The 288,358-nt window shown below is 35.7% G+C and overlaps 2 protein-coding genes across 2 annotated transcripts; one reads left to right on the top strand and one right to left on the bottom strand.

The window, feature by feature from the left end:
• Positions 1 to 4,321: 4,321 nt before the first annotated feature.
• Positions 4,322 to 179,976, top strand: LOC145680841 (uncharacterized). Its single transcript, XM_081751947.1, has 14 exons — positions 4,322 to 4,538; positions 25,389 to 25,442; positions 26,143 to 26,236; positions 36,735 to 36,829; positions 42,712 to 42,937; positions 47,095 to 47,250; positions 51,869 to 52,048; positions 81,348 to 81,470; positions 89,421 to 89,505; positions 129,255 to 129,540; positions 140,589 to 140,642; positions 145,390 to 145,498; positions 169,444 to 169,550; positions 179,719 to 179,976. The coding sequence occupies exons 3-14, from the start codon at positions 26,145 to 26,147 to the stop codon at positions 179,856 to 179,858; spliced, it is 1,653 nt and encodes a 550-aa protein (XP_081608073.1). The 5' UTR covers positions 4,322 to 4,538; positions 25,389 to 25,442; positions 26,143 to 26,144; the 3' UTR covers positions 179,859 to 179,976.
• A 14,383-nt stretch (positions 179,977 to 194,359) lies between these two features.
• On the bottom strand, positions 194,360 to 247,074 carry LOC145681541 (uncharacterized). Its single transcript, XM_081753184.1, has 7 exons — positions 246,962 to 247,074; positions 239,468 to 239,528; positions 230,151 to 230,260; positions 224,022 to 224,117; positions 215,126 to 215,224; positions 201,986 to 202,092; positions 194,360 to 195,072 (listed from the first exon to the last, which is right to left on the bottom strand). The coding sequence occupies exons 1-7, from the start codon at positions 247,052 to 247,054 to the stop codon at positions 195,063 to 195,065; spliced, it is 576 nt and encodes a 191-aa protein (XP_081609310.1). The 5' UTR covers positions 247,055 to 247,074; the 3' UTR covers positions 194,360 to 195,062.
• Positions 247,075 to 288,358: the final 41,284 nt, after the last annotated feature.

Below are 288,358 nucleotides of genomic sequence, written 5' to 3' on the forward strand. Positions count from 1 at the left end.
AAATTATGGATAATAATGTTTTTTCGTATATAGATATAATTTGAGTTGTTCTATCTTTATGAATTAAGACGTTCATAGACGAATACACTATTTGCTAGTTATTCAAATGTCCCTTAGTTCGATCAGTAGTAATAGAGAATGTATGAAGGAGTGAAAGGTTTATGGGAGAATATTTTTAATTCAATTAGTTTCGTTATTAGCATGAGTGTTGGAATTATTGTGAGTAGTAGTTAATGGTATTCGTTATTTTGCAGTTTGATATTTAGTATACAGATATAGTGGGCAAAGTGAATTTCGGTCGGTGAGAATTCATAGTGATAATAAATATATTTTAAAAAAATGAGTCAGGAGGTGTGATATGTGTAATGAGTTGAAAATGATAATTATCCAAAGGAAAATTGTCATCCTATTCGATAATCACCAAATGTGGCCATTAATGTAACTAACATTCGAATTGAAGGAAAGGGGAATGGCTAGTGCCACTTTTGGATTAGTCATCAAACCAGTAAAATGTTGCATTTGTGAGTTTATTAAATCATTTAAGTCAAGAAATATATTCGAATTCGAAGACAAGTCGTTGTTTTTATGGTTAACAACCGAATTTGTTGAGTAGTGTGCAAAAGGGTCGATGTGTATCTCTAAGTTAGTTGTAAAAAAAGGTGATTGGAAGCCAGATATATTGAGTTAAATAGATATATATTGATTGTGTTAATAATGAATAATGAATAATTTTATATTGATACATTTGTTGAACTCATTTATTTTTTTGGCATATTTTGAATATATAATTTCAATACTACGTTTTGGTTATAATATTATTATCCTAAATAGCGTCTTCAAAACGAAGCAAAATCAGATTACAATTTAAGATCGGAGATCAAAAAAAGTGAGAATATACAGAGTGAAATCATATACGTTTATATATATATATATATATATATATATATATATATATATATTTATATATATATTTATATATATATATATTTAGAGAGAGAGAGAGAGAGATGCAAGGGCTCGGAAAAAAACCGGCTTTTTTGGAAAAAACTCGGTTTTTTCTGCTTTGCTTTTTTGCTTGGGAAATTTTGGGCTTTTTTCAAAATACTCCTTTAAATTGATAAAACAGACTTTGTATCGCTTCTCTATAACACAAAAAATCATTTAATTAGTGGTTGATGCTGATAATAATATAAAACATCGAAAATAAACTATGAATTTTGAAAAAAATATTTCAAACAATTTTTCTTCAACATATTTACATTATGAATTCCACAGGATTAACCAATGTATATAATAAGAATTTTTTAACCTCCTATATACAAAAGTAAGCAGAGTTGGAAAGAACCGTGGTTGTTTTTGAAAATGCCAAAAACCCGTTTTTTGGGGGATGTTTAAACCAGGCTTTTTTGGTTTAAACCAGGCATTTTTGATTTAGATTTTTTGCTTTATGTATTTATATTACATATTCACAGAAATAAGTTTGTTTCGCCTTGATGTTATTATGCAACAGCGGGGTTATGCCGGAAGAACTCCCATAAGCTTAAAGAACTGCGGTCAATAAATTTCTTAAGTTGAGAATCTCCCGCCCTAGCCATTGGGAAAATCCCGTCATTACTTGAAATGTAAGACAATAACGGGAAAATCCTGTTATTGCTTTGCATGTAAAATTTAAAGGTCAACGTACCATAATCAGTACGCTAAAACTGAGGTATTAAATTACAAATCCAAGTTAATGTTGGAAGCTACGTAGGCAATCGATAAATTTTGCCAATTTCTATCAATATATTTAAGCAATATTGGCTTCTTTATAAAACAACACGCATTTAGGAATGCAGAAATATACAATTTGGTTTGTTTCGTATATTTAGACTTAACATCCTTACGAAATACCGAGGTTATCAAGAAGAAGACTTTCGCTTAAACTGACATCCGAACCGCTACTTGGGTTACGCATGAAAGAAGGTTTGTGGTTCGACCGAGAATTGAACATGGTACACCTTGATTAAAAGGTGAAAGTGAAATAAAACTATTGCAAGTGGTTTGATATCTGGAAACGTCAACATGAAGTTCACAGGATTCGCATTTTTCATTCTTTTTATTTTTGTGGTTTGAACCAGTTATTAAAAAAAAGTTGGTGTAAACCAGCCAACCCTAAAAGTAACACTTCTTTTTAAAGAATACACAAATAACTAGCAAAATAGTATGTAGTATTTTTACTTCAAAATATTCCATACCCTCTTTTTGAAACAAAATAAAATTAAAATAAAACATAAGAGAAATACTTAGATTTATATGATACACTTAAAGGCTGCACATCTAGAGCTTTTGGTTCTGTATATTCTTGAAATTCTACAGTTAAGTTTTATAGAACCATCATCACAGTTTACCCAATCCTCAAGTTTTCTGAATTTTTAACAAGAGGGATTCAACATATCATTACGGAACTCCCCCTCCCCCCAAAAAAAGAAAGGATAACGGAATATGTTTAAGTTAAGCTAAATACAACTGCACAACAAACATGACTGAGTGATTAGCTTTTGCGCTTCTATCGGGAAGTCCGGGATTCAACCAGCATTCGACCATTCGGACAAAGCTTTTCTTCATTCCAGCTGTGAATGTAGAAATAGTGCGTGTACTGTGAGTTGGGCGACTTCCTTTTTCATTGTTTTTAAATCGTTATTATTACTAATTACCAGCAGTGACGGTTTTGCGAAGGTTAGAGGGGCGGTCTTTCGGACTGAAGCCCGTTCCCCAAAGTTACGAAATGTCTGGAACAAACGAAATATCTATTATTTATGCCTTTACTCATAAACTTTAAGCTTTCGTCAAATAAAAATTACGAATGTTTAAAAAAAAACTAAACATTAGTAAGAAACCCTTCCCAAAATACTTTTCTAAATCCGCCACTAATTCTCAGTATAAAATGATTTTTAAAGTTGTATCCGGAAGATTATTGCTAAACATATAAAACAAACGAAATATTAGTCATGCCTGTACTCATAAACTTCAAGCATTTCCCAAATAAAATTAGGACTTTTTAGGAAACGACACAATCAGAAAAACCCCTCCTAAAGTACTTTTCTAAATCCGCTACTGATTATTTGTATAAATTGGTATTCAAGGTTGTGTCCGGAAAATTATTGCTAAATCACTTCACTGCTACAGTATAACAGAAATGTTGAAGTACGGTTTGACGGATATATTGAAGAACGTACGCTTTGACGGATAAATAAAAAACGGGCAAGTTTAACTTTTGCGCTAGAAGCTAGAGTACTAATAGCTCTTAGAAATGAAACACGGATGACAAACTAGAGAAGAAAAAAGATGTCGATAACACAAAAGTTAAAATAAAGTTAAATAGCCTCTAAAATTACCCTCAAATACTACATTCTTCATGTTAGCTTTAGTTCGTAAAACATGTGCTCCATCCATCTTGATGGTGAATTTCAGAGCGAAATATCACATTCAGGTCATGGAATTCTTATCTAACTATAGAATATACTATAAGAAAGCTATTTAGATAGAAAAATCATGAAGTTGAGAAAAGCCAAAATTTCCAAAATTCTCGTTTTTTTCCCAAAAAAAGCCGGCTTTTTTGCATCTCTCTCTCTCTCTCTCTCTCTCTCTATATATATATATATATATATATATATATATATATATATATATATATATTAATCTATGTAAAACTTTCTTTAAGTGTTTGTAAAAGGTAGTTTTCTGTTTTCAAGTAACTTTTGATACCGTCACATGCGATTGAAGTTACTACAAATGATTGGACGATACAGCTCTTGTAATGTAAAGATTCATTTTTCGCGTCTCACTGAAGTTTACGTCATAATAACTTATCTGAAACAGATTAATTTGGTGAAACAACTAGGGTTGGAATAACCTCAAATGTTCTCATAGTTAGAATTTATTTCCAAAGCCGCATAACTCGGGGGTTTACTTGATTAAATTACGAAATATATTATTAAGAATTGATTTCATTAATGTTTTGTGTTTGATGCTTATCAAGATTAATTTTGATCATTGTATAGTGTTTCTTTTTAAAATTTGATAATTTTCAAATACAAGTATCAAATAGAACTCTTCTTAATGTCCTGCATTTCACACTGAACCAATATTATAGAAAATATTATTTTTTTCTTGAGAATGATTGCCAAAGCTACTGGTGCAAAGGATCGTACAGTATGATAACTGTATGAGTTTAAAGTTTATTTAAATACGATAATTTTGTTTGTTACAGCTGTTCTTTATGTCTCCATTTGAACTACCGAATAAACAGACCACACACTTTTTGTATATGTATGATAAGAAAGATCCAAATGTAGTAGGAGCAACATTCGACGTATTTTCAACAGTTAGTACTCCAGCTGTCAGAGCTCTAAGTGTTAGCCAAAGGAAATGTGTTTTCAGAGATGAAGTCAATTTGCTCATATATAGCTTATATTCAATACAAGCCTGCTACACAGAAAATATATACAGAAGGGTATTGGGAGCATGTGATTGTTTTTTACCGGGATTCTTTAATACAGGTAAGATAATAACTATAATTTAAATTCAATGCATATTAACATGTTTTTGTCCTTCGGGTCGAAAATGGATCATTTTCCATTTTATTTTCATGTGTTCGCGTGTTGCACGTACATCAATACTTAGATTTGAAGCTGTGATCAGCGTGGTTCATTTGACAACTCCGAAATAACAAAGACAGGTTTTTCGCTTCCCGTTTCCTGAAGTAAAGCTAAGTTTTAGAAAGCACTATTCATTTTACTGGTTAGAACGTAGAATTTTAATGAAAGACAGGTTGCGAAAAGTTTTTTTCCCGTATTTTTAACCTGATTTTCCTCAAACATAATTTACAACAAGTTGAATAATATTTTAAATGTAACAATCATTTCGTTGAATATTTAGTGTCCTTATTTCGATCGTTTTGATGTATGTGTCATGTGCAACAGTGATAACCCAAATTTTGAAATATACAGCAGCCCTAGTAAATAAAAATCTTTATTGACAATTCCAAATTTATAGGCGGACCAAAAGTGCCCCTCGCCAAATTTAAGATAAGCGCACCATGAAAGAAAAGGAACCCATATAGCTATCCATAAGACTATATGGTGCAATAAAACATTATTTTACAGTTAAACTAGATCAAAAACCGGCCACATAATAAAATGTATTAGGCCTACTTGTAATTTTTTGGCAGTTTTTACCAATAAAATGAGAGAAGCAGGATCAGCCAAATTTAGACAGATATGTATGCATATCCTAGAGATGAATTATTAATTCGAGGCATTAGTATAGTAAGTGTGATATTCTAAAACCTTCACATAACATACGGTCCCTAAACATAGAAATACCTAAATCTTATTTATACCAATTTCTATTTTAAGCTTAACAGTTTAGAACAGTATATGTATTATCTAAAGAAACTATTGGTTTTGATATTTTCTGAATGAAAGTGTAAGCATCATATTTAGTATTTTATATTTATCATATTTAGTGGACAAAATGGGTTTCAAAGTAGGGTTTGAAGTGTAAAGTTAAATTAACATATAACGTCAAATGATTCCTAATACAGCTCAAACATTTGCTTTCCGAGTGATATTTGACCAAAAACAATAATTACCTAATAGGTATTGAGAAAAATTAATAAAATACAAACGGTAGATAAACGAAAAGTAGAAATAAGAGACACAAAGTTAAGATACAATATGGGTTAATATATTTCCAGAGGCTATATAAAACATATTCTAAAAATCATATCAGTCAAGAACAGAGCAACATCAATAATTCGGACCAGAAGTCTCGTAACAATGAATGTCCTTCGGTTAATCCGACTCCTCCGATATAAAGAGTCTGTAATAGTAAGACCTCAAAGAACTCTTAGAACTATATAATACTACTATTAAGAATTTGAAGGATAATTGAATTATCAACAACCGGATTATTGCTTCTATTCGTAAGATTGATGTATCAGATACTTTTCTTTTATATTTTACCAGTTACGATTCATCATTGTTAATATATTTTAAGCTATTTTCTTGTAATAATTTTCTCTTTCATGATCTATCTTTTTTTTAAATATAGGGCCTTTGTTTTAATATTTGTTACATTTACATTATATTATTTCCTGAGAAGGTATTTTTTTGACCCATTTGGCGCCAATGTCCTATATTTAGGACAGTGACAAAATATGTCGGTTTGCAACACTGATTAATCGACCGAATGTTGTTCCGTTCTGCGCATGCTCAGACAAGTACATGCTTTCTTTGTTCGTCGTGTGTGGAAGATTGGTACATTTTGGAGGGAAATCTGGTATCGTTAAATATCTGCAATTTGGATTGTTGATGAACGTTTATCTTGTCTTCCAAAAAAGAAAATCCAAAAGGCCGAGAAATCGAAAGTAAGCATTTGTTTTATATTTTAAAATAAAATTCTTTTTTATACATTAGTTGTTTAAACTCAGAAAATAAAATAATGTGTTTAAAAGATCTTGTTTCTTTAGTGTCCTATATATAGGACATCGGCCATTTAGCCTACTGGTTTCATAGAATTTCAATTTCCGAGTAATATAAAAACGAAACTCTATGTACACACAACTTTGAAACGAATTTGCCATTTATTTAAGAAAAATTTGAAAACAGAATTAACAAACCGAACGCAAATTCAGATATTCGAAATTTTCATTGAAAATATTATTGCACACACCGTTACTGAGACAAACCGATATGCTGCTCAACATAATACAGACTTTTCCGTATGTGAAAATGACATCAGGCAATTTTTACGAATTTTGTTGTATACGCTTTTGTTCCACGTCAGTCGATGTATTGGGAGACATCAGCTGACTGCAATTTTCCAGTAATTGTGCCAACTATGTCAAGCAACAAATTCAGACAATTAAAGAAAGTTCATCCACTTCAACAACAACGACGTTATAGACAAATCTGACCGTTACTTCAAAGTCAGACCCTTGTATAATCTAATAAAATGCTATTCAACAATTTGGAGTATTTGTCCATGAACTAACTATAGATGAGAGTGTAATATGCCATTACAGTCTAATGTGATGATGTTTTTAATAGGAGGGTGTCCGAAATTTTTTGCACCGACTGTACTTGACATTTAACAAAAAATTTCTGGCTGTTTATACAATTTGTAATTTTGTTTGTTATTCTATTTTAAATTAACATGAAAAGCTGTAAAATATTCATTAGGAATTACAGTTTTGGGAATCAATATTTTTATTTATATATTAAATTAGTTATAAGTCTTGTATATGGATATGTAAATGGATCATTACAATTTTTACGGTGTCAGTGCGATTTGAAAATATAGGTCCACCATTGGAAGGAACTTTTCGAATAAATAACCAATCTAAAATTCAACAGAATTTTCAGGACCACCCTTTACCTCTCTTTTAGATACCTAGGTCCTTTTGAAATTTAGTTTAATCCAGATTTTACCAAATTTTATTCGTTTTAAAGCCCCACCGCCAAAAATGCTTTGTTTTGATTGGAGGATTCACCCACGCTATGATGTTAGAGCGCGATTATTCCCATTTTCTGCAAAAATTTTGCTGAAGACAGAAGACTAAGATCTTCCCAGCTCGGAAAATTAGAAATGGGCTGGAAGAGCTGCATTAACAAGGTAATTTTAGTTTGATAATCGAATAAACACCATCCAGGAGGCTGCGGAGCCGTAATTTGTTAAATGTTATAGTAAAAAACCGGACTGAGGAGCTAAAATAGGAAGTGTAATTTAGTGACGCCATGTTTTGTCGATATCATTAGTGATGGACAGGTTTTACGAAGTGCATCAGTTTGTTAGTTGTTCATAAATATTTACAGACAGTTTTGGAAGAGTAGTGTTTTTTTTCTTTAAATACTTTTATCCGTAAAATTATTTCTGTAAAAGTTACGTAAGGCCTGCCCCACTGCCGTTTGTGTTCGTGTATGTAGTAAATGTGATTTTTTTGTACTTATTTAATAATTAACATGGCGGTATTTAATTTCTTTGTAGTTAGGATAGTGATAATAATGCACGTGTAAAGATTCAAGAGGGCTCCTGTCTACTCCCAACTTGGGAGTACGGCTTCCAGCAGGAATGGGTTAAAGTATAATTGTTATAAGGTTCTTTTTCCTTCAGGAAAGGGGCCTATATTTTTTCCAATAAATAGTTTGGGTATTAACTAAACAGTTTAAGAATGTGATTTAGTGAATACAAGGGCCAATTGGCCCTGTTCCTTTCTTTCCCTTTCCTTTCGAGCCGATTTAAAATGGTAAAATCAGAATGTTGTTTGTGTATATTTATTAGTATAACATGTATTAATGTAGTGTGTAGTATGGATGTGGCATGTATGTGTTCGTAATGTATTATCAGTAGTAGTGATTGTAGTTCAGTGATGAAAGAGTGTGTGAGATAATTAAATATGGACAGTGTATCATTCGTATTCGATCAATATTTAAACGCAACATATCGATCTATAGTAATATCAAAAAATGAGAGTGTCATAGTATCAAAATTTCCGTGTACAAGGTCACATTCAGTGGTTCAAGGGTTGATCATATCGTCGCTAGCCCTCTAGTGTCAAACGTCAGTACTAACCGTCATTCTTATGTCGATGCTCTTAGTGATTTAGTTTCCATGGAATTGACCCTTCTTTTCGAAATAAAACCTAGTAAATATAATTCCCAGCCCAAATGCATATACAGTTAGGTTAAGTGACCCAAAATTAATGTTTTGTGAAAATTACAGCATTCTACTTAGTCTAGAAATCAAAATATTTAAGTAAATAAACAATACATAATTTCTTAACAGAAGTCGGGCGATATGATGCTAGTTCTTCGCTTTGAAATTATATTAAATGTTCATTTCATTTTTTTTGTATGTGTGGCTGCAGAATAATTTCATTGTTGTCAAAATTTCATAAACATTAAATAATATTGTATAGAACTCTACTTTCTGTGAACATAGATATATTTTTGTTTTGACGTGAAGCTACTAAGTATAACATAGTATTGTTTGTGTGGTGAAAGAGTCTTGAGTTCGAGTGAGGTTGTCGTGCAGTGATCGGAATGGAAAATGTTTGTAGTGACTATAGATTTTAAAGTATTATGATGAAATGTGTATGTAGGCTGGGCGTAGATAGAGGAGACAGGGTGTTTGTAAAATATAGCGTCGTAGTAGATGGAAAAAGATAATGATATGAATATATGAATATTTATTTAAATATAAATTATATGAATATTGTAGTAGATGAATATAGATGATAGGACACCCATATACATATATATATAGTAGCTCAGTGCATACTTCGCCACGTGTTGATATATATTCGTATACGTATTGAGTAAATACGTGTAGCTACAAACATATCAGGTTCTGACCCCTGCACCGGAATATCACGCGGACAGGAGGGCAATATATAGTCGGACTATGGCAATACTTTATAGTTTAATGTGATAGTAATGATCAACTATAATATCATCTGATAGCATGGGTAGCATCGTACAATCGCTGACTAGACATATTGAATAATCAATTATGCAAAAAAACAATAGTAGCTGTAGAACTTAGGGCTATAGTAAATTATATTTTCTGGTCGGTTTTAAAATAAAATATCCTGCTCCGTGAGATTTTTTTTTTCTTTCTTCACGTTACCTACTCGGGCTAGCTTACAATATTCATGGTGGCGACAGCTCTGACGCGGTTGCAGAATCAAAACAATTAGTTATTAAAATTTATTATACTGTACCCGGGCATCGACCCCTCCCCACTTGAATATTTTCGTTTTCTTTCTTAGTTCCCAAACTAAATAGTAATGGAAATTAATCGATGCCTCAGAATTTAGCGCATTCTTCGAAGGGGAGCTATCGGTGATGTTTGGTCATTGAAATCACCGATCCAAAATTCAGTTTATTTAATTTTTTTTTTTAATTTTGGCAAATCACTAATTAGGGATATCTTAGCTATTACTTTTACTCTAGTTTCTTTACTGTCCTTAAACCTTCTTAGTTCTTCTGAGGGGTCGAATGTTTTTTTTCTTACTTAGAAATTTCAAAATTGGGGACGCAGTTACCTGGTCCCTTCCCCCTCTCCTTTTATTCTGCTGGTCTGGGCCAGATACGGGGATCGGATTTCAATCTTACAAGCAAATTCTTGTGGGATTGGGATCTGATGAACACAGAACTTGCATCCTTGGCAGCAGAACCTCCCTCCTAGTTTACGTATTTAAGTAAACCACCCTCTTTCGGCATATGTGAATATTTTTGGCTATGAGTTGTTATATATTTAAATTTGATTACTCTTCTGTGTAGTGAGTAATACTTTAATCTTTCTTCTTTCGTTGGCGCCGCCTTCTCTCTCTTGTCTCTTCCTTCTTACTTCGAGATTTTTTTTTAATTTCAACCTCCCCCCCAGATTTTGAACTTGTCGTTTACAATTTATTTAACGTACAACTCTGAACTGAAATTACCAGTTGAAACGTTGCAAAACACAATTCATGGATAGAGTAGTGATTGGGTCCTCCATCACATTTTGACCTATTGCCAAAATGAATAACGACTTTATATTTGACGACACTTCAATTACGTTTTTTCACCGTCGTCCCGCTAAGTTTTTCTTTTTTCATAGGTCACTTTTCTTCCGTTTTGGTTTTCGTTTATCTTGTAGTTAACCTTGGCCCAAAAATTGTATATTGGTTTATCTATTTATATCTTTAGGAATGTTCTGTTACGTGCCTGCCTCACAAAGTTTTTTTTTTACGATTCACGCACGAATTGACTATATAAAAGTTAAAATTTATAGACGCGCGGTATCAGGTAAAAAAATCAATTTTTTTAATGTAATGTCTTAAGTCATTTTTTTTGTACAATGTTTGCAACCTTTTCAAAAATTATAGTTGGGGTTATTACTTTAAATGTGTGCGCATTTATTAAATATAAATATATATATATATATACAAAGATAAATGAATACGTCAAAATGTACATGTGCTTAGTATGTGAATATGATGTTAAAGTAAAGTATGATATTAAATGTATTATATAAATATATGTAAGAGCGCTCGTGTCTGTTCCCCAAACGTGTATTGGTTGCTATAGTTTACCAGTAAGTTTTCCAACAAATATAAAAATATAGATTTTTGTCAAGAATACCACCGTGCACTCAAATAATTTTCCTTTCTTCTAAATAAATGTAAATCATAACCCATATAATTATTTAATGGCATGTATTAAAAAATAACGGCAGGTCTAAATGTAACCCACGTTATAATAAATATTATTCCTGAGCTACCAAACTAAAACCATTGTAAAAGTGTACCTTTAATCCCTCTCACCTGCATATGTATCCTATGACTTAACCAGTGTTTTTCCTTAATTTAAATCATTATACTCCTTACACCTGTGGAAGATCATCTCAAATCCAAACCATATATATATATACACAAAAGTAATCCTGGACAAATGAAAGGTCTCATGACGTGTCCCAGTAATAAACAAGTAACTTAAAATTACCTAATTAATAAATTGTGAATGAACTAACTAAAAAAAGAAGCATCCTCTGGCGGAAAGTGATTTTTCAAAATCCCTAGATGGGTATAAACGTTGTAGTATGCAAGTGCAGCTATAAACTGCTAATAGTCACAAACTAAATATAGTTGATAAATGGTTTTATAAACCAATAGTTATATATATATATAAATATATAAACACAAACTAAGTTAAATAAAGCAAAATATTTTAAACGCTACAAGTAGTGCGCAATTTGTAATTTAAACGCTCAAAATTATTAATATTTCATTATTCAATGTAAAATAAAAACTCATAAGTGCTATTACAACCAAAAGCTTTATTTCTTTTCTTTTCTTTGTCTAATTTTTTTTTGTAAAACAAGTGTCTTCTTTGCGTATGTCGCAAATCATAATTTTGCTTTAGCATGCCTAAAATATAATATATGTAATTATTTTTTTTCTTTTTCCATTTGTCAATATGATCAAATATATAAAAACTTACTAAAATATAATTCTATGTATTCTATTAATATATAACCAAAAACTTGTGCTTTTAATATTTTTTTATAATTATCTCTTTTTTTCCCTTTTCACTATAAATGTAATAAATTATTTGTACCTTTGTAGCTAGTTGGTTTCCTTTAAACATATATACACTGTCCTAAGTAAGTGAGCAAGTAAATGCATAATAAATTTAATTTAAGTAATTTTAGTAATATCATTTGTCATATTAACATCTATAATATATGTGTCATGTTTTAATATATGTGTTAAAGTAAATAACCTAGGTCATGAAAGACCGCTACTAACAAATTTAAAGTCGGCTCTAGGAGTGAAACAAAAATAACAAAATAAGCCTAAATACAACATCTTTCTTCCACAAAGTTAAAACTCTTATTAATACGATACATAAATTCATATTAAAATATAAATTTAATTTTTTTTCTTTCTTTCTTTCTTAGCTAATTCATATGTGTGGTCGATCCTAAAGAACAGAGTTCAGATGCTAAATGGTTATCAATCACCGGTTGGAATAACTTTACAAACAATGATTTCGATTTTCTCATTTCCTGGTCTAGGTCTGGGCAACCCCACAAACGTGGTGCCTGGAGCTAGGTCTGGGTGGTATAAGGAAACATGTGTCTATTCCAAAGCATTCCAAAATTAATTAGTCGTTAATAACGCTTAAAATGATTCATCTTTCAACGACCTTCCAACTTCTTACTATATTTCCGGAATTATCCAGTAATCTTTTTCTTATTAAAATACCCTATTTGTTTGCTTTCTTCTTTTTCTTCCTTTTTCTACCTCCTTCTTTTACCCTTCTACTTTCTTCTCTTTCTTTTCTATTTCTAAATGAGAAAAAACGTAGTAATGACTGAGAGTAGTCGCTATTGGCACGATCAATAAGTTATTTCGATAAGTTTTCTTCAAAAGTCCAATATGGAATAATTAACCATAAAATGAGTATGCATAAAAAACAATCAATAACAAAAAAGTTTATTAAATTTTACTTTATTAAAAATAATCATGATTTCAATTAGTAGGTAATATTTCGTAATCGCCCTCGTTACAAGTTAATTTTAGCGACTCCTCTACTCTACATGCAGTTCCACTTCTTCTTCGTTTACTACTTTTTTTCCTACGTTTTTTTTCTTTCAATTGGCGACCGTTGGCTTAGGACAGTTACCATGGAAACAATTGTTTTCCCTGGTAACGGATCTGAAATTATTTATTAAACACTGTTTAGGATCGAGCACATATTGACTTGGCCACAAAAGGGTAAATAATTAAAAACTGGTCACAGTGAAATTAAATAATTATAGTCGTTGGCTATTCTACTATCTTTGTCTCTCTCTATACAAAGGGAAAAATAAAAAAATCTATGAAAGTTTGAATTCTAAAATTTAAAAAAGCTGGAAGTTAACCCCAAAAAAATCAAATAAAAGTCCTCTAATCTATAAACAATATTTAAATAGTAAGTTTTGTTAGGTTGTAATTATATAATTGCTTGTGTGTTTATATTGTATCCTTTTTGTACAAAAGCTATGGCAACCAATAAAAAAGTTGTCGTATCACACAAAAACGCAAAAGTCTCATGTACACAATGTACGTTAAACATTAATAAAAAAAGAGCTCGCGTCTCCCGTAGGCTAGTGAGTTATCACAATTGCGGGCTAAAATGAATTCATTTCAGTTGTACCAATTTAAAAAATACTGCTAAAAATGCAAAAAAGATCCGGGCTGGTAAAATAATTAAATATTGTAAAAAATGTGAGGGAAAGCTCCACCAGTCGCGTAAATCCATAAGTCTATCCTCTGAGAAGGAAATTAAACATCCCGATTCAAACGGGGAGCGAGGGTATAGTACCCCAAAAAACCGAGGCCAAATATCTCCAGTGGATATATCTGACCTCGATGATGCTGAAAGAAATAAAATTTCAATTGGTGATAAAACCAAAAAAAGCAAAGGAAGACTGTGTCATCTAATAATGACACTCTCCTCCTTTCATTACAACAAATGTTACAAAAAATAAATAAGAAAATAGATAAGAATAGCCTGGAAATGAGACGCAAAATAAATGAAAAAATGAAAAAATTGCCTGAAAATAAAACGCAAAATAAATAAAAAAATTAATAAAAATAGCCGGAAAATAAAACGCAAAATAAATAAAAAAATAGACACCTCGAACCGAGAAACCAAATCTCGATTCGAGGTACTAACCCAAAAAATAAACAACATATGTTCTGACTTTGCTTCCTCAATAACCACATTGAGGGAGCAAATGTCTAATAAAATTAACCTAGTCAAATGCAAGGCTCAGCAATCTATAAAGCAACTTCAACAAAAAAAAGGGGTAAATTCAATCATGTAAATTCAAAATTTAAACAAATAAATACCAAATTATTTAAGGTCAACAATAAACTAAAAACACAGCAGGCCAAAATTGATAATTTAAAGTCAACTTTGTCAAATTTATCACTAAAAACCAAACAAAAAGTAACTAATCAAAAAATTTTAAAAATTCAGGACGAAATAGCAAACATTCAAAAAAAATAACAAAACCAAGTCGCGAAAAATCAAAGGTAGCCTATCCTTTCCCCGGTAGCTGTTCCCCGGAAATATTACCTGCTATAACAACTACCTGTAGCGCAGGAAAAGAAAATCCAATGTCAGTTGATGCACAGGATACTGCGACGCACTACCCCATGCATCGGTCAAAACTAAAGTCGTGGTTTAATTGCAATGGTGTGCCGAATCAATCAAGTGTTGTAACAACTACGGTCACTAGCGTGAGTGTTCCTTCCTTACATGGAGGTATACAATCATATAGCGTGTTGCCGAAAAAAAGAAATGGGTACCATCCTGAATCGTTGTTCACGGGTGCAGTTGGTCCGAAAATGGAGCCCAACATAGTCAAAACAACCAACAGAATCCCTTTCAATTACATGAGTAATTATAACACCGCTACGACGTCGTCGGTGGCAAATCCCGTGACTACTCCAATTATGCAGGATAATATGTTAATTCCCAGTAACTATTCCCCTGCTTATGTTAGTATGGGTTCCAAAGTTTCGCTAAAAAACATTACAAACTGGTTACCTCGTATTTTCCTGCGACCTAAAAGGTGAACTCACAATTTCCAGAATCTTAAGCTTTTCAACTATACCAAAAACAAAAAACAAAAACTTCTATCTCAATGCCCAAAGTAAATGTTACACTATCTCATTTAAGTGTATAAGTGTATAAGTAAGTAGTTAGTTTATTAGTATTAATACATGTTAATTCTATTCAACAAAATTTTGTTATTCAAACAAAATTTTTTTAACGACGCCGGGGAACTGTAATATGCCATTACAGTCTAATGTGATGATGTTTTTAATAGGAGGGTGCCCGAAATTTTTTGCACCGACTGTACTTGACATTTAACAAAAAAATTTCTGGCTGTTCATATAATTCGTAATTTTGTTTGTTATTCTATTTCAAATTAGCTTGAAAAGCTGTAAAATATTCATTAGGAATCATAGTTTTGGGAATCAATATCTTTATTTATATATTAAATTAGTTATAAGTCTTGTATATGGATATGTAAATGGATTATTACAATTCTTACGGTGTCAGTGCGATCTGAAAATATAGGTCCACCATTGGAAGGAACTTTTCGAATAAATAACCAATCTAAAATTCAACAGAATTTTCAGGACCACCCATCACCTCTCTTTTAGATACCTAGGTCCTTCTGAAATTTAGTTTAATCCAGATTTTACCAAATTTTATTCGTTTCAAAGCCCCACCGCCAAAAATGCTTTGTTTTGATTGGAGGATTCACCCACGCTATGATGTTAGAGCGCGATTATTCCCATTCCCTGCATAAATTTCGCTGAAGACAGAAGATTAAGATCTTCCCAGCTCGGAAAATTAGAAATGGGCTGGAAGAGCTGCATTAACAAGGTAATTTCAGTTTGATAATCGAATAAACACCATCCAGGAGGCTGCGGAGCCGTAATTTGTTAAATGTCACAGTAAAAAACCGGACTGAGGAGCTAAAATAGGAAGTGTAATTCAGTGACACCATGTTTTGCCGATATCATTAGTGATGGACAGGTTCTACGAAGTGCATCAGTTCGTTAGTTGTTCATAAATATCTACAGACAGTTTCGGAAGAGTAGTGTTTTTCCCTTTAAATATTTTTATCCGTAAAATTATTCCTGTAAAAGTTACGTAAGGCCTGCCCCACTGCCGTTTGTGTTCGTGTATGTAGTAAATGTGATTTCTTTTTGTACTTATCTAATAATTAACATGGCGGTATTTAATTTCTTTGTAGTTAGGATAGTGATAATAATGCACGTGTAAAGTTTCAAGAGGGCTCCTGTCTACTCCCAACTTGGGAGTACGGCTTCCAGCAGGAATGGGTTAAAGTATAGTTGTCATAAGGTTCTTTTCCCTTCAGGAAAGGGGCCTATATTTTTTCCAATAAATAGTTTGGGTATTAACTAAACAGTTTAAGAATGTGATTTAGTGAATACAAGGGCCAATTGGCCCTGTTCCTTTCTTTCCCTTTCCTTTCGAGCCGATTTAAAATGGTAAAATCAGAATGTTGTTTGTGTATATTTATTAGTATAACATGTATTAATGTAGTGTGTAGTATGGATGTGGCATGTATGTGTTCGTAATGTATTATCAGTAGTAGTGATTGTAGTTCAGTGATGAAAGAGTGTGTGAGATAATTAAATATGGACAGTGTATCATTCGTATTCGATCAATATTTAAACGCAACATATCGATCTATAGTAATATCAAAAAATGAGAGTGTCATAGTATCAAAATTTCCGTGTACAAGGTCACATTCAGTGGTTCAAAGGTTGATCATATCGTCGCTAGCCCTCTAGTGTCAAACGTCAGTACTAACCGTCATTCTTATGTCGATGCTCTTAGTGATTTAGTTTCCATGGAATTGACCCTTCTTTTCGAAATAAAACCTAGTAAATATAATTCCCAGCCCAAATGCATATACAGTTAGGTTAAGTGACCCAAAATTAATGTTTTGTGAAAATTACAGCATTCTACTTAGTCTAGAAATCAAAATATTTAAGTAAATAAACAATACATAATTTCTTAACAGAAGTCGGGCGATATGATGCTAGTTCTTCGCTTTGAAATTATATTAAATGTTCATTTCATTTTTTTGTGTGTTTGGCTGCAGAATAATTTCATTGTTGTCAAAATTTCATAAACATTAAATAATATCGTGGAGAACTCTACTTTCTGTGAACATACATATATTTTTGTTTTGACGTGAAGCTACTAAGTATAACATAGTATTGTTTGTGTGGTGAAAGAGTCTTGAGTTCGAGTGAGGTTGTCGTGCAGTGATCGGAATGGAAAATGTTTGTAGTGACTATAGATTTTAAAGTATTATGATGAAATGTGTATGTAGGCTGGGCGTAGATAGAGGAGACAGGGTGTTTGTAAAATATAGCGTTGTAGTAGATGGAAAAAGATAATGATATGAATATATGAATATTTATTTAAATATAAATTATATGAATATTGTAGTAGATGAATATAGATGATAGGACACCCATATACATATATATATAGTAGCTCAGTGCATACTTCGCCACGTGTTGATATATATTCGTATACGTATTGAGTAAATACGTGTAGCTACAAACATATCAGGTTCTGACCCCTGCACCGGAATATCACGCGGACAGGAGGGCAATATATAGTCGGACTATGGCAATACTTTATAGTTTAATGTGATAGTAATGATCAACTATAATATCATCTGATAGCATGGGTAGCATCGTACAATCGCTGACTAGACATATTGAATAATCAATTATGCAAAAAAACAATAGTAGCTGTAGAACTTATTGCTATAGTAAATTATATTTTCTGGTCGGTTTTAAAATAAAATATCCTGCTCCGTGAGATTTTTTTACTTTCTTCACGTTACCTACTCGGGCTAGCTTACAATATTCATGGTGGCGACAGCTCTGACGCGGTTGCAGAATCAAAACAATTAGTTATTAAAATTTATTATACTGTACCCGGGCATCGACCCCTCCCCCCTTGAATATTTTCGTTTTCTTTCTTAGTTCCCAAACTAAATAGTAATGGAAATTAATCGATGCCTCAGAATTTAGCGCATTCCTCGAAGGGGAGCTATCGGTGATGTTTGGTCATTGAAATCACCGATCCAAAATTCAGTTTATTTAATTTTTTTTTATTTTGGCAAATCACTAATTAGGGATATCTTAGCTATTACTTTTACTCTAGTTTCTTTACTGTCCTTAAACCTTCTTAGTTCTTCTGAGGGGTCGAATGTTTTTTTTTCTTACTTAGAAATTTCAAAATTGGGGACGCAGTCACCTGGTCCCTTCCCCCTCTCCTTTTATTCTGCTGGTCTGGGCCGGATACGGGGATCGGATTTCAATCTTACAAGCAAATTCTTGTGGGATTAGGATCTGATGAACACAGAACTTGCATCCTTGGCAGCAGAACCTCCCTCCTAGTTTACGTATTTAAGTAAACCACCCTCTTTCGGCATATGTGAATATTTTTGGCTATGAGTTGTTATATATTTAAATTTGATTACTCTTCTGTGTAGTGAGTAATACTTTAATCTTTCTTCTTTCGTTGGCGCCGCTTTCTCTCTCTTGTCTCTTCCTTCTTACTTCGAGATTTTTTTAATTTCAACCTTCCCCCCCCCCAGATTTTGAACTTGTCGTTTACAATTTATTTAACGTACAACTCTGAACTGAAATTACCAGTTGAAACGTTGCAAAACACAATTCATGGATAGAGTAGATAGTGATTGGGTCCTCCATCACATTTTGATCTATTGCCAAAATGAATAACGACTTTATATTTGACGACACTTCAATTACGTTTTTTCACCGTCGTCCCGCTAAGTTTTTCTGTTTTCATAGGTCACTTTCCTTCCGTTTTGGTTTTCGTTTATCTTGTAGTTAACCTGGGCAAAAAAATTTATTTTGGTTTATCTATTTATATCTTTAGGAATGTTATGTGTTACGTGCCTGCCTCACAAAGTTTTTTTTTTACGATTCACGCACGAATTGACTATATAAAAGTTAAAATTTATAGACGCGCGGTATCAGGTAAAAAAATCAATTTTTTTAATGTAATGTCGGAAGTCATTTTTTTGTACAATGTTTGCAACCTTTTCAAAAATTATAGTTGGGGTTATTACTTTAAATGTGTGCGCATTTATTAAATATAAATATATATATATATATACAAAGATAAATGAATACGTCAAAATGTACATGTGCTTAGTATGTGAATATGATGTTAAAGTAAAGTATGATATTAAATGTATTATATAAATATATGTAAGAGCGCTCGTGTCTGTTCCCCAAACGTGTATTGGTTGCTATAGTTTACCAGTAAGTTTTCCAACAAATATAAAAATATAGATTTTTGTCAAGAATACCACCGTGCACTCAAATAATTTTCCTTTCTTCTAAATAAATGTAAATCATAACCCATGTAATTATTTAATGGCATGTATTAAAAAATAACGGCAGGTCTAAATGTAACCCACGTTATAATAAATATTATTCCTGAGCTACCAAACTAAAACCATTGTAAAAGTGTACCTTTAATCCCTCTCACCTGCATATGTATCCTATGACTTAACCAGTGTTTTTCCTTAATTTAAATCATTATACTCCTTACACCTGTGGAAGATCATCTCAAATCCAAACTATATATATATATACACAAAAGTAATCCTGGACAAATGAAAGGTCTCATGACGTGTCCCAGTAATAAACAAGTAACTTAAAATTACCTAATTAATAAATTGTGAATGAACTAACTAAAAAAAGAAGCATCCTCTGGCGGAAAGTGATTTTTCAAAATCCCTAGATGGGTATAAACGTTGTAGTATGCAAGTGCAGCTATAAACTGCTAATAGTCACAAACTAAATATAGTTGATAAATGGTTTTATAAACCAATAGTTATATATATATAAATATATAAACACAAACTAAGTTAAATAAAGCAAAATATTTTAAACGCTACAAGTAGTGCGCAATTTGTAATTTAAACGCTCAAAATTATTAATATTTCATTATTCAATGTAAAATAAAAACTCATAAGTGCTATTACAACCAAAAGCTTTATTTCTTTTCTTTTCTTTGTCTAATTTTTTTTGTAAAACAAGTGTCTTCTTTGCGTATGTCGCAAATCATAATTTTGCTTTAGCATGCCTAAAATATAATATATGTAATTATTTTTTTTCTTTTTCCATTTGTCAATATGATCAAATATATAAAAACTTATTAAAATATAATTCTATGTATTCTATTAATATATAACCAAAAACTTGTGCTTTTAATAATTTTTTATAATTATCTCTTTTTTTCCCTTTTCACTATAAATGTAATAAATTATTTGTACCTTTGTAGCTAGTTGGTTTCCTTTAAACATATATACACTTTCCTAAGTAAGTGAGCAAGTAAATGCATAATAAATTTAATTTAAGTAATTTTAGTAATATCATTTGTCATATTAACATCTATAATATATGTGTCATGTTTTAATATATGTGTTAAGGTAAATAACCTAGGTCATGAAAGACCGCTACTAACAAATTTAAAGTCGGCTCTAGGAGTGAAACAAAAATAACAAAATAAGCCTAAATACAACATCTTTCTTCCACAAAGTTAAAACTCTTATTAATACGATACATAAATTCATATTAAAATATAAATTTAATTTTTTTTCTTTCTTTCTTTCTTAGCTAATTCATATGTGTGGTCGATCCTAAAGAACAGAGTTCAGATGCTAAATGGTTATCAATCACCGGTTGGAATAACTTTACAAACAATGATTTCGATTTTCTCATTTCCTGGTCTAGGTCTGGGCAACCCCACAAACGTGGTGCCTGGAGCTAGGTCTGGGTGGTATAAGGAAACATGTGTCTATTCCAAAGCATTCCAAAATTAATTAGTCGTTAATAACGCTTAAAATGATTCATCTTTCAACGACCTTCCAACTTCTTACTATATTTCCGGAATTATCCAGTAATCTTTTTCTTATTAAAATACCCTATTTGTTTGCTTTCTTCTTTTTCTTCCTTTTTCTACCTCCTTCTTTTACCCTTCTACTTTCTTCTCTTTCTTTTCTATTTCTAAATGAGAAAAAACGTAGTAATGACTGAGAGTAGTCGCTATTGGCACGATCAATAAGTTATTTCGATAAGTTTTCTTCAAAAGTCCAATATGGAATAATTAACCATAAAATGAGTATGCATAAAAAAACAATCAATAACAAAAAATTTATTAAATTTTACTTTATTAAAAAATAATCATGATTTCAATTAGTAGGTAATATTTCGTAATCGCCCTCGTTACAAGTTAATTTTAGCGACTCCTCTACTCTACATGCAGTTCCACTTCTTCGTTTACTACTTTTTTCCCTACGTTTTTTTTCTTTCAAGAGAATGGTACGATATTATGATAGAAATAGTTTGAAAATGTATATGAAAGGTAAACCGGTGAAATTTGGGTACAAATAATGGATGTTAGTCACACACAATGGTTACCCACTGCATATAATTCCCTACCAACCTGTATCTCAAGGGGATACAGATTATCCGATTATGTTGTAGATTCTTTGCTGTCCGTTGTGGAAAACCCAGAATGCCATTCGGTATATATGAACAACTTCTTTTCGTCATACAATCTTGCTTCCAATCTGAGACAAAGACACATTTTCAAGACCGTAACAGTCAGGGAAAATAGAACCGGAAGCTGTCCTTTGATGTCGCCAAAAGAACTAACAAAAAAGGAAAGAGGATTTGTGGACACAAGATTTGATCGTAACTCAGAAGTCAGTATGGTTCAATGGAATGATAACAAGGCTATGACTGTTGTAACGAATTATGAATCCGTTGATTGTGTGGAAACAGTAACACGAAATAACAAAAAGCGTAAAGAAAACATCAAAGTTCCTTCATGTATTGCTTCATATAACAAATTCAAGACAAATTGATGAGCTTATACTCAATCAAGATCAAGGGCAAGAAGTGGTATTGGAACTTATTTACGAATGTTGTTGAAACTGCTTTATTTGCTGGATGAAAACTTTATCAGATCTTGGACTTAGGTAATTTGGATCTTCTAGAATTTCACAGAAGTGTTACAATGGCATTGTTCTCACAGTCTGCATCGACAAGACTTCGTCCGGGGCCACATGGACTGTACAGAAAGTGTTCAGAAGCACGGAAGACTAGCAAACATACCCTAATACGAAATGTGAAAGGAAGGCAAACAAGATGTCAAGGATGTCCAAAAATGCCGATAACATCATGTCAGGAATGCCAGGTTGGTTTGTGTGCTGTTCTGTGCTTTGATAATTACCATCGTTAGTGTAACAGTGCTGTGTAAAGGTGCTAAGACACATTGTACAGATATGCAATCTTGCAAACGTTGTTTAATAAAACTTAGTAAAAATGAGATATAATTGTGTTTATTTTATAGAATTGTCAACCCAAAAGGCCAATGCCCTATATATAGGACAGGCTGTACCGGACGTACGTCGGTATATACAACCAAAACCTATTTTTCTTTTGTATATGTGTCCTATGTAAGAGATAATATGTAGAACTCAATCAAAAATATGCATTAGAAAAATTATGGCACCAAATGGGTTAAAGTTTTGGGGAACGTCATATTTGAATTTCCTATAAACTGAGTAGCATGTTGGCTATTGTCCTTGTAATGATAATGAGAAATTGCCTCTATCTGACATCGTCTTTAAGTATTTAACTAAATCTCTTGGACTTTAGGAAGTGAATTGTCTCTAAGTCTTTTCTTTTAAGCATTTACTTTTTATGTTTACTTCTTTAGCGTTATTAATTATATTTATACAATTTATTATTTATTATTTTTTCTTTCATTGCTTCTTTTAATTTATGTCAGATAATTGAAATTTTATTCTATATTTGGTCAAATATTTGCATATTATTGCCTGTTTTGGAGCCACGGTAGCCACGGTGCTAGAGCGTTCATCTCTTGTGCTTGGGGTCCTGGGTTCGATCCCAGCCCCCGCCAAGTGAAGTTTGTGGTGGACAAACATCGTGTGCGTGGGTTTCCTCGGGGTTCTCCCATTTCCTCCAACTTTCTTCATTCCACCATTTCATTCACTGTACATCATTACCTTCTCCTTTAGCCTAACCGGCATAACCGTGGGACTAAATATTTCATTTTTTTTTGTCTGTTTTCACCAGTCATCCTTTAAATTGTTATAAAGGTCGTGCTAACCATGGTCCTTTCCTTCGAGAATGGAAAGTGCTTAGCTGGTAACGTCTCTATTAAATATTTAATTCAATTCACCTTATTAGTGCTTTGCATTTTTATACATCGATTGTTTTGGTTGTTAGCTTGGACTTGAGTTTGGTGTATTTTCTACGTATTTTCTTGCATCAAGTTGATATGAGACGTCGATGTAAAACTTAACGGGATATTAGAAAGACATAAAGTCTAATTGGTCGTCTGTTTCACTATCAGAAAGTATGTACGCTAACCACATAACCACGCGGGAGTTCTACATTGATTATGTTTATATTTGTATATGTTATTTATTCCACCTTTATAAACATTATCGTTGGTTTATTTGCTTGATGTATCTGCTTTGCTTAGAATACTGGTTATATGTAAGAATCCATAATGGTTCAGACCTCTGGAACATATGCTGTAAATTGAGGATGTAACCCTTTGAAGATAAAAGTTCAATTATGTTAGGCAGTGAACATGGTTGCCACTTAATTAGTTCTTGACAACATATACGTCTTCCAGGCTACTGCATATTTAAGTATTTTTGCAGCATATTGAAGGTGTGAGGTGCAGAAGCATCCTGCTAGAGAAATTGAGGAAATTTCCCATTGGACAAAAGCAATTTTAGCATAAAGAATTGCTTCAATCTGTAGATATTATGGAACATTAATGATACCCCTCAATGAATTTTGGGCCAGTAAGCCATGTTCCTCCTATTCTGGACTTTATTGTTAGTTTCTCTCTGCAAGATTTTCTCTATCTTCTATGCGATAAGAATTAGTGTCCAATCAAGTCGCAGGTTTTCCATGTTTACCTCAACCCTAGCACGGAAATAAGCTTTGTTTGAGAAACAGATTTTCAGTATTAGATTATCGTCGTACTGGAGGTTTCAATTGATGTGTACTTGAAACTACATCTTACGATAACATCCATCCTCTGTTGAACCACCTGTAGCATGCAGAGATGCCACTATTTGCCAATAGGATCCCAATGAAGGGTGTTTGAAGGAAGTGAAATTTCGGTATCCTCCTACCAGAATTAATGTTGTAGTCTCATGAGCGGCTTCAAGAGCTTGATACAAGAGCGGCTTCAATCGTGATACACTGATACAATAACGGCTTCAACCCGGTTTCCTTAAACTTCTGCAGCAGCTTATCAGTTTGCTGTTGGTGATATCTGCATGTTGTAGATAGCAGCGATTGAAATATTCAGGAATAACAGTGTTCTCTGGCTCGACGATATAAATACGATTTCAATCCGTTCCCTCTTGGTTAGTTTTATATCTTACGTTATTACACCTGCAACAGAGACTTCATTTATTCCAACCAAATCATTGATGTAAAGAAAGTATCAAATACTTTCACACATTCTGCAGCTGTAACAAATGAAAATGATCAAATTACTTGCCACTGAACTGTCTACTAATACGACTTGAAACTTTTACATACAGAGCCTAAAGCAGAAGAGGAAACCTCGATTATCAACTTCACTGCTGCATTCATGTGATGTGTTGTGATGTAACCAACGTTTTTCTGAGTACTTGCTTATGCCAACTGATATTTGGGATTACATTAATTAACTGAATTGAGTTCAAGATGCCATTCTACTTGGACATATGACCGAAAGCTTTGATTCCATTCACAACGACATTCCGTTTTTGCCAATTTTACGTACGCAACGCATGCACCACTCATTTCCAACATCTGTTCCAGTGGTTATATATATATATATATATGAAGTATTAACCTCGTGCGACAAATTTTGAAGTAGTAATGTTATTGGACTACTCTTAATAGTAGATACGATTACCGAAGTTTATTGTACGTGTTCGGCAAAGAGACTATAAGAAACTACTGTTTAAAGTACGATTCGAACCATCGTGCATTCAAATTTCAGTATTTCACCGACAATGAAACCTGGGACCACGTGCGTAAATAGACACATCCTAAGTATTATGCATTTAGTGTGAACAAGGTTAGAGGAAAGTCAATGTGAACTAACAGAACACAGATGAAAGGAAAATAGTTTAATTGTATGTTATGTATTTTTCAGGCAGCAACAAAGAATGCACTACTCAAGGATTATATTGCTATATACACCACTTAAGTAAGTAAAAATTTTGCTACTTGAATTTAGCATTGGAACCATATATTTTAAAATGTTTTCTTATAATTACGGAGCAATCTTCCGAATATGGTGAGCCACAAAAGTGTTCTTTAACACGTAACAAGTATTATTTAAATATATAATCATATAGCCTACACGTAATACATCATTTGGAATATAGCACATAAAGGGGAAGACAATAAGCCGACGATCGTTTGTATTAGTAAAGGAAATATGCATGCAAAACTCGAAAACAACGAATATTTTAATTTTGGCAAGGTGTTTAAGATTACATACTACAGAGCAGAACTGTTTATATGATCAAAAATACTGTGTTTAGAGAGGGTTGGGACTACACTTCTGGCAACTCTGCCTCTTTCTGGCGTCACCAAATAGTTATTGACGCCTGAACGTTGGTTAGTCCACTTATCACGGAATATATCACCACAACGTATGGTATTGAAGTAAAACCCAGCTGCGATGGAAGTTATAATTTACTTTAGTCAACCACTATAATCAACTTGACTGTTTATTTTAGTGGAACAGTAAAAGTTAGTTTTAAAAATTCGCAGAACAACGTATGTACTTGTACGTATCATTTTTTGAAATTTAATTTACAGTACGTTGACGAAATAACCGCTAACCAACTAATGGTCTTATAATAATGGTGACTTCATTTACATTAGTACTCTTCTTTCAGAAATGGAAAAAGGGTCTCAACTGAAAACTCATAAAGAATGTCTCCCAACATGTGAATACATCAATATACTCCAAAACACTATTTACAAAACCACGTAAGTACTTTATTCTTCTTCTTCTTATTCTTCTTCTTCTTCTTCTTCTTCTTCTTCTTATTATTATTATTATTATTATTATTATTATTATTATTATTATTATTATTATTATTATTATTATTATTATTATTATTATTATATTTAGATTTTGAAACAAATAAAGTTATTGGAAATCGGTGCGAGCAGCCGTTCTAACGGAGGCTGATAAGTATGATAAATTCGATGTACCATCAAGCAACATATTTGCTAAATTACAGCTCTGCCTAAGACAAAAATATATTTTTTTTGTAAACTGTAGTGATTGATAATTATTTTTGATCAATTGTAATAGCGATCACAAAGGTTCATCGTACCACTTAGTTTCCTCACGAGCAGTATGTCAAGCCAGTTCACTATTACACGCTTTTCTGAATCCCCTTGAAACTTGGGGATCTTAAAAACTTGTATGTTTATCACATTTCTTCTCACCCAGATAGCATAATGTGCGCTTCTGGCCGTTTCTATTTTGTCCAAAGAAATGAGGTAGGTATGAATAGTGAGTGAATACCAGAAGTCTGTCAAAATACTGCAGACCACACGTGAACAGGAAATAGACCGGAAGTGGGTCAAAATACACGGAAGTAAACTGGAAATAGAGCGGAAGTCCTACAAGTACTACGTATATATATGTATCAAGTCTTAACCCCGTGCGACAAATTTTGACATAATAGTTAAATATAGAGAGTTTGTGCCATTGCACGGTGGGGATCTTTACATACCTACGACCATTCAACATGGGTTCAAAATACCGCAGAAATACCCTCAAAACTGATTTCAGAGGAGTCAAAACCTACAATAAAACATAAGTACAGAACATTACGTTTTAACTTCTTTGTATGAAATGTTGATACTAGAAACGTAATCGTACGACACTACAAAATACCTGTACAGTATAAATATCGGCGATAGTTACTTCAATAGCGATGTCACAATCCTGTTGCTGTTTAAGTTTCGTCTTGGTTTACTGTCTCAATTCAATTCTAAAGCCCTACGCTTCCGTACCTCAAGAATTGTGCCAAATATCGCAGCTTACACTTACTTCCAGCTGGATCCCATGCAGGGGTGTGGAAAGGGGCCTGTGGAGATAAGCAGCGGCCCTACAGGTTGTAGGGTGTGGACCAAAATCTTTGAACAACGTAGAAACGGTGCACTATGTTTTACTCGTAGTGTACGTACCGTAAGGAATTCCTCTCCTACTCTCATCAAAAGTATTACACGCATAAATTAAATATATTCTTACTTAAATTTGTATTTGGGTTGATATTACTTAAGTCTAACTTAACCCTACAATGAATATTGTATCATATTTGATACAAAATAAATTATGACTAGTATTAGTGTTCAGATCGTGAGCTGTATACAAATACATATTGTATCATATCTGACATTTCTCCTGAGCACATAGTTCACCATATATATGTAGTAGATGTCAGGAAAATGTTACTTCAGTACAGAGAGAAAGAAGTCGTGAGCGTGCTTAGCGAAGGTGAGAATAGAAGAGTTTATGTGTCGTCTACTCTGAAGGACAAAGAATAGTTTCGAAGTTGCAAAAATGTCAACTACATGAAGTAAGTTTCCTAATTGTTTTTTTCCTATGTTGATTTTGTACGAGAGAGGAACATGACCTGTTGATGCATAATGTATCATAAGTGATACAAAGTATTTTTATATTTTAGCACGAAAAGTTACTTTAGGACATTTTCTATTCGGATATTAATTAGAAGTGTCTTATCATATGCCTGTATATTATTTCACTTAAATACAAACAAAATCATGCACTGTAGGGTTAACCCTCAACGTTTTGTTTTATATTATGCAAACACTTTCTCTTTGCTAGTTACCTGACAAGACCCACACAGTTTTGCTTCTAATGGTTCAAAGAAAAATCACGAGATGGCAGAAGGTGTTTCTTAGCGTTCATGTGGCTCTGTGATTAATATACAGTACTTTCGCGCTTTTGGATTACGTTGTTGGTTTTTTACTACTGATCGTATGAGCTGATATTTGAACATTATTTTCTGTATTGTTTGGAACTTCAAATATACATAGATTTTTTGTACTTCATCGGGTAATGTATGATTAATAGAAATAGTCATTACAAACATTTGTATATTATTCTGTGTTATGGGGTAAAATTTCAGATGTACCACGAAGGCTTATACGCAGTCAAGGGCGATGTTAGGAGTTACCCTTCGAGCCTACGCATTGTTTGTTATAGATCGTTTTTCAATATAGATCGTTAGTAGTGATATCTATGTAAATAAACGATACCGAACTCTTAACTAATTTATATTTTCATTTAAAACATAGGCAAAAATGGGGGCTAGGGGGCATATCCCCCTAGTATTATCATTCTACCATATGAGAGCCTACATTATTAGGAGTCTATGGTAGAGTCTTAGCCCTCTATACTTTCATGATGTTTATGCAAATGATGTAGAGGTCTCGAATATTGCCGCACGTTTATTCCAGCTCTTCACACTTTGGCGTCGCCATCAACTGGGGAACCGATCAAGAGAAGAAAAACAACACTTCACTAAGCATTGATATCAGACTCCAAAATCGAGGGGCACGTTGGCAGCAATCCGTAGACTAAGAGAATAAGGTTTTTCTATGTGTAAATGAAAAGAAAACTGTTTCTTTCAATTCCATCATAAGTGACTACACTAGCGTAGATTGATTTCCAAATTTGGGTTCCAGCATACTAAATAATCATTTTCTGTATTCAAATATTGTTAGAAAAAAACAAATAATCATTAATTTGAGAATAAAAATGTGAAATATATATATAAAAAATACTTTTAATTTTATATGTGTGGGTAGTGGCGTATGGTGCCTTGAAATTGAAGTACTATCATTTTACAACTATTATTTTATGCTTATTCAAATAATAATCACAAATGATATGTAAAAGGGGTGAAGAATAAACTTTGATGGTATAAATAACCCAAAAGTTTTAAATTATTACAAGAACATTCGTACTTTTATCTATATAAGACATGGAAATAAAAATATGTTACTATTATATGTTAGTCAATTTTTGCCTGAATAGACTTATAAGTCCTAGACCCCCAAAATCTACATAAAAGAATCAAACACAATTTTGAATATGTTTTCTTAAAGTATGCTATTTATGACTAAAAGAGAGGAAACTAAGAAATATTGGTGGAAAACAAAAAACAGGCTCATAAAGGGTTAAGACACGCATATCTCTTGGGCGTACCGTACTGTGTATGAAAACTTGCATAGTTTTAAGTTCGTTTATACATAAGATTTAGGAACGATAAGTTCAAGGTATGGGGTCATTAGCAACTGCATCTGTGAAATCTACAACAATCCGCATAGATGCCTCAACATTAACTGTTACCTTCTTCCCTTGCTTGCATTGATGTCATATATAGGGTGTTTGGCAAAGAATTTCTCTTCTGAGTAAAACATAATTGTGTTTCATTGCGTTACACGTTTAAATGCATTGTGCCCTACATGTTCTTTCATGTAATATGCAGAATGAAATCTAGGTGAAGATTCCTGTAGAAAATATTTCCTTCCGACCATTTTTCAGATAATGTTCTTAACGATGGAACGATCAAACTTCGTCCGCTCTTCAATTGATCACTATTTTCACCTTCTGTCTGGAAGGTGACAACAACAAAGTTTAGCACATTATACTGTAAATATTGAACTATGTAGTAACATTTGAACTCGAAGTAGTTTCCCGTAATGTGTCTTGTATACACTGATACGTATGAAACTGTACAGGCAGGTGTGGGTTCTTTACAATAATCGCCGTAATTTTTATGATGTGTTAACGTCCATGCTCTATAATCGGCATCATGAGCTCCATACTCTTAATAATAAGCTTAGCTGTACGTTGTAGCATGCTATAATCCAATGTGTGATCAGTCTTTGTATACTTTCATCAGTACAGCAGTAATTCATTGTACGCACTTCGTTTAAATGCTACTCGTAGATCTCCGCTCAACATAATTATTTTGAATTCACTGAGGAAACCACACAAAATAGTTGCAAGGAGAAAAGCAACTTATTTTCTTTGCGAGGAACATCAGATGCAGTAACTAGACCCCCCAGTTTTGCAATATTCTCCACCAGGCTTGGATAATGTTAATATAGCCACAATTGTCGACGTAAATACAGAATATCAATACGAATAGTAACTGCACTATGTTTCCTAACCTCCTCTTGGTTGAACATATACGACCGTAATTGTCAACATGCTTAATGTTGGCATTATTAACCAACATTCCACTCTCTTATCTTCCTATCACTTTATACTTAATATAGAGAGCAGAATAGTATGGATGAATAAAGTCATCCCTGTCGTCAGTATCAATTTCAATTTCCTTGTTGGACTTGTTCAGGTTATTGAATGTACGTGGATTCGGTAAAAGTGATTGCAGTTTAAAACTCTCAATAGCTTCCATATTGACGCACATGTCCCACTACTATATTAATCGGTTATTTATATAATCATTGCCTCATCTTCACTGGTATCAATCAGCAATATTATGCTTGTTTATGCACCTCCACATGGGTTTGGCTTTAATTCGTCGCACTAATACTAATGTCACACATATGACTGTATTAAATTGGGAACAATAAGAGGCTAGGCGACTCATGAACAATAGGTCCAAGAAACTGTTTCGGAAATTTAGACATGGGTAGGATGTTGGTTTATTTACGTGTGTATTGATCTTTGCTACGAGCATTCCTCGAGCTATGCTAGAGTATATATATATTCAAAGTCCTAATGACTAGAAACTATGGAAAATACTGTCTAAGATGTGTTTGTTCAAGAGTATGTTCTGCATCGTTCTTGAATCCTTACAGATTAATAATGCCTTCCATATTAGGTTTACTACATGACGGGAGTTACGTCCAGTCTATGAGTGACATGATTGTCATTCATTAGTACATCGAGTGGAAAGATTCTATCTAAAATGAATCCATTGTATTGTCTTGGCGGCACAATATATTCTCGTCTTTTATACTAAAATATGTTGTGATTAGGCGTTACATTTGGAATGAAGTACAACACAGTAAAAGCGACTTGCTTAGTCTAGTTATGTGTAAATATTTGATGATTTAGTTGTAAACGTAGTGATTGGGACATTCCCATTAAATGTAATTCAGTCATTCTTGGCACAGTGCTTTTTATACTGGCGTGTTCTCTAGTAACCTCATTGCATACTGGGAAATATGCCTTTGAGAAATTAGCTTCAAAAAGTGCTGAACATAAATGTTTACAGATAACGTCATGAAAATTTCTGATTCTACCTTCGTTATGCTCTATGACTGCAAATTTTAGTGTTTTGAGCTGTAGATACTGAATAAATAATTTGGGACATATCACCATACAAATTGAAAATGTAGAGACGATGATCCTGTTTCCAGTATTATATTCAGTGCGTACCCACATCGCTTGAAACATCAAACATTACCATAGCACATTCATTCACCTGTTGATGAATTCTTGATTTGTATTTGACGTACTAGATGTTTAATATCAATATCCATGATCGTTTCTTCTTTACTCCGACTCAATTGGCCTGAACCACTTACACGTTGAGAGAATACAGCAGCTTCAATAACCTGATTATGACACTTTTCTTCATCTGGCTGTGCTTTGTTCTTCTTTGAATCCTCACTATCTTGGCAATCGCAATTGAACTACTTGCTACACTTTTAGCTGGTAAAACTATAGCAGACATGTTTTTGTTCTTTAAGGGTCCTTATCTGTTGTAACCTTAGGGTAACTTCAATACTACTCCAACCATTCCCTACTACCAACACGTACTTTAAGAGTTGTTGTTGTGTAAACATGAATATGATCAAATGGATCCAAGTTTGTGTGTCTTACAATCTAACGTGTACAACCTTCATTCTGTACTACTCTGTCGCCTTCGAGGCACTTTTCTACACTGCTTCCCATCTCGGTTTTAGTATTCATAGCTACAGCTACTCCAAATGCATTAGTCGTGTGCCAACAGTAGCATCATTGCTAAGAACACAATCAGACTCTTTGTTTCTAAATTTGTTAACTCTTCCATCTCTAGCATCCAGTTCCTAAAGCTTTTATTCGCAGTATCATACTTTCTACGAGCTCGATATATACTCTTAATTCACTTATCACTTCTGTTTAATCTTTCATCAAGACAAGTTCTTGCATAACCACTGCAGGCCCCTGCAATAACCTGCGGTGAGGCTTTTGATCTGCAATATCTGACACTATATTTGAGGTGCGAAACCGTACAGGATTCAAAAAACTTATGGTTACAGAAACTGTAAACAATTTATACGGTGCGAGCTGACATTAAACTGCATCGTGACACCACTGCTGAGGTCCCTGACATCGTTTTTGGAATTTTTACTGTACGAGTACTTTTGTAGTGTCGTACGATTGTTGCGCTAGTGTCAAAAGTTCGAGGGAAGGGTGAGCATAGGAAACTAGAGGTCCTCATCGGCCAATTGCGCCAAATCCCATATTAAACAGTGCTATTTGAAGTTTGTCGTACGGGTTTGAGATTTAGTCTAGAACATGTGCTGATGTAAATTTGCACACAGTGCATAAATTAGTAGCCATAAACTGAGTGTATATTTCTTGTAGCGTATTTTGAATGCTCATTTCACAGTAAGTTGTAATTATATTTTTCAATGATAATTCACGTCAAAGTATGTCTGAATACATATTTTTGAGTTTATGAGTAAGAACTACATCTACTTTCCTCATTCACTAAAAGTCATGTTTCCCTCAATCCCCTTCTCTCTACCAAATTTTCTCCCTACTCATATTACAGCCGGTTGCTCTTTACCACAACTTCAAAGATATGCATTTTTCAAGTTATTACATGGAAATTTCTTGTTCTCTGTCTCACCTACCTTGTACCTGCTCTTCCCGCGACTGAGAAGTAAAAACTTGTCATCTACATATGTATGTATATTTTGTTTCCAGTGCTGCAAAAATTATATATAAAAAATCACATCAATTATAAAATAACAAACTACAAAGCGCGTTTAAAAATGAAAAACGAACATGAAATATTCAGGTAGGAAAATACTTGTAGAAATTTTGAGCTGCATAAGACAAATAGTTTCCATAATATTTTCAGAACAAAATCGATATCTTATTATATACGGAGAAATTATTTCGAATGACAAGTTACACGGTTCTAACTAGTATGAAGAGTCATATGCAATAATAAGGTAATTGATAAATTATAGTTTTGAGTTACAGAGCTTATAAAGTAGACATGCAACATGGTAATTAATAGTAGTAAATCTGTGTGTATGTATACCTATGCAGAAAATTAGTGTAGCACCTAGACTTTGATATGGAGAATAAAATTGAAAAAATATAAAATGAGGAATAATACATAACGGAGGTGGAAAAGTGAGCATGTACCTTGTTATTGCATATCCTAAAGTAGTGGTAGATACAAAGAGGACAGTAGAAAAACATAACAATTTGTGAGACAACGTTTATATGTTGCAAACGCGAGGATACAAAATATAAAATAATCTGAGCGTTGTAGGTAACAAAATCCGGGAGCTCAACTTCGTGAACTTTGTTTAAAGTTCCAAATCTGATACGTCAATTTCAGATTCTGAATCCTTGAGCGTAGATACAAAAACATCAGCAGGGTTCAGCACATTCTTGTAAAATTGCTGCTTGGCAACAGTAACAAATCTTCTTTACATTCTTTTGGCGGTATACCATCCCTCTCACTTGTCCGATTTTCTAGTAAATCCGAAAACCGTTTTCGGATTTGAAATTCAGATTTAAATGCGAATAAAGATACACGAAATTCGAGCTTTTCATAATCCGAATATAGCCAAATCCAGAGTTTTGACAGCACTGTTTTTAATTCAACGTAAAAGTGTAGGAAACAAACAAAACACTACATTTTGCCTTGATTTTGCTACATTTTTTTTAAAGAGTTCACGATTTTCATTTTTATTACTTCTCACTGTCTTGTACCTTCTGCTGCGACAGCACTAGAAAGTGTGTGAGATCGCCATTTCTAAGCTGATTTTCCCACATGCGTTGTTTTTGTTCAAAAGCTTTTTCATGGTCATAAAAATGACTTACCAAGTTGTTCTTCCCTTGGAGTTTAGTGTTCAAATCGTTGAGGTGCGTTGTAATATCCGTGAGGTATGCTAAATCAGCCATCCAGACCGGATAATTGAACTGTTCAAGTTCATTAGCTTTTTACTAGCCATGAATTCACTTATCTCATCCTTAAGGTCAAAAACTATTTTAAGCACTTTACCTGCACAGAGCCAACGAATTTCTGTAAAGTAAAGCACGTCATCGTATTCTGCATCCGAATCACAAAGGAAGGCTTAGAACTGTCTGTGATTCAGTCCTCGTCATCTTATAAAGTTCACAATTTAAATAACGTCTTTCATAATTTCCTTGAAACCTACACTTTTGGCGCACAAATTTTCCTGGTGCAGAATGCAATGATAGGATACAATTTGTTTGTTTTCACGCGCACTTGCCTCATTGCGTAATAATGTCACAAAGCCTTCATTCTTGCCAAACATTGCAGGAGCCGCGTCAGTTATAACACCAGAGATATTTTTAAGGCTTAAGTTCTATCACTTCATGGACAACAAAACAACCTTAAAAATACCACTGCCTTTCGTGGTACCTTTTAAAGGAAAAAAGCTACGAGCTCCTCACAAACGCTAAAGTTTTTTGTCATACCTCTGACGAAGATAGCTAATTGCGCTGTATCAGATACATCACTGCTTTCATCAACAGCCAGTGAGTAATAAACGAACTGAGAAGCATATTCTTTAAGTGTATTTTCGATATTTCCTTCCAGTTCTTCTATTCTTCTTCCCAAAGTAACAACAGACAAACTCACTTTGGAAAACATTTTCTTTCTATCAGGACACAAAATTTCAGCTGCTGCTACCATGCAGTCTATCACAAATTTCCCATCAGTAACAGATTTTGACCGTGTAGCAATTTCTTGGGCTATGATATAACTTACTTTTGCAATGGAGTCATGTTCGGAATTACACCTTGTAAACGTGCTTTGCTGGTCTCGGAGTTTCTTCTTCAATTCTGCAACTTTATCCACACGAAACTGTCCTTGGAATTCTTCAAATTGGGAAACGTGTTTTGTTCGTAATATCTCTTCAGATTGTATTCCTTCATAGAAGACAACGAGTCAGTACAAATTAAATACAGTGGCTTGTCTTTCACACTCACAAAAAATACATGTTCGTCCATTTTTCTTGAAAAACTCTTGATGTTCGTCTGTAATCTTACACTTTTTGCTAGAGCTAGCCATTATAGTGTAACTGCACGGAAATAAAACAATCTCATACACAAGAAAACAATATAAGCAAGTGAACTAGGCAAACAAATGAGCAGCAAATGATTTAATAGGGGAAGACCGCGAGGAGGGCGAGTCCAGGCACTTTGGCGGGGGGGAATCAATTGACCTGATAGACTCCACATGTGCAGTGTTGCAGCCCCTGCGTGTTTCGAATTATGAAGGCCCGACTGCATATTTCCATTCTAAACATTGTTCGAAATGTTACTGTCTGTGGGAAACGAGAGATCATTGGCTCATTCTAGTCACTTCCAGACTACAGATAGTTAAAGTTTTTCTTTTTTGCTTTGGATACAGTTACTATTAATGCGGAAATGGAATTTACGGCCTTGTACTTCTAAAAATGGAAACAATAAGAAAGAGGAAATGTAATTATGTGGCAGAATTTTCTGGAAAAAGTTAAAATCTTGGCTTGGTCCTCTTTGTATTTCAATTTAAAACATAAGGTGGTCGCTTTTTAATAATGCAACGGTGTAAATCCAGTTTTCGCATCATAAGGAAATATATTTGAGGGAACAAGCCAAACTAGAACTATCCTATTGTCAGGAATTGACTGGAACGAACCAAGGTCTCATCTTCCTCCAGACAGTATACCTCAAATAATGTGCTGAATGGAAATATGTGGCCCGGCAAGAGTGATAATAATTCAAAAATTTATCATTTCTCTTTTACCAGTTTCTACTAAACGGAAGAAGGTGATGAAATGTAACTTATCATGATTACAGGTAGTATTTTAGTGGGCCGCGCGTTGAAGACCCCTGCACTAGAGTCAACAGAAAATTAAAGTAAGTCCACATGCTTCTTTTTTCTATGTTTTACCAGGAATCGAGGTAACTCTACTTGCCTTGTTATTGCAGAGGGCACTTTAATTGAACCCCTACCAAATATTAGCGTCTAAAGCACCCAGGAGCATGCAATTAATTGTTATTATTTGTCATCAAATCACGAGCAAAGTTACTATATATGTAATAATGAAATTAATAATAAATACTACGGACTACCAAGATAAATTTTGGGTATATCATTTTAAATATAAATTCATTTATTTTGAACTCAATACAAAGAGGTATTTATGAAATGAACTTTTGCAGGTCTAAATCAGCAAATGTAGTAGCATACTTGATGGAATATTTTCCCAAAGTTAGAAACATTCGAGATATATTATTTGGAAGTTTGGAATTACTTGGTAAGTAATGACAAATCTTTATATAAACTTTAAGTAAAAATACTTTTTAAATGACGTACAGATTAAACTCAAACTTTGAAATTATCTGTATTGTAGCAGTATCATGAAATATAATTTAACAACTAATTATTTTGTTCAGCAAAGTCTAATTTTTCTAACTGAAGTATACCCCCTTCAATGTTAAGGATTTCACAATGTTTTACTTGATTTTGTAAAAAATGATAGGTAAAGTCGTACACCATTAAAAAAAATCTTGACCACAAACTTTGAATTAGAAAGTCACTTTTTGGCAACTGTGTGTAGGAAATTCTAATATTCTCAGTCTGTATGAAGATCTCAATTTGGTTGAACGATTGCTTACTTGTTTCATTTAAGTCCTACTGCGGAAAAGAGTACAAGGACTTTCTTGAAGAGATGGATCAACAGATTTCCTTGAACTAGGCATTATATCAAAATAATAAAACTATATTATTAAAACGCAGTTGACTGCCGTATTTTAATAGAAGACTGTATATTTTACTCAAAACGAACTTGTTTTCCGTATCATGATCATCGATGTATCTTTGTAAATTTACTTCCGTTGCTTGGTGTGCTATAGAGGAACAGATATATTGGACACTCTGAGGACTCATCCACTCAAAAATTGTTCGGCCTTCTTAATACTGGAAACCTACATCCTTGCGAACAACAGATAAAATCCGTCAACTTTGTCTTTCATATTTCCAAAAAATAACCCTAAAATATAATACATATCTCACTTACAAGTAACCTTCTTTTCCTAGCAATTCAGGATCGGGAACTGATCATACAGTATATTTAAACACGGAAGTTCATGAGGGAATGTAGGCAGATTTTGCTTGGGATTGCCAGGCTTGAGAGCAGAAACCCCCTAAACCTGTGACCGCAAAACAGGCCAAAGAGACAGAGAAGATAAGGGAAAAATTGCTAATAAGATTTGGGCAAGAAAAGAGAGGAGTTTCGATTACTACCTCCACTCTTGTCAAAATACTCTTCCCTACTTTTTAATTACCCACTAGTAAATTGATTTAAGATTTCACAGAATGAACACCTGGTTTAGATTCAGCTGCCAGGTGACTTCGTCAAAAATTAAGTTTGACGGTCCAAAGAAAGAGTGACAATAAACATTCACGCAACAGAACAGAGTCCCGTTCTCAATTTGTTGTAAACTGTATGAAGTAAATTATTTATTAACTGTAATTATTGAAAAGAGTACTTTCTGGTATTAATACTTTTTGATTTCTATTTGTTAATTATTATAAAAATAAATTATTTCGAGTAAAACATAAGTTTGGTTGAATATATTATACCAGTTGTATTGTGGTTGATACAACGTCAGTCTCGTAATCAGCATCGAACATTTTTCTGTAACATTCGAGGGTTAAGTGTTTCATGTTTATGTTTTGTCTCTGCTTTGTTCACTTACAGGTAGTTCCCACGTAACCTTCCCCGTGGAATAGAAACAGCCGATGAAATCGAATGTCTTTATGTCCATAATTGTATATTGCTTAGCTAGCTGGTAGGAAGGAAGTTGTTGTTCACAATAGTTACAATACATGCCGGGGCAGTAAACAATGCGTAAGGCTGCTTATGATCAAATCTAGCACCCACAGTTTTGATATATATTGAGAGACAATAGAAACATCCTTTCTTGCTTGAGACATGTCTCTTAATTTTCCTATTGGTCTACTGAAGTGTTGACAGAATGATAGTACCCCCCCCTCATGGCTTGTTACTTGGAAACCAGTCCATAGTCGGTCGGATTCTCTCATAACTCATCTATTAGTTAGATAAACATTGATGAATTTGTCTGTTTGTTTGTATCTTAAACGTTTAGCGTTGATCAGTACATGTTAGATTCAAAGTGGGTATTCGGTACTTTGTTGTGATACAGCTGTCTCTATATGAGTTGTATAAATGTCTCTAACTTTCTCACCTGGCAGCAAAGGAACAGACGACTTTGTGCTCCCTTCTAACGAAAGCAATCTCTGATCCATACAATTGCCTGAACTTTACACGAGAGGCCTCGGGAGCATGGGTTCTCCTATTCAAGCATCGTAATAGGATTGTCAGTCATGCCGTAACTCGTTAAAACAGCAAAAATAGGAAATCAAAAGTGATATACTTGGCAATAGCAGTCAACATTTTCAAAATGTTAAATGTTAATGTGAGCTGACGTTGATTGAAGAATTGGAGCCAAATATTGTGTTGAATGCAGAATAAGGACGCTTCAAGAAGCAACTGCACTTTTATCATCTGTTCACCATCGTGCCACAGTTGCTATACGAGCTTCTGTTGAGTACATTAGCGCAACTACACTCATATAATCTGTTCTTCGTCGTGCCACAGTTGCAATCTGAGCTGTTGAGTCGATTAGCGCAACTACATACTCGTATATGAAAATTCCTGACTCATGTATGCAATGGGATCGGAATCCTCCATATCCTTCCTAATATCAAAATTCGACGATCCTCCTAACATCAAACCCTTTGCCAACAAGTTGGCGAATGTAAACAAAACAGCCCTGGTAAGATTCTAAATGGCTATTGATGGTATAGTCTCTTTGCTGATCCTTCAAAAATCCTTTACTTTGTTATAGGTCAGCAAATATAGATGACACTCTATCGTCAGATAGCTCCATAATCAAAATCAAACTGAAGAAGCGTCTCATATTTGTTGACTGTATTGGTCTAAGCCAGGCTTTCGATTTCCATTTCTTCCGACTGTGTAAGTGATTCTTCAAATACATTACTAATGTAGTGATTTCAAAGTCGGAGGTATATACCTTGCAATCATACAATATTTTAAGGATGTCAGTCGTTTATTTTGTTCCAATTTTCTTAACCACCTTTAGAAACATAATTCGTTTCGATTTTAACAAGTCTGGATTTAAACTTTGGAGTTTCATCGCATGATTTCCATTTGAGCTCTATAGTTGAAGATAAGTGTCACAAATGTTACGTAATTGCATTTGTAAAGTGTACTTACTGCACTCAGGATGTTTGCATAGCCTTCTCATGTGATTCTCATATTGACTGCCAAGTGCCAACAACGTTTCTCTGTAATTGATTCTCATCTGTACTGCTTCAAATAACAATTTTCTATTGTTACCACATTCTCACTGCGCAACTCCTTTCTTCTAAGCATTTATCAATGTGTATATTATCATTTTATTTACTAGAAGGATGAGACTAATGTGCAAATATAATTTTCCATACGCTATATTTTTAATTTTAGACCATTCTAATTCCTATAACCCCTGACGTTTATCCCTCAGGATTTGTATTTTTACTAACCTCAGTTAGAACTAACGAATATTATATATATAATGTTTTTCAAGGGTCATTGTATTTCCCAGAAGTTCAAATCATCTTCCTTATGAGCGGATCGAGGGTACACAATGGTATGTCAAATTTGCTAACATTGTAAACTGGAAAAGAAAGTGCAATATTTCCACGCAATTCAAAGTATCGATGCACAACAAACAAGGTTCCTCTGCTACCTGTAGATACATTTCCGATTTTAAACTACCTACATATTGTTCTGTGGTATGACTCCAACGCATTCCATCTAATAACTGAATTTCAACGTAAGTGACACTTGTCTTCCCCGGAGCCGCTCATATATTCAAGGTGAACCATTTATCTTAAAACGCGCTGGAAACGTTTATACTAATAGATAAAAATCGATTAAACTTTGTACGCTGTAGATGCCATAAAATGAACATTGTTTGACATACTCTGCAATACTACCAAATTTACAGTGTCACTGAACCGAGAATCAACACTGAGCTCTCTAGACAGAAAACCAAAGTACAGATTACTTAGATCACCGAAACATTAATGTTAGCCCGAAACTATCGACTAGTATTGCAAAGATATCAGGAGTTACAATGAATAACGAAATAGTTAACTTAAAGCAGACTGGCAAAACGAAATTTAAAGTGCGAGAGGATACTGTTAATAGCAAATTCAAATATTGTGACCATTGGAACACTAAATTATGAAACAAGTCTTTCAGTTAGAGTCGCGCAGAGAAACTAGAACCCACAAGACCTTACTACAACGTTCGTCGAAAGAGTTTGATACAATTGAACCATGTGACCATGAAGACACTAGCCCCAAATCTGTTCTAATATACTGAAACCACTCTTCTAAATACGTACATACTTGCAAAAAGTATCCACATGTGCTACTGTCAGTAATATTTTGTAGTCTTCCTTTCATGTAGTCTTTGTCTGAACTCGAAACTTCACACAAAATTCCGTCTTGTATTGACACGTAAAGGCATAAATCCCATCTGTTGTCTGTGCTTTAGGTCAAACATCTTGAAATCCTGAAGCGCGTGCATAGTTGTTTTAGAAAAAATCTTAAACATTGACTTTTATGTATATATCATTAAAGGATCCCGAAAATGGCTATCCTATTGTAATTTTAATATTTAAATTTCAACCCTTATTTCGTGTACACTCTATTTTCTTCCATTTTAGGTCAAATATCAAAAATAGGCTTAACAACGTCTCTTATTCTTTTAAATGATAAGTTCATTAACTAAATTTTATATCTTTAGAAGAGTCCGAGTTATAGACTATTATTATAGTAATTGTAATCCTCGACTCTTTTCTTTACACTCTCTTTCTTCTTTCTAGATCACATATGACAATGTTAAAGAGGTTTCTAATTATTTTTAATAAGAAGATTAAATTCCGAACTTCACGTCTTTAAATTTAAGATTTTTCTAGATTTGGGCGGCTTATTACAATAATGGTAATCCCCACCCCATTTCCTTTCTCAACTCCTTGAAACTTGACATATTATTTATTATTTAGTCCTTCATTCATTGGTAAATATAAAACATTACTGATATTGAATTCCCAGTAACATATGATAATATAATGATTCAAAGATTGTATTATCTTGTAGGGTTTCAGAATAATACAGAATAACACATGTACGGTTTGAGCATGTTAAAAATAAATAAATATGGTTACGAGAAGTGTTCGGGTAATATTAAAATATTAATGTTGCTTTCGAAAATAAAACATATAAGAGTGGATTCTCTGTACAAGAGTACATTTTAAAACTATGGGTCCATCTCTCCTGTGGCTCATATCGAATTAGTAGATTACTTTTACTCACTCTGTTTTCAGTATTGAATATCTATATATGAAAGAATGAGAGTGCCTTACTCTTTTACGTTGTATGTTACTATAGCTCTACCTACCGAACATGTTCCTTTGAATACTGAATAAAAATGTTCTAGTTAGTTAAACTAAGGAGTTCAAATAAATACTTTTAAAATGTTGAAAATTTATATGGCCCCTAATTCAGTCAACATCTAATTTTTGTTTCAATTTAATTTTTATGGTTCTTTGCCACTGGTATTCAAAATTTGAGAGCTGTAGTGATCCAGCAAAATTGAGTCTTATAGGAAACTAAAAATATGTTACTAAAATATGGTGTTTAAAAAATAATAAGGGTTATAGTATAAATATATTATTTAATTACTTTTTTTCTGAAATCGAATCTGCGATCACTGTGTACGAGAGGAATATGCTACACCAACACAGAAGTAGGGACACGAGAAAGATGAGTAGCATAGCTTGTCGATAATGAATATTCAATATAAGGAAACATATTGTAGATAAGCTATACTTCAGTCACATTTTGTTTTTTGCTAAATATCATGATTCTTAAGGTACAGTAAACAGTTTAATTTATTTTTGCTAATTGGTTTGTATAGTATATATTAGAACTAAACATCACTCGATTATTCAAGGAAGCATTTGGAACAACGAAATTAATTTCGAACAATACAATATTATATTTTTATTAGTACATACATTTTTAAAAATTTTCTTTCAGTATCCTTTGGAGGAATTTTCTCCTTATGCTTTGGAGGTAGTTTATTATCAGTAGTGGAGATAATTTTCTTCTGTATTTTACCAATATGCACGTGGGTGAATCACGCAAGGAGAAAACTTAGTGTTGTATTCAGAAGAAAATCGCAACACAGAAGAGTTACCCTTCAAAAAACTAAATATACTCATCAGGCATGGATAAGATCTGATGGAAGCAAGGGAGAAGATAGGTAACTTAAGATTTTAATTTCTTGAAGACAATATTATTACTCTAAGTTCATTTTCTAAATATAGCAACGAGAAGATGGCAGCACCATTTAACCATCGTAATGAAAAAATTTCAATTGAAAGGGTGATTTTATCTTTGACCCATTAATCGCCCTTACATAAGCAAGTTCTTTGCCTGATCTCTCAGTTGCAAATCCTGGCGTACGACGTTAGTGTAGTTGGTGATAGTCTGAAAATTGGATGATAAGTGGATATCGTCTCCTCTACTGAGAGGGATGTGAATACGTCCCAGACTGCTACCGATAGAATATCATTGTGCGAAAATCCCTAAAATAGTACAATATATGCGTTAGTAACCGTCCCTACAGTTTGCTCTCTATGATTGCCAAATCGAGACCGGTACGCAACGTGCCCTCTACCTATAAACTCATTTCAATATTTGCTCTCTTAAATTCTCATCGCGTACTAATTTTTTATGGCAGTCTAACTACTTGCTGCAATTTCTGGCCCTCCTACCCTGGCTATTGAATATTCCGATATTCGACCCACTTGGCGTCACACGTTAAAGAAAACGCAAGATATTATGTTAGATAATGTCACCTTATAGATACAAGCTTGTGTTTTATTTTCTGCTATACGTCGAGACATGTCATTTTCTGAAATAAGGTCGTATTGACTCAGCAGTCGAAAATACTGCAATGCAACTGCAAGTGATTCACTAGAACTTCTCTCTTCCAATCTCGGTAGTGCTTTTGGAGCAGATAGGAGTCAGGCCAACGAAAACTAGTTACATTCTATCTCTCTCTCTTTTTTTAACACACACACACACACAAACACAAACAGAGGCTAACAATAGTTGAATTATATTATGAACAGTATCGTTCCACTATTATTCGACACGTCTGTGAAGAAAATTCGCAATAGTCAAAGTTGAGTAAATGTTTAGTTCAAGCTAATAATATATAACGCTAGCAGAATATCACTTGGTATTAGTTATCACATTTGCGAATTCGCTATGCTTGTGTAGGCAGAAGTGGTGTTACGCCCACAATGTAAATCTTCTATACGCTTTGAAATATGGCCATGTTTCTTTAGATTTTGATTAATTTTTCCTTGCATTTTGGAGTGTTCTAGGCCACACATAGTTTGGTTCTTAATGAAAACAACCATAAATTGGTGTATGATGTATAGATTGATTCTTAATTATGATGAAGGGGACGCGATGGCTCGGTGGTAGAGCGTTTACTTTCGGTGCTTGGGATTCCTGCTTCGATCCCAGCTCGTGCCGTGTGGACTTCGTGGTGGACAAATACCGTGCTCGTGGGTTTTCTCTGGGTTCTCCCGTTTCCTCCCACTTTCTTCATTCCACCATTTCATTCATTTCTCATCATCACTGTCTCCTTTAGCCTAGCCGGCTTAACCATGGGACGTAAAACTTAAGAATTCATTTCATTTTCAATTATGAAGAGCAAAACATTGAACATTAGATTAGATGATATTCTAAAATGCTGCTGATTATCTTATGTAATGTATTTGGCACATGTTTTTATCTAAAAAAAATACAATTTTATGTAGGAAAATATGACAGTGATATATGTTAGAAATTTCCAAGTTCATGAACTAAAACGAAGTCAATGGACAATTGCAGTCACTGAGCATACTTAGGAGATAGTACTAGATGTCCCAATGTTATATGTGTTACATATTTAGAACAACTGTCATTTCTCTTTCTCTCGAGTCTATCTACGAAACTACTCTTCCGTATTAATAACTTGATTCTGTTCTTCCGCCTAACAGCAATTATATTTACTATTTTTTAAGGAACGAGGTGTCAGTATTATTTCTACGACACATGACTGTCTAGGTATTGTGGCTTGTTTTCTGGTTAATAGAATATGTTGTTTAGGAATATTTTTTGTGTTCTGAAAATCAAAAATGAAGATATTTTAGAAATCACGTTAAATTAAAACAAAAATAAATATAATCCTGTGGCAGAACTTTATCATGTTACGCATACTCCACATACTTCAGAAGTTCTACCCATCATGTTTATCATTTCTTTAAGATCTAAGACGAGGCAAAAGAATCAATGACTTATAGTTGGAAGCTGTTCAATTGACTTGTTACTATTGCTCTTGATGTGTTAGCATATTGATTCGAAAGCTACACGTTTGTATCATTATCGGCTGTAATCAGAAGAATCTAGCATGAAATCACTCTGATGAAACATTCATGTGTTTTAATGTTTATATCAGACGTAAAGTAGATGTGGGAACGTTGCGCAAGACATCACTATATTTTCTATTTCACTTCTAAAAATACAAAACTGGTACGCAGGCCCTTGAAGAAATTTGTGCTGTTTATAGACAAAAAGCAACTTTCTAAAAACGGTATAGTCGCTTTTGTTCTAGAAATTTCGATGTCAAAAATGCTCCTCGCAGTGGACGATCATTCACAGAAAAAGTGGATATTCTGGCAAGAGTCGAGCAACGCTGGCGTGGAGACACCCATAGCATTACCAATGACTTACACATTTATCACTAAATAGCATTAAACAATTTGTAGTAAAATGCCAAGAAAGAAGTTTGACGTTTGGGTGTTTCATAATATGACTTAAATTCATCTACTTGATCAAATTTCCATCTGCGAATCTATGATGAAACGAAACAGATTCGGACCACTTCTAAATCATTTGTGGTGTTGGAAAGTCGATAACATATGACAAGAATGTTCAAGAAAGATCCTAATCGAAGTAAGTAGAATCTACGCAGTATGTGCCAAGGCACACAGTGATACTCAGGAAGGTTATGTTTTGCATTTATTGAGATTGAAAACTCATCGTGCATCACAAATTGCTGTGTATAATCGACAACGGTCTCAAACGCACCAAGCAATTCAAAAGAAACGTTCCTATCTTGTTAATAGACTGCATGATTCTTTAACGATCCATTAGAAGTTGCGAGAACTTAGCTGGGAAACTTCAATTCATCCAGGTATAATCTGGACCTGCCAGCGTCAATCAATTCTTCTTGTTAGTCTCTAGATTTCTGTGTGTCTTCTAGTTAATTTCAAATAGGTCTATAAAAATCACTTTGATATTTTTTATTTTATTTTACCAAGAACAACAGACGTTATAGCGATGGGATTGTATGTTGCCGGAACAAAAATTGCGTATGAGTTTATGTTATTTTGAAATCACAATAAATGTACTTACATTGTGCCATTTTTGCTACTGTTACCTGAATCATTTATTAATTATTTGGGGTATGATGTTCATTGCTAGCACTATTTTTAAATAACAAATATTTTTGAAGTGCAATATAAGAGAATACTTGAATTTTAATTCGATTTGAGCACCTGAGTCAAGACTTATATAAAAGTTTTTTTTTTTAAACTAGGTAACTGCTTTGGGGCAGTCTGAAAGTTCTGATTAGTTTGGGTAAGTGCTAACCATTTGGAGTTTTCACTACTTAAGAGATTGCAGTTAATCGCCGCAGATAATCGAATACTTCTTGATTACAATGTAGCTATATGTGATAAGTGTAACGCCCCACTTAGTAGTTCATGAACATCTCTCAGAAGTCTTGGTACTGATATGTATATTAATACGTACAAACCATATATTCTGCACGTGCTATTCTGTCATTAAGACCTACAGGACCTGAATAATGATCAGTAATTTGAATTTTTAATGAACTTCAGAACGCAGATATAACATGGAGCTAGAATAGGTGAGATTAATGACTAAAGAAAAGCCAATCCAGCCCTGTTCAAAAACCTGTTTGATAGAGACATTCTTGTGAGAAGGAGAGGCAAACTGTAAGTAGAACTGCAACACAAACCCCTGTTCTTGTACCTAATAACGTAGGTTGCACATCTTTAATTTAATTTGAAGTTCCACCATTATATTACGAATACCATGTATAAACTCCGAATGTACCATATTTGCATCAAATGACTTTACAACTTCAATATATTTTCTTCCTCTATTATACTTTTGCTTTTTGCGTCCCTCTTTCAAGAATTTCCTATTGACACTTTATGCTACAGTCTACACCATTACTCATTTAAAAGTAATACGAGTGTAATAATAATAGATCGTAAGAGTTTTTAGTGGTGCAAAATATTTCGTTCTCATATAGCTTATTTCTTTTTCCAGAGGGTACGGATTGATCATTAAGCAGCGCATACCAAAATATCGCAAGGTACTTGAATCTATTTCAAGTCATTTGAGAATTGTGCTAAATGAATTCCTTACTTATTCTTCCTTGGATGGGGTAAAATATATTTTGACTGCTCCAAATAGGCTTCTAAGGTATGGTTTTACAGTTTTGACTTTAGTGTATTTCAATATTTACTTACGTCTTTCGAAATATTTTATGTAAGGTTGGAAAAAGTATTCAGTTATAATATGTGATTACTAATGGTGCAAAATGTGATATTAGTATTAGTTTTATTCCTGTCTTGATCACTTGCTTTTGATTTTAATATTTTCATGAATACTTCAGCTATTTCGCTTTGTTTTCATTTCAGGGGTTATATCACTATTTCTCGTTCAACTTGTGGAAAATGATCACACATTTTGTTATGTTGTTCTCATGGCTATATTGTTTATGTGTACTGTAATGAGGGTTTTACATATTACCCTACATTTTCTAAAATAAGATGCAATATAATAGTTATTTTTTATCTAATGATTAATTTTCCATAAGGAAATTGTATACACATCACATTAAAATAAAAACAATCCCAACAAAAGTAGTTCGTTCAAGGTTTAAAACACATACTTTATTTAAAAATACATCTTTTACAATCAAAAGACTAGATATATTTATTTTATTACGTATTTTGAGTTTACAATTTTAAAATATATGTATGTATTGATCAACAAGATAATCCTTTGTAATATCACTCAGTATCATAGAAACTGACTAAAATATAAACAAGAAAACAATGTAAAATGAAATAAATCACTGATAAGGAATATGTATGCAACTGTATAGTACTTTGTTATTATTTCTTGTTTATTAAATTGTCAAAGAAATGGCAAAGTTCCATGATTGACAGTTTACAGCAGCACACCAACTCCTTCCTATTCCTGGTACACTTACCGTGTAGTGTTGACTCCTATGGCGCACCTTGAAATTATAGCGATTTCTTGATACCTAATACCAAAATTATCTTCCACTTTTCGTCATAAGGATAACATTCCATTAAGAATTGTTGTTACCGTTGGCCGACTTCAAAAGGAAGGACGTTATCTGTTAGACTTGTGTATTTGTATTTATATTCGCAATTAAAACGAAAGCCATTCGTCACATCCGTCCGTTGGTTCATTGTCAGTTCGCGTCAAGTGGATTTTTTGGTGGAAATCAAGTTTTGCGTGAATTTTCTTGGAGTCTCTCCGTTTCCTCTCACTTTCTGCATTCCATCATTTTACTCATTTCTTTTTCATCAGCGTCTCCTTTAATCTTCACGACATAATCGTGCGGCGTAAAACCGAAATATTTAATTTAATTTAAATTTTCCTTCGACTAAAAAATGTGGGTGATATATGACAAAGAATGCTAGAAAAGTAACTCAAAGTTTCCTCGCTTAGCAACGTTTGTTTATGTGATAAGTTAGGTAAAAGGCTCTACCTATTGGAAAAACTGCAGTAAGTCAACTGTGTGTGGCATTCAAATTGAGGAGACGGTAAAGTACTTTTCTCTCTTCCGGTTCGGATTTACACCGATCTTCGAAAGGAACTGATGAGATTGTGAAGGTGGGGTAATTGAGTATGGATAAGAATGAGTGAGGATGTTCGTGAATAAATGTGAGTGTAAGTGAACAAGAGTGAAAGTATCAATAATATGTAAGTATGAGGATGAGTGAGTGTGAGGGCGTTTTACGAAGACGTTTTATAAATTTTCCCATTTAGTTTTGAAATCTATTTTTCGAGGTTTAAGTAATAAAATTGTTTATCGAGGAGAAATGTAAATTCATAATTTATTAGAAAATTTACGAACATAAAATTGTGTCACTACACTACGTACTCCAGAATACTATTTTATTTTCAATACTTGAGAACTTTGGTTGTATATCTATATGTTGTGTTGAAATCTTAATCAATGTGAAGTATAAAACCAAATTGGTACTTGAATTTTAATATTAGGGAGATAGATAACTATACTTTATATTAGTTAAATTTGAAATTGTTGATAAATTTAGTATTCGTTAAATTGTTTGTGCTGTCACCATTAATGTAGGAGAACTGGAATGAATTCGATTCGTAGTAGGGACTTATTTGGTATTGATCTCTAGCTCATCGTAGGTATATATTTGCTGTGGTGTCTAAGAGGACACTTTAAAGGAGGAAATGTGTACCCACTACGGAGCTCTACTCAGTTTTGGGAGCTATGATGAGAACAGAAGGATTGTGATTTAAGAAAGTAGATGATACAAAAGAATTCTTGAGATTAGTAAATAGATTTATGTTATAATATAAATATACATATATTATGCATTACTTCGCTTTTATACATTATTTCAAATGTATATAATAAATGATCATAACACTTGTTTAATGACAAATAGTGATGCGCTAGAATACTGAAGACCCTTACCAACATAACTTAAGAAACAGAAATAGAGATATAGTATACAAATAATAATACATTAAATTTACGGGATAAAATTTCAGATAACGCACCATAATTTTTATTTTCACGTTTCGCAATTCATTGTATTCCTGTCATCCTTCAAAAGGACTAGTGTAAGGATATAATGATACATCCTGCTACATTCCATTGCATAATCAAACACCGTCGCTTACACTTCCAATACTCAACTCTGTGTATATGGACTGATGTAAAAAATTACTAATACTAAGAATCTAGAATACTTTTTGCAAGAAACCTAAGATTAGAAAGAAGCACTTAAGAAGAATAACCATATCTTAAATTTAAGAATCAGATATCTGAAATAATTATTTTTATTTCCAAGATTTAATATTGTCATGTAGTGCTGCGAATGCAATAGATAAAGAGGAATATACAATAGATCATAAATGAACAATGCAATCACTAAATTTAGAGCTCCTCCGAAGGTATCAGCGGTTAGCGTACACGCCTTTGGCGTGGGAGACCCGGATTCGATTCCCGGCGGGAGCTCATGTGGTTCGGATTCCACGTTAATCAGTAGGTCCACGTCTCATATAGCGTTGCTGCTGAACGGGACGTTAAACTCAAAATCAAGTCAACTCAATGCAATCATTAAATTTGTGTTACACGCTATGTTTCTATTCAAATGCATATTGCTGGTTTCTAGTATTTTATCTTCTGTTGGTGTTGGGAAAAAATGACTCATTAATTTTCATAAGGGACGAGATTGAAAAAGGAAAGTTTTTTTTGTCTCTTGCCCGCCGTAAACACATTATTCGTATTTTCTATTACCGTCAGTTACAATTACGTGGCTCTTGCATATGTCTCATGTTTGGACATTCTTTTGGCGTTAAGTGATAATAATAAAGAATTATTAACAAAAGGTAGCAAGTGCTAAACAATATCCGAACGATTGGACTGTATATTAACAATATTATATCCTTTTCTTCAATGATGAGGCATCAAACTCATGCCATCGCTATAATTGTAATTTACATATGATTAACGTAGGTCTAATTCACGACAGATTTTGGCGTCTTAGGAAAGGGTAAGCCGCGAAAATTTAAAGATAATACTCTATAGTTTTCTCTTATATGAGAGATTGTAAAATTATAAATTCTTGCCCTGTCTCAATAACATATCTAGACATTCTCATTGAAAACCAATGCTGTTCTCTTTGTAACTCCATATTAACTTATCGTACAGTCACCAGATTACGACTCGTCAACCCAAAAGGTAGTTACCAAACCATCATCCACGCCGACAAAACACATGTGTCAGAAGATGAACACAAAAGAAAAAACAATGACACAAATGAAAATCACAACCTTCATCAGGAGAAGCGAATAACATTTTTAAATCTGGTTCAGGTTTCTTTAAGAAAACGATTGTTATATATTTATTTATTTGTAAATACTTTTTTAAAAATCTGCTCGCTTTCAATATTACAAAAAACATTATTCAACACAAGAGGCTAATATAGGTAGATGCCTATCTCACATGGAAGAAAATGCCAATTAATTATGCATTTTCTGCCTTTCCCTAATCATCTGCGTGTCTCATAGCAGTATTGGTGGCTAAGTGTACAAAGGAAGAAGATGTAAGTGAAGAGATGATGAATACATAATAGATAAAACTACTCTTTCAGCGTCTCTTCTACTTTACATTGATATTCGACTGCTTCAAAAAGAGTTTGTGTTTTTACTCCTCCACTTCTTCCGTCTTGTAAATAGTAACTGGAACGTTTAAATTTGCTGCTATGAAATCTTTCCATATCTGATAATCATAATTGTATAATTCACAAACTCTTCTCTTCTCCTTTTTGGTGTTATTTACCACATTCACGTTCAGACCATTTCTTCAATCTACTTGACGCTGTGATACTATCATTCTATGTTACAGGTTTGTTAAAATGTACAATAAATAATAAATTAGAAAATATTATTGGTATAGTATATTGTCATAAACTTCTTTGTATTTACTATGTTAAATTACTGCGAGTATAAAAGTAATATGTCGAGACGTATCAGCTTAATCTGGAGTTTGTGTTGATCCTTTGTTTACTTAGTACAAGAAAAATAAACTTTAGACTGTTGAACATTTAATATAATTACTCAAATGGAAATAACGTTGATGATCTATGTAACTTTGCTAACGTTACATATTGCTTAGTCTTATTTAAACTAAGGGAACATCATAATGTTTAAATATTTTTAATATTCTGTGTGAATTTTGTAAGCAATGAAATAAAATGTATTCTCCATATAATTTCAAATATCAATATTTTTGCAGAATCTTCTGGATATGTGTCTGGGTGACGTTTGCTGTTTTCAGTGTCATGGCAGCTCGATCTCTGTGGAATAGTTATTACTATAATGCTGTGTCATATCTAATGGAGATGAATGGTCCTTTAACAAACACAACCTTACCAACTCTCACATCCTGTGATATTGAGTCTCAGGATTCATTGAGGTGATAATTACTATTACAATAATTACATACTATATGGTAATAGAATCCTTTCCGTAATAGAATAATTTATGATTGTATGATCAAAATCACACATTTCTAACCCCCGTGTGATTATAGATGCATTACTTAAACAAACAATATTCTCTGCAGTCTCCCAATGTCAGGGCTGGACAAGATGAGGATTATGAAGTATATTTATAAACAACGGAGAAAATTTTGCTTCAAAATTTGTTTCTTTAGGAAATGTCATAAAAAGATCCTTTTGTGTCACATATGAGCATAATGTAAAATCATAATAATCACACTGAGATAAAAATTATGCAATGATGTCTCTAAATATCTATAATGACGGAAGAAACGTTAGTAATTCCAGTTGGACTTCAACGTCATATTATGTCAAGTAATGAATTGCATTGCTATTTTTAAAAATGATAAATACTTATATGCATTATTTGCGAGTTTTCCTGGGTTTGATTTTAATTATAGTATAATATCTCGAATATTTTAATTGGAGTATAATGCATCGAGTTTCTCATTAGCCTTTCCTCTAAAATAAAAGTTTAGGCTATCTCTCCTCCAAAATCTGTCGTGAAAGTAATGTTTCGGAAAATGTACCTGTTTCTATTAGAAGACCTTGTCTCTTCATGCAAATTCTCTTTTATACTGCTTCGTGGGTAACTCTATTGCTAAGTTTTGTGTTATATCTTTGGATAGAAGGTTCTGTCTCAGATAGCCTCAGTACTGAAAAAGAACGTTAAATCTCAAATAATCGATTTTTAAATTTATTCGGACCAAGGATGGACTGACACGCAGAACGAGACAAGTGTCTGGTACACTTTATGCCCCCACCGAAAGAGTTAATTTATGAATGAAAGTGAAATAAATAAATTTCCCTTAATCACTTACGTGAGGTTTTGCACTAACTATCTTATAATATTACTTTCTAATGTAGTAAATAATTCTAAAATACTTTTGTCTATATTTGGAAGTATAAATACACACTTTCTAATTACCTAACTTTTATTGTAATACATGTCTGCTAACTCTCAGATAAGTCTTCATATACCAAGTATGTACGAACTTTAATCCCAGACTGATATCTATGTCGGTTTGCCTCGCCTTTCCAAAACCTCGCCGCTCAAAATCTTGTCGGGACAAAACCTCGCATGGCCAAAACCACGCGTGTCTAAAACATCGACGGGAAAAAATCTTTTACTTTCATATCTTCCGTTTATGTTCCGAGGCTAAGGAAGGTAGTGATGATGATTCTGAACAAACTACATTAATGAAGAAAGTGAGAGAAAACGGAAAAACCCCAACAAACAAACGTTCATGGTGTTTTACTACCTCAAATCCAACTTGGCGTCAGCTGAAACCAATCCAGGAAACTCACGCACCTATTCAAATTCAATACTGAAATAGGAAGCTAAAGTTATGCAACCACACACGTCGCTAAATTCTAAATATTGCTGAATATAATTTCGAAAATCGAGTTAACTCAAACGAATTAATGTTGTACGTTGTGTTGTTGAAAGCTTCTTCAATACAAGCTTATTTTGACTTACTTTTATCTAAAAAAAAAAAAACTTGAATTATTTCCCTTATTTGGGTAATCCGTTTATTTCCCACTACCTCATTTTATAATGGGCATTTTTGGAAAGAGTAGGCATTATATCTTTGAAGATTTAATTGACTGCCAGCAGTGTGCTTATTTTTGTTCAAAATAAACATCTTAAAGTTCATTTTACCATGCTTTCAGCATCTTATAGTTCCCAAACTACCCTGACACCACAAAAGTTGCTGGAGGACTTTTCTTCTTGTTTTAATATCAGGTACCTATGCTTAAAGTTTCTGTACGCATCAATCGTTTACACTGTATATCTTATCTTTCGAGAATATTGTAAAGACTAATAATAATTAAAAGTTAACAATGTTAACTAAGTTCTTCCTTCTCACTTCAACCATAATTTGGTAGGCAACATGGAAAGTTTAAAACTTTTCTCTCTCTTGGGAGAGCTGTTTTATACTTTGATGAGGTCGCTTCTTAATAACTGAATCTAGATTTTCTATTATTGATCTTCCTCTTCCTGGTTTTCCTTCTGCCTTTCCCTCTATCAACATGGTGATCCAATCGGAGTGCCGAAGATGGCCAAGTATGCTCTTTCTTCTTTTTTCTATTATCTTCATGATCTGACGTCCTTCATTAGCTTCTTTAGTACGTCTTCGTTCCTCTTCCTTTCGGTCCGTAATATCCGCTGTATCCTGCACCAGCACCACATTTTAAATGCTTTCAGCGTGGATACTTTAGCTTTTCTCAATGTCGACGTCTTTGATGCGTAAAGCGTTAGGTTCCATACTAGAGTCTTAATAAATTGGATTTCGAACGTCTAGCAACAAATTTCTTGATGTTAGCAGCCCTCTTTTCCTATTGAATGCTTGTTTAGCCTGTGCTATTTTGGAACTTCCGTTTTTTACTTCCCAAATCCGAGGACATTAGACTTTCTAGATATGGGAACCTCTTAACGTCTTCGATTTTCTCTCCCTCTAGCTAGAAGTTTGCCCCTTCCTGTCTTGCTCCTGTGCACTTTATCACTTTGGCTTTCTTCTTATTTATATTTATTTTGCATGCTTTTATCCAGTTGGTAGTTCAAGTTTGAAAATGCTTTCTGCAAGTCCTCTTCGTTCTCTGCTATCAGTGCTATCTCATCAGCAAACCTTATTGTGTTGAAAATCTGGCAATTTACTTTTACGCCTTTTTCGTTTTTATCAAAGAATTTTTTCATAGCCTCTTCTACGTAGACGTTGAACACGAGAGGTAAAGGTAAACATCCTTTCCTTACTCCTTCACATATTCTTGCTTCTTTCTGATCTCTTTCTATAGCAGCTGTCTGGTTCCTGTAAAGTTGGTATAACTATTATTCTATCTCTATAATCCACCTTCAGATTCTTCAATGCTCTAAGCATGGTATTCCAATCTACGTTGCGAAACGCTTTCTCTATATCTGCAAGTGCTATCAAAATTAGTTTACTTATGCTGATGTACTGTTCCATGATCAACCGTAGACTCAGTATTGCTTTCCTTGTTCCCCTTTTTCCCCTGAATCCAAATTGCTCCTCCGATACCTGTTATTCGATTTCCACTTCTATTGATTGTGCGATAATTTTGCACAGTATTTTTGATGTATGAGAAAGTAAACTTAATGTTCTGTGCTCTTCGCATTTCTGTGCGCCTTTTGTCTTCGGGATAGGGATCAATATGTTTTTCTCGAAGTCTTTTGGTATTTTTCCTGAGATGTACATTCCATTGATAAGATTAAATAGTTTCTTCTTTGTTGCTATTCCGAGATTGTTAATCACTTCCGCTGGTATCTGGCCTATTCCTGGGCCTTTACAATATTGCATTATCTCCAAAGCATTGTCAAATTCGCACTGTAAAATTGATGGTCCTAATTCATGTTCATCGACGTCTTCTTCCATTTCTATCTCTTCATCGTTCACTCTATCTCCTTTGGTGAGTTCTTTAATATATTTCATCCATCTTGTTATCTGCTCCTCTTCTTTTAACATTGTCCCATCCTTGTCTATGATAATATCTGTGCGTTCCTTTTTCTCACCGATCTGTTTTCTAATATTTCAACATGCTGTTTCTGTATTTCCATTGACGAAATTTTCCTCAATTTCGTTACACAAGTTGTTTATCTAGATTTCTCTGTCCTTCTTCACTTCTCTGTTGATGTGATTTTTGAACCTTCGGTGTTCCTCTTCTTTGTTAGTTATCTTGAACTGCCTTCTTTTCTCCACTATTTCTGACATTTCTGCTGTTAGAGAAGGTTTATATTGGATTCCCGATTCTCTTCCTATGTGCTCGTCAGCTGCTTTTAAAATCCGTGCTTTCATTGCTTCCCATTTCGAGTTCATATCATCACCTGCTTAACCTACTTTAGACGTCTGTTTATCTGTCTCATTTGCAAATTCCTTTTTTGTGTTTTCATCCCTTCTTAGCTTGTTTGTATTCCATCTTTTGTTTGGTGCTATTACTCTTTTCTTCTTTAGTCAGAGTTCGCTCTTCATCAAAACTAAATTATGGTCTGAGCCAACGTCTACTCCTAGGTAATTCTTACTCTTCTTACTTGATTTGTAAATGCTTGTCGGACCAATATATAGTCTATTTGGTGTCTTTCTTTGTCTACTGGTCTTGTCCATGCGTATCTTCTTAGTGGTTGTTTGAAGAGAGTATTTCTTACATTCAAATTATGGCTTTCGCAGAATTCAACTAGTCTTGCACCTCTCGCATTTATTTCTCCTACGACGAAATTCCCAGTTACATTCTCTTCTTTTCCTTCACCGACTGCTGCGTTCCAGTCACCCATGATAATTAAATTGCTCTTGTTTTAAACTTTCATCATTTCTTCTTCTATTTGCTCATAAGTTTCTTCTACTTCCTCATCTGTGTAGTCTAATGTAGGCATACATACTTAAATTATCGTCATATTCCTTGATTCTGTTGCTATCTTCAACATTACTATCCTTTCATTGAATCTACAACTGCCTATAACTTTCTGTGCTATCTTCTTATTCAAGAAATAACCGACTCCTGCTGTGCCGCTACAGCTCCTGAGTAAATCATTCAGAAGTCCTCGCTCCACGTGTCTTCTCCATCAGGCCACCTAACTTTGCTGATTCCCAAGATATCTATCTTCATGCGTTCCATTTCTCTCATCAGGTTTTCCACTTGTCCACACTGTAACAGCGATCGCACATTCCAGGTTCCTATCTTGCAGATATTTCGATTGATGACGACCGAGGATGCCCTGCTGTGTTTCTCTCCACTGCTGAGGACGACTCCCTGTGAAACAGTAGTGTCGTATTCCCTAATATTACATTCTCTTACTTCTGTTTCCATGTTTTCCAGGGACTGAGTAAAGTGGTGGTGTTCCAGGTTCCAGGTCCAAAGCTCTCAGTGAAACAGCCGTAGAGGACAGCCTGTCCCTGCCTGTTTTTGTCCACTTCTGAACCTTGTGAATGTCAATCATCTTCAGCCCCAGTGTGGTAATGGTAGAGCTGCTGCCCACTACCATAATATCTCGTCTGGCTCATAACCGTAATGACCTGTCCGGCATGGGAACCAGGGGCGGACTAGCCATGGTGTAATTGTGGAGCTTTCCACAGGGGCCGGTCCATTATAATTTCAAGGGGCCGGTAGATCTAATAGATTTTCAGACAGTACAGTGCGACTAAAGATGTAGTTTATATCGTAAAATATTTTTTAAATGTAGGCCTATTGAACAGTCAAAATAATTGAATTAGCCACATTGAAAAGGCCATATATCCACGAAAGTAAATTGTTGAGGAGAAAGAAAAAAAACTTGGATGGCAAGACTCGACGTATACAATGGCATTGATGATATTGAGGCAATAGTGTAGGATATGTAACATAATGTGACCAGACATTTGGTCTTTTAACAGGGGATGCGCGTTTCGACTTGGCAGTAAAATGAAAATGTGGTGGGGATAGACATACGACCTATTCAATTAATTACTTTATTTCCAATTCAAAAATTGATTCCTTTTCCGAATTAATAGGCCTCTAGTTTCGAAATACAACAATGTTCTTTATTTTGCATAACGCTCAGGCAAGGGTTGTAGTGTAAAAAGAAAGACAAGAAACAATTATGTGTCTATACCGAAAGAAGGTAAACCTGTCAGTGGAAAGAAGGTAAACCTGGATTGGAAACGCGGAAACCCTTAGAACATGGAGAAGAGAGACTCGATCAAAAAGGTCGTTTGTAAAGTTGTGTACAAGTGTAGATATTACTAGTTACTTGATATTTAAGACGTCAAATAGGATTGAAAGTGTACGGACATTTAATATGGATCACGTGTGGTTGTTCTCTTGTGTGTGAAATGTGCTTTTGACATCACTCGAATTAACTCTTCCGCGTTCCCTCACCACAAGTTTCTTTCGGAAGCCTTACCGAAATATTCTGGTAACACTTGTTCTTGTTGTAATTTGTTCTCATTTTAGGGCATGAAAGAACACTTAAATGAGTGTATAGAAAAAAGCAAAATTCGCCCTGAATCAGGAAAAACAGGATGTAGTAGCCTAATAACCATGTTATCAAAAAATCCTGTGAATCACATCATTGACTCCATAAGGAACTTAATCAAAATGGAGATGGTAAATGAAGTCCCCGAAGCAGGTGTATTTTCCATTCAGATTGATACAACACAAGAAGTTACTTGCAAAGAGCAGTGTTCTATAATAATTCGATATGTCACCAATGAGAGAATTGCTGAATGATTGTTCTGTATGTTACAATGTTACTCAACAACCAGCAAAGAACTTGAAGCTCTTCTTGAGGCACACCTTACAAATTAATTAAATCGATAAAAATGTGTAGATACTTCAGCTGATGGTGTTGCACACATGCAAGGCATTTATAATGGATTCATATCATGGTTAAGCAAGGAGTCTCCAGAACAGAAGTACATGTGGTGTTACGCACACATACTCAATCTTGTGAAGGCAGAAACTACCAGTGCCACTCTCCAATGTGCAACTCTATTTGGGCTTTTAAATGACGTCGCAGTTTTTTCGAGATTCTTACTCACGAATGGATGTATGGGAAAACGCGAATGAAGTGGCTTTACATCGAAATCTACTGAATCGTATTGAAGAATCAAGATGGTGGACAAAGGAAAGCGCTCTGAAGAAAGTTTTCGGATCAAAGGGCAACAAGGAATCATCTCTCTTTGATACTCTGTAACACTAGACACAATCGAAAACAACAATCTAATGCCACCAGACACTAGAAGAAAAGCAGCATCACATAAAGAGTCCCTACTCAAATTTGAAAATATTTTGACTTTTTTTTGTACATTTTTGACCACACATCAACTCTGCCTAAATATATGCAAACAAATAGTTCGGATACAATGAAAGCATTCAATATGGTTAAAATGACTTCCAATAAGCTACAGGAACTTAGAGAATATTTTCAAAAAACCAAGATTAAAGCGAAAGAATTCATTGAATGGGCAAAAGCGAAATTACTTGAAGAAGAAGATCTGATCATTGCTGTTACTACTACTGTTACACAGAAAAGACGAAGGAAAATAAAAATGATGCCTGGAGAACTAGCACCTGATGAACTTCTATCGGATCCAGAATACGCCTTAAATATCAAGTTTTTAATGTTATTGTAGACACAGTAAACACAAGCTTGTTAAGCTTGATATGAACAATAGTGCTTTCTTTTCTGGCCGAGCTATTCTTGATAAAAAATGTTTCCAAGATATTGGAAGCAGACGACTTCAACTACCTGCACTTGAACAATTAGCAAAAACATTGGCATATTTTAAGGCGCATATCACAGATCTATTAAGGACGGAACTGATCAATTTAAGATTAAAACAGTCCCGTTTAAATGAGTATGATGTAATGAAATTAGGAAAGGAGGTTGAAACCACACATATCTCTAAGGATGATTTCGTTCTGAAGAAAAAGTGTATTCGTTCATGTCAGGACTGTTGTGTTTGGTGCTACAGACTTTTGTGTATGTATAATCTTTAGACATGAATTTATTGTAACATAGAATTTGCCTACAAGTACATGCTCACACTTTCTTGTACACAAGTAGCATGCGAGAGAAGCTTTGCAATGTTAAAGTTCATAAAAACAGACAGAGAAGACTCAATCACAGGATAAGTTGGAATCCTTTATGCTTATGTTAGTGGAGAAGGAAATGTTACAATATATTGATGTAGATATAATATAGCACCCTTGTGAATCTGCCCCTTCAATTCTCGGTACAAACGATTACCGCATATCAATAAAAAGTCCTTCGTTTGTACCGGTTTGTACCGCAAATATTTTTGTTTGTACTGTACTGCAGTATAAGAAATTAATAAAACAAAGTGAGGGGGCCAAGTTCACGCAGTCCCCCACAATGTCCTAGGATCGATTTAATTGGCTAATTTAAAGACTTTCGTTTGTACCTGATTGTACCATAGTTTGTTTTGTTCTGGATTATGAAAAAATAACGAAAGAAAATGGCGCCCTCAAATCACGACTTAATGCACCGGGTACACATGACTTTTGTATGTCATATGAAAGTACTTGGTTAATACCGGATTGTACCACAATGAATTTTAGTTTAACCATATTAGATTATGAAAAATTAAGAAAACAAAATTGGGGGTCTGTGTGAACCTGGACCCCCCACCACGTTGTACACTCCCCATCAAAAAAATTGCGACAGCTAACGCCGTGCAGTTAAGCTACCCAATATACACCTTTTTATCCCATAATCGTGTCTGGTAAAGAGACTCCCTCTCTCTCCTTCTTTCTTCTCTCTCATACTAAAATTAGCTAACAACATGAACGCAATTCTAATTTCAAATTACACATATATTAGTATCGATAAAATTAAATAACAAAACCGAGACGAAACAAGATTCATAAGTTAATTTAGTTAGAAACTGAAACACACACAATGAAAAATTGAAACCAACGGATGTCTATTACACAGAGGTTCAGAAACGAGGCAGAGAGAGAGAGAGAAAGTCACAGAAGGCGAGAGAAAAAGAAGAAAAAAAGGAGAACAGATGAAAATGTGGAATTTTAACGTAGTAAGAAAAGAACCTAATATTATAAAGTTCCTTTACCAGAAATCCAACAGTAATATAGAAATAACGTTTGTTTTTGTATATTTTTTAAGGAATGTTCGAATATATAGAGGATGCTTGAAACATTCATTAAGTCACTTTCAAAAAGGATAACATACTCAATTTCCAGTAGAATTGTAGATCTCACAGACACATTTAAGATAATGTCAAGAGTTTAACACATGCTTTGTTTTCGCGTGGTTCGCGTGGTTTCGCGTGGTTGTAATTTCGCTAGTGTTCATTGGATGTACTGATGCAAACTACATTCTAATAAACACAGTAGGTAGCGTAGGTCATCTTTCATGCCAGACTACTAATGTAAAGTGAACAGAAAAAAGAAAAGAAAGGAAAAAAGAAAAGAAAAAAGGAAGAAAGTAAGATAAAATTGGATGAGTGCTATTTTACTGGTAAATTTTTATCAGAAATATGCTATATTAAAAGTCCAAACACTATCATGATAAAAAGTTACAAATGCTCAAATAGAAAATTGTATATTTCTTATAGATTTGGCAGACCTTGCATGTTTCAAATTTCAACGTGAATAATTCACATTGAATTATAAGATGGAAACACATTTGTGTCGAACTAGTATAAATAAAATTTTGTTTTCAAATAACCAAAGAGGTTGACATTTTCTAATCTTTTCCGAAGATTTATCTGAACCGAACATCCAGCATCACTTTCATCTCTTGCAAATATAACGCTGTATTTTGCACAGAGAGAATGAACACTTAAGAGCTCTAACGGATCATAGTGTCAGTAGGAAGATGTTGGTTAGCTTATGGACCACCACTAGGTCGAGGATTCAAACCCGTAATTCGACTAAGACTCGGTAACTCAGATGATAAAAAAGAAATTTTGCTTATTCCCTTGCATTTAAACAGTATTCAGAGATGACCAGGACTGAAGATGTTATGTCCAGAGCACGAAAAACTCGACGCTGAAGTTTCCAGTTAATTACATTCTCCAGAACAGGTCTATCGGTCTCTTGGTCCGTTTTAACTTTGGAACACGCACACGCAAATGAAGTGCCTGTGTAGGTGAGAAAGAGGGAGAGAAGTGAAAGATGCAACGACAGGATATTGAAACTCAAGAAACAGAGAGAGAGAGAGAAGAATTTAAATATGAAACATACTTATCATTACAGTGTATGATGAAGAACGCACACACTGTTTATTCGAATTCTCGCCAGTGATGCTTTGTAAGTTCTCCAACAGAAGATAAATCTCTGTTTGCAGCCATTATCTTATGCGAAAATGTTATACAACCTGGTGGGGAAGCGAACACAGACTTTGAGCTTGAGAGTCTTGTACTTTACCACTACACCCCCAATTGGTTTATCCAGAGTTCGTTCAACAAATGCTGTAATATTTCTTTCGAAGAACGATAACACGAAAAGTGTTTACTGCAGATCAATGAAGCGTTTCGAATATCCTGGTAAATCCTTTGCCCTTTCCCAACCAACATTCGTAAATTGTCTCTATCAAGATAAAGGTGTTTGCTTCAACATTCTTAAGCATTGCACGTATAATATGAGAAATTGTTTCTTCATTGTTACTTTGTAAAAAATGGATCTTTGGCGTGAACAGGATTCGAACCTATGCTGGACAGCTGTATTAGTAGTAACTCCATTACGTTACCGTTAAACTACCATGCCACCAGAAAGTAGAACCCAAATATTACTTACTTTAGCCTTGATTATTAAAACGATCAAGCTTCTTCCTGTAAGGTTATTTGCTTCTAAGTGCACTACGAAATTAATTTATTCGACGACCTAGAGAGAAATTAGTGCCCACTAATAAAGGTAACCACATTCAATCCAGGAAAAAATACAGAAATTAAACCATATTATGCAGTAATTTCGACGTGCAATATCAAAAGTGTGCGAATAATAATAATAATAATAATAATAATAATAATAATAATAATAATAAGAAGAAGAAGAAGAAGAAGAAGAAGAAAAAGAAGAAAAACCTATATTGTTAAATTGAAAAGGACTGTGACTTATATTCTCTTGAACCACCCGACCGATCTCGATCAAATATTGAACATTGATAACGTTCTTATCTGAGAGTATTTTTATCTATTCGTTTTTATGATATTACTTAGGGCAGGGGAAGGATGGAAAAATATAGAATATAAAGAAAACTTAATAAGTCTTGAATCAAACGACCGATCTGGATGAAAGTTTCAACATAGATTACGTTTGTGCAATGGAATGCTTTTAATTATTTCACTTTGATGGTGGACTGTAGGGAAGGGGAGGACGGGGAGATATATAAAAGTCAAGGTAAATTAAAATAAAAGTAAGTATGTTAATGAGTTAATAAGCCTTGAACCACCCGACAGATCTGCATGAAATTTTCAACATGGATGAAGTTTGAGCCTGGAGTGGTTTTCATCAAATCACTTTGACGGTAAAACTTGGGGGAGGGGAGGAGAGGGGAAAGATATATAAAAATAAATAAAACTTAAGTCTTGATTTACTTAGAATATATGTATGGGTGCGCAGTCGTATACTCTCGCCCCGGGCGCTGATTTCCCACGGCAAGGCACTGAAAATACACATAAATAAAATTTAATAAGTCTTGAACCACCGTACAAATCTCGATAAAATTATCAACCTAGATGAAGTACGAACCCGAGATGGTTTTCCTCATATCATTTTGATGGTGTAATTAAAGGAAGAGGGAAGGCTAGCAACATTTAAAAGAGAAAGAAAAATGACCGATATTATTATCGAATCTATAATTTTTGGAGTCGCTGATTTGAACAGTGACATATCTGATGATGTTTAAATCCGAATTCACCCCGCAACTTGGAGGAGTGGGAGATATATAAAAATGATTAAAATAACCAATATCATTGTGGAATTCATAGTTCTCCGGCTGGCTGAGATGAACAATGGCACTGAAGATGCCGTGCTCCGCAACATGGGAAGAGGAAGGGATATATAAAACTCATCGAAAATGACCGGTATCAAAGAGCGCTTTAGTAATAGTAAAAAGTGACTGAATAACGGAGCATATTATTCGTTTTTCTCAATTTAACCTAGCAAAGAGACCAATTGATGCTAGTAATAATAATAATAATAATAATAATAATAATAATAATAATAATAATAATAATAATTATTATTATTATTATTATTATTATTATTATTATTATTATTATTATTATTATTATTATTATTATTATTATTATTGGCGCAATTTTCTATTTGCACGGCGAAATTACAGCATAATATGGTTTTATTTCTGTATTTTTCCTAGATTGAATGTGGTTACCTTTATTAGTGGGCACTAATTTCTCTCTAGGTCGTCGAATAAATGAATTTTGGAGTGCACTTAGGAGCAAATAACCTTACAGGAAGAAGCTTGATCGTTTTAATAATTAAGGCTAAAGTAAGTAATATTTGGCCTCTAGCTTCAGGTGGCATGGTAATGTAACGGCAACGTAATGGAGTTACTACTAATACAGCTATCCAGCATAGGTTCGAATCCTGTTCACGTCAAAGTTCCTTTTTTTACAAAGTGAGAATGAAGAATCGATTTCTCATATTATACGTGCAATGCTTAAGAATATTGAAGCAAACACCTTTATCATGATAGAGACAATTTACGAATGTTGGTTGGGAAAGGGCAAAGGATTTACCAGGATATTCGAAACGCTTCATTGATCTGCAGTAAACACTTTTCGTGTTATCGTTCTTCGAAAGAAATATTACAGCATTTGTTGAACGAACTCTGGATAAACCAATTGGGGGTGTAGTGGTAAAGTACAAGACTCTCAAGCTCAAAGTCTGTGTTCGCTTCCCCACCAGGTTGTATAACATTTTCGCATAAGATAATGGCTGCAAACAGAGATTTATCTTCTGTTGGAGAACTTACAAAGCATCACTGGCGAGAATTCGAATAAACAGTGTGTGCGTTCTTCATCATACACTGTAATGACAAGTATATTTCATATTTATATTCGTCTCTCGATCTCTCTCTGTTTCTTGAGTTTCCCTATCCTGTCGTTGCCCCTTACACTTCTCCCCCCTCTCTCTCACACGTACACACGCACTTCATGAGCTTGTGCGTGTTCCAAAGTTAAAACGGAGCAACAGAATGTTCTGGAGAATGTAATTAACTGGAAACTTCAGCGTCGAGATTTTCGTGCTCTGGACACAACATCTCCAGTCCTGGTCATCTCTGAATACTGTTTAAACGCAAGGGAATAAGCAAAATATCTTTTTTATCATCTGAGTTACCGAGTCTTAGTCGAATTACGGGTTTGAATCCTCGACCCAGTGGTGGTCCATAAGCCAACCAATATCATCGTACTGACACTATGTACCGTTTGAGCTCTAGCGTGTTCATTCTCTCTGTGCAAATTACAAATATTACAGCATTTGAGCATTTGTAACTTTTCATTATGATTCGGTTTGGACTTTTAATATAGCATATTTTTGATAAAAATTTACCAGTAAAATAGTACTCATCCAATTTTATCTTTCTTTCTTCCTTTTTTCTTTTCTTTTTTCCTTTCTTTTCTTCTTTTTTCCTTTCTTTTCTTTTTTTGTTCACTTTACATTAGTAGTCTGGCATGGAAGATATGACCTACGCTACCTACTGTGTTTATTAGAATGTAGTTTGCATCAGTACGTCCAATGAACACTAGCGAAATTACAACCACGCGAAACCACGCGAAGACAAAGCATGTCTTAAACTCTTGACATTATTTTAGATGTGTCTGTGAGATCTACAATTCTACTGGAAATTGAGTACGCTATCCTTTTTGAAAGTGACTTAATGAATGTTTCAAGCATCCTCTATATATTCGAACATTCCTTAAAAAATATACAAAAACAAACGTTATTTCTATATTACTGTTGGATTTCTGGTAAAGGAACTTTATAATTTAGGTTCTTTCCTTACTACGTTAAAATTCCACATTTTCATCTGTTCTCCTTTTTTTCTTCTTTTTCTCTCGCCTTCTGTGACTTTCTCTCTCTCTCTCTGCCTCGTTTCTGAACCTCTGTGTAATAGATATCCATTGTTTTCAATTTTTCATTATGTGTGTTTCCGTTTCTCTTTATATCAACTTATGAATCTTGTTTCGTCTCGGATTTGTTATTTCATTTTATCGATACTAATACATGTGTAGTTTGAAATTAGAATTGTGCTCATATTGTTAGCTAATTTTAGCATGGGAGAGAAGAAATGAGGAGAGGGAGTGAGTCTCTTTACCAGACACGATTATGGGATAAGAAAGTGTATATTGGGTGGGCTATCTGCACGGCGTTAGCTGTCGCAATTTTTTGATGCGGAGTGTACAAACAATTTAATTGGCTCATTTGAAATATTTTCGTTTGTATCGTATTGTACCGTATTTTGTTTCGATTTTACTGCTGTAGATTATGTTAAATTAACGTAACAAACTAGGGGCCCAATTCAAACAAACATTCTAATCAAGTTTTAAAACACGGAATACACATGACTTCCGAGTAATTTGAATTTGTCATGGCAAATCAATCTGGCCCCCACATCTTAGTATCCTTTCCAATCCGAATCAAAACGTCACCAGAAATTAGTATGTAATATGTATCAATTTATAGCATCAAAGTTAGAATTTTTACCCCCATCAATTTCGAGAAATTTGAATTTTGACAGCAGGTCAAACTGATAAACAAAACATTTCTTTAATTCGAATGAAAAAGATACCAAAAATTTGTACCCAATACATGCCAATTTGTACCAACAAAATAAGAATTTGTACTTTTACCAGGTTGTAGACGTTTGAATTTTTGTTGGCGGGTCAAGCTGGAACGTACTTCCTTTCCTTTCTAGTTCGAACCAAAAATTTGTACCCAATATATGCCAATTTTTACCACCAAAATTAAAATTTCTATCCCCACAAATTCCGAAAATGTGAATTTTTAATGGCAGATCAGGCTGGCCTGGACAACTTATTTTCCTTTTCAATTTGAAGGAAAAAGCTACCAAAAACTTGTAAACAATATGCACCAATGTGTACCACAAAAATTAGAAATTATACAACGAATTTTTTTTTGAGAAAATTGAACTTTTGTTGGGAATTCTATCTGGACAGCACAACTCATTTGTCTTCTCAATTCCAACTAAACCGGTTACAAAATTTGTACCCAATATATACCAATTTGTAGCACCAAAATTAGGATCTGTACTACCACCAATTTCGACAGACATACATTTTTCTTGGCGGATCAAACTGGCCCGCACAACTTGTTTTTCCTTCGAATTTGAATCGAAACGACTCCCAAGGTCTGTACCCAATATGTACTAATTTGTATTACGAAAATTACAATTTGATCTCCCATGAATTTCGAGAAATTTTAATTTTTGATGGCGAGTGAAACAGGCCCACACAACAAATTTATCTATTCAATTCGAATGAAAACAATACCAAAAATTTGTAAGAATTTTTACTCCCACCAATTTCTACAAATTTAAATTTTTGATGGGTCAGGCTGGCCAGCACAGCTTGTTTTTCTTTCCAATTCAAATTAAAGCGGTACCACAAATTTGTACGCAATTTGTACCACAAAATTTAGATTTGTACTCCCACCAATTTCGAGAATTGTGGATTTTAATGGCGGATCGAAGTTACCCTCATAATTTATTTTTCGTTACAATTCGAATTAAAACGGGACCACAAATTTGTACGCAATTTGTACCACAAAATTTAGATTTGTACTCCCACCAATATCTAGAAGTTTGAATCTTTGATGGAGGGTCATGCTGGCTTGGACAAATTATTTTTTTTCGAATTCGAATCAAAAGGGTATCAAAAAATTGTAGCCAATATTTACGAATTTGTAGTATCAAAATTAGAATATATATCCCCACCAATTTCGAGAAATACGAATTTAGATATGCGGGTTAGGCTAATTCGCACAACTTATTTTTCTTTAAAATTCGAATCGAAACTGTACCAAACACCTGTACCTTATATGCACCGATTTGTACCGACAAAATTAAAATCTGCACCCTCACTTATTTCGAAAAAAGTGAAACTTTTACATATAATGGGTTAAGCAGAGCGGAACAACTCTTTTTTCTTCCAATTCGTATCAAAATGGCACCAAATGTTGATACCCAATATGTACCAATTTGTACGACCAAAATTAGAGTTATACCCCAACCAATTTCGAGAAATTTGAATTTTTGTGGTGGGAAAAGTTCTCCCGCACTGGTTTTTTGTTCTAGTTCGAATCGAAACGGTACCAAAAATTTGTACCCTATATGTACCAATTTGTATCAACAAAATTAGAATTTCTACTCCCACTAATTTTAAAAAATTAGAATTTTTATGGCGGGCCAGGTTGAGGACAAGCTGGCCCGGACAACACATTTTCTTTCCAATTAGAATCAAAAGGGTACCAAAAATTTGTACCCAACATGTACCAATTTGTACCACCAAAATTAGAATTTGTACCTCCACCAATATCAAGAAATTTGAATTTTTGTTGGTGGTTCAAGCTGCCTGCACAACTTGTTTTTCTTTCCAATTCGAATCAGTACAGTATCAAAAATTTGTAGTCAATATGTAACAATTTGTACCATCAAAATTAAATTTGTACCCCAACTTATTTTTAGAAGTTTGATTTTTTGGTGGCAACGGCAAGCTGGCCCTCACAACTTATTTTCTTTCCAATTGGAATCCAAATGGTATCGAAAATATGTACCTAATATATGCCAAATTGTATCACAAAAATTAGAATTTGTGCAACTACCAATTTTGAGAAATTTGAATTCTCAATGCTCGAGGAACTTGACGTCGAAACTTGGCTCGCCCAACACACTTCTTTTATCAATTTCTTGAATCAAAATGTACCAAAAATTTGTGCCAAATAGATATCAGTTTGTGCCATCTATAAACACCGAAGACAAAATTATTTTAATATTTTTCTACGGTGTACCAAATGTTAAAAAGAATAAAGGAAAGCATTATCACAAAACAACTTGTTGGGTAGGCGTCAGATTAAACGGGTAGCATAGGCATTTGTACAACTTGGTTGGGGGATAGAGAGTCAAACATCTACATATGTTGAGGACTCCATAATATTTATGAGTGGGTGATTTTTTTCTCCAACCATTTGTGATCATGGATAATATTAATTTTTATTACGGAACTCATTCAGAGGATCAGTTCTGTGAAGTCGTTTCCATCCACTCATATCTCCGTTTCGGTAATAGAGAATCCAGTTTTAATTTTGCTTATACAAATTTTTACAAATTCAGTTACCATCAATAATACACTCCAAAGTTAAAATGTTTAATGAAAATAGTAAAAAATTCATTTGCGAAGTAGTGATGTCGAATTTAAAAAATACGTTTCTGTTGTTTACCTTGAGATCAAATTTGAGTAAGCATTTCAGATTTATTGAATTGGTACAGGTACAATGTAATATTTTTCTTACAAATTGTCTAAAAAATTTTTGGACAATTTTCATATGAATTCTGAATAAGCCTTTGGCCTGGAAGAGTTAACTTGGTGATAAATTGGCCGTTCGTTGAATAACTATTTCTAATCTTTATTCGTATATGATTTTGCTCATGCAAGTTATAAGCAAATTTTCTGTTCCGTATTTATGAATTGCGGGAAAATTTGGTTGCACGTTCTCGTTCGAATCTAATACTATTTTAATTGGATACAAAAAAGGGATTGCCAAGCCAAGGAAGATTGCAATGAAAAATGAAATTTCTAGAAACTGGTAGGGTTCGAAAGTCTAATTTTGAGAGTACAAACTGGTACGTATTTGGCACAAACTTTTGGTAACATTTTAATCGGAATTCGTAAACCAAATGTGTTGCGCGAACCAAGGTTCATCGTTAAGTTGGCTCCAGCATTGAAAATTCATTTTTTTTTTCCAAATCGGTGAGGGTACAAATTCTAATTTTGGTGGTAGAAAATAATACATATCGAGTACACATTATTGGTACCGTTTTCATTCGAATTGCAAAGAAAAATAAGTTATGCGGGCCAGTTTCACACGCCACCAAAAATTATAATTTCTCGAAATAGGTGGGGGTACAAATTATAATTGCGGCGGTACAAATTGGTACATATTGGGTTCAAATTTTTGGTGAGGTTTTGATTCGAATTTGAAACAAAAATAAGTTGGCCGGCCAGTTTGACCTGCCATTAAATTCATATTTCTTGATATTGGTTGGTGTACAAATGCTGGTTTTGGCGATACAAATTGTTACATATTGGCTACAAATTTTTGGTACAGTTTTGATTCGAATATGGAAGCAAAAAGTTTTGTGCTTGCCAGCTTGACTTCCTAACAAAAATTCAAATTTCTTGAAATTGGGGAAGGTACAAATTATTATTTTTGTAGGTCAAATTGGTACATAATGGGTACAAATTTTTGTAAGATTTTTGATTAAATTGGAAAGAAAGTGTTTGTGGGTCAGTTTGGCCAGCCATCAAAAATTCGAGTTCCTTGAAATTGGCGGGGCTAGAAATTCTAATTTTTGTGGAAAAAGTTGTACATATCGGGTACAAATGATTGAACAATTTTGATTCAAATTCGAAAGAAAAGTAAGTTGTGTGGGCAAGTTTGACCTGCCAACAAAATTCTGTCTGACATAACCTGCCACGCTTCACGAAATTTCTTGGGATACAAATTCTAATTTTGGTGTTACAAATTGGTGCACATTGGGTACAGAATTCTGGTACCGTTTTGATTTAAATTGGGAAGAAAAAGTATTTTACAAGCCTACCTGACACGCCATTAAAAATAAAATTCTCGCGAAATTGGTGAGGGTGCAAATCATAGTTTCGGTTGTACAAATTGGTACATATTGTTTACAAAGTTTTAGTACCGTTTTCACTCGAATTAAAAAAAAAAACATGTGTTGTGTAGGCTAGGTTGACGTGAGGTCCTCCATTAAATTCAAATTTTGTCGAAATAAGTACTGCGTACAACTTCTAATTTTGGTGGTACAAGTTGACGCATAGTGGATACAAGTTTTCGGTACCGTTGTGACTTAATTTGAAAGAAAAATAAGTTGTGCAATCTAGTTTGACCCGCCATCAAAACTCAAATTTCTCGAAATTGGTGGGACTAGAAATTCTACTTTGTAGAAATTCTAATTTGGTGGTACAAGTTCGTAAGTATGGGGTACCAATTTATGGTGCCATTTTGATTCGAATTGGAAAGAAAGAGTTGTGCGGCTCTGCTCCACCCGTTATCAAAAATCCAATATTTTCGAAATTGATGAGGGTCCAAATATTAATTTTGGCGGTACAAATTTGTACATATAAGATACAAATGTTTGATACCGTTTCGATTTGAATTTTAATGCAAAATAAGTTGTGCGGGTCAGTCTAACTCGCAACCCTAAATCCAAATTTCTCAAAATTGGTGGTTGTACATATTCAAATTTTGGTACTACAAATTGGTAAATATTGGCTACAAATTTTTGATACCGTTTTGTTTACTATCCGAAAGAAAAGTAAGTTATGCGTGACAGCTTGAACCGCAATCAAGAATTCAAACTTCTAAGTATTGGTGGGGGAAGGGTTAATTCGATTTTGGTGGTACAAATTAGTACATAATTGGTACAAATTTTTTGGTCCAATTTTCATTCGGATTGTAAATTCTGTTGTCTGGGCCAGCTTGTCCTCAACCAGGTGCAAACGCAACAAACCGGTACAATCCGGTACAAACGAAAATCTTTCAAATGAGCCATTAAATCGTTTGTACAACGTAGTGGAGGGGCTAGGTTAACACAGACCCCAATTTTGTTTTCTTAATTTTTAATAATCTATTATGATTAAACTAAACCTCATTGTGGTACAATCCGGTACTAACCAAGTACTTACATATGACATACAAAAGTCATGTGTACTCGGTGTATTAAGTTGTGATTTGAGGGCCTGCTTGATCTCTGCCCCCACTTTGTTTTATTAATTTTTCATAATCCAGAACGGTACAAACGAAACAAACTACGGTACAATCCGGTACAAACGAAAGTCTTTCAAATGAACCAATTAAATCGATCCTAGGACATTGTGGGGGGCTGCGTGAATTTGGCCCCCTATTTCGTTTTCTTAATTTCTCATACTGCAGTACAGTACAAACAAAAATATTTGCGGTACAAACCGGTACAAACGAAGTATTTTTTATTGATATGCGAAAATCGTTTGTACCGAGAGGGGGGCAGTTTCACAAGGGTTAATGTAGCAGAGGAAAGTGATGTGCTAAAAAAAACTACTCATAAACTGAAAATGAAATCTGAAAGACATGTACGTATATATCAATCAGTGGCGCAAATTCCGGGGGCACGAGGGGGACATGTTCCCTCCAATCGTGGGACTATTGGAATTCCGCCAATTATCCGATTTGAAATGTGTTTTTGTGGAGAAATCTGATGATTTACGTCCGATTGTCACAAAGGAAACTGAGATTAAATTGATGTCCGCATAGAATAAGCTTTAAATCTGCCCCTCTCCCAATGTTGAACACAATTTTATTTCCCCGATTCTCTACATCATTGTTTCAACTTCATAAATATTTTGAACATCGCTAAAAAAAAATAACAGAACGATCTCAGTGTTTAAGACAGATGTGCGCCGCTGTTATCAATTCCTGGTTATAGCTGTGTGCTTATATTTCTAATTCACTTCACAACTTCATAAAACTTGCTTAAATATATAACGGCCAGCCAACTCCCAAAATTTTGTTTCGTATGAAGTTGAAAACAAAAAGCAAAATACACAAAAAATTCTCTTAAAACAGTAGAATATGTATAATCTTGTAACGATTGTGTGCTAAAAGAACATTGAGAATACTAAGCATAGAGTGGACCTATCTCGAATTGAATATAGTTTCATTTGCAAGAGCGTATACTGCTTAATTTATAGAGGACCAATTTAAAAATATAAAACTATAAAAATTATTATTGGATTACAGAAAAATAGAGGTTTCCTTTTTCGTAGGGATGCGCTCGAGTCGAGACACTCTTTGTAAAATTCGAGACGAGTCGAGACAGCTGGTAAAAATCTCGACTCGACTCGAATGTCTCGAAAATCTTTCTATAATTTTTAATATTATTTTGAAGAAAGTACTCGCTCAGAAACACTCGGCATGAGAATTTCGGAAACTGCAGGACTTGTCAGGTGTTCGAAGAGTGCTGTGGTGATTGTCTTCAACAAGTGGCGAAACCAAGAGGAAAAGATGTCCAAATGTCGAGGGGTTGGGCGCCCCCTACTTCATTAAAGATGTGGAGAATAAGAACGAGGACAGAAAAACAGAAAGAGAACACTGACCGTTGGGAATTATCTCTTGTTGAAGCGATGGTTGGAGTAATAAAACCAGTTAGTATTTCCGCTGTTGTATTGTTGATTTCACAGAAATGTTCAAAAATAAGCAAAACGTGATTCTGCACAAGATGTTTACTTACCCATAGTTTTATTATTGTCAACTGAACCCTGAGTGTCTGCGATGTTTCTGTTCCTTCTCACTTTACAACTTGAGAGGGGAGGGGGTATTATCATCAAGGTACCACTAGTAGTACACCGCTAAAAGAAATGCTTTAGTGCTGCGTCGGAAGCGGCATGTTTTGTATATATTTCTTAAAATGTTATCCATTCATAAAGTATAAATTCCCCCATCCTCCCCTCATTCTGTTTTCAATACAGAGAACCGACTCTTTAAATGAAGAACGAACCCTGAACCTTCCCGAAAATGCTAAAATGATTGATGCGTACAAATAACAAATCTGTGGATGAATCAGAAAATGCAGATACATGAGAAGATACTTGATGCACTGCAGTCCAACACATGTAAATAGATTTGAAGGGTTCATATTTGTGTATGTGTACGTGTGGATGTGTTTGTTTCTGAGTATTTATATACGCGTGTGTCTCGTAATTGTTATATTAATATCCACTGGATTAAGTGAAAGTATAAAATGGATTTGATGACTGCCAAATTGACGTCACATTGATAAGTCACTATTTTTTAATATTAATAATATTAAATTAGATTATAGTTTAGCGTCGTTTTTAGGAGCAAAGCTCTACAAGACGTGAGCGTACAGTTTAATGTCGGATTTGAAACACATGAGCTCCTACCATGAATCAAACCTCGTTCGAGAAAGGCGCATCGCTAACAACATAGCAACGGGGAGCTAAACATTTAATAATATGTATATTAAGTTGTAAAATTATATTCGTTTAATTTTCACTAATATAATCTTCACAATGTAAAGCATTCGCTAGACACGTTATCTTGTTTAAAAACAAAACGCCTATCTCTTATGTTTCCGTCTCGGAGTTGGACTGCGGGATGATAGAAATCCGAAAGAGATGTTTTTATTGTATTTTGTACAGTAGATCTGCTCCTTCATAATCTCCGTGTTTGATAAGAATGAACCTCCCTGGCTCACGAAAATGTATACGTAATATAACAAACCATGCACATTAAATGCCAGACTAATATAGCAAAAATTGATTTAGTTAAACGATTTTGTCAAAATTCGAACCAGGGGGGTCTCAGGGGTTGTTTACCGGGACATGTAAAAGTAGTAGAAAATAACAGATATTAGTGTTGAATTCATAGTTTTCGCGGTCGCTGAAATCAATGGTGAAACTCCGATCGCATTAACTTCCAAATTCATGCTATGCGGCAACGGGTCGGGGGTCAACGGGAAGGGGGAGTTGAGATATCGAGACATATAAAAGTAATCCACAATGACCGATATTAGTGTCAAATCCATAGTTTTCGCGGTCTCTGAGATCAATAGTGACACTTCCATTAGCGATGATTTGCAAGTTCAGCTACAATCGCATGTGGGCCGGAAGTCAGCGGGGAGGGGGGAACCGAGACAAGTAACAGTAATCCAAAATGACCGATATTACTGTCAAATCCATAGTTTTCGCGGTCACTGAGATGAATGGTGACACTTTCATTAGTGATCACTTGCTAATTCAGCTACCATTGTATGTGGGCCGGGAGTCAGCGGGGGGTGGGGATACCGAAACATGTAAAAGTAATACAAAATGACCGATATTAGTGTCAAATCCATAGTTTTCGCGGTCGCTGAGATGAATGGTGACACTTTCATTAGTGATCACTTGCAAATTCAGCTACCATTGTATGCGGACTGAGAATCAGTGGGGAGGGGGGGCGGATATACCGAGACATGTAAAAGTAATCCAAAATGATCGATTTAGTCTCCGATCCATAGTTTTCGCGGTCGCGGAAATGAGGGTAATACTTCCACAGGCCTTGACTTCCATGCGAAGAATGGGTATATTTATCTAATATATATATATATATATATATATATATATATATATATATATATATATATATATATATTGATCAAAAAAATTAGGGAATCAGATGAAAACACATGTAAAACTTCTTACGAATAATGTGAGAACACTGTATCTTGTCCAGTTCAGATTAAAATCCTGAAGGCCCAACTTGCAAACGAACCGTTTGAAACATCTGTGCACGTGATCAGTGACGTGGCGCTAACAGATATCATTTTGTAGTGTGGCGCTGCCAACACCTTCCAGCTCCAGGATACCTTTGTTCTCATTGTGTTTAGTGCGTCACAAATCTACGTAGTGAAATTGCGCAACAACGTGATTTGCCAGAATCTTTGGCATGGCGAGCTGTCGGCAGGTTGGAAGCTGGTCAGTTACAGCGGGAAGTGTCACATGCCATAGGAGTGGCACAAAGTGTGATTTCCCGATTGTGGAATCGATTACAAACAACTTGAAGTGTTCGAAGAAGACAAGGACAGAGCCGTCCACTAGCAACCAAAGCCAGAGACGATCGTTATCTCTTGTTAACAGCCCGTCGAAACCGGCGTCAGAATACAACTCTGCTCCCGCAAGCCTTCCGAACAACAACAGGACGCACAATATCCACTCAAACGGTCCGCAATCGCCTTCGAGAAGGTGGTCTCTACGCACGTAGGCCTATGGTGTGTGTCCCATTAACTGCACGACACCGTGTTGATCGAAGAGCGAAGGCACAGGAACATCGTGGGTTGGGACGCAATGAATGGGGCAATGTTTTGTTCTCTGACGAGTCTCAATTCAGTGTGGAGCCTGATAATCGACGTGTTTTCATCTGGAGAGATTGTGGAACACGACAGAATCCCATGTTTGTGCGAGAAAGATCCCAGTATCATGGTGGTGGACTGATGGTGTGGGCAGGAATCAGCATTGGTGAGCGTACTGAGCTCCACATCATCCGAAATGGCTCTTTGACGACTCTCAGATATAGGGATGAGATCATAAAAACTCTTGTTCTTCCCTATGCTAGTGCCATTGGTGATTCGTTCCTTTTCATGGATGACAATACTCGTCCTCACAGAGCTCGGTTAGTGGATGAGATGCTGGATGCTGAGGGTATCGCTCGGATGAAGTGGCCAGCATGCTCTCCGGATCTCATTCCAATTGAGCATGTCTGGGATATGCATGGCAGACGAATTGCCGCTAGGCCAGTAAATCCATTAACCATTCCAGAGCTGGTAGTCGCTCTTCTGGATGAGTGGCACAACATTCCCCAAGTACTCATCGATAATCTGATTGAATGCATGCTACGCAGGTGCGAGGCTCTGTTGGCTGTTCGAAGTGATCTTATGGCATATTAAGGAACAATCAGTGTGGTTGCCTTGCCTGTTTGTGAGCAGTTCGAGAGGTACACACATAACCGTCTTTTGTCATGAGCCAGGCAAGGCAACAACACTGCCAGTATGTGCCCCATTTTTCTAGTGTATCTTAAAGCATTCCTTTTTGTAAGATATATATGAGTCAAACACAAGCTTATTCATACACTATCTTAAGGTCTTGTGTGATGTTTCAGCTGAACCCCTAATTTTTTTGAGCATTATATACCGTATAGTGGCGGATCCAGGATATGATCAAGGGAGGGGCTAAACCATAGTTTGCAGTTTTATCCAGTGTAAAGCAGGATTGAAGCCCATTTTATGCAGTGTATACTTGAGTGTGAAGAGAGGGGGGGATAGCCCCCTTGGATCCGCCTCTGTATATATATATATATATATATATATATATATACATGATCGAAAATGGACTCGAATCCATACTCGCTGAGATAAACAGAAGATGCCGTTTAAATCCACAAATTCAGCCCCATTAGTACTCTAAGGGGGATGGTGACATGTAAAGATAATTGAAAATTATCAGTATTAATGTCAAATTCATAGTTTTGGGGCTCCACAACTTCATTGGGGACAGTTTTGGTGCCCTTTGCGTCCAAAATGAAACGTATTCTCCCCGTGCAAAGAACGGATATTCTGCTAGTCTGTAATAATAACTAACGGAAGTTTCACTTAATATATTTCTCGCTGCTCAAATTTACTCACTTGTGCGGTATATATGTGTAAAGTAGAATTAAAACCTGTTGCTTTAAGTATTTTTCCGTTAGCGAAATACATTGCATATATAGTAGGACGTCGATAATCCTAACGTCAAAAATCCGAACGCGGTCCCTAAAAGCTGTTTACTTTTTGTCTTAACGCTAGCGAGAAACAAACAATAGCGTGTCCATCGACGTTATGTGAAGTCAGTGTTTTTACAAAAGTCCATTTATATGTAATTGTTCGTCATGTATTTTTATTTTTATTTTTTTTTCTTAGGCCTATAAATTTTAAGTGTGACTTACAAGAACAGTGTTATTTAGGGTTACAAGCAGGTTCTTCAGAAACACTAAATGTAAGTAGCCTTACGTACGGTATTGTAATTACTGTATGTACTGAATAACCACTGTATCGATAGAAGAACATACCGTACAGTATATGTAAGCCTAAATGGCATTTTCTTGGTCATTTTCGAAAATACGAACTACCTGTGGTCCCAATTAGTTCGAATTTTCGACTTCCCACTGTGTATGTTGCAGACATGTTACAGCAAGTAAGATTACTAGCATCAGGCCAACAAATAGTTTTTAAACTATATTTTCCTGTTTTTGCCAATATTTCCGAACAAATGATTTTTTTCTAATGGTTTCAACATTTCCGGAATTTCACATAGAACAATGAAGATATCTCTATGAAATATGTTTGATTTAACATATTAGCTAAAATGATTCTATGATTAGCAAAAATGATGATTCTGATAATACCCAAATTTTCCGTTTTTTCCCCAGCTCGGGAAAACCGTAAAAAAACTGTTTTTTTTACCCAAAATTTCTGTTTTTTTCACAGACCTTCACAACACTAGTCTGAACACACAGTGCACCGAACACTCCTACCGATGGCGAATGTTAACACCACGACATCGGCAACTACAACTGAAATGAATACGTTACCATCGCTACTAGAGCTTGGCACCATAGCAGAGCGTTACATTACCTGATGAATCCCGATATCATCTTCATCATGACGATGTGAGGGTGCGAATCCGTTGTGTTCCAAGGGAACAGTTCTTTGACATCTGTACTGGGGGGCGGAGACAAACTGGCTGCGGTTTAATTATTATCTGGGGAACATTCAGGTGAGCATCCATGTGTCTATTGGAGCTCGAGGAAGGCACCATGACGGCCGAGGCGTCACACGCTGCTTGCAGACTACGTACATCCCTTCATGGCGGCCTTGTTTCTCATCGGTAGTGGCATTTTTCGACAAGATAATGCACCATGTCACAAGGCCAGGAGTGTGATGGAGTGGTTCGAGGAACACAGGAGCGAGTTCCAAGTGATGTGCTGCCCCCAAACTCTCCGGATCTGAACCCAATCGAACACATCTGGGATGTGATTGAACGTGACCTGAGGGCGCATCTCCCCCTCCCCGGAATTTACGGGAATTAGATGACCTGTGTGTACATATGTGGTGCCAACTCTCTCCAGCGACCCACCGAGGAACATTGCGACCACGCCAAGACGCGTTGCCGTTGTTATTCGTGCCAAAAGGTGGACATACTAACAATTAGGTAGGTAGTCATAATGGTCTGGGTGATATGTGTGTATATTTTAATTCGTATATTTTGTCTCGACTCGAATTTCGAGACGTCTCAACTCGAATTCGAGTCGAGACACGAGTCGAGACAGCAACATATTTTCGAGTCGAGACAACATTTTCTCGAGTTGAGTCGAGACAGGCTTAAATCTCGACTCGACTCGACTCGTGCGCATCCCTACTTTTTCGAAAGGGGCCGGTTGGCGGAGTTGTTCCACAGTGAAATTTTCATCCCAGTCCGCCCCTAATGGGAACCACTTTGATAGCGAAACTATCTCCTACATAGCTCTTGGAATCATTAGAGCACGCAATCTCCCTCCCCCCCCCCCCGCTCATATTTATAACCTACTTTCCAATATATGAATCAGCTTTGTTCAAACATTTGCAGAACGTAGCGGCAATGTTTGTTTATCTATGTTGAAGAATTCTACCTTCAAGGACTGGAACCAGGATATCACAACCATCTGCAACTCAGAGCTATGTCAAAAGAATGTCCAGTCAGAAAATGCTTCAGGTTGAGGTACGGGAGAAAGATACTAGACCAGCGTTTCCCAACCAGTGTGCCCGGCACACTGGTGTGTCGTGAATGGGCCTTTGGTGTGCCGCGAGGAATCGAAACAAAATTATTCATTTTATAGCAATCAATTTGCCAAACGTAGGGAAAAATGTATATTTGTATTTCACATTACTATGAATCTTTACTATGAATCTACAATTTTAAGTTTCATACCGGGTTACTGTTCTGTACATTTCTAATGTTGGAAAAAGTATTTATTATCATTATTATGACCATTATTGCTTCTTTATTGTTTCAGACTATTTCATAACTTGAAAATTTAAAATATCATTCAATCCTTTCGACAAATTACCTACGTTTGTGTTTTAAAAATAAAAGAGATTTGTTTGTTCGTTCGTTATTTAGTGATCTTCCTTCTTAGGAAAAGGTTGGATACAATTTTTAAAAAGAAAGCGTTTTTTTTAAAAAAAAAAACCTGAGTATAATATTTCATTGCAATTGTTTTCTATTTTTAAATTAGAATGAAAGATAAGCATAATGATTTATCACGGCGGAAAACCCGTGATCGAGCTTTCTTCTTTGTGAGAAGGAGATCAATAATCACAGAAAAAATACCACTGTGTTTTATATTTACAAATAATAATATCTATAAGTGTGCCGTGAGAATCCAGATAACACCCGTTGTGTGCCGCAAGTTTAAAAAGTTGGGAAATGCTGCACTAGACGTTAGTTCTGAGTTGCAGTATGAGAACACGTAGACACCCATGTTTCGTCCCCGTGACGATACGACAGAAAAACGGGTCACCTTTCTAATAGTAACCAACAGGAAGGTTTAATTTATTTGCTTCTTGTTGCGCTCCGCTTTCAGTGCTTTTGGAAGCCATAACTTATGTATGTGGAGTCAATGAGTGATGATCTCATGGAGTAGGAAACGGGAGGTCTGTTGAAACAGACATGAGAGTTCGGACAATGAGAACATTAGTTGTGCACCCGTTCAAGCGTAACCATGGGTGTTCTGTCATTACGGTAGTCGTCGTGTACATCAGTACAGCCTGCTGTGAATTTTCTCCATCATCTTTTGACTATACTTTCAGTAATGACATCCAGTCTATTTATTTCACATAACTTTCGTGAATCTTTGGCGCCGATGTCCTTTTAATATGAAGACACTTGATTCACGCAGGTATCTAGCACTTAGCGGGAGATTGTATGGATGCAGCGATGTTTACTATGCCACAATTCTCTGACCACTGTCTCCACAGGATTGCACTCGCACCAGGTTATTGCTACATGTTTCTTCTAAATGGCTACACAAGTGTGTTTCTCTCTCATCACTGATGTAGTCTTGAGCCTTCAAAACCTACTGTACTCTCTGGATGCACCTCATTGCAAAGTTCGAAACTGTTTTATGTCACAACAATAAGGATTTGTCAGATTTAGTGTAATAAACAGTATCTTCTGGCTAAAATACAATTGACAATTATAATTAGAACATGATTTATTGCGTACAGACCCGTATCCAAGAACCCTAGGGGGTCACCCCCTCCTAAATTTTACTGGCCCCCTAAAATTTTTACGGTAGGCTTGCAAATGAACTATAATATAGTGATGCACTATAATATGGTTGGATCTGGCTCCCTAACTTCTACAGCCCCCGCCCCTACATTTTGGGCTGGCTACCGGCCTGTTGCATAACCATTTTAGTTCCCTCTACCTGGAACTCGAGCGGTTAGGTAACACACAAGGCAGGATGCTTCAACTAGTGTATACGTAAATAATAGAGTAGCTAATTTATCTAATCATTATTTATTTTATAATTTCATTAATTATAATTATATTATTAATTTTATTTTATTATATATTATATCACTTATTCCTTTGAGATAAATTGAACATTCTCTTGAGAATATTACAAGTCATACTGTATAACTAAATAATTAAAGTTTATTTCCTATAAGCAGGGAATATTTAAAAATACTCTTGCATGTCTTAAGAAACTGTTGATACGTCAAAGGAAGTTGTTTCCAATCGTAATGAGAGATTGCAAATGCAGTGCAGGAATTCATGAAATGACACTAACCTAAATAGCAAACAAAGGGGAAAAGCTTCTAATAATTGTATATCTTATTATTGACAGGAGTTGTGAAGATACATTTTTAAATTGCAACTTGAATGGTAAACGTTTCAAATGCTGTGAGTATATAGACACCTTACCTGGAGTGGGATACACATGTCAGTACCTTAATTCTAAACAAACAAGGTAAGCAAGTAAACAGTGGTCAGAAAGGAGTTACTGTAACCTCAAGGGATAACTTTTAAGGAGGAAGATGGTATATTTTGTGTAAAGATATTAACACCTTTTGTTGTGAATATTCCAGCAGCAAGAAGTAGTGGCAGGACTGCGTTTAATCTAAAGTTTTGCACTGCAACACTGGGAAAATTGATAGTTTATTGAGCGAGGGTTAAATGACAACTTGGTTGCTATTAACCAAATCTCTCATAAAATACTACTTTGAAAAATGTACTCTGGGTAACTAGTAACAGAGCAGTACACGATTTTACCATTCCTCGCTCTGGTATTTCTGGGTTATTAGTTAGAAAAAAGTTGGCAAGAATGTGTTTAATCAACTTACCCGGTTATCTTAAATAAGAATAAAATATGTTTTTCCTTCTGTCAATAATAATAGTAGTTTATTCTTGGTTATTCCGTATCGCACTTGATCATTGCCAAATATTTGGGGATATTTTAGAGAATAAAACTGTCTATTTCAGCCGTCTTCAGGGCATATTTATTTCTAACGCAATTTTGTAACATTGTCATTGTTAACATCTCTGCTGGTTATTACAAACACATCTTGCGGTAAAATCAATAATGTGTAAGTGGTGTGTCGGGGAAATCTACGGAATGTATTTGCGCCATGTGCTGAATTCTAAATATAGAGAAGCAAGAACTGGCATGATTTTTCACAAAGCATAACGACAAGAGCTCTGATAGCCGAACTGTTTCCCTTCTCTGCCAGTCAACTGAGTAGGGCGTGCGCCTTTGGTGTAATTGGTATTATGTTTGGTCATCGGTGAGATAGTAGATGTGGAATTTTAAAGATTCTCGATGTATCTGTATAGATCCCTGTTGTGTTAAGTTGAGAATGGTAAACGAGTGAAATCAGATCAAGATAGCTTGGTCAAGTAACTGACAAATATTCGAATAACACTATGCAACAAAATTTGACTATTGTTTTGTCCTTGGGAGGATATTATTATTTTCCAATTTAGAGTGTCCGAATATGATGGAAAATGGATTATATATACTCGAAACTTTGGTTTTGTAGTGAATACATTGGATTATTGTCTTTTTAACCTGTTTAAATTCCTGCATTTCACACGAATATTAGTTAAGTAGCTACTACCTCAGCAGCTACTACCTACTACCCAAAATAAAACAGTCTTTCAAATAGTATTATGCATATGCATACATGGTGTATCCTAAAAGGAAAATTTTGGGATCTTTGGAAAAATTTCCCTATTAGAAACAAAACAAAAATCAGATCTCGATTGCTTCTGGAGTGACTCTGTACATAGGTACACAGAAGAACTCAACCTTAAAAATTACTTATGTTCTTTAAGTAATTCTTCGTCCAAGTTTCACTGAAATTTATTTAATAGGTATGAAGAAAATATTTTGCAATCCTTATTCCAAATTCAAAATTTATTTTATAAATAGAATTAAACAACTTTTCGTCACACATGTATATGTGCTTTTCAAAGAGGTTGAACTATTTAAACTTCATTTTCAGTAAGAACTGCTGTTACTAACAGTGGCGTGTACGAAACCCCCATTTTATTACGTTCCAATAAATGTTTTAACGCAAAACATTGTCATAGCTTGAACACAATCATTTTGAAAAGCGTGTGCGTTTTCTACATTAACGTTTATATGGTACATCGCTTTCACGAACCAAGGACCAGATATAATGCCAATAATGTTTTCATTGTACTGTTCCTGATACAGGCATTCGAAGTTTAAAATGTCCTAGTGAAAGTGCTTCCCATGCTCTTCGGAATAAGTTACACTCCCATGTTTTTCTTAAATATCTACAGTTGTGAACGCAGAAATTGAATGTTGAGGGACATCCTGCATCCCATTGTACGATAGTTTTCCACAAGATTTTCTATCAGTTCCGTATAATTTTCTGCTTTATGATTGCCAAGGAATCTTTGAATCACTACTACACAACTTTTCAAGCATCCCTTGCAATTTCAGTGAGTATCCGAGGAAATACTTCACACTGAACAATCTTTTGTGTGTGTATGTGAAAATTTCGGCTCTTATCTTTGCATTGAAGAACACGCCTTTTAAATATGTGAATGCTGCGGTCTCCTTATTAAGAGTTTTAACAAACTGTGTAATTAACCCTAACAGCACATATAGTGAAGGCATTAGTACCTGGAGGGTCTACCAGTGGACCATGTTTGTAAAAAGTATCGTTTCCCACTTTTCTTCATGAATTCACTGCAGAGGTAGCAAACATTGTCTGGAGAATACCTGCAGTGCTGGGATGCCATCTCTGAGATAAAGGAAATATGTAGTCCAAATATGAGAATTCTATTACACATTTGACACAATATTACACAGTTTACATACTTGTATTCAATCGAGAATGAAGATTGTTCCATAACGAATCTTAAAAAACGGAGTATTCCCTTACAAACAACATGAAAATGTAATTCTGCTGGAAATTGGAAACACTGCTAAACGTTTACATTTTATCAATACCGCCTGGATAAGTCCCGCTTGTCACCTATTTTAACAATCCCTTTACTTAATAATATACAGATTCTTTCTCACATGACTGTTTAGTACTTCTATTTTCTGCAATTCTAAGTAAATCAGAGACAAAAGACTACTATACAGTTACCTCTTTATCAATATTTCCGGCCGTTATTATCGCTCCGGACATTTCCACGTCTTTTGCAGCATAAGAGCCGTACGAGAGCCGCCAATGTTGCCACGTGAGATGGGGAAGTAATCTGAAAAAGATCTCCAAATACCTCAGAAATTACACATCACAAAAACAAAGTATATTCAAAACAATATACCATTTCTGTCTTCTTTCAACACGAGCTAATAGAAAATAACAATTAAACTTCAAGCACAAAATGTGTGTTACATAGTGTAATCAGTGCACTTAAAATAAATAGTGTTGAGGCGTTATCCTACTGGTTCGTATTTCAATGATTCAAATCTTCTCAATTTATTTTATTTTTTTCTTTCACATAATGTCATGCAATTGGTTAAATTTGCTGACCAAAGGTGGTTACTTTTACTAATTACTTTAGCTACAAGAACCAGTATATTCGGTTGCATCAGTTTATCGAAGAGGCTATTTTTATCAACTGCACATAGTACATAAAATATTTCTGCTCAGTTATCTTTACCCTGTATAAAATCATTTAATTAATCCTTCGTACTTAATCAGTCAGGTACCAAATTAAATGAATGAACATTAATTAGCCAAGTTGTATTCATTTGCAGTAACCGAGATCTTGATGTCCTATATACAAACTGATGAAAACTGATGATTGTTGTATATTAAGAAAGCAACTCGGTTACTAGCAAACAAATTTTGACTAATTTAACGGTGATTTTTTTTCAATATAGTTTCAATATAGGAAGGATTGCAATTTTGCGAGATGACACATGCGTAGACCCAGTTAATTCTTCTGTATATATGAAGTAATACTACAAAAGGAAACCCCATCGGGCTTCCAACCGTTATTATTATTGAAAAGTATGAGAACAGAGAGATCAGCATCATCTAGTGTACTAATTTATCACACATTCATTTGCATGCTCTCTGCGTGTATTGTCAGTTGAAACTGCAGCTTCAGATCTTGTGAATGATTGGAGGAAGCCTTCTAAAAGTATGGCCACTTTACTATTCCTCCGTGTCAGATGAATGCGCATCATTCTATCCTAACTTTTCAGTAAGTCCAATGTTCTGTTTATTTTTAATATAAAAGCTGCAAAACAAACAACTTTAGTAAGAATTGGTAAGGTTGAGACCACTGTCACGAACACTGCTGTAGAATATTTGAAAGATAAAGTGGTGTTATGGCTTTTTGTGGAATTTCTTAGTTGGACATCAAATTGCAAGGAAATTGTTTTCTAACTTGCAAGAAAACATTAGATGACCGGATAGCCACAGATTTGCAAGCAATAGCAGCAATAAATTCAAACGTAACACAAAGATAGAGTTCAATGCTCTGTTTTAGACTACGTTCTGCATTGGATGCGGAAAACTTTTCCCAACCATAAGTTCCTGAATACTAAGTTTTCTCTTTGAAAAGCTGAAGAGTCCCTAGATCAAGCAAGACGATCATCCATATAGTTCATAGAAATTAGCTTTGTCGCTGTACTGGTAACCGCACCATCATTTCCTTGACATAAATACGTAGAAATAATAGATGCCGAATTACATGATCTGCTGGTAGGCCCGTAACGCAAACACTTAAAATAAAGAAGAGGACTAAGAATGTAGGGTCGAACTTACACTCCCTAATATCCAGCCTTTATGAATTCTTGGAGCGTAGCGAACTGAAAGTAAGAATTAGTGACTGAGTTGGAAGTAGTTCAACTGGATTCTTACTTTTAAGTCGAGTCACAACTACAATTGGTCTGCCAGTTCAAATGTTATAGTCTTTGTAGTAGCGTTCAGGATATCCCAAAATAAAATCACTTTTCAACTAACATTCAGTAGACAGTCCAAGAAGTGACACGTTTGTTGCCATTTACTGTTTCGACAAGCAACGATCTATTTCGTAGTTTACTAATGTCTTTAACCTGTCTGGCTGTATTCGTGAAAACTTTGTTTGTAACAAATCGGGAGAGGCCCCTAAAACTATTCGGATGATAAGACTCAGCACTCGTGCAATCTCTTCATTTACAAGACGTGGAATAATCGGAATAACGATATATTTTTTCTCATTTCCTCTCAATAGATTGAGCTTCAGTCTTGCTCATGTCATATTTTTTCTAGAGAGCGAAACCAGTTACGAAATTAAAACTTTTATTTCTATTACCTGTAAATTAAATTGCGAGTGGTCACAATAACAATACATAGATATAATAATGAGGAAAACTAATGGTATCTATCTAGCAAGCCCGTGGCATTCCATATTCAAAGAAACAGCGTGGAATCAAAATGCTGAACAACAACAACAAGAAATTACACCAAATTCATCACGTAAGAGAAGCAGGATAATAGAAGCAGGATAAGAGAAGCAGGACTGGAGACAGAGGACACAAAGGACATTGTGTCGTAGAAGGTGCATGTTCTACAAAGCATCATATCACGAACATAACAACGATTCGAACAGATGGGAAACGTAACCCAGCATTACAGACTAGAACGTATAACTCTAAATGTTTACCGGCGTCTCACCATAAGTATAAGAAGTTACATATGGAGAACTGGAGGAAATCTTGCCTGAGACTATGCTGGTGTCAGTACACCAACTGTTTCTAGACATACATGTGCCAACGGCTTAACAGGGATAGTTTCTTCTCCCGAAAATCTGTCTTTTGCATTTTATTAAATAATGGCAAAAGGAGTCCGCAATGTCTAGTGTCGAGAACACAGTTGATGTAGCACGGAAGACTAGGCTCAGGCGCTCTTCATAACGAGTCCCAGTTTAGTCTTCAGAATTATTCAAGTAAAGGCACGTTTGCAAGGAACCAGGAACCGCCCTGCAAGTATCCTCGAAAGAGACTCCTAGAGAGATGGTGGTGTTTTGGTTTGGAAGTTTGCATGAATTAACATGCTTTTCTTATGTCTTCGACAGAGTAACTGTAGAAATTCAGAAGTATCGCCACGACGCTCCCAGAAGATCCTACAGCCACTAGTACAAGAATGAGATGACATACCCCAATAAGTTATTGATAATCCGGTCGAAGTACACCTGCATGATTTCGCGTTTGCTCTGATGTGTGTGAACATCTCATCGCATGCTGGATCATATTGCGTAGTCATGCACCCTGCATTAATTTTTAGCCACGCCATGCAGAAGTGCAAGAAGTTTTTATAATACAGTTTTTACTTGGATATTTTGTTTTCTTTTAACAGCATGTTTAATTTGTTTTTCTACTTTCTTATCATCCTTAATTTATGGTCATGAATTTACCATATGCCAGAAGAAAATTAATCGAAATATTTTGTTTGGTTTACGCCTTAAAAATTAAATTAATAAAGAGCACCTGTGTCAATGAAGAGGATGGAAACAACAGTTCGGAGACTTTACGTATGATTTAAATAGATTTAAAGAAATTAAGGCTTTAGCCAAGATGGAAATTTTAAGCGTTTTCACATATACTTGTACATAAATGGTTCCAAATCCACTGTTCTTGTAAACCCAATTTCGTTTGGACTTAAGAAGAAAAAGAAAGAAACATAATTACGAGAGCAGTATTCTAACTTATCAAGAACATGAATTAATACCAGAAAATATGTGCTAATGCATTTATGCAATAGTTCCAGATATCGTATAACGAATCTAAATATGCCCTAGAGGTTCTATCAGTCATGGGAACTATAATATATTAAATTAGTTCATATTTAGTCATGTTGAATCAGAAAAAAGCCATGGGCGTTATCAAACGCCCTAAGCACCAAACATTTCCAGAAATTAAAAGTGCCTCAGTATATATAGTGAATGCTTGCTTCCAATCACTCAATATCCATTATAGTTGATAACTAATAAGTCACTAGTGAATTGTCACTTTCCAACTATATGAAAAGTTTCTGATATTTGTCCACTTTCTAAGAGTAACGGGAATACTAATACTGATATAAAAGTTCCAAAGATATAGAAATAATATTTGGATCAACCAAAATGATTGAAATTATGATTGAGCAATATATATATATATATATATATATATATATATATATATATATATATATATATATATATATATCCAATTATTTTCAAAATTAAGCATGGATTTCTTCAAAGAAGATCAACAGAAGCAATCATATTGAGTTCACTAAGTTACTAAAATCAGAAGTAGATAATAAAAGTCAAGTATACACAACTTATACACTCTTAAGTAAAGCATTTTATGTCATAAATCACTACATTTTTCTTAGCAAGCTACTACATTTTCACATACCCTACGTATCTTACATATTTATTCTAACTTTTCAATTTATGATGCTTCATGATGTTCAGCAAGGTTCAAATTTTATACGTTTGCATTTGTTATATATTACTGATTTATCTCATGGCTTTCAAATTAGTAAACTGTTTTCTCTATTTGTGATAAATTTCAAAATTGAACAAAGAGTGGGGATTAAGTTATGTTGTTGGTCAAGATGCTACTGCAGATGATCCAATTATCTACGGCCCTCAAACAGCCCTCCTCACGAAATTGATGAAAAGGACTGACAAAAGCAAAATGGAAACGGCACACAGTTTTTTCATGCACAAGGACAATGACGAATATTATGACACAGAATATAAAGAAAAGAAATCTTCGTTTGAATTTATCTTACCAAGTGAAGAACCGACCAAGCCCCATTGCAATTGTTATCCAAGAAATTTTTGCACAGAAAGAATAGTCTGTGTTATAGCTCTTAGCTTATTAAAGATTGGACACATGTCTCTGTCTATCCCCAAAGTTAATATTCACTTGAAAGACCTTTTTACTTCAGTTTGGAAATTCAACAAGCTGTGTCGAGACAAATGGAAACAATAATAGAAATGCAATTTCCGAAGTTGCATTCACATAAAAATGTTGTTTCTAAAAGTGTGGGAATAAGAGAAATGTCCATCAAAATGTAACTAAGTCTTGAATATTTACAGTTTATTAATCTAGTCTGAAATCTTACTAATCACATCGTGCAATTTTCTGCGAGAATTAAAATTTGTCCTGTACGAAAATGTAATTCATAGTTTATACAGAAATGTTTGCTTTTGAAACATACTAGTGCCTGGAATTTTTTGAGTAAACTTCGTTTAGTCATTTACCGTGGCTAAGTCAGTATATTTCAACTTCAAATAAAGATTAATCTGTGTATATATATATATATATATATATATATATATATATATATATATATATATATATATATATATATATATATATAACATTAGTACTAGTTTGAAAATTTACTCGTAAAACAAGACGTATTAGTATATATATTACTTTCAGGTGTCCGACATTGAATGTTGATCTTACTCTAGACCAAGACGTAACAGTATACCGGAAGTTGCTTGTCAATGGAAGACCTACAGCGGTAAATATATTTCTGTGGTTGCTAGGATGATTACAAGCATTTCATTTTATTATATGTTTCTTTAAAAATGCTGAGCTTGCAAGTCACAAAAATTTCATAGACATCCAAATCACGCCATTTTTAAAATAAAGTTTTATAAATTTATCACAAAGGACAGGGAAATGCAGAAAGTTTTCATTTATTCAATTTAGTTCAATCTAACAAGTAATGTGAAGTGTAGACACCACTGACTGATTGACTGAATCTTCGGCGAAATAAATTGAAATTTAGGATGTTTGTTTCCCTAATGTGCATGTGCTTGATAAAAGCAAATACTAGAACCTAGAAAATGGACCGATCGTTAGTAAGTAGTATTTAACTAACACGACGTAATACCACGAAATCGTTCTTATGTGGTCTATTTGATTTGAGAGGAAATAAATATTTCGGTCACAAAGCACAATGGAGTCTAATGGAAAATCCATTCCTATCTCACCTAAAATGGAAGTTTACACACTTTTCCTTTACCTGAACTACGTGAGAAGATATCCACGTTATATAAAACGCAATCCACATCTCTACTTTGGTCCGAGATAAGTATCGTGCCTAAGTTTTTTCTGGAGAATACAAACTGAAAAAGAACACAGGTTAATTAAGAATTTTGTAACTATCTTTAAAACCTCTGCATGTGACAGTATGGGATTTTATATCTTGGTATTTCCTGACTTAATTAATATACATCTAAAGGACTACCGATTTCACTTTTTTTCTCAGAAAATTTAATCAACTAGGCTAGGTGTTTGTAGTAGAATGTTTCATTAGAAGTGATTTTATGAAATGTCATTACCTGAATAGTAATTATGTCCAGAGAACGGAGATAAAACCTACTATTTTCGGTTTTAAAATATATTTGTTTTACTTTTGACACTGAAAAATTCATAACAACGAGTTTGTCAAAACCAAAATTTTTACATCTCTTAAATTGTCTATAATCTTATTTCTATTTGAGCAAAGAATACGTGCTTTTTCTACCATGTTTTACAAGAGCATAAAATTGCTTAGGAAAATTCGGAAACGCGTATCCTATCACACTTTGTGTAGTAGAAAAGTTTGCCCAAGTGTCCCAGACAGGGTTCAACTCAAAAGCTTCAAATTGTAAGGGGTGTTGAGCAGCACATCGTTTGAAAGCTGTTCTGAAGTGAAAGAAGATGGAGCAAGTATCTGCTCTCTATAACAACCCTATGCAAAATGACGACGGGCCAAAATATAAACAACCTTAATTGAAAAGTATGTGGCAATCCCTATAAATAGGAAAAGGTGAGACAAATGTGAAAAGAGGAAAGCACATGTGGCAGCATTTTCAAAGTACAACGATTTAAAGTAAAAAATGTCTTATCCCAGGTCCTCCGCAGAGCCCCAGGTATGGTACAACTCAAAGATTTCAAATAGCAAGTGGGTTTAAGTAACCCATCGTTTGAAAGCTGTTGTGAAGTGAAAGAAGATGGAACAAGTCTTGACTTTCTACGATAAATCTGTGCAAAATGGCAGAGGGTAAAATGTAAACATAATCCAAGATGACAGATTGAAACCTATGTTGAAAAAATAGGTACTCCAAACTGCTGAAGCTAGGAAACTCAAATTTTTCATGAATGTTGATCATTAAGCGTAGGTGACGAAAAGATACGAAATGTTCAAAAACGTGACTCTTGAGTTCACAATGACTAACTTCTAACATAGAAACAGGATATAATTGAAAGTGGGGATAACAAAGAAATAAGCAATAATCGAAATGATAAATAAATAAAAACAATACTAGTCTCAATTCTATGATGCTTCCAATCGTCTGCTGTGGCGGTCAGAGCTGCCACTTGGTGGCGACAACTTCTGTACTTCAGTAGGTCACTCGTGGATCTCTATTTCACAGGGCCAAATAAATGAAGATACAACATAATTGTCAGTAGTGATCTATCAGAAAAGGAAGACAGCTGAAACGGTTAAGTTTATTGATAATGTATATGGAATGTTACATTGATGCTTTTTAAGTATTGCTCGGAAAACTGGTTTCTGGTGCTTAAATCGCTGTAACAGATGGATGCTTACGATGATGCTAATCTCTCCTAGGAAAGTGTGGAATGGGTGCATGTTGTGGGCGACACCTAAGTACTAGTTTTCTGTTCGAAAAAAGTTAACGATGCTTAACCCCAATATCTTAAACTTAACATCTTAAACAATAAGCTTAATCTCATTGTAGGCAGTGTTGAGCAAATTTCAATTGAATTAACAATTAACAATTAATCTGTAAATTTAATTGTTAATCGCAATTAACAAGTGAAGTAAGTAATGGTTAATTGTTAATGGCAGTTGCCCATTAATAATGGAGATTCACTTGCAATTAATCAATCGATTCAAAGTAATTGCAGTAGAAAGTAATTGCAATTGAATTCAGTCATTCAATAGCAATTGAAATTAATTGGCAATTAATTCAATTGCAATTGATTTCCACAGCAATTACTTACAATTGATTGATCAATTGCAATTGATTTTCACTGATTAATTTTCAACACTGTAGTTCAGAGAGGCCGTGGGGCAATGAAAACTTTAGCCACGACCAATTGACTCACCACCCACTGTGACCCACGACCCCATCTGACCCACCACGCACCATGAACCACTCTCACCTACTGTGACCCACAGACCCACCAAAACTCATTGTCATCAACTCTGACTCATGTTTCACGCCTTCTTCTCTACTGACTAAAGAGGTTAAACTTGTAATAAAACAAGCCTATGAAATTATCACTCATCCGATTTTGAATTTCTACGATCAGTCGCTCAAGCACCGCTTTATTACAATAATGGTAGATCTGACCTTTCTAATATAAATAGAATAAAGAGTTTGTTTGTTTCTCTCTGTCTATCTTTGTGCAGCCTGTGGACCAGACGAGTGGACAGAAAGTTTTGAAAATTTGATCACGGGTAGCTTGGTCTTGGTCAAGACGAAGTTTTTTTTTTTCAATTTTCGAACTAGGGGGGCACTGGGGGACGTTTACCGGGACCAGCCTGGGGACCAGACAAGTTGAAAGAGAGTTACAAAATTTTGGTCACGGATACCTTGGTCCAGGTCCCACACCAAGGAAAAGCGTTTTTGACAAAATTCGGACCAGGGGATCTCAGGGGGTCGTTTACCGGGACACGTAAAAGTATTAGGAAATGACCAATATTAGTGTCGATTTCATAGTTTTCGCGGTCGCTGAGATCAATGGTGAAACTCCGATCGCATTAACTTCCAAATTCACCATATTTGGCTGCGGGCCGGAAGTCAACGGGGGGGGGGGGGGATACCGAAACGTAAAAGTAATCCAAAATGGCCGATATTAGTGTCAAATCCATAGTTTTCGCGGTCGCTGAGATCAATGGTGACATTACCATTAGCGATGACTTTCACATTCATCCACCGTTGTATGCGGGCCTTGGGTTACCAGAGGAGGGAATTCCGAGACATGTAAAAATAATCGAAAATGACCGATATTAATTTCAAATCCCTAGTTGTCGGGGTCGCTGACCTCAATGGTGAAACTAAAGACCCCGTTTACTTTCACATTTAGCTCCCATCAGCTAAGGAACGGGGGCATTATAAAGGGGATCACGAGACATGTAAAATTAATCCACAATGGCCGATATTAGTGTCAAGTCCGTAGTTTTCACGGTCGCTGAGATCAATGGTGATACTTTTATTAGTGATGATTTTCAAATTTAGCCACCATTGTATGCGGGCCGGGAGTACCCGGGGGTGGAGAATTGCGAGACATGTAAAAATAATGGAAAATGGTCGATATTAGTGTCAAACCCATAGTTTTTGCTGTCGCTGAGATGAATGGTGATACTTCCACAGACGTTGACTTACAAATACAGCCCCCATCGGGTGCGGCCCAGAGGCGTTCTTTTTTTTAAAATTGGAACCAGAGGATCATAAGGGCTTTTACCGGGATATGTAAAAAGTAAGAGAAAATGGCAGATGTTATTGTTACATTCATAGTTTTCGCGGTATCGGCTGGGGGCCAGAGGAAATTTTTTTCACAATTCGAACCAAGGGGGTCTCAGGGGGCGTTTACCGGGACACGTAAAAGTAGTAGAAAATGGCATATATGTGTGTCGAATCCATATTTATCGCGGTTACACAGATGTATAGTGACACTCTCGATAGTGTTTACATTCAAATTCAGCCCCCATTGACCTTCTCAATGAAAACACATGTATGTTGTTGGATATATATTCACACAAATTATATGCAATTTTAGAAATGTTTCTTAATTGTTCTCCCGTTGTTCAGTTTGTTTACATTGATATTTTATCTGATCCGTGCGAAGAACGGGTATAACAGCTAGTACGAAATGGTAAAGTGTTTGTCATGGAGCAAATTACAATGAATTCAATTATATAGATAATTATTATAATTATTTCCTTGTTGAATTATATATACTTTTCAGTAGAAAAAAGAATAAAATTTGAAAGTCCCAAATCTAGTCAAAGTAGACCAACGTAAAGGAAAAAAAGTATAAAATTTTCCATATAATTAAGCGTACCGTACAAACTTAAAATTTCCATGTAATTAAGCTCACAGTACAAATTTTGTCTTTTTCTCACAACTTGATTTCCTTGAGCTCTGAACGGTAAACACACCCTTCAGCTAATATTTAAATAGAAAGTAGTGGATATATAATGCGAAGTACTATATTTTTTGTTTATCAATTAATATCGATCGTTATCGATTATTTTTTACAAATCAACCTACTACCAATTTTCCACACGTAGAAAGTCCCCCTTCAATAAAAGAGATTTTTAAACAAATGCGAAGACACGTTCTGTTTATTTTTACCTCCATAAATTGATGTCGAATTTCGTGTCGAGCCGAGTTTGACAAATAGCTCCCTCGTTCAGATCGATTTAATTCGTTTTGAAATCATGATCTAATTATACTGGAAAGCGAAAGCCATGAGAAATGTAAGCAGCAATGTGGAATACTTTTAATGGTGCTCACGACAGGGTAGCATTTAGTCTCGTACTTTTAGTGCATCTCGAAGGATACTTTTAGTGCATCACGTCTCGTCTCGATAGTGAAACAACTATATATTTTTATAACAAGACAGCGTCAAATGCCGTGAGCACCGGCGTCATTAACTTGTTCCGCCACCAACGAATTTTGTGATGGTTCCTTTTGCATCGTTTCGTGCTATTTTGTACGTCTATTCTCACTTTCTGTGCGTTACCGTAAATGTGTCAAAATGGGCCTCCAAAGTGTGAGGAAAATGACCAACTGTTCCGCCACTATCGAATTTCTAGGTCGTTTCTTTCGCATCGTTTAGTGCCTATTTTTTAAGTTTTCTGCGCCTATTTCCTCGTCTTGTGCGTCACCGGAAGTGAGTTAACCGGGCCCTCAAAGTGGGAGTTAAGTGGCTCACTGTTCCGCCACTATCGAATTTCGAGGTCGTTTCTTTCGCATCGTTTAGTGTCTGTTTTGTATGTTTTGTGCGTCACCGGAAGTGGGTCAAAATGGGCCTACGAACGTAACAAAACAAGTTAATGTTGTTCCGCCACCAACGAATTTCGAGGTCGTTTCCTTCACATCGTTTTCTGCTATTTTGTGCGCCTATTTCCACGTTTCGTCCATCATCGGAAGTGGATCAAAATGGGCCACGATGGTGGAACAATAATGACCCACTGTTCCGCCCCAACGAATTTCGAGGTGCATTCTTTTGCATTGTTTTGTGCGTGCTTTCTGCCGTTTTGTGCGCCTATTCACACGTTTTGTGAGTCAGCGTAAATGGGTCAAAATGGGCATACAAATATTTCGAAACAAGTCAATGCTCTTCCGCCACCAAGAAATTTCGAGGTCGTTTCCTTCAAATCGCCTAGTGCCTATCTTGTGCGGTCTTGTGTGCCTATTTCCACGTTTTATGCGTCACCGGAAGTGGGTCAAAATGGGCTTTCAAGATGGGACAAAAATGACCAACAGTTCCGCCACTTTAGAATTTCGAGGTCGTTAATTTCACATACTTTCATGCTTGTTTTCTGCCGTTTAGTGCGCCTATTTCGACGTTTTGTGAGTCATTCGAAAGGGGTCAAAATGGGCCTCCAAGGTAGGACGGAAATGACCCACTGTTGCGCCACTATCAAATTTCGAGGTCGTTTCTTTCGCAACGTTTAGTGCCATTTTTGTGTCGTTTTGTGCGCCTATTTCCACGTTTTGTGCGTCACCGGAAATGGGCCAGTGTTATCCTACATTTATGGCGCAGCAATGCTGTTCCGTTAGGGACGATTTCGAGGTCGTTTCCTTCACATCGTCTTGTGCGTGTTCTGTACCGTTTTGTAACCCTATTTCCACGTTTTGTGAATCAATGGTTGTGGGTCAAAATGGGCATTGAATGTGGGAAGAAAAATGACCCACTGTCCCACCAGTATCGAATTTCGAGCTCGCTTCTTTCGCATTGTTTAGTGCATGTTTTGCACCGTTTCTGCGCATATTTTTACGTTTTGTGCGCCAACGAAACTGGGTCAAAGAGGACCTATAAATGTTAGAAAAATACATATTCATCCCACATTCAAGGCCCATTTTGACCCACTTCCACTGATGCACAAAGCGACAGAATTCACGCAAAACAGTGTGAAGGAAACGACCTCGGCGTTCGATGGTGACGGAACAGCATTAACTTATTCCGCTATACTTGTAGGCCATTTTCTCCCATTTTCGTTGTCGCACTAAAGTAGAAATAGATGCACAAAACGGTACAAAACAGGCACTATACCTCCAAATTCGATAGTGACGGAACAATGGTTCTTTTTCCTCACACTTTGTGGACCATTTTGACGCATTTCTGGTGATGCTCAAAACGAGGAAGTAGGCGAACAGAACGGTACAAAATCCACACTCAACGATGTGAAGGAAACGTCCTCCAAATTCGTTGGCGGCGGAACAGCATTAGCTTGTTTTGTTATATTCGTAGGTCCATTTTGACCCACTTCCGGTGACGTACAAAACGTACAAGACAGGCACTAAACGATGCGAAACGACCTCGAAATTCGATAGTGGCGGAACAGTGAGCCACTTAACTCCCACTTTGAGGGCCCGGTTAACTCACTTCCGGTGACGCACAAGACGAGGAAATAGGCGCAGAAAACTTAAAAAATAGGCACTAAACGATGCGAAAGAAACGACCTAGAAATTCGATAGTGGCGGAACAGTTGGTCATTTTCCTCACACCTTGGAAGCCCATCTTGACACACTTCTGCTGACGCACAAAACGTGGAAACAGGGGCACAAAACAGGCACTAGTCAACACCAAAGAAAGGATCTCGGTTTTCGGTAGTGGCGAAGCAGTGAGTCATTTAACTCCCACTTTGAAGGCCCGTCTAACTCACTTCCGGTGACGCACAAGACTAGGAAGTAGGATCAGAAATCTTTTTTTAAAAAATAGGCATTAAACGCTGCGAAAGAAATGACCTAGAAATTCGATTGTGGCGGAAAAGTGAGTCATTTTCGTCACACTTTGGAGGCACGTTTTGACACATTTGTGGTGACGCACAAAACGTGAAAATATGGACACAAAACGGCACGAAACATTCACTAGTCGATGCGAAAGGAAGAACCTCGATATTCGGTAGTGGCGGAGCAGTGGGTCATTTTCGTCCCACCTTCGAGGCCCATTTTGACACTCTTCCAGTGACGTACAAAACGTCGAAATAGGCGCACAAAAGGGTACGCGATGTAAAATTAACGACTTCGAAATTCGGTAGTGGGGAAACTCTTGGTCATTTTCGTCCCATTATGAAAACCCATTTTGACCCACTTCCGGTGACACACAGAACGTGAAAATACGCTCTGAAAACGGCAAGAGACTGGCACTATACGATGCGAAAGAAGCGACCTCGAAATTTGTCGGTGGCGGAACAGTGGGTCATCCCACCTTGGGGACTCATTTTAACCAACTTCCCATGAAGCACAAAATGTGAAAGTAGACGCACAAAACGGCACGAAATGATGTGAAGGAAACGACCTCGAAATTCATTGGTGGCGGAACAGCAATAACTTGTTCCGCCATATTTGTAGGCCCATTTTGATCCACTTCCTGTGACGCACAAAATGTGGGAATAGGCGCACAAAACATACACAAAAGATGCTAAACGAAGTACCTCGAAATTCGTTGGTAGCAGAAAAAGTTAATGACGCCGTGAGCACCAATACGAGTATAAGTTTATACTGTAGTTCTTACCTTCAAGGCTTAGAACTGCACGGTCCAATTTTTTACCCAAAGCAGAAGCCCAACCGGGATAGTGATGTCAACCGGCTCGACTCGGTTCAACTGAGCGAACAGCTTGAGCTTGCTTAGTTGTAAAGACCCATTGACTGGGCTCAATTGAGCCGATGGCTTGAGCCGGCTCGGTGGGGACGAGTCATCGACTCGGCTCGATTGGAGCCAATGGCTGGAACCAGCTCGATTGAAACGAGTCCATAGGCTGGGTTCGAGTCAGCTCGACTGAGCCGATGGCACGAACCGGCTCGGTTGGGGTAAGCAATTAGCTCGGTTCATTTCGGCTCCTGTGAGCCATCGGCTCGAGCTGGCTCGGTTGGGTGAGCTGTTGGCTCGGCTCATTTCTCGGTTCGGCTCGATAAGTGAATGAAGTGTGAGCGAGCTGCTTGAATCGTTGACAACCGTAAACCCTGGTCGAGCAGTTTGGAACATGTTTGGATGGAGTCCTATAACCTTTAACGATTTTTTTTGGCTCGAACCTGAATATTTGCTTCTCCTGAACTGAAACCTAGAACCTCGTGACCGATGGCCTTGCCTCCTGAAGATTTCTTGACGACCGAGATCGAAAGTCAACTAATTTTTAGTATTGAGATACAAACCGCCTATTGGCCTATATTCCATGTTTATACATGATGTTATAATAATAATTAGTTATAGTAGTAATAGTAGTATCATTGATAATTATGTTGTCTATGTAGGATACTTGAAGAGAGTAGTACTTGGAACTACACAAAGGATTTAGCTCGAATTCGCTCAGCTCGACTCGAAACTCGATTCGAATTCGAGTTGGGGGAAATTTTCCGTGCCGAGTTCTCGAGTCAAGCTCAAAAATGTCTGCTTCGAGTCGAGTCAAGTTTTAAAGAAAACTCGCTCGAACTCGCTCGTGCCCATCCCTATTGTATGCATGACGGTCATATAGAGTTCTTTCGAGGGGGATAGAACCATAAGTATATTTAAAAAAATACTTAGTTTCACGGCTTTCATCCCAGGGGAGCGAAGGGATGGTAGTTATTTCCCTCCAGCATTTCTTATAAGTACCTTATTTGAAAAATGTAAAACTGTAACAAGTGGACAACACAATATACACACATCTTCAGTTTTAATTGCAGATTTCAATTACAATACAATTAGCAATTAAAAGTTTCAATTGTCAATTACAATTAACAATTAAATGTTTCAATTGCACCCTTTGCGATTGACAATTAACAATTAAATGTTTCAATTGCCTGGTGACCAATTAAAAATTAACAATTGACGAAAGTTTAATTGCAAATTTTATGGTTGAATTCAATTGCAATTGAAATTAATTGTCAATTATAAATTAAAATCAATTGCAATTAATTTTCAGAGCAATTACTTTCAATTGATTGATCAATTGCAATTGATTTCAATTGATTTGGCCCAACACTGATGGTAGGTAGATTTCGAGGGGTGTTCACTGAGTTTGGTTTATCTATGTTGAACAGGGTTATTGTAGAGAGTCGTGACTTGCTCCATCTTCTTTCAATTCACAACAACTTTCAAATCATGTGCCACTTAACCACCTTTGTCATTAGAAACGTTTGAGTTGGAGCCCACCTGGACCTTGCGGGGCCTTGGGACAAGACGTTTTTACTTTCAATTGTTGTATTTTGAAAATAATACCACACATGCTTATCTGTTTCCACATTTATCTCACCCTTTCCCATTTATAGGGGTGGCCATAGACATTTCAATTAAGGTTTTGTTTACATTTTGACCAGCCGCCATTTAGCACGGAGTTGTTGTACAGAGTGAAGACTTGCTCCATCTTTCATTTCGCAACATATTTCAAAGGATTTGCTACTTAACATCCTTTGCAATTTGAAACTTTTGAGTTCGACCCCGACTAGGACCCTGACGGGAACACTCGGGCAAACTTTTTAACCTCAAAAAGTGTGGCCTTGAAAATGTTGGGATACGTGTTCGCCGAGTCTGCCATCTACCCAAACTTTTCCGAACAAATGACCCGGCTCAAACTATTCTGCCAGCTCTGTTTGTAGTTTTTACATTATAAAATATGTTCTAACTCAAGATATTCCGATCGGTGGCACGTATAACTTTGGGATTCGTCTAATTATATAATATCAAATACAAACATAATTGTCTCGTTCGGATCTCATGAAGCTAGTTCATGACCTTCCCTTGTGAGATTAACAAACGTATTTCGCTTATTCGTTCTAGATTTGATAGTTTTAGTTCATTTCAACCATTTTCTAATTCATGTATTATAAGTGTTTTTCTCACATATAGTATGTAATTAAATAATACATTAGAATCACAACGACTATGACGTTAATTGGACAATTTACTCAAAACAACCAAATTTATCTTTGAATGAAGAAATGCTTCATATATCTTTCACCCTACTGCAAAAACCTTTTTCAGGGTTATTAACTGCTTTCTTTGCGGACAAGTGCTCCATGTGAGTTCAGTTACATATGTGTTCACGTATTTCAAAGTAAAGACATGATGGATCTCAACGAATGGAACTATAGCACTTACGTTTTCCATACTTATGTGAGTGACTGTAAAATCGAAGTTACAATACGTAATGGAATCCTAGCAATCTTGTGCTGGATGCTCGTTCAAAGAATCGCCTGCAACGCTATTTACCAGCTAAAAAGAAAATCGACATTGTGTTCTTGAGGATCGTGGGGAAAGTACAGAGTAACCATATCAGAAGTCTTTTCGATGGGATTCAAATCAGGTTACCCTGTAGGCGAGTAAAGAAAATTTTTAACAAGATATAAAATATATCTAAGTTTATTGGGTCGTGTATTGTCCTTCTAAAACGTTTCCTTCGGAGTTATCTGAAGGAAGCACCGACCTCTAGAACTTCTCTGGTCCATTAATAACTGATGAAGGTGACCTCAATGTGTAACAACTGTCAACGCATGTTTCATGCAACATCACCTAAGCCAATTATTCCTTCCGTTCGGCCGCTATAACGCTTGTTCGTGAACGCTAGCAGAAATTATTTAGCACGACATTCTATGAGACCATCATTCTAAACAGGCTTATGTATGATTCATCCAATATGACAGTCTGTCATTTAGAATGCGATTAGTTTTCAAACCGATTATTGTTTGATGCATTTGTCGTCGTCGATCAATGCTATCCAACAATAGAATAGATACAGCCAGTCTGTACTATCTCAAACTATCGTGTTTGTTTCAAATATTTATGGAAATATAGAATTCGTCATGAACCTAAATGTTTATTGACGTATAATACACGATTAAGATCTGCGTATTAAAATACAATTATGAACGAGTACTGATTGTATACAGTAAGGTATTTTAAAGTTCCTGCCGGATTAACAAGTGCATTGCAAGAGTAGAAAACTTCCTCGAAAGACGAATTATTTTTTTTTAATTTTCATCTCATTTAAGATTATTTCCCAGTATTAATAAAGAAAGTCTGATATGTACATTAACTAACTAACTCTAACTAACTAACTCTATGGCATGTGCAACCCGGCGGTTCAATATCGAATTCACAAAAGCTCTCCACTGACTTCTGTCCGTAGCCAACTGGAAGCAATTTCTACTTTGTATTCCCATCTCTGGCAGATTCACCTTAATATTGTCCTCCCATCTGCGCCTAGGTCTTCCTAATGGTCGTTTTCCGATTGGTATTCAAGTCAAGACCTTGGAAGCGTTTCTACTTTCTTCCATCCTAGCTACATGGCCTGCCCACCTGAGCCTCTTAGACTTAATGACCCTAACAATGTTCAGTAAACCGTATAAATTATGTAGTTCCTCTTTGTGAAGTTTCCACTATTCCTCAGTCCCGTTCTTCTTGGGTCCGAATATTTGTCTGAGGATCTTGTTTCAAAATACTTTCAGTACAGGTTTTCCTCAGAGTAAGTGACCATGTTTCGCAACCATATAGAACAACAGTCATGATTGTCGTTTTATATACAGTATAACCTCGTTAACACGAACTCGCTTAAGCCGAACGCTCGGTTAGGACGAACAAAATTTCGGTCCCGCCATCGCTGTACGTTATCTTATAGGAAGTTTTATCGGTTAACACGAATTTCGGTTAGCACGAATTACGAACTAATTTTTAGTCCCTTGAGTCAGTAAAGGTTTTAATTTAACACGAACTTTCAATCCTTTTTTTAGATCATTTTTCTTATTTCAGATTTCACTCCATACAATATTTATCAGTTTGTGTCATACAATATTTATACAGACGAAAATTGCCTTGTAAATAAGAGAAAACCAGAAACAGGTATCTATCCTCCCTTATGAGGTGTTGATTCTGTCCTCCGTCAAGCGCTGAACATGCAGGTGCTTGGCAGACGAGCTGCTGGCGACAGCTCGAGGCAAAACCTCTTCTCTCTCACCCTGTAACTCCAAACTGATGACAGCAGTCATAAATACCTTTCCGTTACTAGCGGTACCCAACCTGCAAGCGGAGTTATCAATTTTATAACTTAACATGTATTTTCTGCCTGCAAACTTTTTTTTTTTTTTAAATTTTCGAAGAAGGATAATAAGCTTACTGTAGTGTTTTCACTTTTCAGAGGACGGTATCGAGACCGAAACTAGTCTCGATCTCGATCTTAACTCGAATTTGAAACTGAGCCGTGCTTTTCGAAATCGAGATGAGACGGAAATTCTGTCTCCTCTCGATACAATTCTGTGGATGGTATCAAGACGGAGAATAGTCTTGGTCTCGTCTCGAATTTGGAACCGAAACGAGACCGAGACTACTCAGTCTCGTCTTGATACCATCTCTAGTGTTTTCTATGACATACATAATATACTGTAGTGGTATGTATAGTCTGTATACTGTAGTGCGTATGTATGGAGAAAATGTATTCGAATAATAAAATTTGGGTCTCCGGTTAACACGAATTTTTATAACACGAACTCCTGATTTTTCAGTCCCTTGGAATTCGTGTTAACGTGGGTTTACTGTATTTTAAACTTCAAATTCATCGACAGAGTTCGTGACGACAAGAGATTTTGAACTGAATAATAACACGAATTCAATGCTTTCAGTCAATATTTAATTTCTTTTTGAATATGGTTTTGATCTATTAATATTGATCCTAAATATTTGAAAGTATCTACTTTATAAAAATGTATTTCATATTTTAACGCATCCATAATTTGCCGTATTACGATCGCAACAACTTCCATGTATTTAGTTTTCTTTGCATTTACTTCTAAACCCATGTCCTCGCAATCGTTTAATAAGACCTGATCATTTTTTCCTATAATTCTTCTATCTTCCTGGTTAATACCATTCAAATCGAGACCCTAGTTGATTTTCCTTATAGTGCATTCCATGACAAAGTTGAATAATAATGATGACAACACATCTCCTTGTTTAGGCCATTCTCGACTTGAAAGTTTGTGGACAAAAATTTTTCTACCCGGACCTTACTTTGGGATTGATTTAAACATATCATAATTAATCTAATTAGCTTTTCTGGTATTCCAAATCCTGTAAGAATATTGAACAATGTTTTTATCCTAAACGAGTCGTAAGCCTTTTTAAAATTAATATATAGTTGATGTACTTGAGTAATGTATTCCCACTTCTCTTCGAGTATTTGGCGAATGGTAAATATTTGGTCGATACTTGATCGATTACGTCTAAATCATCACTGATAATCTCCAATAATTTTATCTGCGTATGAGGCCAATCTTGCTAATAGAATGTTTGATAGGATTTTACAGGGTGTTGACAGAAGAAAAAATACTTCGATAATTATTACAGTCAGTTTTGTGAATTGGAACAGTGATTGCTTTTTTCCATTTTTGTTGCAATTCCTCCTTGTTCCAGATAAGGAGAATGAGTTTGTGTATCTTGTTCCACAATTTGTCGCCTCCATCTAAAATTATCTCAGCCGAAATTTCATCTACACCCGGAGATTTGTGTTTCTTTAATTTCTTTTTAGCGATTTCTACTTCTATTTGGTTAGGTTCTGGAATATACGGTTCTGCGGTGTGTATTTCCGTTTTTCCAAGCACATTAGTTTTTGGCTGCGTGTTAAGCAAATCTTCAAAGAAATCCTCCCATCTATTTAAGATGCTATCTATGTCAGTGAAAACTGTTCCGTCCACTTTCTTTAATACATAAGCACGAATGCTTTTATTTTCACTATTATCTTCAAGTTCCTTAATTTTAGCTTTAAAAAATTTCTCGTTTCCATGTTCTAAAAGTTTTGGAAATTTCCCGCCCGATGTCTACAAAATTTTGTGTATTTACTTCATTTGGATTCTGTAGCCAATGTAATTTTGCATGCTTTCTCTTCTCTGTTAGTTTAATGCATTCATGATCGAACCATGGTTTGTTCCTAATTATTTCCCCGTGTCGCAATTTTTCTTTCCCTGATATTTTAATGCTATTTTTAATTTCAATCCAAGTTTCCTCAACAGTAGTGTACTCCGAATCTTCTAAAACCAAGAATCTATTCGAAACTTCAATATGGTATTCCTCTTTTACCTGACTATCTTCTAATTTCTTTAAATTAAATTTCTCCGTTTTCGGACGTTGGATATTCCCTTTACTCAACGATAATCTCTCTCTTATTATCGCTGTTACCAGGTAGTGAAAAGTGTCACAATCAGCCCCTCTAAACGACCGAATATCAATTATGCTAGATTGTCTTCTTCTATCTGCTAAAACATGATCAATTTGATTATGTGTTTTTCCGTTTGGTGAAGTCCAAGTGTATTTATGAACGTCGCGATGTGGGAATTTTGTACTCTTCACGATAAGGTTTTAGGATATTGCAAGGTTCACGAGTCTAACACCGTTGTCATTGCGTCCTTTATGCAGACTTCCGTTCCCTATATTCTCTCGTCCTACTTTCGCATTGAAATTGAATTTTAATATGGTATCGCGGAACGTGGTCAAATATCTGTTCCACTTCTTCATAAAAAGTGTCTTTTATATCGTCATCCTTATCTTCTGTTGGGGCATATATATTTAAAACAATAATATCACACTCCCGGCTCTTAGGAGTAATAAAAGAAAGTCTATCAGTAACAAATTAAACCCGCTTAATTGCTGATATTATTCGTTTGTCAGCAAAAGCGCTGTTCCTAATTGGTGATTTTTATTTCCTTTCCCGTAAAAGATCGTAAACTTTACGAAATTCACAATTCAATTCCTTTCCCACCTAACTTCTTGAACTCTTACTAGGTTCATTCTGTATTTCTCCAACTCACTCGTTTCGGAGTTTAACGCGCTTGGCCCCATATAGTACACAAGTCGGGAGTTTCAAATATCATGTCTATTTTCCTATGCTGAGGTCGTGCCAAGTTATCCTGGTCCGAATCCAAGTCCTGGTCCGAGGCTTCTGTGAATGTTTCTGAGCAAGTGCCTTTTCGCAGCATGAGGTAGTTAGCCTCACCCAAACCCCCAAGCTAGAGGACCAAAAGCATTAACTATATATTAATAATAACTGTATAACACTATCTTCAATTTAACGTGCTTGGCATAACGGATCTGATAAGGGCGATGTTATACTGTCGAAGTGTTATTAATATACGAACCGCAGAAAGAAAACATGTCCATATTTCGTAATTTTACAGAAAAAACGAAAAAAAACTGAATAAAGCTATCTTTAAGATGTTTTCACCATAACGTGTATTTTTCCTTTAGTGATAGACGTATACGTGATTAAAATACACATGCAAAATTTGTGTATCACGTAACGGGATAGGGGTTGCAAAATTTGTGTATCACGTAACGGGATAGGGGTTGGCACTGCTTTGTGTTATGAACGTGTTTCCTTCCTGCAGATAATGCATTGTTAAAACGAATTGTAAATTGAATTGATTAAAGAAAACAACCATAAAGTTAATAAATATCCTTTATTGGAAGAAAACATAGCTGTTATATATTTCTGAATAATATATGAGTTGTGTAATTACGAATTAATCAATCATCTTTGTCATCAGAACGTGTTTCCGTTGTGATAGGCCAGGATGCTATTGAACTCCAAAATAACATTTTTCCTTGAGGTATGTAGACCAACGTTTTTTGATTTTATCCATTTTCTTGTTGTTTATGGGAAGATTTCCTGAGCCTAAATGTATCTACTATCAAGGCACCAATATACATGGTTCAATGAACACTATATGGAGTTAGAGATGAAAAGTACATCTCATGGTATTTTAGGAGTTTAGGGACTTTTTCTTGCCAAAAGAGTCATCGCTCAGATACGCTATTTTGTAAAATTCTAGTCACCAGGAAGTCTAATCAATGAAATCAGTGGTTTTCGTTTGAACAGTGGATAACTTGTTGCAAATGGTCGATGAAGTTTCAATGAGCTCAACAACGTTATCCATTGTGTAGTTTTCCTCCTCCCTCTGCTTCTTCGGTATTGTCCCGAAATCCCTATTATTGAACATGAAGAAGTGACCTCCAACGGGAAGAATACAAAGTCTCATTTACTGCCAATAGGGAACTAGTCCGACGCAAGTTTCATTTCTGCAGTAAAAGGAAAATAAAGGTGTCGTAATGGTTATTTTTATTGAGCAGGCAAGTGTTGTTTCGGTGCTAAACGATGCATTGACATATTGCAAACCATAATCGTCACAAAAAAGAAAATGTGTAAATGTTGAACATGTTTGCTTTCTGCAGTAAGCGGTACATATATTTGATGCTTTAATTAGTTTTGCTTTATTAACACTATCGAATATTTCCAAAGCTAAATTAACAAGATACAAGATATCGTTGCATACAAAGTTTACTTATTTTAATCTATTACCTTACATCCCGGGACCTTATATTTCATGAACTTGTTGGACAAAAAATCTCTCTCTCTTGATACTAATCCAGCTCTTATCAAAAGCTTATCATGATAATGTCTAATTTGAATAGTGAAATTAAGCTTTCTAAGACTAAACGACCTTAAATATGTTACATCTGCCTAGTTCTACAATTAAAAATAAATATCATATTTGCTGGTATGTATTGCATGTGATAATGTTCTTGGCAAAGGAAAAGGATTGACACGGGATGTACTTGAACCTGAACCCACAAAGTGGGGATGATGTATATATTTCCTGAAAGCTTGGGTCAAGGTAAGATCAAAACCGGTTACGCAAAATGGAGAGGTCTCAAGCATTTTGCTTGAGGGCTACGCGTTGCTCATTTTTATTAACACCTTTAAGCGTGTCTTAAAGTCCGTTGCAGCCCCGAAAAATCTGAAACGGTGAGACAGCTATGAAAATGGAAAAAAATGTCTTTCATCATTTCAAAAGTATAACGTATCAAAGTAAAATAAATTGTCCCAGGGTCCCCCGCACGGTCCGAGACTGGGTTCAGCTCAAAATTTTTAAATGGAAAGGGGGATCAACTTGCATATCATATTAAAGTTGTGTTAAATAAAAGAAGATAAATCAAGTCACAACTCTCTACGATATCATCATCATCATCATAGGTATTCTGCCTTTATTGGCAGGTCATTTGCCGCAGCTGAGAAGCTTCCATGCACCACGGTCCTCCGCTAACTTCTTCGTCTTCGCGTATGATCTTTCTGTTTTCATATCATCCATTAATTGTAGTCTCCTTCGCCCCCTCCCTCTCTTTCCCGCCACCATACCCTCTAGGACGTCCCTCATGATACAATTTCTTCTTAGGCAATGTCCCCACCAGTTTCTCTTCCTCTTCCTAATAATATCTAAAAGTGTTCTTTTCTCACCCACCATTTCTAACACTCTCTCATTCGTTTTCCGCTGGACCCAACTATTTTTCCATTCTTCTCCACACCAACATTTCGAAGGCTTCCATTCGATTTTTATCACCTTACGCAATGTCCACGTTTCCTCCCCATACAGTACAACACTCCACACGAAGCATTTTATGAGTCTTTTTCTCAACTCTTTATTCAAGGTTTCTCAAAATAGACTTTTCTTCCTCCTGTTGTTTCATTCTCGTCTAAAGTTGTATTTTTTGAGATTCGAGGTAGTTGCATTGTACCGTCGATATTTCTTTTTTTCCTTTGATATATTCTAGTTTCTGTTTTGTTTTTGCACTTGTCTCACCGCTTCAGATAATTAGAAGTTTCAATATAGTAGACTTTTTCATCAAGAGTCGAGACTTGTTTCTTCTTCTTTCAGTTAACACAAGCTTTAATACGATACTCAATTTGAACCCCTTCCTATTTCAACATTTTGAGTTTGACCCCGTCTGAGACTCTGCGAGGGACCCTGGAACATTTTTTTTTTACTTTGAATCATTATACTTTTTAAATAATGACATATCCGTGTTTTGTTTCTACACCTATTCCACCGTTTCAGATACATACGAGTGGCCATAGACTTTGCAGTGAAGATTGTGTTGATATTTTGACCCACCGCTATTTTGCACAGGCTTATCGTAGAGAAGCGGTCTGTGTCAAATATAAAAGTAGGAGGGGAGAAAATAGAACAAGTGAATAGTTTTCGATATCTGGGTAGTATTCTTAGTAATAATATGAAGTGCGAACGTGAAAGAAAAGCAAGGATAGGAATGGCGAAAGAAGCCTTTAGGTCAGTTTTAAAAAATTAAAGAATTGTCAGAAATCCACAACATTTCTGATGGAGGAGTCAATTGCAATAACAAACAGGAGGAATTCTTCAACATTCAAAAATTTTATTGTTATACATTGAAAATTGTAACCTATTCTGAGATACGAGGAAGTGTCATTCCTACAGTACCTTCTTGTTAGAGATATGAGTTTGTGTCTCTGTGTTTTAAGTGAAGTGATAATGATAATACTGGGTCTATGGCTTCGGCTATTGAACGAAAGTCAAAGCTTCCAGAAGTATAAAAAAATTAAACTCATCAGTTTTTAATTTTGGAAAAATACTGTCAATTTTAACAACTTCCAATCTTGTAAAGGTAATTAAAATTCAAGTAGTTTATCCAATATTTCAAGGAACACGATTTCTCTGATTCTTTTATAAACGCTGTGCTGCTTCTCTCTGTTTGAGTCCTCTTCATTTTAAATAATTTATGAAACATGAACAAGAATTAATTCGATCAAGTAATGACAGGTTAGTGTGAATAAGTAATTTAACTGATTTTCTAATAAGAAATTGTAAAGGACGTAATTTTTAAAGATGGTAACATTTTACTTGATAAATTGAATGAGCATGAAAAAAATGGAAATCACTGAAAAGTTAATTCCAATACAAAATTATTTTTCGTAATCTAAGTTTCAGATTAACTAAGATGCAAACAAAACGTTTATCCAAAAAGGTACATACATAATTATGTTAGAACATACATAACATTAACATTTCTGTCTTTTACTCACGTACTGAAAAATGTTAAAAATTGCTTTAAAGTCACACAGAAGAACTTTTCGTTATTAAAAATTATGTGAAAAAAATAGAATACGACTTGTCACAAAACCCAAGTAAACATCGCAATAACCAGAATTGTTAAAAAGAATCGACAAAATGTATCTAAGTCGACCGTATGGTTTCACAACGAATGCTTCTATAATGAATTTTCTACTCATGTGGGAGAGAATCATAGAGCGAATAGTGATCACGAAAGAGGAATGACTTTAGCGACTGCAAGTCCTCAAACTTTCGTTTATTAAGTGGAATGACACCACTATACAAGTTCGGTATATTTTGCAATAATGCCGTTCTTGAATCACACATACATTTCACACGTTGACTAAGCTCTTTCCAACTGTCATTGAAATGCAGTTTTAATTCAATAAGTGGAGCATCAGCTGCATCTGAAGAATATTTCGGAGCTTTCAAATCAACGACACAGGGATCTCCAACTTTCTTTCCAGGTCGAATTGATGAGTAATAACGAAGTTCATCATACTTTTTGAAGAACGTGTGTGATATGTATGTAATTTTATATGGCTTCTCAGAACGAGATTTTTGAATTAATGTAACGAAGTCTGCTGGAATGTACAATCCTTATTTTTCTTTTTTTGTTTCAATCACTGCATGCACCGAATCGCATTCCATTTGCGAATGTCCTTTAGTAAGATATTTCTGAATTATTGTTCGTTTCTTCGTGTGAGCAAGATGCAGTTTGGAAAGAGTACAGTTGTGATTCTGTGCTGTACATCTGTCACTGTAAATGATAACTGGTTTTCCATCGTCAGTGAATTCAGTTGCAATGAAGTCCATCAGACACGATGAAAACACATTGGCGTCTATACTAGGGTGCAGTATTTTACCACTTTTTTTTTTCGGAACGAAATTAAATACCTGGCAAAAGTGGCCCACCCACATGGACATTACAGGTATAGATTTGTTTTTCAAATCGGATAATATCTTCTGTGAGAACTATTGCCTCAAACTTTCAAAATTTCACTGAAAATTACAAAAAGTACCAAAGTTCTTCATGAATTTTAGTTATGTTAAGTAAAACTTTTTTTGGTTAAATACATGTTAGTTGCTTAGAAAACTTATATTCAAGTATAAAAATGCAGTTATGTGCCCTTGGGAGGATAGGGATGCCTCCTCTGGGGCCAGAAAAGGGGGCAAATTCAGTACATTTAAGCGGTTGTGAAGGTCCTCGCTCACCTGGTCATATAGCCTGTCCAAGCGTCCCAGAGTCTACCATGTGGAGGTGGCTGCATCTAGGGCTCCTCCGACAGCACTACCCAACCAACCAACCATGTATAGAAACGGATGAACTAATCCAATTCGTCACTGTCAGGAAAAAATGTCTCAAATTGGGACTTTGATTGCAATTTAGACACAGCTTGCCTAGAAAGTAAGGTTGACCTGATCATCTCGTCTCTAGCATCACTGCCACATACTCGAGAGGCTGCTTCAGTGACTAATTCCACTATCCGTTCTACTGCCATCGTGTGGCATGGATAGACGGTGAAGGACTATTCTGGCACAGTGTTGTTAGAAAGTGAAAGTTTGACCATGAGCTCTTTGTTTGATACCGTCCTTAGAACTAGTGGTACAGTTATTGAAACATCAGTGCTTTCCCGAAAAGATCATTTCAGTGTAATTTTTCGCCTCAAAATTCAGTCTGGGAATGAATGATGTTATATCCAATAGTGTTATGAAGATTCTCTGCTTCGTGTTTTCGAGCACTAAGAACCTTATGTAATGCATCTTGTCGGACAGCAAGTAGACCATCAGTCATCATAGCGAAAAGAATATTCTCTGGGAGTGGGAGAAATGCATTCGTCTGAATGGATGAACGGATTACAGCCTGGTATTCATTTGGTAAGTATCTAGACCTATGAATGGTCTCAAAGACGTGACGAGGACCATTAGTAATTGAAGACTTGAAATAAGTATCTCAGGTCTTTACTAAGTTTTCTGAACTCTTCTGACTATGATGAGGTAAGTCACATTTTATTGATTTGAATGACACCACTGGAAGCTTTTCAGAGTGAGATAGTTTTGAACCTATGGGACCTGTGTACGAATATGGGCTTGAATTAGCACCAATATGCGTGAAGAGAGCTCGGAAAGGCAGTTCATTAAAATGCAAGAGACAAATAGCCTGTTAGTTCCTTTAATTTTCGACGAATACCTCCCTTCCAAACAGTGTTAGTGTTTGTTTCATCACACCCAAGAACCTCAACTTCATCAAAGACACCTTAGATTTGATTCATGATGTACTCGAAAATAGCCGTGGTCTCGTCACGGCCAGAGGATGGTGTCACGTCCCCAATGTATTGAGAGTGGTTCAGCCACAAGTGATAAGTGCTCTTCTCTAACGATGCCTGCGTGTGTTTTAGTGTCTCCCCTTTGACCATCAAAGTATAGGCTTTTAATGGGAAGCATCATTTCTAGAACTTTCTTTTAAATTCCGAGCAACTTTAAGTTTCGCACGCCTTATTTTGCTCGTGTTCACAATTAAAGCAGAGTTATGTCGCCAGATTGTTGAGAAGCTATAATTCCAGCCCATCAAGCTGCCTGAAGCACAGTTGGTGTTATATGTACCGCAACCCTCTCGCTTACATTATATCTCTGAGCAATCATAACAGTTTCAGTCAAATCTAGCTTCGGTTTAGATGTTCTGTCTCTAGGTTTAGTCTCTTACTCAGAAGAGCTTTCCTCTGCTTTCTCTTCAAGGTCTGCTTCATTATCACTGAAGTCATTTTTGTGATATAATAAATAATATTGACTTTTTTAAAAAAGAAATACAGAATTTTCTGTGAAAATAGTGTTTACCAAACTATTATCTGTAACGGTAAATTCATATAAGCTGAAGGCAACAGTAACCAAATATAGCGCTTGAGAAATTACGCAGATCGGGACAGGAGAAGGGCGTTGCAGTATTGTGAGGTGGAGGAGTGGGAGTGTCATGGTGAAAAATAACAATGCTCTGCTACCACTATGAACCACCAGTAGAAGGAAAAGGCAATGACGAAAATAGCTATAGAAACGCTTAATTGTACTGAATTTGCCCCCCTTGCCGGCCCCAGAGGAGGCACTCCTATCCCACCGCAGGGGAATATAACTGGCATTTTTAGACTTGAATGTCAGTTTTCATAGCATCTGGCATGTATAAATCCAAAAATGTGTTTACTTTGACATAACTAAAAATAATGAACATTTTTAGTATATTTTGTAATTTTCAGTGAAATTTTGAAACTTTGAGGCAATAGTTCTCACAGAAGATATTATCTGATTTTAAAAAAAAAATCTATATCTGTATTGTCCATGTGGGTGGGCCACTTTTGCGAGGTATTACATTTCGTTCCGAAAAAAAAGTGGCAAAACGACCTACCCTAGTCTACATCTCTTTCGGCTTCATGGAAAACGTAGCATGTTACATCCATGTTTGCGATGTTGCACACAGCGAATTGGTGAGTCGCTAGTTTTTGCTTGAAGTACATGGATACAGTCTGAAGTTGTGGGATTAATTGTACAGCTTGCATCTACAGTAAGAACATAAACTTCTCCATTTAAAGCGCGCTTCTTATCATTGTCCTTCTCTTGTCTTGCTCATTCTTTGTCTTCAATATGCTTGCTATGCTGTTCTTTAGAGATAGGGGAAAGTCGTCTGGTATCGGACAGCGGGTGGTATCGGACAAAAGCAATTTTCGTTATTTCCTGCTTAAGGCGGCACCTGTCAAGCATACAGTTAGTTGATCGAAATGAACTAGCCAAGTCCACGCCATAGTGGATTTGTCCGATGAACGGTGTATCTCGTGCTTCAAGGTTTTTGTATTTTTGCGAGTGATCAGGTGCACGGAGATAGATTTGTGTGCCTGCAACTTCTCACAAAGTAAATGTATTGATATATTATTGCTATCACAGCGTTTATTAGGGTGTATATATATATTATAATTTAGGCATATAGTTGCCTTCGTGTTGTTACAAGCTGGTAGATAGCCATTCATAAGTTACAAGTATTTCGGCTGGTATCGGACAAAAGGGAATCGGGTGGTATCGGACACAACACTGGTAAGTAAACTTGACGTTTTTAATGGTTTCTGACCTTTTCAGGAAACTATGGGGAAAATACGTGGCAATTGGAATGAAGAAATATGAAGTTGGCCATGGACAAAGTTATTTCCAAGAAGCACGTGTGGCCAGTGCTAGACATGGTGTTCCTTAGATAACATTAGAAGATCGTGTCGGAAGGGAAAGAGGTAACAGCTAAGCCTCGCTGCTCGGATAACAAAGTCACATCTAATAGAAAGTGACCAAGAAGAAATACTATACAATCATGTAAATGCTTTGTATAGTTAACTAGCCTAATGCCCTAAGAATATCAGAATTTTTAAAACTAGTTTAGAAACCTGCTGAAAAACTAAACATTATAATCTGCGGGGAGTCTTTTGATAATTGGATACAGCGCAATATATATGTAAGGATTTGTTCCATGAACAATATGTAAATTTTGAAGACAGACTGTTTTATCATTGTGATTTATGTCAGAATAAAAAATAACAACTCTTGATGAGACTAAGAATTTTAAGATATATTGTTTACTCTTATTTTAGGCTGTATTTCAAAGCGTAATAAAACTCTATTTTGTGTGTAAGAACTCCTGTAAGTAAACAGCTAATATTTGCAATTTGTTTTGTTATTAAATTACTTCAAAAGACCAATTCTCTATAGTTTTATGTTTGTCCGATACCACCCTCCACTTTTTAAGAACGCTAATTTGTGTTCCTTTGATTTTTTACAAAAATATATATTATTAGTTTTTACCTGTCAAATCACCTTTAACACGTTGTGTATAAGATACCAAGGTATCATTTTGTGCATTAAGTAATTTGATATAGCTATTTTTCAGCCTGACAAACTAAAAAAAGCTAAGGTGTCCGATACCAGACGACTTTCCCCTATTACCAGTTTTGAAGGAACTGCAGATATCGCATTGGTCCTTCCTGGGTTGGAAGAGACCATAGTTCAACCTTTCAAACAATTTCCTAAAGACCTCATAACCTAACATTAATTCTTGATTTTTCAGAGATAAGTGTCGCTTGTAATCTCTGTAGACGTCTGATATGCTCCTGAAGTCTAAAGATAGGTACGGTTTGGAAGTCTCTTTTCTACAGTAATGTGACGGAAGTTTTGGCAGATTATCTAAATACTCTTTGGCTATTTTTATTTTCGTATTATTCTCCTGGTTATGTAAATGAAACTTAATTTGGAAGGTGAATCACTCGGTCGTTTGCCCAACGGTTCTACCATTCCACTTTCACTGCGTTTTACACACTGTAAGACAGACCATTCGCCCTAACAAAACGTTGAAAGATAAAGCTTCTTGCAAACAGACAAGCGTTCTTCCCCAACTTTGAAGTGATATGAAAGTGATGCCGATGGCCTAGAATTGCGAACTGATTTACAGTTTTACATTCTACCAATGATTTTACATAAATTCTACGCTGATCCCATGTTAAAGTTTTCCAACATGTTTCAAAAATAATTTTTCTGTTTTCTTCTGTTATTTGATGGCACTTACGTTCCTTGGACTTTCTACACAATGAACTTTCACAACGCTTGCCCATGACTCTCCCCTTTCTATTTTATATTCCTACCCTTACACCTTTTGTTCGTTTCACAGTGACATAGCTGTCTCCTTTCTCACGCTCTTTTTTAACATTACTTCTCATCCATTTATTGCCAGTCTCCCTGTCCCTTACATGAACGCGTTCTTTGACGGTGACTACATTCCAAGTTTTCAGATGGAAAGTTCTCTGCAGATTGTGAACATTTTGTGCAAACTCGACTACTGATTTGTGAAGTAGAAGCTCCTTGGGACTTAGGTAGATTCGTAAGAGGTGTGGTTTTAGTCAAATTAACAGTTGGTGGTTGTTTATTTGTACATTCTTCTGTAGAAGCAGATTTTGTTTTTTTCTTTGGCGGCTCATAAGATTTATCATCCGAACTAACGGCGATATGAGACTCAGATTCTGATTCTGTGTCAATTTTCATATAGACCGTTCTTATAGGGGTACTAGTCATCCGCTTTGGTCGAGTAGCGGACAATGATGTGGATGAAGAACTATGTTCAGAGGAACGAACATCATCTGATTTCAACTCTTGATACATTCCTGGCTCTGGTAGCGGTGTCACGTTAATGCTAGTGATTGTGAACTCTAGAGGCTCTGCGACATGTATTGTTGATACTTCTTCTTTCTCAGTATGGTTGCCGTGAATATTTAATTGCAGTTCTGTTAATTCCGATTCAGTACACAAAACAGCAGATTCCGTGCGAGACGGCAGATGAAGTTGCGGACGACCGTTTTCCTGGGAATGTAGTTACAAGGTAGAAAGTTCTGTCTGTTCAGATTCATAATGCTTAACTCTAGATGTTGAAGCCTGTTCAACCTGGAGACCTCCGTCTTCTTGGGGATCTGAGCTAGACAGTTGAGATTCATAATGTATAACTTCAGGTGTTCTAGATGACTGATCAAGTTCAGGTTTATGGCTTATAACTGCAGTTGCTATGGAAAACAGCTGAACAGATTGGAGGCGTTCTTCTCGAGGACCTAATTGTAAATTGGACAGTTCAGATTCACAATGGATAACTCCAGGTGGTATGGGAGATGAATGATGAAGTTGAAGACCATTATCTTGAACATTTGGCTGCAGCATAGGTCGTTCTATCAGTTCAGATTTAAAAGACTGAATTTCAGACGTGCTCGGAGATGGCTGCGGACCACCATGTTGATTGGAGTCTGACTCGTGAGTAGACATCTGTGATTTGTTAAGCATCTCAAGAATTTTTTTCACCTCTAGAATGGATCAAACTATTGGATCGGTTTATTTCACCTTTTCTTCGTTCCATAACTCGAAAGAAAATAAAAAACATTGGGTTTAATTTTGTAATCATTGTAGGAGAGTTGGTTAGGTTAGATCTACAATACAATCTAAATGTTTGTAACGTGAATAACGAAGCAGTAGCTTCAATAAGATCTTTAATGCAGGATAGCAACACTGAGTACCTGGTTTACCTGAGGCACGAAGAAGGGCAATATACGAGGTCCGTTCGCAAAGTGTGTACGAAGTGGTTGCCGAGGCAGATGACACGTGATTTAAAGGACAGAAGGGTGGAGGTCTGCTGTGAGCTGCTGGAAGCATTTAAAGTTAGCGAAGACATGTTTTTCTGTGATCTTGTTACAGGGTTATAATGCTTAAGATCCGGAAACAAAGAATCAGTCGAAGAAATGGCATCGCACTTCTTCTTCAAGATCTAGAAAGTTCAAAAGCCAGCGATTAGCTAAGAAAATGATGGCAACAGTCTTCTGGTGGGATGGCAAGGGTGTCATTCTCGTTGCTTTTCTGGAACATGGTTGTACCGTGAACAGCAACAGGTACATTGCAACACTCAAGAAGCTTCGAGAAGCCATCAGGAAGAAGAGACCAAACAAGAATTTGAAATTGATCCAAATTCATTATGACAATGCGAAATCCCACACGGCTTTGGCAATAAGTCAGGTGAGTGGCAAATTGGGCTGGTCAGTGGTCCCTCACCCATCGTACGCTCCAGATTTAGCCTCTTATGACTTCTACTTGTATGGCCCAATGAAGGATAGATTTTGTGGACGAAAATTTCAAGACACAGATGAGGTGAAAGTGGCAGTGAAGCAGTGGCTTCGACAGTGCAAACCTGAATCTTTCCAAAAAGGATTCGAGTGTTGGGTTCAACGATGGCGGATGTATTGCGTGTAATGCAGACTATGTTGAAGTGTGCCATCGTGCAGAGAAAGAGTTACTCTAATAAAGTGTATAATTTGAAAGGCCTCCGACACTTTTTCACCGTGCATTACTTTCGGAACGGTCCTCGTACACAAAAATTGACACAGATGTGTGTGTGTAATGAACAACACACCTAACTGACAACAGGAAGGTCTCGCTTCGAGTCCCGATAAAGGCGGTGGTATTTTTGTATGTGTGCTTAGTATAATTGTATGTTTGAATCAAGATAATAAAGATGTTTCAATAATGTTCTAACGTTATATGGAAGCATACAATACAGTCATTAAAAATTCTTGGCCTATAATTAGTACTTTCTTGATCGGAAAGTCGTTTCTGTTTCACTTTTGGCAAATTTTTACCTCTTTTTTTCACAAGTTGACACCTATATTATATTGTAATGTGGGCCTAGCCATTGAAAGTAGAACAGAAATCTTTTATCTGCAACTAATAGAATTTTAAGCGTGCGTTTCCAGAAACATTTCATAATTACTTTTTGTAACAAAAAGCATACAATGAAAAAATCTTGCATTTAGGTCACTCGAAACTTGATTATTTTTGTTTCAAATACATAAAGCAGTTTGCTATGCTTTTAGAAAGCACTTTGCGAATATTGTTAAAAATACTGGCATTGTTGTCAATGTACATACACTTGTTGAGCAGTGTGAAATAATAGCTGATGTTTCAAATAACCTTAAATTTGTATTGCATTTTAGGGAAGCAAACACGTAACTTATTGAAAAAATATTTACTGACACTGAAAACTTTGCTGCCGCTAACTCGCAACTCAATTACACTAGTCTCAATCTGGAATTCTAAGCTTGTGTAATGCTCTAACCTCACTTACAATTCAGTTCTTTTATTATAAACATGAAACTATAGAAGAGAAGTTCAATATTCTGTACTAGAAACTTCTGATTGTACCTTAACTTCAAAGGTATTACTAATATAATTTAGAATTATTTGCTTACCTCAATATTTAAAGAAATATAATACACAGGCCCTTAACACGTTACACGTCCTTCCTCAGCACCAAGCATACAATGAATACTAGCAGCAGATCAAACTGATCACGTGAGGTAAAATTGGCAAACAATTAGAAATAAAAGATACGAGTTTTTCCAAGCTAATACCTTCGTTGACTGTTTTGTATCACAAACACGTATCTGATATACAGACCGAGATACGAGTTGAGTTGATTTTGAGTTTAACGTCCCGTTCAGCAGCGAGGCTATGAGACGTGGACCTACTGATTAACGTGGACTCCGTACCACTTGAGCTCCCGCCGAGAACCCGGGTCTCCCGCGCCAAAGGCGAGTACCCTAACCGCTTAGCCACGAAGGAGATCAGACCGAGATACGAGTAAGGTGCGTAAGATGTACGTTCGATGAGAGATAAGAGGTGGCAGCAGTAATCAGTTTCAGACTCAAAACGTATGTTATATTTTATTAATGGACATAAGAGTGAGTGCATTAGGTAGAGCGAATTTTTTCACTCACATCCATGTCAAAAAGTGAAAATCGCCTTTTTTAAGATACGAAGTAGCTGCGTTGTACCGTCGATATCCCAGTTTTATCTGCAGAATCCCAGACGGGGTCCAACTCAAAAGTTTCAAGTGCCAAGGGGGGTAAATAAGCAAATCATGTGAAAGCTTGTGTTAAATGATACAGAATTGGACATTGGATAAGTCTTGACTGTCGATAAGCATAGCAAAATGACACGAGTCATTTCATTTGATACATTCTAGTTTCTGTTTTGTTTTGTTTTTCCACCTGTCTTACCGCTTCAGATTAATAGGAATTTCAATAGACTTTTTCATCAAGAGTCGAGACTTGTTTTCTCTTCTTTCAATTAACATAAGCTTTCATAGGATACTGAACTTCAACCCCTTTCCATTTCAACATTTTGAGTTGGACATCGTCTGTGTAACGAGTCGACCTTGAGGACACCCCCCGACTCTGCGACTGGATGGACTCGTCCCATGAGTTTTGATTTCGACAGAAGAGAAGCAAGAGATTATATAAAAAAAGGGAATAGATATTAACAATATGTGTAATAGTGTTGTTAAAAACATATTAGCTCTCTTTAGAACTCATGTATAATCTTTGTATTTTTCAGTTAAAAATTTTTAAAAAAAGTAGAGAAGAAAGAGTAGGGAGTGCGCGAAACCAAGAATAAAAATGGAAATCATTCATGTTTGCTTGCGCGTCACGTGGTTAAGCTGGATCGCTAGTCACCATTAGGGTAAAACTTTCTCAATAGATGGCAGAGCGCATTGCGACACATGCGATGTTGCCACATGAGTTACGGATAGAAAAGTGTTTAGACACGATCACATTTTATACATGATTTACTATGAAGAGAAATGAGAGATTATTTCCATTTTACTCAATACTGCTTTAAAATGTGAATTAATTATATTCTTGGATCAAAAGTGATTTTTTCAACTCATAAAACGTTATACGTATATTTCTCTCAAACTAGATGTCTTTAGGGCGCAGATTAAGAAATCACATACTAATGCAAAATCATTACATAAATTTCATCTTTTGGACAGAACAGATTCTCAGTACACTCAAAAATGGTATTTTATAAGCATAGTTGCTATCCTTGGTGTAGCTCTACTTTAAAGGCTTAATTTTCATGGTTAAATTTCCAGCGTTTTCTGGTCAAATTGTATTTAGAGGAAAATTATATCATTTTTATGGTAATAGTTTATCAGAAAATGGCAGTGAAACGTTATACATTTATTTATAACTAGATGTCTCTACGGTGCAGATTAAGAATATGTGTACAAATACAAAATCATTACGTGGGTATATAAGACAAAACAGATTCGTAGTACGTTCAAATATGGTATTTTATAAGCGAAGTTGCAATCCCCGGAGCTGCTTTAGTTTAGGGGCTTAAGTATCATGGCTAATATTCCAGCGTTTTCTGGACAAAATACGGCTTAAACTGCGTTAAATGAAAACTGTTACCAACTTCTACTAGGTTGCTTACTTACACCGGCAGATTTGTTTCACAATCCAGGTGGAATGAGGAAGTCATTTTGACATATGGTTTGCGTCATACTAAAAGCCTGATTACTACAGGAAACGTTTTAATCGAAGGCTTTAGTATGGCACTAATCACGCATCAGAACGACTCTGTATAAGGCCCGTAGTGAGTAAAGCTATGCGATTAGCACGGGTGTTAGGGTACCGAAGGCGTTATTTGAAATTCTCTAGTTTAATATTCCACGATTATATTCCAAATCTAAAAGAAGCAGTGATGTTGACTATCGAAATGGTAGACTGAAGGAAGTGGGAAAACACTGAAGGAATGGGAAAATCCACCCACACTATGTGTCCTACATAAAGTCCTCCTGGCGAGAAGTGTGATTGAATCAGCGATCTCGTACGCCAGAGGTAATCTATCTACCGAGCTATTTACAGCTAATTTTATTAAAATCTACTAGTATATTTAACCTACTTCATTTCTCCAAGTGTTTTGCAAGTACTTGTTCTTGCACCATGATTGCTGTACTTCATATAACAGATGATCTTCTACAATAACAAGCTCAGGTATGAATTCTCTAATTCTTGTTTATAGTGGCATACATTCAAAACAGTTTCACGCTATATTTCAGTATGGTCCACACTTCATACTATGGAGACCTGAAGATAGTAACAGTTCCGAACAAGAATACTTTTATCCAGAAACACCCACAGGATTTTTCCAAGGTCGGGGAAGGGGCAAAAGCCCGACATACATTGATGCGCATAACGCTTAATGAAAAACAATTATTATTGAGGCATATTACATAACTTTGTGGACTACATTAAATAGGCCTGGGTGTAACCAAATATAATGTGCTTTGACGTGTGTTTCTGGATAAAAGCGTTTTAAAACAACCAAACACCTTTCGAAGATGCGTGGATAATGTTACAGATTGAACTGTGACTTATGCCAATGATTATAGCTACTTCATTCTGTCACTCTACATTGCTTCTTATCACACTTTCAATTTACATAGAGCAAAGATGGCAAGCGATAACAAGAAATTATTTGTTGGTATAGATTCAGCGTCAAAGGCATGGGTTCCATCTCCGCTCCTTATTCTTGTGTTGAAACCGAAAGTGGTAAACGTATCATTTACGGTCAGAATATTGGATCAATGAGCTAGACATAGAGCACTCACTTCTTGTGGGCTTTATAGTGGACAAACCATATGTGTGGGTTTCCTCCGGGTCCCTCCGTTTCTTTCATTCAACCATTTCATTCGTTGTCATCACCGTCTACCTTTCCGTCGCAGCACAATGATAGAACGTTACAGAAAAAAAGGCATTCAGGTTTCTCGGTTATGCCATATAGGCTAAACGAAACGGTGATGATAAGAAAGAATGAAATGATAGAATGAGAAAAGTAGTAGCACACTGGAAACCCCGAGAAACCCACACACATAAAGCCCACCTGGCCAGTAAGTACGCCAGAAATTTTTACTTGGGGGGTGTTCAAAATAAAAGGAGGGTGCTCTCAATAGTGATATACATTTTTAAACAAACCCAAAGAAAACAGTATATTTTGTTATGCAACTATTCGCAAGAGTAACTGGTTCCATGTTCCTCTCTCCCTCGCAGCTTTCGTTTATGGAGCTCAATCTGCTTTTTTTCTTTTTTTTAATGTACATTGGATCATTAAAATAAAATTTCATATTAACACGAATAGGAAACTAAGTTCAAAGATTTTATATTAATACGAAGAGAAAACCAAGTTCAAATCCATTATTTTCCCCTGCTAAATAACAAACCAATAAAAAAATTGTCTCACCTGATCCTGAGTTATGATATTCCCCATCTCCATACTTGAGCAAGTTGTACTCCACACTCAATAGAAATATCATTTCGTCTTAGTTTAAAGACTGTTTCTTGAAGAAACTACAGGAACATTTGGGCACTTTTGGCAGTCTCACTATTTACACTAACTATAAATAACGTCAATTTTTTACTAAATCTTGCAACTTTTCAATTTGATTATCTTACATATACCTATTTTCCACACTATATTGTCACATTTTTCCTTATTGAGAAGGAGGTAGGTGAATGACCGCTCAAGACGTAGCCAATTTCAGTCATATGCATCTGTTCATCAATCTCTTTACTCGGTAACGACCGCGGAGCCCGGGAGGATAGGTATGAGTGGGCAGGGGCGTAAATAAGGGCCCCGCAGACCCCGCCTTGTGGGGGGGCAAGCCATCAGAGGGCCCCCAAATCGTGAACTGGGACGTAGAGAAGGGGCTCCACTCCACGCTGTTGCGGGGTGGCCCCCAAACCTTTAGTTACGCCACTGTGAGTGAGTCTATTTTGTCATTTGTTTCGATCGAAATACCGCCGGAAACAATGAGGTCATGTGGTTCTGGAAGACGTGCATAAGAACGAGGTCGCTTCGTATTTTGAAGTGAAATAAATAAATAAGAATATTGCCTTCTTTCCTAAACGCTAAACCTTTTTTAACGCGATGTAATAAATAACCTATATGATACTGATTGACACAATTGGATTTGGGGGAGTATTCCTTTTCCATCTAGGGGTGTGTATAAAGAAATTTGGGAGGGTGTTAGGGGGTTTTGGGGGTGTAGATTACTCCCTGCACCTGGCAAAGCTGAGAACGAACCAGAAACATTACGTACAAAATGTCAATGCTCTACCACGGAGCCACTGCAGCTCCGGAGTAGAAAAATAATGTGCATTTCTATAGGAGTCGTTGCGTTTCTGAACTGAAGCTATACATTTTCTTTTCTTTATAGGATAAAAATTCAAGCGGTAGGGTTTATGATTTTTTTTAAATACTAACTAGGGAAGGTCGCGGGGTGTTACTCTGGATTCGTATCGGTATTATGCTCAGTCGACGCCTTTTTACATATGAAACAATTAGGCAATCAGAGAAATTCTCAATCGCAAGCGTATTCGAATTATGAGCGTTAAAAGTTCAAAATTGAACAGATTTTGCAGAAAGTCTGAAGTACCATTTCTTGAGATAAACGCTTCAGATTTAGTGGCAGGGGATTTTCTTGGGCGCCCAACACAGTGGTAAGATCAAAAGTACGCATTTTGCAAGATAAGGGCAATTATTGGAAAGAGGGTGAAGGCTTATGGTGTCTTACACCTTGCAAATTGCTTCCCATTTGGTATACTGGACCAATAGGCTAATAAAATGTATTTGCTACCCCTATTCAATTGTAGTGTCATTCAAATATCATTTTCCTGTGTGGCCACCTTCAAATTGAACAATAAAATTAGTCTAGGAAACGCTTTACCAGGCGTGCAAAATTCAATGAAGAACGTCGTGTACGATGATCTATATTGTAGTGTTCTTTTCCCTTCTGTAGCTAGGAGTGAGACCAATATTTTCTCAAAACGCTCTGTCACCAATATGTTGTTTTATCCGGATCAGCTGTTCAGCAAAAAGAAAAAAAATACTGGGGCGCACAACAACACCGTATCATATATGGAAAACGAAAATCAGGTTATTGTTAAAATGAAGTTAAATCAAATAAATTATCCACTACAGGCTGGCATTGACAATGAATACAAATATTTATACCACCGGCATTTCATTTGTGGTTAATCATACGTAAATGGCGAACCAAGGAGCTCGCGCAGCACCAGAGAGGCCTGCCGCGGAACAAACCTGAGCGGTACTCCGACCCTGTCGGCCTATGCTTATGCATCACAGAATACGGTGTTCTAATACATCATCGGTAGCCATGTGCTTAGTTTTCAGTGAATTGGAATGTCGATTAACGGAAAATATTGGTCCAACTTCAAGGAATATTCTAAGATACTCAACGGCAAACTAGACCGAAAAATTTAAAAAAAAAAAAAAAGGTTCACGAGAATGTGCGCTCAAAGTTGTGAACAGGTGGTTTTTATTCTCGAGAAAACCGCTTTTTTGCACACATCATCGCTAGCCGATTGTTTGCTTTTCGGTCACATTTCTCGCGGCATACCGTAAAATATTTCCTGAAGTTTGGTCACTATTTTCAAACAATCGTCATTAAAATCCGTTGAAAATTAAAAAAAAAAAAAAAAATAGCTATTGGTGAAATATTGAAACACTGTCTTCCACAATGGGATTTCTAGGGGTACTCCCGTTTAGTCCATTCATCTCATTCCATCTATTCTTCCATCATCATTCACTTGCCTTAATCATCGTCTTCCTTTGCCTAAAGGACATACTCGTTGGATTGAAATATTTTTCTTTCCATAATACACAAAGGCCGGCTGGGTTGGGCCGTTCACGTTAGTTCCGTTTCGAAGACATATGTCATTGTTCAATGTTAAGGTGGCCACACAGGAAAGTGACATTCAAATGACAATAGAGTAGAATAGGAGTAGCAAATAAATTTTATTAGCCTACTGACCCGGTGTGCCAACAGTTGATAATTTGCAAGTTGTAAAACATCATTACCCTTCAACCTTCAACCTCTCCCCAATAAGTTCCCTTATCTTGCAAAATGCGTACATTTTGACCTCATCATTCTGTCGAGCACCCAAGAAAAGACCCCAGTACCAAAAATGAAGCGTATATCTCAAAAATGGTTACTTCAAACTTTTTTCAGAACTGTTCAATTTTGAACTTTTAACGTTCATAATTCGAACACGCTTGCAATTGAGGATTTCTTCGGTTGCCTAATTGTTTCATATGTAAAATGGAGTCGACTGAGCATAGGATCAATATGAAGTCAGAGTAACACCCCACGATCTTTTCTAGTAAGCGAAATGAATTACTATTTTCCACTAACGGGTTCAGGCAACTACTCGTTTGCATATGAAAGCTCAAAAACATAAATAAATTATTTTCAAGAAGATATAATATTTTATCTAAGCAAATTAAGTTTCAGCAATAAATAAATAAAGGAAGGAAGGAAGAACACATATTACACACTTAACGTTCAAAATGATCGTCAAAATAAACTATATTACGCGTGTGTTTATTATTCACATGGCAACAAACAGTTAAAAATTGAAAAGCGCTTAGTTGTTTCTTAAAATTATTCTCCCTTTCTCTTCGCTTCCTTTGGCTCTTCGACTTTTTTACTTTGAGTTGGATTCTTTTTTCTTTTATATGATTCCTCCCGTTTTCCTACTTTAAACTTTTATAATAGTTTTGTCACAATTCACAGGTTCCGCTTCTGTACTTCAAACGCTAACAAGGAATTGCCTTACTACTGTAACTGCAACAGCACACATACAAGTTTGGCAACGAAGCATTATGGCGTCCTGCGCAAGCATGAGATTTAGCCGCTAAAACTATTTCCTTAAACTTAGAATAATATTTGGATAAAATGTAAAACATAACACAAAAAACGGTCACATAATATCCATATTCCGTAAAGAGATAACTACTTGTAACATAATTTATGCTAATAAGTAAAAATTTCATAAAACTGAGCACAGGAGTAGCAAGATCTAACAGCAAGCGCCATCCTGCGTACTCATCTTAAAAATCATCAAGTTTTCCTCTTATATGTTACTTTTTTAGATAACAGAATGCATAAGCACAGGAAATAGTATCTTATGTTATAGCTAACGCATAACTCTATTTTATAGTGCAATACTTATAATATGTGCCATTTCCTTACACACTGGTTAAGGCAATGAACTAATGCTTATACTGACTTCCGGGTAATGATCCACCTTAATAGGCTTCGTGTTATGCGGCTGCCTTGTGCCCGCATACTATCTCCTAGTTTGTCTTACGGAACAGATCGTCTTCTTCGAGTTGTGTAGTTTGTTTTACAGAACGGATCGTCTCCTTCGAGTTGCTTGTGTAGCGTTGGAAATGGAACGGAACGTCTTTCTCGAGTTGCTTTGTGTCGATGTCTGTGTGCGTGTTCAACAGTGATGTCGAACGGGGGCAATGAATATATTGGGAATTACGGCCGAAGGAAAGAAAAGTGTTGAATATAGTGATTTGTGCCATGAAATTAATTCTAGTTTCTCAGTGGCAAGCTATTCTGTTAAGCTTCTTTTTTTTTTTAACTGAAAAATTTCAGGAGATTAGGAGCCGAGGCAGAAGTTGTGCGGGGGACAAAAGGAGGTCAACTTTGTGCCCGCTTATATTTTCCGAATTTATCCAAATAACCAGTGTAATCGATTGATTACGATAGTTTTTGAGTTATATCTGGTTAGTTTGTGGAGCCTTTTAGCCCCAGGGATAAATTCTCCATTTTTGTGGGACGCTAAATTTGTGAAAGAAAAGAACAAACTGAGAAACGAAAGAGTTACTTGCTTTGGTTTTAATGCAGGAAGCTTTTTTTTTTTGTTTGTTTTGTTTTTTTGGTGAGCTTAACTGCTATTACAAATACTCGTTTGTATGCCAAAAATTATTCCTGTTTGAATTTTTGGCGAGAATCTTCTAAAAGGTTCTATGTTATCAGTGACGATTTTGACCAATATGTTCGCTCGCTTCTTGTGACGTCTCTATGGTCAGTCTAAGAAGTCCAGGCGAATATTGAAAGATCGAGGAACAAGGTAACAAAGAGAAGAAAACTTTGGGTGAGTGAAAATTCAATTTTAGTAGTAGACTAGCAGCGTTCACCCCGCTTCGCTGCGGTCACCCCGGAACGCAATAAACTTTGTTACTTAGATAATTTTTACTTTTTCGCTTTCAAATTGCAGTAAATGTTAAAATTATAGCGCCTGTCATTTATGTTAACCCGCCGAGTCACATGGTCATGCGGGTTGCATATAAATACGTTTATTTTTACCTATGATGAACTAATAACAAAGGATTTGTACGTATGGACACTTGAATGGTCAATTATCTCAAGACACTGGTAATTAAAAATTAAAGTGATATGATAAAAACCATCTAGGGTCCAAATCATAATAACCCCCCAAAAATGAAAGAAATTGGTTCAGCCGTATTAGCGTGATGAGTTCACAAAGGATTTGTGCGTTCTCTTTTATATATATAGATGTGTCACATTGTGAACTAATTCTGTCTGGTTGTCAGTAGAATTTTTCCGCTTCGACTAGGACATTATTTGTACTCGAATTAAATTACCATAGTAGGGTAATGTTCAATGTTCTAGACAAATCCCCCCCCCAGAATATTATTTGAAATTGGTGGAATGGTAATTCGGGAGAACAGCTACGAACTAGTTTGAAGAATAGAACGTAGTTTCGCGATAATTCTTTGTGGATATGTTTCTATATTTCGTAGCTTTAGTAAGACTCGTTGAATCGTGCATAAATTTTTACTTTTGCTGAATGGTTTCCATTGAAATTCTTGATGGTGCACTAAAGAGTAAATATTTCGCAATACATTTGAATTGAAGGTTAATTATGCAGAGATTCATTTTTCTTCAAACGATTAGTAATATTGAAAATAGTTCTTTTCTTTTTTTTGGGAATTTTAGAATACTTCATGGACTTTGTACAGTCACCTTAAAAAATAATTGGGCTACGTAGTAACGAGTATTGCATACTATATATTGAATTAGTTTGGAATGAAATTCTTATGATTAATGATGGTGGAATGAAATTTGAGAGTTTTCATGTCACCAACGAAATTGCTGTACAGTCGCCGGCAAAAGTATTGGTACTATAAGTATTGAGTCAACTTTGAGAAGTTTGTATGTTATTGAAGAAAGAATTTAATGAAGGAAATTTTCAATTGAGTAAATTTTATAAATACTCATTAGCTTCAGATTTATTATATTATTAATTTTCTCAATTACTTCGAAAATTTACTTTTGACTTCGAATGTTATATTGGAATGTATTCAGAATCAAATATTTTGAGATATCGAATTTTGCAATCTGACTTTGCGATTGAATTTAACTACCGAGTTTTTGAATCGAGAATTAATTAAATTGAATAGTTAGATTTGGAAATCAGTTACGAATTATTTTGCGGGTTAATTATATATACATTTTTTATATTGTTTTTGTTGTTATTATTGTTGCCGTGTGTATATATATTAATCTAACGCATTAGTGTATATACACAACCACCTCTTTGTTGTAATAAAGTTTGTTATTCAAAATTTGAATTTTGGTTTCTCATTATTTATTATTATTAATTATTACCAGATTTAATTTGTGCATTGCGATAAACGTATTCACAAGGAATATAAATCCGGATAAGCTGACGTAGCGACTTGAGTTGATGTGTCTGTTCTACCAAGACCCTTCTTTCGGATCTGCTGCGCGAGTTTAAATCGATTGTTAACTTAAAAATCTTTTTCTTTTTCTTTTTTTTATTGTGGCTCTCGATTTGGATTCGTGTGGTGGGGTTAGGAGGAGAGGGTCGTTACATCTGGGATCCTGCGGGGGACCCTGGGACAATTTATTTTGCTTTTGAAATGATTAAAGACATGTTTTTTCTGTTTTCATATTTGTCCCACCGTTTCAGATTTTTCGGGGATGCAACGGACTTTAAGACACGCTTAAAGGTGGTAATAAAAATGAGTAACGTCCTGCCTTCAAGCGGAATGCTTGAGACCTCTCCAATTTTGGTAACCGGTTTGATTTTACCTTGACCCAAGTTTCCAGGAAATGTATACATCGCCCCCATTTTGTAGGTTCAGGATCAAGTACATTTCGTGTGAGTTGCACATAAATTGTGAAACCAGAAATATCAAGATAATTTGAGGCACTGAAGATCTTATAATGCTGCGATGATTTGATATGTGTGTGTTTTTTATGAAACCTCTCTAGAATTATCGCTTTCCCTAATACATTATTTTAATTAATAAAACAAAAGAAAAATCCACTCGGTTTTGAAGCGTCGCCATTCTGTAATCACCTGGCCACTTACTTTTTGTGAAATATTGGAGTGGCAAAATTGTCAATTTCAAACATTTTAATTATCTCCTGCACTTCAAAATTTTCTACCAGTTGATCCAGTTCTCCGTTCTGAGTTTATCAAATCCAATGGAGTTTTAATATTTCAGAGTTGTCTTACAATATAAAATGTAAGAATAATGTGATATATTTTTAAACAGAATTAATCCATATTTTGCATAACACCTATCTCATACTATGGTTCGAACTTTTAGCGAGTTTTACTCCAATCATATCAAAACGGTGTAAAATGTATTTATAAATATAGTAACTTTTACAATGTGGTACAAAACACTAATGAAAATGAAGCTTTACATGATACAAAATATGCAAATTTAGAAGAATGAACAAACATATCGTGCCAAGATTGATAAATAAGAAACTTAATTTACAACTGTGCTACGGTATATGTACCTGAACAACATGTGAATTTACAGTTGAAAAATATGCCAATGTAGTAATAATTATATGTAATTTCAGGGGAAAACAATATCTCAAGAGGACGTTGTGATGGTGAAGAAATACGTTGGTCGTCCGAATGAATTCATAAAAGAACATACTGCAATGTTCATGATTACGGAAGAAGTTGCAGATGACGACGTTCGTAGAATCCCTATCGAATCCAGAAGGTGCAGATTTCCCGACGAAACAGAAGGATTATGGGCTTTCAAATATTACAGCTACAATGCTTGCATCTCTCAATGTATTATTGAGAAGAAAATGAAGGAATGTAATTGTACTGAAAAATTAATTGGATACACAACAGGTAAGTATGCATGACGAAAATCAATGAAAATTCTTGTAAGATATAACTTTGTGTGATTTTCTTCAAGGCTTTGATTATTACATTTAATAGAAAGTGCAATTTAATACAAATGATACTAAATAGAAAGTACATTTTGAACTATGATATACGTTCTTGCACTAACACACAACTACAACTAATAATTAATAAAAAATGAGAATATTGTTAACAAAGGTATTAATTTCCTACACTGGATCACTCTATTGGATCTACTCTATACTCTATTGGTACTAATTGCTAATTGTCTATTGGATAAGGCAACGAAGAATACTACTACGGGATACACTTAAAAATTGAAAAAGAACGATGATCATACTCCTTAATAAATCATTGATATTTAATGGTATGGTTAGTAGTGCAAGGAAAAATACGGGGTAAAATGTATATTTTGATAGATGATATTAGAGATAACTTTCATTGTATGGAAAATAAGATCTCGCGGCAGCTGAAAATAACCTGACAATGATGCTTGAAAATTAATTATAAGTTTTCATGGTGCGAGGGTTAGCTGAAGATGAAGTTTACATACAGGTCCCCTAATAGATTGTGTCTGATAATAGCATTGAATCCGACATAAATTTCTCTAATCTTTAAACCAGTAATTGTGACTCTTTACTTTAATTACGTCATTAATGATCTTCTACATTACTGAAATATGAAGAAAATAACATGTGAACAAAAGTCAACAATGTGTAATTTCCGTTAGGCGGATAATTACTTTGGACAATTTTTAGTTAAAGCATCTCCAAATTTATAAATAACAACTCTTTTACTCTTGAAAATAAGTTTTTAAGGAATAATTTTCTCAAATTTGACTCAGAGATTTGTTCTTATGCCATAAATAAATATTTCATTAATAATCTTATAGAATGGCGTAGGTGACTCTTAATACAACCGAACGCAAAGGGGTAGTTTACAGTCGAAGAATGAGTTCTCTCCAGGCAATATTCTTGAAGCTAATTCAGTTGATTTGGTTCACATTTCATAAATAAAATTTTGTCTAATACTCTTACAATATAGCATAAATAATTTCCAATGAAAAATTAATAACGCGTAGTTTATTCTTATGAGTGAGTTTATTTCGGACAACCTTTTCCGCAAAGGCTTATTACAATGGTATTCGTAATAAATTGTGTACGGTAAATGTTTGTTATAACTCCAGCATGACACGGTTTAATTTAAGAAATGTTAGCGGGAAAGGTTAATGTTTCTATTCTCTGTGTCGTACGTTTTATTCTCCGTGCAGAGGATATGAAACTTCAACATAGGTTGAAATCTCGAATTTATTTGTTTTATTATGACTTGTTTCTCCTCTCCTATGCCGTTAGAAAGCAAAAACAAATTAAATAAATCAATAGAAAAGAAGGAATATATAAATATGAGGTCTGACAATAAAGTAATGAGAATTGTTGGAAAAACAACCTTACTTACATTTGTAACTAACCACAACGTGATCGCTTTCAAACTTCTCCCCTTGTGCCTGCACACACTTACTCCATTGGTGTTTCCACTGTTGGTAGCATCTCTGGAAGTCATCTTTTGGGATATCTGCCAAAGCCCGTGTTACAGTTGTTTGAATATCTGTTCCTGCTTTAAAATAGTGTCCTTTAGGAACTTCTTTCACCTTTGGAAACAGAACAAAATCACACTGGACGATGTCCGGTGAATAAGAAAGGAGGGTGTGGTAGCACTGTAATGGAATTTGATGCCAAATACTGCCTAATAGACAATACAGTATGGCTGGTGCATTATCGTAATGGAGGATCCAGGTGTCAGCAATCTCTACCCGAACACGACGGAAGTGATTTCGAAGTCTTTTGAGAATTTCTGTGTAGAAATGTTGACTTACTGTCTGCCTTGGAGGTACCCACTTTTTATGGACAATTCTCCTGAAGTCAAAAAAATTCACATGCATACATTTCCTTGGACTTCTACATGCAGGCTTTCTTTGGTCGTGGCAAATCTTTCGAACACCATTGTGCACTTTGACGTTTCCTTTCGGGGTCATATTGAAATCACCAACTTTCATTACCAATGATAATTCTGTTAAGTAAATCAGGGTTAGATTCCACTTGGTCCATCAAACCAGTCGCTACAGTCTTCCGGTCATCCTTTTGTTGCTGTGTGAGACTTTTCGGAACCAGTTTGGCATACACTTTTCGCATTCCTAAATTTTCAGTTAATATCAGACGCACTGTTTCTCGATTCATGTTCAGTTCATTCGAATCATTTTCACGGTTAATCGTCTATCCGCTTGCACAAGTTGCCTCAACCTGTCTGTGAACACTTCCGTTCGTGTTGTTCTGAGTCGCCCACTGCGGTGTTCATCTTCGATTTTTGTTCTACCTTCCGCAAATATTTTGTGCCAACGATACGCCTGTGCCATTGATAACACTTCATTTCCCAAAGCCTACTGAAGCTTTCGGTACGTTATCGCGGCAATCTCACCAAGTTTTAAACAGAAGGAGATTGCGTAGCGCTGCTCAATATTACGTGCTTCCATTGTTGTGACGGGGGTCCAACACACGACCGCACTCTTCAACCTCTAACTCCACAATGAATAATATCTCATGAGTGCCACGTGATGTGCTAGTGAAGCAGGCCCAAGGTCAGCGCTTTCGGTGGTTTCAGTCTGCAATGGTGCCAGCATCAGCTGAAAAATAAAGATTCTCATTACTTTATTCTCGAACATCGTAAATCTAGCAACCTGTTACATTCATACACAGTTTAAATCAATACATTCATCTTATATTGATATGTATCCTTACCTTTGAAAGTGCATTCTCACCCATCGCCTTGTAGAATATGTGACTACACTTACCTATAGGAAGTTATGTAGCATAAGAATCTGTAGTGGATTGTTAATTAGACTTTAGAAGTAAGGAATAGGTTTACATAGTTATGACTTAGATTCACAGCATTAGTGTAATATATCGTCTGTTAAGATTTGGATTCTCAATATCTCGATCTCTTCTTTGATTCATTAAGGTAAGTACTACAATATGTATCAGTGAGAATATAGTCCTGGATCCACAGTACATGTCCGTAAACATTTGTGGGTGCACGGAGTTTTATTCCTGTATCGTCTTCTTCAAAGTATCGTTATCTGCTTTTTCCTGAGTAGACATCACAATTATGGTCGCTTATCTCTACAGACGCCATTTTCCAATATGACTGCCAAATAAGCAATCAGCATACATAACTAAGGAACTTACTCACCTAGGAAAGTCATCTTGGTGTTGAATCATAGGTTTTTGAGGTCAGAGAATTCAAATATTACTATAAAATTGCTATATATTGAAGTATTTTATATATTACCGTCAAAAAATACATTTTATATGTAAAGGGTGGATCGTTTTAATTCATCCACGGGAATATCTCGAAAACCACAATCGAATCAAGGAAAGTTTTGAATTATATTTGTTCGCCACAAAGAGGGACATATTTTGGCCTGCTCTTTAATACCACCAGATGAACAGTGTTGCCAATTCAACACAAAGTTGTATTTTTCAAATGTCACTACTTCAGGTTATTACAAATTTCAAATCTGCATTTGAAAAGAAAGCAAGCAATACCACATTTATTGTTCAGTATTGTAAACTAACGACGCTAAAGTATCACAAACATTTAAAACAACCAAACTTTGAAGCCTTCTAAAACAATAATAATGCAAGTGAGGTGTGAGGGAAGGCGCATCGAATGTACCTTAGTGTCAAGTACTACCGTAACGATGTGACATATTTCAAATAAATGTGAACAAAATTATAAGAAATTAAAAATTTGTCCTTTTCAAAAGGCTTCATTTCGAAACATTGCATAGATAACTATCACATCTAATTATGTAAGTTGTTTTAAAAGAGCATGAAGATCATAATTCCATTTACAGCACTGGATATCTGAAACCATTGGAGAGATATGGCAATTAATGTTAAAGTTGGCAAGACTGCTTAAAATCATTAAGTATGAGGACTTGTTGCAAATACGACTGCCAAAAACTGTGAACACTACACGATTGTAAATAATTTTCAATTTTTTATCATTTTCTTCCAACTATTCGAAATACGTCAGATCACAATGATAGTATTTGACACTAAGGTGCACTCGATATGCCTTGTCCCGCTCGTCTCATTTGCGTTATCATTATTTTAGAAACCTTCAAATTTTGGTTATTTTTAATGTTTGTGATAGTGTAGTGTTGCTAGTTTACAACCCTGAACAATAAGTGTGGTATTGTTTGTTTTCTTTTTAGATGTAGATTTGAAATTTGCAATAACTTGACGTAGTGACATTTCAAAAAAATACAACTTTGTGTCGGAATGCAACATTGTCAATCTGGTAGTATAAAGAGTACGCGAAGAATGTCTCCCTTTGTGACAAAAAAATTTCATTGTAAAGTTTTTTTAGATCCGGTATATAGTTTCCGAAATATTCCCGTCGATGAATCAAAATGGTCCACCCTGTATGTATGGTGTATTGTATTTATAACAGACATTGGAGCCCTGTTCATATTAACTTAAAAGGATGCGAAAACAAAGTTGATATACAAAATATTTTATGGTTTACAATATATGTAAAAGCAGTATATCAAATATTGAACTATTAGTATCAATATGAATTATTATTTGTTAATGGCATATCATTAAACCGAAAAAAATAAACCATTAGGAAAGTTGCTTATGTGACTAAAAAACTGAGTATTCTTACAATATTTCCCACTTATAAACAACATTATACACAACATTTGAGCAACCACAATATTTACAGTCTCTAATATTATTTTGTCATTTTGTTGAGGTAACTGCAAAAGTTCTCATTTCTCGCTACATTCGTTCACAAATCTTAAATAGCAATCTCTTAGTTCTTAACTTGACACTAACAGTTGAGTGTGAAGTAATTTACACTTTCCTTTTTCTTCATTTTGCAAGGCCAGTCGAAACTGATTTAATTCTTTATGCAAATTGCTATATGCTTCCTTTTGGTTATTACCTCAGAAAGCATCCCTAAATCATTTTATCGAATGCTTCAGAGACAATTAACATTCCTTGAAACGCGCACGAAAATAAGTTTTTCATTTAGTACACTCTTAACTGAATTCACTCCGAAGCTCTCTGTTTCAACCAGAGCATCATCGAAACCGCTACCAAGGAGGTACCTCCCAGCACACCGTAGAGCCACTTTTGTGCAATGAAGTACTCCAAGCATTGGCAATATGTCATAAAACTCCTCTGGGTTATTTAGAACTATGTCCACAACTGTACAGAACACTCCTTCGTCGTAGAAGACCGGAAGATTGGTTTGTCTCAATTGTTGTTTCGCAGATTCAAAGTTTTAAGGGCAGTACAAACAGTAGCGTAATCAGTAACTGGGGAAGAAATAACTGACAGAAACCCAACTTATTTAATTGGTACAACCTCGGATGAAATTAAAGAGTGTATACTGCTCCACTTTGGTGGTGCATGCTGAGTGTTGCCTAAAAACGCACCACATCGAGTAAGAGAAATAACAAACTCAGTTTTTAGAGCACATGTGGATGCCTCATCAGATACATAAATGCCAACATCTTCAACAACTTTAAAGTTGTTGGAAAGACCAGGTTTGGTTGTATTATTTCTTTGGCTTAATTTTTTTTCGACACCGTAGCTCACACTGAAGTTTACAAGTTTTCTTCATTAGTACAGTTTGTGAAATCTTTTTCTTTCTGTGGATCTCTTCTGATGTCTTATGTTGAAAAATGAACCATGGCAGTATGATTGCTTCCAAACGTACCTGTGAGGAGCGATGACTTGTATTCGAAGTTGAAGTAGTCAAGAGCTTCTGTTGTAAAATCTAAGTTAAAATGACTTGGTATTGGTGTGTCAGCAATTTCACAGGCTTTTACAGAGTAAGCAGAAAGTAAATTTATGTCTCTTAATGAATCTTAGTAGCTAATGGAAACACCAACCCGATTTATGGAGGATATTAACGTTTTACTGTTGCATCGATCATAAATTGTATGCGCCATTATCATATGAAGTAGTGTTTTCTTCATACCATGCCATATCTGAGTATACATTATTTGGAATATAGAGAATAGTAGCAAAGATTTGCGTTATAGTGCATTAGTATCAGAAATGACATCATCTTCCAGTTCATTATCATTATTGATGTTTGCGACATCACTGTCTTCTGCTGCTTTCATGAGTAAGTGTGTTTTGCTAATATTAAATAGGGATGAAAGAATGGTAATACATCAGACATCGACATCATCTTCCAGGATTGTAGAAGGTCTGTGGAATCATTGAATTTGTCGCTTAAGTTAAAATCTACTTCCTTAATAGCATTACGTAGAAGTATCCCTGCAGTCTTTACAGCATTGTGAGATCTAATCATTTGGGCTAAAACTTCTCAACTCAGATAAGAAGAAAATACAAGCAAAGGTTCCTTTCGGTTTTTTGATGGACAAAACTTGATTTTGTCCTCATATTCCCTAACCAAAAACATCTTCACCTCATTGTTATAAATTGGAATAACAATCATCGAAGTTGTTCATCAGCTTCCTAATTTTAGAAAGCGTGAAGCCATAGCCCTTACTGAACAAAGGGTCAATAACTGTTTTGCTTGCTTGAATAACTGGAATTTCTGTAACAATTTTGTATTTTTCGGCTCTTTAACACTTGACAGGCAGTCATATTTTATAAGATAATCTTTTATACAGTTTCCATGGGTGAGTACGTCGGCTGCAAATAACGTGTACTATCTAAATCTTCGATATGATCTAATACTTCATCATGAAAGAAATTTGCAGCTGTCAGAAATTTGTGGGCTTTATTCTCTTCATACACACAAAACTTCTTTACTGCACGCACTTCAGTTACTGTAGCCGAAATATTTCCTCAGATAATCCATGGAAGGTTATCTTGGAATTCTTTCTGATTAGAACCTCGGCGGGAAGTGGTTAATGACCGATTTTAATACAATTTGTCCTCATATTGAACTTGGACTCCCCGAAAAGCTTTGAACCCCTCCGAAATAAATTTCTGCGTACGTCCCTGGCTATATTATGCATCAGAATTCAATATATCGCAATTTTAAGATAATATTTGAATTCTCTGATCCCGAAAACCTACGACTTGACACCAAGATGACTTTCCTAGGTGACTTAGTTCCTTAGTTATGTATGTTGATTGCTTATTTTGCGGCCATATTGGAAAATGGCGTCTCTGGAGATAAGCGACCATAATTGAGATGTCTACCCAAGATAAAATACAAAACGATAGGTAAAAGAACACTATGCAATAATAAAACTCTGTGTCCCCCTAAAATTTTTACGGGCATGTACTGTGGATCCCGGACTAATATAGATATTCCGATTTTTGAAAATAGACTTTGGAACCTGTTTCCAGAATTTTCATCTCCAGGGATGAGGTATAGAGAAGAGAAAGAAAGAATTATAACGTCTCTGAAATGTATCTGATTCAGTAAACAAGTATTTAAATTAAAATAATTGACTTAAATACAGATTTGACAAAGTAATGTAGCCTTAAGGAAACGTAAGTTCTTAAATACATAGTAGACAGGAGCAATTATGATTAACATTACGAGTATATTAATGTAACTTATTTTTCTGTTGTTACCTTTTTACTATATTTCTTAAAGATCCAAACGTCTCCTTCCAATATTGCGAGACAAGCGAAACATAGAAACTTATCTCCTTCGAACCCTTTCAATCAGAATAGAACGCTGTTTCAAGATCTTTGCTTGAATCTATGACCTCCTGGTTACGTACCCACAATCTTATCATTCAGTTAAACACAACATCTGCTTTCCGAAGACTCAAAAATTAGTATCCCTGGAAGGTGTAATGCTAGTTTGTCAGATTGCAGGTATTTATTCGTATAAACAACTGTCCCTGGACAGTTGGGTTTTCATAGGATTACATGCTGCTTATTGCTACTGTTTATAGTTATAAATGTCCAAATCTGATTACTAATTTATTTTATATATAAAGCTAAGCGTCGATCTGTTTACCCTCCGTTTCCATGGGTTCTTTTTTCTTTCCCACACAATCTTTCGTCAAAATCCTGAAGCCCTTACAATAAAGAATCGAGTGCTAATGCAAATATAAATAGATATGTAGATAAGGTACACAGCCAACGTTACAGAAGTAATTTAGTGGACAAATTAACATTGATGTGCAGCTTTAGCGTAGCGGCATCATTTAATCGTTTAATCAAGCACAAGAATGTAGGTGGAAAATTTCAAGTACCGAGTACTTCGATTAAAAATCTATAATCCAACACATCATAAGTTTTCTCAAAATTCATAAATAAATACTTGCAGAAAATGATAATACACAGAAATGATACAAAGAAATTGTAAATTATCATGAATATTATAAGACAGATGGGTCAAAGTCTGAAAGAAACTAATATATCGTGTCGTCATTGGCTTAAGACGTCAGGCCACAACGTTTGAAAATAATTTAGGATCAACCGGAAACAGAAACGGTAATCGGAAACAATTGGTGTGTGTTGTATAGTTTTTGGAATCAACATAACGATTGCACTTTTGTTAACAAAATAAACCCCATGCAAAAGATTAAAACATGATGTCAGACGAGAACCAAGATATGCAAGGACCAAACTTCCAGGAGGAGCACTACTATGAACAGCTCGGAAGCGATAAATTTAGCAAGCAATGATATATGCTGTTCTACCTACATTCGAGTAATGCTTAAAAGCACGTTCGAGAAGCTGTGTTAGTTGTCATGCCAGGTGCATGCAAAAACAGATTAAAATCTACGATATACTTACTCAAAATAGTAGCATTAATAAGAAGCACCCTATGGGCCGAATCTGACACCAGGCGTGAAAAAGAATGCCCCGCTGAAGAAACAGTTGCATAAAATAATTAACAATAAAGAAAGACAACATAAGCATGTGTTCCGCTAAAAATCATGTTGAACAACAAGTGTGTGCACTACATCTCATAATTCAAACAATTCTACACATTAGTAGCGTAGTCGCTAACGCTCTCGCTTTCGGTGGGAGCGGTCAAGGGTTCGATTCCCGGTGGAGCCACTTGGTCGAAAAAGTGTAAAACGCTTTTTCAGGCCAGCCACTCTGAATGACGTTTTCCTTATTCACACCAAGCAACAGGGGTAATACCTCACTTTTAGATCCCAGGTCGCTTCCTTCCTTCTCTTTCCCCAGATAGTGTGCAGGCCGACGGACGTCATCCCTCAAACGTGACGGGCTAAATGGCCTTAGATGCCGAAAATCCAGAAATCTAAATCCTAAATCCCAAATTCTACACAATAGACGTGGTGGATTACAATTCAGGACCTGAATTAAATTTTGGAGACAGTAGAGTAGGCTACGATGTGTTACTAATCTAGCTCTCACGTTACAGAGAGGCTAATTTTCCGTAAAGTTTGTTTGGTTACCCTTCCTTTTCTTTGCTTTACAACATTATCTAATACTTCGTATGAGGATGTCGATAAAACACTAGGAGAAAGGGGGTTGATGACTTTTCTGATAATAACTATTTTATTTTGTTCCACTGTGGATGTCTTAACTATCTATCCCACATAAACATGAAGGATGTAAACATTAATCACAATATTTTGTTGATCAAGAGCAAGTGTTGAGGTAGAGAGTAACGCTTCTTGCTGTGTAGTTATACGCAACTGCGGTGATATCTGCGACACTACCGGGATAAGGAAATACGGAAATTCTCGAAGATCTGTAAGAGCAAGATTGACTAAAGGGCTCTCAGCAGTTGGATTATTTCTCATTGCGAATTCTGAGAACCATTACTATTGGTAGAAACAACTGTGCCATTCGAGTTTTACGAAGTTCGACCGTTTGTTGTTTCTTCACAGAAACAACAGTATCGTCCCCAACAGAGAATCTATTACGTACCAGGGAGACACTTGATCAAAGCATAATCATCACAGGAACATAGAAAGTAAATAATCGGTTGAATTGGGAAGGATACATTAATTTTATATACCAGAACTAAAATTCTACAAGACAAATGCTTTTGTATTTTCGTCTGTACTAAACTGACGTCAATCCTCCGCGGAAATGTTTAACATTGAATACTTGTCCGTATTCACTGCGTGGGTTCTCTAACAAAATCTAGCATAATTTTAATGAGAAGTCATACACCCATATTGTTTTGATGCTCTCCTCGCAGACAGAATTTTCACTGTAATCAATAAATTATTATAGTGTCTAAATTTCACCGTTGAAGGGAACATATTGAAGTCATGGTTAAGACATGTTCAACACATGGTCAAACTCAAGTAACGTATGGAATTTTAAATGAATGGCCTTCTTTCCGAAACTTAATTGTAAGGCACAGATATGATCGAAGAAACCAGGAAACACTGTTCAAAGCCATTAATCAAACTAGGTGGCGACCGCGAACTGTCTGTTATTTTACTTAATGTTCCTTGGAAGTTGCAATCTTGACCACGATTGTACTGTACTTATCAATAGTGATCTGTTCAGCTATGCAATAGTGCAAAATCACAAAAACACATCAATTACATTAAATAAATGTCCTACTAAAACTGGGGGAAACTAGACTGTCGAGACGTGGAAAATACCACACCACCCGGCTTGCACGTCAGTTGCAAAGCCCGAAAGATTGTATTTCATCTTTGAATCTTCGTATCGTGAGATCCTGCTCTCATTAAAGGCTTGAATCATGTATTACCCAAAATGCTAATTCCTAACCTAGCATTTATTGTAATTGTTTATGACCTTTCTTTATATGCAAGGCAGATAGTTATTGACAGCAACGTAGAGATGATTTATTTTTCTTGTGTACTCTTCTAGATCTTTATGTATATCACTCTGTGTCAGAATAAATGAAAAAGATACTTTCTTGTAAGCACAAGAATTAAGAAAATATTTTGGACTTAGTAACTGGAAGACACTGTTATTTTTAATGAGTAGAAAGGTAGAACACTGCAAACATATAAAATGTATAAAAAATTATATGTTATGTTTCTTTTCTAGATAAACAGAGATTGTGTGAAGAAAATGAAATGACTTGTATCAAGAAATTTATACGTAAGTACTTCTAAATAAAAAAGATAAACTACTAATATATTTTCTATGTTAATAAAATTATAATTATAATATTTCTAATTCTGATACTAATATTTATATTGGTAAGGCACTTTATTTTAATAATAACTATAGTAAAATTTATAGCATAAAATATATATTTATATTTTCAAAATGTATAAGAATTTAACGAAGATTAGTACGATTTTGGTAGGGAGGTAGTGGTAGAGAGGTACACTGGTTATAAATACACTGAAATATATTTATACAGTTCAAAACTTTATAAGTTTCATATTTTTATTGTATAATAAAGGATTTTTCTTGCCCATAGAATACAGTAATTGAGTTTATCCATTTTGGTGTACAGTATTACAACCTTTAGGAAACCTTTATAGTTTAAATGTCTAAGTGAGTGGGCGTGTATATGCAACCTCTTTTACAGGCAGCATTTGAGAAGAATGAAATTTATTAAATAATTACACTTGGAGATTTTGTTTGAAAATGATGGAAGCTAAGGACGGTAAAAATGCTATTAACAATCTTAGTGAAAGACGCAAATTCTATCCTTCAATACAGTAAACCTACACACTGAGAAAAAATGTAGGTGTCGTACTCAAAAAGATAGGTTACATGCGTAATTCCTGTAGTTTTTGGACTTAACGTACAGCAGACGTATAACCGAAAACGCATGTTTTATAATACTTTTTGTATAAGTGTTCCATCTATACGTACTATCCGTATGAAACAATGTAGGCGGTCAGGATCTCACATACAAATTGACGTATATAATATATAGCTGACGAAGGTAACATAAGTATATGCATGTAATATACGGAAAACTGTTAGATGCCAGACATCCTGCAACCTCACTGCCTAAGAGCAGTACGTATGTAGCATACGGATAACGTATGCTTCGTACTGATTTCTATAGAAAGCAAGAGGATACTGTATATTTGTACAATATACCGCTGTCCGGAGAACGGATTTTTCCCTGTGCAGCTGGTATAGAGACAATAAACATGTAAATACGCAGTTGTGAAATAGTTGTTGGAATGAAAATTAAAATAGAATCTATTCAATTCGGTCGGTCGAACGAACTCAATTGGAATTAGTTCGGTCAATTATTAATGAAAGAAAAGACTAATCCTTTTTATCAATTCTAACATTTCTTGTGTATGCCTAACAAGAAAAAAAACAGTGTGCGTGGAGAAAAGGAGATACACACCGTAGAATGGTATATTCCAGAACCTAACCAAATAGAATTAGAAATCGCAAAAAAGAAATTAAAGAAACACAAATCCCCAGGTTTAGACGAAATTCTGGCTGAATTAATTTTAGCTGGATGTGAAAACTTGTGGAACAACATACACAAACAAATTCTCCTTATCTGGAACAAGAAAGAATTGCCACAAGAGTGGAAAGAATCAATCATTGCTCCAATTCACAAAAAAGGCGACATAACTGACTATAATAATTATCGAGGCATTTCTCTTCTGTCAACATCCTATAAAATCCTTTCAAACATCCTCTTAGCAAGACTGACCCCATGCGCAGATGAAATTATTGGAGATTATCACTGCGGGTTTAGACGAAATGATCAACTATTGATCAAATATTTACCATTCGCCAAATACTCGAAAAGAAGTGGGAATATAATAGCCCGGTATATCAACTATTTATTGATTTTAGAAAGACTTACGATTCGGTTAGGAGAGAAACATTATAAACGTTCTTACAGAACTTAGAATACCGAAAAAGCTAATTAGATTAATTAAGATATGTTTAAATCAATCCCAAAGTAAAGTCCGGGTAGGACGATGTCTGTCCGCGTGCTTTAACGTCGAAAATGGCCTGAAACAATGAGATGCGTAGTCGCCATTATTATTCAACTTTGTTCTATAATACGATTTGTTCTGAAAGCAAAATCAAAGATAGCAAATATGGCCTATAATTGAACGGTGTTCACCAGGTTATGACATATGCTGATTATGTAAATTTAATAGGGGATGATAGAGGAACAATAGAAAGAAATGCAGAGGTCTTATTAAACACTTGCAGGGATATGGGTTTAGAAGGATTTGCAAAGAAAACTAAATACATGGAAGTGCGTCGGACTGTAATATGGCAAATTATGGATGCGTTAAAATATTAAATAATACTTTTGATAAAATGGATAATTTCAAATATCTAGGATCAATATTAACAAACGAAAATCATATTCATGAAGACATTAAATGTCGACTAAAAGAATGGAATTCGTGTTATTATTCAGTTGAAAATCACTCATCGTCGCTAATTCTGTCGAGGAATTTGAAGCGTAAAACATATTAGACGATAAACATGCCTGGTGTCCTGTATGGTTCCGAAACATGGTCGCTTACTCTGAGGGAAGAACATAGACTACAAGTATTTGAGAACAAGATCCTGAGACGAATATTTGGACTCAAGAGGAACGGGAATGGGGAATGACGGAAACTTCATAAATAGGAACTACATAATATATACAGTTTACCAAACATTATTAGGGTCATCAAGTCTAGGAGGCTTATATGAGCAGACCATGCAGCTAAGATGGAAGAAAGTAGAAACGCTTCCAGGGTCTTGACTAGAATACCAATCGGAAAACGATCATTAGAAAGACCTAGATGCAGATGGAAGGAAATATTAAGGTGTATCTGCCAGAGATAGAATTACATAGTTGGAACTGGATCCAGTTGGTTACGGATAGAAGTCAATGACGAGCTTTTGTGAACGCGCCACTGAATCTCTCGGTTCCCTAGGCCATAGAGTTAATTAGTTAATTAGTATCTGTAACATGCGAAATGAAGCTAGATTTTGAAGAATGTTTGTTTCGAATTTAAATATTGAAGTGTGTTAATGTCGTAATTACTTTTAGATTGGACAAATTAATTTTGCAAACAATGGTATATATCTTAATAATAATAATAATTATATATATATATATATATAGGGTGTTTCAAAACCACACCGACAACATTTGGGAGGTGATTCCTTACACCAAGATAAGATAAAAAGTATAGACTAATTTGGGTGCATAAATGCTTCCTTTCGGAGTTATAGGCTGCCAAAATCATGAAATATTTAACTTTAAAGTTTCATAGCTCCAAAACTATGAGACCTACCGAACTCGGGTAAAGACTTCACTTAGTAACTAATACATGCGGTACTTCCGCAATAGTTTTTGAAGAGGGAGTTTGGCTACGATCATATAATTTGAAGAACTCACCAACTACCTCTATAAAAATTGTTGCGGAAGTACCAAAGGATTCTGAAACACGGATACTTGGATAGGACACATACTAGTTTCTAAGTGAAGTCTTGACCCGACTTTGGTAGGTCTCATAGTTTTGAAGCTATGGACCTTTAAAGTTCAATTTTTAATTATTTCGGCGTATAACTCCGAAAGGAAACATTTCTGCACCCAAGTTGGTCTATACTTTTTGTCTTATCTTGGTGTCAGGAATCACCTCCCAAACGTTGTCGGTGTTCTTTTGAAACACCCTGTATCCATATATCTATCTATCTTTTGTATATATATATATATATATATATATATATATATATATATATATATATATATATATATATATATATGCATATACGACGGGGGCCCTAAAACAAACCGGATTGAAAGAGCGCAGCCGTTCCTAGGCGTAGTAGAGAGTTCTCCTACTAGGTGGGTCTAGTAGAGACCTTCCCAGATAAGTTGGCCAAGCGTCGTCTGTGTAGGAGCTTAACGTTTGATCGTATTAGTGGTTTTCTCAACTGTACTCGTTTGCCGCCTGCGAAATCGTTATGGCAGATTCAGAGGAACAAGGAGTGTGTTTGATTCCCACTTGGAAGATCGGAAACTAAAACGTACCAAATGCTTCAACAGGCTTTCAAGAAGGATACTATGAATTTTTTGAGTGGTTTGGGCGCTTTAAGTGTGGTGATATGAGTGTTGAATATCATGCTCGTTCTGGGTGCACTTCATCATTTCGAAACGAAGCAATCGTCGAACAAATCTGCCCCAAAATCAGCGAGGATCGTCGTTTTATGATCGATGATATTTCAAAACAGGCAGGAGTGAGTTGGAGCTCGTGCCAGCGTGAGGTTTTGCAAATGAAACATGTTGCCACCAAGTTTGTTTCTCGCCTGCTCACACAGGATCAAATCATTCGTCTGAATTTGAGCCAGGACTTGAAAACTCAGATTGAAAGCTAACCAAACTTTTTGACGAACATGATAACATTTTCCGAGAATTAAACAAAGTCTAAAAGGAAAATGTTTTGATGGTGTAGAGGCTGTAAAAAGAACTTCGCAGGGCGCATTCGACAATATGAAATTTGCAGAGTTCCAGAGGTGCTTCAAACAGTGGAAAAGAAGATGGGAGAAATGAATCGCATTTAATGGTGAGTACTTTGAAGGAAACTGAAAGAATTTTGTAAAAAATGTAATAAATTATTTTTTTAGAACGAAAGTCCGGTTTCTTTTGGGTCCTCCCTGGTGTATATATATATATATATATATATATATATATATATATATATATATATATATATATATATATATATATATATATATATATATATATATCTTCAGTTCCTAATAACTCATTTAATTACGAGTAGCGAAGTAAAGGTATAATATATCAAAAGCTCATATAAAAATGATCTAGTAATGTGAACTGGAAAAGTAAAGTAGAAAATTTCTATGTGTATATGTGGTTGATATAATCCAATTATAGGTATACAAGAATCATCAGAACATTTCGGTCAGAAAGAGCATTCTGACTGTAACTGCCTCCCCAATTGTGTAGAGAAACGGATCGTCACTTCATACATGAGAAACGTAATGTAAGTACCCTAGACTTTAATTTCATATCTAGTTATGAAACACAGATTAACACATTTTTGTTTCATATGATATATATATATATATATATATATATATATATATATATATATATATATATATATATACTGCTCGCCATTTAAAATACAGTACCAAATAAGAGATGTTGTAGGGAGTTCAGACTTGCTGAATACATAAACAATCGCTTAACATGACAGGGTCGTGAAGCAGCAGACGATCCAGTTATTCCATTTAATGGCAGCTAGTGAAGATCAGTCAGAGGTCAGAATTCAGTGCTAAGACGCAAGTGTATGTATATGGTCAAAAGATGCCTTTTCCTTGAATGCGGCAGTCTTTTTAGTAGGTTTCAATCTTTGTTCGCGAGCACAATGCTCTCACACTGCTGCGCATGCAGACTTGATGACCACATGAAATTACTATGCAGCAAACCGTCAAACTCAAACGTGCCATACCAGATGCCACGAAGAAAGACGGCTTGTGTGTGTGACACTAGCGGATCAGAAAAACGCATCCCGCATACTGATGCAAGGAGTTGTTGCACAGCACTTAGTCCTCACGAACAGCACGTGGTCGTCTGGCACAGTGGATGATATTTGCATGTCGCTCATTTCTGCGAATAGCTCTGACACCAACATAGTTATAAGATACTACAGTTCTGTCGCGAACTTCGGCCATGGAGAAGCGAATTACAAATTTCCGCATTTTAGATAAATCAAGCTGTTGTCAGCAACATCATAATGGTTGTATTCGTATCTGGTGCTGTCATGAAACTAGACAGGGTGACGCCTGCATTTTTATCGCTACCTCGCACAGTAGTCGGAAACTAGGAAGAAGCGAACAAAAATCGATTTTGTCAAGCGCTTTTGAAATCCTTGCTTATCTGCAAAACAGGGTTTATTGAGTTGGCCATGAGTAGTACAAAGGTTGAACATTGTAAGTATATGCAGATGGAAACTTGACCCACAACCCACTGTGACACACTCTCACCCACCACCCACCAAATGACATCGTCATCAACTCTGACTCATGTTCCACAGCCTCTTCTTTCCTGAGTAAAGAGTTTATACTTGTAATAAAACCAGGTTGTGAAATTCTAACTCATCGCCATTTGAATTTCTAGGGTCAGTCGCTCAAGCACCGCTCTGTTCGAAAAACGGTGGATCTGACCTTTACGATATAAAATGGTAAAGTGTTTACCAGTTGCCAAAGTACGATGAATTTCAATTAAATTATCATGATATAGTTATTAACTTGTTGAATTATCGATACTTTTCAGTGAAAAAATCCCAGGAAATTTGAAAGTCCCAAAACAAGCTAAGTGAACCAACGTACAGTTCGAACTTAAAATGTCCATGCAATTAAGAGTACATTACAAATTTTGTCTATTTTTATCACAACTTTATTGTTTGATTACCCTGTGTCCTAAGCATTCCATATAATAAACATAAGCATCAGTCATTTTATAGTAGAAAGCGTATGGTATGCATATATGGATATATCATGCAAAGCACTGTATTTATCGTTTTGTTTCTGAATTTGTTTTTCAACTAATATCGATCGTTTTCGATTATTTTACAAACCAACCCACTATCAATTGTGCATATATACAAAATGCCGCACATCATTCATAAAGATAAATTTTAAAAATGCTATGAGACATTCTATTCTTTCAATAAAGAGTCAATATACTGATTTTCAGCTCCGTAAGTTAAACGGTTTGTAAGATAATCTATTTTTTCGCAAAATTTCTAATGCTCACTACCCCCTTAAGATATAATTATGAATAAAATGATATGATAAGATCTCAGTTTGGATTAAGGCCTAACTATATACCAAAAGTCATTTTAATTGACTTTGCAATTTGGTCGTGATGATCCGGATCCATTTTATATAATAATTTATATATTACAGTGATTCAAAAATGTATTTTTTCCGGTAATAAGCTCCTCTAAAAACTCACAGGCTGTGTGTCTTGAAAGGAAAGTAATAAAATTCTATTGCTATTATTGAAATTACAAATATCAGTATCTAAAAATGCCTGAAGTACATTTTTCACTTAGATATATTCATCTGAGGTAAGTAAGCAAAAACAAATGAAAAAGAAAGTGTAATGGATTTCTTGAAAGTAAAACGTAGAGAAATTCACCAGTGTTCAGAAGCATATTTTTAAATGACTCACGACCCTAGCCATAGGAGCGAAATACGCGGTTCTAATTAGTTGAAGTTATCCGTTCCACGCCACGTAGCATAAATATAGCAGAAATTAAGCACCTACTACTCTCTGCCTTCGTGGTCGAGTGTGATAGCGCAACTGGTTACTGTCTACAGTGCAGTAAGTGGAGTGCATCGGTGGGTCGTAGTAGGTCATGGTGGGTCGCAGTGAGTCATGGTGCGTGGCGGTTCGCAGTAGATCACATGCCGTTGACCCACGACCCACTGACCCTTTTAGAAAACTCGACCCACTTGACTCACCGACCCACTCAAACTCTGATTTGAAGGTGCGGTACTTGGTTCCTTCCCGAGGCAAGTAAGCTTGAGGTGGACAACATCGTGCTTGTGGATTTTCTCGAGACACTCCAATTTCTTCACACTTTCTCCTTCCATTAATTCGTTCTTCATATTTCACTTGCTTTAATCATGGTCTCCCTTAACCTAACAGGCATAATCGTGGGACTTGAAACACAAAGATCACGAAATATCAAAAGTACGTCAGAAGTGCCTAAAAGACATGAAGAGTTGCAACGAAACTTTGTATAGACACAATACGCAAAAATAACGAAAATATTTGTCCTTTTATTTTCTGCGGAAAAACGGTTTTATTGGACAAATGACTCACCCAAAATTTTGAAATCTGACACTCGAAAATCAAAAAGTGGACCGAAGCGAACGAGATTATACACAGATATTGTAGACCCGAATTGAGGAAATATGTGTTTTATATTTGGGTCATTCCATGTCAGGTGGAACAGTTTTGAAAATAGTTGCCACTCCACTATCTCCGATTTCTTTCAAATTTTGCACAAATGTTACCTGACACCAACAATGAAGAATGGTGAAATTTGAGTGGAAGATCTCTATTGGTTGCGGTAGTAGGGGGTTTTCAAAATGGCTTCTCTCTAAGCAACAACGAGTAGCGAACGTCTTCCCCCATTTTGAAGTGCCTGTCATTTTGAACGGAAAGCTCTGATAACCTTTTAAATTTGTTTCCTAGCACAACTTTTACAGTAGAGAAAGGTCAGTTAGTCACAAATTCCCTTGGAGATTCAGAACTTACAATAAATTAACAAAGTTGGCTAAAAAGTGTGTGTACGTTTCATGTGTGCCATATTTAGACACCCATAAAGTTGGATGAAGTCAAGTCAGTAGATTGGTATTTGAAAGAGAGAAACCATAACATACATACTTTAGAATAGATAAAACATTTAGTCTTTAGGGTATATGGTGTAATGGATATATGGTCTTAGAAATGGGAAGAAATGAAAGTATGTAAGAAAAATTGACCCTTTTGGTACCCAAAAATGGTCATGTTGTTAACATTGCACCAACTTGTGACCATAACAAGTGCAAAGAGCTTGCCTGGATACAGATAGGAATGAATTTTGGTGTTGGTGCCTTGTTTGGTTTTTGGATGGTTGTAAGTTATATTCTAGGTCAATTCACAAAATCACCACATACTTAATTTCTATAGTATATCTATGCAAGTAGTAATTTTATTGAACATTTGGTCTTTGTTATCAAGTTACATTAAGATTTTTTTTCGTACAGATAATATGGCCACATCAAGAGATATCGGTCTACTAGATTGTACTATATAGGCCAAAATGAAGGCTCTGTTTGCCACAGAAAAGTTTTCTACAAGTTTTGGGCTTACAATGTGTGCAGACTTTACAGAAGAACATAAATAATTATTAGTTATGCGAACAGGGCACGAAATACTACCAGATGATGTATTTATATGTCTTCACCATGAACATCTGTTACTGGTTAAATACCAAGACCTACAACTCCACTGTTGCAACCCGTTCGATTACCATAAATCAACACTACCAAAAAAAAATCACTACGAGTTATTCATACAAAACAGCTTAAATTCATCGATGTTGATCTTAGTTGCTAAGGGGTATATAGCATTTCATTCAAAGCCGCTTTTATAGGAAGCATCGAATCAGGTGATGTCCTGTTTATTGAAGATATAGGATGAGAAATCATATACGCAAGTCGAATATTTGAAAACATATGCAGGTGCCCCCCATAGACATTGAATAAGCCTTGACGTCAGTGTCCATGGGAACAGGTTTTGGTATCAGACTGTATGAAATGTGTCCTTTGATCGAATTGGTCTTAGTTGCTAAGGTGAATCTCGTATTTGATTATTTTTTTTAACGTGGGATGAGAATTCGAATCTGCACGTGCCCACATAGACATTGAGGCTGTGTTGCTAAGTGTTAGGACCCCCGTGGGAAAAGTTTCGCTCTGAAAACGTTTCCTGGCGTTAGCTTGCTAACAAGGGAACCTTCCGAAAATGATAGTTGCAGGGAAAGATATAACCTATGCCTATTGAAAGAGCTGTAACAGAGATGTTCATTCCCAAAAATATAGCTGCCCATAGCAATAGCTTCAAGAAATATAAGGGGTGGAAGATCGGGAAACACCAAGGTTGGACAAGGGGAAAAAAGTGAAAATTCCGCAAAAAAAAGTAGGGCACGGCAAAATACAATGCTGACAAGTTATGAATAGAAAGAGACTTGCCACAATAGGGAACAAAACATATGAAGGCCACCAGTGGTGTTAACAGTGTTGCCAACTGCAATGAAAAGTACATGTTTTGCAAAGAGCACTATATGAAGTGAGTGCAATATTCAGTGTCAACCTGTAATGTAGAACATAAGATATAACGTGTATAATCAGTGGTAGAATATAACAAAAGAAAGTAGAAGAAAACAGAAGTGCGAAAAATACGGAAAAGACGAAGTTGGCCATAATGCGCCACATTTGATCACGAGCTGTGCATATTAGGACGAACAAAACAAGAAAGCACCAACTATGCAGGAAACCGACGTACCTAGAGTCGAAAAGAAAAACGAGTTCCAAAGTTGGCAACACTAGCCATGAAAATCCAGACAGTTCTAATATAGTTAGGCCAATCGCTTTACAAAAAGAAAATTCCGGCAACAGGCATTAGCCTTCGCATCATTTTTACATGCTCGTCAACATTGTACGTGCAATTGTTCGATGAGACAATGGTCCAAACAGAAGATACATTTGCAATGAGCACATTGGAATACTGCCAATCCGTCACACATGGTACAATGATCGCCTGTGAATGTCTCGAAACAGTACTCTAGAGGTGTCGGAACCTTTGGTGGTCTTTCTATCACATATCCACACCTGTAGAAAGCAAACATAATCAATGGTTTGATCTGCTGTGTGCTGCTGTCTGCAGTACTATCACCGCCTACATGATATATATCCAGAGTGTCCCAACTAACTCTGCGACTGAAACTTGCTTCTCACAGACTTTTATCACCCCCTGTCATCGGTATATTCCTGCACAACTAAATTCGTCACATTTTTGTTCGTTTCGCAAATCTTGCAGGTCACAAAGTTTGGTAGGACACCCTGTGTATTCTCACATACGACCCAACCATGACATAATGCTCACTACTTCTATTATCGGTTGTTGCTTCAACCCAACCATTTCATATTCCCCGACTTGATATTGCCTCAATCACTCTAGCATTGATGCATTCCGAGTGATGCCTGTTGCCGGAATTTTCTTTTTGTGAAGCGAGTGGCCTAACTATATTAGACTTGTCTGGATGTTCATGGCCAGTGTTGCCAACTTTGGAACTCGTTTTTCTTTTCGGCTCTAGGTACGTTTCCTGCATAGTTGGTGCTTCTTGTTTTGTTCATTCTAATATGCACAGCTCGTGATCAAATGTGGCGCATTAAGTTCAACTTCGTCTTTTCCGTATTTTTCATACTTCTGTTTTTCTATTTTCTTTTGTTATATTGTACCACTGATTATACACGTCATATCTTATGTTCTACATTACAGGTTGACACTGAATATTGCACTCACTTCATATAGTGCTCTTTGCAAAACATGTACTTTTCATTGCAGTTGGCAACACTGTTAACCCCACTGGTGGCCTTCATTTGTTTTGTTCCCTATTGTGGCAAGTCCCTTTCTATTCATCACTTGTCAGCATTGTATTTTGCCGTGCCCTACTTTTTTGCGGAATTTTCAATTTTTTCCCCTTGTCCAACCTTGTTGTTTCCCGAACTTCCACCCCTTATATTTCTTGAAGCTATTGCTATGGGCAGCTAATTTTTTGGGAATGAACATCTCTGTTACAGCTCTTTCAATTGGCATAGGTTATATCCTTCCCTGCAACTATCATATTCGGAAGGTTCCCTTGTAAGATGAATACCGTGGTTTATGATTTTTGTAATATTCCTGCTCTTGGATGGCTGATAACCGCGTGGGAAAATGTTGATGTGAAAATTAGGCTGCTACTGGGCATATACAGTATATATATATATATATATATATATATATATATATATATATATATATATATATATATATATATATATATATATATATATATATATATATATATATATATATATATATAGGTTTATTGAATAGTGTCATGCTCTTAAGTGCCGGAATAAACAAGATGAAACATGATTTTTCGTCTTGTTCTTCTCGTGAAAATTGGTCGTCGAAGCTTCCCATAGCAATTCATAATGTTTTGAAGCCATACGATGAGAATAGTAGACTCCATCTTTTTGATTAGTATCTGAGGGGGTATATAGTGTTTCATCGAAGTTATTTGCTATGTCTAATTTGGTCTTGGGGTTATCAAGAATTCAGTTGTAAATGTCCATGGGAATATGATTTGTTAACATACTGTCATTTGATCGAATTGGTCTTAGATGATAAGATGAATACCGCATTACATGATTTTTTGAAATGTAGGATGAGAATTGGACTCCGTTCGTCGTTGACTATGAGATGAGACTGAGAAGCTTCTCATAGAAAATTGGGTTCCACGGAAAAATTAGTATTGAAGAACTGATGATGGTGATGCTTAGATTCATCGATGCTGATCTTAGTTGCCAAGTGGGATCCTTGACTAATGTTTCGAAGCCCCTTTCTTAGCCTTCCATAGAATAAACCCCGCACTGCAGAAAGGATTGAATCAACTTAAGGTCTTCAAATAGTCAATCCTCTCCCACCTAGAATTGAACTAGGACTCGGGAGTACAGGAATAAAAGTCCAAGGCAAAAATGTAAAGAAATGACAATTTAAAGATGTGTTAATATATATATATAAAAAATCAAACAAAGTGGTATTAGAACGTAAACAAAGAAATCGGGAATCGAGCTTAGGACTGTATGTATATATGACACCTGCCGTAACCACTAGATCATCAAATTTTCAGCGGTAATCGTGTTAAGGCACACGTGATAACCTAGGACCGTGTTCATAAGGTACACGTGTTAACTACTTTAGCAGCAGAGGGAGGACTATGTTTCAACAAGTGATAATGATCTCCGCTACATTACATTCTTCATAACATAACGCGGTACCGTGGACAAAGAATATAGAACTTCTTGTTTAAAAGGGAATTGAATTATTCAACTGAGTATAACATACATAAGTCATCGATCTCTCGAGAATCGCAAACCGAAGTCAAACATTGAAACCATTCGATACAACTTATTCAGCTGACCAAGGTAACATTAAACGTAAAATGATATATGCTTTCAATTTGAAAGTTCTCTCACGGAATCGAACGCAGGAGCGTGGTTCTTCGTAAGTGTATGGGACATGTATAAACAAGCTGAAACAAGACTTTCCTCTACCTACCTATTCATGCGTTTACAGATATCTGTATGCATAGTGGCATTGGTATGTGTTGATCAGCTAGTGAAGTAACATGACTATGTAAATCATGTGTTACAGTACAATATTGACAAACTTCTATTAACTGGAAATATTTGTTTTCATAGATTTCGGACATAATTGAACATAGGAACTTAAGCAAAATTTCATTTAAGCAGACGATGAGAAAAATACTATTTGTGTGAGAATAAGAATGGAACTCCGGCCGAATTCTGTATCTGAAAAATACCATTTCATCAAGTGCGACAATTAGCCTATATTAGTGCATATAAATGTTTTAGTCCTCATTATAATCAGTATTGTACAAAGGAATTACGTTTAAGGACATTCGAACATTGGCCTCTTTCAATAAAACAATGTCCGGGAGAATTAAGTGATGCTAGATTTTTTACATGAACAAAAGAGACCAGACGATATGCTTTTATTGTGACGGTGGATTAAAAGACTGGACTGATAACGGTGATCCATGGATAGAACATGCAAAATGGTATCCTAATTGTCCATTTCTTCGCTTGAAGAAGAGACATGCGTTTATGTCTCCCCTTCATGCATGCACAAACGTTTGTATGCATAGTATCGTTATTCTGTGTTGATCATTGCTGGAGTAACATGTCTTTGAGCGCTTGTGCATCAACTATGGATACTAAGAAACAATACCTATTAAATGTTGAATATGGTGTTAATTCAATGGAAACCATATTAATTTGTATTGCACTGGATAGTGACACATTTGAACAAGTGATTCGTGTTGGTAAAGGGCTTGTGTTTGGAGTGAAGTTAAATTTGGTAGAATGGAAGATATTTGGACATTTGATCCCATTTGTTTCGGACTATTTAAATTCTCAATTGGAAATTACAATTGTAAAATCTCTTCGACGTAAAAACTAAATGGTAGTGAGAAAACTAACGGGTGAAAAATTAGTAATGATAGAGAAGAAAAGAACACTTCATGCTCCTCGAAAGACTGTGTACTTATCTTCAAGTGATTGACTTAAACTGTGTACTTATCTTCAAGTGATTGACTTAATTTCTTGGAAATATTACCGTGTATTGAACATGCTGTGTAAAAGAGTAAAGCTTGCAGTGTTGGTCTACGTGAATATTTTGATTTGTGTACAGATACTATTCATAATGATATACAATTAAATGTATTACATGGAGAGGACTTGCTCGAATTCATACATGTGTTGATAAACAGAGTATTATTAATGGAATGAACATAAGCTTTCTAAGTGTGTCTCTTCGTAAGAACGACGATGAACATTGATGGTGAAAGATTAAAATTGAAAATGAAAGTACTTTGCAAACAAAAACTCATAGATTCAATTATGGCTGATTTATTTGATAGTGTAAAAACAGAGTCATTGTTGGGCGAAAACAATACTCATCCGTTGAAGGGTATCGATAAAGTGGACGCCTGTTAATAGAGAGAAAGAAGAAAATAATATTTTTCATTTATACTGAGCAGTGTAGCACTAAATTTGGTGCTAATAATAATAATAATAATAATAATAATAATAATAATAATAATAATAATAATAATAATAATAATAATAATAATAATATAGTGAAATTGAAATATTTTATTTATACATAAATTTATTTTGTGATCGTTTAGTCGCTTAAATACGATAGGATTTTTATTTGTGTAATAATGTTGGTATTATTCCGATACTTGTAAGAAAAAAGAAAATTCATTTAGAATAATTGATCTGTAAAGAAATCTTACGGACGTCTTTTTTCACTAAAAAGAAGCTGCGTGCTTATCTCTACTGCGGTAGTCATTGATTTCATTACAGTACGACGTACGTTTACGTTGAACATAAAACATTGTGTTCGTAGATTTTCTCGAGTCCTTTTGTTTCTTCTCAATTATTATTATTACAAAAGGTGACGTGTGATATAATGACGATGGAGACTAGGGATGGTATCGAGACGATACGAGACAAGACTTTGTATAGTATCGGTCTCGTCTCGGTTGATAAATAGCGGTCTCGGTCTCGTCTCGTATCAAAAATCTCCGTCTCGGTCTCGGTCTCGTCTCGGTCAACAGATGCTTGTCTCGATCTCGGTCTCGGTCTCGAGGACCAAGTTTCGGTCTCGTCTTGAAAGTCTCGAAATAAATACTGTGAAATTAAAATTGTGAGAGTATTATTATCGTACAGTCTGTCGTTTCCATTTTTTTTTGCCTTCATTCTTGACAATTATGGTATGGTGTACCTCTTCATAGCTAATTTGCTAGCGCTAATGCTTTCCATGTGTGTGTTCCAGGTTCAATCATCAGTGCGTATATCATATTTGGGATAAAACCCTAATACTAACCCATATTTCACTTTTTAGCATTAGGCTTTGTCTCATATAGCCTCAGTACTGCCTATACAATTAAACTCTATTAAATTAACTCCAGTACTATACAGTAGTTTATTTCCTTCCTTTGAATCAGAATTGATCAATACCTCCTAACGGATAATGCAACACATAGCAGCATGAATGTATTAAATCGGGCCGAAATTGAAATTTTACAATTTCTCATTTATTATCCAATACGTTCTGCTTTAACTGTAATTTTAAAAATATAATATAATGTTCATTATCTTAATAAATAGGATAAATCTTATACAATATATTTTGTTTCTAATTGATCAAATGCTTTATTACCGTTTCACATCTCCGTGTTTAATTGACACTATAAGACGAACTTCCTGAACCTTGTGGTGGGAGCTAAGGTCACCTTTGCTATGTGTGGTCTTGTGTTGGATCACCAAGCAAGTTAGATTCAAAGTCTGATATTTCGCATAGTTCGCGTCTCAGTTTAAGTACATTCTGTTTCTTATACAAGGTCATAAAGTCGTAATGTATTATATAAGCATGTATCCAGAGCCGTAACTAGGCAGGAGCAACTGGGACAGTGTCCCGGGGTCCTCACCCATAATGGCGTCGAAAAACCCAGTCAGGTTTACAAAAGTTCTACTCTGAGAACTAAAGAAAGGAAAATACCTAAGAAATTGAAGAATTCAGTGCTATAATTTAAACTAAGAGATACTGTAGATCTATCTCTTTCTACGCTAGAAAAAATGTCGCTCCTCGGTCCCGACGAAATCAGCTTTGGGAGTCCACAGAGTTATTGTTACTCATTTAAGTAGGATAAAACAATAATTTGTTTCCTTCTGGAAAAATCTTGTTTTACACTTCGTACTAATCTTCGCAGTAGTTTAAGTGAAGTATAAAAAAAGTTTTAAAAATTATTTATTTTTATTTTATTTTATATTATTTTATTTTATTTCATTTATTTTTTGCTCTGATTAAAAATAGAATTTGAATTATGTCACGCAGAGACGTAAGCAGACTAAAGCACGCTTGATTACAGCAGAGAAATAAGCAGCACGCTTGACTACAATTCGCGTGGTCCCACGTTTGATTCCCGGTGTGGGTACAGTTGAACGACCGAAGTGATTCCACTAAAATCAGTAGCTCCACGTCTCCTTTAGCCGCCCTAGCATAAGCGTGGGACGTTAAACTAAAACAAACCAACCCAAAAATCAACACAATGCGTATTACTAAGTGTAAGTCTTTGAATAATTGCATATACACTGAAAAAAGCCAAGTCCAGATATAAGGAGAAAACGAGGATAATATGCTTTCTGTTGGGAACACCATGACAAGACTGTGGTGCCAATCGTCATACTGGGTGAAACACCCTCATTTCCTAAGGCGATGTACACTCATGTCCAAAATGATTGTCGCATATCTATAACTGTTTTCTTTTAAGAATATAATTTGATAATGATTTTGCAGGGTACTTTTAATACTGATACTATGTGTATAATCGGGAAATGTATATTTGTGGTAAATTTCATGGGAAAAGAATCATAAATACGAAAATTAGAATGAGTAAAACAAAATGTTGCTAAATGGACAAGAAAGATTTATTTTCGTTTTATTGTTCTTATTTACTGCTCTTTTGACATGAAATTTGCCACAGACATGTCTTTGCAGAGTATATACATACTAAAATTATAAGAAATACAGGGCGAATTCGTTATCAAATTATATTCCTACAACAACATATTTATAGACATCCGAAAATAATTTTGGACATGAGTGTACGTCAGTAAGTGAGAGCGGTGATTACTGTTTTCACAGGAGTAATTGGTGCTCTCAATTACTGACGTACGACGCCGCATGAAATATGGGTGTTGTACCCAGTATTAAGATTGACATCACCTTCTTGTCATGGTGTTCCCAACAGAAAGCATTTTATCCTCGTTTTCTCCTCACATCTGGACTTGGCTTTTTTTTTTCAGTGTAGTTAAATGGTATGGATCAAGTTTAAGGCGGTCGATGGTCAAACTAAAACATGTGAAATATAATTAGGGTGTAATTAGAACTTTTAATCAAGCATGGTTTTAATCTAAAGTGTATACCAGGCCTAAGACATACAGGGAACAACTACTGATACTGAGAAGTCTCATGTTACGTTTAATTTCAGTTACGATTTACATTTACATGTATTGCTGGAACGAAAACTTTGACATTAACATTATAAGTAGCTCAAAGACTACGAAAAATGTCGTCTTTTGAAAATATTCTTGAACTATAAAACAAATTACGAGTAATTTTAAAATATTTTGGAGTTTAGCTACGTTATTTGGACTACATTTAGCAATTTATTTAAGTTGTCAACATTGCTTAAAATAATGTTACTGCGACTTGTTATAATTAAATCCACCAAAAACTATTGCTGTAATGTTATAGAAGCAAAGTTAAGATCAACATCGATGAATCTGAGCATCATCATCATCAGTTCTTCAATAATAACTTTCACGTGAAAACCATTTTCTATGGGAAGCTTCTCAGTTTCATCTCATAGTCAACAATGTTGCGGAGTCCAAAATTTCATGTTTCATCTAGTTTACAGGGTTTGTCTGGGAAGTAATAGGACTGATTTTATTCCGCCATGACTGTACTTCGTAGCATGCGCGCTCCGACTGGATCCGGTAGAGGGCGTTCCTAGCTAACAAACGAGCGGCTGATGAGTTGTCTCCGAGCACACGGAGAGACGGACAGGCTTTTTCGCGCAACGTGTTTCTGTGAGTGGTGCAAGCCGAAAATGCAGCGTTCGTTAGAGCAGAGGTACGCGATTAAATTCTGTGTTAAACTCGGTAAATCTGCGACAGAGAAGTTTGATATGATCAAGCAGGCTTACCCAGATGATGCTTTAGCAAGAAGTGGTGTGTTTCCGTGGCACAAGGCCTTTTCGGAGGACCGGGAAGAGGTCGCCGTTGAAGACTGTGCTGGAAGACCTTCGACTTCGACAAACACCGACAATGTGACTCGTGTGCGCGAAGTTTTGAACTCAGACCGTCGACTAAGTATTCGTTTAATTGCCCAGATGTTAAATTTACCAAAAACTGTGGTTCATGAAATTGTTACGCAGTATTTGAACGTGCGCAAGGTGTGCGCGAAGATTGTCCCAAAGGTGCTCACTGACGACCAGAAATTGCGGCGAGTGGAATTGTGCCAAGAAAATTTGAACATGTGTGAAAGTAACTCCCAATTTTTGAATAACGTAATCACACGTGACGAATCATGGATCTTTGAGTATGATCCCGAGACAAAGAGGCAATCTTCCGAGTGGCACACGCCGGCGTCTCCTCGCCCAAAAAAGGGAAGAATGAACAAATCCAAAGTGAAAACGATGCTCATTGTCTTCTTTGACATCAAAGGCATCGTCCACCATGAATTTGTTCCTCCTGGACAAACCGTGAACGCCAAGTTTTACGTGGAAGTGCTCAAGAGACTCAAACGAAGGGTCAATCGGGTCCGACCAGACATTGGAGCCGACTGGAAGCTGCACCACGACAACGGCCCGGCTCACACCGCCTTTTTTGTGAACAGCTACCTGACCAAGCCCGGCATTCCACCGCTTCCGCAGCCGCCCTACAGCCCAGATGTGGCCCCCCGGACTTCTTTTTGTTTCCTCGCCTGAAACACCCGATGAAAGCAAACATTTTGAGACGACAGAGGGGATCCAAGCAGCTTGCACCGCGGCTCTCAAGGCTATTCCGGAGAATGACTTCCGTGACCCCTTCAATGCTTGGAAATCGCGGCTGGCAGCGCTGCATCGACGCAGAAGGAGCCTATTTTGAAAGAATTGTAACGATTGGCTCAATATTTTTTTTTTAAATCCACTCAGTCCTATTACTTTCCGGACAAACCCTGTATAAGGGCACCTAACCTTAGCAACTAAGTCCAATTCGATCAAAGGACAAATTTCATACAGTCTGCTCCCATGGACATTTACGCTACTCGCCGGAGGGGACAGGGGTCGAAAATAACTATCCAATACATGTCTACGGTCACATACAGAAGAAGAAGAGGAAAAAGCATGTTTCATCTTGTTTCTACAGCCAGTAGGCATCCAAGAGCATGAATGTATACCAACATACTAGTTCAGGCCGGTTTAGGGCCCCAGGGAACTTTTCCAGGCCGGGCCTAAGGGTCAAAGATCACATTTTGACCAAGTAAATTTCTACTGCTGCTAACACTGAGCCATCGCGCCCCCCAGGAAGTATCAAATTGCTAATAACAGTACGTCAGAAGTGCCTAATGGTCATGAAGTGTAGCAACGAAACTTTCGTAGAGACAATGCACAAAAAAACAAACGAATATTTGTTTTTTACATTTTCTGAGGAAAAACTGTTTTAGAGTGCAAAAGCCCCCACCCAAAATTGTGAAAGTTGACGCCCTAACGACAAGAAGAAGTGGACTGAAGTGAATGTAAATCAATAGATATATTATACGTAAAATGAGTTAATATGTGTTTCGTATTTAAAAAAAGAAACAGTTAGCTGGGACACAGACACGTCTAAACCTATGATTTCGAATTATCAAAAGTTCTAATAAGTATATGTCAGATATATCTGAAGGATATGAAGAATAGCAACAAAGTTTTGTGAAGGGACAATACGCAAAAAGTAAGCGAACTCATGTTTTTAGTTTGTGTGGAGAAGCAGTGTTTGGGCCAAATACTCGTCCGAAAAAATGTAAGCTTTATCGTAGAAGTACAGGAAGGAGTTGATCTAAGAGAATGAAATTGTATGTAGATATTGTAAAGGTAAAATAAGGCAATCCTTGTTTCCCATTTGTCCCCATCCGATTTGCTTCAAATTTGGCACATCAAAAGTAAACAGAAAATAAATCGACATGTGTTTTTGTTTATGTGGCAATTGCTTGTTTATCTGTCTGTTTGTACCACGCTAGAGTGTGCAATGTTCAGTCTTTGAACTTGAACTTTAGAGGGTAGAAGCAGAACACACTCGAAGTTCACTGTATTGATTATAACTTTTAGGTAATCTATCTATTGGTAAAAGCTCACTATTTTAACACTAGCCGTTTCCTACTTATCGCGTATTTTATAGTATTTCAATGGGGGCCTTCAACCCTTACAATATTTTTTCACATAAACAAAAACACGTGTCGATTTCTGTTTACTCTTGGGGTGCCAAATTCGAAGGAAATCCAATGGCGACAATTGGGAAACATGAATTGCCTTATTTTACATATACAATATCTACACACAATTTAATTCGCTTTGATCCACTCCTTCTTGTACTTCTACGATAATATTTACTTTTTTAGGAAGAGGCCTTGGCCCCAACACTGCTTCTCCACACAAACTAAAAACACAGGTTCGCTTATTTTTGCGTATTGTCTCTGGAAAGTTTCGTTGCAATTCTCCGTATCCTTTATTCAATTCTGATGTATACTGATTAGCACTCTTGATAATTCGTAATCAAAGGTTACTTAAGTGTCTGTGCCTCACCCAACTACATTTTAGGAAAATACGAAACACATATTACCTCATTTTATATACACAATATTTGTTCACAATTACATTGACTTCAGTCCACTTCTTCTTCCGGTTAGGGAGTCAACTTTCACAATTTTGGGTGGAGGTTTTGCACTCTAAAACAGTTTTTTTTTCGCAGAAAATGAAAAATAAAACGAATGTTCGTTTCCTTTTTACGTATTGACCCTACACAAAATTTCGCTGAAACTCTTTGACATTTAGGCACCTCTGACATACTGCTATTAGCAATTTCGATATTTCATGATCAAAGGTTTTCCGGAGTCCGTGTCCACCTAACTTTTTTTCAGGAAAATATGAAACGCATATTCCCACATTTCGATTCTAGAATATCCGTGCACAATTTCGTTCGCTTCTGTCCACTTTTTGGTTTTCGAGTCTCGAATTACAAAATTTTGGGTGGAAGCTTTTGTCACATAAAAGTGTTATGAAAACTTAATAAAAAATAGAATATAAAATTGAAAAAATTTCCGTGAGCCGGGTTTGAACCCACGACAAAAATGATTTTAATTACTAACGAGTTGTGTTAGCACGCTCGGTCAGGAAGACTGACAATAGTAGGTGCTTCATTTCTGTTATATTTATGCTACGTGGGGAGCAACGAATAACTTCAACTAATTCGAACCACGTATTTAGCTCCTATGGCTAGGATCGAGCGTCAGTAAAAAATATGCTTCTGAACACTGGTGAACTTGTATACGTTTTACTTTCAAAAAATCCATTACCCTTTCTTTTTTATTTGTTTCTGTTTACTTACCTCAGATGAGTACCTCTAAGTGAAAAAAGAACTTCAGGAATTTTTTGATATTAATATTTGTAATTGCAATAATATCATTAGGATTTATACTGCTACTTCGCTTTCAAGATACGCATCCTGTGAGTTTTTAGAGGAGCTTATTACCGGGAAAAAATACATTTTTGAATCACTGTAATATATAAATTATTATATTAAAAATGGGTGTAACTATGTGTTAATGATCATCATGGGCAAATTGCAAAATCAAATGAAATGACTCTTGGTATATAGGTAGGCCTTAATCAAAACTGGGATGTTATCATATCACTTTTATTATAATAATATCTTAAGGGGATAGTGGGGATCGAAATTTTTGCAAAAAAAAAAAAAAAGATTATTTTACAAACCGTTAAACTGATGGACCTGAAAATCAGTATATTAACTCTTCATTGAAAATGAATAGAACGTCTCATAGCATTTTTTAACTTCTTCTTTAGGAGGGGGCGGCACTTTCTATATATTCAAAATTGGTAGTGTGTTGGTTTGTAAAAATAATCGAAAACGATCGATATTAGTTGAGAAACAAATTCAGAAACAAATCGAGAAACAAAAAATACAGTGCTTCGCATCATAGATCCATACATGCATGCCATACGGTTTCTACTATAATAATTGTTGAAGCTTATGTTTATTATATGGAGCACTTACGGTACAGGGCAATGAAGCAATAAAGTTGTGTGAAAAAGACAAAATTTGTAATGTACGCTTAATTACACGGAAATTTTAAGTTCGGATTATACGTTGGTCTACTTTCCTTGACTCATATTTCATGATATCGACAATTCAAAAAATAATTATATCATGATAATTTAATTGAAATTCATCGTAATTTGCCCATGACAAACACTTTACAATTTTATATCGTAAAGGTCAGATCAACCGTTACAAGAGGTGTGCTTGTAGAAATTCTAGCTCCGATGAATTAGAATTTAACAATCTAGTTTTATTACAAGTATAAACACTTTAGTCAGTAAAGAAGAGGCCGTGGATCATGTGTCAGAGTTGACGATCACGGTTTTGGTGGGTGGTTGGTTTGTGGGTCAGAGTGGATCAGAGTGGGTTGTAGTGGGAGTGGGTCACAATGGGTTGTGGGTCAAGTTGTCTTTGACCCATACCATCACCGCGTCAGATAGTTCAGTGCTCGCGGTACTGAGTTCGATTCCCGGTGGGTGATGCTTTGAAATCATGTATGTCCTCGACGTATCTGTATTCGTGTCCCTGTCGTTCAGGGTTACTGGAAATAACTATAAAACGAGTATTACTAAGTACAATACAGACATGTTACGGAGATAATTTCGGTGAATCAGAAAAAAAGTGGTCTGAGGCACCAGGTTCCAGTTAAGGGTTTGAATTACTCTTGACGCCGGTTCCTCCTTCATGTCCTTGCGTTTTTTATGTTTTTTTTTTTGTTTTCTAATTTAAATTTGAAGTCTCCCGACTATGCTATTTTATCATGACCGAAATCAGTGTTTCGCCGTTTTGGTAAAGGTGTGCAATTTGCTACACACACGAATGTTTTTGACTCTTAGTTAACAGAGCAATCTTAGCGTACTGGCGTGAGCATTTGTTTCGTAATTCAGGGGTCCAGGATTCGATTACCGCTGCAGTAAGTTGTGTTTATCAACTACAATATTCACACTTCTGATGTGTAATAAAATGAGTAATATTCAATTTCTTTCGATCTTACAAGTTAAAGTGAAAACAGCTTTCTTCACAGGAGAAATACTGCACTAGGAATATGACGTCACATGTTGGTCTACAAAGTTAATTCGTACTTTATGAGAAACTAATGTGCTTAGCAAACAATACCAAAACGTCATACTTAGGGCCTAGTATGATTCATAAATGATGTTCTTTCCTAGCAATTATTCCGAACGTCTTTCACTATTACATATACTGCTAGAAATAAAAATAATAGTATTTTCATTCGCCATTTCCAACACGTTCCGTATATCCGTTCAACCAAAATTTGTTAATAGGAACTATTTTTCTTTATATTCGTATGTATAATTTGTTAAAATATTCACATAACGCATACATAATCCAAAGTCTTCTATCCAAAGAAAGCGTGTTACTATGTATCGTGTTGAAGACAAATCCTATTTAGTTTCTCTTTAGGCATCCAAAGTTCCGATATTAATATTGTCCAGAAGCTGGCACCTTCTTTCTCCCCAATCCTCCTCCTTTCCTTTCGTACAGTAAACCTCCGAAAGTATCTCTTATCCTTCCTTTTTTCTTTTTTTTCTCTCAACTTCAGTATACTTATTAACTTTGCAATGGGACGTAATATTGAGGTTTTAAATCTTCATATTTTCCATAAGTAGAAATTTTGCTTTGTATATACTTAAACACAAACAAACTATTTGCTGAGCAAAACAATATATTCACATTGAAAAACTACATACGTGTTAGTTGGCAAAACTGTAAAACGTATGTTGTTTTTCAATGTGAATATGCGTTTTTTCATGAATGTGTTTTTTAATGTGTTTTTCAAGAAAATTAGGCCAAACTTCAGATAAGTCGGGATTTTGCTAGAGTGTCGGGACTTCCAGGACACACCTATACAACTAACCAAATTTTAAACGAAAGTGTTCCACTAAAGTTTCATGTAGAAACTATTCTACTGTACGTGTTAAGGAAAATAACTGAATATCACTGAACAATAAGGCATACAATAAACTAACTTTTAGGATATGCAGAAATAATTATAAAAGCTTTGCACAAAAAGACCTGCACAGACCAAAATAAATTCAATGATACAAAATACAAGATAACAAAATAGTGAATAAGATTTAGTCTACAAAGCAATTGTTACTTAAAGAATTGTCATACAGTATTTCGAGAGTCGATATAAGACGAGAAATGTTTACGATACTTTTCATCTCCACGCGATTCTCATCTCCAAAGCGAGACGGTAGTTTGAGTTAACCTTGTCCCGTCTCGAATATAAAATGTTATTTCTCTTCTCATTTTTTTGTTTTGTGTTAGAAACGATATGAGAAATTCCTCTTCTCTGGGCAACACTAAACAAAACCGAAATATTCTTTCCAAACATCACGTTTCTTGTTGTAATGTTATGCCCTGAGCGATAATAAGCTCCTAACTTTTAATTTTCTGTGAGACAATTAATATTATTAGTTTTATTATTATTATTACTATTATTATTAATGAAGATTTGATAGTTCAAGAACACCCTAGTATTTATTATCTGAAGATAATAAAATTTGTGTCATCGCTGATCAATCGCCACCAAAAAAATTATAAAGTAAAAAAAAGTACTGTATCTGATTCGATTACCTTCAGATTACTTGTCGAGCACCTTGATCACTGAACCACGATTACTACGCAGTAATTGATTCGTCTTTAGTTTTTTTACGCTTATAACAAACGCCCCGTATTTGATTCTAAATAAATGTGTTTTGTATTTTGTTTTTAAACATTCTAAAATGTTAATAATTTAGTGAATACAGTGATATAATGCCCTGCGAGTTCTCAATTACATATTCCTGTGTTTTGCTAATCAATTTGACTATTAAACAAGCTACTGTTTTGAGCGAAAGAAAAGGCTCTTTATTTAGGCGACCCGCAATAAGTAACGTTTTAGATGATGGGTTTAGCGTTGTGGTTTCCTCATCCGACGGTCTTGCTTCGATTCTCCCCTTCGCCATTTACACTTTTTAAAATGTTTCATTTACAAAGCTTAGCTCCAGTTGGATGCTGCTAAATGAAAGGTAATCTCCAGTGGAGAAATTCAGTGATGATATAATCCTGAAAATAAAGGAAGAAAAATGAATGGAGAAAACGAGTTACAGACTTAGTTCTGTTAATGGTTCTAAATTTGATATTAACCGTTAATTCCGTGCATTTTCAACTGTTGTTTCTTGACACTTTATTCTCCTCTTTTCTCCTTGTTTCAATATGTAAATTTTCACAGCTATTATACAAATCAGAAGCCCTCAGTTATATTTGCAACTTAAGGGGAAATACGCTTAGTACGGATAAGTTCTCCAAATTGTTTGAGAGTTATCGAATTTTGCATTTTTTAATATTTACAAATAGATTACTGCATACCAATATTTAGCATTTTCAAAAGTCAATTAACAAATAAAGTAATCGGACAATTTCTTCCTTCGGACTAACATTACGTATCAATCAATGTCGCCGGAACGTAGTAGCTCATGTCCTGTTAGAATTCCAAAATTTTCATTAGAGGCTGGCTTCTTCTCTGGAATGATCCATCCATACTCTAATTGATTTGCAGATAGGGCTACTGTTATTAGTTTTAAAACTAAGGGCAAGGTTTTGTGTTTACTTAAAAAATAACCTAGTACAGATACCGCATAATCGATCCTTATATTATTTGATACGCTATGTATAGTCATTTGAAGTAAGTCAAATTATTTATGTAATCCTTCGTTTAAGTTAATTATAAGATTATTTAAGTCCCCGACTGTTATCTTCTCATCGGCGCCTCTGCTGTCCGTTAAGTTTTCTGGTACTGTGCAAAGTACAAGTATAAAAAGGCTCCCTTTTGTCATTTCGTCAACCAGCATTTCACCTTACTCCTACTCAATAACACACTTTACAATTTGTTCTTTTAACAGATGGGGGCAACTTCATGCTGCTGTTCTAGCTGCTCTACCAGGCGTTATTCATCTTGGAGAGGGCGATAGTCGGGTTACCTAAATCACGGATTTTGTACCTCAAGAATTTATGTGGCACACTGTACATTGCCCGAAAAATTGCTTTCGAATATTTTATATGAGTGGTAATTAATATGGCTTGAAAATGATTATTCATATAAAAAGGAAAAAACACCAGTCTGTGGAAGATGGTCAGTACAAGCAACTATTATAATTATTTCACGTCATTGTAGGAGAACTTGGTGAATCTGCCAGATAGGGCTAGAGTGCATCTGTAAGTACGAGATGGGGAAAAGCGATAATTCATTTGAAAAAACGCATAATAGCTCGCTGCTATAAAGAACAATTTTATCGTGCTCGTATCTATTGTTCAACAAATATGTTACTGTGGGTTCGCAGTGGTTCAACGTGTATTACGTTGTTTGTATTATTTTCAACATATTATCATACCTTACATAACGCTTCAGCCAGGAGTAATCGTATTCACCAACTAATTATGGAGTGTGCTCAAATCAGTCCTGGACTTCATTTTTTAAGAAATATGCAGAAATACGAATTTCTAGAAATAAGCTCTACATGTTTTTTTTTTTATATAACCACCTGCTAATTTTAAATATTTTTCCTGATCTTTAATTAATGCTTGGATGACGTCGGTATATAAATATTTATGGGTACCCATAAACTATTGAAGGACAGACCGCTTGATGTTTTCATCCTTGTGGAAATGATCTCTAAGGAGTCCTTTTAGTGGTAAAAAACCACTGAAAATCACTTGCCACTAATTTCGGACTATAAGGTGGATGGCATATTAACTTCCAGCCGGTTTTCTGCAGTGTTTGCTTTGTGCGTTGAGTGATATGCAGTCTGCAAAAGCAGAACTCACTCTGTGATCAAATTAGACATTATTTTGTAGATTCACATCATGCAGAACACAACAATATTATTCACTGTTGAGAATAACACCATAGAATAAAATTTCCACATGAATAATTCCAAGTTTGTCCTAGAAGACACTTACCAACACTTTACCTGCTACCACAATTGTTCGAATTTTTTTTTTTTTTTTTTTTTTTTTTTTTTTTTGTTGCTAGTGTGTACGAGTTACTTATATGCTCTTTTCGTGTCTGGAATTGTATGATCCTTTGCTTCGTAACATGTGATGATGCGATCCGGGAATGTTTTGTCATTTTCTTCAACTCAGTCCAGATCTCCACTTGTGTGTGTTGGTTATATACTGAATGCTCTCTAAACACTTCATGCATTCACATTTCGTAATGCGAAGATCATGGATTAGGTGCTTGCTGTTCTTAACAAAAGATTACAGGCTTTTACAGTGAAAAGATGGATGATTAATGAAAGCGAATTATTTTAAAATTAGATTTTGTTTCCTAGCCCGTGAATCAAACCTGAGACCATTGTGTTCGAAAGGCACTAGCAGAATCATACTTATTGACTTCTATTATTCTCTTAGCAAAAATTAAAAAAAAAAACCTAACACGATGAAATATTTTCTAAAACTGTAATATTACATTAGAAAGTTAATCCTTTGACGAAACGGAAAAGTGTACTTGATGAATATTAGAACGTAGATCAGCTGGCTAGTAGGTAAGAACGATACGTACCTCCGAAATATTTACGTGCTGCAATCCTGAGATATACTTAATCATTCACTTTCATATTTCTTTCTTTCTTTTCTCTCTTTTTTTGTAACTTTAACAATTTTTGTTTTCACTACTTGTTACATTTTTTGTTAGGTGTTGCGTAACATGTATTTGGTAACGTAATATATTGTTTAATCGTAACAAGATTCACGGCTTTGATAGTTGTTATAAGATCAATTAAATGATTAAGTGAACTTATTTTCTTAAACTTCCATTCCTGCAAAGGAAAAATATACTATTTCGCGAAAAAGATGCGTTGTTTATTGTGACCGATAATATATTTCCGACTCGCCTGAAAATTTCCGAATGTCTAGGCCTATTTGATAGGAAACGTGTGGAACATTTTGTGTTATTTGTTTTACGGCAACAAAACCTCAATACAACAATCTTCTTGACTTGCAAGATGTCACCTTGCCGCATAGGATTAAACGTCCGTAAACAAATTTCAAATGTTTATGGATGACATGTTTGATCGAATACTTTAGGTTACTTTACGCCAATCTTTCTTCATTGGGTATTTAAGTAGCGTGTTTATTATTATATACCAGTTTGTGTTGTTCTTTTTACCTTCTCTTCTTTGCTCTCTCTCTGCTTGCCTTTGGAAATAAATATATATGACATGTACACGTGTCTCTTCTGTGCATCCTTATATAGCCCCTATTGTCCCAATTGAAACCACGCCTGCATGTATCTGTTGAATAGTAAATATTTAAAGTTATGGCAAATATGTACACCATACTTATTGTTTTGCAACAACCCATTTTTATATTCTTGCAATTTAGACCATAATAAATAAAATATATGCGAGTGTCTTGAGAGTGCATTCAGTGCATTATTATATCGGACTATGAATAAATCGATGGCATTATTTGGGATCACTGTCAGATAACTCAACTTTTTACCTAAAACATGAGTCTAGTTCATAAGTTAATTTCTGTTGCTCTAAAATTTCACATAATTCCATGATCGTTGCATGATTAGTTAATAAGCATTGATATAATTAGGAAAGCTGACCAATAATTTACATTTTATTTCTAGTGTCAAAAATAAGGCAGAAATGACATATTTCGAAGTAACCCAGATATTTCGTTTAGATCGTTTCAAAAGAAGACTACGAGTAATGCGAGACTCCTTGAACATAGCTGGTAAGTAGAACAATTGTGCTAGTAGAACACGTATAGAAAAAAACTCAACTTATGCTTGCTTGAAATATGCAAGTACTCATGGAATATACACTTTTACGGAAATACTACATAAAGAATGGCCTCACTTCTCTAAATGAATACAAAGAAAGAAACAGGAGTGCAAGTGATTTTACGTGTTATTATAACTATTCAATACAATTTTGAATAAATAAAGTACATGAATCAACATTTGCACAGTTTACAGAAACATAAATTACTGATTAAATGCAATGCTTTTACTATAAAATAGAAAAGCGTTTGCAACGTTTCACTCTAATTTAAGATATACACAGTCGTGTCATAAGTTTTGTTACTAATTTCAGTGAATTCGTAAGATCAATTAGACTACTGTCAGCAAAAGCTATGTTTATATTACATTGAATGGTAGGTATAGTGCACAAAACTGTTTAGGCTGGGTTATTCAGTCCTGTAGTGAAGACGAAGTGAAGGATCAAAGAAAGTCGTGCCGCTGTAATTGCGCTGCACAAGTCCGCCAAATCTCCAGTGGACATTTTCATTCTAGTCCCCCATTGAAAACTTCTTAAAAGTTTGATATTGGTGCATTAAGCTAGTTGGTCGAAGATGGAGCTAGAAGCGGTCTTGTGTGCACTTTGAGGACCTCTACAGCTTTGAAAGCCATGGCCGAGGGAAGGAAAATGAAATACCTGTCCTGAATCCTAAAAGAAGATCTAAAGCTGGGGGCTTATGAGAACCACAGCACAGAAATTAACACCATTTTTAATATCGAAGGTGTTACTCCACAAGAACGGCACACACATCAAGTTTTCTTCACTGATGGAAAAGTATTCCCGATAGAGGAAAAATCATCCGGCAAAACGACAAAGTTTATGCTCACAACAAGATGCAAAGAGATCACCCATCCATCTTCATTCATAGTGTGGTTGAGCAATGCGTACGACAGTATTACCCAAGCAATTTTCCGAGCAGACCAAGGCAGCAAACTACCAGAGAGACGTTTTGGGCAAGGTGGTCAAGCCTTTGTATGACACACAGTTTTTAGAAGAACACTGGATATTCCAGCAAGACTCGGTGCCAGTACACAAGGCTAAGACAACTCAGCGTTGATTGGCGAACAACGTTTTTCACTTCATTGCCGCAAAGGATTGGCTTTGTTGAAGCCCTGTTCTTAGTCCTTATGACTATTTCACGTGGAACGTTTAAGAGTAGTCCAGGGATCTATCTTAATAAAAGTTTAACTAGTTCTCACTTTTTGATATGCCATATACATGGATTTCATGGCTCAGAATTCAATTTTCAACCTCTTAACACCTTGAGCGTTCACTATGGCACGACGAAAAGCTATTGAAATTTGAGGGCAAATCTTATATATCAATTTACTTTTCCCCTACCTTCTTAAATTATTGCCAAAATTTTCTAATGGTATCTCCATAACGGTACGTCATAGACAAAGATATATCCAATAAAAGCACGTATGAGAGAGAGAGGCTGATAAAACAGAGGGGAAGTAAAATGGCTGAGTGTCAGCACTTGTATCTGTACACTCTCCATCTTCTACCATCTGACTCCCACGATATTATTCCTTCCGAATGGAGAACCTCAGTCATGCAGAAACAAAATATAAGAAGTTGGGGATTGTTGTAAACTGCGATTATTATTAAATTAAATAATATAATTATGATAAATGCTTCGTCGTCAGATCCTTGGAATATCTGAAAACGTACATCAGACGATGAAAAAATGAAATAAAATCTTTAAGTTTTACGTCCCACAGTTATGCCGGTTAGGCTAAAGGACAGGGTGATGATGAGAAATGAATGAAATAGTGGAATGAAGAAATTGAGAGGAAACGGGAGAACCCCGAGAAAACCCACGGCACGGTGTTGGTCCACCACAAAGTCCTCACGGCGCGAGCTGGGATCGAACCAGGGAGCCCTAGCACCGGAGGTGAGCCACTGAGCGACCGCGCCCCCATACTTCTGTCATGAATATTGGGTATGTTAACCTTTCACAACACTTAGAAGAATTAGAAAAGTATACTGACACGAATTCAGCTACACATGTTAATATGAGGTGTATTCGCTTAAAAAGAGAAGAAAGAGAGATAGGTAAGATGAAAATTTGGCGGCCGACAGGTCCTCGTTTCGCAGTGATTGTCGTCGTTATGTCAATCAGGTCTGGTGTCACAACCAGTTAAAATCGTGTAATGACGTATTGATTAGAACTTTTTCGCTCTTACAACTGATCTTTTCATTTATTTTACTCTCGTTAAAAAAAAATGAAATGAAATCTTTGAGTTTTACGTCCCACGGTTATGCCGGTTAGGCTAAAGGAGACGGTGATGATGAGTAATGAATGAAATGGTGGAATGAAGAAAATGGGAGGAAACGGGAGAACCCCGAGAAAACCCACGCACACGGTGTTTGTCCACCACAAAGTTCACTTGGCGGGAGCTGGGATCGATCCCGGGACCCCAAGCACCAGAGGTGAACGCTCTACCACTGAGCCACCGCGGCCCTTTTATTCTCGTTAAGACTACACTGTGTTGGATACAGACTATTTCAGTATAGATTAGTAATTCCCAACTTTTTCATATCACGATGCCCTTTTACCGTCTTACAAGTGACCCTCTCAAGTACTCTTGGTTGTTATAAGCTTTTTAAGTAGATTTTAAAATCTACCTACTGTAGAGATTTCACACAATCTATCAATACACATGGCAAAGCAAAAGTGCTCACCATCCTTACGTATTGAGAACGGATTCAGAGAGAATGATGAGACTTCGAAGTGATCTTAGACATCAGATCGTGCTATCAAGCATCATGGCGGAATTTTTGATTGGTATTCGAAATTTCAACTGCAAAGGGAGTCATGTTACATATTTTAAGGCTAGAAGTTTACCAGAAATACGGTTGTGCGGTTATTTTAGCTCTTAAGCAAGTCATTTCGGAGTCACCGCTTCTGAAAATTTCCTAGTTATGCCTTTAGGGGCTAAGCTCGCGTTTCGTGGAGTCGAGTGAGATTTTTGCTGCAAAATTTGATTACTATTTCAGGGCACTATGCTAATAAAATTATTTTAAAATAATAAATTTTCGAAAAGTAGGCATAATACTTAAAGCACACTTCTTATTGTGCTAAATTTAGAATATTTTCTGCAAGCCTATGTTATTGGTTGTTATTTGAGTCAATAATGTATTGAGAATGGTAATATTTTGGGCGTTCAGAGTACAATGGATCCAAATCTATCTTCAATAAAGTTCAGTTTAGCTCAGCAAATGAATTCTATTTGAAAACGTAATATCTTCGCAATCAAGACTCCAAAACAAATGTAACTGTAACCATGCGAAAGGGCGTGGGATAGTTTCATATGACAACCGCTAAATAGGGGTGTCAGTAGGTCAGGAGGGCAACCTCCTCCATCACCACTCTGGTTTTCAGATTTTGGGGGCAGTAAGGCAGTTTTTGAAAGCTCTTGATAAGCAAAGTCCAACAAAATATGCTTGAGGTCCTTACACCGAATAAATACTAAGAACATATATATGATTAAAACTGGAGAGCTGCTTAGGCCCAAATTCCAGCATTTTAAGCAGGCCCGAAACTCGAAAGTAGAGCCACCTTTGGAATCCTTGGACCAAACAATATACAAGAGAGCAATATAGGCCTATAACTCCTTACGACAAATGAAAATGGATTATAACTGATCAAAATCCGTATTTATTCGGTGTAAGGTTTTCAAATTTTTTGTTGGACAACAAGAGGTTTCTAAATCTGCATTACTGTCCCACAAATCTGAACTTCAGAGTTTAGGGATGATCTCCAAACGAATGTCCCTCTCTAGTGGCAATTATATAAAATTCTAGTCTGCATCTTGTCATGTACTTTTTCTTTTGTTCATTTCGGATTCGTGGTTGTGAAAATATGACGTTTTCCATCGGTGTATTCTTTTGGACACACTCTGCATTTATTTAACGTAATTATGCATCATTGATTACGGCATTCGGAGCTTGACTTGTTAATCATTCCCACGCAGTGTACACAATATAATGTTAACATCTTAAATTTAGGGGCAAGAAGGGGAAATTAGCCCTTCTCCCCCATTTCATCAATGCCCTTGTTTAGTGGTTGTCCTATGAAACTAGTCCGCACAGTTTCACGTGGTTTTTGTTTCATTTATTTCGTACTCTTGGCTACGAAGATACTACGTTTGTTGAGCAGAAGAGAACCTTTTTGAAAATGTACTTATATCCCTTGTGATCTCATCGCCCCATATCTAAAAATATTTTATAAGAACTGAGTTGGAGCCAAATTTAGCCTGCATCCCAAGTTTGTTCGAAACGCATAAAATTAGTATGTTTCGTTTGATTGATTACAGTCTTGCATCAGTAGCAAGGCTATATGAGACAAAGCTTTTTGTTTAAAGTGGGATGCGAACCACTAATATTGAAATTTTACGTCGAATCGCAATCAAAATCTATACAACAAATTCCGGCGTCTCGTGCCTCTACCCTGAAAATTAAACCGAAATTGGCGCCCTGTAGTGTGGTGCATACACACATACAGACGAACAAATTGAGATCAAATTGTTCCACACACTGACGTTTGGCACTGATGTTACAAAAAGCACCACGTTTTAATGGTTAGTTACGCGGGTGACTGCCATATATTGCGCTTTCTCGCCTGGTCCCCTCATGTAAGTTACGCCAAGGTGTAAAGTTTGTAAGAAAATTTAGAACTAAGGTGGAGGTAGAGGGACGAAATAAAATTTTCATAATATAATGAAACATATATTGTTGATACAAAGTTAATTCTTACCCGAAGTTTCCAGTTGCATCTCAACCACATTAGAAGCAATTTCCGGATCAACACTTTTACCATTTGTTTGGGTTTCGAGCTTTTTAAACAGCATTGTATTTTTCATAATGATTCTTCATCTTTGAACTAAACCAACCATTTCTTTCTTACACGTTTTGCAACGAGCTCGTAAGGTCGTTTTCTTATCTGATGGAGTTTCAGTTACTTTAATAGCTTCGCTCCAAATGACCTTCTTTTTTCTTTTATGTAAAACTCATGTTAAACGATTCCAGGTTGTATGGAGACTGAGAACCAACATGTACTGTATCAACGAATGCCTGCGATATTTTAATTTCAGAAACGCAATTTATCAAATAACATTTTCTTTGTTTTCTGAATACAACATAAACATTTGTTCCTATGATAATTATTTTATTTATTTTTAATATCAGTTCTACAAGTAGTCCAACATTCGATTTCGACACTTTTGCGCAAGTTAACTGAAAAGCATTTAAACGATACAATATACTGTACGTTAAAAATAAAAGAAAAAAGAGACAAAATAAATTGTAGATCACCACATTGACCTGCTGAAGCCACGAGAAATCAAAACATTCACATAGGAAGAAACTACTTTTCTGAATGGGGAGCACTTTTTGACAATTTTCTTTCTCTGTCATTTTTTTTTTTTTTACAAAAATAAAAATAAACATATGTTGAAAACAACTCTTAAAAATACCCGTGTTTAATACAAAATGTTTAAAACGTATACAAAATTTGGTTTAAACAAAATTAATTGTTTAAAACAAGTTGTAATCATTTGTTTTAAACATTTTGTTTTAAAGAAAACAACCCTGGAATAAACACATCTTACCATTTACTTTCGGAAACTCGACAGAGATGGTGCTAATGACAAATTGCTTTCAAAATCATCCTACAACTACTCACCATCTACCATATACTCCCCCTTCAAGTTTGAATAGAAGTGACAACAAGTCGTCGTTATATGGATATATCAAACTCAAGTTCTCCAGGGAGCCGCGGAGAATCAGTGGCAGAGCGTTCACCTCTGATGCATGGGGTCCCAGGTTCAAACCCTACTCCCGCCAAGTGAACTTTGTGGTGGATAAACACCGTGTGCGCTTGTTTACTTGGAGTTCTTCCGCTTCCTCCCACTTTCTTAATTCCACCATTTCATTCATTTCTCATCCTTACCGTCTGCTTTAGGCTAGGATCTTGCAAGGATCTTCAGAGATCCTAACGGCAGTGTTTTAATAATCGTTTTTATACACATATAGGCGTACAATTAACGACAAAAAAACAGTTAAAATTAAGAAACAACGAAATCGCATTATTGCGGTAGACAGTGCTAATTTTTCATTAACGTACATTTTCGTTACGAACAGTTTGATTATGAATTAATTCATTTTAAACTTGCCACTTCAGAAACTTTACAATTGAATAGAGAACGTTGCCTGGCAGATATACCTTCAATTTTACATTCAATTTTCAGACTCCTCAACAAACTGAATTGAAGTTTTTTGAAATGAGAGAAGAACCAATTACTTGATTATTTTTCCGACTTTAGTGAACGTCGGGACGTGGCGCCCCTATCACCCAGTTCCTCGGAACTGATCGTCTAGGAAGGGGCTGTGCAGGGCAGATCCCTCGCCATCCAAAACCTGTGATCACCAATCTACAAAGATAAGTCAACGAGGTGAACTGCTTTCTCTGGAAGCCAACATCGCTATGGCCTGGTTCTGATAATAGGAAATGTGATTTGGAAGACTTACGGACCCGTAGCTTCTGAGGGAGGAGTGAAGTGTATCCGCACCCAGCAGAAACGGGTAGAGTGCTGACATTAAGGGCTGGTGGGCGTCTTGAGAAGTGGATGGTCCTTGGAAATCTTCTTTCATCCTACACGGGTGGGTTCCACAAGTTGTCGCTAAAATTTGATTGCCACATAGCACATCTGATAGAGCATCATGAGAAACGAACATGAGCAAAATTTAAGATGCTATGGACCAGAAGGATGGGAACTAAGGGGCTTCAAAATTTGAATATCCAAAGAATTATGTCATGGAGTTATGTACGTTTAAAGTAAATATCTTGAAAACGATTAAAGCAATCAAAACAAAAAAAGTTGCACAATATGATGAAAACAAAATTCCCTATAGAAAAACATAAACAGTGTTGCCATAGATGAAGCTGTATTGCCAACTCAGCATAAAAATATTTTATTATAAATAGCACCATATACAAGTGCGCACAGATTTAAAATGCACTATTATCACTAAACATAACAGTAAAGTGTAGTGGTACAGTGTTGCACACTATTGAAGCTACGTGTGCTGAAAATGTACAATGGAGAAGTTTGATATGTGGGAACAAAGGGTAATAAAAAATGCATTAGACAAAAGTGAAAATTTTGCAATAGACTTCGGTAACCCCGATGAATAAGCAGACATGCATTGCAAAAACAAAATGATACACGCGAGAAAAGAAACAAGTGTTTTCTAATTCTGTAAACTGGTTCTCCAGGTTATCTTATCAATATTTGGAATATTACTTTCTTACTTTATGTCTTTCGTGTTATGTGACATATTCTTTTACTTCCTCTCCTGTATACCATATGATTATGTTTGTACACAGTAATATTACCATATTCACATTAAAAATATAATTATTCGATTACTACCTCATTTCGGTTTTAGTCGGACCGGATAGCGGTGCGGTCTAGAATGCTGGACAACCAACATATTAGGCATCGCGGGTTCCTAACCCGCCTCGGAAATGTTTGTGTTGCACTTTTCACCTTACATTTCATTGTTATCTTTCTCTTTAATAGTCATTAGGATCCAACTTTACTCTCCTATCGAAGTTGAAACAGGACGTAAAAATGCCATAACTCAATTTCGTTTTTCAAATGCATCAATATTTTGTGACATTGCTGACATTTTGCTATGTTATACTATCTGTGATATGCATTGCAACTAAATTCATAGTATGAGACCCAGATTTCTTTATTACCATCTGTTACCAAATATCTGACTTTTCCATTGTACATTTTCAGCACACGTAGCTCCAATAGTGTACAACACTGTACCAGTACACTTCACTGTTATGTTTAGTGATAATAATGCATTTTAAATCTGTGCACACTTGTATACCTAGGTACAGTGCTATTTATAATAAAATATGTTTATTCTGAGTTGGCAACACTGCTTCACATATCGCAACACTGTTTATGGTTTTCGATAGGGTATTTTGTTTTCATTGTGTTGTGCAACTTTTGTTTTGATTGCTTTAATGGTATTTAAGATATTTAGTTTAAACTTACATAATTTCATGACATAATTCTTTGCTCATGTTCATTTCCCATGATGCTCTATCAGATGTGCTATATGGGAATCAGATTTTAGCGACAACTTGTGGGACCCTCCCGTGTGAGATGAACGTGCACCCAACAACATGATAAAAAAAATCCACATACTCCTTTTTGTTGGCTGGTGGCGTGTATCTTTTTATTCGACAATTTGTTTTTTAGTTCCATTTTCTGTTTTATTCTTTGTTTGTTCTTTCCCAGGGCCAAGCGCTTCTTTCGACGAGAATGGTTAGTTACACTCCATTACCCTTGACCGCATTGGTTCCACACTGATCCTACGGTGAGGACGTGCTTGGGAAGATGTTTATGATTATCATCAGTAGCAAATGTCCTAAAAGAGGTCATTGAGTTGATTTTGAGTTTAAGGTCCCGTTCAACAGCAAGGCTATATGAGACGTAGAACTACTTATTAACATAGAATCCGAACCACACGAGTATCAGCCGGGAATCGAACCCTGGTCTCCCACACCAAAGGCGTGCACGCTAAGCGCATAGCCACGAAGAAGCTCTATGTCCTAAAACGAATTTTGCCTAAAAATGTACTACTGGAAACACTGAATCATACAACTGTGTCGGTGTAGTTCATATGAGTCAGAGAGCAGGACAGCAGCGTAAAAAATAGATAATCTCTTATAAGACCATACATATTTGTTTGTCAAAGAGAAATACAACTCAGTAAAACATTTAATTCCAAGTAATATATTCGTTTGTGTTCTTGAGTGTAATGCCCAATATTCATCCATTAAAAGTTGACACTTTAATCATTTTTTATTAATGGACACATGGTCTTCCATCTATCTTTGAAACTCTCGACAAAAGATATTAATGAAAGCCCTTTTTATATACCTGGTCTTCCAATTGACAAACTCTCAACAAGAATTGATAACTGACCAATAAGAAAACGAGAAATAAATTTGTAAATTAGATAACGTTAATTCGAAACTATTTTTCACAGTGAAGAATGGAATTAGAAGAAAGATAGAGAAAGATGCAGAGTAATTTTACGTGTGAGAAAATAAAATAGAAATATATTCATAACAATAATGATATTTGGAAAACTTATCAAGATTTCAAAAAAATGGAAGAATGATCATAATAGTAGGATAACATCAAGAGCAAAATTATTATCAAAATATAAATCAAAATAGGAAAATATCATGAGAACACGGAGTCAATGTTATCAGAAATAAAATCGAACAGATTGGAAAAAGGAAAATATCATTAGAAGTGTCTTATTTACGGTAAAATAAACAATCTTTATATTTGATAAGCATATATTGGGTTGAGAGTAAATGTCGGATTTACATTCTATAATTTAAATGGCAATATTGTTCCAGAAGGTAGAAAGAAAATCGAAATAGCATTTCTTAAATAACATTACCTAGGTATATAGTAATACCTCTACAAGATATTTTGTAATTGTAGCTCCATTTGGAAAATGTGAAAAAGAATGCCCATTTCAACGTAATAAAACAGAAATATAGTCAAAATCTTGTAAATGTGACGAAAGGATCATTTCAAGCCCCTCAAATTTCTGCTGTCATAAATAAAAATGTAGCTTCAATACTAATCTGCAGAAATTCCACTTGCCATCTGCATTTATGACTGGAGTAAGGTTTGTATTCATTTTTCAATAGTTGGTTTCAACAATATGTTGTTTTCTCCAATCAATTCATCAAATGTTATAAATAGATTTAAATTGAATTAACGTAAGTCATAGGTGTGTTAAGGTGCTTTTCCCTTTAGGCTATAATTTGATCTTTATATTGAAACTAAACCAAATCATTCAAAAGTATTAATTATACTTTACATTGTGTCTATTTTATACGACATTCACATACAAATATCAACTATTTGATCCGAACTAGAAATTAAAACCTGATTACAAGAACAATACCGATGCCCACTATAGTTAATTATGTGTTTGATTGCTTTAAAATTGTTCATAACCTAATTCATTTCTTTACCTTGCAGTATCAATTGGTGGAGTGATATCGCTTTTTATTGGAGCCAGCATTACCAGTGCAGTAGAGTTGCTGTTTTTTCTGTTTCTTCGACCAATCTTTCTCTGTTGTAAACAAGCATCAAGAAGGAGAATAAATCCAATATATTAACTTGTTTCTAAGTCAATCAGCTGAGTGTGTAAAAGAAGTATATAAAATTGCATTCATCATTATGTTATGTAAACCATTTGAAGGATTCCAAGTGTTGATTCACATGAATTTACCTATATGGATTCAAATATAAGTTAAAAAATGACTTTAATGATGCATCAGGAAGTATTGGAATATGTGTTGCCATGGATATTTTCTTCCAACGTGTATAATTACCTTGATGGGGTACATTAGCTTCCGCAGTTTAATGACATTCCTAAATCGATGATAAGAAAATTAATCTTAAGTAACAACTAGCCTAGCCCCCACTGAATGTGCAACCGTTCGAACAATGGTCTTGCTTTAGATGTTCATACAGTTGTGCCTAATTCTCCAACATAATAATGGCTAACTGTTGTCCCTTTCCTGAGGTGGATGTGCACTTATCTCAGGTTATTTGTGTGCGAGTCCAGCGTTGTGTGCATTTTGCTGCGCACATGAAATTTTAAAAGTAGAATCAAACAATGACTATACTGCTTATTTGATTAAAGAGAATCATTCTAACAAGCAGCTTACAGCACAAGGCAGGATCAGATCCGACTCAAACTTCGCCCAGAGGACACATAATAAAAAAGAAGAAGGAATGCCCAATTTTAGCTACCCATATCCAGAAACACCGGAGATATGCTCCGCAACATAACGCACCACGCAACAATATGATATAAGGTAAACGTCGCAAGATACTAATTTATGTCGAAAACGGAAAGGATGAGCAGTACCAAATGATATTAAGATATTTGATATGCTATAACACCAAAATGCCAAGGTAAAATGCAAAAGGAAAACCAATTATGTAACCGCGAAAAACATGTGTATAAGGTGTAGACGGGACGAAAGGTGGAAGACTCGGGTAAAACAAACGTGTTTTCGAAGGACAGAATAATAGGGCAAGACCCCACGACTTTGGTATGCGACAAGTAACTGCAACAGTGTCTGGGCACGAAAGTGCACCCGCCTTGACCGATTATGCCTTTCGAGGATATTGGGATTCGGTTTGGAACAGTGGAAACCATAGTTGCAACCCGCGGTACGATCGCTCGTTTGGCGACTACCTAAACTACAAAGGATTATCTCTTATGGAACAGTAATTCGGCAGTTCGCTCCGGAGTGTAGTAACTATCATCTTGGATGGGTGATCGAAAGCACGACCTACCTGGGATTGAAGCCCACTCCTGGACAACGTTTCGTACGTTTTTGTTCAATTGTCTTGCTGTTTCGTGTAAACAAAGGGCATTTCGGCCCACGTTTGTTTAAACAACACTATCTGAATCAACACTATTTGAGCTTCCTGGACAATGTATTTCAATTGATAAGAATAGATTTTTGTTGCTTTTCCCATTACCCTTTACCATGTTGGTTCTACGCTAATGTTACAGTGATGATGTGCCTTTATGAGTGCCTACATGGGAAAATAGCGTTATTTCTCCACTGAACTGTCCGTTGCGATGTTGTATGGACCGCGTTCAATTTTTAACGTCTTTCAAATAAATTCACTTTTATAGATAGAAGGGTAGAGTAAGTAAAAATGAAGTATTGTAATTTCTGTAGTCTGACAACTTGTATTTAAAGACAGTAATGTTCATAGCTCATACACAAAATCTAATTGTTCGATTGATATTGAATAACTCTCTGTTTTGTTATTGATAAAGTAATCAGTAGTGTCGAACACGTTAAAAATATCAGAAAAGTTCAATGATACTCTTTTGATAAAAACGCTTGACGAGAAACAAACTGACAAGCTACAGAAATTAAAGAACATTATAGTCAAGAATGTATAACACCGTTGGCATGGGCGGCGATTAGGGGGGAGCAAAGGGGGGAAGTTGCCCCCCCAATTTTTTGAAGCAACCCATTAATGTATATACCGTAGTTTCATTTGGAAATATAAAGTTTATGTATGTATTACTGTTTCATAAGAAAAATGGTGCTATGTAACATTTGCCGTTGCCTGAGTACGTATTGGTTGTCTTCCCGTGAAGTTAAGAAAGCTACAGGAATTGCGTTTTAAGCGCAACGGAAAACAACCCAAAAATTAACCTATTGGAGCACAACAATTCGAGCATACTTTCAGTCCAGAGGTATAGAAGCCAAACCTGCAAAATCCATTTTCAGTTTTGTCAGGAAACGAAGAAGTGATGTTTATGTTTCAGAATTGTTTAACAATTTCTTGTTTAGCTGTCCCTAATTAATACAAATGAGTGAAATCAACCATTAAATAAAAAAAGTTGTTCAACAATTCTGAAAACATGAGGGCGTCAGTTTTCCCAGACAAAATTCAAAAATTGATTTAGCAGGTTTTGCTTCTATACCCCCTTCTTACAAGGGCTCGATATGTTAGTCAGCCGCTTTGAAACTAATTGAGAGAACATTTCGCAAAAAAAAAAAAAAAAAAAAAAAAATCACAAGTTATTCTTTAATTGCACAAAAATTGACAATTCCTAAAATGTCTTCTCTTCTTTCTAAAGTAAGGAATATTGATTAAAAATAGCGTAATAAGAAACAACTTCTACCTTTTCCATTGTTTTGTAATGTAATATACGTGTGAAGTGGTGTGTGTTTAGGGGTGTAACTGTATATACAATTAAATGTAGTATATTCAACATAATTCTAGGTTTTAGGATTATTTTGTATAGCTGGAGTGTAGAGTGATTCTAAGTATTGTTTTCTTTTGATGTGTTCCAAGAAAGTGAAAACTGCACCTAGTGGCAATGAACATGTTTCGGGAAGCTGTAAAAGCAAATATTGCTTTAAATGTCGTAGCACATGCTTGTAGTATTTACTGTCTTTCATTTTCTAAGAGTAATAACATGCATTCAACAGAATATGTGGAACTAAAAATTAAGTTGTTCAATTATACCCAGTTTCAGTATAGCATCTACAAAACAAGACTCCTTATTCATTACTATGATTAATATTAGTATTTCTATTTATTTGGTTTTCAAATTTGTTATTAAATAATCTGATTACACAATTTTCCAGACAGAATTTTAAGATGTTCATGAGCAAGGAAACATTTTCGTTATTTCAGAGTACAAAGGTCTAGTACCAACTTGCGTTGGTTTTGTCAATTTACTTAATAAAATATGAAATACGATATACAGTATTTTAACTTAAAAATATAGTATCCTATTAGTTATACAACCTTTCGTGAAACAAAGTGTTAGAAACAACCAGGAAAACTAAGATTGATATACAAATATTCAGATCATATCTTGCCCCCCCCCCCACTTTTAACGTCCAAACGTCGCCACTGACCGTTGGCTTCTCGCGCTTAGACATGCTCGTCACTGGGAGTGTGGTAAGAGGTTAGCCAATCACCACCAACCGTCTACTGTGCTCAGCAAGCCATGTGTAACCAAGCTGGCCACTCCTATAAACGTCACTACAACTTTTCACGTGAAGCCAACGACCTTCCGTACTTTAGCATTTTCATATTACATTAGAACCTCATTGTCTACTAAATATTATTCGAGGACTGATTTGATTTTTGGATCCTCTAAATGTAACCGAAGAGGGTATTACACTTGAACTCAGTTATTAACATATAGTAGATGTAGACAAAATTTAAAGAAATAGGCCTATTTCAAGTGAAAAAAATTCAACTCAGTGACTGATTCTTACTGCTAATTCAGCAATCTTTCCAGAATTAATATAGGCTGGTTATTATTGTCTTAAAGTCCACCCATACAATCCTTCTCTCTTATGTTGCTTGAAGGATCAACATATAATGCACACCAGTACATTGTGCAATGTGAAGCTTATTATATGTCTAGCTGTGGTAAAGGGAGCCATGATGTAGATCGTATAACACACAAACCTTGCGGTGTTAATTGTAAGGGACTCACACGATTTATGAGAATGAAACGTATCTGACAGTTCATCATTATTAAAAACAATGGTCGCAGCTCATGTGAAACGTCCTATCATAGGAAGAATTTTAAAAGAAGAAAGGAGAATAAAAGGGTATATACCATATATTTAGTAGTTTAATAAAATACTATATAATGTGGATAAATAATATGTACAAGAGCAGATAGCCTCCTTCCACAGATGATGCTCTTCGGAGCTCGAGAAAACACTCCACTCTAGAGGTTCACGACGCCATGCCCCATTAATAGATATTATATCAATGATATGACTGAAGATCTATAATAATTTGGAAATAAAGAGTAGGAAGCGTCTTGTAACGGAAATGAAAACGAAAATAAAATGTTTAAAAAAGAAAATAAAAAGAGTGAACACAAATAATAGGTTATCAATTCCAGAGTTGGTATTCTTCGCAATTACAGAAGGTATACCGTTTGACAGTAGAAAGTTATATTCTTTACGCAGAGCTATAGCAAGATAAAAAAAAAAGAGCTTTCATAAGCAGATACTTGTTTGTGAGCCTGATTCTCGTGTTATGTTTTTACCCTAATATATACAATGTATGATTCTTACTTGTGAGATTTCTGTTAATATTCTGTACCTTTTAATTCTTTTATACATTATAAAATGAACTTTGGTATATCTTAATGTTTCTTTTTTTCTTAATTTGACCTGGTTGTTTATTATATATATTCGAAACTCTGTAATATGTTTGATATTAAGTTATAGATTGTCCGCCATTATAACGTTTAAATTTTTATATATTACATTTCTATTGTGTACATATGTTTTATTTCACACTACTTATTTCTGGTTCACCTAACATACGTTAATACATTTTGCAAATATATTTGTGAAAGTGATACCACTGAAAACTCCTCATAGAGCCTATTACTCTACTGTCTTGTTTTTTTTCTTTTAAAAATATATTCCTATGTTCTTATAATGTTCTTTTACTATATCATTAGTGATTTTAAATTAGCAGTGTAAGTTGCATCCTAGATTAATATACCATATGTAAATGCACTACCTATAGTAGCGTTGTATATAATATAGTATATTTTATTGTGTAGTATAGTATAATAATTCTTTTGTGCTTACAATGTTTGTTAGCTGTTAAAATTTATAGAATAATTTTCATAAAATTGTACTGACATGATTAACAAGAAAAGAAAATTTTAAATCCTCAGCGTAACTATTTTACTTTATTTTCATCACTAAAAGAATTACAATTAGAATTATTAATATTTTAACAGAAATGCAATTTTAAAGTCATGTTTTCTATTTGCCCTACTAAAGTTGATGAAAATGTCATGTGCCTGATTCTCTAAGCACTTAATACTAATTTATTAATTAATAAGCCAGTGTTCTTCTCTTTTCAATTTCGTTCCTATTTTCATGAATATACCAGTGACCATGTTTTACTAGCGCATACAAGCGAGATGTAATCAACCATTAATTGTATATGTCCTCTGTTTTTAAACTGCATAAATCATTTATACAAATTAAGAATACTATTGGACCCAATATCGTTCCACGTGGAATCCCTTGCTTTACATATGTTTAATTTCTAACAGAATTTTCTATTTGTACTGGTTGTTTTCTGTCCTTGAATTAACTCTTAAACAATGTAGCGAATAGCCCGTATTCCACAACTTTCAAGCTTGTTTAAGAGAATTTCGTGTGGTATTGTATCAAATGTTATGGCTAAATATTGGAAAACTGCAGAAACGTTTTCATCTTTATCAACTGTTTTACAACCAATTTTTGTTAAATGTATATTGCATCGATTGTCTATATATACCAGTTTAAAATCCATGTTGATGAACAGAAGATATTCTTCCAAGAAATCTATGTAATCTCTTGGCATATTATCTTAATAATTTAACGCAATTATTCAGGGTTGATATGGGTCTATAATTATTAAGATCACTATTTGAACCTTTCCTTGTATATTTGTTTTTTTAGCCATCTTAAATTCATCTGGAAAAAAACATCTATTCCTTACCTTATTATAAACATGCAGTGCAAAGGTTTAAATATAGTAGAGTTTTGTATGTTTCAATAAGTGGTGTTCGTACTACGTTTACACATAAACAACATGTAGATATTGTAAATAAAATATTCTATGTCATCTATATAGAAAATACTTAATAAATATAATTTACCTACTGAAAATGTTTCAATAATGCAAAAATCCTAGTACTTGGGCAAGAAGAAAAACGTAGTTTTAATGGTGAAAATTGAAATTGGAACTACCTCTAAAAGTGCTATGAGAGAGATTCATATTTTTTTCTTTGTAATGTGTTACTATGTAAATAACTTAAAACAAATAAACATACAAAAAAATAATATTACATGCTGTCAGGCCGTCTGGCAATTTGAACCTTGGAATATGGTACTGTAGAGCAACTGTTAATTTTCATTTTCCAACCTTAAGTATTGAAAATAAATATCAGTCTCAAAAACTTGTCGTGTGATTGTTAATATTTGCTTATTTAGAAAGTCTTACATTACACATAAAATGGGCCAATACAAAGGACATTTATCTATCTATTAAAATGCTACAGGACCCATTAAGAGCGACCGAGCTCTAACCTATAACCTTAGCTTTCAACATTTGATTTCCGGTTATTTGTGATTTTACGTTTATAACAAAGTCAAATATTTTTAAAAGAGTGTACTTTAAATACATTACTTAAAGAAATATTTTTCACAAAGTTTATCCTTTTAAATTATTCTTCAAAGGCCATTGCCTTTAATAAGCCTTCTCCGAAATAAATGCAAATGAATTGTGCTGCCATTTTTCGAGCTCTTTTAAACTACGTTTACATGTTTGTGTCCAATCTTTTCGACAATGAGATCTCTAAAACTACAGGCTCTAGAGAGATGACGTTTTCACTGTTCGATTGCAAATTTCATGTAGATTGTCCAGTTCTAATTGAATATTTAAAAACATGGCCACTATTTCTTTATTCCATTTTTACGGGTACATTGGAAGTGTTGAAATTTAAAAAAAAACTAAAGCATCACATCCTAAGCATTATACATTCCAATGCCACACCATTGTATATAGGGGTTGTATATGTCTCAGGCGTTTGTTTCATGGCCAAATAATAATGGAAAAGGAAGGATAACCATTTCTCCAGTCTAAGATGAACCTTTTTTGGGGAGGGTTTGACCAATGAACACCATATATAACTGACATTATAATTAATTGTGTATGTAATGTATTTGCTTATTACATACTGCATGCAACAAGAAAGAAAACACTGGCCAAACATGAATTAGAAACTCCAACCGGAAGCAGGCTCAAATCTTGCAAACGGTGCGAGATATTGAGAAAAAATAATCGAAAAAAGTCTCCCCTTTATGATACCCCTTGTTTTTTTTAATCAATACGACTTTCACTTGTGTCTGTAAAGGGACATGTACAGATGTTGTAAGGAATGATAAGGATATTTATGCTCATATGCGAATGATGGGCTGTGTAGAGAGCGCAGGTTCAGCTAGTTTTAAATTTAAAAACCTACAGTATTCACATTTTTTTGCATTGCGTCATCACCAATAATTATGTCAGTAATATACTTTACCGTTTCTGGTTAACGTTATTTATTTCATTGATCCTTCAAATTATGCTATATCGTTCGACACCATTGCACATTAAGAATATGAGTTCATGATGTAAGGACTAGCATATACCGTTATTTCATTGAGGGAAACAGAAAATGGATTTTTAACATCTTATGAACTTGTATTAAATTACATGTTTTATGTATACTAGCTTGCACAACGTAATACCTATCGTAAGAGCCCAAGCAGAGTTTGGCCCTGAGGAAGCCAACGCAGACGAACGCATTTAGTTAGGAATTTGCACTTCCTAAGGTACGGTAGGCTCAAGGAGCGATTTGTGCAGGTGTTAACCTATGGTGTTATTACATGGCAGATTTAAAGATATAAGATGATTGCTGGTTTCCTTGTCGATAGCCTGTCTATACTAGATTCAGTTTTTGAGGTTAATTCCTTTAAAAAGTGTTTAATTTCTTGTTCAATAATAGTAGTGAGAAATATATACTTAATAATTTTAATATAGAACTTCGAATTAAAATTTATTTTACCATTAAAATTCCTATACTACCTTTTACCAACAGTAGAAAATTTTCATTAAGTGTTTCGACTATTAACATCAGATGATCTTGAAATTACCAAACTCTTTCCAGTATTAAAATAATTTATTTCTACATAATTCTTGTCATTTTTATCCGTAATGTCCGTTATTACCTTCCATAGTTTGCAAATATTGTCTACAGGGTGGCCCATTTTAAACTTTCCACGGAAATTTCTCGAAACGGTTGAACACAAATGAACTGAACAAAATCTCAACTAGAAAATACTATGGGGCAAATAGAATGGTGATGTCGCGGTGCTCCTCAGGGCCACCCTTCAAGGGGTCCGGGAACCAACTTTAAAATTTTAAATAGAACCAAGGGGCGAGTGACACCCGGTTCGATAGATCTTCAAAAACTAAAGAGCGATGTGGCAAAAAATTCATTTTCTCACCGTATTCAAAATGGCCGCCATTAAAATTCCTATACTACCTTTTACCAACAGTAGAAAATTTTCATTAAGTGTTTCGACTATTAACATCAGATGATCTTGAAATTACCAAACTCTTTCCAGTGTTAAAATAATTTATTTCTATATAATTCTTGTCATTTTTATCCGTAATGTCCGTTATTACCTTCCATAGTTTGCAAATATTGTCTAAAGGGTGGCCCATTTTAAACTTTCCACGGAAATTTCTCGAAACGGTTGAACACAAATGAACTGAACAAAATCTCAACTAGAAAATACTATGGGGCAAATAGAATGGTGATGTCGCGGTGCTCCTCAGGGCCACCCTTCAAGGGGTCCGGGAACCAACTTTAAAATTTTAAATAGAACCAAGGGGCGAGTGACACCTGGTTCGATAGATCTTTAAAAACTAAAGAGCGATATGGCAAAAAATTCATTTTCTCACCGTATTCAAAATGGCCGCCAAGATATATTACCTGTATTAGATAAACGTCCAGTACCACTAATGTGAAAACGGTTGAACATAAAAACAAAAACCCAAATACGAAATCCATGAGGCAAGTCGAATGGTGTTGTCACGGTGTCCCCCAGGGCCGCCTTTCATGGGGGCCCAGGCCCAACTTAGAAATTTTAAACGAAAAAATAAGTGATACCTCGTTCGATAGATCTTCATACACTAAACAGCGTTGTGGCAAAAGATTGTTCATATGGGTCATCGTTTTCAAATTGGCCGCCAAGACATGGTGCTTGTATTATATAAAACGTCCAGTACCATTAATAAGAAAACGGTTGGAGATAAATGAACAGGGTAAAACTCGTGTAAGAAATCACAGAGGGTATTTAGGACTTGTCACCGTTCCTGAAGATGGTTCAAATTATGGTAATTTTTCAAAAACATCGGATAAGAAAAAGAAGAGGAAGAAGAAGAAAAGGCTTTAAAAAAGGAAATAATGGAAAATGGTTCAAAAATGAGGGAATGTATTGCAGCAGTGCAAAAGAACATAATTGGTAGTGACTCTACCACTTCTGATATTGACTTAGAACAATCAAAGAACTTTCAGGATTTAATAAAGAAAAATGATAAACAGTTTTCAGTTACTGATAGTAATGTGATTTCGAACGTCAATTCAGGGAATAAAAATAAAAGTAATTTAGGGAATTCGGAGGATTTAGATTGTTGTGATGATCCATAAGTTTTGGAGTTTATCACTGAATTGCGTTCACATTTTCCGGATGTTATCAATGATAAAGTGGGTTGTATTAATAACTTTGAAGCGAAATTATATCTTAAAGAACAAATGCCATTTAAAGAACCTCGCTTTCCAGTTCGTAAAAGTAAAGAATTTTTTTTATAATTGCATAGAAGATCTTGTGTCACAGGATATATTAGTGGAGGTGGATCACTCTAATTTTGGAAGTAGTTGTTTTTTAGTTAAAAATGGTACCCATCATATCGTGGGAAATTTTTGTAATGCTAATAAGCTGACATGTGACAATGTTTTTCCTTCGCCTAATCTGGAGGAATGCTTGTCTAGTTTAGCGGGGAAGCGTTGGTTTTCTTCGTTAGATTTGACCAAAGTATATTTTCAAATTCCCGTTCATAAGAGCAAGAGAGAGATCACTACGATTGTAACTCCTCGTGAAAGTTATCAATATACTCGAGTGCCAGTCGGTATAAAGACTGGTATTTAATAGTTGTATTTTAGCTCGAGAAATGGAGATAATATTGGGTGATATGAAAGAGCAAGGCGTAAGGACTTACTTCGATGATCTTTTGGTAACTACAGATACGGTGGAAGAGCATAAAAGGGTACTTAAATTAGTTTTAGAAAGATTAAGAAAACATGGTGTTACTATTTCACCAGACAAAAGTTTTTCTTTAGAAAACGGATTAAGTATCTAAAATTTATAACAGATGGGGAAACAATTGAGCTTGATCCATCGAGAATTGCAGCGATTAAGAATATCCCTCCCCTCGTAATAGACGTTGTGTTCAAAAAATTTGTGGTCTTTTTTCTTACTATGCGAGGTTTGCTAATGGGTTGCAAGAAATAATGGCACCCATTAGTGAATTGAAATCGCCCAAAAAACCTTTTGTTTGGACTCATGAACACCAGCAAACTAATCAAATTGAAAAAAATACTGATTGCAAATGTTTTAAAGACGCCTGATCTCTCTAACCAGTTTCTTGTCCATATTGATGAGTCAGGGAAAGCTATTGGAGGACTAGTGTCACAATTAGATCAGCATAGTAACTTAGTTCCCATTGCTTTTTTAGCAAAAAAATTAACTGAAGCTGACCGACATAGATGTATATACGAAATAGAGTTTATTAGTTTAGTAAAAACTATTTATAGATTTCACCACTAAATAGTCAATGACTTCGTTGTCTTCACTGATAATAAGGCCCTTTCTTGGATACTTGGGAATTCCAAGCGACTTCTTAAATATGGCCCATTAGTAGAAACAATTTGTCAATTTAATTTTACTCTTAAACATATTAGATCCCATTAGAATGTAGTTGCAGACTTTCTAACACGTGTTTATGATCCCTTTGAGTTTATGCAAGTGGACGGTCCAGTTGTATTACTAGGGAAAATTTAAAAATAGCTGGAATCTTCCTCTCGTAAAGGAACAAATACGCGAAATTCATAGGATGCAGGGGTAGTGGTGAAACCATAAAGACAATGGGGACCATAACGGCCACAGGGATTTAAATATTCTCTCAAGGGCTGTCCTGTTGACCATGTTCCCTTCAAAGGTGATGTTATTGTCCTCAGTTAAAAATAAAGTGGCTATCACATCATATGACAGGTCACCAAATAGAAATGTACCTTATATGTTAGGACGCGGCCTACAGTGGGACTAGAAGTACGAGTATATTTAGAAGGGAAAACTACCAAAATTAAGTATCTATCTACATGTCTGCATCTCTTTTACGACTTTTAACTCCTTCACTACTAACGAGCACCCTAGTTGTTTATGAATTGCATTTTCTACTGTTTGGTAAGCTTATAAAGTATATTCAGGGTGAGATTTGTCAGTTATTACCTTACGGTGGATTACATGGCAGATGACATTATACAACTAGATATTTTGTGTTCCATTAGTTTCCTTGAATACAAAGCAAGATATTATAGTATATGTTCCTTTGTGAAATACTAAATTTTACACTTCGGTTTTCAAGCTTGGAAAACACATATTCTCAATTTACACTTGATCTTTTCTAAACAAGAAAATGACATTAATTGTAGTCTGCGTTGTCCACCAAGTGTATAAGGGAAAACGTTAACATGTAGCTCTTTCCAGAGTTAAATGCATTTATTGCTACATACTTCTCATTTTTATCTAATATTGTTTATAAACAATAGAATTTGTTTCCTATAGCAATCGTTTCTAACTTATTTTGTTAATTATGTAGCTTGATTTCTACACATTCTTTAAAATTCTTGAACTAATAATTTTTGTTCTTAATTACTAATCGACTTACTCTATCTCTTTCAAATATTGACCTTAGTAACTCTTTTCGATCTATGGTTTCATTTGCATATATTTACTTCTTATTAAATTTTAACAAAAATTATTTATGCAGTCTTTACTCATTGAATGACAGAAGTTGCAATATTTGTATAGTAACTTCTTATTACTTGTTCTGAATTACTTTTCTCAACTGTTTGTTTGATATAGTATAATATATAGTACTAGCTTCATATTGTCACTTTGTTTGGAAAGTGTATCTCAATTGTTCTCATTTTTCAGGAGAGCGATTTGAAATTATGCACCTGTTTCACTTTCCTGTTACGCTCGTCTTTACTAAAGAAATATTTACCAATTTTTGACACAATGTAGCCAAAAGTATATTCTTTAATACCACATGTTCAAATTATATAATATTGTAATATTAAGTTGTAAAAAATAGTAAAAAACGGTATAACCAAAATGCCATTTCTTTCATTTATTAATTAAACACGCTTATGAAATGAATAGTAAGAGAACAAACTAATAAGGCTTATGACATTTCACCAAAAAAGGAAAAATGTAGTATAAAATGAATACTAAAAATTAACAATGTGAAGGGAATATAAACCAGTATGAAATAAAATAAAATTCAAGACAGCATCTAAATAATGAAATTAAAAATAAGTTATCGAACCAAACTAGAGTAGACCCCTATGATAGTATTCTTTAGGCTTAGAGATGCAATGATTAAAACAAGTGAATGATGATGGAAGAATTGGTGGAACGATAAAGTGGGAGGAAAGGGAGTTCCCCGAGAAAATCCAGGGACACGATGTAGTCGACCACAAACTTGCTTGGCCAAGGATGTAACCAGGGGGCCTCAGACACTAGGAGGAAGCTCTCTATCATTGACCCACCATTCCCCCAACTTATTTCTACTCGTATGGCTCTTCCAACTTCGCCTGTGCCAAGTCGATTATTGTAATATCAACCGTTGTAAAAATATTGCAGAAGTATAAGAAGGTAATTAGTGCAAGAATTAATTTTTTTCAAAATAATTTGTGTGATATCAGACTTAACCTGGGTGGTACAGAATTTTCAAGGTAACGTAATGTACCAAAATTTTATATGACAGTTTAAATTTTTAATTTGTGAAAGGTAAACGTTATGAAAAACAAAATCTTCCACAATACACATAGCCAATGAAACCGCATCCAAAGAGGGAGGAGTCAGATGTACAAAGCCTGTGCTAAAGAAGATTTAGGATATGGTGGTATCCCAGAGTCCGTTACCACAACGCATTATGATCAAACGAATACCTAATGCCTAATTAACATTGAATCATGCAGGTTATCACATATTGAGCTTTAAAACAATCTAGAAGGCTAGCGTACACGTCTTAACAACATAGCATATCGCGGAGTGAAAGATCAAGGAGAGCAGCCATGGTGATCCCTAAATTTTTTTGTAGCAATGGACTTACCTAAGTGACTGTGGAAATCTTCGGTCCATCGCTTACAGAAATGTACATGAAAAATATCTATGTAACTTTGTGAATTCACGCATTACTCAAAAAATATTATGGTTGTTACTGCTCTTTTCTAGAGAAAGAAGCTCAAAATTCGTAACGATGAAAAACTATCACAATCTCAGCAGCTCCTACAAAGAACATTTCCTATCTCCAGTTTACATACATCGTCTAGAACTACACCAAGACAAAGCTTCAAGTCACACGGTCTAAACAGTGTTGGGCTTCTCCCAACCCAGATCAACTGCAACTTATATCCATATGATATTCCATTAGAGAATATTCTCCTTAAACGTTCCATAGATTACTGCCCTTTTCGACTTCTCAAACTGTGCCCTTCGATAAATGGCACGGGAAAACTTTCAGACAGAGGTGTAGGAATATACCCCTGATGCAGTTGCATCAGTTGGCAGCAATGGCAACAATGATGTTGTGCAATATCCATACTGCTGACCACAACATCCAACATGATCGATGTTCACGGGAGGGAATATTTTTAGTAAGCAGAAACTTGTTTCGATGGATATAGACGAACCTCTGTAACTATGAACTTTGGTAAATTGTTTGGAATTTGGAAGCCATGTAAGATAGCTGTCAATAATGAAGATATAGCTAACTAAGTTGAGGAAATGTAGAATATGAGATTAATATAAACTTCTGGTAATTGGAAAAACTAATGAAATTAATTAAACTACTATTAGCTGTATTATGAAGGCTTTCTCGATGTCAAAAATGGAAGATTAAATAAAACGTCTTTATTAATTTAATAAGTAAATTGATTACTGAGGCGTGGTAGATTACTCAGGAGACTGGCAGAAGGTCATTACTTTTGATGCAGAAATGGAAACGACCAACTCTTATTGTTTCAAAAATTTGTCATAATATAGTTGTTAATGGGTTTTGCCGATAATGTTTCTAGAACGAAGTCTGTCGGAAGACTATACCAACAATATCTATCAAAAGATCCAACGTTTTTAATTTTGTAATCTTGTAATATCATATGTAAAAGTTCTATTATCTTTGGTTAGTTTAAGTCTTTATTGTCACATTCCCGAATACAATAATAGTTATTAATCTTACATCAATAAATGTGTAAACTTTTTAAAGACTTCTTATACACTCCCCATTAACTTACAGCAGACTTTTTTCTACATCGTCTAATATCTCAATAAGAACAAATAATATTACATATCTGTTTCTTTAATACCTAAAAAAATTACCAAGTGAACCAATAGTTCTTTTAGCATAGAGCAAGAATACAGAATCTTGTAACACAAGAAGCCATAAACTGTACTTAAAAATTTCTAGTTTATAAGGAAAAACAGCTTCTTCAACAGTATCTTGTTACTAGATGTACTAGAAAAGTTAGTTTCCAAGTTTCAAATATTGTTTGTTGTCTTTGCATTATTCACTATACAGGTACTTCTAAAGGATAATCAGTAGCCTTTAATAACAGTTTATATAAAACACTATTCATTAATTCTATTCATATAACACGAATTTCCAAGTCTACAGTATTGTCTTTTTTTACATTCTGAATAAAATCAAAACACATACTGCAATGAAAATGACAAATAATTTAATATTTTAATATATGGGCAATACAAAGTTTGTATTAGAGTGAAATATATGAAGCATATTTTTCAAATAATTCTGGATTTACACTATGATAATTACAAATAATTGTTCAGAACCAGCTGTTTTCGCTGTTCATCAAGCGCATCAGTAAACCTTAGTTAGTGATCCCTAGAAAGAAAATATAATGGCATAGTAGAAAGTTACAATAATATACGTTCAGCTAATTTCCAAATGTACACCTAGAATTACTTATTAATAGGTAAGTGATATTAATATTCTTAAGTAGAGTCAGAGAAATGAATTTACATATATATATATATATATATATATATATATATATATATATATATATATATATATATATATATATATATATATATATATATGCATAGAATTGAATCAATATATGATTTCTATTCTTATTAAACTATTATCATTAAGCAGATCATAACAATAGTTTCATCATTTACTTTAGCTTCTAGTATCAAGCTACGATGTGTGGGATGTTACAGTAATGAATAACTAAGCAAAACTCTATTAAGTTGGCGCAGAACGTCCGGTTTGATGTCTGGCCGAAAAAACATCTCATAAGTAAAGTTCACGTTTGGGTGAATTGAGTTACTGCCCGAAACACATGTGATAGCGAAGTACTAAGTGTGCTCAATGTGTCAGAAAGTTTTAGATGCAAAACTCAAAGGGTTTAGGAGATACAGCCACTAGAAGGTCACACGAAGTTACACGTTATAGACGTAATACACAGTTCAAAATATGAGAGGTCTTATACCTATAATTTCCTCTCTAAACTAGATTATGTTCGCGTTACCGGCATATTTAAATGATTAAACATAACAGAAATTGGTTTGTTTTGCAAATTCGAAGTGGTTTTGTTATTGCATAGAAAAGTTACCAATTACTACAATCAATATGCAGCCCAGAAAAGAGGTTGTCGTCTTTGTTTGCAGGCCATGAATCAGATAACAGAAGGACTTTCTCCCTATCACTGGGAATGCTTTTCCACATGACGTCCGAATAAAATGTCTTAACATCCTGCTTGTTCATGTTCGCTGTTTTACCAGCAAATAAGATTAAGATTATATTAGCCTGGTTAGCTGGTTTTACTACAGGGAACCTACCGTTCGGTTCAACCACCAGAACATACATGGGACGCAGAATTTCTCCGTCCATGGATACAACCGGCATTATCATATAAGAATGAGATGTTGCACTCATATATCCCACTGTTGTTCTGATCTTCACTAATCCTTTCTCCCTCAACGTCCGTACGAATGCAATTTCTTTTCAAAGCGACTTAGATCTGTATTGAATACTTTGGCAGCTGCAATTTCATTACTGATCATAAGATCACGTACGTAGACTTTAACATGTACCTCCATGTGACTTTCTAGTGGCTGTATCTCCTAAATCCTTCGAACATTGCATCTACCACTTCACTGAATTATTGAGTACACTTAGTACTACTCTATCACACATGTCTCAGACAGAAACTCAGTTCACCCAAACGTGACCTTTACTTGTCAGTAACACACCACAGAGATAAACTATGGTCATCCGTCTAACATCACAAACTCTGTACACGTCCTGCAGACAGATAGGGGTATCTAGAGAGTCAGGAAGCAATGTATTGTTAAACAAGGCAGTATGAAGTTGTGCGCCATGAACAACACACAATTGCGTCTGATTTTTCTTTACATATTCAAGTTGGAATATTCTGCATAGAGATCCCCACCATTCGCTATGTATTTATCAAATTTTGTTGTGGAGACCAGAAATTGCAAAGTGAACCCTGTAAACATCGATCAACATCATGTTCATGTGAGAGTGAGGACTCGCGGAAAAGTGTTCGTCCTATTGAAAACGAGTTAGTCATACAACAGCTCGGTGCAACCAATAACATGAAAAGGTTCGACTCATGGATATCATATGAGTTTACATCGTCCAACAAGATTCGTCGTCTGGACGTGATTAGTTCTCTGACTGTAAGGAATAATCGGGGAAGTTTCCTGCTTAGGTTGTCTTTTGATTACAAACGGATCTGATACGACAATTGTAAGCCATTAATACAGTGATTGGACTTTGATCAAAGTCAAGAAGGTTTCCTTAATGATAATGTTGCTTTTGTGCAGACCTATGGCGGGGTTAATAGATGTCTAATTCAGAAGATGCGGATCGTTACAGGGCTGAACTCCATGCAATTCACCTCAACATTGCCCGCAAGCATACAGGAATGATCTCAAGACATGATGCCCTCAAGCTGCACGACAATGCACGCGCATATGTCGCTCAACGAGTTCCAGACTCTCAACTAGTTGCAACCCTACTTCATCAACCGCAATCTCCTGACATCTCTCTCACAAACTACCATATCTTCCGAAATCTTCAGAACTTCTTGACATAATAAACGTTTAAGATTGGTTTGTTCAACATGAGGTTGAGGAAATCCTCCTACTGGATGTTACAATTCTTTCCCCACGAGTTCCAATCATTATCTGAGCAATGGCAAAATTGTGTGATTGATAAGAGTGACTATTTCAATTAACCAGGTATTGTAGTTTTAATTTTTGTGGCATTTAGAAATGACGCACTTAGAGGCGATAATGTCATTCGCAGCAAATTATTTCCTTTCATATCTTGTTACTGTAAATTTTTAATCTAGTAAAATAAACTCTGAAGCTAAATAGCCAAAAATATTTACAATTTAAGGTTCCAATTCAGCGCATTGTCGATAATTGTAGGTTAAGTAAGCTCGTAATACCGTAGAAACACTAAGAATCCAATGTGGGTTGAAATATTTGGAAGAACCTCATCGATTCCTATATCCATATTGCATAGTACTGTGGAAAATCCGGATATATCTCCTAGTGTGTCCCACTTCATAATTTGCAATCCGTAATCGTGATTGCATAGCGAGAGAAATAAACTTCACTTACAGATGGTTATCAAAATAATAGAAACACTTGGAGTTGAAAACAAATTACCTATAACTGATTTTGAAGTGGTTTCGTGAATCACAGGTTCATATGCCGACAAACGGCCAATTACATTGTTTCCAAATATCATTTAATTTTAAGTTAATTTGCAACTCAATTTCAGATTTTAATAGATTATGAATACCAATTAGGTTTAATTCAATTAATTTGCCAAACATATTGGGCCTTATGCAGAGTCGTTTCGAAGTATGATTACCGTCATACTAAAGGCCTGACTACTGCAGAAAACATGTTAGTCGAACTCTTTAGTATGGCATTAATCATTCGTCAGAATTTCTCTACATAAGGCCCATTATGATTAATAAAGGGTCATGGTCCATATCTAACTAAGTGTTCAATATTACGTAACTACAGGTTAACCAAAAAATAGTTAAATATATAAATTCTGCTAATTCAAGTACGAATATTAAACACTTGATTTAGTTACGTTTCTCAGTCCTTTAAATACAATTCATCAATTTTTACTTATTCGACCATCGTCATGGCATGTAACGATCTTGTTACCACGATTTGGGACAGAAGAGGAAATAATGTATTTTTATACTTTTCATTCTTAATAATAGACATCAGCATAAGAAAGAATTGGTAAAAAGAATTGTAATTAACTTTCGTTGATAGAAGCTTTTCTGACTAAAAAAAGTAGAGAAAGAAGTGTGTGCTATGGTTTGTAAAGAGAGAGAGAGGGAGATAAAAATTCCTTTGCTCCGATTGACAGTTCAAGGTCGCTTGCGCTGTTTGAGGCTTTCGTTCGTGGCGACCGCAGCGCCGGTTTTTCTCTAGACGAATCACGTCTTTCTGGGACGTGAATCGTCTCTTGAATTTTCCTTGGATGTAGCTGTATCGGAGTTCGACAGTGGCCGTTACGGCGATTGTATCGTGTTTTGTGTGCTCTGTGAGGACGAGAGTTGAGTGGGATTTTTTATACATATACACTACGCTTACACTCCCTTTACACGTTCATACATTCCCTTATATTTTCTACACTTTTTTCTATTCATTTTACACTCCCCACTTTTCTATACCTTTTGCCCTGTCCATCTTGGCCTTCAGCCCTCTTTAACTGTTCGAACTTCTCTCCGAATTTTGACCATTTAACTATTGTGCCATACTTCTCTCCTGATTTGAATTCGTTTGCTCAAGTGTTATTTTTATTAGATTATAAGTTGATATAATGGCTTGAAGATATGATCCTTGACATAGGTGCCGACTTTGAGGGCGTAGGACACTTTCTCCCAATATTTAAGGGTGAGGTCCTCGCCCCCCTAATATAATCCAGTTGGGGGGAAATTAACAAAGAGAAGTAAGAATTTCTGTCGTAAACTTCGTCGTACCTTTAATTCAATATTAGGAACAGCCCTCTTATTCGATAGAAAACGCCACTTTCAAAGCTGTGTTTAATAGAGGACTGGAGCTTCAACCAACACTATGGCAGCACTGATGTGACAAGGGAAGATCAATGCTGTGCGCAAACTTGCAGTGAAGTTCCCATGTCTCTAGACAAATTTGATTTAGGTCGTGAATTTCGCAGCAGAGCGAATGTAGAGGACCGAGATCCTGGGGTGTGGAGGAGGGGCCTTCATCAAGCAGTTGATAGAAAACGACTGAATATGATGATATATTTATTCATTGTTTGTCCCCCCCCCCCAGTTATATTTTCTTCAAGTCGGCGCCTATGATCCTTGATATGTTATTCTTCAAAAATTATATTAATTTCCATAGATTGCACATGTCCAACTACTATTTCCACATATGTTCAACTAATATTTTCATAGCGTATCACAAAATATGTAAAATAAATGTATACATTTGTAAACAATGCTTGCAGTTTGTTTGTTCGTTCTTTTCACAAACAAACGCAATGTTTAGAAATGTCAAAGTATTAACAATTATGGAAGCTGGTCAAATTTAGGCAGATCACATTTTGCTAAATTAACAGGTAAAATTCAATACTCTGCATGGAAAGACAAAAGGAACAAATTTCTGTAGGCAGCAGAATTAAGTAATAAGTAATACAACTGTATTTTATGTTTACGAGTGTAGAATTACTAGTGTAAAATAATTACAAATGCTTTCAACAACAGAGCCAGTAGTGTGTATTAACGCATTTCCATCCTGGAATATAGCGTCATTACTGAGAAACACCGTCTGAACCATAGGATGCACATTGCCTCCTAAAATGGTGACATAATCACGAACAGTTACACGACCGATAAGCGACACTACACGACCCACTGAAAACCAGCATAGCATCACAGACTAGTGATGTCAACCGGCTCGGCTCGAGCCCTGAGCCATCGGCTCAGCTCGAACTCCGGCTCGGCTCGGCTTGGTTCAACTGAGTTATCGGCTCCAGCCAGCTCGGTTGCGATGAGCCACCGGCTCGGCTCAGGTGAGCCATTGGCTCGGTTCGGTTCAGCTCAAGTGAGCTATCGGCTCGGCTCGGCTCGGTTCAGCCGGACCGAGCCGAGGGTTCGAGCTGGCTTGGTTGGGTGAGCTGTTGTCTCAGCTCGGTGGTGACTGAGCTGTGAGCCAAGACGCTCGAGCCGTTGACAACATTATTTTCTATTCAATATGATCTAATCTTGGCCAGTAAAGTGTACAATCTTTCTTTACCGGTGTTACAATAAGAATTTCTAAATGTACTAATACCTTTTTAAATAGACGAAAAGTACAGAGATTTTATGTCTTAAATTCATCATTTTTTAAACTATGTTGTCTGTTTAAGCTATGGGGATAGACGTGGTTAGGAGAATGCAAGTTCTCCTTCTTAAACAAGAAGTGATAATCGCAATCTTTTGAAATTACTCAACTGAAGAAAGAATAATGGCTCTCGTATTTCATTAACTATTATTGTTAAGGTCGTGTAACAACATGTACGTAATTTTCTAAAGGCATCCTTTGTGTTTATCTAGAGGTTTGTTTTGTTTTATTACTTCCATCTATTTATCAATAACTGAAAAAATATTTCTAAGCGAACTTGTATTTTTTCTTTGTTGTTAATCAGGCCATGTTGCGCCCAACCGGCTCGGCTCGAGTCCTGAGCCACAGGCTCAGCTCGAGGTCCGATTCGGCTCGGCTCGGTTCACCCGAGTCAGTTCGACTCAGGTGAGCCATCGGCTCGGTTCGGCTTGACTCGGGTGAGCCATCGGTTCGGCTCAAGTAAGTCATCGGTTCGAGGCGGCTCGGTTGCGATGAACGACTGGCTCGGTTCGGTTCGGCTCAAGTGAGCTATCGGCTCGAGTCGGCTCGGTTGCAACGAGCCATCGGCTCGGCTCGGATCAGCTCAGTTGAGCCATCGGCTCGGCTCGGTTCGGCCTAATTGAGCCGAAGGCTCGAGCCTGCTCGGTTGAGTAAGCTGTTGGTTCGACTCACTTCTCGGCTCGGCTCGGTGGTGACTAAGCCGTGAACCGAGCCGCTCGAGCCGTTAACAAAACTATCATAGACCGCCGCGCCGCCATGTTTCAAAAATACTGCGAAACACACTCTTCTTCAGAAGGTGAAAGATGATTCATCCGACCATATCACATATTTCCAGGCATAAACAGTAAACGTTGCATGTTCGCGGCACTTTATCCTTCAGAGTGGTTCCAATCATAAAATATAAAACATTAATTTCACAAGAGCCTTGAACTATAGTTTATGTGAATCTCTCAACTATGACAATGACCTATGTTCGTATCTCACTGTGATAACTGTTAATAGTTGCGTTGGTATTCTTAACTATATTAATTCCACATTCTGCCCTCCATCACGTTTACATTTGTCCACCTGTTTTAAATAAATTTGATAAAACCATTCTTTTGCAGAAGCTACTTTTTTCTTTTTCTTTTTTTTTTCAGAAAAAGAAATCATGAATTTTGTCAATCAGCATATAGTACTAGTTCCACTGAGAGCTAGATATTTTAATATTCATGACAATTTTACCACCACAGGGCCTAATGGGATGATCATACTGACATTTCCATGAAACAGTGACTAAAATTTATTAAACTTGCTCTAATAGTTTAACTTAAATGGAAGCATACTCATTGGAGCTTTATATAAAAGTATGAATATGTAAAAGATTCTCTTACTTATAACATTTACATTTCTCCTGGTTCCATCTTCTTCCCGCATGGTGGCATTTTTCTTGCATCCTCATGTTGTCACAAATGCACATACAGTTACGAGGATCATAGTGCTGAAAAACAATAGACAAGAAAATGTTAAATGAAATTCTTCAAATATAATGTTTCTACAAGGAAATATCTTTTAAACAAGATCTGTTTGAAGTGTAATATTTTACCTGCACTGCTCTTTTCAGATTTTACTCCTGGTGTAAAGCAAGCCCGTATCCAGGGGGGTCTAGAGGGCCGGGCCCCCCTAAAGTTTTGCTGCTTCCCTCTAAAATTTTCAAGGTAGGCTTGCAAATGAACTATAATATGGTGATAAACTATAATATTGTTGGATCGTCCCCCCCCCCCCTAACTTCAGCCGGGCACCCCTACATTTTGGAGCTGGCTACCGGTCTGGTGTAAAATGTCCTAAATTTGTATCTGCAAGTGAAACCATTATTATAGTCTTCAAATACTAACTTGGAGTATGACACTTTGACAATCAGTGAAAACACATAAAATTATTGTTATTTTATTGTTATTGTTTTTATTAATGAAGATGTAGCAACAATGCTACTTGTTTCAATTATATACATAGGATCAGCAGCGTAACTTAACATGAATCACTTCATTAAGTAAATCAAAATAAACTAAGACAAAAAATTAAATATTAACCTCTTGCACTGAAATGACGAGTCTAACTCGTCATGGCCTCCCGGTGCCAAATCGTATATGACGAGCTACACTCTTCATAAAATTTAAACTATTGTAGCATCATGTAGGATTACTATATTGATGTGTTGAGTTATGTAATGATACACCATCTATAATACACTCTTATAGCTAGGGCCCGGATTTTTATGTGCTAAAAAACTGTAAAATATTTATTTTTTATGTGCTAAAAATGAAAAAAATATTTGCTAAAAATTAAAAAATATTAACATGAAATAAGAAAGAAAAGTATGGGAAAACACCCAACATAAGAAAAATAACTACTGGTACTCACCAATAGCTCCTATTCATCAGATGTCGAAATTCCATGGACATTGCAGTAAATAACTACCATCTTTTAAAGTTGCCCATCGTAAAGCCATACCTATCGTCACGAAATAATGCCTTATATTGAGTAAAATAACGTACTGCACCACACGATATTAACCTCGCGTATTTGAAATGGGGCATATCACGAATATTCACACCATCAACTTCACTTGTGTTTTGGCCTTCCAATACTTCAAATTTTTTACATAGGGTTTTATAGGCAATGTTTTGCTTAAACAAGTCCTTATTTTTTTCTTACGACTTCAGCTTTCGAAGCAGAAAGAACATTCAACTTTCTTTCAACGCACTGTACTTCTTTAACCGAAGTACTCAATAAATCTACCGTAGTTTCCAGTTTCTTTATAGAGTGAGTCAAGAAACTGAAATTGGCAGATATGAAAGCCAATAAGTCACAATTCAAGCCACTGTCACTAAATTTTGAACAATTTCAATGGATGAAACATCGTCTGGCTTTAGTTTAGTTACTACAGATACAAATGCTTCAAAATTCTCCGCATAATAAAGTATTGCATTAAATCACATACTCCACCGCATGATTACGGGTATTGGAGGAAATGAAAGATCGGGATTTGTTTCTTTGAAAAGTTCAATTCTAGTTGGCGATTTTACGAAAATATTTTTCCTATTTAATACCAACTTGTTCACTTTAGGATAAAGGATTCGGATTTTTTCATACAGTCGATGTATGGCGTGTACCGACACATATCACGTGAGTCATATTAGGGTAGCATACAGAAATAGCTCCACCAACTTTCGTCATATAAGAGGCACTATCAGTCATAAAAAGCAAAACATTGTCATATTTCATACTATTCAGCTACAAAATGTGCAAAGATTCATTGAACAGTCTGGCAATTGTCACGTGATTCGTGACTGAAGTTCTTTAGAGACTAGCAAGAAATGTTATTTGGAAATTATTTCATAATTTTTCAGTACACCTACTATAACATTTTCCACTTTTCTGACACTAACAGAATCACTAGTTTCATATCTGCTCACCCGAATGTTTTCGTTTTCACATACAGACCTAATGTGTGTTTAATGTTTCCTCTCCGAAGCGTTCACTCATTCTGAAGGACTTGAGTCCGTATATTTGGTAAGAAAATTTCGGAGCTCGGGGTTGTTTACCTTATACAGGGAGTATGCCAGCAGAAACAAACACTTTACATAAATCTGAATTGTCCTGTGTGTTTGTTGTGACGCTGGAAGATGAAGGTGCAGTAGGTTCTCCGATGAGAGCTTGTCGCGTTGAAACACGTGACGCAGCAACGATATGTTTAGTACCTGACAGTGTTGCACTACTTGGGAATGTTGGTTTGCACTTACACATTTCAAACATGGTTGACAAAATAAGATTTTACCGTACCTCCTGCACTACGGCCACGCGTCCTCCTATCAGTTTTGGCTTCAAAGTACAAAGCGCTCCCTTAATAGCTCTTTGTTTGGCACAACCGCTGATAAGCAGAATTTATGACGATGCCGTTTCTGCAGGTGGAAAATAGCTTGTAAATATCATGGATAGATTTATGTAGTCTATTCTTTTCCTCATGTTAATTTCTTTCGAGAAAAAACAATTCGTTGTGAAATTTAGAATAAAACAAGGGAAAATATTAAAAATATGTATCTATTACAAAAATGTCCAAAATATTTATTTACATAACTTTTTTCAGAAAATATATATTTTATGTGAAATAAAATTTGTAATTTACACTTGCAGACTCTTAATTGGGGTAATAAACTTTGTTTTGGGCTTGTACGTGTAAGGAAAAAAATATGTTTTTACCTAAAAATCCGGGCCTTACTTATAACTTATACTTCAATTATCAGAATTCAGAAAATAAATCGTAGTGGAAGGCATTAAGAAACACGATAAAGGAAGTAACAAGCAAAACCGTAAATATCATAGTATAATGGATCAGAAAGAGTGAATTTAGTAAAATTAACAATTTTGCAAAAGAGTCACCTTTAACTGACTCTTAAGTATTTAAAAAAAATACCTTGCGAAAGTTTTACTAACAAGTAGACCTCATCGCTTCGCCGTTGCGTTAACAAAAGGAAACAACTACTGTCCTAGAGTAGGGTTGAATATAAGACACTGACAAAAATTTTAGCTGCTAATGAGCACTAGAAATATGGGAAAACGAAATAGAAACATGAATGTGGGAAAGCCGAGTACAATATAATTTGATAGTTGCAAGACCGATATTTTTTTTCGAAATAGATGAGGAACAATAGTTATGACTTCAACTATGTAAATTAGGAGGAATGTTTTTATAGCATTCCAGATCATGGCCGCCATCTTGAAATCCGCCATATTGGATCGACGTCAACTTTTTCAAATGGAAAGAGTGCCATGTGAGGTATCAAACAACAATGATTTTTTCCACCCAATCTCATACACTAAATAGTTTGTCCATATCTGGAACGGTTTACAACTTACAGTTCTTTGAATGTTGAAAAATTCGTTGTTTGTAGCAGATAACATATAACTACAGTGGCAATGAACATAGCTCCAGAGACAGCATTCTTACAGATCAAAATTATGGCAATGCAAGAAATGAAAGTCCTCAGCATTCATAAAGTGGTTCTGACCTCGCTACTTCGTGTGTGCGTTTGTAAATTCAAACTGTAACTATAAGCAGTTGGGGCAGTACGATGAAGAGAATAGCAATATTGGTTGCTAATGGCATTCCTGGTACGGTATAAGGTAGGAGAGTGTGTGCAGGCAACAAATATAGACTAAGAAACGACACACCATGGCGTTAAATAAGACAAACATTACCATGTACCGCTTGCAGCAGTTGCAGACATTACGGTTCAAGCACAAAGCAACAAATATATCAGAACAGGAAAGAGTAATCGCAGATGACATAATTGGATTCCTAGTGGATGAAGAACTGGAATTTGAAATGGAATACACTGTAGATATTCTAGAGGAGGCACATCATGAGATAAACAATCAAGAAGCTAGTGTGGAAGCGGAAGGGGGTAATCACACAACAGATTCCGAAAATGCCGACGGAACACCAAATGTCAGACGCATCACTTCCATCACCATCGAAACGCAAGAAAGGCGATTCACTCTCGGTTGAGAAGACAAAACAAATTGTTAATTACATGACACAACACCCAAACCACGGTAAAAAACAATATGTAACCGATTTCGCATTAGCGAGTGGACCTACGATCGTGTTGTTTAGAAAAAAAGTACAGGACTATCACGCGAAGTCAAGCGTTCCCTTTTACAGGAGGCATTGTACGTGCAGTTTACCCACGCACGTGAAGTAGTTTTCCAAACATCAATCTTTTCCAGTAATCTTGCTTTTCCAAACAGCAATCAGACAATAATTTTCAGCGAATGGCATGCCACGTTGCTCGTGATATTGAGCATGAACAGTTTAAAGCCTCGGAGGCCTGACTACTGAACTTCAAACGACATTATAATATCTAGCTACGGAAAGTGACAACCTTTAAAACAAGACTTCAACATGCCAGCCACTCTTAATGCAGACTGCTAAAGAGTACGTTCACAGCATCAAACAGACGTTGCGTAATTTTGAGTTTAAGTATGTCTGTAATACTGACCAAAGTGGTTTTCAATTTGAAATGCATCGCCCGAGAACTTTGGATATTAAAGACAAAAGGAAAATTGAGGCTCTTGCAATAAGTGTAAATGCTATGACACATTCCTACACAATCATGCCTTTAATTAATTTAAAGGGAAATTTAGACGGTAAACTGTTCATTGTTCTCCAGGAAAAGAACGGAATAGTGCCTGTAACATTGCAGACTGGATTTAATAGTTAGTGCAGAGACTTGGCAATATATCTGGCATCAACATCTGGTAAAATGGGATTACATGAATTGCGAGAATTGTATGTGAATTCCTATTGGTCGAATACAGGGAGCAGGAATTCACTTATGCTGGATAGCTGAGAATTATTTAATAATGAAGAGGTGCGAAGTACAATAGCTCCAGCTGGGAAATCAGTGAAAGTGCGAAAAATTCCAAAAGGTACCACCGGCATATTTCAACCTTTGATTGTATTTTTTTAAACAATCATAGTAACATATATGACTATGCAATAAAGGACGAACATTTCCATTCAAAACCGTATGACAGAGATACTATTGTAACTCTGCATTCCCTTGTGTACAATCAATTTCAGTCTCCTCGCTTCACGGGAATGATTCAATAAACATTTTGTAAATCAGTATATATTGATGAGCCGATCGAATGGTTTGAGGTGCCGAAGAAGCACGCTTTCAATATTCCCGGCATTAACTTTTGTGATATTTGTGACGCTTCATTTTTTATTAGGTGCTCATGGTTAGTGCTCTCAACGGGTCGGGTCGGGTCGGGTTGAAGACCGACCCGACCCGAACCGTGACCCGAATTGACTGACCCGAACCGTGATCCGACCTCATTGACCTGACCCGACAACCCGACCCGAATAACCCGACCCGAGCTGACCCGATTGACCCAACCCGAGTAGCCAGACCCGACAACCCGACCCGAGTTGACCCGACTGACCCGACCCGACCCGATCCGTTTGAGAGCACTATGGTCACGACACTGGGTGAACGCCAAAATGCACTCCCATTGGGAATTAAACCCGGACCAAGTGTACCGAAGTCTTACACCTTAACCACTAGCTAGATCAAGCGGGGAATTTGTATATGCATCTTAATGAATATTTGGCACTTTTGAGGTTTGGTTATTTCTTTTTATAACTGATACCAATGTCCGACGTGGGAGAAGTTTATTTTTTTCTTGCTTTAGTTCTATGTGACGAAATTTTTCTTCAAGGTCAGCGTTCTCACCTGCTCGGACGGCAGGGGGTCTTCTCGGAAGGAAGTAGCAAGAGTCTCTTGGCGGAGACAAAAGGAAATCGTTTAACTACAATGATAAGGGTTGAGGAAACAGGAGAACGCCTGTGATTTTTTCCAAGCCTTTATCTTTCATTCCAAAATAGGTTCTTATGATTCCGGGACCCGTGCCACTTTGATTTTTCTTTCTCGGTAATTAAAACGTATTTTACAGTATATATAGTTGCACGTAAGAAGATACATAATATGAATTTTGTAATTTAAAATTTAAAAATACAGTATGATATTTAATTACAAAGTACTAATTTTATTTCATCACATTCAGCCCAACAAATTAAATTCAAACAATTCGCTCCCTGGGTCTTGGTCATCAATACTGCGTCTTATTCTTTGTCTTCAAGTCAAGTCTTGGTCCTGCATTTCGTAGTTTCGGTGGTCTTTCATGCTATACAAGATCCAAGAATGCTCGCCTCATCGGTAGAAATGAAGACCAAGTGTGATTTTGATTATGGTCTTTCATACTATACGGAAAGCAAGAAAATATGCTCATCGCTATTTGGTGATCACCAAAACAAGGCCAAGAGCAAGATTACTATGCAATTCGTCTTGCATATCCAATCTTTATCTTGTTCTTGTATCGATGTCCTTGGGCTTGGTGAAATAAAATGAAATATTCAGTTTAAGGTCCCTCGATTCTGCACCGAGGCTAAGGGACACGGTGACCATGAGAAATAAATGAAATGGTGGAATGAAGAAAGTGGGAGGAAACAGAACCCTGAGAAAACTCACTACACGGCGTTTCTCCACCACAAAGCCTACTTAGCACAAGCTGGGATCGAACCATGGACACCATGCACCAGAGATGAATTCTCTACCACTGAGCCACCGCAGCCCTGCTTGGGCTTGGTCGTCCATATCCAATCTTTCTTTTAGTCTTGCTTAAACAACTTCTAGTTTTGTTCTAAATCCAGACTCCATATTGGCGTAGATATTAATATTACAGTCGATTGGTAAAATCAATCTTCCACATTTAGAAATTAATGTACACACAAGTACAAAATTAAGCATTTACCTTAAAAACACTAGCTGCAAGTGTTCAAAATAGATTTATGTCTTCTATAAAACCAATTCAAGCTCAACCTAAACTCAGTTGACCAAAGTGAGCTGACCCGACTGACCCTACCCGATAACCCGACCCGATAACCCGACCCGACAATCCGACCCGATAACCCGACCCGAGCTGACCCGATTGACCCGACCCGAATAACCCGACCCGAGCTGACCCGACTGACCCGACCCGAGTTGACCCGACTGACCCGACCCGACAACCCGACCCGATTTTACTGACCCGACCCGACCCGTTTGAAAGCACTACTCATGGTGCTCTGCAAAATTCTGTTTTGACCATTTTGTGAATGCTGAGGACTTGCATTTCTTGCATTGCCGTAATTTTGTCCAGTAATAATGCTATCTCTGGAGCTATGTCCATTGTCACTGTAGTTATCTGTTATCTACTACAAACAACGAATTTTTCAACATTCAAAGAGCTGTAAGTTGTAAGCCGTTCTAGATATGGACAAAGTAATTAGTGTATGAGATTGGGTGGAAAAAATCATTGTTGTTTGATACCTCACATGACAATCTTTCCATTTGAAAAAGTTGACGTCGATCCAATATGGCGGATTTCAAAATGGCGGTCATGATCTGGAATGCTATAAAAACATTCCTCCTAATTTACATAGTTGAAGTCATAACTATTGTTCCTCCGTCTATTTCAGAAAAATATCGGTCTTGCAACTATCAAATTATATTGTATTTGGCTTTCCCAAATTCATGTTTCTATTTCGTTTTCCCATATTTCTAGTGCTCATTACCCGCTAAAATTTTTGTCAATATCTTATATTCAACCCTACTCTAGGACAGTAGTTGTTTCCTTTTGCTAACGCAACGGCGAAGTGGTGAGGTCTACTTGTAAGATCAATCACCAAATTTGATGGACCACAATTCAGGAACCATAACCTAGCATCCTATGTACTTCACAGGCTTATATAGCATGTTACGGTCTAGTGTCGTCCCAAGTTTGATCCACACTGGATGGGTTTAGTTGAACTTGCTTTTTCTTGTACCAAAACGCGAAAGCCCAAATTTGATAGCCAAAACTCGAAACGCAAGAGTTTTTCAAATATAAAAAGAAAATGAGTCTCGTATTCGCTGACATTTCACTACAATAAATAAACATACTGCAATAAATAAGTTTTAAGAACGTTTCATTAAATATTCAAAATGAGGATACAATGTTAACAGCTCGAATATTCAAGTCCTTGAAATCGGTAAATTAGCCAGATGAAAACGGCGAATACGGAACCTTGTCAGTGCTCATCACCTCTATTACTGTGCTGTTTCCTCCAAACGTTGAAAGATGAGGTCCACACAATTTAGCTAATTATCAATCGTCTGATTCAAGTTTTCTTGCCAAAAGCACACATTTAAGTAGAGAAATACCTAGAGATTGTATCTCGGTCTTGGTATTCCAGAGGGTCGTCGTAAAACTTCCCATACAGTTGTTCGTTGCGAGTACTAATCATACACTATATGTGAACATTGGCTTCGTCAAAAATCCAACGGACTATTCTAATACAGTCTCGTTGGTGTAAACGATTCCATGAGAAGGTCTTGTATCAGATCAAGTATCGTAAAGACATTGATGCGGCTACAAACACACTTTGTAAGTCTGTGTGTATAAGCACGACTTAGCAAAAGAATGAATATATTATCTTCAGGCGTTGAAAATTGAACTTAGATTATTGATGTTAAATCGTGAGCTATCCATTTGGTAAGGAAGGCACTGGAAATAGATTTTTTGTCTTTCGACTCTCCCGCATAAAAACACGTTACGACTGAGATGTTGGTCTATCAAGGGAACTTTTATTGGTACTCCTGGCAACATGTAATTTATTTATAGATAATTCTGATAGATAATTAGATATAGATAATTATTCAAATCGGATAGCAACAGGAATAATGTCAGTAGCCTTCATGATGCCCAAGTGTTGGACAGTGTCAAATCGTTTCAATAGGGACGAACGAGAAGATGAAGAAGCAACACAAGCATAAATATATAATATCTTAGACCAACTTAGACTATTTTACAATAGGAAAACCACAAGTGGTGTGGAAAAGTACACGAAGAAAATCCATCAATTCCAGTTTAAAATAGGTCTCGATTAGAGTACAGGTCGAAGTGGTGTGACAAGTCGAAATATGTAAAGCACATGCTCGTGGTCAAAAAAACCAGTATAACTCTCAAATTCACTGCATGAAGATTCTATTAAAATAATTATAAGTTTGAAAAGCCCTGCATTTGTGTGTTTGTCTGCCTGAAAACACAACTGCATGTGATGTATTTTGTGTGACGCGAGAAAGCTAATGGCTAAATATGTCAAGTATAAAATTATGATGTGTGATGTGGTACCTATGGTCAGTTATGGTGAATGAAAGCATTCGGAACGAAAACCATGTTAAGAAACGATAGACAAGTGCTACGAATATGTAGATTCGGATCGATAAGACAAGTAGACTGATGGCAAAACTACTCTCTCTCCCGCTCGCTCGCTCTCTCTATAACTTTTTTCTTCCCAGAAAAACAAAAACGAAATCCATAGTAAGTTGATGGTGTCTACAGAAAAACATATTGCTGCCAATATATAGTACACCGCAAATGGCAGGCATAAAGCTAAGTATGCAATTTCAGGTATACAGTTGACAGTAGAACATCACCTTGACGGAATACTAGTTCCTTCCAAACTACAGGTAGATACTCCGTAGTTTGATATGGATGTTAGGGCTTTGTCAGGTTACAAAATGAGAAGAACCTGAGTCTCAAGGCCTGGTGAAAAAGTCTCTTTCAACCAGGTATCATTGAACAGTTGTAATGGAGCAAGTTGAACATTATTGGAAAGGATATTATACTATACCATACTGTAAAAAAATGTTATATGCAGTATTGTATAACATATGCAATTCTGACACGAGTTCGAAGATTTTAAAGACTGTATCCTATATCTGAGCGTAGGCTCCTTTAAATGATAAGGGGTTCTGATCTGCAATAGTAAGAAAACTAGAAATGTCAAGATAGCAGAGTTCAGATTCAAAGGAAAGGGCTAATTAGCTAGATAACACATTAGCTGCCTTCGTGAATTTCGTTTTGGAAACTAATACATAAAATTTACGTACTAGCAAAGTGACTGTTTCTGTATCTACCCAACCCGTAGACTCACAGTAGTCACATGAGATTGGACTATTGACGGATTTATACACCAGTCGGATGAGGTGGTTCTCAAACCTACTAATATAGTCGAATTTTACTATACATAATAAACATAGTGTTATCTACTCAAGCTTTCAAATACATATTTGAATTTGTAAATTGAGTATTATATGTAATTTTCCCTTAATATACAAATTACTAAATTATAACTGCTGCAAAGAGCCGATTTAAAAAAATTAACATGTGTGTATAATGGCTTATTTGTCAATAAAATAAATTTCGTGTCACGCCATAAATTCTTATTTTTCTGAATTCTTATGAAAATATTTAAATCTACATATAAATCTGTAGACCTGGTAACCCTGAACTCAACTGAATCGATTACAGGAGGGCGAGCTGGCGAGATGAAACGCGAATTACCTGCTTAAGCACGTATTTTTTAGATCGCACCTCAGATGTAAAGTCATCCTACACCATACAGTTGTATGGCAATATCTCACTCTTAGAGAAAAAAGGTACAATTTACTACACGTCCTACTCTGTCGCATTTCTTTTACCCCAATCTCCTACTGAAATTTACACAGTAAGGGTTTTGTGCATAGATTTAGTATATACACTAGAATTTGCATAAGCGGCCTGAGCTTACCCCAAATTGAACGAGATTTTTGCGATGTTACGAAGATGGCAAAAGACAGACTATAACAAACATGACATAATTAACAGAGTTGTCAATCGACCACAATTTTCATACAGATAACATAGTTTCTGATCATGTCTAAATGTGTAGTATGCACAAAATGTCAAATTTTAAACATCCAGTGCCATAAGTACTTATAACTTAAGTAGAAATAACAAAAGTTTTTAAAACTTACGATAAGTACTATAAACTTAGTTAGCAATTCTGTTTTTCCCATCTAAATGGCGGTCTTCAATTTAAGAACACTTTTTCATATTCGCCGCTATTGAATGTTAAGGGCTTGGTTTTGAGTACAGTAGCACAAAAATAATGGAATCATGCTTCATCTGAAAGTTTTCGAAAGAAAAGAAATTAGAACAAATTAGACTGTGTTCGAGAAAACAGACGCTTACTGAAGCACTGCTTTACCTGCTGGAGCACATTCTTTAAAGTTGTAATTAGTGGAGATTCTTGTTAATGGAATGACTATTAAAAGTGGTAAGTGCACAGTGAAGAATAAGGTCCATCACAAGGGTTCGAGTGCTATCAGCAAACAACATACGATCATGTCGCTTGTAAAACTCGGATAACTCCTTAATTGCACTTTTTATACTAATTTGAGAGTGCTGAATCTAATGGAAGTATTTTATAACTTATTAACCATGTATTGTGGGTTTCATTTTTTGGCCTTCGGAAGTATCTTTTCTTACAAGAGAACTTTTTCTGGTGACACACGAAATGTGGAACGAGATTATGGTCAATCGATTTGTGTTAGTGAACAAGAAAATCCAAAGGCGGGAAAAACCCTCGATCGCAACCGTTCCCTACTTATGGGGGGAGTAGGGACACTGGCAACACAACACATTGTGGGTAATGAGACGAAATATGGAGCTAGTTCGATGAAAATATGCGTAGAAGCACAACATATACTACAATGTGACATTATATTCGACAATACTCTGACAAGTGAGGGCAGATGCGTGGAACATAACAACAGAGGAGGAGCGGGTAAGTGCAAGTAAAAATGGTCACATAATTGAGGAAAATGGATAAACGGGACGTCAGGGGAATAGTACAGTAATAATACGTGGTCAAGTGATCAATCACAAACTATAGACTACCTGTAGACGACACCGTGAAGCAGAAATGGAAGAAAGAGAGCTATGGAGGAGATTGTCCGTAGAGTCCAGACCCCCCCCCCTCTCGTAACGACCGATGTGTATAGACTGTTGTATACATGTAGGCATTTATTTTCATATGTTTATGATGGTGATGATGATGGCATAAAAGTAAGACAACAATATACGCCCCTGTGTGAATGCACTGCAAAATCCATACTCCACTATACATTGAAAGATCAGTTCAGGAAAGTGGAGGCCGTTGTTCCCTTGCCTTTCTACTCTCCACCCTTGTACTTGGCCATGTCCATGATATATTACTATGCTATTCCTCTCAAGTCCGGCTCGTATATGTTCATACCTTCTATGGAACTTTTCCCCTACGCTATACTTCACGCTACCGCTACCCCCTTCCTTCTCTGTTTTCACATGCTACGCCTCTGCCCTCATTGTCAGAGTATTGTCGTATGTAATGTCACATTGTAGTATATGTTTAACTGAGCTTCTATGCACATTTTCATCGAACTCAGGCCATATTTCGTCTCATTATCCAAAACATATTGTGTTACTAGTGCCCCTACTCTTATCCCCATAAGTACGGAAGATTGCGATCGAGGGTTTTCCCCACCTATGGATTTTTGTGTTCACTAACACAAATCGATTCACCATATTCTCGTTCCATATTTCGTGTGACATCAAAAAAAAATTCCTTGTTAGAGTGACATTTTATTCTCACCAGCCTAATATGTTACATGGAACAAATATATTTTAGTATGATGCACACGTGTATTATTTATATTTTTGTAGCACCTAAGAAATCATCGCGTACCACAGAGTACACGTACCCGAAATTGAATACCACTGTTCTAGTCAACTGTATTAACTGACCGGTTTCTTACTTTTTACTGTCTGTGTCAAGTCTATTTCATATGGCTCAAATTTCTAACAGGTTGATGCCTTAAAATCTAAAACACACTATCAGAAATCATAGTCAGTAGTTCTGTCTACAATACCTAGGAACATTACAATACAAAACATTATAAATAAATTACGCTTTCTGATAAATTTCTACTTAATAAAATAATTAATATATTGGTGAACTAAAATGTAGTGCACAACGATTTGATTTACAGTTTGAGTTTCATGTGCCAATCCAATCTACATACCTGCCTCTTCCTACAATGAGAAGCCATTTGTGTGCAGTTACATTCGCATTCTGTATCCTGTATAACTCTAACAAAACCACAGGTTATGCCATCCATAATCTGTTAAACAAGAGAGAGACCACATATTTTATTTGCTTCCATCTAATTATCTATAAAAAGTGCTTTCTATACCTCAGAATAACTTAATTATTCATTTTAGCTTTGCAACATTGAGCAACACCAAAATAATTAAGGAGGGATCTACTACTTGTATAGAGTCCGAACCACAACAGAATTTTAATTTGGTGCAATTAGAGGATGGATTAATTATTATGTAAAATTGCTTCGCACAAAGGAGACCTTCCTCTCCACACTGTCCTGCCTACAAGCGAGTAAGGTTAAAGAACTACACTACAGGTCACGGCTATATAGTTGTCGTGCTAATACTGGTAATCATTCTAGAAGAATCACTAAGTATTAGAAATTATGCATAAAACATTCCGAAGGAAATTTATTTTAGGGCAAAAAAGAAATGTAAGCACTATTCTTGCTCAGGTCCGTAGCTCGACAAATCACAATAAGTGTTGGAGTTCCACAACCATTGCACTCACGAAATTGAAAACAGATAGAAAATTGAAAATAAAGAGCAGCCAGGATAGAAGAGACTTTCAGAAGGTTCGAAAGAAAACAAGTCAAGAAGAAAACACTAAATAAATTGTTATACAACTGTAAAAGAAAATAATTAAATGAAAGTCAAAGGCTACAAATGCTCTACTCGAAGGTAAAAGGAAATCCATTATCCTACTAGCCAAAGGCTAGAAATGCCCTACTCGAAGGTAAAAGCAAATCCATTATCCTACTAATCATCTTCCCATCTAATATTCATTTTAATCCATATTCCTCCCTCTCTTTTTATCTTAATATTTTAGATAGATAATTTCTAAAAGATAATAATAAACAAGAATTTTAGGAATAATAAAAAAAATGCATCAAAAGATTGCGATCTTGGCCAATAATTAGCTTTTAGATCAGGGGCCACAAAATTTTTGAATGGCCCCTAAATCCAGCTTTCGGATTTTCTACAGAATAAGCACATCATACTGAGTTAACTGATAGTTTGGGTTTGGCTACACTATATGTAGTTCTCCAGATATAAAGCATAAAAGAAAATTTTTGATTGAAATATATTGGATCTTTTGATCCAAAAATAAAATAAAGTTCAGATCTGTATTTGGTTACAAGTACCAAACTAAAAAGAATGCTTCAGCCTCAACTATTGAGGTATTTTAGAAAAGCAAAAACGAGGAGTCCAATAGAGAGAGACTGCTTAAAAGAAGACAGAAGAGTCTGGCAGTAAGTTGTCATGAAAAGTAACAAGGCAGAGAAGACTGAAAAGCTTAAATAAATATCTTTTCTTTAAATCTCATAGGATAGCTTATTGCAAATTATTGATGGCTTGAGACAAAATGAATATCAGCATTTATGCGAGAAAGAGTGTAAGCATTTGCCTAAACTTCAATATATCACGCAAGATTATACATTTATTTTAATTCTTGAAAGTTGAAGGCCACAGCAAAAAAGGAGGTAAGTCAAGAAATGATCGAAAATGTTTTAACAGCAGAATATTGTAGCCTGAAAGGTGTAGTTTGCATGGACTAAATCCGACAGTAAGAAGAAGGTTAGTCACTAAGAAATTTAATGCTAAAGATTTCTCCTACAAGGGAAGAAGTAGGTAAGTCAGCGAAAACTGGGCAATTGTGTAAAATTATATTTAAAAAAAACTTGCCTTCTTTTTCCCCTGTAGTCCTCAGTTGAGAAAATACATCCATTTCTAAGTGAGATTTTGAGATATTGCGTGTTGCAATACCACAGAATTATGCATATTAAAAATCCAATATAATATTTGACTACTTATGGTTTTCGGCTCAATGTTCTATATACAGGTATGTTCCAGACACGTGTATGATTTGTGAAGTTCACTCTACAGGGTGTGAGATATTGACCCTTTTCTTAAAAGTGGTGTAACTTCATTGTCATAGTTCAATGTTTCCGACAAAAATGAAATAGTTAGTTTGTGAGATGTACTTCATTTCCTGTTTCTGGTGTACGATGCATCCACTTTTGAGTATGGAAAACGTTGGTCGACTAGCCGCCATGTATAAAGTATCTAATTCAGTTGTCTTGTTGAAATGTTAGTGATGAAGGTAAAATATCATTCATGCGTCACTTGACTACTAGAGTGAAATAAAAATTGTCACTGTAAATTGATGACTACGGTCTCTGTTAAGAACTTTTTTACACAAGGAAATTCGCTACTTCAACATCCCTAACTTCAGACAACATTCCAGGGACCAATTAAATGTTCACTAGAATTCCCACTAAATCTATTACTGCTACCGTCAGAGAAAGTGGCCTAATTCAATATGCAGTTCAAACATTTCTTTTAAGAAAAGATCCATCTATTAAACTCTGGAAACTACATTAGGTCCAGGAAATTACTCCAGAAGACAGTGTTTAACAAATGGAATCTGCAGAGCCTATGTTATCTTGGCAGGAGTATTCGCCGGAACTGTTGTATGATGTGCTCTGAAGTCCAGGATATTTTTCATGTTGAGAGATTTGTGAACAAACACTATTACCATCACTAGGCAGCAACTAATCCACATAAATATGTGAAAGGCTCAGGGTCGGGCTAAGTGTCAGTGTCGTGTGGCATAATATCCACTAGAATTGATGAATCATTTATTCTTTGCGACACAATGAATGCAGGACGACATTTGACTTGTTAAAATGAAATGAAATGAAATCTTTCAGTTTTACGTCCCGCAATTATGCTGTGTAGGATAAAGGAAACTGTTATGATAAGAATTAATAAACCGATGGAATGAAAAAGGTGAGAGGAAACGAGAGAACCCCCAGAAAACCCACGCACCAGGTACTCGTATTTGTCCACCACTAAGTCAACTTGATGCGAACTGGTACCAAACCAGGGACCTCATGCACTAGAAGTGAACGCTTTTTCCATTGAGCCACTGCGACTCTTGGATTTTTTAAGGGATTGAGTTGGTCAGTGATATATCGGTAGAATATCTCCAACTGTGTGCAAGATTGAGCTCCTTCTGTTATTCTAACAGTATTAGCGCGTGACTTTACGAGCATTTCTCAGGGAAATGTATCGAAAGACACGGAGCGTATGATTCGTCTGTCCAAACCTTAGATCTCACGTTGAAGAGGTCGGGGGAAGAACACAAGGTTCGTATAATAAGACCACAAAATATTGGTCCACTAGAAGAAAAAATGCAAAAGTTATCAGTAACGCACCAGCTAGCATGTTGTAGGCAATACACCAGCCTCGAGGATTACCGAAAAAGAGTGAAAAATCCAGGAACCTATACCAATTTTTTAACACGTAGTTTGAAATCTATTGAATTGTTACTTCTTTGTGTTTCGAATCATGTGATTCTGATTATAAATAGTAAAGGTATAAGACTTTCAAAATAGGGAGTCACTTTTCATACAGCCTAAAGCACAGGAATGAAGTATCACTCATTAGCCAATCAGAGTTTAGAATGACGGGAAAATATAAATAATTTGTTTATTGTAATTTAGAAATAATACTGAACAGAGAGAAATTAGGATAATGCCATTGGTTGTCTCTGTTTACTATACAAAAAATACACACATTCATTCCATCATTAGAAAAAACACCAAAAACTTACCAGTCAATGCAATTTCGTACATAATTATATGTTAATATCTAAGTGTTATATTATAATGAGTATTTCTGAGAAACACAGTGGTAATATTTTCTAACTGTCGAGTACACTGAAAAAGAAAGTAAAACATTTCCGTGCAATACAATGCAATAACATACTGTATACCAAGCAAGCTTCTCCTGCCATCTGCAGGTATATTTTCGGAATTAAACTATTACATACTATTCTTTTGTTCGATCGCAATTCACATGAATAATATCTCAATTTTATCGGAAATGGTGCTTACCATTGCGTTCGTCCGAGCAGCTCAATTAGGTCCTTATATCTATATACAAAATAAAACAGAACACTGTAATGTACATACATTAGCGTATGCAAATCTATTTAAATCATGTTATGCATATAATTATTTTGTGCCTAATTTACATATTAACGTATATTTCCCGTATAATCATTTGCATCTAGCATAGGATAAGTAAAGGATTAGTTGTGGGAGTAATTGTGTATAGTTTATTTCATTTTTGTGTTTATTATTATTATTATTATTATTATTAAGTGTGTTATGTCAATGTCATGGAAAGGATTAGAAAAAGGCAGAAGATTAATTAAAACATATCGATTTAGAATAAAATGTGAGCAGAAGGCAATGCTTTGGGTAATCTTAGGAAGCTGGAACGTAGATCGCATGAACCCAGCACATAAAAAAAAAAAAAAGAAAAGTTGGGAGATTCTTTGTCTGAAGGCAAAGAACACCCAGGAGTTAGAAGCAGCTGGTCCATAATTGCTAACTCTATTTTCCAGAAAGAAGAGAATATGGCTGAAACTTCGGGATTTATAAACCTACGAAAGACAGGGATGAAAAGAATACTATGGTCAGATACAGTGAGATCTGGAGATACCGAGGCGAGTGCAGCCATTGTTTGAAATTTCTTGCTGGAGTTCGTAGGTACATGCGAGTTTTCGATTACAAAGAGGCGTGAAAATTTTGGAAGTTCACCAGAAGTAACACATTTTTAGCATGAAGCTTCGCTTCCAACGGAAATTCGGCCAGCTCGAGTAAAACCTAGAAATTTGCAGCTCCCCTCACCTCACCGGAGCAAAACCGAGGAAAGAAGCATTCCATGTAGAATCCTTCACCCCTGTAGATAATTTTACTTCCACAAGTAATTCTTTCAATATTGTAAAGATTTTCTTGATGTTTCGTTATTGTAGAATATAAGTTAGGTTAGTCGCTGTATGGTATTATTTTATTATCGTATCAAGAAAGGCTTATTTCAGTTCAGGACGACAAGTCCGGCAGTAATACATGAAGGGAATGCATGATAGATGTAAGAGCGGCTCCATCACTGTCATGGCAGTCGACGTCCTGGGGAGAAAAACAGCACCTAAGATCGAGAAAATGTGTAATTTCTATGTTTTTAGGATATAACAGCATGTCATACATTCAAGTGAGTTGTCTTAGTGTATGTAAATGTATTTTTTAGTGTGTTGTGAGTTGACAAACATTTCGATTAGTCAAAAACAATGAAAATGTTAAAATTCACTATAACAACCCCTCACACAGATGAACTGTCGCAGAGAAATCACGCTAGACGACAGCACTGTCGGGACTGCATGAGAGCAAAGGGTTCTCTCAGCCGAAAAATAGATAATTTTTATGTGAAAACTTAGAAAACATGTTTAATAAGAACGTCATTAGTGTAGTGCTACATGTCATTTGAAAGCTTGATATTTCAGCTATCCAGTGTAAACATCAGTTTGTGATCAATCACCAATTTTGAATAATTAAGATGAGAAGCAGTGAAAGTGTAAATTAAGGTCACAGGGGACAATGACCTCTGGAGGCAACGCTCTGTATCCCCGCTTCACCCCCGTCATAAGATTTGCAAAAGCTGGAAAGCGAGCCCAGCCTTTTGAATAGAAGTTGGGTTTGTTAAAAACAAGGAGGCAGAGGGAAGCAAGGGAATTCGGTTCTTGTCATCACAGCAGAAGTATCACTCTTCGCGCTCTCGTACAGAGCAATTCGGTTCTTGTCATGAGAAGAGCAGGTGACTCTTAACGTATTCGGGACACAGAGAAGAAAATTTGTGATTCTATGATAGTAGCGGAGGTGCGAGCTACGAACATTGAATTTTATTCTGGTATGCCTTTATATTAGTGATGCGCGCAATTATTTTGTATATATAAACTATACCCATACAAGTATATATCAAATAGTTATCTTATTTATCGTGTTCAGCGCAGAAATATGTATATATATATAATCTTTCGTTAGTTATCCTGCGCAGCGAAACTTGCAACTGTGTGCATATAGTACAGGACAGTGGTATGCGAGAATTGTGAAATATAAGCAGGAAATAACAAGTTGCTAATCTGAACTACATAGTAGAAGCAGTGTCATCTTCCTTTTACTATTAGGGTGATGAAGTTAGATAGTCGTTCAATAGCCACCTAACAGGCTCGATCGCGTTAGGTTAGGCGAAACAACCCGTGCCTAGAACTTGTTCCACTACAGACACAAGATACGGGGAATCGTAAATTGTTCCCTGAAAATACGACTAAAGGCGAACCAGGAGGTAGCAGAGTAACTTCATGTTTAATGGGAAGATAAAAATGGGCTCCGTTGCACCTACCTTCCGCTAAATGGGAAGATAGCGGAGCCAACGCCCAAGAAACAGGAGGAAGACCAGGAGACACCCAGGACAAGAAGGGGACCACAGGAGATGCATCGAATTGTGCACGGACTTTTAATACATTAATAAAATCAGGCCTTAAAAAAAGAGGAAACATTTCGGCGAAACAGATCTGGAAATTTCCAAAATTAATATTTTTTCTTCATTGTTGTAAAGTCAATGTGTATAGTGTTTTGCGTGTGTTAATACACCCCATTAAAAGTCTATCCAATGAAATCCATGTGCGCGTCATTCTCCACAGGAAGTCTCACAAGGTATGTAATCAGTGTGATATTATAATGTTTTCCTTTCAGCTGTCCTGGAGTTGTCAATGTCCGGTACAATACGGTGCCACAACAACCAGATGTTGTTGTGTGAATGAGAATTAGTATTGAATTAGTATTGTCTCTAATCACCTGGAGAAACACGTAGACCTGAAAAGTAGAGTCTCTCTTTTGATTTGAAATGCTTTTCTAAATTATATTCATTTTGTTCGGTGTAATCATTTTATCTTTATAAATTACATATTTTGCTCTACCGACAATTTAATTTAAAGCTCTACCGACTTTGCTAGTTATTTGCATATCATTCATAATATTAGCATTTCAAGTTTTACATATTCAAACTTATTCAAATTATTATTTAATTTACATAATATTAACTCATCCTCCACTCTATGGCCCGTCCCCCTTTACAACACCCTCTGAAAATTTACGGTAACTTCATAGTTTTATACTTGTTTCTTGCTTAGTTCTCGCGCGGAGTGTTTACAGACCCCCTACCAGGTAACTTTTGTGTTGCTAGCCAGAAGTCCTGATGAAAAAATATTAAAAAATGTCTCAAAACGAGTTCAAAAAATCTAATTGCAGCAAAACTTTTTAAAAAATGTATAGGATTATGTTACATTGTCATAATTATTTTTTAAAAATTATTTTTATTGTAATAAAACTAATATCAATTTGGGGGTCTGCTGGACCCCAGCGCGAGTACTAGTGTCACAAAAAGAGCGCAAGTACTTACGGGTTAAACAAACACAAATCGGATTGTCTCGACTAGACAAGGATGTCAGGAAGCTTTAATCGTAGTACCGTTAAATGGGGTGAAATCGGACGGATTTGAGACATTTTCAATTGTGCTGGAACTACGTTACCTTATTTTGCTAATGTAAATAGCTATATCGTGGGGGATGTCTCTCAGGAATAGAATACAAGAATCAAAAGAATTTTTGACCAACTGTGCACATAGTTAAAAAACATTAAAATGTGTCCGATGTCACCCCACATGGTGGGGTTATTTCGGACACTATAGTGTTTCTGCATATTAGTCCGAAGCTGTGTCGCCATAGTGTGAAATCGGACAGTAAATAATATTTAACAGCAAAAACGGTGGTTGTCAGACATATATTTGAATACTTTCGATTACACATTTTAAACTTTATTTAACATAGTGAAATACCAGTATCCTAAATCAGGAAAAATACATATCGGTTTAAATCAATAGAACAAGTAAAAAGTATTTTACAACCAATCATGTTTTGTTGGTCCATTAGTGCTTCAGATTAATATACACTTTCTTGGAAGTAAAACTTACCCCTTGCTTTACGTGGCTTAGCTAACACTTAGCTAGAATCTGTTCTTTGCCGACCTTATCTTCATCGTCAACTGGTGGAAAAACGAATACCGATCGACTATTCAAATATGGACGAAGAAATTTCACCTCCACATCTTTTGCTCCCACATTTGTCACAACTCCAACATGCTGTCTTGCAAGTTGTTTCCTTGTCCGCGAGTAGTAATAATTCACCACAACAAAAGCTTCTATGTCCAACGTGCCTTCCTCCTCTTCTGTAGTACACGTTACACACTTCACTTCACTTCGTTTTCTTGGGGATCATTTGGTTCTACTTCCTCTCCCTCACTTGCCCGAATAGCACTTTTAAGTCGCATAGGGTCATAATTTCGTTTGGGCTGAACGCCAAGCTGCTTCTTATAATACCGTGGCATCGTTCGAAGTCACCCCAGGTCACTCTACTCCACTTCAAAACTGGCACTACGTTGCAAAATGAGAGATTACGGTTTGTATTATCAACATATGTTTTTCTCAAGTAATTGGGTGTTGTTACTTTTGCCAATAAATCCCATACCGTTTAATAGTTTGGGATCCATCAGCATTGTTTTTCAGGATATATTTTTTCTTTCTTCACCACAATGGCATTTTAACCCATGTGTATAGGGGTGGTAAATTACATTATTGCTCCGATATTTATGGCTAATGCAGGTGGCGTCGTCTATTGATCACCAACCGAAAACGCGACTTTCTAGCTTTAACAATAGCAGTTTAAACTACAAAAACAACTAAGTAAGTTGTAATCGTCCGATTTCATCCCAGCGTCCGATTTCACCCCATTTGACGGTATTTGTTTCTCTAATACTACGTATGAAAACTTCTGACACCAGTCCCGTGACATTACTCAATTACATACGTTTTATTAAATACTTCATGAAATTGATAATATCCAACCATACTTACATGAACTTCGATCGTTTCGTTTTTCGTTGAGAAACAGGATTGTTTTGCACCACAGGCACCACTGCAGCGATTCACGACTACGTAGTTCGGCTTGAACTAGAAGAGATAATTAAAGGGAATATATATGTATGCGAATTCCATCCTCCTTCTAGTTTAGTGCAGTTTTAAAAAAAGTACATCAGATAGAAAGAAAATTTAAACATGAGAATAAGTCTTTAAACATTCTGTTTTAAGATTATAATATTTATTGATACTGAGGGGCAGTGGTGTTATTCTAATTTTTTTAATAACCGGTTCTGTACACACACACACACACACATATATCTATATATATAAAAGAGAACGTACAAATCCTTTGTGAACTCATCACGCTAATACGGCTGAACCGATTTCTTTCATTTTTGGGGGGTTGTTAGGATTTGGACCCTAGATGGTTTTTATCATATCACTTTAATTTTTAATTACCAGTGTCTTGAGATAATGGACCATTCAAGTCTCCATAGTTCATCATAGGTAAAAATAAACGTATGTATATGCAACCCGCATGACCACGTGACTCGGCGGGTTAACATAAATGACAGGCACTTGCAATTTGAAAGCGAAAAAGTAAAAATTATCTAAGTAACAAAGTTTATTGCGTTCCGGGGTGACCGCAGCGAAGCGGGGTGAACGCTGCTAGTATATATATATATATATATATATATATATATATATATATATATATATATATATAAGAGAGAGAGAGAGATAGGAAACAAATCATACAACGTAGTCCCGAAGTGGGCGTACCCCTAATTGGTGTTTTCTGACGTTTTAGGTTTTACCCACATTTGTTTGGTAACATTACTTGGCATTGTCTGGCAACATTGCTATCCATGTTCATTTGTTTTCTGCTCGGTAACAGTGATTTTACGATTCACATGCGCAATTAACTGAATCAGACGTTTCCTGGCCGGTGGATTGGAATACGTTGTACACCTTCACCAGCTCCTTTTGCCTGGCCTCCAAGAAGTCCCGATCTGACGACACCAGACAATGCTCTCTGGGGTTTTATAAAGTAACAAGTAAGAAACACTCAATATCACACAACGCATGAATTATGAGCAGCTGTATAACACGCCTTCACTATCGTGACTCCGGAGTATCTCCGCAAAACATCTGCGAGAACTTGGAGCAGAATTTAGCTGTGTTACGACATGGATGGTGATCATACCGATGTTTATGACTCTTAAGACTTCAAGGTAACTGTGTAGAGGCATTCTACCATAACTAACACTATACTGTTGACACTAAAGAGGGGTATGCCCACTTCTGGACCACCTTGTATAAGGTAGATAGAAGCATTTTTTTTTACTGGATACCACAAGTGACAAGTAGGATTAAGGTTAAAAATGTAACCCGTCATCTGTGGAAAAAAGAATTAACACATACCCTTTCTAATATCGCCCAGTACTTGCAAAAAAGAATTGACCATTTTCAATTACAGTTCTTCAATGAATATATGTATATACTTTTTACTGGTGGTACGCAATGATATCGGCGTACCGACACCTTTTTAATGAGAACGGAATATTTCCTCTTCGATCTTAAAAAGGGGTTGACAAGAAACTTCGAAAATACCAAACAGTAAATATATACTTTTATTCAAAACTAGCAGCGTTCACCCCGCTTCGCTGCGGTCACCCCGGAACGCAATAAACTTTGTTACTTAGATAATTTTTACTTTTTCGCTTTCAAGTGATATGATAAAAACCATAGAAGATTGCAGTAAATCTTAACATTATATCGCCTGTCATTTATGTTAACCCGCCCCGCTTCGCTGCGGTCATCCCGGTGCTGGCATATTGTAAAAGTGTCTGTAAAAATAAGCAAATCAATTAAAAAATTTTAAACAGAAGATTCAAGCTATTTTCCGCTGTATATCGCCTGTCATTTATGTTAACCCGCCGATCCTCACGGTCATGCGGGTTGCATATAAATACGTTTATTTTTACCTATGATGAACTAATAACAAAGGATTTGTACGTTATGGACACCTGAATGGTCAATTATCTCAAGACACTGGTAATTAAAAATTAAAGTGATATGATAAAAACCATCTAGGGTCCAAATCCTAATAACCCCCCAAAAATGAAAGAAATTGGTTCAGCCGTATTAGCGTGATGAGCGGACAAAATTTTGTACGTTCTCTTTTATATATATAGATCATTGTTTCTCTTTCTTTCTTTCTTTCTAGAAAAAGAGTTGCGAATCTTTGTTCCTTCTTGAAGCAGGGGCGGATCAAGTACCGACTTCTGCGGGGGGCGATGGGTTGCCATACTGCAACTTTTAAGGGCTCCAAACTTTGGTATGGGTTTTATTTATATATATATAAAAAGAAAGTTTCCTCTCCTGAGGGGGGCGATCGATTCCGCACTTAACACATTAAAATTCTTAAAAGATTTTTAAAAGCTTGAATAAAATAACGTTACTTTAAAGATCTTATTATTTACCTTCAACACTACAGTTTTCTTCTAGAACTATTTGCACCAGTTTACTTAAAAACACTCCAAAGCGCATCTTTTTAATCTTCACAACAATTGTCATTTGCACCACGGTGATTTTGAAGCCACATGTTCAAGGGTTTATAAGCTCTGAAGCAGAAGGTACACTCTAATGACTAAGCATGTACCGCCGTGTATCCTTGACTACAGCCCTGTGTGTATGGTATAGGCTGTATTTCCTCTGATTGATGTTAGTGATTAGAGTACCTTCTGGTTCTGCTACAAGATGTATATCCCTTTTGTTTCATTTATATTCGATTACTTATTTATTTAATTGGATCATGACTCCAATGATAAAGTGACTTTTCTACCCTATTCTTTCTTGATGTTTAAATATATTGAACAGACGGGAGAGATATTGTTTTTCTCAACACTATGAGTTTATTAGTAAGACTATTCATGGCTTTGGATTGATTGTTTTAACAAAAGAGAGACTGACCAAAGCTTAAAACCCACTTTATTTTAAATTATAATTTGTAACTGTTTCGGATATCTAGCATATCCTTCTTCAGACACTATCGAAATTAATGAAAATACAGACATATTATATAAATGTTGTTATAATAAAGTTTAAATTCTTTAATCTTCATATATATAGTCATTGTTATAAAAAAAAAGTTTAAATTCTTTTAACAGACATATATATATAGTCATTGTTGTACTTTTTTATTATTTTTTGTCTTATTTACTGAGGCCGTCAGCCAATCCTATAAGTCTTCGTGTTCACTTTCCAATTAATCACGTTCCTTCATTTTTGGTTCTTACACGGGCCTTTTTTTTTAATTTTCTTTTTCTCTATGCTATTCAAACTTCCTTGCCATAATTCATTAATTGATAAGCCCCCTGTCCAGTTCATCAGTTTATCTCTTCCTACCTTCTTTATCCAATCCGCTTCTTTCCACTTCCTTATTATCATTCTTATCTCCATCTCCAATACTTCCGTCTTATCCCAATTAATTCCGTGATTCGTCTCCTTATCATGTTTGTATATGGCATTGGTATCTTTCTTCCTCCTAACATCATCTTCATGTTGTTTTATCCTTTCTTTCATTCTCTTTCCTGTCTCTCCTATATATGACATATCGCAGTCCTCACACCATACTCTGTAGATGACCCCTTCTTCCTCTTCATTAATCTTTTTAGTTCCTTTTCTGTTCTTCTTGTTTATTGATCTTAATAAAGTTTCTCCACTCTTTCTATAAGTTCTGACCCCTCCTTTCTTCAATAAATTCTTCAGTTTCTCCGTTTCTTCTCCCATACTTTCTATGCCATACCATTTTCCACTCTCATCCTCTTCGTTCTTCTTTCTCCCTCTCTTCATTTTCCTGCGTTCTTCTTCCTTCTCTAACTCTTTCTTGCTGTAACCGTTCTTCTCTAACTGTCTGTAGAATTTCTGTATGCTCTCCTTCCTTCCTTCCTCTTCGTCCTCCATCATTTCTATTCTTCTTATCATATTTGTTATGAAATTTCTCTTTGTACTCCTATCCACGTCGCTCATCTCGTAGCAGTACACTCCCGCTGAGCACTCTTTCTGGTACCACCTCGTAACCAGCCCTTCTTCTTGTTTTATTATGGACTAGGAGACAATTAGAGAACTTCAAAGATAGTGTGGAAGATAAAAAAAAGGCATAAGCTTGGAAATGGAGTTGGAGGAAAATGGAAGAAAGGCCCTTATAAGAACCAAAAATGAAGGAACGTGATTAATTGGAAAGTGAACACGAAGACTTATAGGATTGGCTGACGGCCTCAGTAAATAAGAAAAAAATAAAAAAAATAAAAATAAAAAAGTACAACAATGACTATATATATATATATATATATATATATATATATATATGTCTGTTAAAAGAATTTAAACTTTTTTTTTATAACAATGACTATATATATGACGGTTAAAGAATTTAAACTTTGTTATAACAACATTTATATATGTGTCTGTATTTTCATTAATTTCGATAGTGTCTGAAGAAGGATATGCTAGATATCCGAAACAGTTACAAATTATAATTTAAAATAAAGTGGGTTTTAAGCTTTGGTCAGTGTCTCTTTTGTTAAACTATGAGTTTACCAAGAGATTAAAGTTTAATTTCAGCATCAAGGCTACATGAGAAATGAAAATACAACTTAACATGGAATCCCAACCATATAGCTCCCGCCGAATCTCCCGCGCAGAAGACGCATACGTTAACCATATAGCTAGAGGGAAATCACAATAGAGAGAAAAAAAGAAAATACTGGAAGATTTCGTGAGCTCTGTCTCTTTCCAAGTTCTTGTTCTAAATATCAGCATGAAAGCTTTGTTTAACTGTAAAATTCGTATTTCCAACCCACTCTTCACTATAATTTTCCTAATTCTTTCTGGTACATTGGGCGGGATTTTCTCTGTTTCTTCTCGTAGTGCGTTTGTTCTTTCTGAAACCTACACTCATTTACGTTATTAATGGAGCATTAAGAAAATAGTATAAATGTTTTTAGACTAATACATGCGTTTTACATTATTTTTTGTTTTAAAAATACCCTCTCTATTGTCATTAATGTCTTTTATGCCAATCATAAACTTCACAAAACAAAGTATACCTATGAAAAGTTTAAGACTACACCACTGGATGCACAGTGTCTCAGTGGTAGAGTACTTACCTCTGGTGTGTGAGGTTCCTAGTTCGATCCCCGGCCAAGTAAGTTTATGGTGGACAGCATCGTGTCCGTTGGTCTTCTCGGAGTACTCCCGTTTCTTCCCACATTCTGATTCCACCACTTCTTCTATCATCATTCACTTGCTTTAATCATCGTCTCCCTTAGCGACAAGGGCATAATGGTGGGACGTCAAACTGAAAGATTTCATTTCAATTCAATAGTATAATAATACACTAAGAAAAAATGAAATTAGTTATGTCGATAGAGTCTTGTCTCCAACTCCCACCAAAGCAAAATTTGAAATGAAACTATTAATAGCAATCTATGCTAGGTTATCACTACAATTTTATCTATTCCGCATCAGGCTAGAGCGAAGCTGTTGATCCCGTGTAGTAGTGCAATGTTTCTGTAGGTAGTAGGCACGAAGTGACGGAGGATATGCGAAAAATTATTATTCATGCGAAAAACATGCACGAACCTATGCTCGCTGCTCATTATAAGAGTGCCAGTGGTCCGATCGTGCATATATGTTATGACAAACATGTGACAAATGTGTTTCAACGTGTATTTTATAGAGAAAGTAAAGCTTGTGACAAAACCAAGTTGTCTGCTACAAAATTCATTGTAAGTACCCAGAATTACCAACTCATATATGACGTTTACGTGTAATGTAATGCTAATGCACTTGTAATTGTTTCACACTAGTAATCGTACTCTTTTAAATATAAAATACCGCATTTCTATATTGTGCAGACACTCAGTGCCGGTGGAAAACTACAAATTAATCTAATAGAGTCTTTGTTCATATGCACTCACTCATTTTAACCGTGAAAGTACAATTTTTGTAACGGTTTATTGTAAAAATGCACAGCTTGACAATGCAACTAGAGAATGATACAATAAATAAATTAATTCACCTAAAATTCCAAAATGTAATATATTCTATACATACCTGTACTGATGTGGAATCAGGATTCAGTTTAACTGCTGTTGGCCGTAGTTGACATACACTTACACCGGATACACGTATGTATGACTGTATGAATTCACTACTTTGGCAGGCTATGGAAGAAAACAATTAGCTTACAAAGGAACATTTTTTAAAGAAAACATAATTTCACTATGATCAAACTGGATTAGTTAAGTAATATCAATGCATTTTTCTCAAGAAGTAGAAAGCAAAAATAAAGAGCTCATGTATAATATATGAATTCTACACAAATTCTCCAAACAATGAAATAAACCATAATTACGTTATTCCACAGATTTTGTCATTATATTACCGCTAAATTATTTTTATAGCTGATCTGAATTATTAAGTCATATTTCAAAAATTGCAAACAGTAGGCCTATATTGTGTATAGTCACTAGTATAAGTATCTTCCCCCTGGCTTCCATAAAATTATAGAGCTGTAAGCATAATATGTGCATCTGCGAAATATTAGAGCAAATAATATATATGCGTATTTTTAATTATATCAAATGCTTTGTTTCTGAAAACCAACATGATTTCTACCCGGGTTGATCAACATTGACTAACTTGATAAATTTTACCCAGGCTGTATATGATGCATTTCATAGAAAATATACGTAGATGGATACTATATATATAAATTTTGCTAAAGCCTTTGATAAAAATAACCATGACATCTTATTACAAAAATATTCTACCTTTGGTATGACTAGTAACATATTAAACCTTGTGGCTTCGTATCTTAGTAATTGGAAACAGTATGTAGAATCTTTTAAATATGATGTAAACTCAGGAGTTCCACAAAGGTCCAATTTGGGACCATTATTTTTCTTGTTGTTTATAGACGACCTTCCGACTAAAATTAAAAATTCAAAATGTCTCCTATATGTTTTCGATATCAAAGAAATTAATAGTTACGAAGATACGTTGCTGCTACAAGGTTATGTAACTGCTATATACAATTGGAGTGTAAATAATGACCTTCCACTGAATTTCAAAAAGTGTTTCTACTTAAGGTATGTAAGTAAACCAGACAATGAAAGATGTACATATACAATTAATGGTAATACTATGTCAAGAGTATATGCAATAAGAGACCTGGGAGTTACAATGAATTGTCATTTAATTTGTCATTTCATGACCACATACGAAATATTATAAAAGATGCGTATAAACGGTTAGGGTTTGTAATTAGGAATTCAAGATATTGTCATAACTTGTATACCATTATTGTGATTTACAATGCTATGGCTAGATCAAAATTAGAATTTTGCTCTCTTATATGGAATCCATATCAGAAATTTCTCCAGGAATAGCTGAACAAATTGAAAAGAAATTTTTAAGATATATATATTTTAAAAAGTACATGTCTGCTTATGAAAATAAAATATTGTATGTTGCACTATAAAAAGAGTTTGGCTTTATATCGTTAACTAACAGGAGAGAATATTTTGAACAACTATTTCTTTATAAAGTCATAAATGGAGTAATACAAAACAGTTCCTGTTTAGATAAAATTAGTTTTAATGTAAAACAAAATCATTTAAGAAATCGAGAACTATTTTATTGCAAAGTAGCCAGAACAGAAACTTATAGAAATTCGAAACTTATAATAATGTGTTCGAAGTATAATGAAATATTTTCGATAAAGAAATATATAGATTTGGATTTTAGCGAAAATATTATGAATTATAAGAAGAAATTAGAGAAGGTTTATAAAATATAAAATATTTTATAACTGATTTCATAAAATATTTAATTTGTGAATGAGTACATGAGGCTCTTATTAACATTAATTTTTAATTTATTTTTACTTAATTTTATTTTTACTTAGTTTTTGTGGAAGTGAAAAGTGAAACTTTTGAGATGTTATATTTTTTTCAAATAATATGGATATTTCAATTTATTTAATTTTATATATTTTTTTCATTTCATTTGTTTGTATTTGTGTTTTTTTTAACTTTTCTGTGTCTATATAATATGTATACAAATGTATCTTATCTACGCCTCCTGTAACTGGAGCTTGTTCTCTGTTGGGGTAAATAAATAAATAACTTCATTAGGTCGTATCCTGCACTTTTGCATGTATCGCATTAGTCGTATCCCGCACCTGAACATATGAAACCTATCTTACACGTAACATTTCATGCAGCCAAAGTCAGTTGGTAGATCTATGAAGCACAGAAATGCTGTATTACTGTGGAGTTGATGCACGGATAAATCTCCATTCTAAGATGAAAAACTGTTAGCTAGTTAAAAGCCTTATGTAACTCCAGACGAGATACTAAGACCCATAAGAAATGACAATCATTAGTTAAGTTTGTTAATTTTCGAAATTTACGTCAAATTTTATTTTTTGGATAATTGTTGTAGTAATTACTTGTTTTATGTTGATTATTGTGACTTTGCTAACAATATGTTCATCCATTACAACAAATGTAACTTGGAATTATTCGTCGTATACTGAGACGTGTCTGAATGTTTAAGAAAAGGCAGTAAAGACAGTATATTACAGTAAACATATTATACGAAGACAAAAGTACATTTGAGATAGCGTAAGAAAGAATAGGGAAATTTTGGTGAATAGTTTGTTAATCATTAGTGTTCAAATCCTGAAGTAGGTCAAGTTCTTTTCTTATTATTATTTCAAGCTCTTAACACTTAGAGTGCCGTGTTGTCCACACCATGAGCTACCCCTGTATTATAACAGTTCGCCGAGTAGCTCACCATGTTGCTTCTCAGGCCGAGTTGCCCACAGTGTGTGCGCACCTACCACCAGTTTCATATGGTAGCTCATTTAGCGGCCTGAGGATGTCTATGGTATGGGAGGATCAAAAATTTTTCTTATGGCGGCAGTCTAGTATTAATCTAAATCAGAGACAGAACATTTTTTGAATTACCTTTGACGATTTCTTTCCTTTTAAAGTCTATTACAGAACAATAATATACGCATTCTAAATGTAAAATGCTATAACTGGAAACAAGGTCTTAATGAAATATATCTTCCAGGGTTCAATTCTTGGTAGGAGCTCAGGCTGTTCGAATCCTACGTTGAATTATGGGCCCACATCTGATATAGATTCGCTGCTGAAAGGGACAAAAATCTCTAATTAGCCAACTATTAAAACATTTGTATCATGCCAACGCCCTTCTCGGAGGGCTGTGAGCGCGAAGTCTTGAACTTAGGAGGGGAAACTTTCCTAAAAGATAGATGGACCGCAAGGTGGTCAACAGCATGAAAATGTGGAAAGGAAATGGGAATACTACATTATTTTTTCCCAGGAGGAATGAAGGAGGATAATAAATACAATGATGGTTCTTCCTGAGGTAAAACATTCCGGAGGTAAAATAGTTCCCTGTTCAAATCTTCAGGTGGAGACTATTCCGGGAAAAATCATCACAGGAGAAAATAATAAGTTCCATTTCAGCATAGGATCCTGGAACATATGAACTTTACGAAATGGCAGTAAACTAGAAAATTTAAAAATGGAAATGGGTAAATGTAAAGTAGACACAGTAGGCTTGCATAAAGTGAGATGGTCAGGAAAAGATAATATAGAATTGGTAAATTACACAATATGCTATTTGAATGGCTTTAAGGCCGAGAATGGTGTCATGATAGCAATAAATAACGAAGTAGCACGAAGTGTAATCAAAATAGAACGCTGCAATGCCGCGTCTAAAACAAGAGTAAGTTAACACGTTCGCTGCTTTACAAGTCACCCGGTGGCTCGTGCAATATTACACGAGTCATTGGTGACGCGTCCTGCTATGGCGTAATGTAGCCTCAGATTATGTCGACAGATGGCTGAAGTGTGAATTTGAAATACCGTGTCGTCATCTGTGGAGAGAAGCTCAAATAAAGATATGTGCACGAGTCACTGGTGACTTGTAACGCACCGACAGATGAAGACTCAGTTTTATACTACCGCAGCGAACGTGTTAAAATTTATCAATAATAATTATATTTTTGTAGCTACAGCACTACAGTGATGATTAGTATTAAGCATTAAAAAAAATTATCCATTTCATTCTCCGGTAATTAATTTTGTGCTCTTGAGTAAATCCAGTTCTTCCAGTAAATCCGGGAAAAAATCACGACAATATTCTTCTTTCGGGAAAAAGTCCATGAAATTCACGTTCGGACAATCACTAGTTTTGAGAATAACCGCTGAGTCTCTATTTTATTTTTCTTAGCTTAGTTTGCAAATATGATTACTTTAAGCCTTAAATTTGACAATATTTTTTATTTACATATAGGCTACTTAGGTAGTGTGATCCTAGATGTAGAACATTTTTTGTTTTTAGTTTAGAAGACAGTCGGATGTATTCTTATACTTGCAGCTTTATTTTGTTTAGTAATTTAAATATCACATGTTACATACAATAAGCTCATAATTACATTTTTATTCTATTCAGATATTCTTTAGACTATTGTAATGGTGAAGGCTATTTCTCATAGCACTCAACTGATTTTTATTTGCCTGATGTAACTGTTTAAGATTATCCACAGACTGTTTTTCAAATTATTTTGTATGAATAATTATTAGACTGAATAATAATAATTATTATTTATTATTGTCAAATTATTTTTATGCATATTAGCAACGTGTGGAATAATGTAGTGGATAATGCAGAACCTTGAAAGCTCAATAATCGTGGCTGGCAATTGTAAGAATTATTTAACCACATAATCATTTTATCTTATCAAGGAAGTACTGAAATTATATCAAATAACAAAACCATTATTGATTCCCTCTCTTCTCTGGTCATTTTAAATACAGTTAATGAGGGGTAATACAAGGGGAGAAAAGATGATTAGTTTTCATTAAAAATGTGTTTTTATTTTTAAAGACATAATGTGCAAATGTTAAATAAAAGGAAGGATAGGAATAACAGAAGAGTCATTTAGGAAGAACACACAGTAGTCTTTGAATGAAGAATTGAGAAAAGGATTCATGAAATGTTTCACTTAGAATATTGCACTTTATGAGACAGTAACCTGGACTCTACACAAAAGAAAAGAAAAAACTAAAGCAGTGTTTCTCAAACTTTCCGATAACATGGACGTCCTGTTCATTCGGAAAGTGATCTTCAAACCCGCTTGCAATGGTATCTGAAATTTCACATCGTATTAAAAAAATATATATACTAATTAGAATTAGGGGAGTCCGAGGCTGGTTGGCAGCAGGGGCTGGGTGACGAACTGCATATAACTCCTTCATTAATTAACATAATGAGTTTTTGCTGCTGTCATAAAAGAGCGACCTATTGATGAAGCTGCCACTTTCATATGGAATTTCTAACTTCCGGATAATGGCGTCTATTAGATAAAGAGTGTTTTTGCCAGTCTGAAGTATTTTTTTCAGTTCTCCGTTACAACATTACAGTATCGTCACTACTTGGAGTACAGAGGTAAGTAATATAGCATTAGTTAGATCTGAACTTTGTTTTTATGGATACTCAAACAATAAAATGTAAATGTCAAACAATTGCTGAGTAATTACGAATTTGTTGCACAACATGGACTTATAGCATTTAGGGTTGGTTTGCAAGTGCGCCAAACAACCCCGTGTGGAATTTTATTTTATTTTACTTTTATAGTTATATTGTTTGTTTTATTGTTATGTTGTTTACAGTTCTATCAATCTTTTACTTCAATGTTATAAAATAGCATTCACGTATTACTGTCAAAATTTAGAAATCGAGATACTCGTACGATTGGATGTCGGACTCTGAATTTTCCGAATAGGCCTAATTCTCAGGATCAAGAATATTTTGTATGTGCTCTTTTGTTGCAAAAATATAGGCCTAGCTATTGTTTTTCCTCTCTTTGTGAACAGCAGGAAATAAAGTGCGTTTCTTCATACTTCAATTATTTTAATACATTTTGAAATAATATAAAGAATTAACCTACACCAAATCCTAAATCCAATTTTTATTTGAGTTTTGCTATATTTAAAAAGTATGCCAACTAGCCCCTTACTATGGGTTGGTTGTCATACTCCGTTTTAAAAGAAAGAAAAAATTATTTCTCGAAAACTGTAAGCAACGAAACAAAAATAAAAATTGAATTTATTAGATTAAACATTGTTCTGTCCGTACATATTTATTATCTTCCAATGCACTATCTGCTTATAAAAGAATAAAGAATAAAACGTTTGCCAACCACCCCCGGCCTCCCCTACAATTGAAAAGAAAAAATCAAGAAAAATAATGCACTAAATAATTTATTCTAAAGATACATTATTGTTTCCTAGTGAACGAAATTTCAATTGAAAATGCAGTAACTTTCAAGGCTGAAAATCAATGTATTTTGTAATTTTTTTTTTTTTTTAAAGGAAATCCATTTGATAAACAATGTGGGGTCGCTAATGTGAGGAATGAAATTCTTTCTGTTTTTCCAAAATTGCATTGAAATGTGGAATGAGTTTTGTCACCATCAATCTTAGGTCCGACTAGCCTTTGGCTAGCTAGAGGCTCCGCCCCCAGACCTCCGCGATTGCTCAGCCTACGGCTTCGCATCTCTTAGATATCAACCTTTGCATCAAGAGTGAATTTTGTGCATTTGCTCTTTAATTACATCTCCTGAATTTGGCGCAGCTGAGGGCTTCGCCTCCTGACCCTCGCTCTTCTTAAATCCACAATTCTACCAAATTTCAAGTTTATTTTCCTATTTCAACTATCTAAAAGATAAGATTTTGTATCCCAAGGAAACGCCCATTTAAATAGCATGGGAATTTCTTCATCCCCCCTTTAGAACTCTTAAAAACTAAAAATATTAACTTTTGGCAATTTTCCTGTATGTTAGTCCCGGAAAGCTACAATCATGCGAAATTCCAACATTCTAATCCTGCCGGAAGTGCCTAAACATTTTGGGGTGTAGAAGATGTCCTATATAAATAACGGAAAAGATTTTTCAGTACCCCATTAAACCACTCTAAAGTTGAAAATTTTTATTTTTAGCAATTTACTTACGGTTAACGCTAACGAAAACGTATAAGCATACAAAATTGCAAGTTTTTATTAAAATTCTAAGTAAAATATGAGATTATAGGTCCAAAGAAAGGCCCATTTAAATAAAATGAGATTTTCTTCATCTCCCCTTTCTTCATCTCCCATTAAAAATATTCACTTTTGGCAATTTTCTGTCGGTTAGTCCCAAAAAGCTACAATCATGCCAAATTTAATCATTGTAGCCCTACAGGAAGTGCTCAATAATTTGGGGGTGTAAAAGGTGTCACACATAAATAAAATGGGAAAGATTTTTAGTTCCTCATAAAAAAACACTCTACAGTTGGAATTTTTTATTTATACTTATTTACTTACGTTAGTTAACGCTAACTAAAACGTACAAGCATACCGAATTTAAAGTTTACATTCCAATCCCAAGTACCTAAAACATGAGATTATATGTATAAAAAAAAGCCCATTTAAATAACATGGATAAATTCTTCATCCCTCCTTTAGACTTCCTAAAAATTAAAAATATTCACTTTTGGCAATATTCTTGTCGGTTAGTCCCGGAAAGCTATAACCATGCCAAATTTCAACTTTGCACGTCAACAGGAAGTACCCCTTTAATTTATGACAGCTCATGTAATTTTATATATAGTTAAGGTCAGTGGCGTATTTACGATTTTGTTTCGGGAGGGGCTTTGCTAACTTTCGGGGGGGCTTTGCCTGGAAATCTGAAAATTCTCCAAGATATTTCATTTACTTTACTATACTAAGTAAGATTTCGTGGGGGAAGCTTAAGCCCGGAAGCCACCCCCCTAAATACGCCACTGGTTAAGGTTAAGATTTTACATTAAGACGATTTCGTTCTAAAGTTTTAATACTGCAAAGAGCAGAAAACGTCTGCTCACATAAGTAAGTGGTAGGGAAAGGCATCAAATATTACAATGCCTTTTTAGACAACTCTTTTTACTCACAGGGCAACTCTTTTTATTCACTCTTTAATAGAAATTTAGTAAAGTAGGAAAACATTTAAATTTAGAAACGTGGGTATAATTTCTAATTGCTTTCTATTTAGTAACTGAAAAATACTTCTTGCATAACAACTGTGAGATCCATTTTGTTACAACACATTTTTCGATTTTTAGGCGTCGCTGACCCTTGGCTAGATATCATGAACCCTGGGTTCGCGGACCCCACTTTGAGAACCACTGAAGTAAAGGGTTTTTAAATATAAAACTGGAAATTAATAAAGATCATTAGCTGGAATGAACAGATAAACGAACAAGGAAGTGCTAGGAATAGAACTGGAGATAAAAGGGATTTTAGTTGTAATTAAAAAGAGATGGAGGAACTGGATTGGAGATTCTCCGAAATGAAAAGTATCATTAAGTAACAGAAAGTACGGTACTAAAAGAAGAGGGAAGGGGTGAAAAGAGGTGGAACTAAGGACCTGTATTGAAACAGAAAATCCTACGTGAAGACAAAATGTTGGCTGGCAGGAAGTGATTGATGATTATTATTATTATCCCTGATCGGTTCTTTGTCCTTTTAACAAAAGAGACACTGACCAAAGCTTAAAACTTTACTTTATTTTAAATTATAATTTGTAACTGTTTCGGATATCTAGCATATCCTTCTTCAGACACGATCGAAATTAATGAAAATACAGACATATATATAAATGTTGTTATAACAGAGTTTAAATTCTTTAACCGTCCTTTTTAATTCTGTTATAACTCTGTTATAACAACATTTATATATATGTCTGTATTTTCATTAATTTCGATCGTGTCTGAAGAAGGATATGCTAGATATCCGAAACAGTTACAAATTATAATTTAAAATAAAGTAAAGTTTTAAGCTTTGGTCAGTGTCTCTTTTGTTAAAACAATTAATCCAAAGCCATGAATAGTCTTACTATCTTTGTCCTTCTCCAGCCTTCGCTTACTGGAGAACTTCAATGGTCTATTGCTGATTTTTCTAATTTTTCTAATTTTTCTTTAATGCTTAAACATTTTTAGAGTATCAACTTGTAATTTGTGCTTAATTTCGATATTCTTACTTTGGAATTGTCTACTAATATGTAGAGTGAAAAAAAGTGGCTGTTTTCATATATTTATTTAGTGATCTCCAGAGTTCAATCATATGTATGCATTATAAAATTTAAGGAAGTATTATGCAAGAAAACATAAAGTAAATAAATATAGTTACCCTTAACATATGTCTATTCGAAAGCAAATGGTAGTAATTTTGGTTTAAAATAAATTTAATTTAAAAAATACAATTGTGATAATCTTAAGCAAACAAGGAAAAGAAAATGCACACAAAATACTTACAGTTTATCTTCGTGAAGTGGTGTTGTTCTAGTTCTGTTGATCGTTCTCTCCGAACTGCAACCTAGAATATAAAGTAAATGTTTTTTGCTTAATAGCCACTAGCCACTATAAGGGTACTATATGATAGACTATACCTAAGTATACCTGTAGATGTGAAAAGTATCATGGGACCGTACAAGTTTAGTGGCCAACCGTGGGTGCAAGAGCTCTCCGTTCTGTTCCCACTGGAAGAACATCAATGCACTACTATAGTTCAGACCCCACTTCAAATGATAAGTTCCGAGGAATTTCCAGTACTGCTGACAAAAGACGGAAGCGGAATAGCATGAAATAACCAACCAAACAAATTTATTTCAAAATATTGACGAGATTTTTTAATTCATGGTATTATGTATGAATATTAAACTATGTTTTATTTATCTAATTTTAATACTGCTTATTAATGCCTACACTGTAAAAAATGAGGTATTGAAACAACACAAAATGACTACCACTTTAGCGTATTACTTGGGTGCTAATTCAGCATCAAGACATCGCCTTCCGAGCATATCAGAAATAACTAGTTACTACCTGAGAGAATTTGCATTGGTATTTATCGTTTAGTATGAGCAAAGTTTTACGAAATATCTTTGGCACTTATGCCAAGTAACGAATAATGTTTTATGTTTTCTGTAATCGGTCACGATAATATTGTTGTAAACCTGTCAATTGTCTGCCAACATTTACATAGGCAATAGTTCTGCCATCTTATGTTCATATATGCTAAGGCACAAGAATAACAGATAAAAGAAAACCGATGGAAGCACAGCTATCTGTGTAACTGTTGTCAGATGATTCACAGCTTTACAACAATATTATTGTGACCGATTACAGAAAACATAGAATGTTATTAGTTACTTGTCATAAATCGAAATATGTTTCGCAAAGCTTTGCTCATACCAAACAATAAAAAATAATGCAAATACTTACAGCCAGTAACGAGATATTTTTATATGCTTTGAAGGGGATGTAGCTGGTGTTGAATTGACACACAAGTAACACGCTAAAGTGGTAGTCATTTTGTGTTATTTCAACATCTCATTTTTTGCTTTGTAGTAATCGATTTTGTTTTTACGAACGTAAGATTAATTGCTGCTATTGAAGTTTAACATACCTTTTCAGTGTCGTGGCTGTATGAGACATGATCTACAATTTAAGATGAAATACAAATCACTGCAATGCGTTCAAAATTTCATGCTTTCTTATCAGAAATCTAATCAGAGATTATGTGTACGAAGGGCAGCTATTTGGTTTCATTTTGGCGTCCCTTTCAGCAGATTGGCTATATGAAGCGCGGGTTCTATATCTACAGCTGAACGCGGGATCCTAACCACTTGAGGTTCTGTGAGGAATCGAATGCGCGTCTCTCAGCGCTCTATATATATCCATTTCAACTTGCACTCGTAATAATTACGTATGTTAAAGGGAATGAAACCAAGTTATTTTTACAGAATCAACTGAAAAATTCTGGTTGAAGAAATCGTTTGAACACTGTTGACAACAACAATTATTTTCCCCTTCTTGAATAGCTCAACTTCCTTGTGCTGAGTAAAGTAATTTAGTATAAATTAAATAATAATGTAGAACACATATTGGATATATGATTATGGAATGTCAAATTCTTTGTTAATTTTCTGCAATATTTGTACCGCACATCAGAATCTACTAGAGACCTCACACACACACACACACACAAGGCGTAGATTAACTTTGCAGTGAAGGGGGTACGAAGCAAATTTCGCCCTGTTGTCGATGTGATGTCCCTCTTCTAGAACTTTGGAACCGCCACTGTTTCTGTGTTTGTTTCTTGATTTCGGATTTCCGGAATAACTCGTAAATAGCAAGTTATTTTTAGATACTATTTTGAAGTAATTAATGTTGACTGTAACGTTATCAAAGAACTAATGATCATGTCACTAGTAAAAATGCCCAGACTTGGATAAATTTCTAATTGGGACGTTTACACTCATTTCAGAATGCAGAGTGCAATGAAATCATTTCTTTAAAAATATCTATTCACGGGGTCACTAGAAAGATGACCTCAAATTTGTAATCTTCAAAGTACCGCTTATTTCTATGCCCATGATGAAGTGTGCCCCATTAGGACATATTTCTAGTTGAAAATTTTATTATAATTTGAGGACACTAAAGTCAATTGAACTACTTTTAAAAACATCTCCGTCCACGGGAACACGAGAAAAATGACCTCAAAGTTTGGATCTTTGTAGTATCGCTTATACCAATGGTAAAAGTACCCACGATTTTATGCATTTCTAATTGTGCTTTTTATAGTAGGATGTTGAATCTAATCAGACTATTTTTAGGCTTATCCGTTCTTGCGGTCACGAGAAAAAATAACTCACAGTTGGGATCCTTGAAGTATCACTTATGCTAATAGTAAAACTGCTCACGCTTTTATACGTACTTTTTATTCTAATTTGAAGCAGGTTCTTTAGAATAGTAATCTCACATTTAGGATATAAATAATTACAAATATTCACACTTTGAGGTGATTTTTTTTTTATCTTGGCTCTATAGACAGATAAGTTTGAAAATAATTCCATTGGATTCAGGGTCTTCAAATTAGTATAAAAAGCGTAAGTAGAAATGTATCGAAAAGCGCCATTGGCATAAGTGATAATTATCTCAAAGATCCCAAATTTGAGGTCATTTTTGTCGTGATCTCAAGGATGGAAATGTTTTAAAATGGTATCACTGCATTCAGTATCCTCAGCTTAATACAAAAGGCTAAACTAGAAATTTATCCAAACGTGGACAACTTTTACTATTGCCGTGATGGTTAGATTTTTGTGTTGGGAAGCTGTTAATCGTCATCAGTCTTTCTTATATTGTGTGTAAGTAACAGGACATCAAGAAAAAAATTGGTCAAGATTTATGATTAAAACAGCATTAAGACTTTTGTCTGCTAAAACTATGGAAAAAAAAAACTTCGAGAAATTCGAATTGAAGGTGTCTCGATTGAAACGTGGCAACATTAAGTGTTTATTATCTCTCCATCGGTATCCTATTAGACAAGATAGTAACCAAACTATTCTAACATTAGTGATGTTATGCATTACTGAAGAAAGCGACCCTCCCTCTCACTACTTTCAACCTCAACTGTAGGAGTAAATCTCTAACTTCCGACAATACACACACAATCTCTTATAAAAATCTGAATGTGAATAATAAATATTTAGGAAAATATACCCTATTATACAAAATCGGAGAGAAAACGTTCTCTCATTATTGTCCCATTTTAACAACACCCAATTGAGACGATTTGAAATTCTCAGAAAAAAATAGGTCATATTCCTTAAAATTGTATATCTTACGGAAGTTATCATAGAATTTTTTAGGTAAATCTTCAAAGGGAGTGAAGCGAATCCTGATATCTGATTGACTTCAACTGCAAGAGTGGGGATGCAAAAACATACTGTATATTGTGTTAAAATCGGAAGAAAGTTACTATAGAACATTTTTTCAAAAACCTCTAGGAGGAAGGGAAGGAAGTTCACTCTCTAGTAATTGATTGATTTTAAATCCAAGTAGTGAAAATGATTGTAAAACCTCAAAAAAATATTGGCGTATTCTATGAAAATCTAATATTTTTATGAAAGATATATTCGACATTTTTTGTAATTTTTTTTTTAAATCCTCGGTGTATATTTAATCCATACCACATTAGGAGACTAAATTCATCACTCGGTCTCGGGTTCAAACCCTGCTCCCGCCAAGTGAACTTTGTGGTGGACAAACACCGTGTGCGTGGGTTTTCTCGGGGTTCTCCCGTTTCCTCCCACTTTCTTCATTCCACCATTTCATTCATTACTCATCATCACCGTCTCCTTTAGCCTAACCGGCATAACCGTGGGACGTAAAACTCAAAAATTTCATTTTTAAATTCATCACTCATTCTTGACTGATTTTGAACCCAAGCACGGATGATTACAGAAAAAAAAAAAGTTAAAGAAAATATACATAATATTGTGTCAAAACCAAATTATTTTTGTAGAAGTTAACGTGAAACTGGGCAGGGGCAAAAGTGGATCTGAAAAGGTAGGGGGACGGATGACGTCACGCCGTCCCCCGTGCCTATTTTTCCCCGTTGTAATTTATAGAAAGCTGGGAGACGCCACAGATATTTCCTAAAAGTGGGAGGAAGACGTCCTCCCGCGTTCCCTCCGCTTTTATCTCTGGGAAGGAGTAATACCGTTACTTTGTTCTCTACTGATTTCAGTTCCATATAGTGTGCATGTTTGGAAAGTCTTAAAGAAATTGTGCGACATACTCCTCTAAAATCTAACAGTTATAACAGAAATTATCGAGGAAAAAACATATTTCTTGAATTGAGAAGAGGGCATTCATACCATATGAGAGAGTGAATTCGCCGCAATATTTCACTGATTTTAATCTCAAGCACTAGGGGTAAAGGAAAAAATCAAAGAAGTTATATTGTATCAAAATAAAATTAACTTTGGAAATTTTATCATTGAACTCTAAATGAAACCGGGAGAGGAGCTAGGATTGTAAATCCACTACTTTACTGTATTATTTACTGATTTGTACTCCCTGCAGAGGGAACGACTGAAAACACTCAAAGAAGATGTATAACACATTACGAGAAAATCGTGTACTTTCTTTTTAACGAAAAATTATCGTGGAACGTATTTTTGAAAGTGATGGGGAGTTAATTCACACTTTCATTCTAGGCAAATTTTAACTCCAAGCTGGAAAGATATTCAAAATGCCATAAAGAAGATTTACACTAAGTTTTGTCATAATTGATTTCTTTTTACATGGTTTATGTTGGAAAATTGTTTTGCATATACGTGTGTAAACTTGCAACTGGGGTAGAATTACCTCCCTTATACTTAATGAATTGCAATCCGAAACAATAGTTTTATTTCTGCAAATGGAAGGAAGATGTACGCCAAGTTTCATTAAAATCAGATAAGTTTTACAGGAGTTATCGTGAACCTTACGGACAGGCAGACAAATGTCAATCTAGTCAAATAGTAAAAGCTTAGCTAACATTCGCTTCAATTCTAGACAAGCACAGAGTGTTCGGAAAAAACACCAGAAATCTTTGGGAAGTGAATCCTCACGTGAAAACCTGAAAAAATTATTAATATACGAACATAGGCACACAAACGCGTCAGGAACTATAACCCGCCGAAAATTGGTTTTAATGATGAAAGGTTGGATGAAGATCAGTTGAAAGAACACAGTGCTTATTTCGAGCATAGATTCTGTTAATGTGTTGGTGAATATGGAACAGGGTTAGCCTCGAAGCATACAAAGAGATTTATTAGGTCTTTTAGGAACGAAAAATAATGACAGGTTAGAAACTGAAAATGGGTACACGTTCCATATCCACTTGAATATTAGTGAAATCTTGTCACAGAATAACTGCTGTGTTCTTTCCCCGAAGTTTCTCCAATTTTGGTTCTCAACTTTTGGCCCTTTTTATATCGTTCTGTACCAGTTTTGACTGGTTGTAACCCCGAAATGACGCATTCATGCACTTATGTTGATCTTCTTTTCATGCCTCCGTCTGAGGATTAATTCCTTAAGGTCTTGGTGTTGTTTCAGAACATCCTGTATGTGTATTTTAGGTAGAAATGGACAAATATAAAGAGAAAAAAAACTGTTATGGCGTTTACGTGACTAGAGTGGTAGTTTAGAAAAAAAAACATTCTGATCTCTCCTGATCTCCAACCTGAGTAAAACGGTTATGATTTCGGGTTAGAATACACATAGTTCGAATTTCAAACCAAATTCACGGTGAGCCATAACTTGGAGAAACCTATCCTGGGAAAGACCGTTCAGTGCACAACAACAAAAACATTGGCCACTTTTAACTCTTGACAGTTAGCCCACTGCTCAATGGAAAATCACGAAATCTCACTGCACCGTTGTAGAAGATACAGTACAATCTCGTTTATCCGGATTAACTGGGACCAAAGGCAAACCGGATAATCCGATTAATATGGGCAATAAGCAAAACAAATCCTTAAAAATAAGCAGACTTACCGTTTATTACGATAACTTTTCACATCATTTCTTAACACAGAATTGGTCCATTTCTTCTGTTTCAAGCTTTCCTGAACTCGACAAAAAGCATTTTATGTACAGGATTACCATAATTTATTGTACAATCTATGAACTAATTGTACATTTAATCAAAATAAAAAGCGAATGTTTGGCATATTATAGTTATATTCTTGCTACTATAGTTAAACATTTTTTTTAAATATCTACAAATCTGATCCGTATTATCCGGAGACCCGGATAAACGAGGTTGTACTGTACTCCAATTTTACGCTTGGAGTACAGTACATTGAAATCTAATCCCAGTCACAGAAGTTAATGTGTTCACAAGGTTGCGTTATATAGAATAGGTAGATGGAAACCTTGTGAACACACTAACTCCGTAACTGGGATTTCAATGACATTTTACTGATAGATTGAGTGCCTTTATACCGCGGTCCAGTTAGACGATGGGTATCGTTGGTGCAAGAAGGAGTTAACTCCCTCTCCCATATAGACGTGGCAATGATCATGGAGCTAGAAAGACGAAACAAACACCACTCGCAAGCTTTTACACAACTGAAAGAAAACGAAAGCGGGTCTAATTGCTGAACCATGCGTATTTTTTTTAGATCTAGCATGACCATCGTCATGCACGTGCTTTTTTCGCGTTTTTACCATGTCCTCAGTTCTTTTCCATGTAATATCAGTTCTGATTTTTTGCAATAGTTTATACACATACACAATTACTTTGTGGCCTAAGCAACAATTTTTTAGCACTTTGTCCCCCTGAGATATTATGCCCCAAAAATGGCACCAAAATCACAAACTTCAACTTTCGGACCTCCCATAAATCTACGGTTCCAGTAGTATCATAGCAGTAGATATTCCTGCAGACCCTTTACAAGAAATAGTATTCAGCCCGAAACTCATGAAACCCCTACTTTATGCCATTTTAACATACAGCCCCCTTTAAAAGTGTAATTTTCTGTACTTTTTCTGGTGACTTCATGTATTGGTTTGCAACCCAGCATATTTATTTAGAAGCAAGACTATATATTCTCCGTGTACTTTAGTCTCTCCTTAAACACTCACTTTTGTTTGGTGTTCGTCTGATTCGTACGTCCTGAGCAACTGTAGTTTTCGTACACGCTTGCAAATGAAAAAATTGGCACTCCACCGACAACAAAGATGGTCGCTATTCAAGAACACTTGTATATACATACGAGAACGTGAATGGTGTTATTGACCTTCGCATACACAAGATTCATCACACTCAAATTTTTATAATTTTCGGAGATGGTCGAGCAATCACTTTCACCATTTTTGGAACACTTCAGATGGATTGATCCATACAATAATTGGAGAGCTGGAATAGGATTCTACAATATGTATATGGAAGTTTGTTTCGGAATACGTTACCTTATCTTGATCTAAAGTTGTGAAAAAGGATCCCTCCATGAATTGTAAGAATTGTCCACAGAGGAAAACAAATACAACCTTTCGAAAAACCATTATTTTGTTTTCTGTGAAACCACTTGCAACAATCTGATTTTAATCACAATTAGAGATCAATATATAGTTCTAAATATATTATTGTTTTTATACACTGAGCACGGTTGCCAACCATACGTTAATTTATGGTGATATACGATAATTTAAGCCTTGATACGATATACAATAATGCCCTTGCGATAATAGGTGAATATATGATAATTTAAGAAAACACTTTTTTTTTTTTTTTGGGCAGTTTTCTTGAATGTGCAAATAAACTATAGGTGTGGACAAAGTGTAATGATAATGTGTTTATACGTAAAGTTTGCAGAACCAAATTGACTCTACTGCTGAGTTGACTGTACTAAAAAATTATGCTAAAGGAAAGAAAATATATTTAAGTGCAGTGAAACGTGTAGGGTTTGTCCAGAGAAAACTCGATTCTTCATCATCCACGTCTACTTCTCACACTTTGGATACACAAGGTAAACGCGCTGAAATAGTGCATTATAGTTTTTTAGCCGAACATAGTATTTCTATGAACACGGCAGATCATTTAACAGACGTAATTAAAAGTGCGTTCCCTGATTCTAAAATTGCTAACAAGATTCAATTTGGAGAACTAAGGCAACGGGTGTGATGAAAAAAAATGTCATTAGTAAATCCCATTTGAAGGAGGGGCCGCGGTGGCTCAGTGGTTGAGCGAATGGAGTCCTTGGTTCGATCCCAGCTCGCGCCAAATGAGTTTTGGTGGACGAAAATCGCGTGCGTGGGTTTTCTCGGGGTTCTCCCGTTTCCTTCCACTTTCTTAATTCCACTATTTCATTCATTTCTGATCATCACCGTCTTCTTTAGCCTAGCCGGCATAATCGTGGGACGTTATGTGGAACTTAAAGATTTCATTTTCTTTCTTTTTTTTCCGTTTGAAGAAATTGAATATGTTACAGAAACAAAAATTTAGTTTAATAATCGATGAGTCTACAGATATTTCGACTACAAAAAAGATATGTGTGTTCGTGTGAGGTATTTCGTTGAAAATAGCACGAAAACAGATAGAAAAATTTTGGCAACTATTACAAAATTATTGTGATAAAAATGTGGAAGCTGCACATGAAAGTGCCACTGCAAATCATCTCTATGAGCTTCTATAAAATACTTTAACAAATAGTAACATTCCACTCGAAAATGTAACAGGCTTCGCATCCGATGGGTACAAGACAATCATGGGAAAAGATAATTCTGTTGCAAGTAGGCTACGAAAGGACTTTTCTGTCATTTTTGTACAAAAATGTATATGTCATTCATTGCATCTGTGTGCAAGCGAGGCTTGTAAACAATCGCCAAAGCAAGGGACACTCATTCGTTCTTCAAATATAGTTCGAAAAGAATTGCTCAGTTTGTTCAGTTCCAAACACTGATTTGGAGTTCGAAACTGAAGATCACTAGGTAAGTTTATTATATTTTATTGCTATTAATAGTATTACATTTGTTTCTACAATTATCACGTTCATAACGAATATACGATAATTTCTTGTAATATACGATAATTTTAAAGACGAAAATCGACAATTTTATTCTCTGAGGTTGGCAACCGTGACACTGAGATACAGGAGAGAACGAACTTTGGGAAATTATCACAAAAGGATGTGGTTTTCCTGTTCATATTATGCATTTTAAAAATCTAACATGTTATCGAGGAAACTTCGCACACATTTCGTCTATGATAAACTAATAAAAGATTTCTATTAGCCATACTTACACAGAACAGAAGGGCATCGTTTTCACCTTCCTGGAAGAGATTCTGAGTTCGAGTCAGTTCGTGTACAAGAAGTACAAACACAATGTAGAAAACATAGTTAGCAAAATAGAAAAATTTTAGGGTAAAATCAATACTATTTTTTCTTAGTAGGCTATCTAAAAGGTATTGAACCTTTGCAAGTCAAAATTAAGAATACATTTATTGTGAATTGAAAATTTATGAAATCACATATGCACCATTTTGTTCCATAACATTCTGTCGTTTTTTCGGCAACACATAATCCCTTCGCTATAGAACTTCTGCGGATTCAGTTAAAAAAATTGTAACACGTGATTTTCACAATCCTCTTTAGAAACTAAGTTACCAACATTAAAAGAGATAAGCAGGGACTGAAACAAATGACAGTCTGATAGTGCCAGATCCGGGCTACACGTGGATGCATTAAACTTCCCACAATAGTTCTTTGCATTTCTTGCGAATAATTAAAGATGTACGCAATAGGCGTTGTCAGCGTGATTACGACACCCTTTCTGTCGACAAGTTCTGATTGTTTATTTCCACTACGTCCATTTAGACAGCCCCCACCTTCCCAAAATTAGACGAAAATGGTGTCATCCGTTTGTGCATCGTTTGCTCAGAAATGTGCAACACAAATTTTCGTTTGTGCAAAAATGAACAATGAACTAGAAAAGAAAACAAAGTGGAGGGCTGTCTAAACGGTAGCCCCCACCTTGTCCAAATTGGTCAAAAATGGTGTCAATCGTTTGTGTATTGTTTATGTAGAAATGTGCAACAAAAATTTTCGTTTGTGTAACAATGAACAATGAGCTAGAACAAAAACAAAATCTTGGGCTGCCTAAACGGTAGCCCCCCACCTTGTCAAAATTGATCAAATATAATGTGTGCTTCATTAGTGCTTAATTGTGCTCTAGTTTTTATATTCGTATAATAACACTCGTGACGTTTTTTACATTTCAAAAATCCGTACCAACTTGTCGTCAATTTAGCCGGGATACCGGTATTTTTCTAATAAGTAAATTTTAATCTTCTGATTATTTGTTCGACGTTTGTGCAGGAAAGTGCTAGAGTTCCATTGCCATCGGAGTAAATCTTCGGTGTTGTTTTCTGCGTGATTGCCAAATATGTTGGACATCAAATTATGAAAGGCTTATGTACTGAAGCTACAGACAAACACAATAGAAAGTAATACTTAAACAAATCCAGGTATTCACAAAATTTCAACATGCAAATCGTCCTATGTGTTCTCAATTGTTTTATATAATGTTTCTGAAGAAATATTTCAACATCGAGAAACAACACCGTATTACTGTGTCACTTCCACACTACACTAGAGCTCAGTGATGAAAATTTTTCGGAAAATTTTCCGATTCATAAAAATATAATCCACTTATTCCTACATCGTTGTTTAGCCGTGATGTGAGGTGGAAAATTTTCTTCTGTATTTTTCCGGAAAATTTTCCGTTCTTAACAAATATCAGTGATCAAGAAACAATTCCTCAGTATTCATAAAATTGATTGAATTCATGAATAGAAATGTTAAAAATTGAAAGATCGTTTAAAGAATCTGAAAATTTTCATGGCTGAGACAATTTTCAGTACTATGTAGGAACAAGTGAAACAATTTTTCATTAATCGAAATATTTTGTGCCTTGTATGGAAAAATTGAAGTTCTTTTTATGAGTCTGAAAATTTTCATCATTTTGAAGCAAAAAGTAAAACAATTTTTTGTTAATCGGAAAGTTTTATTGCTCTGTAGAAACAAATGAAAGGAATTTTCATGAATCGGAAAATTTTCATCACGACGTAGAAACAAATGAAAACACTTTTTATAAGCCGGACAATTTTGGATATTATGTATAGTGATGTTTGGTGGAAAATTTTCCACTATATTTAACAGCACATTCAGCTATAAAATTCAATTCCTGTAGAGGAAAGTTAGACAGCAACAACTTATCATTTTCCAATTAGCTTTCGGAAACCAGAATATTTACTATTATTGCAAGTTGGGAAGTAAAAATATACAGTGTTTCTCTCTCTCTCTGTGTGTGTGTGTGTCTGCGTGTGTAAAGTGCAGGGAACATACATCCAGTTCGTAGAGAAAAAATATCCCATTCCAATATTTAAAATGTAACAAGAAATTGAAAAGAAATCTTTGTGAAGTTATCAATTTCAAAAACAGAAAATTCCACTACTTTTGTACTTTACGAACTCAATGTATGTTCTCTCCACTTTGCATACACACACACAGAGAGAGAGAGAGAGAGAGAGAGAGAGAGAGAGCAGTTGAATTGAGTTGATTTTGAGTTTAACGTCCCTTTCAGCAGCGAGACTATATAAGACGGGACCAACTGATTAACGTGAAATCCGAACTATGAGCTCCCGCTGGGAATCGAAGGCAGGTCTTCCATGCCAAAGGCGCGTATGCTAACCCCTTAGCAACGAAGTAGCTCGCAGATTAAGGGAGAGAGAGAAACACTGCGTAAAATTTTACTTCCCAACTTGAAATATTAGAAAATTTTCCGGTTCCCGAAAGCTAATTGGAAAATGATAATTTGTTGCTGACTAACTTTCCTCTACAGAAATTCAATTTTGTAGCTCAATGTGGTGTTAAATATAGTGGAAAATTTTCTGCTATAGTGGAAAATTCAGAATTGTTGCTTACAATTAGTTACAGTTAGGTTTTATTACATTTTATCTCAACAAACATAGGCTTGCACAGAGAAAGTGTACTTTTTTAGTAAAAGACTTCATTAAAATGTAAAATAGGAAAAATAAAATATTCTATCTTGACTAAAGCTTCAAGCGTGTCAGGTGCTAAACATCAATACTAGTTTCTGTGTTATTTGTTTTTACTACATGAAGTAAACATTTATCCACCTAATAGAAATACAGAGGTATGTTCTTCCGAATAGTAGGATATATTGCTGATTTGATGTATGGGGATGCATAAATGTCTTTATGTTTGTTTTTGTTACGAAGAGCCCTTGTTAATGCGAAAATAAACTACCTCTAATTGTACTGCTTTCTGTGTTATCTGAAAATAGATAAAAGTAATCGAAAAGTGAAAAGCCAGCCAGCTAGATATCATTATTTGACATGTGATACCGTTATCACGACTCACTGAACTGCTTTCGCTTTGTAGATATTTACGGGCCCATAAACAGATGCAAAGCAAAAGCAGGTAAGTGGGTCGTGATAACGGTCTCACATGCCAAATAATGATATCTAGCTGGCTGGCTTTTTACTTTTCGATTACTTTCATCTGTTTGAAGATAATACAGAAAGCAGTAAAATTAGAGGTAGTTTAAGTTTTCACTCCCAAAGGCTCCTAAGAGCTGTTCGTCAAACATGAAGCTAAGTCTCTGTTTTTCTATATTGCAGATTAGTTGAAGATGGAGACGGAGATTACCAGCAAATCACTGTATGAACTCATACAAGAATGTGGGAGCAAAAAACTTGATGAAAAGTTGTTGTTGATGGAAAATGAACTTCTGAGAAGAACAAAATGCCCACCTGGTGAAGAAGGAACTTTAAGACGTGCTTTACGATATTTCAAGTCTGAGTTTAAACAACGATGGGTAGGCGCGAAGTATATTCACGAACGATTTTTAAAGAACAACGAACAGTGGCTTAACGCAGTTATCAAATTACCAACTTTGACAACAGGAAAACCTGGTCGACCGCGAAAAGACTTTGGTGAATCAAGTGAACGAAGCAAGAGGCGTAAGACACAGGATTTAAGGAAGCAGGCGTCTCACGAAGAACTAACATATGCAGCTCACATGAGTCAGCGAAGTGCGGGTAATGTGGATATGTCAATAATGATAAAAGATACTGCATCCTCACCAACAAGAGCGTCGAAGTATAGAGGAATTATCTCGGCTAAAGGCAAACATGTGATCAAAAAGTATACGCCTTCAGAAGCCCTAGCACTACTTGTGGAAGCAGATCTAACGAAAAAACAATATGAAGTGATTCGTGTCCCAAATAAATATATTTATCTGTGTTATTCATTAGTGAAAGACGCTAAAAGAGAGTGTTATCCGAATGAAGATGCAATTACAGTGACAGAAACAAGTGCTGAAATTAATCTACGAACGTTATTAGACCACACTGCTACGAGATTGTGTAAATACTTAGAGGAGATATTAATACGCCTAAGCAACGAAGAAAAACGCAACTTAGAGCTAGTCTCAAAATGGGGTTGTGATGGATCGCAACATTCCCAATTCAAGCAAAAGTTTCAAAACCAAGCAGATTCTGACGCCAATATTTTTCAAAGCTCCTTTGTTTCTTTAACACTGCAATGCAAGATTGGCGACCAAATGACAAATATCTGGCAGAATCCAATGCCATCTTCAATTCGATTCTGCAGGCCAATACGTATACGATTTGTGCACGAAACAACTGATATCACGAACGAGGAATTTGAGTATGTTGAAAGTCAAGTGCAACATTTAAAAATGAGTGAAGTTTCAATAAGCGCAGGTGTTGTAATACGTGTGAAGCACAGTTTGGTTCCTACAATGGTATATGCAAAGGTGTGTAATGCTGTCACAGGCACGTCATCAACAATGCGGTGTTATATATGTGGACAAACGTCAAAATATTTTAACAAATTAACAAAGGTAACAGAAAATACTGGTTCTCTAAAGTTTGACCTTTCAATCCTTCATGCAAGGATAAAATTTTTCGAGTCACTTCTCCATTTGACCTACAAACTTCCCATCAAAAAGTGGCAAGTGAGAAGCGCTGAAGACCGGAAGATTGTGTCGGAAACGAAGAGAAAAATTCAAGATGACTTGAAAAAGAAACTTGGCCTTCTGGTAGATATTCCTAAAGCAGGATTCGGGAGCACCAATGATGGGATTACCTCCAGGCAATTATTTGACAACCCTGAGACACCATCCCGAATCACAGGTGTGGATATTAACCTCATTAACAGGTTCACAGTGATTTTGGAGACAATATCGAGTGGTCACAAGATCAATATCCAAAAAATTGCTGAATACACAGAGGCTACTGCACAACTTTACGTTCAACTATGTCGGTGGTACCCAATGTCACCTACTGTACACAAAGTTTTAGTACATGGGGCCACCGTTATTAGTTACGCTATATTGCCAATTGGGCAACTTTCTGAAGAAGCACTGAAGCTAGAAATAAGCATTTTCGCCAGTATCGGCAGGATTTTTCACGAAAGTTCTCACGAGAATTATGCATGCGGGATGTTCTCAACAGACTATTGCTCACAAGGGACATCACCCAATTGTCCGGCTCCGATATCAATGAAATTTTTCTAGTTGATAGAAGACATATATGTATTATTTGTGATGGCAGAAATTTTTGCCATGGTGCATGTTTTCTATTTTTTATAATTTTTAAGAGTTGTGATGTGGTTATTAGAGATTACTGCAGAAGTCCCTTACTAACCTTTGTAAACGGAGCGTTAATGAAAGAACAACCATGTAGATACATATAAGGCCTAGGGGGAAGTTGTATGGTAGATATGACCTTGATGGCAGCCATCTTGAAATCCGCCATTTTGAATTAAGGTCAAGTTTTTTAAATGGGAATAGGGTAATGTGATACATAATTTCGGGCTAGAATTTAATTAGAAAGACAATGGTGAAGTTAGTCTTGAGATACACTCATTTGGGGAAAAGTTACAGGCATTTAATTGTTCACTTACTATGTGCTAAAGTCCCTTACCTCCGCTTCTAACTCGCGTATTAATGACAATAAGTGGAGAAAAGCTTCGGTAATACATATTATGCCTAGAAAGAAGTGGTACGGTAAGGATATGCTTGACGGCAGCCATCATGAAATCCGCCATTTTGAATTAAAATGAAATTTGAAAAAAGAAAACCATACCATGTGACACCTCATTTTAATAGCAAATTTTTCCAAAAAGCCAATGGTATGCTTATTTTAGTTCTATAATTAACCAGTGTGAATTTAGGACTGCTTCTAATGAGCACCAAACGTCCATTATTCGATCTTTCAAATTGGCAACACTCCTAATTTTCACAGCATGTTTTAAGATTCCAACTGGCACTTTGCAGTTGTTGCCATGGCTCATGTTTTATAAATTTATTACATTTTTTAAGAGTTGCGATTTGTCAGTTCATGAATAGTGTTGGGATAAGCATCCAGCAATCTTTCTGAATTTTTTAAGACTTGCCATGTAATTATTTATTTCCTATACCTGCCCTTCAAAAACTCTTTTACTGACATGAATCATCCCACAATGAAACAACTCCAATTTTGCATTCACGTAATACCAAAGACGTAGCTTGTGTAGTAGATGAGACGAAAAATCAAATGAAAATTCACTTCAAACAGCAAAACAAAATATGATTGTCGTGTAAATCGAGGGTTTTTTGTTTTGTTTTATATTTATTTGTTTATTGTATATTTATTTTTTTCTGTTAATTTTTTTAGCTAGTCAGACAAAAAAGTCATTCGGTTTCTAGCGATTGTTGTCGATGATTCGTGATTGCAAAATTTATAATCAGTATTGATCGAGCACTCAATTAAGTTACATCTCTTTATAAACAAGTTGCCTGTTTTCATACAAACAATGTTGTGAGAACAGTCATATAATGCCTCTGAAATTTTCTAGCATTGCTGCTGTTTCTTTAATGCTGTATTTATTTAAAATATTTTATTGGTTGTCATTTGCGCAACATGTAGGCTACATTTCCTGATAATTTTGTGTACGTATAACACCAATTTGTTATAATTTGATTTGTATTTCTTTACGTCACATAGGTCCATAGGTTCTTCATGTATTCTCGTTTAAAATAAATAATTACATTGCAAGTCTTCAAAATTCAGAAAGATTGCTGCATGCTTATCCCAACACTATTCATGAACTGACCAATCGCAACTCTTAAAAAATGTAATAAATTTAGAAAAAATGTAATAAATTTAGAAGTGAACAATTAAATGCCTGTAACTTTTCCCCAAATGAGTGTATCTCAAAACTAACTTCACCATTGTCTTTCTAATTAAATTCTAGCCCGAAATTATGTATCATATTACCCTATTCCCATTTAAAAAACTTGATCTTAATTCAAAATGGCGGATTTCAAGATGGCTGCCATCAAGGTCATATCTACCATACAACTTCCCCCTAGGCCTTATATGTATCTACATGGTTGTTCTTTCATTAACGCTCCGTTTACAAAGGTTAGTAAGGGACTTCTGCAGTAATCTCTAATAACCACATCACAACTCTTAAAAATTATAAAAAATAGAAAACATGCACCATGGCAAAAATTTCTGTCATCCCAAATAATACATATATGTCCTCTATCAACTAGAAAAATTTCATTGAAATCGGAGCCGGACAATTGGGTGATGACCCTTGTCAGTTCTGATCCTTTCTTAAACTGTTCCAAACCTAAGTCAAGGACAAGGAGAAAGTTCTTTTCAAGCGAAACATTACAACTCCTACTTCCAGCGACCCCAGACGTTCCACTCCTTGCAGGAGCGACAGAAGAAAGCAGTGATGAAGGCGAGGATGAAACGGATGCATCATCGGGTGAAGCTTCAGATTAGAATGTGTTACAGTCCTCAATGGTCGTTTAAAGATAGCAAGCGAGTATGATATGTGGTATACTCTCACGTATTTGGTTATTCGAATTTGTATTATTTGAGTGTGACGAATGTGTATGAAGTTGGTGTGCATTTTCTAGGTTAGATAAAGTTACATTTGCGCTATTTTTACGAATATTCGCTTCTTTTCCACAAGTGGGTACCTGTTTTTATCTGGAGAAGTAGGTTGTACACCAACTACGAATAAGTTATTTTTCTGATTACGGAGGCTTTTAATTCAAGAAAAGCGGATACAAGACTTCTTTTGTTAACCAATTTTGCCTGATTTGATTTTACGTGCAAATTTACTGTGGATAATGTGTGCAAATTTCGAATGACAATACATCATATGCATAGAAGGTTTGTTTCCTTTTCACCGAAATGCCACATAAAATAACTAACGGAAAGCTATTTGGCGTTCCTTCAAGCTGTATTTAACCATTTTAATATCAGATTCGCACTCATCGACCTCGAGTACATCTACATACCCAATTTTGTTGCCATATTGTGGATTTTTGTAGAATTTGTCCACCATATTGGATCCGCCAATTTGTGCTTTGTAATTTTGACGTCAGGTTTGTAATCAGCGATCTTAAAAACCCCCCACGGACCCAGCTTCATATCCATAGCTTGCTTTTTAGCGATTTGTGTCCGCCATTTTCGATCCGCTATTTTGAGTTTTATAATTTTGACTTTAGATTTGTAATCAACGACCTCAGAAACCCCCATGTACCCGATTTCATATCCATAGCTTGCTTTACAGCGATTTGTATCCGCCATATTGGATCCGCCATTTTGAATTTTTTAAATTCTGGTGTCAGATTCGTAATGAGCGACCATCTAAACCTACGTATACCAAGCTTTATAAGAAATAAAATGCAACTTCCTATTTTGGCCAACTTTTGAGGCTAAATACTCCACTGTGGTGGGTCAGAGTGGATCACGGTGGGTGGTGGGTCGCAGTGGGTTACGTCTTGTTCCAAATCCACTGACCCTCCCCATCTTTGTATACCACAAGTTCTACTCAGGGATTTATAGCGTTGGCCCAGCACCATGGGGCAATTGAAAAAATGAAATCATTTAGTTTTACGTAGTGTTGCCAGGAGACGAGACGAGACGAGACGTCAGGCTGTCTCGTCTCGTCTCGTGTAAAGCATGTCTCGTCTCGAAAAAAATGTGCTTGTCCCGTCTCGTGTCTCGTCTCGAGAGGTTCTGTCTCGTCTCGTCTCGTTTTGTCTCGTCTTGTCTCGTAAAAAGTATAGCAGCATACCATGGGAACGAAAGTAAAATGTAGCAGGCTGCACCAGGCTAATCAAGATACAACTAAGTTACAAGTATTACCCAGAACACACAAGACAAGAAATGTCACGGTAGCTACACCGTGAAGCCTTCACCTCTGGTGTATGTGGCAGTCGGTTCGATCTCGGTTAGTGCCACGTGATCTTTGTGGTGCACAAACATTGAATGTGTGTGGCGACCACGGTGGCTCAGTGGTAGAGTGTTCACCTCTGCTGCTTGGGGTCTCGGTTCGATCCCAGCCCCGCCAAGTGAACTTTGTGGTGGACAAACACCGTGTGCGTAGGTTTTCTCGGGGTTCTCCCGTTTCCTCCCACTTTCTTCATTCCACCATTTCATTCATTACTCATCATCACTGTCTTCTTTTGCCTAACTGGCACAAACGTGGGACGTAAAACTCAAAGATTTCATTTCATTTTTCGAATGTGTGTGTCTTCTCGAAGTTGTCTAGTATCCTACCACTTTCTTCATTCCACTAATTTTCCCATCATCATCCATTCGACCAAAGTTGCCTAAATGTCTTAAAAATAAATTCAAATAAGCTCACAAGGCAAGGACAAATACAGATGGTGATCAGAAAAATGGAAACACATATAGTTGGCAACACGTCAGATGTATGGGTTGGCAGTGGTGTCGTGGCGCCCGCAGCGCCGGACCGCTGGTGGTGGTGCGTTAGGTCGGTCTCCATACTACGTCAGGCGCAGTGGAACAGCAGTGTCCAGTGGCTGCAGCAGACGGAGGTAGTGTAAAATGGGAGACCTCTCGGATTTTTAAAGAGGGCAAATTGTTGGTGCGCGGTTATGTGGAATGAGTGTGACGGTAGTGGCTACTGTGTTAGGTGTGTCGCGTGGGACAGTGTCGAAGGTGATGACGGCCTACACAACACACAGGAAAACCACATCGGGGAAGCGGAACAGTGGGCGGAAGAAAATCATGAGTGACAGGTCACGCCGGGTATTAAAGCGCATTGTCACGCAGAACCTTCAAGCCACTGCGGAGCAAGTGACGGAGGAACTCAATCAGCACCTCCCCCACCCTGTTTCGACAATCACAGTCCGCCGCGAATTACATGACATGAACTTACGGGGTCGTGTTGCACGGGGCAAATCGCTCATCAGGGACCATAACGCTTTCGCACGCCGCAAATGGTGCCGCGACTATGCAACTTGGACCGTTGAGGACTGGAAACGTGTGATATGGTCGGATGAGTCATCCTTCACCCTATTCCCGATCACGGGCCGTGTTTATGTGGAGAATGCCCAAAAAAGCTTATGATCTGCAGTGTCTCCGCCCAACTGTGAAACATGGCGGCGGCTTGGTGATGCTGTGGGCCGCCATATCATGGTTTTCATTGGGTCCTGTGGTCACACTTAGCGGACGTATCACTGCCAACGATTATGTCGCAATTTTAGTGACCACTTGCATCCTATGGTCCGGATGTTGTTCCCGGACAACGACGCCATCTTCCAGGATGATAATGCACCCATTCACACAGCTGGCGTTGTTGCAGCGTGGTTTGAGGAACATCGGGATGAAGTTCAACACATCGCCCAATCCCCAGATCTCAACATAATTGAACATCTGTGGTCCGTCTTGGTAACACGACTCCAGCGACGATTTCCACCTCCATCCTCTCTCACAGAACTGGCCGATGCCCTGCACGAGGAATGGTGTAAAATTCCACTTGCTACCATTCACGACCTCTATACCTCCATCCCACGTCGCGTCAAGGCTGTTCTGAAGACGAAAGGTGGTCCGACTCCATATTAATCTGGTAAGTTGCAATTTCGTTCAGGTGTTTCCATTTTTCTGATCACCATCTGCTGTTAGTTGTCTGAGGCTTCTCGACCCTGGCCTTTTTTTTTTTTTTAACATTCTGAAACATTGAAATTTGTTTCACCAGTTTCAATACACGAATATACAGTAAATTGCTCATGGGTACGTCGAAGATGAAGCCACTAACGTGAAATAATGTTTACACGACAAGCAAAGTTCGATGTAAAGGTGTCACCATCCCCGACACTATCGTATACTATCAGCCCACTTGCTTTATAGTGTCTGTATATATATATATATATATATATATATATATATATATATATAGAGAGAGAGAGAGAGAGAGAGAGAGAGAGAGAGAGAGAGAGAGAGAGAGAGAGAGAGAGAGAGAGAGAAAGAGAGAGAGAGATGGAAAGATATATAGATAAATAGAGAGATAGATATGTGTGTACGCTGATTTCATATATTCCAGCCTTTAGGTTTCACAGTGTTAACCCATACCAATCCAAAAACTACTTTCCATTTTAGCATGTTTAGATTTATTGCAATTATTTTTTGTTTTAAAAAAGCTCGGAAGCAAATAATTTTATTGAATAATCGAAAGTATTTGAGTGAAATTTTATACGTTACTGCACAGTAAGCTCTACTTAAAATGCCATAGTAATGGGATCTGAACGACACATCGGACGAAAGAATGCTTGGGGCCAGTCTTCACCTCCATGGTTCAAATCTGCTCCCATAACCGCGGGGTATGTGCTACTATGTGGTGGTTGCCCCGTTTGTGTAACAAACTCATGACAGCACACCCAGATTAGCTAGTGGTCTAAAAAAAAAAGTTGATTTTTGGGTGGCCATTTTGGATTAAAGTTTCTTATATTGTCGTGATCTATTCGCAGTCATACAACGTACATCTTCATACCAAACCGAGTGGTCTGCGGCGATAGACCATCGGCTTGAAGGCCCCGAGTTGAGTCCCGGAAGGGTTATGTAAATGGATTTTAACAGCATTTGTTTTTTTAGTATTGAGTCAGGGGAGAAATCGTACGGGATAAAAGGATTTGAGTCTGAAAAAATTGGAGAGAATATCCTCCCCAGGACACTTTCATGGGAGTAAGGAATTAGTAAAAATATAGGATATACATTTTATAGCAGGTTTTAAAATATGGTTTGGGTATCCTATTTCTTTTCTGTTAATTATGTTCTTCAATGTTCGAATTTTGATCATTCTCATGATATTTTCTGCTTTCAACGGAGTTCCATGAATATTATACCAAATGTTCTTTACACTCTGCAAGAAACCATTTCTGAAGATAATTCAGGTCCTAATGAATATTATTCACTAGGAAAGGGAAGTATTCCCCTCCTCTCAACATGGAAGCAGAGGGCAATTTCACACTGGTCAGATCAAACATTTCCGCGTAACAAAACGAAGGGCCTCCTGTAAAACCTCTTCACCTAAAGTGCTATTATTAGTATCATAAATTTGCTGAAAGCAAACAATTTGAAAGGTTCGTCGATAATATCTTTGCTTTCTTTGTCCTTCTCCCGCCTTCCAAACGAAAAGGTGAATTTTACAACATGACTGCTATATAATAAGCGAGCGATTGGTAAAATGGTAAAAGTGTATTTTTATGTGTATGTGTGTGTGTGTGTGTGTGTGAGAGAGAGAGAGAGAGAGAGAGAAAATCAAAATTTTAGTTGCAAAATGACATACTTCAATTGCCGTTTTCGGTTCATATAGCAAAAAGAATTCCGCCACCAGAGAATAAAGACAAGTGTAGTCTGTTCTGTTCTCTTCCGCCATCTCAGCCAGAACTTTCAACTACAGCCTGTAATGAGTGTAGACCTTACTCAGTTTTCAAATTGAATAGATGGTAGTGGTAGTTCGGTTTCTTGACCTTGTAAAAATCTTCCTTGTCTTTGATTTTGTTTGTCATCATTAAAGCTAGAAATGAAAAAAATGAGAATTCCTCAGTTTACAGCAAGGGGAATTGGGAACAAGACATTAAGGATGATATTCCTGGAAGCTCATGTATCACGATTGTTTCATTCAATAGACAGAGGCTTTTTTATGTACGGTTTTCAACATGTTTTCTCACAAACGGGATTTTCCTTTTGCAATGTATATGATCACTGGCAATTTCAATCTTGGCCATTCCCGCCAGCGTTTTCATTTTCGAGACACGAGACGAGACGAGACATTTCACGAGACGTCCCGTCTCGTCTCGTTTTCGAGACGGGACAAGTAGTCTGTCTCGTCTCGTGTCTCGTCTAAAAGGGTTCTGTCTCGTCTCGCGGCAACACTAGTTTTACGTCCCACGGTTATGCCGGTGAGGCTAAAGGAGACGGTGATGATGAGTAACGAATGAAATGGTGCAATGAAGAAAGTGGGAGGAAACGGGAGAACCCCGAGAAAACCCACGAGCACGGTGTTTGTCCACCACAAAGTCCACACTGCACGAGCTGGGATCGACCCAGGGACCCCAAGCAGAGGAGGTGAACGATCTACCACTGAGCCACCGCGCCCCCATGGGGCAATTGGAGAGAAACCTGAATGAAGAAATATCAAACTCCGGTCTAGAACGCCTGTAATAATGTGATGGAAGCTGATGTGTTAGCCACGCAACTAAAAGGTTATCTTCAGGCCATTAGCCAGACCAAAAATGTAGGGGGGGCGATAGAAGTTAGGGGGGCGATCCAACCATATTATAGTTCATTTACAAGGCTACCGCGAAAATTTTAGGGGGCCGGCCCCCTAGACCCCCCGTGGATACGGGCCTAGTTATCTCACAGGTTACATTCCTCCGTGAACTTAAAATAAATATTTACTATTTTTATGCGCAATTTCTTTGCTGAACAATGTATCTTGTTCCTTCATCATTTCTGCTACACTAATTAGCACAGAAAATATTAGTAACAGGACGTTAGAAAAACCTCAGATAACACAAATCTTTGGCAGCTTTTGTAAGGCTTCAAAGTATCCGCTTAGTCACATCCTCCTTCTAATACAAAATTCCCCTCTTCATATGTTTTACGTAAAATACTTTTTTCCCCGCACATTAACAGGAACTTCCACATAAGGTAAACAGACTTCGAAATTTCCTGTTGACATGGAGATCAACTTATTATTCTTCCATGCTTATCGTTGTTTTTTATAGGAAAGGCTTAATCATGTGCTTTAAAAACCTAGATATGTATAATTAGCTGAGTTGCAAAATATTTTAATTGCTTCAAGAATATCTCGAGAAATCAAGAAAATATCAGGACATCCGTTTTGCAAAACATTAAAACATGGTTTTATTTGTGTATATATATAATTGCATTTATTTAGCTTTTGCCAATAAACAAATAAGCTTCTTATCTGTTTAAATTCGTGAAATCTGTATTGCAAATTTTGATTTACATTTTCACGCTACAGACTGTCAATTTTATGGACCGCCAAATTAAAACCATTTTAATTTGCAGCTTTATTAGTGAAGCTAGTTTTGTAAGTAAGTTATCAACTAAAAAAAGTATTGAATATTATCTATTACGGTGTACTTTCTTGAATTTATTTAAATATTATAAGCTAAAACTTGGTCTTTTCTTTAATAAAGCTTGCCTACAATTTACCATTATATGACAATTTACGAGAAAAAAAAAAAAAGCTTTCGTACAAATCTAGTAAGAAAAAAGGTTTCAGCTAATCTAAATCGAAATACTGGAAACATTGAGAAATTTATGAAATTAACTCTTTAAAATGCAGAGAAGTACAATATACTCAATTCTTAATCACTCAACATGATATTTGAGCTTTCTTTCTTCAGCAGTGCAGATAAACTTACTCAAATGGCCTTAAAATCAAAGAGGCTACATAAAATATACTATAGCATAACTTTGAATTCGTTAACAACAAAGTGTTGGTAACAAGGGTGGCTCTGTAGTGTAGTCACACAGTCACGTGCCTTTCAAATTAATGCAAAATTAATATATATATATATATATATATATATATATATATATATATATATATATATATATATATATATATATATATATATATATAATCATAGACATCTATTTCTGTATACGAATGAGGAACGAGCGAACAAAAATTTGAGTTACTTTAATATGGGCTCTGTAACCCTGATAGAGTCCATGAGATCAGGGATGGCGCTATGGAGGGCTAGAGGGGGCTATAGCCCCAAAAGCGCCTTCAGCCCCCATAGTAGCCACCCAGATTTAAACATATTCTCCAAATACTTTATGTGACAATTTCCCCGTAATGAATTTCAGTGATAGCCCTATTACCGTATTCCAGCCAAGAAAAAAAACTTTACGCAAATCATACACTATGGACCTCATATTTTGATAGTAATCAGTTTAACATCAGTTTTATCTTCATTAGTTGAGAAGCTACCAGCCACTATATAACAAATAATATACTTCAGCGCCTGCCTCTGTCGTAAAGAAGAAAGAAAACAATGAAATCCTTTGAGGTGCGGTGCCGATCTTGAAGAAAAAGGTTGCAGCCTCAACAATTGGTTGGTTCCAGTGAATAACCGGCTAAGTCGACTTTTTTTGAAAATTGAGATTTTGAAGGTATAAACTTCTTTTGGTGAGTTCTACATTGTGTAGAAACGGCGAAGATGAATTCATAAAATTAAGGAAGTTACAGCATTTGGTTATGTCAAAATTAGCCAGGTAACTGCTATAAAATTTACCTGTAAACTGCTCTCCTGAAAAATTTACTTTTCTCGACAGCCGGTTATTCACTGGAACCAGCCAAGCACCAAGACGCAACTGCTCTGACTTTCCAAAATTTATGTGGGTGCATATCAATGGCAGGACTGTTATATGTTTTCAGGAGAGTATCGATATCTTTTTATAGATTTACTTTTAGTTAAAATATTTTATAAACACTATGATAAAGGGCTGTGTTGTGATAAAGTAAAATAAACCGGTACTATAAGGATAAGTTGGGGCTGCTCTAGCTTAGTCGGTAACACGGCTTACTTAAAGGCAAGAGAAACCCGGGTCCAAGGTTAAGTTGAACATGTTGTAATGAATATTCTCAACATATGTAATCGTAATATTAAGTGTATACTTTAAACATTTTACACGATGCACAATGATTACAAGAGGCAATGATATTATCAGTACATTACTAAAACAAAATCCCATATTCATACTAATTAAAATGAAAAATCTAATCTTCATAAAAGCAAATAATTTTAATGGTATTACATTAAGAACTGTGCAAGGATTGTTGTGAACATAAACTATAAAATGACTAATAATAATAATAATAATAATAATAATAATAATAATAATAATAATAATAATAATAATAATAATAATAATAATGACGTTAACTTTCAATATAAAACACATTCCTTCTTACATCATTTGCACTCACGAATTTGCTTGCAATTTTGTTAATGTCAATATTTTTAGTCATTTCCTTATGAACATGAAACATTCCATCTTTTTTAGGTCATTGTTGACCGCAAAAACATTTTCAGTCGTTTAAGTGCTGAAAATGACCGCTAAGAGGTACATGAAGTAACAGGTATAGTTAAAATCATCCGCACAAACTTCACAAATTCTGTGAGCATTTCACACATGGGAGCACTGTTTTCTCTACTTAAAATATTTGTAATGTCTGATAAATTGGCCACTTCTTTCTTCGTTCTGCACACATCTAGAAAATATATCTCTATGCAATGTTAGCCTGTCTTTATCAAAGTCTGTCCCATAGAACTACAGAATTCTATCAGCACCGCTTTCACCGATAGCAAAAGTTTAAAGTTAATAGCGAATCCTCAGCCACATCAATTATTTCAAAAAATATGAGTCGGTGCATTTATTTCCTCGGGCGTTTGATACGTGAGGGGATCATTACCTTCGTCGTTGCGTTTTGGCATCTTCCCTTTTCTAGGCAAAATTGGTAAATCAATGTTCAATTCCTCTGCTTTCTGCATGGTTTCATACCACCACTCAAGAAAGATATCCCTTTGTGAAGCTAAATTTGCAAACAAAGTTTCCCTCGAAGTTTTGATTTCTCGGTATGATAATTATTTATTCTGAAAAGAAGAATGAAGTTGTTCAATCCTGCCGAAAACTGAAATTAACATTTTCAGTAAATTATGAAATCTGAATTGATGTAGGTTTGAAACATATCCACTAGCCTTCCCGCCGACTTCACTTTTTTCTTCTGACAGATCTCCCAAAATTTTCAAGAGAACTTCATAATTAGTTTCCAACGAATTCGGTTATTTTACCCTCATACACTACTTTGTGGGGCAGAATAGTCGTAAAGTCAGTCAGGAAATGTTTTTTACAACTCCATCTTCGACTTCGTTGTCTTCTTGTAGCGATTGAAACACTGCTAACCTCTTTGGAGAATTTCTTACAGATTATATTAATTCACGAAGAATCACCAGAAAGTCCCGCATATAACTAACACCTTGCATTGCAGCTTGCACCAGCAAAGTCAAATTACGCACCGAACAATGAACAAATATAGCTCTCGGCTCCAAGTGAGTAATCCTCGTACTTTGTAATCAGGTTAAATGTCCACTGATAGTACTCGCACCATCATAACATTGACCACGACAGTATTTCATGTCGAGAGATAAACGTCTTATGACATCCTGGACGACTTCAAACAATGTCCTAGAACTTGTTCAAGATACTTCATAGAAGCGCATAAACACTTCAACTTGCAGATTTTTATCGACAAATCTGAAGTATTGGAAGATAGCTACGGATAAATATGCTGGTATCAAACAACATAATGAGAGTAACCATCATAGAAACAACATGGCAAAGTGAATATGCTATGTGTCGATAAATGGTAATAGCCCAGAAAGCTCAGTGACCAGTGACTTCCAAATTCAGTGATGCCAATAAAAGATTAATAGAGGAAAATACTTATATTTCCATTGTTGCTGAAATTCTACTGTTGATTGGAAATCAGAATATTACATAAACAAAGATAGTGTAACATTGAAATGGATTAAAACAGTAAAACAGCTCTCTGCCCATTATTGGTTTAGTCCGAGTTCAGAACATACGGATAAGTGATAGTTCTCCCTGCAATGTTTTTACACATTTCTATATATTTTAAAAAATCCAATTTATTCAAAAAAATATTCAACAATGAGCCACGTTCAATTATAAATGTCTCATTCATTTATATTTTGGTAGTATGTTCAGTTCCATTAAGAGAAAATGTATGAACTGTATCAAATATTAACTTGTCATTGAATAACCTCGTATCTTAAATGGTACACTTTGAATTATGGGTTTATTCAAATTAGAAACTGAGCACTGACTATCTGTTTTGGTAGTCAGTCCCCTGAAAATTGAAACCACAGACTCTAGTCGCCCTCTTCCCCCCCCCCCCCCCCCCACACACACACTATTTTTAGTCTAGCGCCGTAATTGCATGAGATACATCTCAACATAGTCACAGACTCTGGTCATGTATTTTGGCTGACTCTTTCTAGAGTTCGTCCGTCTCACAGAGTAGACCTTTAAACGCCTGCCCTTACGTACAATGTAATCACGCTTTCTTCATGACTGGAAACTCTTTCCTACCTCCTTACAACAGAAGGAGAAGGAAATAGAATGAAATCTCAGCTCTGTGCTGACGTGCGGTCCACACGATGAAAGTGAGAGGGGCTATCTTCTTCTCGCAGAAGAAAGATTGACACATACAGTTTCAAGGACGAAAGGGACTCCACAGTAGATTTGCATGCTTTGCGGTTCTCATATACAAATTATTATGAAAGAAGAAATAAAATAATCCCGTAATGCAGTTTACAACTTCGGAATTTAATTGTACCTGTTGTATATTTATATAACTTTTTGTTTATAATTTTTTAAACATTTATGAAACAAATGAATCTTCTTGTACTACATTTTAAATTGATTTAGCTTTTAAATATTACAGGTACAGCAAAATCAAGTATTCAAAGTCACAAACAAATATGTAAGTGTTACATTTATAATTCAAATAAAGTATGTAATACCAATAAGTACAGAATAGTCAATTGTTAAGTCATGTAGGGTAGGTAGATTTAAGGCAGGGAATCTTCACAGGGTGTTTAGTAAATTCAGTTCCTTCTACACTTTCGGAATTTCACGCATATTTTAACATTTCACGACCTCGTGAATATAGTGTTAGCAAACGCACATACGGCATGGGATAACAGGGATCCATTCCTGGTAGGAGCACGTGTGATTCAGATTTTACGTTAAACTGTACAGGCACGTAGTCAGGATTTCGCAATAGGGGGGGTCCGTGACGAAATACTGTGGTTATCACACCAGGGATTCGATCATTCTAAACTATTTTACTGGTAACATACATTTTAGCCAGGATTTCGTAATGGAAGGGGGGGCAGTGCGTGACATGAAATACTGTGGTTACAACACCAGGGGATCGATCAACCTAAACTATTTTACTGACATCATATCCATATTGGTTTGTTAGGACAATAAAATGAGGATATATTAGTATTTTAATTAAAAAACTATGAAGAAATCTTGCATAAAAGAATAGAAAAAAGTATAGAAAAAGACATAGTCTTCCGAGGTCATTCGAACTCGGTTCTTCTCGTCTTCTTCTTATTTCTCTTATCTTAGTTTAATGCCGTCAAGGATAGCAACAAGATCTCTTTCGGGAGTAAAGACATCCTATAAAATGGATTAGTGTTGCCGCGAAATTCAAAATGGTTCATATTATTGGTAATTCTGGTATTGCTTAAGTTCTACCTGAGAGGCTATCTGACCGAACCGGTTTATCGATCGTCATTTGTAGTCCATAGGGTCACTGGCGCATATCCCGGGGGATGAGGGGACAATGTCCCCTCCAATCTTAGAACTGGGGAGACCTTTCCCCCCAATAATCCGATTTGAAATGCGTTTTAATGGGAGAAATGTGATGATTTGTGTCCGATTACCACAAAGGAAAGTAAGATGAAATTGATCTCCCCACCCCAGAATAAGCCTCAAATCTCCCCCACCTCACAATTTTGAAGACAACTCTGCTCCCCTGATCCTCCACCGCATTGTTTTTCAACTTCATAAATATTTTGAACATCCTTTAAAAAATATATATATAGAACTGTCTTACCCGTCCCTCCCAATGTTGAAGACACATTTGCGCCGCTGCATAGGGTTAACATGGAGCTAGATGTAATTTGGAATGTTCCGTTACAATAATATCCAATTTCAACTTGATCCCCCCCCCCGTTTCCTCCACACAAAGCTCCTCATAGGAAAGAGTAACCAAACGCTTATTGTAGCTTTATATTTTTGAGGCTGATTTATCTCTTTCTCGTTTCTTTCTGTTTCATCTTTCCTTAATATTTTTCATTTCTGAATCCGAAGGGGGGTCCGGACTCATCCCTTGGCTACGTGCCTGAACTGTAGGTCAATGTTTTAGTGCTGAAATTGAATGGTTAAACCAATTACTCATTTGCTTTATAAACAATCGAAGTCAAATGCATACTTGAATTTAAATCCATAACGGGCGTGTATGCTGTACGGGTTCAAACTGGGGTCAAACGCTGCTGCAGCAGGGCGGAAGATATACCTTCCCTTTGGTGAGGATGTCGTGATTACGCGGACAGTGCAGCGGTGGTTTAACAAGTTTAAGGACGGTGACGAAACACTCGAAGACGCACCACGTGCCGGAAGACCAGCACAATGTGCAAAATGAAGATCTTCAGGTAGCAATTGAGACTAACAGTGGCCAGACATATGAGGAACTGGAACTACAATTCAGTATGAGTGGAGAAACCATTCGGAAGCACCTCCATCAACTTGGAAAGCACTACAAGTTGGGTCGAGGGGTCCCACATGATTTGACTCCGGGCCAGGAGGCAACGCGAACAGACACCTGTATTTCCTTGTTCTCTCGTCTGAAGGAGGAGCTATTTCTGGACACGATGTTGACATGTGATGAGAAGTGGGTCCTGTATGAAGCTCTACGACACTGTCGTCATTGGTTAGCATCCCATGAACCGGTTAAAAACAGTTGAAACCAGCACTGCACCAGAAGAAGGTCCTCATGTGTGCTTGGTGGACTGTTCGCGGTTCGTGCATCGGGACTGCTACGAACTGGTCAGAGCATCAATGCAACTGTGTACTGTCAGCAGTTGAGCCATATTCAAGAAAAACTCAAAACTCTGGAGCCAGCATTTGTGATTCGCAAAGGGACCTTCCTGTTACAGGACAACGCTAAGCCCAACGTGGCTAGGATGACCCAGGACACAATTCTATGCCTTGGATTGGAAACACTATTGCTTCCGCCATACTTCCCAAACATTGCACCGTCCGATTATCACCTGTTCCATTCCTTGGACAATCATCTTAGAGGACGCCAGTTCAAAACCCTAGTAGAGGTGCAAAATGCACTTGATACCTTCTTCGCTTCACACCCCACGAAGTTCTACCATGATGGAATCTATGGCCTTCCAGAACGTTGGCAGAAGGGCCAGAGTGTTTCAAAACAGAGTGTATATACAGAATGTTTCAAAACAACATCGACATTGTTTGGGAGATGATTCCTGATACCAAGATAAAACAAAAAGTATAGACTAACTTGGATGCACAAATCATTCTTTTCCGGGTTATATATATTTATTACGTAGCCAAAATCCACTGGAGAAATTTTCACACCTAAACGGTTAAAAAAAAAAGCTCATAGGGCGAAAACCGCGCCGTTTCAAAGTTATACTATGCCGAAAATGAGGAAAGTGTAAGGCTGCCTAGCTCGAAAACTATAAGACATATTAAAGGCGGTTAAAGAAATATCACAGGAACTAGTACACTCTTTATCGAAATATCCATGTTTTAGAGTTAGATCATACCGGCGCAACAAATTTTATGAAGGGAGTGGGGTATCGGAACCCTGATTTAAGCACGGATAGGAAAAGAGAAGTTCTGATAGAAAATGTCTAATTATCGGTTTATTAAGCTGTTATGTCGTGTACATAAGTATTATCTTTTGTAAATTTCTCATTATCACTAACTTTAATATCTACAATTATGCACCACCCATAACAATGTTTAACATCAAAGAAAAGTTGTTGATAACAGTTGCAAACCAAGTCCCAACGTTAAAAGCCATTTGATGTTGGTCATCTAAGCAAGATAAATGTCATACAAACAAAATATGATAAACAAATGCAGAGATACAGAAATCTGAAATGTGAAAACGAACATCAGAGCAAAGAATTCGAAAAACTATAGAAGAGAGTGTGTAGCATGATACCTTCACTGACATCTCACTTTTTCTATCCAACAGTAGATAGATAGATATTGCGAGTAAATGATGAAAGAAATGATAGAATGAAAAGTTGGAGAAAATGGGAGATCTCTAGTAAACCCATTAATACGATGTCGTCCACCACGCATTTACGTACTATGATGTATTAATAGAGTATACATCTTTTGTGTTATGCGTCCTACGCTGAACAAGACTTCAGGTAACAATAATAATTAAAATAGATGCTCGAAGTGTCCTCCGTCAGCCTCAATACAGTACTTTGAACGAGTTGACAATTATACACGTACACGATTGAAATGCATAGGCATATTACGAATCATTGAAAATCTATCACGAATTCTTTGCTCCAGTTAGTGTATTTCGTTTATTTGTGTTTTGTACAATATACTTTTGAGGTGTTCCCACAATGATAAAATCGAAAGATGTAGGTCAAGGAGAGAGGAGGCCACTGTATGCGTACTCCTTGCGCTATTCATCTTTCTTGGGATTATTGATAAAGAAATACAAGAAATTTTCGCAGAAAGTGTGGTAGAGCATCATCATGCATAAACCAAAGTTGAGCCTTTCTCGAGAAAGGAACATTTTGCAACCATTCCGGAAGATTTTATTGAAGGAATCGCAGGTATGTTGCACCTGTGAGACGTTGTGATAAAATGTATGGTCCTAGAAGTTCGTCCCCCAATATGTCTGACCACACATTAATCGAGAATTCATGTTGGTGTCTGGTAGGTAAATTGGCGTTAGGGTTTTCTTTTGCCCATTGGTGGTCGTTGTGGATGTTCACACCATCTCACGTCAACCCAACCTCGTCAGCAAATATGATTAATGAAGGAAACAGAGGGTTTTCCACACATCGATTAAGATATTACTCGCAAAAGCATCTTCGAGGAAGATAATCTCTTTCTTCTACTCCTTGCAAATGTTGCACATCGTAGGAATACAGTGTTGTTCACTAAACACTTTTCACACGGTCCCATAGGAAATACTTTCTAGCTTTTCTAGCCTTTTCTGTACTGGTACAAGGATCTTCTTTAATTATCTGAAGAATTCTCTGTTCTTGATCAGGGGTCAAGACTGTCCTAGGGCTTCCAGCTGAATCATATGTAACACGCATATGACGCATCGATAGCAGCAAAAGTACTACGGTTAAGAAGAACTCGATTTGGAAAATATTCATGATATAGTCCTTGTGTTTTATGTGGGTTTCCATAAACATGACCATACACAAGATGCATATCTGTCATTTCATTAAATATGTAGGACTACATTGGCCCCATTTGAGTAATACCACTCATGAGATGACCAAATTACACCAAAACATCTAACGCCACGTCATGCACTATGTGTTCTATTCAACTAAACTGCCTACGAGAATTATAGCAAAATCGAACACACCTACTACAGGGCGACATCAGGTGCATCTATTCAGATGAAACAGAGTGCAGGTGTGTGTACTAAATATAAGAATAAAAAGTTTGTTACCAAATACAAGGTTTGTTTACAATGTTTGTGATCTCCATACACAAATTGCTTAATGGTCTTTTTCCCTTATTATTCAGAGTTCAGTAAGGTTTCGGAGTCTGTAAGTCATTTTTATTTTATCTTCAAAGAAACTAGTGTACAATCAAATGATCTTAACGTGTTAGAATATGTATCCATTTAAAGAAATGAAACGTCAGAAAATGAGGCAATGGGACTTTCCTCTAAAAGTGTTAATTTGTATTCAAACCTAACCTTACCCTAACAAAAATACCAATATCTCTTTACCGCATTTTACTTACTCCCTTTCCTCTTATTTTTTTATTTCACAGATGTTTCCGTAATCATTCACTTTCAATACTCATTTAATTCCTGAACTTTAAGGGTAGAAACTATGATATGTAATATAAGCGTTCGTTTCCTTCCATTTACACCGTTCTAGATTGTATTTACATACCATACAAATAGAACCAACTGTCATCTAAAATACGCTATTTTTCTTTTTGTTCTTAATAATTTCTCCATGCTCATTTTGGCCCGTACGCACGTGCGTACTTTGTGAACATAAATGTAACATTCTTCTGAGCTGTAGAACATACGCTCTTCACTAAGTAGTTTTTCGAATCCTTTGCCTTGAAGTCCGTTTTGAGACATTTCAGATTTCTGTATCTGTGAAATCATTTGTTCATGATCTTTTATTTGATGACGTTTTTCTTGCTTAGATGACCGGCATCAAATGATTTTTAACGTTTGAACTTGGTTTGCAACTGTTATCAACAACTTTTCTTTGATGTTAAACTTTGTTATGTGTGGTTGCATAATTGCAGATATTAAAGTTAGTTATAATGTGAAATTTACAGAAGATAATACTTATGTACACGACATAACAGTTTAATAAACCGATAATTAAACATTTTCTATCAAAACTTCTTTTTTCCTATCCGTGCCTAAATCAGGGTTCTGATACCCCAGGTCCCTCCATAAAATTTGTTGCGCCGGTATGATCTACTAGTGAAACATGGATATTTAGATAAAGAGTGTACTAGTTCCTGTGATATTTCTTTAACCGCCTTTAATATGTCTTATAGTTTTCGAGCTAGGCAGCCTTACACTTTCTTCATTTTCGGCATAGTATAACTTTGAAACGACGCAGTTTTCGCCCTATGAGCTTTTTTTTTAACTGTTTAGGTGAGAGGATTTATACAGTGGATTTTGGCTACATAATAAATGAACACCCTGTATATATATATATATATATATATATATATATATATATATATATATATATATATCCGGTTTCAAATTTAACGTGCAGTTTGTTTTTCTAATTTACGAGTTTTCAGTCGATGCCCCTTTTTCATATACCGCAAAAAAGTCATTTTTTTCATGGTACAATTTTTATATTTCCCATTTCCCTTGTTATTTCAAGAAAACTCTCAGTAAAATTCCCTGCAAAATTCGCTTTTATCTGAGAGGCTGAACACTAATCAAGATATATAAGCACAAAGCAACGAGAGAAAGAATCAGTGTGTTGATCGAGTTATAATATGGTGTATTTGTGCTTTTGAGATGAAGTGTTAGGTTTCTTTATAATAGAGTTGTTTGAAGTATCCGACATTTAATCGACTAGAAACTTGATGATAATATATCGTGTTTCAAGAGAAAAAAAACTCACACGTGGCTTTTGCCACTAGATAATCGTAGTGCTATTTGTTCAGTATGTAGCATATACGTATTATAAAGATAGACAACTTCCAAAAGATTCTGATGGTAGTTTCATAACCAAAAGTTTCACAAACTGGAATAAAAGTACAGATAAAAATCCAAAAGATAATAAACTTTTAACACATAAACCAAGTGAATCTCATAGAAAAGCTCTTAGTAGTGATTGCGAGGCAAAAATAATGATGGAACAATGTACGTACTTCTGTATATTCGATGTTACACACACCATCTGAAAAAACAGAAAGAAGAAAATTTTCAAATGTTAAGTGACTTTGTAACGCTAGCATATTTCATGTTCAAGAACGAAATTCCCCATATAACGAAGTATGAACCTCTCATCAATCTTGCTGCACAGTTGGATCGTAGTGACCAAATAGCGAAGTTTATCGCCCATTCGCAGGAAAACACAACATTTATAAGGTAACATAGAAAGTTCTGTCACTTCTTCACCCACCACCTACGAACATCGATATGTTACCTAAGACGTACCTGGAAGATAAAAAATAGTCCCCATCAGCATCGACCACCTTTTGCCAACGTTCTGGAAGGCCATGGATTCCATCGGGGTAGAACTTCATGGGGTGTGAAGCGAAGAAGGTGTCAAGTGCATTTTGCACTTCTACTACGGATTTGAACTGGAGTCCTGTCTAAGGAATAGAATTGGTGGTAATCGGACGGTGAAATGTCGGACGGGGAGTATGGTGGATGCAATAGTGTTTCCCTTCTAAGGCGTAGAATGGTGTCCCGGGTCATCACAGCCACGTTGGACTTATTGCTGTCCTGTTACAGGAGGACTCCTTTGCAATTCAGAAGTGCTGGTTCCAAAGTTTTCAGTTTTTCTTGAACGCGGCTCAACTGCTGACAGTACACAATTGCATTGATGTTCTGACCAGCTGGTAGCAGTTCCCGATGCACGAGGCCGCGAGCAGTCAACCAAATACAGAGAAGGACTTCTTCTGGTGCAGTGATGGTTTCGGCTTTTTTGGAACCGGTTCATGGGATGCTAACCAATGATGACGGCGCCATGGAGCTTCCTACAGGAACCACTTCTCATCACATGTCAACATACTGTCCAGAAGTATCTCCTTCCTCAGACGACACAATAAAGAAACACAAGTGTCTGCTCGCATTGCCGTCTTGCTCGGAGTTAAATCATGTGGGACTCATCGATCCAACTTGTAGTGCTTTCCAAGTTGATGGAAATGTTGCCGAATGGTTTCTCCACCCACACTGAATTGTAGTCATACTTTCTCACAGGTCTGGCCACTGTTCGCCTAAATAGCTGCCTGAAGATTTCATTTTGTACATGTGTTGCTCTTCCGGCACGTGGTGCGTCTTCGAATGTTTTGTCACAGTCCTTAAACTTATTAAATCACCGGCTGCACGACTGCGTAGTCACGACACGCTTAACAAAAGGAAGGCATATTTTTCGCCCCACTGCAGCGGCGTTCGACCGCAGTTTGAACTCGTACAGCATTCACGCCTTTATGACGCTGTGTGGAGATCCCATGTTCACTCTGTCCTTATGCGGTGTAACTGAACTGCCACAACCAGTAGTATGTTGGATATACCCATACCAACAACTGACCTTAGCCGTATATCCATTCGCATTCAACTCACGGTGTGACGGCCAATTGAACACAGACCTCCACAAAAAGCGACAGAACTTTCTTGGTTACATTTATAGAAGTATTACTACAGTCGTCAAGTTTTTAAAAGCAACGGATGAGTTGTTGTCAAATTAAATATTAGAATATATAAGAGCAACTCCTATTCTAAATGTGATGGCTGATGAGTCTAGAGATCTCCGAGTGCAATCGGAACTTTCACTTTGTTTTATCTACCTGGTAGTCTGGTGTTTGTGTTCGTTTGAAGGAGAATTTTGGCCTATAGAAAGCACATTATGTTCGTTGTAGGAGTCACATATTAAATTTAGCCGCAACTAATGTAGCGACAAAAATAAACGATTGTAGAAAGCTCTTTTCGACTTCAATAGCCTATAGAAATTTTTCATTAGTCACCGAAAAATCATACAAAGTTAAAAGCATTACAAACTATCATGAATGATCCCGATCTGGATCTTGTGAAGGTAGGGGACAGTTGTTGGACGTCTCACTTTGAAGCTGACAACGCCCTTGTTGACTGTTTGGCATCAATCGTAGTAACTCACATACATACAATACAATACATACGGAGGAATTTCGAAAGACCACGGGATTTCGTTACCATTTTCATTAGAAATCTAAAAAGGGGGTTTTAGCAACTGAAAGCTACCACCCACAGTGAAGTATTATACCATATATGAAAGCTTATAGTATTCGTTACTCTGAAATATAGGTGTCCTTTATTCTTCATGCAGTGTTGCCACGTAATAAGAGAAGAAAATGGTAAAAAGGGAATTTTTAGGGAATTTTTCTTAATTTTTCCCTCATTACTTCCCTTTCGTCAGTACTATAGGTAAGTGTGTTACATCACTTTAAAGCCTATTTAATTCCAAATCAAACGAGGTATAACTCATTGTTCTATGACTAAAGTGGACAGATATATAGGTATTTCAAAAGACCACTGAGCTAAGTAAAAAATGTCTGTAAGATTCTAAATTGGGGGGTTTACCCCCTGAAAGCTACCGCTTTCAGAAAAGTATCATGCCAAATCTGAAAGTTCAGAATATTAGCTACTCAGAAATGCAGGTGGCATTTACTCCCTTGAGATGAAACCAGACACCCCCTCTGGCTCAAGGACTACAAACGTCTGAAATCGAGAAAACGCAAAATGGCGGCAGCCGCTGGGTAGCCATTCGATGTTGTAAAAAAAAAATAATAATAATAATAATAATAATAATAATAATAATTATTATTATTATTATTATTATTATTATTATTATTATTATTATTATTATTATTATTATTATTATTATTATTATTATTATTATTATTATTATTATGGTTTTGAAGTACCCTTATATCGACTCAACATTTCTCAACAAATTCGTTTTATTATTATTATTATTATTAAGGTAGAGCGGCAAATTTCCTTTTTTCTCGATCACTTAGCATGAATTAACCCTATAAGGAATATTATAAAAATCTGGTAGGCCCTATAATGCATCCCCAAAATAAATTGCACTGTCGTCTTTTAAAACTTAAAGTGTAAAATATGTTGGTTTATTAAAAATGTGTATTTAAATATTTAATTCATTAAAAGATAAGAACATTCTAGATTAGTTTTAATGTTTTAATAATTTAATAAATATGAACTTTTATCTGATCAAACTATTATTAGTAATAATTCTTGTATATGGAGAAGCTTTATATTTCACTAGTTAAAAATTAATGTGTAGCAGTGAAGAACAAAGATTCAGTTCTTTGAAAGTATATAGACAGTTTCTTTGCACACAGTATATAAAGGTATGAGTTGCATAAGGTATATAGGGCTACATGGTTGCTTTTCACATTTTTAACGCTTCTTCCTATAATTTCAGATTTCTCTTCAAAACCGAGGGGACTGGATAAAACACTGTCCCAATCTCTTGAACTAAACTACCAATCTGGATCAAATTTTTAACATAGATGAGGTTCAGGCCTGGGATGTTTTTTATCATTTCATTTTGACGAAGCGACGTAGGGGGAGGAGGAGGGGGAGATATACAAAAATCAATATAAATAAAAATAAAAGTGACCAAGTTTGTGCCTTAATAACTCTTGAACCATCCAAACAATCTCAATCAAATTTTCAACGTACATGAGGTTCGGAACTGGAAAGTTTTCTGTAATTTCACTTTGATGGTAGAGCCTAGGGGAGGGGGAGAGAGGGGAGATATTTATAAAAATAAATAAAACTTAATAACTCTTGAACCACCCAACCGATCTCGATCAAATTTTCAACACAGATGAGGCTCGGGCCTCGGACGATTTTTATAATTTTACTTTGACGGTGCAACGTAGGGGAGGGCGGGAGGGAGATAAAAGTAAAAGAATAAAAACGAAAGTGACTGTGTTTATGATTTCATCACTTTTAAACCACCGATCGTTCTCAATAAAATTTTCAACATAAATGAGGTTCATACCTGAGGTAGTTTTTATCATATCACTTTGACGGTAGAACTTAGGGGAGGCGGAGATATATATTTATATAAATAAATAAAACTTAATAACTCTTGAACCACCCAACCAATCTAGATCAAATTTTCAACATAGATGAGGTTCAGGCCAGGCGACGCAACTATGCTATTTGTCGCCCGGAACAGAAACTCGTATTAGCGCCCCCCTGACCAACCAAACCAAAACGCTCCCGCAAATACGTGTCCAATTTTGCGCGCTCCCAATTCGGCGCCCCGGGCACAAGCCCCGTTTTCCCCCTTAGTTACGTCACTGTTCAGGCCTGGGACGATTTTTATCATTTTACTTTCACGGTGCAACTTAAGGGAGAGGGAGGGGAAGAAATAGATAGATAGATAGATAGATAGATAGATAGATAGATAGATAGATAGATAGATAGATAGATAGATAGATAGATAGATAGATAGATATAGATATAGAGATAGATATAGATATAGATATATACAAAAAATAAAAATGAAACTGTCTTTGTAACTTCATCACTCTTGAACCACTAAACCGATCTCATTCAAGTTTTCAACATAGATGAGTTTTGGACAGGAGATGGCTTTTGTCATATCGCGTTGAGGATGCAACTTAGGGGAAGGGTAGGGGAGAGATATTTCAATATGATCGACAATGACAGATATTAGTTTTCGGGGTCGCTGAGATGAACAGTGACACTTCCGATGCTGTTCAAATCCAAATTTAACCCCGTAGCTTGGGGCAGGAGGTATATAGGTCTATATAATCATCCAAAGTGACCGATATTAGTGTCGAATCTATAGTTTCCGCTGTAATGAGCAGTGACACTTCCGATGCCGTTTAAATCTAAATTTAGCCACGCAATATGGGGGAGAAGGAGGGGGAGAAATATAAAAATAATGGAAAATGACCGATATCAGAGAGCGCTTTAGAAATGGTAAAAGGTGACTGACTAACAGAGCATATTACTATTTTTCTTAACTTAACCCACCGAAGCAAGTAATTGATGCTAGTATAGGTGTATAAAGGAATTTTGGTAAAACAGATTTCTTGAAAATTGTATGTAAACAATACATAATTTTATTGACTTTTATTGACTTTGTGACTATAATTTTACTGTTATTAATTATTATCAAGATTTTTATTGAAAATAGTAGCTTTTCATATTAACTGATTAATTTTTTCATTCTCTTAATTTTATCTATAAAATTTTACATGCACTTTCACAATTCACGACAATTCTCATTATATAATAGCTAGAATTGGCATTTTTAACATTTATTGATTAATTTTAACTCTAAATTTTTCATTAACCTTTCCTACTATGGATTCGTAATATAATAATAATAATAATAATAATAATAATAATAATAATAATAATAATAATAATAATAATAATATTATGTCATTTCTACAAAATAACTTTCTGTTTTTTTTTGTTTGTTTGTTTTTTTAACGCCTCCACTTTCCCCTGCCTTTGCCATTTCATATGGTCTTATTAAATGGCAGACGCTACTGCCTCTTACTCGTAATTCTCTTTCTACTACTTTTTTTATTTATTTATTTATTTATTTTTTTTATTTTTTTTTATTTTTTTTTTTTACGTATGATTTCTCTCCTCTTTTTATGATTGGCCTCAGTTAGGGTGAGGCGAGGCTTACCTTTTATTGGCATGATACCTAAAGGCTACCGCTCACTGGTAACATTTTGTCGGGCAACTATCTTGTTGCTCTGGCTAAATGCATTAAGTCTTATGGGAGTCCACTCACTGAGGCGACGGCGACAGAAAAGTTGCCGAGGTGTCGCCAAGCAGGGCGACAGCAGGGCAACAGCTCGGCGACGGAACAGTTGCGCAACATCTAAAAATGCATTGAGTCTTATGGAAGTCCGCTCATTGCGGCGATGGCGACAGAAAAGTTGCCGAGGTACCTCCAAGCAGAGAGATATAAAATAAATGTTTTCTATAGATTTTTCACATACATAACAGTTCGTTCCGTGTGTAGCGCGTTAAAAGAAGTGTTCGCAATTGTAGCTAATACATGTATATCTGTATTTATTGATGAAGACAATAAAAAATTAATTAAGAAAATAGAGAAACGCCCAGTGTCACATAAAAATTAGTATATAAAAATTAGTATTTTTTCCAGCTAAGAAAAAAATAACATCGGTAGGTAAATTCGATAATTGGGTAATTCGATAATTACATATGGCTGTCATACTACAAACTACTATTTTTATCGAGTTCCCACAAGTAGAAAAAATTATAATTCTCAATTTTCTTTGCACTTCAAATATATATATATATATATATATATATATATATATATATATATATATATATATATATATATATATATATATATATATATATATATATATATATATATATATATATATATATAATAAATCAACTGTACAGTATAAAAATGACCCAATTTAAAACGTGAAGAGTACGCGGAAAGAACAAGGAAAGCCAAGTTTTATTTTATGGCTATACGCAGAACATCTGAGAATACAGTCATAGTGCAGTGTTTTCGGATTGTAGCTAAGTTTCTTTTTGTTAATTGTTTCCACTCGTTTTATATTTTAGTTCTTATTGTTATCTTTTAATTCGAATAATCGTTCCCGTTCGTATTACAGTTATTTACGATATACGATGCTGTTATATTTTTTCACTCATTCACGCTACCCAGCGCCGTAACTTAGATTTTTTTTCTGGGAGTCAAGCATTAATACGCGTATTTGGGCCCACTACAAAAAGATGTTTCTTCTAATTCTTGGGTCCCTCTTTCCATCTTTCTCTTACTCTTTATGGGCACCCCGGAGCCTGCGGGCACTCCCGCACGGCAAGGTCTGCGGGAACGTCAGTTACGCTCCTGAGCCCCTTCTATACATGACAAATTAATTAAGAGGACAATGTTGACAAATCTCAAAGGCATACAAATAAATATTATTTCTAGGCCCCTAATAGTTGACAATTTTTACTGAAATGAGCCCACGACTCATTTTTGTTTTATTTACCTTTTGTGTGTTGTTTTGTTTATGTAATGTAGTGAACCTGTTTGATGTTTCATTTATAATTTCATGTCCATATAGTATACGGACTAAGAAAATTTTGTTTTAAAGTGGACGCTCCCTCGAACGGCGGGGAGCTTCCCTGGAGGCAGTTTCCCCCTGCCCCCTCCCCCGCACAATTTACTGCCCTAATGCTACCTTCAGAACTTAAATAGCATTGGCGTATTTAGGATAATTTTTTGCTTACTTCTAAAAATTGCAAGAACATTTTAGAAGATCTTGTTACAATAATGTTATAAATACCCTCTAAGCCCCTCCCCCGCCATCATTGTTAATCTCTTCAAATTATTTAGTTCCGCATTTCAGATGGGTGCCCCACTGTCGATGAAATGATTCTCAGAACTCTCATGTCCTGCTTTGAACTTCAACACACTCGAAAACCTGTGGAGGCTTATTCCGAGTGTGAATTGACAAAGAACTACCTTTTATGACCATGTTAAAGATGCCCACTCTAGTATACATGTCTAATAGACCTTTTGTACTAATTTGAGGAAGCTCAATCCACCCAATTTTGAAATTATTTTTCTCCAGACCCCGTGGATGGACATGTTAAGAAAAATAGTTCTATTCACTATATAGGGTGTAAAATTTTTCCTTCAGCAATCTCTCACTGTATATAGGATGTACCCAGTATTTCTTTTTTCTTCTTTTTTCCTTCTTAAGTTCAGCATTAGTGCACAAATAATAGCATATTCTTTGAAGTTCATCGTATTCCGCCTTATGCAGAGTCGTTTTGTGGTAGTATTAGCGTCATACTAAAGGCCTGACTACTACAGGTACCTTATGTTAGTAAAACTCTTTAGTATGGCACTAATCACGTGTCAAAATGACTCTGCATACGGCCCATTGTGTCTAATCCCGCCAAATATCAAATTTGTGATATCAAATGCCCGGCAACTTTTCTGTTGCCGTCGCCAGTGAGCGAGAGTGTGGCGACAAAAATGTTTTGTCGCCGTGAAGTTGCTGACTGTAGGCGACAGCGACAAGATAGTTGCGCAACTGTTTTGTCGCCAGTGAGCGGTAGGCCTTAAACAAAATTTAAATCATGCCCTATTCTTTATTTTTTCTTTCTTTTTTCTTATTGTTTTTATTTCCTTTTTTAAAAAAAATTGAAAAGATACACAAAGGCACATACACACACACATACATACAGAGCGCGAGAGATAGCGTGAGCTATGAGAAGCGGGAGGTAGGAAGAACACTATTCGCTGCGAGGGTGACAGTGGAGAGAGGAGGAAGATGTTTTGGTAGTGTTTGTAACCCATGCTGATACTAACCTCCAACATAAGTGAAAACAACACAGAACTACACACAAAGAATTACACTTCACTGCACACAAGAACACTGTGTCCGGTTCGGCTTCTTCATGTGTCTCTCAAGACGCCTCCATCTGTGTCATAAATAACTACCCCGGGAGGGAGGGTACTAATAGGACCACCTTCTTTTACCAGCGAAAATGACAAACTTCCTTCTATGAGGGGAGAAGGAGTTGACAGGTCTGTAGCCACGAACTCTCTAAGGCGAGGACATGAGTCCTGGTCCCCAGAATGAATGAATTGCAAATATAGGTTGTATTATGTGATGTAAGTTTTACTTACTTTAGTTTACTCATTTAAAAAATAAATAAAAAACAATGAACGATTAAGGAAACCTTTATTGCATCGAGTGCATTTTTACATCTTATTAAATAAATAGGCTAATTTATTGTTCAGATTTTTTAAAATGAAGATGAGAAAAGGAAGGCTGCAGATGGATTCAAAGTGTCTCTGTCATCCCTTCCCAGAAATGCTTCAAATCGCCAAATTCTAGTTCACTGTTGTGGCAGTTAGTAACACTATTAGGATTTCCCGTTCCTTTCAAGTGTGTTGGTTGCGGATTTCAAGGTCATAGCTCATGCTGTCCCTCGCGTCCTGTATGATCTCTCAGGAAAGTAAATGTACACCTATTTTTCGAGTCTGGCATTCCTGCGCTCCATCCGTGGAGAGTATGAGAATTAAATCAATCAAATGTTTACTGAGGGGAAAAAGAAAAGCTTAATCTGAATAAGACATTGCAGAGGGGCACAAGCTGTGAATACGAATAGTGCATTGTGTAAATAAAGGACGACACCGAAAGAGAAAGCCAGAAACAGCTGTTAAACTTACAAAAAAAGAGTAAAAATTGTCGAAGTGGGAACATAAAACACAAATACAACAAATACGCCGACAACTAAACGGTAACCATGCCATGATCTTGGTGTAGTGGTTAAGGTGCAGGCTTACAAATGTAAAGGGCGCAAGTTCGAATCCTCGGCAAGGACACTTTTAAAAATTTTTGTTAATAATACATACAACTCATGAGAGATGGTAAAAGAGGTCGTATTTAGTTTTTCGTAGCAATTATTATTGGTAATGTTTAGTACTGATAATACTTTTTGTCTTTGCGTATTGCTTTTATTCTTTTCTTCATTTCCAAAGAGAAGAATATCCGAACAAATGCCACCAAAATTTCTCATATTTTGAATGTAAACGCCATTTGCAATTAGTGAAGAATAAAAATTGAACGTTCCGATGTAGCTGCAAAAAGTAAAAAGAAAAACATGGAAGTGGACCATACTCATGGTTATTAAAAATACAATTTCTACATGCCTTACACCTCCCGACCACGTTTCTACGTTAGCAAGTAAGAGGCTTGTGTTTAGGTTAGGCTCGTCAATACGTTTTGCAAAGGGGCCCGGTTTAGCTCTGACGCACCACAGGTGCGAGAAGGGAGAAAAACACTTTTTCTCTCTCCCTCTGTGTGTCTATTTATCTATCTATTTGTATATATATAACGCTATTTGTGAATGCCATAACCACCCTAATTTTCAGCGGATTGAGACGAAACTTGGCACAAACATTAATTGTTGAAATATCTTGATGAGTTCGTTAACCAGAATAATCAGATGAAAATGTTCAAAATGGTGGCCCTTCAAACTCTTAAAAAGTTCCAAGGGAACCAAATTTCGCCCATAAATAGGTATTCAGAAAGTTTGAATAAATTTTCCTCTTTTACTGAAATATTTGTGTGCAGAAACTTATTGAAATATTGGACCCGATTAATCGCCTAAAGAAGGTTCACGCCCTTTCGCTACGGTCAGGTTTTTTTTTTTTTTTTTTTTTTTTTTTTTTGCAGGAGGGGGTTATTTTCCTATCGCAACAAGATAATTGTTAGTGATGATATGAAATTACACATTGAAAGTGAAGTAACTTGTGAAACGTGTTGTTTGAAAGAATAATATAATAAATGTGCATTCCTCTAACACAGAGAACTCATGTATTTCGAGTTCGGGAGCCTGAATGGCGAGGAGTGTTATTTGATTTGCTTTTTAGTAACACATTGCATTGCAAATAAAGGTAGGCAACATTAGTGGTAAGTAAAACAACAACAATAATAATAATAATAATAATAATAATAATAATAATAATAATAATAATAATAATAATAATAATAGGTATTGTTTGTGGCAAGGTAATATCTTCCTCAATTCTTCTTTAAACGTAATGATTGTAACGCCATATCTCCCTTACAAACAAAATATTAGCAATTTATATCGAGAGAACGAGAAACTGTAGAGCGATGGGAGCAACGTTGGACAGTATGCACTCATAGTACTCAGAAAAGTAAGCGATTTCAATGCAAAATGAACGAAGAGTCATTGTCATGGGTACTCATGGGGCCACGGCAGAGCCCTCTTTAGGCAAAGTGTCAATAACTTATATCGAGAGGTGATACTGGAATGGGACCAACTTTGGACACCGTGGACCCATAAAGCGCATCGAAAAAAATAGGGGGGGGGGCGCCAGCCAGCCTTACTTATTTCCACATAATAATATAAAATTATGTTGTCGAAATACACACACGAGTTAGCTACTAATATTTCATATTATTATTATTATTATTATCGACAGCGTCTTTTCATTACGTGTGCGTGTTTGACATGAAGCCAAAGAGAAGATCCATCATTCGTAGAAAGAATAATAGTCAGTTACTTTAACTGTGAACGACAGCGAAAAATACGAAAAGAGTGGACTACCTGTAGCGTAAAGAAGCAATATTTTCTCTCAAATGGATAAAATATCAAGCCGAGATTGATTCGAACTCGCATGGACGGCGCGAAAAGCCAATGCTTTGTCCACTTTTTTTTAACTGACTCACTGAACGTGTTTTAGTAACCTACTTATTGCTAATTTTACTTGCTTCACTCGTTTAACTTGCTTTTTCTAATAACTTATAACGACAGAGACACGAACACAGAAACATCGAGAACAGTTAAAAATCATAGATGCTCTCCCGCCGAGAATCGAACCCGGAATTCCATACACCAAAGGCGCACGTGCTAGCGACTAGACCAGCGGGAAGGGCACCACTCTCTCCCTGTGTCGTTAGGGATTACGACCACTGTCTTGCCAGCTATCACTTCTGTGGGTTGTATACTATGATCACATGTTTCTTCTCTGCTGCAAGAGTAAAACCTACATTATATGTAATACATGAGGTATTTAGACCTACATGCTCTTCATATAATGTAATAAAAGGGTCATGCTGGGAATAAGAAAAAGAACATTCCTTGGACAAAACGGAAACTATTGGCATCAGAAATATTTATCTACGAGGCATGCGCAGTAGTATATTTCAGAATAGTTACTGTTTTGTTCAGTAAACGAAGAAAGGGGTATAAAAAAGCAAATATGTCGCGTCAACGAGATCGACCAGATTTGACACGGGCGGAAGCAGATGTATATAAGTGAAAAAGTTTGTAAACAGAACGCTGCAGCCTAGTTGTTGCGCATCTAATCCTACATTTCCCCACTCCCTTCTCCGCGACGATGATGTTTTGCAGTGTTGCAATCTGGAGGGAGCGGAATGGTCTGAGGATTTTCTACGACATTTGAGTGTAAATGCTGTATATTGATTGCACTAAATTTTTAATGCATTTTAATATTTTCTCTTTGAATATTAAATGAATTAAGTAGGATTAGGGGTATTTCTTACAAACGTAATATATGAATTAAAAGGTGGAAAAGTTCGCAATGAATCTTAATGAAAAATAAATAAATAAATGATAACAGAAATCACCTTCTAAATATTTTCCATTTCTCCTTCAGTTTCACTCTCCCACTCATCTGAATCTGTATCGGCCGATGAATCTGAGTCTGAATCGGTTTCACCAAATCTAGTTATCAGTTCATCTACACGCTCATCCATAAGTCCGTCTCTTTCAAAGTAAGAATCTTCAATTTTTTTCACGTGTTCAGAACATTTTACCCATTTCTGTGGTGAATATTCATTAAATAACTTTCCCAGTAATTCTTTCTTTTCATCCAGTGAATCGGAAATGCATTGCCTTGCTTTGCTCTTTATTCCCCCTTCCCCCCACACACAAGTTCAATAGGATTTAAGTCTGCGTGGTAAGGTGGAAGTCTTATTATAGTGTGCCTCGCGTTTATAAATTTCTTGTCAATCGCGTATTGTTTCACATAAGGTACATTTTGAATTCTTAAGAAAAATTGTCTTTTGTTCATTCTCCACAATGTATTTACTCTATTCTCCGCTTCAATTTCGGTTTCGTTTATAGGTTTGTCTGTCGCTGATAGCCACTGTATCATGTCGCTTTTAAGTGAAGACATAGATAGTCTTTTATTGATTTGAACATTGTGATAACTGGCATTATCAACGACAACAACGCTGTTTTCGGGAAGATTAGGAAGTAGTTTTTCATCGATCCATTTTGAAAAATTTCTACTGTTCATCTCATCATGATAATCTCCACTTTTTCTGCTTAGATTTGGACAATAATAGAGCATTATCAACAAACCCAAATTCCCCTCCTGCATGGACCATAATAAGACGTGGCCATTTTCCAACAGTTTCTGTTGCACCTATTTCACTCTTACTTTGCCAACACGCCAGTACTGAATGTGATGCGTGAATGTAGGTTTCATCTCAGGCCGGGCCCGTGAATTAATAATGTGAGGCCCGACTCGAGTTAGCATTTAGGCCCGACCCAAGGGCGCCGATTTCTCTGTAAAGTTGGGGGCATTCAGATGCAGAAGGTATATACATGAGGATTTTAAAGCAAATTGCATTCAAATTATGCCAAATAATGTATATTCATAAATACAATAGGGGGCCTACATGACCTTTGGGACCTCGAACATATAACTAGGGTGATAATTAAATCAAATATTTTAATTGCAACTATACCAAATATTTTGATCCGCACTTCTGGAAGAGGAACTAGCTGAAATAAAAGAAATCGTTGAACGAAGTTTTCTCTACTAGTTATAAGTTGTTATAGTTTTTTTTTTTTTTTTTTTTTTTTTACACAAGTATCTTCGGCCTTGGAAGTTGAATAATTATTCATTCTTACTCAGAAGGATGGGGGGGGGGCGCAAAATATTAAACATTATAACACTTGAGACATAGTTTGTACTAACAATAGACTGAAAGCAGCTTATTTGTTGTCTTATATTGACAAAAATACTTTTGTCAACTCGTCTCATTGAAGTAAGACAGAAATATTTCCCTTTCAGAAAGGTGCGCCCCCCGTTCTGTATTCGCCCCTGGTTCAGTATCGTAATGTTCTAGTAGGCTCGGCTGTCAGTTCAGTCTTTAATGTGGAATCCAGAAAATTAAGCCATTCGCCTTTTGGTTTATCTTCGTTTTAAAGCTTAATAACGAACATAGGCAGAATATACTACCGTAGAATACGAAGAGCTACCACCGCAACGCATTTTCGAAAGCGGGATTAAATGAAATGGACCACTGATATGAGAATTACGAGTCGATACTGTAGGTATAACGCTACACGGTAATATTTGTCATTTATTTTAGCAGGTGATATTTGTTGTAGCATAAGTTTGCTGAGTTAGTATCACTGGTACTTTCAAGGCCAGATCAGTGGATGGAAGAGTAGTGGGGAGGGTGGTGGAATACGAAGTGCTCCGCAGCGATCTGCGCATCTTGGTTTGAAACTTGTCGAGTTATAGTAATACAACAACTTCGCTCAGTTGATACGAGCCGAGCCGGTTGATATCACTACCCGAGTTGGTCTTCTGCTTGGGCTCAAGAATTCGACCGTGCAGGTCTCAGCCTTAATTTTAAGAACTACAGTATAATTTTAAGTACTACAAGAAAAATACCTTTGACTCGACTCGGATTGAACTCGAGTCGAGTCGAATTTTGGCTCGACTCCTGCTCATCCC

This window comes from Thermobia domestica, chromosome 3, assembly GCF_964235325.1.
Source record: "Thermobia domestica chromosome 3, izTheDome1.hap1.1, whole genome shotgun sequence".
NCBI classification, from domain to species: domain Eukaryota; kingdom Metazoa; phylum Arthropoda; class Insecta; order Zygentoma; family Lepismatidae; genus Thermobia; species Thermobia domestica.

What these genes read in the sequence shown, in the direction of transcription:
- LOC145681541 (XM_081753184.1), bottom strand. Translation starts at nt 247,054, where the DNA reads ATGGTTTTTCGAAAGGTTGTATTTGTTTTCCTCTGTGGACAATTCTTA. An exon ending in CAACTTTAGATCAAGATAAG is followed by an intron (nt 239,529 to 246,961) that starts GTAACGTATTCC and finishes TTTATATTCTAG; the next exon opens with GTTGCAGTTCGGAGAGAACG. An exon ending in CCACTTCACGAAGATAAACT is followed by an intron (nt 230,261 to 239,467) that starts GTAAGTATTTTG and finishes TTTCTTCCATAG; the next exon opens with CCTGCCAAAGTAGTGAATTC.
- LOC145680841 (XM_081751947.1), top strand. Translation starts at nt 26,145, where the DNA reads ATGGAAAAAGGGTCTCAACTGAAAACTCATAAAGAATGTCTCCCAACA. An exon ending in ATTAATTGGATACACAACAG is followed by an intron (nt 129,541 to 140,588) that starts GTAAGTATGCAT and finishes TTTCTTTTCTAG; the next exon opens with ATAAACAGAGATTGTGTGAA. An exon ending in TTGTATCAAGAAATTTATAC is followed by an intron (nt 140,643 to 145,389) that starts GTAAGTACTTCT and finishes ATCCAATTATAG; the next exon opens with GTATACAAGAATCATCAGAA.